Source organism: Cavia porcellus, unplaced genomic scaffold (assembly GCF_034190915.1).
Source record: "Cavia porcellus strain 051 isolate PalLab524CR breed Dunkin Hartley unplaced genomic scaffold, mCavPor4.1 scaffold_15, whole genome shotgun sequence".
Lineage (NCBI taxonomy): Eukaryota > Metazoa > Chordata > Mammalia > Rodentia > Caviidae > Cavia > Cavia porcellus.
In genome coordinates this window covers 72,800,946-73,081,908 of record NW_026947498.1, presented here as the reverse complement: position 1 = coordinate 73,081,908, position 280,963 = coordinate 72,800,946, and the positions used below count along the sequence as shown (strand labels likewise).

The 280,963-nt window shown below is 40.5% G+C and overlaps 4 protein-coding genes and 1 non-coding gene across 11 annotated transcripts; 2 read left to right on the top strand and 3 right to left on the bottom strand.

Moving 5' to 3' along the window:
- Positions 1–48,996: 48,996 nt before the first annotated feature.
- Positions 48,997–183,729, bottom strand: Oxsr1 (oxidative stress responsive kinase 1). Its single transcript, XM_003464098.5, has 18 exons — positions 183,368–183,729; positions 165,417–165,529; positions 155,684–155,792; positions 138,564–138,705; positions 116,479–116,534; positions 111,542–111,651; positions 108,867–108,968; positions 101,510–101,643; positions 95,696–95,744; positions 95,091–95,156; positions 85,835–85,957; positions 62,771–62,803; positions 60,053–60,199; positions 58,302–58,366; positions 55,035–55,087; positions 53,690–53,758; positions 52,069–52,133; positions 48,997–51,600 (listed from the first exon to the last, which is right to left on the bottom strand). Exons 1-18 carry the CDS (start codon positions 183,435–183,437, stop codon positions 51,526–51,528), a joined length of 1,581 nt encoding a protein of 526 aa, XP_003464146.1. The 5' UTR covers positions 183,438–183,729; the 3' UTR covers positions 48,997–51,525.
- A 14,736-nt stretch (positions 183,730–198,465) lies between these two features.
- Positions 198,466–202,493, bottom strand: Myd88 (MYD88 innate immune signal transduction adaptor). The gene is made up of 5 exons (XM_003464139.4): positions 202,081–202,493; positions 201,133–201,267; positions 200,552–200,732; positions 200,321–200,412; positions 198,466–200,063 (listed from the first exon to the last, which is right to left on the bottom strand). The coding sequence occupies exons 1-5, from the start codon at positions 202,406–202,408 to the stop codon at positions 199,909–199,911; spliced, it is 891 nt and encodes a 296-aa protein (XP_003464187.4). The 5' UTR covers positions 202,409–202,493; the 3' UTR covers positions 198,466–199,908.
- A 1,520-nt stretch (positions 202,494–204,013) lies between these two features.
- On the top strand, positions 204,014–213,742 carry Acaa1 (acetyl-CoA acyltransferase 1). Of its 5 annotated transcripts, XM_003464099.5 has the most exons (12): positions 204,019–204,310; positions 204,420–204,513; positions 205,567–205,624; positions 207,308–207,387; positions 207,793–207,835; positions 209,775–209,873; positions 210,837–210,917; positions 211,961–212,151; positions 212,269–212,448; positions 212,736–212,791; positions 212,904–213,049; positions 213,349–213,742. In XM_003464099.5, the coding sequence occupies exons 1-12, from the start codon at positions 204,116–204,118 to the stop codon at positions 213,422–213,424; spliced, it is 1,299 nt and encodes a 432-aa protein (XP_003464147.2). In that variant the 5' UTR covers positions 204,019–204,115; the 3' UTR covers positions 213,425–213,742. The 5 variants fall into 5 exon arrangements, with proteins under 5 accessions (XP_063081249.1, XP_003464147.2, XP_063081251.1 ...); XM_063225179.1 differs by lacking the exon at positions 212,904–213,049 and having other exon boundaries at positions 204,014–204,310; XM_063225180.1 differs by lacking the exons at positions 204,019–204,310; positions 204,420–204,513; positions 205,567–205,624 and adding an exon at positions 205,761–206,106.
- A 187-nt stretch (positions 213,743–213,929) lies between these two features.
- Xylb (xylulokinase) lies at positions 213,930–277,069 on the top strand. Of its 3 annotated transcripts, XM_063225175.1 has the most exons (19): positions 213,930–222,103; positions 223,089–223,171; positions 226,805–226,874; positions 228,338–228,418; positions 230,511–230,597; positions 231,154–231,282; positions 232,434–232,499; positions 234,749–234,821; positions 235,737–235,855; positions 238,289–238,370; positions 239,927–239,967; positions 240,493–240,608; positions 241,088–241,203; positions 241,922–241,995; positions 252,354–252,450; positions 265,145–265,203; positions 266,659–266,746; positions 269,458–269,552; positions 271,551–277,069. In XM_063225175.1, exons 1-19 carry the CDS (start codon positions 222,047–222,049, stop codon positions 271,626–271,628), a joined length of 1,611 nt encoding a protein of 536 aa, XP_063081245.1. In that variant the 5' UTR covers positions 213,930–222,046; the 3' UTR covers positions 271,629–277,069. The 3 variants fall into 3 exon arrangements, with proteins under 3 accessions (XP_063081245.1, XP_063081246.1, XP_063081247.1); XM_063225176.1 differs by lacking the exons at positions 265,145–265,203; positions 266,659–266,746; positions 269,458–269,552; positions 271,551–277,069 and adding an exon at positions 260,348–262,702; XM_063225177.1 differs by lacking the exons at positions 213,930–222,103; positions 223,089–223,171; positions 226,805–226,874; ... (2 more) ...; positions 231,154–231,282; positions 232,434–232,499 and having other exon boundaries at positions 234,749–234,835.
- LOC111755295 (small nucleolar RNA SNORA2/SNORA34 family) lies at positions 273,732–273,868 on the bottom strand. The gene has a single exon (XR_002789865.1). It is a non-coding gene; the product is annotated as a small nucleolar RNA SNORA2/SNORA34 family (small nucleolar RNA).
- Positions 277,070–280,963: the final 3,894 nt, after the last annotated feature.

Genomic DNA, 280,963 nt, shown 5'->3' with positions numbered 1-280,963 from the left:
CTTTATTTGCCTTTAGAGTTCTTGTTCTCAGCATCATCTCTACTGAATCATCATAAATATAAATGCTAGGCAGTAGGAAGCCTGGGTGCACTGTTCATTTGTCCTGAACCTCTCCCTTCCCCAATGTGAGCCTCTCTTTCCTTTTGTGTGAGGGGAAAGCTTGACCTGGATGATCTCAGCAATTCCCTACTTCTTGGAAACAGAAAGACAACAATTGGGAGTCTCATAATATGGGAGCAAAACATAATGAAAAATCTTCCTCTGTATACTTAGTATTCTCTTCCCCTGATTTTGGTGCTAAGACTTTGGAGACCACTGCTCTCATTTTACCTCTACAGTTCTCAAATTATAATTTTTTGCTTTTCATTTCTTCCCCACTCCCCATCCCAGAAGATTGTTAAAGCTACCTTCTGATGCTTTAACTCTGTTCCAAAGGAAGCCCCCCAAGAGCACCAACTTTCAGTTCAGGATCTTTCTCTACTCTGTAGTCCATCAGTCTAGGAGGATGAGCCCAACATTGGCAGGCCTCCTGATTTCCCATGCAGTCTGGTGACCTCTGCTGTCCTGAGTGCCTGCAGGAAAGGACTAGGGTTGCCTCTGGACCTTCAGGGAGCATCAACGCTTCACGTCCCTCACCTGCTTCTCGTTTTATTTGGCTTCATTTTGGGGTATAACTAAGAATACACAGGAGCGGTGCTGTGCCGGGAGCATGGGAAAGGTGGGCGGCGCAGACCCTGGTGAGTACTGGGGACCCCGCAGCTGCTGGGGTTGGCCAGAGAACATCTTGGAACTGGGCAGTGCCCGCCACCACAGGGACATCAATAATACAGAGTCTGGTGGCAGCCATCTTACAGTCGGGCAGAACCCACAGCTCGGTGGCATCACTGAGTCCCCCTGTAGGGAGGGCTGGTGGAAGGCATCTTGAAATTGGGCAGAGCCTGAGTACGTGTTGGCCTCAGCATCATACAGAGAACTAGTGGGAGACATCTTGGCTTTGGGCAGATCTGCTGTTCTGGTGCTCCTGTCACAGAGAGGTCTGGAAGAGAACAGCTTGGATTTGGGCAGGACCCTGTGCCATAGTGACATTAGTCAGCGGCTTCTGATACAAAGAGAACTGGCAGGAGCTACTGGGGCTAAACCAAGCCTCTGCTTGGGGCCCAATAAGCAGATACAAAACAGTCACAACTCAGTGACATCCAGAAAGTACAGCCTAATTTACATATTGACTGGCACAGAGGCTGGAGACTAGCCTGTACTGTCCCTGCATCCCAGTCTACCCCAGATAACAGCAAATTGGGGAGGACAGCAAAAACTCAAGTCAGCACACTTCTGAAAGGCCCTAAGCAATTCAGAGAGGGCCAGAGAACCCCAGGACAGTCTGAAAGAAACCAGAAACATGACAAGAGATAAAATAAAAAAAAAATCTCCAGCTGCCCATCATGAGAAAGTAAGCCCAGGAGAAGTAAACACCGCAGAGAACAAGCACAGTAACCATCCATTGCTTGACACAGCATCAGCCAAAATTCAAAAGTACCTTCATGATCTCATAGAAGAATTTAAAGCTGTACTCCTGATTCAACTGAGGCAAGATATAAAGAGATTAATTAAAGAAATGACAAGCCCCATCCAAGAGAACACAGATGAAGAACTGAGGAAATCAGAAAAGAAAGAGAAACTTCTGAAGAAGAATTTAAACATAACTTAGAATACATGAAACAGATCCAAAGAGATTACCAGGAAACTAAAAACTCCATTGAATACTGGCAAAATGCCTTGACAGAAACTAAAGACAGCCTTTTGAAACTTGAAGAGAGATTTATGGCATATGATCATGAAAGAAAAAGCCTCTTAAAAATAACAAGGAACCAGAAAGAAGCAATTCAAAAATTAGAAGATGACAAAAAGATACATAACTTAAGAATAAAGAATGTGAGTGAGGAAGCAGGAGCAACCAAAAATGAAATACAAAGAATATTCACAGATATATTAAAGCAAAATTTCCCATATATAGCAAAAAGAAGTGATATCCAGATAAAAGAGGCATACAGAACACCAGCTACCTACAACCAAAACAGATCTCCGCATAGACATATAATAATCAAGATTCCAGAAATCCACCAAAAGAACAGAATATTAAAAGCAGCCAGAGAAAAGATGCAGATTACCTACAATGGGAAAACTATCAAAATAACAACAGACTTATCAACACAAACTCTTAAGTCAAGAAGGGAGTTGGGAGAAATATTCCGAGTCCTGAAAGAAAATAATATGCAACCGAAGCTCATATACCCATCAAAACTCTCTCTCAAAATTAATGGAGAAATAAGATATTTTCAAGACAAGGAGGAACTGTGGGAGTTCATGGCCACCAATCCAACCCTACAGAGAGTGCTGAAGAACATTACAGAGAAAGAGAGGAAGGGATACCAGGATTCCAGCAACAGTGGCAGAGAGGCCTCAGTGAACGGGGCAGACAATGGAATGAGGGAATAAGGTGGACAAATTATAGCAGAAAAGTGGAGTAGCAGACATGAGGCAGAGATGGTAAGCTATAGTCTTTAGTATAGACAGCTCTGAAACTCTATAAAAAAAGGCAGAGGTCGTTGTTAATGGTGTATAAGGATTTAAAAGACACAGTAGTCTTATTGACATATTTAGTTTGAATTTAATTTATACTGGTCTGTCCACTCATGTCAGATTTGAGGGCACAGACATCTTGACCCAAAAATAGCAGGTTATACCATGGTAACTATCCTTACTTTCCTATTAACTTAAACTGAAATCCTGCAATACTTACATTGTCTTACTATGACTGATGTTAATTGAATCTGAATCATAAGACTATGGGTTGGCCTTGGCTGATTTTATTTGAAATTGGTATGCTTGTTAGTATCAACCCTAAAAGTAGAGGCAACTACTCTGAGGATGATAAGATGTAAAGGATATCCATACTGATATTAATTAGTGACAGCTCTCAAATCCTACAATGCTGTCAAAGTTAAGTTTTTATAAAAATAGGTGATACTATATTTAACTATAATAAGCCAGTGTTGTGGACAAATCTATTGAAAATAACAAGAGAAAACATAGTAACTACAGAAGATCATCTATATTGTGGTCTTATATGTCTTATCCATTGCATGTTTTTCTAGGAAATTGTTTTGCTGTCTTGTTATGACTTGGTATTCCCTATAATACAGAGAGGATAGATATATATGTAGAAATTCACACATGGGTTTTTTTTTCTTTTTAATTATTTACAGGAACAGATTATATAATGCAAGATGTAATGAACAGATACTCTGAGGAAGAGATGCTAAGAAACCCGAGGCTAATTTTGTAGCATTATGATAGAAATTCTAGCAATACTATTGTTCACTGATTAGAATGACATTGGACTGGTTTCTTGAGTTCAATTTCAGCATATGTAGAGATGGGGACAGCTATCACAAAGAGAATGACAGATGCGATGGTAGTTACTATTGTCTTCCCTAATTTGGTACTTGGGGACCTAAAAAGCCTCCAATGATTTGATTAGTTCTACAATATGCAATAAGTATATAAAGTGGGTGAAGATGGGAACAACTATTTGTAAGAAACTAAAGACAGTTAGATAGACAATGAAGATCTCCAGTGGGCTTGCTGCGAAATCTGTATTTCTTTAAATTGTTTTTTTAACTGCTTTGTTCTGTTTTGATATGTTTAATCTTACCCTCTTTGAGATGTAAAACAAATGTGTAGGACTCATAACCATATTACTGAGCTTTTGTTCGATCATAGAGCAGAATGGTTTGTAGTGTCACTTTATGAATGTCATTCTAAATACTTTAATTCTATAACATGAACAGCTATTTCTAAGATGACAATGTGTAACTTATCAACCAGCAGTTTCTTACCATTTGTTTTTCTGTAAGTTTGTATTATTTCTACCCTTCTTTTTATCTCCATGTATTCTTTTGTTTCCTTTTATTTAAATAAAAAAAATACACAGGAGCAACAATAAATGTTTCAAAACAACCAGAACATTTTTAATAGAATTTAATGCATTCTCCAGGAAGCCAGGCATGGGGCCAGGAAGTGGCCAGGAAGTGCCAGGAAGCCAGGCATGGGGCACATGTCTATTATCCCAACACTCAGTAAGTTGATGCAGAAAGATTTCTGCAAATTCAAGGCTAGCCTGGACTACACAGTGGGTTCAAAATCAGCATGGACTACCTAGTAATACTATGTCTCTGAAAAATGTGTCAGGAAAATCATCAGCAGTCCCCTGTCTGTGAAGTGGAAGGAGGTGCTTATCTATGAAGTAGGGGAAGAGACAAGTTTTCCTCACATATACTGTCCAAGAAAAAAGTTTAGAAAACTTAAACTTAAGAGTTTATTTGCTCTGACCCAAATTCCACAAATCTTAGTTCACAATATTTGAAGGCTGCTTCTCCAGCTAGCATCTCCAAACATTTCCAAACTTTTCCTGCAAGACAGATCCAAAAGTTTTTGAACCATGAGGGTCAGGTAATGTCACAGTAGCAACCTACTTCTCAAGTACCAAAACTGTTTTAGTTACTTTCTCATCACTGAAATACAATACTCAACAACTTAAAGAAAAAAAAGATTTATTTAGGCTCACAATGTGTAGAGGTTTCAGTGTATACTCATCTCTCTCCAAGTCAGAGTGGTATGACAGAAGAGCACAGCAGAGGGAAAAGATCTCACTGCATAGTAACAGGAAGCAATCAAAGGAAAAGGAAAGAGACAGGCCCTTCCACGCTATGCTCCCAGTGACCCAACTCCTTCCACTATGTGTAAAGCTCCCACCCAGGCTTAAACTATCAAACCACATTTAGCTATAAACTGATCAGTGGATAATCCACTAATGAGCACCATACACAGGGTCCAGTCACCTCCCCAAGTGCCACTTGTGATTACATGAGACTTTGGGGGTCCATCTAGATAGAAACTATAACACAATTTCCTAAATATAGATACAGTCATTGGACAAACCTAACAATCCCTTACAGGAAAGGACTACATAGTATCTCAGAATTCTCCCAGTCTGAGATTAAGTAACCTAGCAAAAAAAGCTTGGAGTAGGATTGCTGGTTTGTGATCTGACACATAAAGAGTTTATAAGAGTCACTTTTGCATTTTAAATAAAAAGTAGAAATCAAAAATCCAGAACTCTTCTTAGACCTCTCTGATAAATCGTTATCTCGAAATGGGAGAGAGATAGGTGATGCAAAGATTTTTTTTTTAATTTTACCTGAGGAAAAATTCAAAAGAGAATAGAACTGAATGTATGTTTAAGTGTGCAAGATAGATAACTATATTACTAAGTTTTTCTTAGTTTATGAAACCGAATCATTTGTATTGTCATTGTTTGATTGTCCACTTTTTATACTTTGATTTTGTAACTTGAACAACTACTTTTAAGATAATATGTAATTTATCAACTAGTGATCTCTTATTGTTTTTTTTTAATTCTGTATTATTTCTACCCTTTTTTCTGTTTTGCTTTTTTTCTCTAAATAAAAAAGAAGAAGAAGAAATTTCACAGAAACCATGGTTAGGCTACAAGAATCTGAATGCTACTTTAAAAATTGCTGGAAGCAACCCCCTGGTGGCAGACAGCTGCCTGCATTCCATCCCACAAGCTGAAAGTGCATTAGGTGATTTCAGCACACAGGGAGGCCTTGGAACATTGCTCTGAGCCAGTGAGGCCCCTGCAAGCATCCCAAATCACTGGATGATACACCAGGGACTAACTGGGCCATGTTCAGCAACTGTTGGGTGGTGGACAGCTGCATGCTTTCCACTTGGTGACCCAAAAGTGCACAAGGCAGTTCCCAGTCCAGAGGGAAGCCTTGCAGTACCACTTAGAGCCCAGAAATATAGGAAAATGACAAAATGCAAGAACAAAATGCAATCTCAAACCTCAAGCCCATCCCAAGCAAGCCTAGGAGACATGGATGTAGAAGAAAATTTAATCCATACACCTGAAATCCCTGAAATGATAGCAACTGAAGTAAAAAAAAAAAAAAAACAGGAAGCTAGAAAAGAACTCAAATCAGAAATAATCTCTCAGGTAGAAGAAGAAATGATAAATGCAATGAAAGAAATGCTAAACACATCTAAAGAAGACATAGTTTAAAAATTAGAGAAATAATGCAAAAAGATGGAAACCTTGAATGAACAATATAAGAAACAAACAATGCATGAAGCAGATTCAAAAATATATCCAGGAAATCAAAAATTCCATAAAAGGTTAGAAAAATTGCCTCAATGAAAGTGAAGTTAGACTTTAAGACCTCAAAAACAAAATTACAACTAGTTGAAAGGAAAAATCTTTTAAAAATAACGAATCAGAAAATAGTACTGTAACAGCTTCAAGATGATGCAAAGAAAAAAACAACAAAAGACCAACAGGGATAAACAAAAAAGAAGGTGACAAAACAAATTATATCAACAGGCTATTTACAGAAGTAATAGGTGAAAATTTCTCAAACATGAGAATGGAAACTGACATACAGATCAGTGAAGCATATAGAACTCCAAATAGCTATAACCAAAATAAAATTACAGATTTCAGGCCTTGCTGGGCAATGCACAGTGAATTTCTCTCAATTCAAGGCCTGGGCAGCTGAGGTGAGTGTCTGTGCACTATCTGGAGCCCCAGGAGACTTTAGCATCATAACCCCCTGTCATGGTTTATGTCTGTGTCCCCCAGGCCTCATGAGTTTGCATTGTAAATTTGTGTATTTGCAATGTCTAGTGCTTGGATTGATGGTGTCAGTGCTCCACACACATGGGGGTGGAGCCAGGATGTGATGTAATGGCAGGAAGAAGGTGTTTCTTGCTCTTTGTTGGTTCCTGTTTGCTGCTTGCAGCTGCCATGAACTGCGGCCCCACCATGCCATCCTGCCTTAGAGCCAACTGAGTGTGGACTGAAACCTCCAAAAACTGTAAGAAATAAACTTTTCCTTTCCCAACTTTGGGATTCAGGTATTTTGTCTCAGGGATGAGTAAAAAGTAACTAAGACAGAAATTTGGTACAGAGGAGTAGGGTCGTTTGCTGTAACTATACCTGACCATGTTTTTCAAGAGGCTTTGGAAATGGCTTGTGGGCAGAATTTGGAAAAGTTCAGACATGTCACCTGGATACATAGAGCTGGAGTAGCTTAGGCTGTTCTGTAGAGGAGATTCTGGTCAGAGCTCAGGAGACCAAAAGGCTAAAAGAAAGACTTATGGTAAAGACCAGGCTTGGAAGTTTCAAAAATGGCGGCTTGCTAGGGGATTGGGTGGAGAGTCTCTCCGGAAAAATCATATTAGATGCTAGAATATGACAACATGGAGAGGGCCAGAGAAATGGATAATGATTCTTCTTAACCAAGACTGCACGGCTAGAGGATTTAAAGGCGTGCTGAGACTGCGAAGGCTGACAACTGGAGCTTGCAAATCCTGTGCCTTTAATGCAGCAAACTGACCAGTGGATCCAATAAGAAAAGCTGTATAGGCTTTTGATGACTGCTGAAAATTGAGACCCGAGACACCACCAAGCAACCAGGACTGCCCCACTGCACCAGACGAGATTGTAAAAAGCTCTTGAGCTCCAAAGCTGAACGCTGTGCAGTTTTCTGACCATTCCATGCCATGCCAGGAACACAGTGAAGGCAAGCGGTGTAGTATGCAGTAGACTCAAGAGGAAGACCTGCACTGAATCCTGGTGAGTACTAGGGATTGGGTCCCGTGGCTGCTGTGGTTGACAAGAGGACATCTTGGAATTGGGCAGAGCCCGCCACCATAGCGACATCAATAACACAGAGAGTCTGGTGGAAGACATCTTAGAGTTGGGCAGAACCTGCGGCTCAGTGACATCAGACAGTCGCCCCTGGCGTAAAGAGGTCAGGTGGAGGACATCTTGAAATTGGACAGAGCCCAGTGCCATGTCGGCTTCAGCATCATAGAGAGAACTAGTGGAAGACATCTTGGAATTGGGCAGACCTGCTGTCCCGGTGCTCCTAGCACAGAGAGGTCTGGAAGGGAACAGCTGGGATTTGGGCAGAACCCTGTGCCATGGTGACATTAGTCAGCTGCCTCTGGCACAGAGAGAACTGGCAGAATCTGCTGGGGCTGAACCAAGCCTCTGCTTGGGGCCCAATAAGATACAAAATAGTCACAAATCTGTGACATCCACAAAGTACAGCCTAATTTATGGATTGACTGGCACAGAGGCTGGGGGCTAGCCTGCACCATCCCTGCATCCCTGCCTACCCCAGATAACAGCAAATTGGGGAGGACAGCAAAAACTCAACTCAGCATGCTTCTGAAAGGCCCTAAGCAATACAGAGAGGGCCAGAGACACCCAGGACACTCCAGTCTGAAAGAAACCAGAAACATGACAAGAGATAAAAATTTAAAAAAAATCTCCAGCTGCCCAACATGAGAAAATAAGTGCAGAAGAAGTAAACACTGAAGAGAACAAGCACAGTAACCATCCATTGCTCGACACAGCATCAGCCGAAATTAAACAATACCTCCATGACCTCATACATGAATTTAAAGTTATACTCCTGATCCAACTGAGGCAAGATATAAAGAGATTAATTAAAGAAATGACAAGCCCCATCCAAGAGAACACAGATGAAGAACTGAGGAAATCAGAAAAGAAAGAGAAACTTCTGAAGAAGAATTTAAACATAACTTAGAATACATAAAACAGATCCAAAGAGATTACCAGGAAACTAAAAGCTCCATTGAACACTGGCAAAATACATTGACAACAACTAAAGCCAGCCTTTTGAAACTTGAAGAGAGATTTATGACATATGATCATGAAAGAAAAAAACCTCTTAAAAATAAAAAGGAACCAGAAAGAAATAATTCAAAGGCTAGAAGATGACAAAAGGATACATAACTTAAGAATAAAGAATGTGAGTGAGGAAGCAGGAGCAACCAAAAATAAAATACAAAGAATATTCACAGATATATTAAAGCAAAATTTCCCATGTATAGCAAAAAGAAGTGATATCCAGATAAAAGAGGCATACAGAACACCAGCTACCTACAACCAAAACAGATCTCCGCATAGACATATAATAATCAAGATTCCAGAAATCCACCAAAAGAACAGAATATTAAAAGCAGCCAGAGAAAAGATGCAGATTACCTACAATGGGAAAACTATCAAAATAACAACAGACTTATCAACACAAACTCTTAAGTCAAGAAGGGAATGGGTAGAAATATTCCAAGTCCTGAAAGAAAATAATATGCAACCAAGACTCACATACCCATCAAAACTCTCTCTCAAAATTAATGGAGAAATAAGATGCTTCCAAGACAAGGAGGAACTGTGGGAATTCGTGGCCACCAATCCAACCCTACAGAGAGTGCTGAAGGACATCTCAGAGAAAGAAAGGAAGGGATACCAGGATTCCAGCAACAGTGGCAGAGAGGCCTCAGTGAACAGGGCAGACAGTGGAATGAGGGAATAAGGTGGACAAATTATAGCAGAAAAGTGGAGTAGCAGACATGAGGCAGAGATGGAAAGCTATAGTCTTTAGTATAGATAGCTCTGAAATATTATTTTAAAAAGGCAGAGGTCATTGTTAATAGCGTATCAGGATTTAAAAGACACAGTAGTCTTATCACCATGTTTAGTTTGAATTTAATTTGTTCTGGTCTGTCCACTCATCTCAGATTTGAGGGCACCATGGTAACTATCTGTACTTTCCTATTAACTTAAACTGAAATCCTGTATTACTTCCATTGTCTTACTATGACTGATCTTAATTGAATCCAATTCATAAGACCACGGTTTTGCCTTGGCTGATTTTATTTGAATTTGGCATGCTTGTTATTATCAAACCTAAAAGTAGAGCCAAATACTCTGAAGATGACAAGGTGTAAAAGATATCCATACTGGTATTAATTATTAACAGTGCTCAAGTCCTACAATGCTTTCAAAGTTGTGTTTTTATAAAAATAGGTAATACTATGTTTAACTATATTAAGCCAATGATGTGGACAAAAATATTGAAAATAACAAGAGAAAACATAGTAACTATGGAAGATCACCTATATTGTGGTCTTATATGTCTTATCCATTGCATGTTTTCTAGGAATTTGTTTTGCTGTCTTGTTATGATTTGTTTTTCCCTATAATACAGACGGGATGGATATATATGTAGAAATTCACACATGAGATTTTTTTTAAAAATTATTTACGGGAACAGATTATATAATGCAAGATATAATGAACAGATACTCTGAAGAAGAGACACTAAGAAACCCAATGCTAATTTTGTAGCATTATGATATAAATTCTAGCAATACTGTTGTTCGCTGATTAGAATGACATTGGTCTGGTCTCTTGAGTTCAGTTTCAGCATATGTAGAGATGGGGACGGCTACCACGAAGAGAATGAGAGATGCGATGGTAGTTATTATTGTCTTCCCTAATGTTAGATCTTGAAAACCTAAAAATCCTTCATCATCCTGTAATGATTTGATTAGTTCTATAATATGCAATATGTATATAATGTGGGTGAAGATGGGGACAACTATTTGTAAGTAACTAGAGACAGTTAGATAGACAGTGAAGATCTCCAGTGGACTTGCTTTGAAATCTGTATTTCTTTAAATTGTTTTTTTTAACTGTTTTGTTCTGTTTTGATATGTTTAATCTTACCTCTTTGAGATATAAAACAAGTGTGTAGGACTTATAACCATATTACTGAGTTTTTGTTCAATCATTGAGCAGAACTGTTTGCAGTGTCACTTTTTGAATATCATTTTACATACTTTAACTTTGTAACCTGAACAGCTATTTCTAAGATGACAATATGTAACTTATCAACTAGTGATTTCTTACCATTTATTTTTCTGTAATTTTCTACCCTTTTTTATTTCTACCCTTTTTTATCTCTATGTATTTTTTGTTTCCTTTTCTTTAAATAAAAAAAATCTGAATAAAAAAACAAAAGACCAGGCTTGGGAGGTTTCTGCTGGGAAGAAGGACTGCATTGGATGTTGGACTCCATATGATGTGTGTTATGGCTTGGCAGAAAGTTTATCTGCATTTTGCTCCTGCCCAGAGACTTTGCCTGAGACTGAGACAAAGGGCAATGGACTGATTAATCTTGAAAAAGAAATTAAAAAGCAATCAAACATTGAGGCTGTGGCATGGCTACTGTTGGGGGCTTTCAGCCAGCTTTATGTTTCAAATCAAGAGCAAAGAGCCCAGCAGGATAATTTACAATGCTGTGAGTTTGGCCAGAAGGAAAATTCCAGGAAGGCTGTGGATTGTAAAGACAGATTTGAGGTTTTGATTGTTGATGGGAAACAGAGAGATAAGAAGGATGGCCCTGGGGCATCCCAGGAAGTGGGTCCCCACCCTGTGCAGCCTCACAGCAAAGGTGAAAAAATTTGTTTAGAGGAGAAGGCTGCAGAGCACCATGCTCCAGAATGGCGACAGAGGCCACATGAGGTTCCAGAATGGCAACAATGTAGAGAAGCTTTTTCTCTCAATCAGGCAAACAGAGCCCTGCGATCCAGGCAACTGACCCCTACAGCCAAGAGAGAGAAAAGCCTGGCTACTGCTTCAGCTGACAGCAGACCTTGGCGGCATCCACAAGGTGCTAATTTTAGGTGCAAGGAAAATGCACAAATCTGAGGGTAAGACGGCTTCCACCTCAATTGCAAAGTGCCTGGGAGGCCAAGCAGTGTGCCCCTGAGAGGGCAATTTGTGAAGATGTATGTGTGAAGCCAAAAGTGCAATGGAGACCCCAAAAGTTTGGAAAAGCCAGGAATGTGGGTAATCCAAGGAAAGCTGCAAAAAGTGAGCAAAGAGGATTTAAGAGAGAAGCTGCAGGAGCTCATATCCCTGGAAGTGCCATGGGGGTGGAATCACCCAAGTCTTTTGGAGCTTGCAACCGGATTGCTTCAGATGCTGAGCATGGAACTCTAGGACTTAATGTTTGTCCTGCTGGATGTTGGACTTGCTTTGTTTCCAATACTTTATATTCCCCTGTTTGTAACTTTTAGAATGGTAGTGTTTATCTTGTGCCTTTGCATTTGAAAAATGTTAACTTTGTTTCATTTGTACAGGGGGTTACAGTTAAGATTTACCATAGATGTTGGAGGAGACTTAGGACTTGGACTGTTCAGCAATGCTGAAACTAGGACTTTGGCAACTCTTGGAGGTGGTCCAAATGTCTTTTGTACAAACCATGTACATGAGTCCTGGGGGCCAGGGGTGGAATGTTGTGGTTTATGTCTGTGTCCCCCAGGCCTCATGAGTTTGCATTGTGCATTTGTGTGTTTGCATTGTCTAGTGCTTAGATTGATGGTGTTAGTGCTACATCCACCTAGGGTTGGAGCCAGAATGTGATGTATTGGCAGGAAGAAGGTGTGTTTTGCTCTTTGCTGGTTCCTGTTTGCTGTTTGCAGCCACCATGAACTGTGGCTCAGCCATGCAGCCTGCCTTGGAGCCAACTGAGTGTGGACTGAAACCTCCAAAAACTGTAAGAAATAAACCTTTCCTTTCCCAAATTTGGGCTTCAGGTATTTTGTTTCAGCGATAAGTAAAAAGTAACTAACACACCCCCACTGGTCAAGGACCATTCCAGCTTCCAGCCACCTAGACAAGACAAGGTTTTGTGGGAGATTTTGTGGCCAGACTAGATTATGCGCTGTGACCTTCTTACAGGGGAGTTGAGGGCATGTGAAGTGAGTTCCACAGAATTGGTCCTTGACCCTGTGAGGCTTTGGACCATCATCCACAGTGCTTAGGGGCCCACCCAGCTTCCTGGAACACTGGAGGTGACACAGGAGGCCCTGTGGGCCTCACTGTACCACATGCAGAAACCTCCATTCAGTGCCAGGAGCTCAGGGCATGGAAGATGATTTCCAACAGGCCCAGGGGAAGCCTTGGAACAACACTTGAAAAACAGAAATATAGGAAAATGGCAAAATGAAAGACCAAAATGCAATCTCAAATATCCAGGCTATCCCAAGAAAGCATAGGAGCTATGTACATAGAAGAAAACATATGCCATTCACCTGAAATAATACCGACTGAAGTAAAGAAGCAACTCTGGGAAATGATATCAAGAGGCTATTCACAGAAGTAATACCTGAAAATTTCCCAAACACGAGAATGGAAACTGACATTAGGATTAGTGAAACACGTAAAACTCCAAATAGCCATAACCAAAATAAAACTACAGCCAGACATATAATAATCACCATCCCAGAAATGTGACATAAGAATAGAATACTAAAAACTGTCAGAAGAGACAGATCACCTATAAAGGAAAGTCTATCAGAATCAAAGCAGGCTCCTCAACACAAACAATAAAGTCAAGAGCATGGAGTGAAGTACTTCAGATCCTAAAAGAAAATGATTTCCAACCTAGACTGATGTACCCTGAAAAACTGTCCTTCAAAATGAATGGAGAAATAAGATGCTTCCATGGCAGACAGCACCTGAAGAATTTCAGCATCACCAAGCCAAACCTGCAAAGAATACTGAAAGGCAGTTTAGATACACTTAGGAAAAAAAACTAAGCAAAACAGACAATTAAACAGAATGGAAAGATAAAGATACAACAGCAGAAAGATAACATGTCAACAATAAACCAATACGTCACAGTTATAACCATTAATATAAATGGTCTCAATTCACCAATTAAAAGAAACAGACCAGCAGAATGGATCAAGAAACAAAATCCAACCATATGCTGTCTACAAAAAACCCATCTAACCCAAAAGATACTCACAGACTGAAAGTCAAGTATGGAAAACAATATTTCATGCAACAGGAAATGAAAAAAGCAGTGGTAGCTATTCTGTTTGCAGACAATGTGAACTTCAAACCAATGATCAGAAGAGATAATGAAGGGCTTTACATACTGGTTAGAGGAAAACTACAAGAAGAAGAGATAACAATCTTAAATATATATGAGTCAAATTCCAGAGCACACAGTTATACAAAGGAAGTATGAATATAAATGAAAAATCAAATAAGCAATAACACAATTACAACAGGAGGCATTAATACACCATTGACACCAAGGGACAGATCAACCAGACAGAAAATCAGCAAAGAAATAAAAGAAAGGAATCACACCTGTGAACAAATGGATTTGACAGACATATAGAGAGTGTTCCACCCAACAACATCACAATACACATTCTTCTCAGCAGTACACAGAATATTCTCTAAAATACACCATATAGTAGCCCACAGAAGATATTTAAGTAAATGCAAAAGAGTTGAAATTATCCCATGCAGGTTATCGGATCTAGCGCCATGAAACTAGAAATTAATGATAAAAGAAACTGCAAAAATCCCATTAACACATGGAAATTGAATAATACACTCTAGAGGAATCTGTGGGTCACAGGGGAAATTAAACAATATCTACAAGCAAACAAAAATACAAACACAACTTACCGGAATCTGTGGGATGCAATGAAAGCACTCCTCACAGGAAAATTTATTGCACTGAGTTCCCACATCAGGAAAACAGAATGAATACAAATAAACAACCTCATACTACACCTCAGACATCTAAAAAAAGAAGAGCAAGTAAAGCCCAAAGCCAAAAGAAGGGAGGAAATTATAAAAATCAGAGCAGAAATCAATGCAATAGAGACTAAGAAAACAATCCAAAGAATCAATGAATCAAAGAGTAGGTTCTTTGAAAGAATAAATAAAATTGATAGGCCCCTATTCCACCTTATTTTAAAAAGTAAAGAAAAAGCTCAAATTCATGCAATAAAGAATGAAAAATGCAAAATCACTACAGACTCTGTGGAAATACAGAAGATCATCAACACCTATTTGAAAGCCTCTACTCTCATAGGTTCAATAACACAGAAGAAATAGACAGATTCCTAGAAACATATGAAATACCAAAGCTGGATGAAGAAGATGTAAAACTACTGAATAACCAATTTCTATTAATGATATTGAAACTGTCATTAAGTCCTTACCTACAAAGAAGAGCCCAGGCCCAGATGGATTCAATGAGGAATTCTAAAAGAAACACAAAGAAGACTTAAAGCTGACACTCCTCAAACCCTTTAATGCAACTGAAAGGGAAGCAATCCTTCCTAAGGTATTCTTGGAAGCAAATATTACTCTAGTACCAAAACCTGAGAAAGACCCAACTAAAAAAGAGAACTACAGGCCAATCTCCCTAATGAACACAGATGCAAAAATCCTCAATAAAATATTGGCAAACAGGATGCAGCAAATCATCAATAAGATTACACTCCATGACCAAGTGGGATTCATCCCAGGCATGCAGGGATGGTTCAACATACGTAAATCAATAAATGTAATCGACCATATCAATAAAGCCAAGAGTAACAATAACATGATCATTTCTATAGGTGCAGAAAAAACTTTTGATAAGGTCCAAAATTCATTTATGACAAGAACCTTACAAAAAATAGAAATAGATAGTCTTTAACTCAATATGATAAAGGCCATCTATAACAAACCAACTGTCAGCATCATATTAAATGGCCAATAACTGAAAGCCTTTACCCTAAAATCAGGAAGAACACAAAGATGCCCATTATCATCACTCCTATTCAATATAATGTTGGAAATATTAGCCAGAGAAATTAGACGAGAGAGAAATAAAAGGAGTAAGGATAGGAAAAGAAAATTTAAATTATCATTATTTGAAGATGACATCATACTCTACATAGAAGATCCCCAAAACAGACCCCAGAGAAGAGCTCCATTGAAAGACTCCTAAGTATAATAAATAAATTCAGTAATGTAGCTAGATGCAAAGTCAACACTCAAAAATCATTAGCATTCCTATGCACTAACAAAAAAAAACGAGAGAGAAATTAAAGAAGCCACACCCTTGACTATGCCATCAAAGAAAATGAAATACTTAGGAATTAATCTAACAAAAGAAACAAAAGATCTATTCAGACCAAATTATAATACCCTGAAAAAAGTAATCAAAGAAGACCTCAAAAAATGGAAAGACATCTCTTTTCAATGGATAGGAAGAATAAACATTGTCAGTCTCCCAAAATGGTCAATCTCCAAAAATTGTTATACAGATTTAATGCAATACCAATCAAAATACCACTAGCATACCTCACAGATCTAAAGAAACCACTCCTAAAATCCATCTTGAACCAGAAGAGACCCAGAATAGCCAAGGCAATTCTAAGCAATAGATTTAAGGCAGGAGGCATCACAATCCCTGATTTGAAACTATACTTCAAGGCTACTGTAATAAAATCAGCATGGTACTGGAATCAAAACAGACCTAAAGATCAATGGAATAGATTAGCAGATACAAACACACTCAGCCACTTTAACTTTGGTAAAGGGGCCATACATGTACACTGGAAGAAACAGTCTCTTTAATAAATGGTGCTGAAAAAATTGGCTCTCCATATGCCGAAAACTAAAACTAGACCCATATCTATCACACTGTACTAAATTAAAGTCCTAATGAGTCAAAGATCTAAATATTAAAACAGAAACACTAAATTTGTTGGAAGACAAAGTAGATAGAAATCTTGAGAACATAGGGGTAGGTAGAGAATTCATGAACAAGAATCAAATCACACAGGAAATACTTCACAGAATCAACAACTAGGATCACATCCTATTAAATAGTTTTTGCATGTCAAAAGAAATCTCCAGCATAGCCAAAAGAAAACCCACAAATTGGGAAAAAAAGTCTTAGTGAATGGTCCCTCATATAAAAGACTTCTGTCTAAAACATATAAAATTTTTTTTAAAAATAAGATCCCCAAAATTCAAAGAGCCATTCCATAAATGGACATCTGACATGAATACATAGTTCTTAGGCAAAGAAATACAAATGGCAAATCAATACACAAAAAAATGTTCAGCATCACTGGTCATTAGAGAAATGCAAATTAAAATAGCACTGAGATTCCATCTCACTGAGGAAGAAAGGCCAAGATCAAGAAAACTACCAACAACAAATGCTGGAGAGGCTGTGGGGAAAAAGGAACTCTCCTGCACTGTTGGTGGGAGTGTAGATTGATGCAACCATTGTGGAGGTCAGTCTGGAGATTTCTCAGAAACCTGGGATTGGAAGTCCCATTTGACCCAGCTATCCCACGTCTAGGCATATTCCCAGAAGAACTGAAAACATCATACCACAGTGATATATGTGCACCCATGTTTATAGCAGCACAATTTGTAATAACCAGATCTTGGAAACAACCTAAGTGTCCATCAACTGAGGAATGGATAAAAAAGATGGACACAGCTTTAGACCATACTCATAAGTGAAATAAATCATACTCACATGTGTAAATACCATATAGTCTCCCTAGTGTAAGAAATAGTAAGAATACATAAGATACAAAAAACACCATGAAAGGACAAGAATCTGCTTAAGGGGAAAATAATATCTCAGGGAAAATGAGGAAAAAGAAAATGAAAGGGAAAAGAAAAAATATCTAAAATTATATAGACACACTTAGGATAGCCAAGATGATTGTGCTACCAATTCTATATGTTCTTGAAACAAAATAGTTAACATTCATTGGATTGGGACAATTGTGCATATTATTGTATGTTGATCTGTAGAACTCTTTAAGATCATTGTGTAAAATAACAGCCCTAGTTATGCTCATACCACCTTGTTTGAAGGCCTGTATTGCTAGGGTCTGGGCTCTTTGCTAATGTTATTTATTTGACATTTTTGTTTCATGTTTTTCTAGGAATTTGTTTTACTTTGTCTTGTTTTTCCCTCTAATACAGAAAGAATAGGTATACCTATAGAGATACATGCATGCATAGAACTTCTAAAGTTTATAAGAATCTATTATGTAATGCACGATAAAATGAACAGCTACTTTGAAGAAAAAAGAGACACTGAGGTACCCAGTTCTGATTCCATAGCATCATGTTGTGAAATCCAGCAATACTATTATTTTTTGTTTAGAGTGATTTTAGTCTGTTTTGTATTGTTTAATTTCAACATACATGAAGGTATGGACTACTATTTTGCAAAGAATGAGAGACATTAAGGCAGCCATTGCTGACTTCCCTATTGTCTGGTCTTGAAGACCTAAAATGCCTTCATCATTTGTTCTGATCAGTTTAATACTATTTTGTTTTGTATGAATTCATTGCATGCAAAGATATGGACACCTCTTTGGAAGCAAACAAAAGACAATGTGATAGACAGTGAAGATCTCCAGTTGTGGTGCTTTGAAATATGAGTCTCTTACATTGTTTTGTTATGATCTTTTTTGTTCTGTTTTGTTCTGTTTAATTTTACCCTCTTTACAGTAAAATTTTTAAAAATAAAATAAGAGAATGAAAAATCATCCCAACAACTAGTAGAGGAAACAAAGAAGAATATCAGATTGATTAGAGTCAGTGAGAAAGTTGGAGACAACACAAAAGACATTAAGGGGGAAAAAACCCTTTTCACAGAAACAGTGCCACAAACAGTGCCTAAGCATGGATAAAATTTTGACATACAGCAAAGGCCCAGTGCCATATTTTGGGGATGTGCCCTAACCAGCTGCATGAGTCACAGAGGATTCAAGCTCTGCCCAGCCCAGCATCCCAGTGCAATCCACTGGAGAACATCCAGCAAGCCATGATGTCCTGGAGGTACCAAACTCCAACCAGCCCAGCCCAGAACCACAAAGCCATCTATCAGGGGATCACCCCAGCTAGCTGTACAACAAGTTCCAAAGGCTTAGAGCTCCTGCCAGCCCAGCACAAGGCTCCAGCACCGTACCTCAGGGGTATTCCCCAGCCAGTCGCATGGGTCCTGGGGATTTTTCTACTCAGCCCAGCATCCCGGCATCCCAGAACAACCCATCAGGGGATTTCCCAGCCAGCCAAGTATCTCCCAGAGGCTCTGACCTACCCCTATTCCAGTGTAAAGCCCTGATGCCATATTTTGGGGATGCAACTCAGCTAGCCCTGTGGGTCTTGGAGAAATAGAGCCTGGGCTACAAAGTGAGCTCAAGGCTGGCCTGAACTGCATAGTGAGATGCTGTCTCAAAAAAACAAAATAAAATTCTCCTTTTATTGTCTCTTTAAAAAAAACAAAATAAAATAATCTTTTAAAAAATTATCCCATGCATACTATCAGACCACAGTAGAATGAAATTGGAAAACCATAGCAAAAGAAGCCACAAGAAACTCATAAACACATGGAAATTAAATAGCACCCTGCTGAACAACCAGTAGGTCACAAATGAAATTAAGGAAGAAATTAGACAATTTTACAGTTGAAGGATAACAATAAAAAAACATACGGAAACTTTGGGACACAATGAAAGCAATCTTAAGAGGAAAATCTATGGCAGTAAATACTCATATCAGAAAAACAGAGCAGGCACATATAAACAACTTAATGGTGAACCTCAAACTTCCAGAAAAAGAAGAGCAGGCTAAGACAAAATTGCATATGAGGAAGGAAATTATAAAGATCAGAAGACAAACCAAGGCATTGGAGACTAAAAAGTAATACAAAAATCAATGAACTGAAGAGTTGGTTCTTTGAAAGATTAAATAAAATTGACAAACCCTTAGCCAAACTTATCAAGAAAAAAGAAAAGATTCCAATCCATGTAATTAGGCATGAAAAGGATGAAATCACAGTACATCTGAAGAAACCCAGAAGATCATCTATACCTATTTTTAAAACTTGTATTCTAATTAGATGGAAAATACAAAAGAACAGGACAGATTCCTAGATACATATGAATTACCAAAACTGACTCAAGAAGATATAAAAATCCTAAACCAATTTCAGTCAATAAAATTGATGATGTAATTTTAAAAATCTATCAACAAATAAAAGCCCAGGCCCTTATGGATTCATTGCAGAATTTTATTCGAAATTTAGAAAAGACCTAACACCATTGCTTCTCAAACTCTTTCATGAAATTAAAAGGGAAGAAAAAAATTTAAACACTCAGATACCAGTCTAACAATGGAAGTTAAAAAAAAAACTTTGCATTGAAAAATAAGGTCCTTTGAAGAAAAGGAGATTTAAGAGGATATCAGAAAATGAAAAGAAATCCCTTGTTCTTCAATAGGAAGAACCAATACAGCAAAAACAGCCACAATTCCAAAATTGTTACTCAGATTTAATGCAACCCTTTTTAAAATACCAATAGCATAATTCACAGAATTAGAGAAGACAATCCTAAAATTCATCTAGAAGCAGAAGATAACTAGAATAACAAAGGCAATTCCGGGCAACAAAGGCAAAGGGGAGCACATCACAATTTCTGATTTGAAATTATACTATAAAGTTATTGTGATAAAAACAATGTGATACTGGCAAAAAATCAGACCTCAAAATCAATGGAACAGATTAGAAAACTCAGAAACAACCCCTGACACACTAAGCCACCTTATCTTTGACAAAGGTACCAAACACATTTACTGGAAGAAAGACAGCCTCTTTAATAAGTGGTGTTGGAAAAGATGGTCTATTTACAGACCAAAGATTAAAGCTGGACCCATATCTTTTACCACGCACTAAGCAAAAATCAGAATGGATCAAAGGTCTAAATATTAAAACAGAAACACTAAGTCTGCTGGAAGATAGAATAGGTAAAACTCATGAAGACATTGACTTTATGGTGTAGACAAAGACTTTATCAACAAAACTCTGATTGCACAGGAACTGTGACAAAATCAACAACTGGGATCTCAACTTACTGAAAAGCTTTTGCACAGCAAGAGAAACCACCAACAGAGTGAACAGACAACCCACAAGGTGTGAGAATATGATTTCCAGGTATTCTTCAAAGGATTACTACCAAAACAGAAAAAGAACTCAAAAAATCAGTCTTTCCAGATTTAGAAGTCCAATCCATAACTCTTGAAGATCACTATGTAAAATATCAACTTTAGTCTGTTCCTACTACCGTGTTTTAAAAGCCTATATCATCATTGTTTTGGGCTCTGTGCTATTGTTATTTATTTGTCTTTTTTGTTTCCTATTTTTCTAGCAATCTGTTTTGTTTTGTTTTGTTTTGTTTTGTTTTGTTTTGTTCTCAAATGAAGAAAGGATAAGTAAATATGTAGAGGCTTATACACACCTAGAACTCCTCCTAAACCATTTATGAGAATTAGTTATATTATGTGTGGTGAAATGAACAGCTACTTTGAAGAAAAACAGACATTATGGTATCCATTGCTGATTCCATATCATCATGCTGTGAAATCTAGTATTGCTTCTCTTCATTCAGAGTGTTGTTTAATTTCAGCATACATGAAGTATGGGCAGCTATATTGAAGAGAACAAGAGTCATTATGACAGCCATTTTTAATTTTCATATTGTCTGGTTTTGAAGGCCTGTAGTGCTTTCATTATCCTGTTCTGATCAGTTTTATAGTTTTGTGTTGTATGAACTTGCTGTGTGTGAAGATATACCATTTAGAAGAAAACAAGCGAAATTATGGTAGCCACTATAGATTTCCTGTTGTCTTGCATTGAAATCTGTATCACTTACATTGTTTTGCTTCTGATGCACTTTGTTCTGTTTTGTTATTTTAGTTTTATCCATTTTTAATGAAAAAATTTTTAAAAATCCAATCCATAAAAAAAACCTCAATCCAAAAATGGGTATTTGAGATGAATACACACCCATCAGATGAAGATATACAAACATTAAATAAATATATGAAAAAATATTCAGCATCACTGGTCATTCAAGAGATGCAAATCAGGACTTCTGGGAGAACCTGACAGATACATAACAGCAGCTATGGAGGCTCTCAGAGATAGCCAATTTAGAATCCAGGAATGGTGTGTGAGGAGTCCTAAAGAAGGGGAGATATACCCTGCTGATCCAGAAACAAAGCTGAGAGAAACCAACTGGAAATGCAATCCCGGTGCTATAACAGGAACAGATAAAATCTCAGTGCCAAAGCTGGAAACCACGCCTCTGGAGGCCATGATTTGAATTTCCTGCCACTGCTGCTGTGTCTGAATTGGCTCAGCACGGACAGAGACACGGAAGCTCTGAAAGCGGGAATCGGTGAACAGAGTTGAGAGCAGGACTGGTGGGGAGCCCTGCATCAACCTGTGGTGAGTGAGCAGAAGGGGGACCCTTCCATAGACTAGGAGGCTCCAACCGAGGACATTCTGGGACTGGGCAGACTAGCTGGAACAGGATGCTGCAATGACTTTAGTCACATATTCCCCTTTCAAGCGAGTTTGGTGGGGAGCGCTTGGCCTGGGGCTCACCGCAGACTAAGACCTAGTGGGCTAGCCCAAACCAGATCCCAGCACCTGGCAGTGCACCCTAGCAGTGAAGCCTTCAGTAGGTTGACCTGGAGGGGCGGGCCCAGCAGAGGCTGCCCAGGCCTGTGTCTCCCTAGTACACTGCAGTGGGAAGGAACATCTAACTGGCGTAATTCAAACAAATTGTAACCGACAAAGAAAGAAACTGGGCCTCCTATATATACTTGTATGGAAGGAACAAAAAGTATGGGAAGAGGGAGCAACAAGAAAGGGTCCTTGGCCCCCAATCCTGAGAACACTTATCCAGGAAAGGTAAATGCAAAGGAGAATGAGGACAGAAAACATGCAATATCAGACACGGCACCAATAGACATAAAGCGATATCTCGGGAGCCTCATAGATGAGTTCAAAAGTGAAGTATTTAATGAAGTAAAGCAAGATATAAGTAGAATAGTTAGACAAATGCTAAGCACTGCCCAAGAAAAAACAGATGGTGGAATGGAAGAACAGAAAAAAAGGAGAGAATTGTTTGATGGAGAAAATAGAAAAAACATAGAATACATGAAGCAGATTCAAAGAGATTACCAGGAAACTAAAAACTCTATTGAAAGCTGGCATAACAGCTTGAAAGAAACTAAGGATAGATCATCTGAACTGGAGGACAGATTTGTAATGTGGGAGCATGAAATGAAAAACTTCCTAAAAATAACAAGGAAACAAACATCAATAATACAAAGGCTTCCCCGGTACCGATAAAAAGGAAAAAGACAAAAAAAAAATAATACAAAGGCTAGAAGATGATAAGAGGATCTATAACCTAAGAATTAAGAACATAAAAGAAATAGGGACACAAACAAATGGACTACAAAAGCTATTCACAGAAATAATCCAGGAGAATTTCACTAATTTAGCAAAAGGTAAAGATACTCAGATGTATGAGGCATACAGGACCCCAGCCACCTACAACCCAAACAGAGCTACACCCAGGCATATAATAATCAAAATTCCAGAAATCCAATATAAGAACAGAATATTAAAAGCCATCAGAGACAAGAAACAGATCACTTACAAAGGAACACCCATCAGAATTACAGCAGACTTCTCAGCACAAACCATCAAATCATGAAGAGCATGGGGAAAAATAATTCAAGCTTTGAAAGATAATAACCTCCAGCCAAGATTGATATATCCTGCACAACTGTCCCTAGAAATTGATGGAAAAACAAGGTGCTTCCAGGATAAAGAGGAACTAGAGGAATTTGCAACCACCAATTCAACTCTACAGAGATTACTGCAGGACATTTTAAAAACAGAAAAATACCAAGATTCCAGAAACAGTGGCAGGGAGGCCACAATGAGTGGAGCAGAAAGTGAAATGAAGAAGACAAACTGACAACTAATGACAGAAAAAGAGCTCAACAGAAATGAGGCAGAAAAGGTTGGGTGGTAGAAACAGCCATTTTGGAGAAAACAAGACATCATAATAGCTAGTGTGATTTAATATTATCTTGTTTTAAAGTCCCATCAAGCTTTTGTTCTTCTGTCTCCATCGGTCTTAACATGTTATATCTTATTGGATTTTATTATATGTGATAATAGAAACAAAAACTTTTATAGACAAGAAGATTATACAGAAACTATTGTTCATTTTCAGTTAGTTGATTCTAAATACCCTGTAATACTGTCATTCTCTTGAATGGTTTTACATTGTCTTGACATGTTTGATGCTACAGTATATGATGTTATACCCAAAGATTTCAAGGAAAGAGACACTATGGTAACTACTTTTATGTCGGGATATCTTGTGGTAAAACACTATTTTGCTTAAATGGTTATGTTTTGACCTGTGCTGTTTTGTTGTTATGTCCTCTTTTATCTCAGTCTACTTTTTTATTATTTACTTTTTTATCTTTTTAATTAAGGGAAAAATAAATTTAAAATAGCAGGATATATTACAGTAACCCCTTTTGATTTCCTATTAACTTGATTTGAAACCCTGTATTGCTCTCACCATATTGTTTGGACTGATTTTCCTCTATTCTTTTTTGCTTGATAGTACGAAGTTCAAGCATATAGGCAACAACTGTGAAGATAATAAGATTTATTATGATGCCATTCTGGTTTGACTGTTATCTTTTTTTGAAGTCCTGTAATGCCTCCAATGTTTTGGTTTTATTGGTTTTGCTCTTTACTGTTTTGTTCAATTTTATTATAACTGATGATATAGGCAATTCTTTTTAAGATAGCAAGAGGCATTAAGGTAACCATTGTTGATCACCTTGTATTCTGTTTTTACATTATGTATTATGTCCATCCTTTTGATTTGACTGTGTTTTGTTATGGCACATTTGGTTTTATTCTCTTCTAAAAAAGTAATAAGAACTGTGGGAGTAATAAAACCCAAAATGTGTAATTGTCATTGTACAAAAGAGAGGGGAAAAAAGTGCTCTAAAGGATATAACTGCATGTATATTTAAGTGTATAAGATAGATAACCATATTACTCAGTTATATTGGATCATTGAACAGACCTGTTTGTAGTCTCATTGTTTGAATGTCCACTTTATATGCTTTAATTTTGTAACTTGAACAAACTATTTCTAAGATGACAATATGTAATCTATTAACTAGTGATTTCCTACCATTTATTTTTTCTGAAATCCTGTATAACTTGTACCCTTTTTTTGTTTTTTTCTTTTTCTCTTTAAATAAAAATTTTTTAAAAAGAGATGCAAATTAAAACAACACTGAGATTCCACTTCACCCGAGAAATGATGGCTATTATCAAGTAATCAACTAGTAATAAATGCTGGAGGGGCTATGTGGAAAAATAAATCCTTCTCCACTGTTAGTGGGAGTGTAGACTGGTACAACCACTACAGAAATCAGTGTGGAGATTCCTCTAAAAACTAGGACTCAAGGTCCATTTGACCCAGATATTCCCCTTCTGTGAAAATCAATGTTGAGACTCCTCAAAAAAGTAGAACTCAAGGTTCCATTTGACCCAGCTATTCCCCTTCTGGGTATCTTCCCTGAAGGATTAAAAACATCATAACACAGCAATATATGTGCATCCAAGTTCATAGAAGTATGATTTATAACAGCTCAATCTTAGAAACGACCTAAATGCCCAACAATTGAGGCATGGATAAAAAGATGTAGTATCATTATACAATGAAGTACTACTCAACCATAAAGAAAACAAACTTGAGACTTAGGTGCAAGTTATGGCCATACACCGAATTGAAATAAATCAGATGTGCCTATGTAAGCATTGTATTGTTTCACTAGTGTGAGAAGCTGAAACAATATATGTATATATCTCAATATATGTATATATATGTTATCTTTTTCTGAAAAAACAATCTTCCAGAAAAAACAATCTTCTGGAAGATAAAATAGGTTAAACTCTTCAAGAAAGTCATCAGCAAGGAATTCCTGGAGAGAACCCCAATTGCACAAGAAATAACACCCAAGAGTCAACCAATGGGACTGTATCATATTAAAAAGCTTCTGCACAGCAAAGAAAACAGCCAGCAAAGAGACAACCAGCAGAATGGGAAAGAAAATTCTACCAGTTATTCCTCAGAGAACTTCCCGAGAATATATAAAGAACTCAAAAAATCAGATCACCCCAAAATAAAAATCCCAATCATAAAATAGGTAAATAAAATGAATATATACTCCATGGAAGAAGAATTGCAAATGGCAAATAAGTACATTAAAAAGTTCAATATCTCTGACCATTAGAAAAATACACATTAAAACAACACTGAGATTCCATCTTACTCCATAAAAATGCTATCAAGAATGTGAGCAAAAAGGAACACTTCTGTCTTGTTGATGTACCCTAGTACATCCGTTTTTGCAAATCAGTTTGGAGATTCCATTTGACCTGATATTCCCCTTCTAGGTATCTAGGTATCTAGATAAATGAGTTTAAGATATCACATTACAGAGATTTATGAATACCTATGTGTATAGCAGCACAATTTGTAATAACTAAATCTTGAAAGCAGCCTGTATGTCCATCAAGAGATAAAAGGGTAAAGGAAATGTTATATTTATACACAGTAGAGTACTCTGCCATAAACAAGGATAAGTGGCTCATTTTTAGGAAAATGTATGCACCTTTGTTATGGCAAGCAGAAACACCTAAATGATACCCAGGATTTTGGAGGCAGTCAACAGCTTTATTTTACACTGGTGGTCCTGACTAGGTTTGCTCCCAACCACAGAGAAAGCCAGGCCCCACAGTCTGGTGCTCTGGGCTTGTTACAGACTTTTACAGATAGGAGTACAGAATCAAAACTGTAGGTTTTTGGTAAGGCAGGGAGATCCAGAGACTTTGGGGAACAGATAGGTCGAATGGGTAATGGAATCACAATATCCAAGAACTGTGGGGCAGTTACACAAGGTGTACATACATGTAACAAGAATTCCAGCAAAAGAAGAAACGTCTGAAAGAGCATTCACTGACTCGTCCCACAAACAATGTCAGACATCAGCTTACAGTGAATTCATAGAATGCAAGAATAGTTGTTGCTTTTTAAAAAACCTGCATCATCAAGGCATACCACTTTCAAACTACAGTAAATCATAAAGAGTAATCCTTCTAAAACAGGACAAAAGAAAAAATCATACCTTATATGACAGAAAAGATAAACATTACATCTAACATCTCAAAACTATGCAAGCAAGAGGAGGGTAAGGTGAAATATTAAGGTCTTTACAAGGAAAATCCTCCACTTAGAATCTTGTAACCTGTGATATTATCCTCCAAAAGTTTAGGAGAAATAAAGACTTTCTCAGGCAAACAAAAATTAAAGATATTTGTTGTAAGTAAACCTATCCTGTAAGAAATGTTAAAAGAGGCTTCTTGGAGAAAGGAAAAATTATATAGATTAGAAACTCTATTTAAAAAGAGTATTAGTAAATAAGTGAAGACAAAGTAAAACACTAATTTTTCTTAAGTGATCAAGCAGATAATATTTTCTTCAAAATAATCTCAATGAATTGGGTTATCTTTGCTTCTGTGTGCAAGGAGGGGAGAGAAATTGATGTTTATATATAACTAAAATGAGTAACAGCAATAATACAAATGATTTAAGGATAATTTTGTATTAGCTCTATCTGGGAGGCAGTACAGTGCTATTTTAATGTAGACTTGGATTAGTTATATACAAATATATATTACAAACTATACTGCAATAACTTTTTAAAGTTTTAAAAGTTGTAATTGATATGCTAAGAAATTAGAGAAAATAAATTATATAAAGATCTTACCAATTAAACCACAAAATGCAGAAAACAAGTGGAAGACACTTGTAGAAAGAGCAAGGGTGAACAAACAAAAGAAAGTAAAGAACAGAGTATATATTAACCCAACCAATCAATTATTGCCTCAGCTATCAATTTTCTAAAGATATCAATTAAATTACATATTTTCAGAGTAGCTTATAAACACTAAGACCCAGTCATACGTTTTCTATAAGAACTTCCCTCCTGACCCCCTTTTTGTGTTTGTTTGTTTGTTTGTTTGTTGTAGGATATTTTGTTTTGTTTTTTAAACAGGGTCTCTCTGTGTAGTTCATGCTGGCCTGGAACTCACTGTATAGCCCAGACTGGCCTCAAATTCACAGTGATCCTCCTGGCTCAGCCCTGCTGAGATGGCAAATGTGTACCACCATGTCTGGCTAAGAAACACCTTCATGTCATATTTTCATTACCCTGTTGATGGGTTCGATATATTGATTTTTAAAAATTTATTTTCTATCTGAAATATTTTTTTAGTTTATGTTTGTAGTACATAATGTTAACATCCACCTTAGGTGGTAGGTGCATGTACTTAACATAGCTTTATATGTTGTTTTTTGAGCAGGGTCTTGCTATGTAGTTCAGTCTTGCCTTGACTTTATTTTATAGCCTGGACAAGCTTCAAATTTGTGATGATCTTCTGCCTCAGCCTCTTGGGTCCTGGGATTACAGGCATGTACCAGTATGCCTGGTTTATTTTAATTCTTTTTATCCCCTGTCTTGCTGCCCTGTTTTGGTTTTTAGATCCTCTTTTTATTTGCAAAAGATCAATCTCTTTTTTTAAAATTCTCTTTCATTTTAGGTTTTAAAAATTTATATTTTGGCTTTCTCGTATAAAAATGTTATCCAATTTCATTCATGTATTTGATTTCATTTAACATTCTGATCTCAAGGTGGCAGGTAGCAGCCATTTTCTTTCTTCCTTTCTTTTCCCATGTATTTATCATGATACACTGAACCCAGGCCCTTTACACTGAGCTACATATACAGCTTTAAAAAAAAATTTTTTTTTTTAAGTTTTGAGACAAGATCTCACTAGATATCTAAATTGTCTAGGCCTGGCTCAAACTTGCCATCCTTCTGGATCAGCCTCCAGAATTACTGGGATTACACTAAGATACCTCTTTCTCCTCTATATAATCTCCTAAATTCAAATGCTAGCTGCCATTTAAACGTTGACTGTAGATAAGTTCCTGAATACACATTTAATTTTCCTTTTCTGTAAAAAGAAATAAATTTTCTGTAAAAATAAATAAATTTTCCTTTTCTGTAAAAAAAAAAAAAATTAATAATTTCACTGAAACAATTGGGCCAGGTTGGGATGTAGCTCAGTGGGAGAACATTTGTCTAGCGTGCTCAAGAACTGAGTGTGATCCCCAAGGCTACAAAATAAACAAAAATAATCAAATAGTTCACCTACTATTTCCACACAAGTAGAAGTAAATAAAGGGTAATATCATTGGGTAACTGACAACTCAGAGACACATATCATATCATTGTCTCCCTTTTTACAAAATGAAGAAGACAAACTGACAGCTAATGACAGAAAAAGAGCTCAACAGAAATGAGGCAGAAAAGGTTGGGTGGTATAAACAGCCATTTTGGAGAAAACAAGACATCATAATAGCTACTGTGATTTAATATTATCTTGTTTTGAAGTCCCATCAAGCTTTTGTTCTTCTGTCTCCATTGGTCTAAACAGGTTGTATCTTATTGGATTTTATTATGTACGATAGTATAAGCAAAAACTTTTAAAGACAAGAAGATTATACAGAAACCATTGTTCATTTTCTGTTAGTTGATTCTAAATACCCTGTAATGCTGTCATTCTCTTAAATGGTTTTACATTGTTTTGATATATTTAATGCTACAGTATACAAAGTTGCACTCAAGGATTTCAAGGAAAGAGACAATATGGTAACTACTTTTATGTCAGGATTATCTTGTGGTGAAACACTATTCTGCTTAAATGGTTATGTTTTGATCTGTGCTGTTTTGCTGTTATTCCCTCTTTTATCTCAATCTCCACTCCATTATTAACTTTTTTATTTTTATCCTTTTAATTAAGGGAAAAATAAATAAAAATAGCAGGATATATTATAGTAACCCACTTTGACTTTCCATTATCTTGATTTAAAGCCCTGTATTACTCTCACCATCTTGTTTTTGACTGATGTCCCCCTATTCTGTTTTGCTGGATAGTACCAGGTTCGAAAGTTTAGGCAACAGCTATGAAGATAGTGAGATTCACTATGACGTCCATTCTCGATGACTTTTATCTACTTTTGAAGACCTACAATGTCTCCAATGTTTTGGTTTTGTCGGTTTTGTTCTTTACTGTTTTGTTCAATTTTATTATAACTGAGGATATAGGCAATTCTATTAGAGATAGCGGGAGGCATTATGGTAACCATTGTTGATCACCTTGTATTATGTTTTTACATTATCTATTATGTCAACCCTTTTGATTTGACCGACTCTGTTCTGTTATGTCACATGTCTTCTGTTATGTCTTCCAAAAAAGTAATAAGAACCGTGGGAGCAATAAAACCCAAAATGTGTAATAGTCATTGTACAAAAGAGAGGAAAAGAAAGTGCTCTAAATGATATAACTGCATGTATATTTAAGTGTATAAGATAGAAAATGATATCACTGAGTTTTATTGGATCATTGAACAGAACTGTTTGCAGTATCATTGTTGGAATGTCCACTTTTCAGGCTTTGGTTTTGTGACTTGAGCAGTTATTTCTAGGATGACAATGTGTAATCCATTGACTAGTAATTTCCTACTGTTTATTTTTTCTGTAAATCTGTATAACTTGTACCCTTTCTCTGCTTTTTTTCTCCTTAAATAAAATTTTTAAAAAAAGATCTGTAGATTACTCAGTGCTATGACTTCAATGTTAGTATTCTTGTTTGAATAATTATATGTGGTTATGTAAGATGTTAACATTTGGAAAAATTAGAGGACAGGTATAAGTAAATACTTTGTACTATTTTTGTAATGCTATTGTAAGTCTTAGACTACCCAAAAATAAAGCTAAAACTGCTTTTTAAGTAGACAAAAAAAAACCTTCCTGTGAGCCAGTGGTGGCCATGTGACCTGAAAAGAGAACCAAGAAGAAGGTAACCCCTTCCTGTGAGCGAGAAGCAGTCATGGGCTGGGACAATCCCTTTCTGCATGCCAGTGGTGACCATGCAGCCCAGCAAGAGAACTAAGAAGATAACTGCTTTCTGTGAGCCAGCCAGCACATGAGCTGAGAGACAAGAAGCACTGAGCCCTCCCTCTTCCCCAGATACTGCATGGCCTGCAAGCAACTGGCTGATTCAGAAAAACACAGGCTGAAATAACAGCTACCTCAGTAAAACAACTTAAGGCCCGTATTGTTTGATTGACTTTGTAGGCCTAAAGCTGGCAGTCAGAGAATCTATTTAGAGAATATGCAATATAGCAACTATTGGGAATTTTCTTCTAAAGGTGGTAGCCATTGTTAATTCCCTATTATCTTGTTTTAAAGTCCTGTATCATTTTCATTGTGTTGGTTGGTTTGGTTTTATTCTGTTTGGTTGTGCTTAATTGAACTAAACCTGATGGCATAAGCAGATACTTTGAAGATAACAAGAGGCATTATGGTAGCCATTGCTGATTTTGTATTTCCTTGTTGAAGTCATGTGTCACTTTCACTGTTTTGTTTTGATTGGTTTTATTGTTTTATTTCATTTGGTTTTATTCTCCTTAAAATTAAAAAAAAATCGACTAGAACACGGGAGTATGAAGTGTAATCTAGCCAGCATGCTTCAGAAGAATTGTAACCAACAAAGAAAGAAACTGAGGCCTCCTGGAAGAAGCAAAAAAGATGGGAAGAGGAAGCAACAAGAAAAAGTCCCCAGGTCCCAACCCTGAGAACACTGACCGAGGACAGGTAAATACAAAGGAGAATGAGAACAGCAAACATGCAATATCAGACGCAGCACAAGTGGACATAAAGATATATATTCAGGACCTCATAGATGAGTTCAAAAGTGAAATATTTAGCAAAATAAAGCAAGATATAAGAAGGTTAATAAAAGAGATACTAAGCACCCATCAAGCAGACACAGACGAAAGAAGGGAAGAACTCACACAAAGGAGAGAACCATTTGGTGAACAATATAAAAAAATATAGAATACATGAAGCAGATTCAAAGAGATCACCTGGAAATTAAAAACTTACGGAAGATGGCAAATCAGCTTGAAAGAAACTAAGGGTAGATTATCCAAACTGGAGGACAGTTTTGCAAGGTGGGAATATGAAAGGGAAAACTTATTAAAAATAACAAGAAAACAAGCAGTAACAATACAAAGGCTAGAAGACAACAAAAGGATCTATAACTTGAGAATAAAGAATGAATGAAGAAGCTGGGGTTCAAACTAAGGAACTAAAAAGGTTATTCACAAAAATAATTAAGGAAAACTTCCCAAACATAGGAAAAGGAAATGCTTTCTGATGTATGAGGCATACAGAACTCCAGCCACCTACAACCAAAACAGAGCTATACCCAGGCATATAATAATCAAGATAGAAGAAATTCAACATAACAACAGAATATTAAAATCTGTGAGAGACAAGAAACAGATCACTTATAGAGGAAGGCCAATCAGAATAATGGCAGACTTCTCAACACAAACCATCAAGTCAAGAAGAGCCTGGTGCGAAGTATTCCAAGCCCTGAAAGAAAATAACCTCCAGCCCATATTGATATACCCTGATAAACTGTCTCTAGAAATTAATAGAGAAACAAGATGCTTCCAAGACAAAGAGGAACTTGGGAAATTTGCAACCACCAATCCAATCCAATTCTGCAGGGCATTCTAGAGAGAGAGAAAAGTACTAGGATTCCAGGAACAGTGGCAGAGAGGCCTCAATAAATGGAGCAGAAAACAGAATGAAGAAGATAGGCAGACAACTGATGGCAAAAAAAGAGCATAACAGAAATGAGACAGAGATTTTATTCAAAACTGATATGATTGACAATACCAAGTCTGAGAGTATAGGCAACTACACTGAAGATGAAAAGACTCACTATGATACACATTCTGGTTTGATAACTGCCTGTTTTTGAAGTTTTATACTATATACAAAGTTGTGTTTTTATCAATACTTTTATGTACTGATATATTCAATTATACTATGTCTGATGATGTAGACAATTCTATTGATGATAACAAAAGACAACACAGTAACTATGAGAGAACTCCTTGTACAATAGTCTTATATGTCTTTTTCATTTCATGTGTTTATAGGAATATGTTTAGTTTTGTCTTGCTTTGTTTTGTTTCTCCCTCTAAGATAAAAAAGATAGAAATAAATGTTAAGACTCATGCATGTGTAGAACCTATAAACAGTTTATGAGAACTGATCTTATGACACATGATGAAATGAACAGATACTTTGAAGACAAAGAGACACTAACGTACCCAGTGCTGATCCTGGAATGTCATAATGTGACACCCAGCAATAGTTTTATTCTTTGTTCAGAGTGATATTAGTCTGCTTGGGTTTGTTCAATCTCAACACAATTGAAGATATGGATAACTGCATGTATGTTTAAAGTGTATAGGATTGATAACCATATTTCTAAGTTTTTGTTGGATAGTTGAACAGAACTGGTTGCAATCTCACTGTTTGAATCCCCACTTTATATGCATCACTTTAGTATCTTGAATAACTGTTTGTAAGAAGACAATCTGTAATCATCAGCTAGTGATTCTGTTTATTTTTTTCTTTGAAATTATATATTATTTCTACCCATTTTGTTTTTTTTAATCTTTCTTTAAATTACATTTTTTAAAAAAGACACTACAGTACCCAGTGCTAATCACAGTGTCATGATGTGAAATCCAGCAATACTATTATTCTTTGTTCAGAATGACTTTAGCCTGCTTTAGTTTAATTTAAACCTAAATAAAGATATGGATAACTGCATGTATGTTTAAGTTTATAGGATTGACAACGATGTTACTAAGCTTTTGTTGGACAGTTGAACTGTTTGCAGTCTCGCTGTTTGAATTCCCACTTTACATGTTCCATTTTTGTATCTTGAACAGCTATTTGTAAAATGACAATATGTAAACATCAACTAGTGATTTCTTACTTTTTTTTCCTCTGAATGTATGTATTATTTCTACCTATTTTCTGTTTTGTTTAGTCTTTCTTTAAATAAAACTTTTTAAAAATGTTTAAAAATCACCAAATTACATACTTCACTGTATCACTCAGTACTTTCTAGAGAAACAGACCCATTCCTTACTATTTTTACTCTAAATTGGTACTTTAGCATTATAATAGCTGGCTGCACATCTCAGTACCTTTCCCTGAAGGATATAAGAAGCAATCTATGTGTTTATCCACTTGTATGATGAACAGCCATGTGTGCAAAAGTAGCAAAACAGGATTTGGACCCACCTGTATGCTTTGGCTAACTAGTTTTGCATATGTTTGCTCAAGCATCACAGAAGATCCGTTAGACTCACACAACTCCAAGGTTTATTTATTTTTTAATTTTTTTTTTATTTTAAAGGGCATTGGGGGAGAGTATAAGCACCTCAATTCAGTACAATAGTGTATGAAAATCAGATTTGCAAGCTTTGAAGGAGGTCTCTAGATCAAATTACACATGTATGGGCAATGAAGATTATCCATTATGATAAAACACATGTTTCATAACACAATAGTGATGTGGGTCTTACGTGATGAGGATCAGGATGAGAATGAGGACAATGGCTTTGATGTTGACTATGTGAGCCAAAGTTCCCGGGACAGTGAAATGGAACAACAACGACTGATAAAGACACAGAAATACAGACCTCAATTCAGATGCCGAAAAAAACATATATGTGAGTACGTACGTGACTAGTGGAAATGTTACAAAATGGCCATGAAAACAAATGGAAGGATCCAGTATTAGAACCCGAGGTGAAAAATAGTGAAGATCTTAACAAGGGTGAAATGTATTGAAAAGAATGCCAGCACTGCCATTCAACATTCAAAACTGTAACAGACAAAATGCTAAAAGATGCTGTGAAATACACAAAGGCTAAAATGCAAGTAAAATGTTTTGTGTCAATAGTCATATTTATGTATTTATTATGACACCTCATTAGCTGAACTGAAAGCATTCATAGGTCTTCTCTACTTAGTGCAGATTTCTCATTGTGATCACAGGAATGTAGAAGACCTATGAGAAAGCAGCAGGTCAAAATATACTACAAAAATTGTAGGTGCAAAGACTTATTATTCTTTCAATTGAGACCTTTATCCTGAAACTCAGTCATCCTTGTTTGTATAGTAATAAACAAAATGATATTGTGAACACACTTATTGTTCCCATCTTCCAAAACTAATCCAATTTCTGAAATTGGCTTACCCAGTCCCAATTCATGTTACATTTGCTACCAAGCACAAGTTGAACAGCACAGGGACTGCACACAAGAACAAGAGAAATTCCGAATGAAATGTTGCAATTTCAAAGTAGACAACTGTATAGTACAATCTTTGAATTTCAGAAAGGTATAACATTGGCCTTGGATATGACAAAGAAAAGCAAATTAGTACTGCTGATGTCAGCATTTCACCATGATGCAAATACTGACAGGGAAACCTCAACAAAACAGAAGGCTGAGATGGAAACTTTCAATAACAAAACCAAACATGTAGTACATGTTGTTGATGAGTTATACAGCAACTATGATGTCACTTGAAACACAAAACATTGACCAATGTTTGTGCTTTTCTTCATCCTAAACATACATACATACATACATTGTTTGATAGTTTACAAAGAAAATAAGTGCAAAATATCATGGAGAAATTTTCTTACAGCATTGGGACTGCAGTTCATAAAAATCATTTATAGCAGAGGAAGAACAAAATGTTTCTGCCCAAAGAAATAAGCCAAAAAGATTGTGGATCACACTGGCATTCTGTGATGCTGGGCAGGTCCAGAATCACAAAGACCTTCTACAACAGGAAAACAGAAAAGATGTCAACTATGCCCTACAATAAAGTACAAGAAGCAAAACAAATGTACTATCAGTGTAAGTGATACTTGTGTATGGAACATGCAGTTGTTATGTGTGAAGACTGTCTTGGGTGTGAGACTTAAAGCAAAGCTTCTTTCTGTGGTAGACTTTTGTATTTACACTGTAGTTCACATAGGTTATTTTGGATGTTATCTTTTAGATTTTGTAATCAAATAAGCAGTTATTACATGTGATATTGCATTTTATTGATAGCTTATTTACCTGCTAAGTGCATGCTGTACAACATAGTAGGAAGCTCCTGACAAAACAGGAAGAGGTGACAAGATTGCCACATACAAGCTAAGTCAGTGTAAGATGTGTGGGTGGAACATGAAGTTGTCATGTGTAAAGGCTGCCTTGGGTGTGACAGTAGAAGCAAAGCTTATTTTTGTGGTAGAGTTCTGTTGTCAGGGATTACAAGGGAAAGGTTTTAATATAGAACACATGATTTAAAGGATTATTTTATAATAGTCACCCAAAAAGTCAAATGAAGTAAAGCATGCAGAAATCTGCCCACCCACTAAAGACCCCCAAAAATCCAACTGAGGGCCTGGATCCCACAGCAATATCCTGCATGAGTCCAGGTTAAGAACTAGAGCAATGTCCTCCACAAGTCCAGTGGGAGGACATGAGCCCACAATGTCTCATGCAGTCCATAAGAAGGACCTGCACTAGGAGCACCCAAAGGTCAATGATGGAAGCTAGAAATCCTGTACCAATGGGATGAAGGATCTGTGCCAGCAGGCCAAGGGGTCTACACATGAGCCAGGAAGCAATGCTCAAAGGAACAGAACTTCCCTGAAAAGAACCACAGCCATCCTTAACAACAGTGATGACCTGAGCTCCTCTGACATTGAGAAAAGCCAAGTTAGTATCAGGAAAACCAATGTGACAAACTTCTCCAGAAAAACCAACAGCACACCATCTCCCAGTTCTTTTTATGCTGTTGGCAACAATCCTAATCTTCCACACCCACCAACTCAGGTTCAGTTCAGCTGAGTGTTACAAGTTGACAATTAGTTTATCCACCACAAGTTCTATTGGTATTTTCACTGTAGTTCATATACAAATTTCTGATTTTATGTTTTAGATTTTGCAAAGAAGTACACAGCCAGTGTGAAAATCTTGGTGTCTTTTAAATGCACAACATATATGAAGAGTCTAGTTATTTTATTAATATTTTAGTTCTTGTTAACTACACTGTATAAAAAGAACCTCCTGACAAAACAGCAAGACATCTAAGATGTCAAGTATGTCCTACGTAAAGGTCAAGAAAGCAAAAAATATTTGCTGTCAGTGTAAGCGATGCATGACAGAATGTGCTGTCAAGTGTGTAGACTGCATTAGGTGTGATAATTGAGGATTACTTTCTTGTAGAAAATTGGTATTTTCACTATAATTCATATAGGAATTTATTCATGTTTTTTTAGACTGCACACACCAAAAATCAGTTGATGTTGAAAATTTGAATTTTTTATAAACAATATTAAAAATACTCAATCCTTTACTTTTGTGTCTTTCCTGTATAAGTACTCATTGTTTAATATAATAAAACTCATATAATTATAATTCATTAACAGAAATATTCTAAAGAATAAACATGGATTTAACAGACACACATCACAAGCGTCTCCTGAGACTCACACCATGTTGGGACTTAGGGTTCTGGGAAGCCAAGCAAGCAGCTCACCCCCCTGGTAAGCATCTGTGGTGTGGCAAGCTGTGGCCCCTCCAAAGGGAGAACCACCAGTGTCTCCGGAGATCCGTGCCATGCTGGAACTTAGGGCACTGGGAAACCAAGCAACCAGCTCACCTCCCTGGTAAGCAGCTGTGGTGTGGCGGGCTGCAGCAGCCCCAGGGGGAGAACCAACAGCAACTCCTGAGATCTGTACCATATTGGAACTTAGGACGCTGGGAAACCAAGCAACCAGCCTGCCTCTCGGTTAAGCAATAGTGAGCCTATCTGTGCACGGGCTTAGAATCAAATATCACACTTCTCCTGCCCCCCTTTAGCAAATGGAAACCAGAGATCTGAGTATCTCTTGGGAGGTTGACCATATGCAATATAGCAAATAAGGGGGATTTCCTTCTACCATTTTTTTGAAAGGCAAATATTTTTACTACTGTTTTGCTTTATTCCAATTAATAATACTGTTCAATGTTCTGTTTTGATAAGTTCTATAATGTTCTGTACTTCATTTTATTTTGCTATATGTGATTGAAAGAACTACTATTGTGAAGATAAAGAGATATACTGTGATACCTATTACTGTTATCCCTGTGTGAAGTTCTGTATCAATTTCACTACACTGTCTCAATTGGCTTTGTTCTGTTGTATTTTACTACCTTCAAAATAATAAATAAATAAATAAACAGACACACATTTGTGTGTTTTGATGACAAAATTAGTGTTATGCTCCAAGACTGCAAGATACACAAACATGTAAGAACATACACATCAGCTTATGATAGGCTCCCAGAGTCAGATGTGGAGCTTGAACACTAGCAATGTGAAGGATCCAGCCCAAGATCTGGAGCTCACTGTAGTGTCCCGTGTGAGTCTGTATAATGAGGCTGAAGTATCTGTGATGGGAAATTGAAGTGTCTGCACTGGAAGCCAGAGGACATCCAAGGTGAAGACTGGAGCTCCTCCAAAGAAATGGAAACACCTTCCTTCCTAATTTGCCTTTTATACTATTCTGGTGACAATCTCCTGAGGGTGGCTCTTCCACACCCAGAACTATGCTGAGCCAATTTAGTTGTGTGTTTCTTACTCATTGATATGATGTTAACTATTACATACACCAAAGATAAGCAGCAAATAAACATATGAGAACATGCTCAAAGCCACATGTATTAGGAAATTGTAGGTTAAAACAAGGTACCACCACATATCTATACAATGGCCAAACCCTAAATTCAGATAACACAAATGCTGTCAACAATGCAGAACAACAGAAACTCTCATTCATTGCTGGAGGAATGACACAGCCACTCTGGAAGTTTGGCAGTTTCTTACAAAATGAAATGGTTGGGCATGGTGGAACATGCCTATAATCCCAGCACTTAGGAGGTTGAGGCAGGAGGATTGCGGTGCATTTGAGGCCAACTTGGGCATAGTGAGTTCAAGGCCAGCCTGCACTACAAAGCAAAACACAGTCTAAAAAACAAAGAGACAGAGAAAAAAATGCAAGTCTTACTATGTGATCCAAAGATCAGACTCCTTATCCAAATTAGTTGAAAATTTGTGTCCCCCAAAAGCTTAGATATTTGCAGTAGCTTTAGTCTTGACTGCCATAAACTAGAAATAATCAGTATGTTCTTCAGATCCTTAGCTAAATGGACAATGTTACAGACAATGGAATTCATTGCCAAAAACAAGTATCAGCCAGGCATGGTGGTGTATGCCTGTAATCCCAACACTCTGGAGGCCAAGGCAAGAGGATCTTTGCAAGTTCGAGGCCAGCCTGGGCTACAAAGTGAGCTGAAGGCCAGCCTGAACCACAATAGTGAGACCCTGTCTCAAAAAGACCAAAAAAAAAAAAAAAAAAATTAAGTACTGAGCTATGAAAATACTTGTGAAATAGAAAGAACATGTTCACAGGGGAAGGGAGAAAGGAAAGGAAAAGGAAAAAATGACTAAAGAGAAGGAAAGGTGGAAACAAAGCTTTTATAAATGAGGGAAAGAAGGGATGAAGGGAGAGTATGGGAATTGGAAAATAAAAAAGAACAAAGTTGTAGCATGTACAGGTGCAAATTCCCTAAAACAAATGTGATTGTTATACCTAAAATGTACCAATAAACTTTATAAGTTGAAAGAAAAAGACATACTTGCATATGACAGTGCAAAAAGTCACTTTTTTTTTTAGAAGTCAGTCTAGGTGGTCAGGAACCTACCCGGCTTGCAGCCATGCTGGACTGGGCTCAGTGGGTCTCGGGCCTGCCTGGGGCTTGCCCCATGGCCTTCTTTCGGTCCAGGGAGCTTCCCTGCAGGAGGAGGGAGCTGCAGTGCCTGAGGAGGTTTAGGGCCTTCTTGGGAGGTGCCCAGTAACCTTCTTTCAATCTGGGAGCTTCACTGCCCAGGGAGGTGGGTTCCTGCACATTATCCAAGCCCTGGGAGAGACTGAGATCCTTACTCCAGGTAACTGGGGACTCACCCGGCTTGCGGACACACGGGATTGGGCTCCACAGGTTTTGGGTCTGCCTGGGCTATGGCTGGTGGCCTTCTTTTGGTCCAGGGAGCTTCACTGTTGGAGGGGGGGGCTTCACTACTGGAGGTTTTGGGCCTACCTGGGCTGCAACCTCTTATCTTCTTTCAATCCTGGGGCTCCGCTGTCCAAGGAGCGAGCTGCATTGCCAAAGGAACCCAAATAGCCCAGGACCTAAGAGACAATTTCCAACACGCACAGGGGAAATATTGGAACAACACTTGAACCACAGAAATATAGGAAAATGACTAAATAAAGATCAAAATGCAATCTCAAACATCCAGCGCATCCCAAGGAAGGCTAAGAGCCATGTACATAGAAGAAAATATATGCCATACTCCTGAAATATCTGAAATAATAGTAACTGAAACAAAGAAGCAACTACGGGAAACTTTAAAGGAATTCAAACTAGAAATAATCTCCCGGGTAAAAGAAGAAATGGTAAAACTAATGAAAGAGATATTGCACATATCTAAAGAAGACATGGTTAAAAATTAGAGGAAAAAAACAAAAACAAAGAATCCCTAGATGCACAATATAAGAAAGAAACAGAATACATGAAGCAGATTCAAAGGGATATGAAAGAAATCAAAAATTACATTGAAAGTTGAAAAAACCACCTCAATGAAAGTGAAAATAGAATTTCAGACCTCAAAGACAAGATTGCAGCTAGTGAACAGGAAAAGAAGGATCTTTTCAAAATAACAAGGAATCAGGAAATAACAATTCAACAGCTGCAAGATGATGCAAAAAAAAAAAAGGAAAATAAGATTGATAAGGATAAAAGAAAAAGAAGGGGACAACACAAATGATAGAGACTACTTACAGAATAGCTCAATATTTCCCAAGCATGAGAAGGGAAAATGACATTAGGATTAGTGGAGCATATACAACTCAAAATAGCCATAACCAAAATAAAACTATACCCAGACATATAATAATCACCATCCCAGAAATCTAACATAAAATACTAACATACAATACTAAAAGCTGTTAGAGAGGAGACAGAACACCTATAAAGGAAAATCTCTCAGAATCACAGCAGGCTTCTCAACACAAACAATGAAGTCAAGTAGATCACAGAGTGAAGTATTTCAGATCCTAAAGGAAAATTATTTCCAACCTAGATTGGCGTACCCAGAAACACTGTCCTTCAAAATGGATGGAGAAATAAGATACTTCCATGACAAAGAACAGCTGAAGAACTTCAGGATCACCAAGCCAACTCTGAAAAGAAAACTGAAAGACAGTTGAGATACACATACGAAAAAACCACTTGCAAAACAGACAAACAGAATGGAAAGATAAAGATGCAACAGTAGAAATATAACATCTCAACAATAAACCAATATATAACAATTATAACCATTAATATAAATGGTCTCAATTCATCAATTAAAAGAAACAGACTGGCATAATGCTTCAAGAAACAACATCCAACCATATGCTGTATAAAAGAAACCATAGGAAAATCATAGACTGAGGGTAAAAGGATGGAAAACAATACTTCATGCAACATGAATGTAAAAGGAAATGGTAGTAGCTATTCTATTTGCAGACAAAGTAAACTTCAAACCAAGAATAATCCTAAGAGATAAAGAAGGTCACTACATACTGGTCAGGGGAAAATTTCAAGAGGAAAAGATAACAATCTTAAATATATATGCACCAAATTCCAGAACACCCAATTTTACATAGCAAGTATTAATAGAAATGAAAAATCAAATTGGCAATAACACAATTATAACAGGAGACCTTAACACACTATTGACACCAAAGGATAGATCAACCAGACAGAAAATTAGCAAACAAATAAAAGAAAGGAATCATACCTGTGAACAAATGCACTTGATAGGCATGTATAGAGTGTTCCATCCAACAACATCAGAATACACATTCTTCTCAGAAGTACATGGGGCATTCTCTAAAATAGACCATGTACTAGCACACAGAACATATTTAAGTAAATGCAAAAGAGTTGAAATCATCCCATGCATGTTATTGGATCATAGCTCCATGAAACTAAAAATTAATGATAAAAGAAACTGTGAAAATCCCACTAACACATGGAAATTGAATAATACACTCTAGAGCAATCTGTGGGTCACAGGGGAAACTAAAGACGAAATTAAACAATATGTACAAGCAAATGAAAATGCAAATGCAACTTACTGGAATCTGTGGGATACAATGAAAGCAGGCCTCAGAGGAAAATTTATTTCACTGAGTTCCCACATCAGTAAAACAGAATAAATACAAATAAACAACCTGATGCTATACCTCAAACATCTAGAAAAAGAAGAGCAAGTCAAGCCAAAAGCCAAAAGAATGGAGGAAATTATAAAACTTAGAGCAGAAATTAATGCAATAGAGACTAAGAAAACAATCCAAAGAATCAATGAATCAAAGAGATGCTTCTTTTAAAGAATAAATAAAATTGATAGGCCCCTAGCCAACTTAGTTTTAAAAAGGAAAGAAAAGACTCAAATTCATACAATATGGAATAAAAAAGGTGAAATCACTACAAACTAAAAATACAGAAGATCATCAACACCTATTTCAAAAGCCTTTACTCTCATAGGTTTGATAACATAGAAGAAATGGACAGATTTCTACAAACATATGAAGTACCAAAGCTGGGTCAAGAAGATGTAAAACAGCTGAATAACGCAATTTCTACTAAAGAAATTGAAAATGTAACTAAGTCCTTACCTACAAAGAAGAGTGCAGGCCCAGATGGATTCACTGCAGATTCCACAAGAAACACAAAGAAGACTTAAGGCCAATACTCCTCAAACTCATCAATGAAATTGAAAGGGAAGAAATTCTTCCTACATCATTCTTGGAAGCAAGTATTACTCTAGTACAAAAACCTGATAAAGACTCAACTGAAAAAGAGTACTACAGACCAATCTCCCTAATGAACACAGATGTAAAAATCCTCAATAAAATATTGGCAAACAGGATGCAGCAAATCATCACGAAGATTATATACCATGACCAAGTGGGATTCATCCTAGGCATGCAGAGATGGTTCAACATACATAAATCAATAAATGTAATCCACCATATCAATAAATTCCAAAGTAAATATCACATGATCATTTTGACAGATGCAGAAATAGCTTTTGATAAGGTCCAACATTCATTCATCATAAGAACGTTACAGAAAATTGGAATAGGTGATCTTTACCTCAGTACGATAAAGGGAATCTATGACAAACCAAGAGCCAGCTTCACATTCAGTGGCCAAAAACTGAAGGCCTGATAGCTTAAAATCAGTCACAAGACAAGGATGTCCCTTATCACTGCTCCTATTTAATATATTTAGAAATACTAGCCAGATCAATATGACAAGAGAGAGAAATAAAAGGTATAAACATAGGAAAAGAGGAAGTTAAATTATCATTATTTGTGAATGACATAATACTCTACATAGAAGACCCACAAAACTCCATTGAAAGACTCCTAGATACAATAAATAGATTCAGCAAGGTAGCTGGATAAAAAATCAATAGCATTTCTATACACTAACAACAAAATCACAGAGAGAGAAATAAGAGAAACCATACCCTTCACACTAGCATCCAAAAAAAAAAAATTAAATACTTAGGAATTAATCTCACAAAAGAAGCAAAAGATCTATACAGGGAAAATTATAATACCCTGGGCTGGGGATTTACTCAGTGGCATAAGCACCTGCTTTGCAAGCAGGCAGTCGTGAGTTCGATCCCCGGTACCGATAAAAAGAAAAAGACAAAAAAATTGTAATACTATGAAAAAGAAATTGAAGATGACCACAGAAAATGGAAAGACATAGGAAGAATAAATCTTGTGAAAATGGCCATTCTCCCAAAACTGTTATACAGATTCAATGCAATCCAAATGAAAATACTATCAATGTAACTCATAGATCATGAGAAATCACTCCTAAAATTCATCTGGAGCAAGAAGAGATCTAAAATAGCAAAGACAGTTCTAAGCAGCAAAGGCAAGGCAGGAGGCATCACAATCCCTGACTTGAACTTACACTACAAAGGAGCTGTAGTAAAATCAACATGGTACTGGAATCAAAACAGATACGAAGATCAATGGAAGAGATTACAAGGTACAACCACAACTAAAAACACACTCAACCACCTTATCTTTGAAAAAGGGGCCAAACATGTTCACTGGAAGAATGAGAGTCTCTTTAATAAATGGCATTGGAATAACTGGTTCTCCATATGCCGAAAAGTAAAACTAGACCCATGTCTATCACATTGTACTAAATTACAATAAATGGATCAAAGATCTGAATATTAAAACAGAAACACAAAATCTATTGGAAGACAAAGTAGTAAAAATCTTGAAGACATATGAGTAGGTAGAGAATTCATGAATAGAAATCAAACCATATAGGAACTACTTCCAAGAATCAATAACTGGGATCACATCTTATTAAAAAGTTTCTGCATGTCAAAAGAAATCTCCAGCATAGTGAAAAGGGTTAGGGTTAGGGTTACTTTTTTTTTGAAGAAAGTAAAACCAAATGTGACATACCAGGACAGAGTCGGTCAAATCAAAAGGATGGACACAATACATAATGTAAAAACAAAATACAAGGTGATCAACAATGGTTACCATAATGCCTCTTGCTATCTTAAAAAAAAATTGCCTATATCATCAGTTATAATAAAATTGAACAAAACAGTAAAGAACAAGACCAAAAAAAACAAAACATTGGAGACATTAGAGGACTTCAAAAGAAGATAATAGTCAACCAGAATGGGCATCACAATGAATCTATTGTCTTCATGGTTGTTGCCTATACTTTCAAACTTGGTACTATCAAGCAAAACAGAATAGAGGAAAATCAGTCAAAACAAGATTGTGAGAGCAATACAGAGTTTCAAATCAAGTTAATAGGAAATCAAAGTGGGTTACTATAATATATCCTGCTATCTTTTATTTATTTTTCCCTTAATTAAAAGGATAAAAATGAAAAAGTAGATTATAAAAAGGAGATTGAGATAAAAAAGAAGGCATAACAACAAAACAGCACAGGTCAAAACATAGCCATTTAAGCAAAATAGTGTTTCACCACAGGATAATCTCAACATAATAGTAGTTACCATAGTGTCTCTTCCCTTAAAATCTTTGGGTATAACTTCATATACTGTAGCATCAAACATATCAAGACAATGTAAAACTGTTCAAGAGAGGGGGCTGGGGATTTAGCTCAGCAGCATAAGCGCCTTCCTTGCAAGCAGGCAGTCGTGAGTTCGATCCCTGATACCGATAAAAAGGAAAAAGACCAAAAAACAAACAAACAAAAAACTGTTCAAGAGAATGATAGTATTACAGGGTATCTTCTCTGCCTCATTTCTGTTGAGCTCTTTTTCTGTCATTAGTTGTCAGTTTGTCCTCTTCATTTTGCTTTCTGCTCCATTCATTGTGGCCACTCTGCCACTGTTTCTGGAATCTTGATATTTTTCATTTTTAGAATATCCTGCAGTAATCTCTGTAGAGTTGAATTGGTGGTTGCATATTCCCCTAGTTCCTCTTTATGCTGGAAGCCCCTTGTTTTTCCATCAATTTCTAGGGACAGTTTTGCAGGATATATCAATCTTGGCTGGAGGTTGCTATCCTTCAAAGCTTGAATTATCCCCCCCCCCCACACGCTCTTTGTGATTTGATGGTTTGTGCCGAGAAGTCTGCTGTAATTCTGATGGGTGTTCCCTTGAATGTGATTAGTTTCTTGTCTTTGACAGCTTTTAATATTCTGTTCATATATTGGATTTCTGGAATTTTGATTATTATATGCCTGGGTGTAGCTCTGTTTGGGTTGTAGGTGGCTGGGGTCCTGTATGCCTCATACATCTGAGTATCTTTACCTTTTGCTAAATTAGTGAAATTCTCCTGGATTATTTCTGTGAATAGCTTTTGTAGTTCATTTGAGTCCCTACTTCTTTTATGTTAATTCTTAAGTTATAGATCCTCTTATCATCTTCTAGCCTTTGTATTATGTATGCTGTTTGTTTTCTTGTTATTTTTAAGTTTTTCATTTCATGCTCCCACCTTACAAATCTGTCCTCCAGTTCAGATAATCTATCCTTAGTTTCTTTCAAGCTGTTATGCCAGCTTTCAATAGAGTTTTTAGTTTCCTGGTAATCTCTTCGAACCTGCTTCACATATTCTGTGTTTTCTCTATTTTCTCCATCAAACAATTCTCCCCTTTTTTTCTGTTCTTCCATTCCACCATCTGTTTTTTCTTGGGCGGTACTTAGCATTTCTCTAACTATTCTTATTTCTTGCTTTATTTCATTAAATACCTCATTTTTGAACTTGTCTATGAGGCTCCGGAGATATCACTTTATGTCTATAGGTGCCGTGTTTGATACTGAATGTTTTCTGTCTTCACTCTCTTTTGCATTTACCTTTCCTGCATCAGTATTCTCAGGATTGGGGACTGAGGACCCTTTCTTGTTGTTCCCTTTTCCCATACTTTTTGTTCCTTCCATACAAGCGTCTGTAGGAGACCCAGTTTTTTTTTTTTTTTTCTCTTTGTCTGTTACAGTTTGTTTGAATCTGCCAGCTAGGTGTTCCCGCCCACTGCAGTGTACTAGGGAGACACAGGCCTGGGCAGCCTCTGCTGGGCCCGCCCCTCCAGGTCAACCTACTGAATGCTTCACTGCTGGGGTGCACCGCCAGGCGCAGGGACCTGATTTGGGCTAGCCTACTGGATCTTAGTCCGCGGTGTCACCAGGCCAAGTGCTCCCCACCACTCCCGCTTGAGAGGGGAATATGCGACTAAAGTCACTGCAGGCCCCTGTTCCGGCTAATCTGCTCGTTCCCAGAATGTCCTCTGTTGGAGCCTCCTAGTCTGTGAAAGGGTCCCCATTTCTCTCACTCACCACAGGTTGATGCAGGGCTCCCTGCCAGTCCCACTCTCAATGCTGTTTGGTTCGCCAATTCCAGCTCTCAGAGCTTTTGCACGTCTCTCTCCCTGCCGTGAGGATTGGGACGCAGTATAGGCAGCAGGAAATTCAAATCGCAGCTTCCAATGGCGTGGGATCCAGCTTCCGCACTGAGATTTTATCTGTTCCTGTTATAACATCAGGATTGCATTTCCAGTTGGTTTCTCTCAGCTTAGTTCGTTCCTGGGTCGTGAGGGTACTACATCTCCCCTCACGTAGGACTCCTCACACGGCAACGCTCCTGGATTCTAAACTGGTTGTTTAAATGTTATTGTAAACAAAGAGGAAAAGAAAGTGCTCTAAAGAACACAACTGCAAGTGTGTTTGGGTGTGTATGATAGATGACCATATTACTAAGTTTTTGTTGGATCACTGAACACAATTGTTTGCAGTTTCAGTGTTTGAATGTCCACTTTGTATGCTTAATTTTGTAACTTGATCAACTATTTCTAAGATGACAATATGTAATTTATTAGTTTTGTTTATTTTTTTAAATTTCTGTATTACTTGTACCCTTTTCCTGTTTTGTTTTGTTTTGTTTTCTCTTAAAATAATTTAAAAAAATAAAATAAAACTAGGGACTTTAGGTGATAATGGTATGTCCATGCATGTTAGCAACTGTACCAAACCTACCACTGTGGTATAAGTCGTTGATAACTTTGCTGGTTAGAGTTCTCTAGAAAGCAATCAATAGCTTCCATTATTTACTGTGGCCAGAAGCCATAGAACAAAGGGTCAGTAGTGCACAGGCAGTTGGAGATCAAAGGTCAGAAGCTCCCTGGAATCATCAGTATGACTCTACACTGAAGACAGAAAAAACAGGAGTCTGATGTCCACAGGCAATGACGCCAGCCAGACACCCACAAAGGGGAATCTACTGACAGAGGGAGAAGGGAAGTAAAAAGAAACAAGTTGTGCTATGTGTAAGTACCAACTCCCCAGGATGAATTCCTTTTGTATCACAAATATGTACTAATAAAAAAAGACATCCACTCAAGCAGAAGAGAACTTTCTGAAATGGTGGCCAACTTCTTCCTCTTTCCCCTTTTATTTCTGTCTGGTCTAGGAGTCTACTCAATAGTGTCATCCACACTACTCACCAGGGTAGGTCTTGTCCCTCAATTTGCTGGCTTATGCTGTCAACCATCTCTGGACACAAAACAAAAGTGTTTTATTAACTTGCCAGGCATTCCTGAATCCAGTCAAGTCACAAAAAGTTAAGGCTGTTCATGTGGTGAGGTTGAGTATATAGGACTTTCTGCTCTCCACTTGATTCTGCTGAAACTGCTCTAAATAAGTCTATTTAACAAGCAAACACAAGGTAGGTGGCTTGACCCAAAGGCAGAATCCCTCAACTGACTTGTATTGAATCCTGCTACTCTGCAAGAAGTAAAGCTAAAGAATCAAGGCTAGTGACCCCTGTGAGCTACTTAGAAAGGAGGGACAGACAGGTGTAATTTACTCTTGTCCCTATGTCCTTATCTCTCAGATGTACCAGTCACTTTCTCTCCCCATTTTTGTCACCTGTTTGTCCTGAAAGTAAAGTTATCAGCTGGAGGTAATATGGTACTGTCAACACAATGGCTCTACAGCCATGCTCTAAAATACAAGGACCCACACAAGTCCCAGCATGGACTTTGGCTCTCTTGGGTAGGATTGTGATCAGGGAGATTATTCACTCTGTAGACGGGTGACAGAAATATGAAGTAGCTGGGGCTGGGGATTTAGCTCAGTGGCATAAGCGCCTGCCTTGCAAGCAGGCAGTTGTGAGTTCAATCCCTGATACCGATAAAAAGGAAAAAAAAAAAAATGAAATAGCCTAGAATCTTCCATGAAACCCCAATTAAATAGGAAAGCTGACCACAGTGATTTCAATCCTACTTTCCAAAAGGGACTCTCAAGGGCTTGAGCATGGCATTGTCCCCTGCCCAAAGCAATGAACAAGACCAAGGGTTCAGAAAAGATCAAAACATAAGAGATCCACATCTCTTCCTGTCAAATTTCTAGGAACAGATCTTAACCCTTCTTTTGGAGGTTTCAATTTCTCCACTTATACCATTATTTTAAGCAGTTTTAGCTACACATACACACATCTTATAGTTTGTACACCCTTGATTTCTCTTTACATGAAAACTTAAATAATGACCCCCTTACCCACTGCTCCTCACCAACAGCCACTGAAGTAAAAAGCAGCCATACACAACTAAGGGCAACTTATTCTTTATTGATTAAAAACTAAGAAAACATGCAGTAAAATACAAAGTCAAAAAGGGGGGAAAGTTGAATATTTTACATCTTTCATAATCTAGCATACATCACAAGGAGGAACCTCTGTTTATTAACACACCATTATTCTGTCCTCCAGAAAATTAAACAGTACCAGCTGGCTTTAGGATTTGGTTCAAAACTTAAGTGAAATGCCCAATTCATTAGTCCTTAGACCACACATTTCAGAAATAGCATTGGCACATATTATTTTGTGCTATATTGTTAATATAGCTATATACTCCAGGAACAAGGGCATCCTGGGGACCAGGGGCACTCCGAACTGCAACTCCTGGTAAGGTTTTGTGCTGTTCCACCTGGGCATTTTGTTTCTCAGGATTACTGCACAAGCCAGAAGGAATTCACCACACATCATGCAGAAGAAATAACACCATCCTGAGATGGGGTGGTCTCCTAACTCCCAAAAGAGCAACTGAACTGAAAAGAGAAAGCCCCAGCCCATGTCTGTTGTTAGGCTTGTCCCATGAGGTTCAAAGGTAATGGTGGCTGGAGAAAGTGAACGAAAGATAGGCTGCTACTCATGACTAGCCCAATGTCAGACCATCCCCAATCACAAGCTAAACAGGTTTGACCCCCTCCCAGGTTCGTAAATAAGTAGATTTTGATGGTTTTGCTTGAAACCAATGAACAGACTATGCAAGCCACTAATCTTGTGCCAAACAGGACATTATCTCCTTTCCATACTCCATTTTCCATTTCCCTGACCCTGCTTCCTCATCTCCACTCCCCACCACCCCTCTAAAAAACAGAAAAAAACGCAGACTATTTTCCCAGAAAGTTGATCCATCTTTTCTCTCCCTCCTGACTCAAAAGGCTTTCTTCTTTAACCAATCCTGCTAAGACCTTGGTGTCTAATCTTCTAATCTACTCTCCTCTCAAACCTCATCCTATATCCATCCCCTTCCCTTCCCAGCATCCATCCCTTTCCCAACATGCCTCTGTACCCCCAGCAAATAAAGAACGCCTAGGACTAAAGCTACAGGCTCAGAAAAGGTATGACAAGTAGTTATGGGGACAACTGTCAGGTGTGTTCCAAAAGGAAACTAGATAAAGTAATCTTGTTCTTCAGATCAATATTGGAAAAGACTCAAGTGATTCTATAAAAGGCAAGTCTCTCCTTTCCATGGGCCTAAAGCCCACATCTCTGTGTCTCTTTAAGGCCAGATCAAGTATCCTAATCATATATAAAACTTGGTAACTTGGTAGGGTTATTAGTTGTTAGACAAAGACTATGAAACAGTAGGAAAAAAGGAACATCAACCCCATTGATTATTCACATACTGCATTATGAGTGCTCTTTTTAAACCTAAAGAATAAGTTATATAATTTCTGTAGAAAATCAGATGAACAGTCTACTCATAAAACCCAAAGGTCACGGCACATGTGGTTTCACTTTCCATCATGAGTCAGGTTTAGCGCACAGGGACCCCTCTAGAAAGTCAGTGCAGGAGAGGGGCAGAAGGCAGGCCTCTGGCCCAGGGTGAGTCTCCTTTATTGCTGTAGAAATCTCAGCTTTGCACTCACTTCCTTGTGACGTGGAGGCCAGGGGAAGTGATTCTCATAGGAGGATTGAGGAGCAGTTTTTCTTCAATTTAATACTTTAAAATTTGAAAATAAATATTTCTCCAATGATGAGTTCTGATTTTTCTTTTCAAAAACCACTTCTGGCAGAATTTACTTTTATAAACCATTACTTGATATAATGGAAAATGCACTTGCAATGCAAAAACAGTCCAAAGTTCCACTTTGAAGAATCTGATGGCTGAAGTTTGATTACAGTCAGATGTTTTGCACCAGCTGAAGTTAAGGCTAGCAACCCTTTTGGAGGGAGCAATGAAGGGGGTGCCTGAGAGCAGCTTTAGCAAAACACTTAAGAGACACCATGAACAAAACAAGAACACAGTTTAGGCTGCCTTCATCAGAGGCTGTGCTTTTTTCTAACAAAAGTTGCTAGAATTCACATCAGGTACAAAGAAAAAACACTAAATTCTCTGGGCTCCCGCTGATCAATCAACTTTTAATTGCTACTTCAGTAATAAAGAGACAACCCCAGATGCCTACACTGTGGCAGGTGTGAGAACAGGCAGGATGAGGACGTCCACAGAGCTGCTACTTTCCACCCGGGCTGTCACTAGAATAAGGCAAGAACGAGCTGAGATCTCCCTCCTGGCCTTGAGGCACATGAGCCACTTCTCAGTTGAAGAAGATGGGGGTGAGTGCAGCACATTTATTAACGGAACTCTTTAAAGGGATGCTGGCCACTGGTGACCGAACTGTTCTTTCCCTGTGGAAAAGGAGGGAGAATGGCAGGAAAAACAAAGAACTCTAAAGCTCCTAGACGGAAGGTTTGTTGCTAGGTTCTTTGGCAGTAATGGGTTTAGGCCAATAGAAGCAACAGAGATATGCTGTGTGGAATCTCCTTAGGCCACTTCTTGCAGGGCAGTGGTTTAGCTGATGCTGAGTTGGGCAAATCCTATTAGTTTGCCATCATCAGGAATATCCGAGCCTTCAACACCAGATGCCTGAGAACCAAACAAAATGATACACTGTGGATATTTACAAACCAAATTGCAGGTTATATTTAAAACTGATATGGGATTATGGAAAGGAAAGCAGTGGGTAGCTGGTCCCTGGGATATAAATGGGAGGCTGCTGGAGGTGTTTTTTCCAGAAAAGAAGGGGGCTAAATACACAGCAGAGTCAGACTGCCTTACTGAACACAGGCTTGAGATCAGAGGTTGTGAGAGGGAGAAAGGAAGATAGGTCACTTAAAGGGAGACATCAGATCAGGGCTGAGGACAATCCATTATAATATCCTCATCATATAAAACTGCATCTGCCAAAACTATGGGTGTATTAAAGGTCAGATTTGGGGGTGGGGGAGTGCTGACAATCAAACTCAGGACCTCACACTCTTACCAGACATGTGCTATGCCACTGAGCTATATCCCCAACCTACTAAGATGGCTTAACAAGAAATCAATGCATACCAGTTTGAAAGTAACAGATCGATTTGACTGAGGTTCTTCCACAATTTTCTGCAAATTAGCAGCCACTATAAACATTAAAAAAAGAGAAAGAAATGAGTGACAGGCTTTATCTACTTTAATCATATCTAAAAATTTAAATGCTAGTTGAATATCTTCCATATATAACCAAAATGAAGAAGAAATGATTGAACAATAATTTCCAAAATGAAAGTATCTTTTAAATTCATTTCTAGGCTGTACAATATAAATCTTAAATCACAAATTAGCTTTCTTTAAAATGTGTTGCTCTTCCTGTAAGCAGCCTGAGTTTCACTACTCTCTTAACCCAAAAAACCCCACAAAATCACGCAAATAAGAGGCTCAAATCTTTGTGTTCACTTTAAGAACACCCATGAAAGTTCCAACACCATCAAGGGTATGCATATACAGAAGGCCACCAACTATTTGAAGGATGTCACATTAAAGAAGCAACATGTGCCATTCTGGTGTCACAGTGGTAGAATTGGTAGCAGTGTCCGGCCAAACAGTGCAGCTGGACACAACGTCTGTGGCACATAAACAGTGAATTTCTGCTGCACATGCTTAAAAATGAAGAGAGCAACACTGAACTGAAGGGTTTAGATGTAGATTCATTAAACATACCCGAGTGAACAAAGCACCCAGATGCGCTGCCATACTTACAGAGTTCAGATTAACCCATACATGAGATTGCCCTGCCACAATGAGAGGATTCTTATTGAAAAGGAACACGCTGTTCCTAAACCAGAGAAGGAAGTTGCACAGAAGAAACCGAAGAAACAAAAACTTACAGCATGGGAATAAATTAAGCATAAAATAAATGCAAATAAAGTTGAAAAAAAAAGTGTTAAGTTGCCTAGGACAAGCATCAGGTGAAAAAGGTACAATCTGCCTGTTCATGAACCAGAAAGCATGACCTGCAGCCTGTTTCTGTTCTGCCTGCAAATTAACAACAGTTTTAAAATGATAGAGACTACATGGCCCATGAATTCTGAACTACAGTAAATCCCTGACTTACAAATGCTCAAACTGTGAACTTTCACAGGTGTACTGTATAAGACTCATGTGTCCATCTTTCAAATGTGTCTGACTTAAAATATTCTCCTGGAATGGAGCTTATTTGTAAGTCCAGGACTTACAAATAAGTCCTAGACTTGTTCACTATCTGGCCTTTCACAGGAAAACTTCACTGACCTGTCAGAAATGATGGTTTTTACCATCAGTGATACATACTTGTGTCGGACCTAACCTTAACCCTCTACCTTTCTTCTTGCTTTTTCTAAAACTAATGAGTTGTATGTTTACTTCTGTACATCACAAGATACACCAAAATAGCAATAACCTGTGACTTCTGTCATCATTTCTAATACAATATCCAAGAGGCCTGAGTGTGTTTTCATCTACTACATCAGAACTCATAAAGCAAACTCAGAAATGGGACAGGTTTTTTGGTTAGGAATTATAATCAATATCTGCAATTTCAAACAAGCCAAGAACCATTTCAAGAATCTGCTGACCTATTCTATGAAATGAAATTCTGGCTTTCTAAGATGCTAAACAGACAGAGACACAGAGGGGCAAGGGCAATGGACAATGTAGTTACCTATTACTAAATCTCTCCCATCGACCAAGCCAGCAGAAATGAGTTCCTGAGACACGCCCTCTGCTGTATCTGCAAGGACAGAAAAGAAAGTGCTCCATTTCTTGTGCACACAGGTCACCATTAACTCTGAGCTAGCAAGGGTGGCAGCGCTGCTAAACCCAACCTAACTTCTACATCCACAGAACAAGAAGGCAGGAGGTTATTCCTTCATTGGGGATTACCTCAAGGTCCGGAGCAGGACAAAATCTGTACAAATCGGGTGCCAAATATCAGCTCAAAGTACAGGTAATTTTCTAAACGATGTAGGGCTCAGGCCCATGTCAGAAGAGCCCCAAACAGTGACACTACAGAAGAAATTTGTATTTTTGAGAACAACCCTGGTCTTTAGCCATCTGAGTTACGAGCTGTGAAGCTGAATATGGAACAATTCCAGTGCTAATCACAAAGATGATTTATTCTCAAGAAAGAACAAATCACAATTCCTTCTTTTAGGGGATTTTATTTCAAATTTTTCCTAAAATCATTTTATTCCAATGGCTTTTCTTCTTACTTAGGCAGCTCAGGTGATACAATGTGAGAAATGGCTATAACTAGAAACTAAAAGACAAGGACAAGACTATCCCCTAATTAATTTCATATTTAACTGACTCAGTGGTACCAGCTTCTAAGGTTTGGACAGTGAGGCTCACATCCACACAGATAACCAGAAATTTTAGTTAATTTCTGAAAAAGTGACTGCTTGGCTCTAAAAAAGTAAGACATCTCTGTCTGCACTTGCTCTCTTTAACCCTCAGTTGCTGGCACTGATACAGCCGCAGAGTAATATGGGACATCACAGTTACCTCTGGTTGCCCAGATTAACCCCCTACATAACAAACGTAAGAAAAACAACTAAAAGTCCGGCTCCAGGGTAAAGTTCATCATCAGGAACACCACATGACAAGGTTCAGCTTCTGTATGACAATAAAGTAGCCTGGAGGCCTCATTTCCTCTTTACTACCACAAGAAATAAGCATGCACAGTGATAGGGCAAGGACTTTACACCTGGAAAAATCTTGTTTGAACACCAGCTACCTCTTTCCAGCTGTGTAGCCGAAGTTTACCTCTCTCCAACTTTTATTAAAAACAGTAATTTCTTTTTAGGGGGCTGACATGAAAGTTTAAGGAGACTGGGTTTAGCACAATACCTGGCTCACAGTAAGCAGTAAATAAGAGATGTATTTATCCAAAACCTAAACAAGTAATTTTTATCATCCTTTAAAAGTAAAACAAATCTAAAGACAAAAACTTCACATTTAATTACTTAACAAGATCAAAGTTGTTTTCAATCTTTTTGATACTTTACCTCTCCCAGGAGTAAATTCAAACCGAATATCATTTAGTTCTTTTTTGGAATTCCTATGAAAGGAAACAGAATGAGTTAAACAGAAATTTCTGAACTGACACATGCAGCCTACCAATATATACTAGAAGAACTGTATCTTGGAAAGACTATTCTGTATCCACAGATCATGTAATGTGTAGTGTATGTGCTCACACTGCAGGGCTCATCCATCATCTAACTGTCCTGCAAGTCTCTGAATGTGTCCTCCCCATTACCCCGTCCCAGTCAATATAAAAATCTTATGCCTTTCCGAAGATTCTTAAATGCCTACTCCTACACTTATTTCCAGCAAGATGATGCTACAGTTTGAATGAGTCCCACAAAGTTCATGTGATAGAAAATTAATCCTCAGTGCAAGACTAGAGAGGTGGAACAATTTTTTTCTGTATCTTTTTTTTTTGGAGACAGGATCTTGCTATGCAGTTCAGGCTGGCCTTGCCCTTACTACATAACCCATGCTAGCATCAAACTTCTAACAATCCTCCTATGTCAGCCACCCAAGCAATAAGATTACAGGCATAAACCACAATGCGAGGCTCTGTGTGACTTTTAAAGAAATGATTAGCACATGATGGCTCTGACCCATAAATGGACTAATTCCTCTTGGTAGGTTCGTTACAAAAATGAATTTGGCCACCTCTTGTTCTATGCCCATGAGACAAGGAAGCACAAAGGCCCTCACCGGATGTGGGCCTCTTAACTTTGGACTTACCAACTTCTAGAACTGTAAGAAATAATTCTCTGTTCCCAGTAATGACCCGGCCTCACATATTCTGTTTTAGCAATACAAAATAAACAAAGACAGATGATTATGCAAAACTAAGAGAAGCCAGGCACTGTGAAATATACTTGTAACCCCATCACCAAAGGAGGCTGAGGAATGAGGATATCAAGTTTGAGTTACACCAGGACAACTTATCAAGATACTGTCTCAAAATAAAAGGGCTGGATCCCCTATATTGTCAAAAAAAATTTTTTAAACTATGAAAACTCTATGCAAGCACAGGAAAGTATAATTAAAATGATATAGCAATGTTTTCCATCCTTATCTCCACTCTCAGATCACTGGGACAGTACCTTGTCTGTCTCTGAGTATCGGTCACAATGGATTCATAAAATAAAATATATGCCATTCCCTCAAATTCCACAGAACTCAGAAAAGAACTCACGAGATTGGAAAGATGAAGGAAAATCTTAGAGGTTATTTTTAGATAGGTCTGGGCAGGATTTGGTTAGGCAGAGAAGGTTGGGCCCATGCTAGCATCAGAGATAAACCACAACCCCCAAATTCAATGATGAGGTAATCACAGTACAATGATCACTATACGACGTATTGAGATTGACTGGCTTTCCAAGAAATTCTGGTTAAAGGTAGAGGAAATGGAAGATTATGTCAAAAAAAGACATACATCTGATGACCTATGAGCCAAATCTGTCTTATCAAAACAAAGTACAAGATTTGGGTCTATTTGACAAATAAAATACTTTTATAGTTTCACTGAAATAGCGGTTAAAATTCAAAGAATCACCTCAAACACAAGCTGCCCCATATGATTTTCTCTTGCAATGCTTTCTCCCTATGCTGACACATAAAGACATGCATTAATGTCTTTAACCTGGCTTTCAGCTATGCAAGAGGATATTACAAATCAGTGTCCAACTTAGATTTGAATATTAAAGGAGTCATTTAATTTTAGCAGTGGGAAAAACTTTATCAGTCTTGTATTTCCATAAATGGTCTGGAACACAGCTCACTACAAACTCCTCTCCCAAAAAAACAAACAAACAAACTCCTCTCCCAAGAAAAGAAAACTTTACCACTTACAAACATCTTCACCTTCCTGCAACATACATGTATTACCTGCTATAAGATTTCAAAAGAAATTTCTATAAAGAGACAACTATTATCTACTTGTGTACTATGAAAAGATAAGATTACCATAGTATTCTGTTAATTCAGAACTATTTAAAATGAGACTAGCTTTATGGAGAAGGTTTCTGTAAAAGGAAGAAACCAAATCATCTTTCTTCACACTTATGGCATAATTTTACTGCTCTTAGTAAGACTGAAAGCTTCTCAAAACTGTTCTCACTATCGCAATCTCTAACAATGATCTTAGTGACACAACAAACAGGAATTCACAAGTGGAGTGGGGAACTGATCAACAGTAGTTCAGTGAGACACTTTTTATATGTCAGGAGTAGTTCAAGAAGGCCTGAACTGTCTCACATAATGCTGTTTTTAATACTTTTTCAAATGCATTTATGAGTAGACAAAGAACTAAGTGCAATAATACAGCAGCCACAGATATTCTGACAATGAACTCTGGAATCCTAATCCACATAAATGCTTATATGGGAGAGGGGTGTGGGATGGTTTATCGTGACTATTGACTTGACTCGTTTGAGATGTCTAAAGTGACTAGTAAAACACTGAGCGTTTTGAGGACATACCTAGGGGGCCCCTACCTCTTTCCCTTGGTGCTCTGTTTCCCAGCAGTCATGAAGTGAGCAGCTTTGCTCCACTCTGCCCTTCTGCCATGAAGATCCTGCTTTAGTACCAGCTACCCAGAGACTGACACCTCTGAAACCACAAGCCAACACAAACCTCTCCTCTTTAGTATGCAGGTGTCTGGTGTTATGTCCCAGCAGTAGAAAAGCTGACCAAAACAGGGGAGTTTAAAATGCACAGACTGCTACTCTACTGGCCAGGACTTCTTTATATGCTTCTGTTAAGAACCATCTATTATTTTCTGTTTATTTGCCATAAACTAGAAAACACCAAAAGTATATTCAGAAGTTTTTCATTATTATCTGATCTATCACAATCATAAAACCAGTCAGTCCCCTGTAGAGTTAGTTGATCCCTGAGTTCATGATGCTTGGTCTCATTATAAGACAAACTAACCAAGAATTCAGGTGATGCTACTAGTCCTCTCCAAACTGCTCCTTACTTATGGACCACAACTGTGTAACCCAGACTAGCTATGCTGCCAATGCACACATCAGTCACTACTGGCTGGTTAACAACTTTAAGAACATATGCCCCAGTCAGTTCTAGCACCTGTTAACAGTAAGGTGCTCACACTGTTAATATGTGTAATTTCTGGGGAAAATAATACATCTGGAAACAAACAGTAACTAATGCTCAGAACACACAGAATGCTATCCAATTACTTTCAGGCATAGACAATTACGACTTCTGTAGAGCAATCACAAATCACTTACCTTAATCTCAGTACCAGACTGATAGGGACCTTGGTTTCTTGCGAACCTCCTCCTGAAGATAGAGCCTAAAATACATGAAAAGTATTAAAGTCATTCCATGGAACATTAAGTGTGGAGGTGTAATGGTCTTCTGCAGAATAATCATCTAGCTGGAACTAATTTCTATCCTCTACAGGGGAGATCATTCTCTCCCTAACACAGTTTCACCATGGGAGACAGGTACTCCAAAGTAGAATAGAAGCTAACGGTTGGTCTGCCACTCAAACCCAGAATTCCCATACATAGTCACATTTACATTTTGTTTTTTAAAATTCTGTGCCCTGGTACAACCATAAAAAACATGCAGCTAGGTTACTCACGCACACACAAAAAAAAAATTCAGCCAGAGCTGAGCATGGTAATTCAAGCCTGTAATCTCAGCCCTCAGAAGTCTGAAGCAGAAGGATTATTCTGAGTTTGAGGCCCACCTAGAACACACTGTAAGACCCTGTCTGGCAAAGAACTCACACACACAGTATCTTCTATGTGGCAATACACAAGGTAAGGCCTAAAGCAGCTGCCCCTTAGCAATTATTCATCTATGGTTCCAGATCACTTTTTTGCATAACCTAAATCTCTCTGAAAACAGTAGCTGTCTTTTGCTTACTAAAGGACATATCAGCTATTTTAAATTATTTATACAATTAATCCAATTTTTTTGGCCAAGTACAATAATGCCTGTAACCCCAAGCACTTGAGAGGCTGAGCCAGGAGGATCTTCAACTTGAGGTCAGTTTGACCAAGTTAGTAAGATCCTATCTCAAGTTGAAAATAAAAAGGGACGGGGTATATCTCAGTGTTAGAGCACTTGCCAGCATGCTTAAGGCCTTGTCTTCAATTCCTAGCACTGGGGGAAAAGCATTTTCCATCTTCCTTCCTTAAAAAATGTTATTTTCCCTCTTATGATGAGCAGAAATGGAAAGTCTAAGGGATACAAAGGTTAAACGAAAACTACTGGCATATCTAACTGGAAGTGCTCAGAGCAGTAATTTCCAGAGTAAGAGATAAAATATATAGGTGCAAAAGGAGAACTCAGAACTTCTATTTTCTTTCATTTATAGTGTTTGAAAAAGGTAAAATGAAGTATTTAGTAAGCTGAAACTGAACTCTTCTGCTAGCTACATGGCACAAGGTCACAAGTGTATTTAGATCAGAGGTTTCTTGAAGGGAGCATGGGAAGTCACAACAAGCAGTGAGGTTTCATTCACTTCATTCAGCTGCTTGCAGCATATCACAACTTAATGAGGTTTGTGCGTCCTAGACTGGGTTTATGGATTACACCACATAACTGTGAAAAAAATTAACCCTCATAAAATTGACCAATATCTTTAAAAGAGTAATTCAGAGTAATCATGGATGGAGAAAGTAATAAACTATACTAACAGCCAAGGAGATGATTCTCCAAGTCAAAGTATGAACTGTGGTAGCTGCATCCTAAAGCTAAACTTAACAATGACTTAATACAAAGCTGACAAGAATTAAGCCAAAATTTTCTAGTATTTAAATGTTTCACCATTAATTTATTTTGTTGCTTAAAAACCTGGGTGATTTTTGCATATGTCTGTTATCTGCTCGTATTTAAATCTATGAAGATAGAATGCCCAACTTGTTTCAAAATCTAAGGAAACAACCACCTAAGGACTGTGCTCCTACTGACATTTGCTTTTCTCCTCTACCCACAAGGCAACATTGGAGCATATCCCCCACTCTACCGGAGCTGTCTTTGCTGGCTCTTCAGGGGGTGGGAGTAAGACTTGAGTTGGCTGTGTAGGCATCTGCCCAGCTGGCTGAGGTAGATGAGCAGAAATCTGTTCTGGAACCTGGAGCAAACTAGTCATGGGATCAGCTGTTGAGAAGATCTGTAACAAAACCACAATACACTATTTGAGTAGAAAAGGAGACCCTTACAGGGCAACATATGCACAGTAATTTTTTTTTTAATTTCACAAACAAAAGAGTTTGAGAACTGAGATACCACTGTACTGGCTTTTGCCAATTCTCTGAATATATTCCAAATGACTTCAAACATTTCTAAGGTTTTATTTTAACTGTTTCTGAGGTATACGTACATCTTTGAAAATTCATCCCCTTTAAATATATAAATTATTTTGTACAATTTATAGAACTGCATGATCTTTACTGTAATCTAGTTTTAGCAAACTTTCACATAGTTAATTCTTTCATACGCAACCGTAGGCAACCACTGGTCTACTATAAATTCCCTTTTCTATACCAATAGAAAATACAGTATGTGGTCTTTGTGTGCAACTTCTATCACTTTACATCACATTTATTTTTAAACAAACATCCCATCTCCTTTGCCCAGCAAAATAGCACTTCTAAAACACAGATTTAAGTGTGCAGAGAAGCTACATTTTTCTGTGCATGGTTCTATGGTTGAAATATGGCCTGTGCCTGCAAAATTTATTTGGAGATTTAGTCCCCAAATGTAGTAGCACTGAAAGGGACAAACAAGACCTCTAAGCTAGTCAAGCATGGTGACGCACATCTGTAATCACAGCACTAGAGAGGCTGAGGCAGAAAGCTGCCAAGAGTTAGAGGTCAGCCTGAGCCACACAGTGACTTCAAGGCCAGCCTGGACTATAGTATAAAGACCTTGTCTCAAAAAAACAAAAATAAAACAAACAAAAAAGACCATTAAGCAGCTGGGTCTAGTGCAAGGTGACTCATGAACACTGTTGTAAAGGGATTAATGCTGTCGAGAAGCAGTGGGTTATTCCTGTGGGAGTAGGTTATTTTCAGAGGAAGTCTGACACCTGTCCTTGTGCTGACTTGCCATATGACCTCTCTTACACAGGCTCCCACTATGTGCAGCAACTTGCTACAAGACAGACAAAAGGCTTTCCAGAGACTAACCTGCTGTGACCAATCTTACACTGATAGACTTTCAGCCTCTAAAGCTGAGCTAAATAAATCTCTTCTTAAAGAGAAATAATTTCCCAGCTTCAAGTATTTTGTTGGACTAAGATATGCGAGGCTTTCTCTTACTTGAAAAAAGTTATTAACTCCTTAGCATATCTGAAATACATTTCAAGATGAGTATGAAGCATTGTAACTTATTCCAAATTATTTTAATGTTTGCAAAAATTTGGAAATTTTAAAGATGTAATTTTTGGAAAAAGAATTGATGCTGAGCACAAAAACAACTTAATCCACTTTGGGATTATAAGTGAATGGGAAAAAGTATCATTGGTCAAAATTCAGAATTAATATATTTTAAAAAGTTCAAAGGGCAATAACAGAACAATTAGTTGATATTATATAAGTAAAATTCAGGAGACTAGGGTATACAATTTTCTGTTCATCTGACATTAAACATAAAAGAAAGTAAAAAATTATTCACTGGAGCCAGGCATGTTGGCAGGTACCTGTAATCCCAGCACACAGGGAGGATAAAGCAGGAGGATTATAAATTCAAAGTCCAACCTGAGCAACTTAGAGAGACTTTGTCTCACAATAAAGATCTGAGGATAGCTCACTGCAAAAAGCCCTAGGTTCAACTCCGAGCATCACGGAGAAATAAATGTTATTCACTGGTCTATCTAGATTTTGATAGCAAAACAGTACTTTGGGCCAGACATGGTGGCACACACCTATGATCCCAGAACTTGGGAGGCTGAAGCAAGAGGATCATTGTGAGTTTGAGGCCAGCCTGGGCTACACAGTGAGTTCAAGTCCAGCCTGAACTATATAGCGAGACCCTGTCTTAAAAATAAATACATAAATAAATAAAATTAAAACAGAAAATATTAATATAATCATTAGTGTTATTTTTAAAAGTTAGCTTTCAACTGTATTCACTGCACATATTTGTAATACAAACAAAAAGGATATATAAAACAAAGTACTACATGCAGAAACGCTACCCTCCTACTACAGTACACTGTTGGTGGGAATGTAAGTCATGATGGGTCTACTCTGGAGCCAACTATGGACTGAATTCCTTGAAAACATGAGCCAAGTTAAATGCTTCCTTTAAGATGCTGATGTCAGGTACTGCACTTTAGCTACAAAAAAGCTGGCCAATACATGACCTAACTGGGTTCTGCTTGGTAGGTTTTCCTATTATTCTAAGGCATTAAAAACAGAAAACAAAATCTTTGATAAGAAAAATGCTGAAAAACACATTAAAAAGGAAAGGTAGCAATACGACAAATTCCTGGGCAGATTCATGCAAAAAGACAACTTTTCACTTCAAGCAGCACAAATCAAAAAACCAAGTCATAAAGTTAAAGACACAAGGAAGAACATTCTAGGCCCTTTATCCAACTTTTAAAACAGCTAGTAAAAAGTCTCATTCCCATTTAAGTAGGTCTCACACACACAAAAAAAGATCACATAATTAAAATCAAAATAAAACAAAATTCTATATATATTATAGCAAAGATTCAGTAATCTTGATTACTTACCTCAGAATTTGATGATTCTTTCACCCGAGGAGACTAAAAAAAAATGTTTTAGAAAATAACCATTAACTCAGAACTTAGGTTAATATACTCAGTATATATACTCAAATAACTGCAAGTAACATTTAATGCAAGTCAACTCATTTCATTCTGATTCATGACACTCACAGCTTGCAAGTTTTCTGAAAAGAGAAAATTGTCATATTATTGAATGTTTTGCCCAGATAGCCTGTAATGAAATGTATCAATATATGTATCATATTTTAAAAGCTTCACTTCAGCTACATAAGCAAACATAATAATCATTCTCTAGCAGTAGGGAACACACTAAAAGTAAAATTCTTTTTACTAATCATGAATATATTATGTACCTAACATCAGATCAAACCTAAACTTTCAAACTAATTATCCAACTTTGGGGGGAGAGGGGGTACCAGCATCAATATAGTTTCAAAGCACAATAATTCTGATCATGAGCTTAAACAAGAGAAAAGCCTTGAGGAGTCAGCACCATTGGTGGACTAGGGGGAGACAGAACAATGGCCATACCAGCAAACAAGCCCAAGCTGAGAACCAGTTCTATGCATGGGTTGCCAATGGACTAGAAACAGCTAGACCAAAGCTTCTTCCCTGAGTCAGGGCCACTCATGGACTGTGGGAAAGAGCGCGAACATGGCCACCCCAGCAAACAAGCGCACTTTGGGAACCAGCACCACGCGTGGGCCACTGCTGCACTGGGAATGGCCAGACCACAGCCCCAGCCAGCACGTGGCTGGCAAACAAGAAGCACCAACCCACCCAGCCCCACTCTCCCTTAAGGGACTAGCTTATCCAGAGAAACATAGGCTGTGATGATTGCTATCTGGGTAAAGTGCAATTGGATGTCTGTGGTGCTTTGGTGTTTCACTGACCTTGTAAGTCTAGGGCCAGTATTACACTAATATATAATGAAATTATACAACTCACTATCATACAAAATCACTTTCCTCTCACTGACAGGGTTTTGAAATGAGTTTGCAAGTAACTGATTTAGTATGGTCTGTATGCAATGAAGCCTGTCTGCTGGTGTTAATCTGTATTTGAACCCACCCCCAGATTCACAGCCACAGCTCCACTTTGTATCATAAGGCATGAGATTCTCATAAGGAATAAACAACTTAGATTCAGGTCGGGCTCCCGTGGAAATTTAATGCTGCCACTTATCTAAGAGGCATAGCTCAGGAAGTAATGCAAATGAAGGAGAGCAGCTGAAACAGATGAAGCTTCCCTTACCCACCTCTCACCTCCTGAGTAACCTGATTCCTACCAGGCCACAGACAGGTACCACAGGGAAGCCCATTCCACAGGAGAGTAGGGTTAACACTGCTCAAAATAACAATCCTTATTTGATCATTAAATACTGAATATATGTATCTAATCATCACACTGTAATCCATATATTTGTACAATTAAAATAATTAACTATTTAATAAGGGAAAAAAGTCTACTGCCCCTACTCTTGCTCCTACACATTTGCAGACTGGTACATAAACATGTATAAAATAAAAAAATATTAAGATTTGCAATAGGAATATATTGGTATGAAATAAGGTGAAGTCTCAAGTACCTGGTCTAAACCAAGATTTATTAGAAAATTATTGACATGATCCACATATGAAAGTTTAAGCTTAGGTTTACTTGGTGAATCATACCACCTTACAATAATTCTGTATCCAGACATTAGTTACCAAAAAACACCTCTAAAAAAATCCAATCAACTATGAATTTAATCAGACTACTTAAAAAGTCACCAAATGTTTTCACATTTTTCATTATCATTTTATTAATGAGAACCAAGGTCCAGGAAAGGTTTTGGGTAATAGCTTATGTATCATACTAAGTGGCCAAGATAAATCTTTTTTAAAAATTGTATATTTACAAATAATTCCAAGTTTTCTTTATTGCTATTTTGTATTTACAGAACAGGTGCAAAAATAAGAACAATACCAAGAACGATAGTAGAATCTATTCCGATTCACCTACTCTTAACTTTTTTTCTGAGTAGTCATTTTCTCTCTTTTTCTAAAAGCTTTTATTATATCATATGTTCTCTGCACCATTTAAGAACACGCTGTATATACCATGACTGTTTATCACTAAATAGAAAATGTATTTTCTGGGGCTGGGGATTTAGCTCAGTGGAATAAGTGCCTGGTAAGCATCAGGTCATGAGTTCAATCCCAATACCAAAAAAGATATATCAAAATATCTTAGATATTTTCCTCCATAATCACCACAGTTATGAACCCCAGTAAACTTAAGAATAATATAGTATTTTTATCTAATTAACTATCATCCAATTATCAGTTAATCCTTTCTGGTTTTTCAGCACAAATCTAGTTCATACAGTTAAAGGTAGCAAATTAACGGTTACCTTAGTTTGTCCTTTTCTAGGCTGTGTTTGATGCTATTGTTATTACTGACTACTGTTCTAATCAGTTGTTCTTCCTGGTATAACAAGACTTGATTGCCTAAGGGTCGTAGAAATACAGTGGGCTATAGTGCCAAGGAACCAGGGGCTGGGTCAAGCAGGCAGCAACTTCTCATCCCTAACAAACTGAACAGATACAATCATGCAAGATATTCAAAACAAAAAAAGCAGCTACACCTGGAAGACACTTCTGACAGGTAGTCATTTACTAAGGGCTGTAACTACTAGCAATAAAGCAATTCACCACAGGCAATTTGTAAGTATCAATTCAGGAACTAAACTAAAAGCATACAAACAAAAAGAGAGACAGAGAGAGAAGACACTTAAATAAGATGCAACCCCAGACATCCAGTTCACCAAAGGCAAACCTAGGAGACAATGAAGTGGTACCATCTAAAAGGCACCTGGCCTTTCTGAAGTGAGGCTCCAGAAAAAAATCATCAATCACAAATATTTTCTCAGGTAACTACAGAGATGGTGAGCACATGCTTAGTGACTCCAGAACAAGTATCAATTTTTAAAAAATATAGAAGCATAAGAAAATGATGGAAATCATGAATGCCCAACATAGGAAAGAAATGGAATCTATAAAACAGATTCAAGCAGATATCTAGGAGAATAAAAAGTTCCACTAAAAGTATCCACAGCAGAATGAGCCACTGTAAGGACAGAATCTCATAGGACTCTGGGAAGCCAAGCAAGCACCTCCCCTCCCTGGTAAGTGGAGGCCGGGTGGCAGACTGCAGCCCTTCCAGGGGGAGAACCAGCAGTGTCTCCTGAGATCCACGGCAGGTTGGAACTGAGGACACTGTGAAAACAAATGACCATCCTGCCTCCCTTCTTAGCAATAGTGAACCTACTCTACATGGCCTAAAGTCAAATATCCCACTTCCCCTATCCTCCTTCTCCTACCCCCTCCCCCGCCCATTAGCAAATGGGAACCAGAAATCTGAGCATCTCCTGGGACGTTGGCCATAGCAAATAAGGGGGACTTCCTTCTACCATTTCTTTGAAGGCAAATATTTTTATTACTGTTTTGCTCTTTTCTAATTAATGGTACTGCTCTATTCAATATTCTGTTTTGATAAGTTCTATAGTATTCTATATTTCATCTCATTTTGATATACGTGACTGAAAGAACAACTATTATAAAGATAACAAAATATACTGTGATACCTATTACTGTTATCCCGGTAACCTGCTGTGAAGTTCTGTACCAATTTCACTGTACGATCTTAGTTGGCTTTATTCTGACTTGTTCTGTTGTATACTTTCAAAATAAAAATAAATAAATAAAAAAGAATCTCAGATATAGAAGAAGGCGTGGGGGCTGGGGATTTAGCTCAGCGGCATAAGCGCCTGCCTTGCAAGCAGGCAGTCCTGAGTTTGATCCCCGGTACTGATAAAAAGGAAAAAGACAAAAAAAAAAAATAAGGCGTGGACCAGTGATAAACCTCTGTGGCACAGCAGCTGCCTGGCCTGGCAAGTGCAAGGTCCAGAACATAAACAAAACAAATAAATAAGCAAAAAAAAAAAAAAAACAAGAAAGGCTTATGGATAGCAATCATGAAAAGAAAAACTTCTTAAAAATAGAAAAGGACCATGAGAAATCAATCCAGCAGCTGATAATGAAAAGAATAACATTTTTTTAAAAACGAGAAAACAGCTGGCACAAATAATATAAAAAATCTATTCACAGGATGTTATTCCAGAAAACTTCTTGGCAGTGAAAAAGAATTTGACATACAGATAAGTCACACATATAGTACTCCAATTAGACACAATTTTTAAAAAAAAAAAAAACAAAAATTTCTAGGAATACCATAGTTAAGATTCCAGAAATTCATAACAAGAATGCAATGTTAAAAGCTATTAGAGAAAATTAACAAATCACCTATAAAGAAAAATCCATTAGAATCACAACTGACTTCTGAACACAAACCCTCAAGTCAAGGAGAGCTTGGAGTAAAGTACTGCAAACCCTCAAAAAAAACGAACTCCAACCCAGATTGATGTGTTCCACAAAACTACCTTTCAAAATTGACGAACAAACAAGGTACTTCCATGACAAAAAATACTGGAGGAAATGTAAGACCACCAAACTAAGACTCTACATGTTCTGAACAACATTCTAAAAAGAGATAACAAGGATTACAACTCCATGAATTCCAACAGAAGGAACCCACCAGGCATGGCAAACAATTAAATGGGGTCAGGGAGGACCCAACAACAGGAAAATAACCTGACAAGGATCAGTCAACGATATGATAGTTATAACCATCAATATTAATAAGTCTCAAATCACCGATCAAAAGAAACAAAGACTGGCAGAATGGACCAAGAAACAAGATCCAACAAAATGCTACAGATAAAAAACACATTTAATTCAAAAAGCAATTCATAACTAAAAGTCAAAGGATGGGAAACAATACTTTATGTGACAGGAAGCCCAAAAAAAGCAGCAGTAGCTACCCCATTTGCAGACAAAGTGAATCTAAAGCCAAGACTGATTAAGAGAGACAAAAAAGGTCACTACATCCTTCTAAAGGGAAAAATCCAGGAGGAAGAGGTACAAATCATAAATATATATGCAACAAACACCAGTATACCAAATGATATAAAACAAATGTTAACAGACGTGAAAAACCAAATAAGCAGTAATACAATTTTATTGGGGAAAGGCCAGGGATGCACTTCAGGGGTAGAGTGCCTGCCTGGCCAACAAAGTCCTAAGTTCAATTCCCAGTACCAAACCCAACAGAAAAAGAGAGACAGAGAGATACAGAAATAGACAAGAGACAGAGACAGAGACAGAGACATACAATCGCACTGGGGATCTCAATACCCCACTGTCACAAATAGATCAACTAGACAAAAAAAAAAAAAGTCAAAAATTAAATATTAGAATTGAACCAAAATTTTGAATATATGGATTTAGTAGCTCCCTACAACATTAGAATATGCAATCTTCTTAGCTACAAATAGGACATTCTCTAAAATAGACAACATACTACCTCAAAAAAACATGCCTAAGTAAATGCAAAGGAACTGAAATTATCTCATGCGTATTATCAGACCTTAGTACAATGAAATTGGAAAACAATGACAAAAGAAACCACAAGAACTTCATAAACACATAAAAATTCAATAGCACCCTCCAGAACACAGATGGGTCACAGATGCAATTAAATAAGAAATTCAAGTTTCTACAATAAAATGATAATGACAGCACAACATACTGGAAATTATGGGACACCATGAAAGCAGTCCTAAGAGGGAAATTTATAACAGTGAATATCCCTAACAGGCACAAATAACATAATGGTGAACCTCAAACTTTTAGAAAAAGAATAACAAGCTAAGCCAAAAGCTCCAACAAGAGAAGAAATTATAAAAATAGACAAACTTATGCAATCTTATCAAAAACACAAAAGAAAAGTCAAATTCACACAATTCAGAATAAAAAGGGTGAATTACAATGGACACTGTTAAGAGATCCAGAAGATGATCTATGCCTACTTTAAAAACTTGTATTCTAATAAGATGGAAAATGAGGAAGAAATGGGCAGATTCCTAGATATGTATGAATTACCAAAGGTCAATCCAGAAGACATAAACATTATAAATAAACCAATAATGAAATCAAAGATGTAAATAAAAACCTAGTGTCTTGTTACTTTTCTCACATGACTGAGACAAAATACTTGACACCCAAAATGAAGGAAAGAAAGGTTTATTTAGCTTACAGTTTGTGGAGTTTGTAGTCCATACTCAGCTGGCTCCAAGGCAGGGTGGCATGGCTAAGGGGCAGCCCTTCAGGGTGGCTGCAAGTGACAAGAGCGAAAAGGGCATAAAAGGGAAGAAGCACGGCTCTTTCCCTCCTTTACATTGTATGCCAGCCCCTGTCCTTCGGCAGGTGCAGCACTCACACCCGCCAATCCCTGCACTAGAAAACAAACCAGTCATAAATGCTAGATTCAGCCAGATGCATGAACACAAACCATAACACCCATCATCAAAGTCCAAGCCTTGACGCATTCCCTGCTAAATACTACAAGAAATTTAGAGAAGACTTAACACCACTACTTTTCAAACTCTTTAATGAAATTGAAAGGGAAATAATACTCCCAAATCATGCCTGGAAGCAAGCATCACCCTGAAACCAAAACCAGAGAAGGAACCAAGTAAGAAAGAGAATTACAGGTGAATTTCCCTAATTAACATAGATGCACGAGTCCTCAATAAGATATTGGTAAACAGAATGCAGCAAATCATCAAGATTACACAACATGACCAAATGGTGTTTATCCCAGGGATGCAGAGATGGTTTAACACACATAAATCAATAAATTTAATATACCACATTACCAGAGCTAAGGACAAAAATCATATGATCATCTCAACAGATGCCGAAAAAGTTTTGACAAAGTCCACCAACAACTCATAATAAAAATCTTACAGAAGAAAACTTTGGCCTCACCCGTCCTTCTCCCTCTACAGACGTAGGGGTCGATGGACACTGGCTTTGTCTCCCTCCTCGCTCCACGAACTTAGATGTCTGTAGACATCAGCTTTGCCTCCCTCCACCGACCTGAGTCAGCAGACTTCAGCCTCACCTCTCTCCACCCTCCTCCTCTCCATCAACTTAGGGGTCAGGAGATCTCAGCCTCACCTCACTCCCATTCCCTCCACCAACCCAGGGGTTGGCAGAGGTCGACCTTGCTGCCCTCCACCTCCCTTCACCAACCTAGGGGTCAGCAGGCATCGGCCTCGCCTTCCTCCTTGATCCACAGACCCAGGGCTCCGTGGAAATATAAGCCTTACCCCTTCTCCTCCCTCCACAGACCTAGGGGTTTGCAGCTGTTGGCCTCACACCTTGAATTGTTTCATGGACCTAGGGGTTGATGGGTTTGTCAGTCACCCTCGCCCCCACCTAAAAGACCACCAGCAACTAGCAACCCTTCCATCATCTGCAGAACCTTGTGTGGTAGGAGGCCTCAACAATCCCTGACCCATGCAGAGGACCTCAGTGGGCTTGGGACACCGTGGTGAGTTTCCTTCTCAAATACAGGACCTCAGTGGGTAAACAGGATTAGCAGTGAACTCCTCCCCAGCTGTAGGACCTTGGCAAGTCTGACAAGATTGTGGGTGAATACTTCTTCCATACAGAGAATACCAGGTGTGTTGAGGAGAGTGACAAAAATGCTTGCCCTTACTCAGAGGTAATCAAAAGTGTCTACGAGATACCCTGTGATGCAGTAGGATCCCATCCAAGGTGCACACTATAGCCACATAAATCTGGTGGCCTAGAACAGCCTGAAGCCATAGTAACAAGAAGAGCTAAAGGTTGACTTAACATCAATACTCTTAGGCTAGTCAGCCTAGGAAGAATATAGGACTCCGCCAACAGGCCCTGCAGGAGGAAATCAGGTGACTGGTTCTCCCCTTCATTGTGGCAGCCAGCAACTAGACAAACATCAACCACACAGCAGCATCCTAAGACATGTACTACAGATGGTTGAGACTAGTAGGACTGAAAGACCAAATATTAGCTCAAATAGTGAAAATGGCAAAACGAAAAAGGAAAATGTAATCTCAAACGGCCAGTCCATCAGGAAAAAGTACAGGAGACATCAAAATAGAGGACATTAGAAGTCATACACCTGAAATTTGTGAAAAGATTAGCAAGTGAACTGAAGAAATAAATCAACGAGGCTGTAGAGGAAATCATATTAGAAATAATCTCTCACATAAAGACAGAAATGACAACCTTAAGAAGGGAGTTCTCAGCATAGGAAAAGAAGTATAGAAAAAAAGGAAAGGAGCATGGGAAGACAATGGAAACCTTGAATGAACAAAACAGAAAAGAAGCAGAATGCATGAAACAAATTCAAAGAGACATCCAGGAGATAAAAAAAAGATCTATTGAAAGCTGGCAAAACCATTTGAATGAAGCTGAGGAAGAAATTTGGGACCTTGAGGACAGGATCACAGCTAGCAATCATAAAAGGAAAGAACTTTTAAAAATAACAAGACACACAAAATGACAACTCCACAGATTCAAGACAATGCAGAGAGAAACCATGTAAGACTATTAGGCATAAATAAAGACGGAGGAGTCAACGCAAATGACACCGATATTCATAGAAGTAATAGCACAAAATTCCCCAAACATGGGAAAAGAATCAGATATGCAGTTAAGTGAGGCACACAGAATGCCAAGCAGTCATAACCAAAATAAATCTATACCTAGACACATAATAATTAAAATGCCACAAATTCAGCATAAACACAGAACCACCAAATGGCTTTTAGAGAAAAAATGTAACTCACCCATCAAGGAAAGCCCATTAGAATCACAGCAGACTTCTTAGCACAAACCCTCAAGCTAAGACGAGCTTGGAGTGAAGTGTTTCACGTTCTTAAAGAAAACAACTTGCAACCCACACTGATGTATCCTGCAAAACTTTCTTTGAAACTTAGTGGAGAAATAAGATATTTCCATGACAAAAAACAACTGAAGAAATTCACATCCACCAAACAAACCCTAGAAAGCATACTGAAAGATGTACTAGAGAGAAACAAAAATGACTACAATTTACAGAACAACAGAAAGAAACCACCAAACAGGACAAGCAATTAAACAAAGGGAAAAAACAGGAAACCAATAGCAGAAAAATAATATGGCAAAGTTGAGGGAGTGCCTATCACTTATATCCATCACTATAAATGGTCTCAATTCACCAATTAAAAGAAATAGGCTGACAGAATGGATCAAGAAACAGGATCCAACAATAAGCTATATACAGGAAACCCACGTGACTCAAAAGGAAACTCACAGACTAAAAGTCTAAGGATGGAAAACAGTATTTCATGTAACAGGAACCCAGAAAAAAAGCAGGGGCAGCTATTCTGTTTTCAGACAATGTAAAACTTCAAACCAAAAGTGATCAAAAGAGGTAAAGAAGATTAGTATATACTTGTTAGAATAATTCAAAAGGAAGAGCTAAAAATCATAAATATATATATATATCAAGTATAGGAGTAGCCAACTATATAAGACAAATACTAACAGACATGAAAAATCAAACACACAATAGCATAATTAGAGTAGGGGACATTAATATCCAATTGTTACAAAGAAATACATCAACTAGACAAAAAGTTGGCAAAGAATAACAAAATCAAGAGTGAACAAATGGGCTTACTAGATGTTTACAAAGTGTTCTACACAACATCAGAATACACATTCTTCTCAGCTGCTGATGGGACATTCTCTAAAATAGACCATATATTAGCCCACAGAACATTCTTAAGTAAATGCAAAGAGACTGAAATTATTCCAAGCATATTATCTGATAATAGTGCACTGAAATTAGAAATTAATGGCAAGGAAACTGTAAAGCCTACATAAACACATGAAAGTTAAATAAAAACCTCTTGAACAATTATTGGGTTACAAGTGAAATTAAAGAAAAACTAATACTTACAATTCAATAAAAATGCAGATACAAAATACTGAAACCTGTGGGACCCAAAGCAAGGGGTCCTAAGAGAGAAATAAAAAGTAATGAACTGTCATATCAGGAAAGCACAACAAGCACAAGTGAACAACTTAAGGTTACACTTCAAGCTTCTAAAAAACAAGAGCAAGTCAAGCCCTAAGAAAAATTATAAAGATCAGGGCAGAAATTAATGCAATTGACAGTAAGAAAACAAAATACAAAAATTTAGTGAATCAACAAGCTGGATTATGGAGAGAGTAAACAAAATAGATAAACCTCTAGCTAACCTTATCAAGAAAAAGAAAATTTCAAATTCATGCAATAAAGACTAAAAATAGAGAAATTAATACAGATCCCATGGAAACTCAGAATATCATGAGTATCTACTTTGAAAATCTTCACTCACATAGGGTAGAAAACACAGAGGAAATGGACACATTTCTAGAATTTTTGAACTACCAAAGCTGAATCAAGAAGAAATAACTATTTTGAATAACCAGTATCAGCTAATGAAATTGAAAAGGTGATTAAAAACTTAGCAATAAAAAAAAGTCCACGTGCTGATGGATTCACAGTTGAATTCTACAAAAAAAAACCTGACTGATTTAATGCCAATACTCCTCAAACTTTTCAATGAAATTAAAAGGATAGCAATTCTTCCTCACTCATTCCTGGAGGCAAATATTACTCTGATACCAAAACCAGAGAAAGACCCTACCAAAAAAAGAGAGCTATAGGGCAATCTCCCTAATGAACATTGATGCAAAAATTCTCAATTAAATACTGACAAATAGTTGTCTGCTTTTCTTATTTATTCCACTTTCTGCTCCATTCATTGAGGCCTCTCTGCCACTGTTCCTGGGATCCTGGCACTTTTCTCTCTTTCTAGAATGTCCTGCAGTATTCTCTGTAGAGTTGGATTGGTGGTCACAAATTTGCCCAGTTCCTCTTTGTCTTGGAAGCATCATGTTTCTCCATTAATTTCTAGAGACAGTTTTTCAGGGTAAATCAATCTAGGCTGAAAGTTATTTTCTTTCAGGGCTTGGAATATTTTGCTCGAAGTTCTTCTTGATTTGATGGTCTGTGTAAAGAAGTCTGCCATGATTTTCATAGACTTTCCTTTATAGGTAATATGTTTCTTTTCTCTGAAGACTTTTAATATTCTGTTCTTATACTGAATTTCTGGAATCTTGACTATTATATGCCTTATTATATGTGGCTATGTTTTGGTTGTAGATGGCTGGAGTTCTTTATGCATCACACACTTAAATATCATTTCCACTTCCTATGCTTGGGAAGTTTTCCTTAATTACTTCTGTGAATAGCCTTTGTAGTTCCTTTGTTTGTATGCCTGCTTCTTCATTCACATTCTTTATTCTTAAGGTATAGGTCCTCTTGTCGTCTTCTAGGCTCTGTATTATTACTGCCAGTTTCCTTGTCATTTTTAAGAAATTTTTCCTGAGGCCTTGGAGGAGGAGCAAAGATGATGGATATGTAATAGCTGGCTACAGAGGTTCCGTGAGATAGTCAACTTAGAATTCAACATAATACAGCATGTAGGGTCCCAAATAGAGGGAGATGAATTCTCTAGTCCAAAGAAGAAACTAAGGTGAGAAGAACCAATCAAACATACAGTCCTGGTGCTATTATTGGAACAGCTGAAGGTTCAGTGCTCCCACTGCAGCACCCAAATACAACATACACTGCCCCTGTCTGCAACTCACTAGCACACTGCAGGAGGAAGGGTCACTGAGCCAGCTTGCTTCAGAAGAATTGTAACCAATAGAAAAAGAAACTGGGCCTCCTGGAAGAAATAAAAAAAAAAAAAAAAGGGAAGAAGAAACAACAAGAAAAAGTACTCAGGTGCCAACCCTGAGAACACTGATCGAGGACAGGCTAATACAAAGGAGAATGAGAACAGCAAACATGCAATATCAGACACGGCAGCAGTAGACTTAAAGAGATATATTTGGGACCTCATAGATGAGTTCAAAAGGGAATATTTAGCTAACCAAGTAAAGGAAGATAAGAAGATTAAAAAAGAGATGCTGAACACCGCTCAAGCAGACACAGACAAAAGAAGGGAGGCTCTCAAACAAAGGAGAGAACCATTTAATGAAGAATATAAAGAAAATATAGAATACATGAAGCAGATTCAAAGAGATTACCAGGAAATTAAAAACTCTATGGAAAGATGGGGAATCTGCTTGAAAGAAACTAAGTGTAGATTATCCAAACTGGAGGACAATTTTGCAAAGTGGGAGTACGAAAGGAAAAACTTCTTAAAAATAACAAGGAAATAAGCAGTAACAATACAAGGCTAGAAGACAAGAGGATCTAAAACTTGAGAATAAAGAACATGAATGAAGAAGCAGGGGTACAAACAAAGGAACTACAAAGGTTATTCACAGAGATAATTAACGAAACCTTCCAAACATAGGAAAAGGAAATAATATTCAGATGTATGAAGCATACAGACCTTCAGCCAAAACAGAGCTACACTCAGGCATATAATAATCAAGATCCCAGAAATCCAATATAAGAACAAAATATTAAAAGCTGTTAAAGACAAGAAACAGATAACCTATAAAGGAAGGCCCCTCAGAATCAAGTTCGACTTCTCGACACAAACCTCAAGTCAAGAAGAGCCTGGAGTGAAATATTCTAAGCCTTGAAAGAAAATAACCTCCAGCCCAGATTGATATACCCTGCTAAACTGTCCCTAGAAATTAACGGACAAACAAGATGCTTCCAAGACAAAGAGGAACTTGGGAAATTAGCAACCACCATTCCAACTCTACAGAGAATACTGCAGGGCATTCCAGAGAGAAAGAAAAGTACTAGGATTCCAGGAACAATGGCAGAGAGACCTCAATAAATGGAGCAGAAAATAGAATGAAGAAGACAAGCAGACAACTGATGGCCAAAAAGAGAGCATAACAGAAATGAGGCAGAGAAGGTTAGTTATAATCTCTAATATAGAAGGCCTTGATACACTAAATTAAAAAAAAAAAAAAAGAACTACACATAGAGTAGATCAGGAGGTGGTAACAACGGGATAACGTTTTTAGGAAATATAATTAACATGAAAAAGAGTACATGGACTGAAAATCAAATACGAGAAAACAATGCTCTATGTGACAGAGAACCAGAGAGTAATAGGGGCAACTAGACCAGTATTTGTGGATAGGTTGGAAAGACAGACTTTAATACATAATACAATTAAGTATACAAATTTAATAGGTAACACAAATAGGTAATACAATAGGAATACAATTAGAGATCAAGTCCAGGGGAGAGAAGGTTCGGAAACACTTAGGTAAATAAGTGCCCCCCTCCAAATTAAAACCAAGGGCCTTGGTCAAATCCAAAAATGCACAGTGTACCCTGGGGAAGTGAAAGCGGAGGGACAGTCTTAAAAAACATGGCAGAAGATATTGTTAATAGTGTATCAGGATTTAAAATCCACATTACTGCCACCACTCTGCTTAGATAGATTTTATTCTGTCCCAGTTTGTCTACTTGCATTAGATTTGAGGGCACAGACGCCTATCCCAAAAACATCAGGATATAGCACAGTAATCATCTTTAATTTCCTATTTTCTTAATCTGGAACCCTGTATGACTTATACTGTTTTATCATGACTGATCTTAGTTAAATCTGGTTTGTTTGATTGCTCTTCAGTATCACAGACTTTATTCAAAACTGATTATGATTGATGGTATCAAGTCTGAGAGTATAGGCAACTACACTGAAGATGACGAGACTATGATACACATTCTGGTTTGATAACTGCCTGTTTTTTGAAGTTTTATACTATATACAAAGTTGTATTTTTATTAACATTGTTATGTACTGCTACATTCAATTATACTATGTCTGATGATATAGCCAATTCTACTGGAGATAACAAGAGACAACACAGGAACTATGATAGAACTCCTTGTACAACCGTCTTATGTCTTTTTTGTTTCATCTGTTTATAGGAATATGTTTTGTTTTGTCTTGCTTTGTTTTGTTTCTCCCTCTAATATAGAAAGGATAGAAATACATGTTAAGACTCATGCATGTGTAGAACCTATAAACAGTTTATGAGAACTGATCTTACGACACATGATGAAATGAACAGATACTTTGAAGAAAAAGAGACACTAAAGTACCCAGTAATGATCCTGGAGTGTCATAATGTGACAATAGTATTATTCTTTGTTCAGAGTGATATTACCCTGCTTGGGTTGTTCAATCTCAACATAATTGAAGATATGGATAACTGCATATATGTTTAAGTGTATAGGATTGATAACCATATTTCTAAGTTTTGTTGGATAGTTGAACAGAACTGTTTCCAGTCTCACTGTTTAAATCCCCACTTAGTATGTTTCACTTTTGTATCTTGAACAATTATTTTTAAGAGGACAATACGCAACCATCAACTAGTGATTTCTTACTGTTTATTTTTCTTTAAAAGTATGTATTTTCTGTTTTGTTTAATCTTTCTTTAAATAAATTTTTTTTAAAATACTGGCAAATAGAATGCAACAAATCATCTAAAAGGTTATGACCAAGTTGTACTTATGTGAGGAGTGCATGGATGCTTTACTACACAGAAATCACAGAAAAAGTAGATTTTTTAAAAGTAGATTAAAGAGATATCAGAAAATGGAAAGCTATCCCTTGCTTTTGGTTAGGAAGAACCACCGTTGTGAAAATGGCCATACTCCCAAAACTGTTATACAGATTTAATGCAATTCTGATCAAAATGCCAATAACATGCCTTTACAGATTTAGAGAAAACATTTCTAAAATTTATCTGGAAACAGTAGAGACCTAGAATAGCAAAGGCAATGCTGGTCAACAAAGGCAAGACAAGAGACATAACAATCCCTAACTTGAAATTACACTACAAAGCTACAGTGATAAAATCAACTTGGCACTGGCAAATAGACCTGAGGATCAATGGAACAAATTAGAAGATTCAGACAAAATGAAAAAGACACTTAGCCACCTTATCTTTGACAAAGGGGCTAAACATGTTCACTGGAAGAAAGACAGCCTATTTAATAAATGGTGTGGAAAAACTCGGTTTCCAGAAGCCAAAGGCTGAAGCTAGACCACTGTTTATCACCATGCACTCAACTAACGTCAAAATGGATCAAAGACCTAAACATTAAAACAAAAACACTAAATTTACTGGAAGACAAAGTAGGTAGAAATCTTGAAGACACAGGGGTAGGCTGTGAACAAAATTCATGAAAAATGCAAACTGCACAGGAAGTACTTCCCAGAATCAACAACAGGGATCTCGTCTTATTAAAAAGTTTTTGTACTTCAAAAGAAATTACCAACAGAGTGAAGAAAAAACCCACAGAATGGTAAAGAATTTTAGCCTGCAGTTCCTCACTCAAAGGATTTATAACTAGAATACATAAAGAACTGAAAAACATCAAGCCCCCAAATTCAAAGATCCAATCCAAAAATGAACATCAGAAATGAGCATGCATTTCTCAGATGAAGAAATACAAATTTCAAATAAATACATGAAGACCTACTCAACATCTCTGGTTATTCAAGAACTGCAAATTAGAACAACACTGAGATTTCATCTTACTTCAGAAAGAATGGCTTCCATCAAGAAATCAACTGATACCTAACGTTGGATGGGCTGGGGTGGGGAAAGGAACATTACTCCACTGCTGGTGCGAGTGTGGTGCAACCACTATGGAAATCAGTGTGGAGATTCCTCAAAAAACTAGGATTGGAAGTCCCATTTGATCCATCTATTCCCTTTCTGGGTATTCTCCCAGAAAAACTGAAACTGTCATGCCTCAGTAATATATGTGCATCCATGTTTATAGCAGCACAATTTGTAATAGCTAAATCTTGGCAACAACCAAAATGCCCACTAACCACAAAATAATCAAAAAGAAGTGGCATTTTTATACAATGCAATATTAGCTTCAAAAAAGATAATCTTAAGGCTCTTACAGGTAAATGAAGGCAACTTGAGACCATAAATATCATATTGTCTCCCTGATATAAAAAATAAAAATCTGAAAGAGTAAAAAGATCCAAAATATACAACAGATATTGTCATAGTGAAAGGGAAAGAAAGTACTCAAAAGTACAGAAATACTGGGACGGGGAAAGGAAAAAAGGAAGAAAAGCTTGTGAGTTGGTAAACACACATAAATTTATGGATATATACATACACTAGATAGATAACTAATCTTAGCTCATCAAGAGGAACAGTCTGTGCTACCACTGTTTGAGTGATCACTTTTGTATCTAGATTTTGTAACCTGAACAACTAGTTCTGAGTTAACAATGTGCAAATATTAACTAGTGTTAGTTCCTTACTGCTTTTCTTTTTTGAAATACTGAATCATTTCTATCCTTTTTTTCTGTTTTGCTTTATAAAAATCCTACAGAAAATCAGAATAGACGGCCTTTATCTCAATTTGATAAAAGCCATCTATGACAAACCAACAATCAACATCATGTTAAAAGGACAAAAACTGAAAGTTTTTTCTCTACAATTAGGAACAAGACAATGTCGCCACTCAACATAGTCCTTGAGGCTTTAGCCAGAACAATTAGATAATTTTTAAAAAATGGAAGAATAGAAAGAAGTTTAAAAATGAAGAAGTTAAATTATAATTATTTGCAGGTAACATGATACTCCACATACAAGATCCCAAACTCCACTAAAAAGCTGCTAGATTTAATTAATAAATTCAGTAGCATCACTGGAGACAAAGTCAACACTCAAAAATCAATAATCTTCCTATACACAAATAACAAACTCACTGAGAGACAATTAGGGAAACACCTTCCACGATAACAAGCAAAAAATGAAATACCTTGGACCCAATCTAACAAGGGACGTAAAAGACATGTACATTGAAAATTACAGTACTCTAAAAAAAGAGATTGAAGAGGATATCAAAAATTAGAAAGATATCCCTTGCTCTTAAGTAGGAAGAACCAATACAGTGAAAATGGTCATAATTCCAAAATTATTATACAGATTTAATGCAATTCTGATCAAAATTCCAACAATATATCTCACAGAATTACAAGGAAAAATCCTAAAATTCATTTGGAACTAAGAGACCTAGAATAACGAAGATAATTCTGGACAACAAAGGCAAGACAGGGGGCATCACAATCCCTGACTTGAAAATACTATAAAATTACACTACAAAATTGCTGTGATAAAAACTGTGGTACTCACACCAAAAAATCAGACCTCCCAAATTTAAAGACCTAATCCAAAAATGGGCATCTGAGATGAACACACAGTTCTGAGATGAGGAACTACAGACAGCAGATAAATGTATTAAAAAATGTTCAACATCACTGGTTGTTTGAGAGGGAAATAGAAACAACACTGGGATCCAGGGATGTGTTCGGTCGCACAGCACCTGCCTGGAAAGTGTGAGGTCCTGAGTTCAATTCTCAATGCCAAAAACTTAAATTAAATTAACATTAACATTAAAATGGAATTAAATAAAATAACAATGCAATTCCATCTCATCCCAGAATGAATGGCTATTATTACAAAATCAACCAATAATAAATACTGTTTGGGCTGTGGGAAAAAAGGAACTTTTCTCCACCATTGGTGGGAGTGTAGACTGATATGACCACTGTGGAAATCAGTGTGAAGATTCCTCAAAAAACTAGGACCACAGGTTCCATTTGACCCAGGCATTCCTTTTCCGGATGTGTTCCTCAAAGAATTAAAAGCATCATATCATTGCTAGATACGCATATCCATGTTTCCGGTGACACACTGAGTAATAGCCATATCTTGGAAACAACCCAAATGCCCGTCAACTGCATCCTTTTGCAACTAAATGCATAAAGAAGATGTGGTATTTTTTATGCAATGGAGTACTATTCTCCCATAAAGACGGATATGTTCAAGACATTTCTAGGAAATGGATGCACCTTTAGAGTATACTCCTAAATGGAATAAATTGGACACAGATGTGCAAATACCACACTGTTTCCCTAGTGTGAGAAACCAAAAGTGCAAATAAGGATCAAAATATATAATAAATTGTGAAATGGGAAGAAAATGTTCAAATGGGCAGGCAAACAAGGGAGAGATGGAAAGGAAAAAGTTTTTAAAAATGATAAAGGGGAAAACATGGAAACAAAGCTTTTGTAACAGGGAGGTAAAGAGGAGTTAAAGGGTGGATAGGGGAATGAGTAAAAAAGCAAGTTACATCACGTACAGGTACAAATTCTTTATGATGAATGTGATCATTGCGTATAGCTAAAATGTACCAGTAAAATCTAATAAAAAATAAAGTAAAAAATTATTACAGTAGAAGATTGTAATTAATATAGAGACCGCTGTTAATACCCCTCTAAATACTCGCCTTCACTTTGACTACACTTATCCCATTGTTCTTGCCAATTTTTGAAGAAGGAAGCCATTTTTTTGTGTCTTTACAAAAATGTCACGAGTGCTGCTGCCAAGGGTCATTCAACAGAAAGGCAGGCTTGTAAAAACATTATAGTATGTCCTCATTCATTTTCTTTATTGAATCTGGCACTGTGAGACTTTGGCTTTTTCCCAAAGTCAAAATGAAAGGTAAAGACTTCAAACAGATTCAGGGCATCAAGACAGCTACAACAGTACAACTAAAGACACAATGGAGAACCTCTAGAACTGTCTCAGAAAGTGGCAAAAATGATGAGATACAAAGCCAAGGGGAATATCTTAAGGGGTATTAATGGCACTGGGTCTGCTACTGTAATACATATTTTTAAAACTTAAAACATTCACATATTTTTCTGATTATATCTCATACTTACAAGAGGCCCTAGAATCAATCTATAAAACTATGGGGGCAAAAAGAATATTGTAACTCCTAATTCCACCACGTATTATATTTTGAGGTGTTTTATTTTTCACATACTCTATTTGATAGAATTTTTTCTATCAAAACACCAATTTCTTGCTGTTTGGTAACTAGGCTTATATGAATTCCCAGCTGGAAACCTATGTAACAATATGACCTTCAGGTAGGAACTATTCATCTGCCCCTCACTGGACAGATTACTTTTAATTACTTGGTCAAGGAACTTCCCAAATCCTCTAGCACAGTGGAAATGAACCTTATAGAGATCAAGTGCCAAACTACAATCCAGAAGTGCCAACAATGCAATTAAAACTGAATACTGCATTTTTAATTCAGATGAAACTCTACATTAACATATATCTTAAAAGAAAAACACATTAACACATGTGCCACAGGTTCACCACAACTGCTCTAGAATATATTATTTAACTTTTCCTCTTAGTGTTAATAGGTAATCTGTTGAGAGACACTTTAAGATCTTGAAAATAAAACATCCCTCTTTAATACCCAGAGATGATTCTTCTCTGATTCAGTTTACAGAGGTTGAAACATGATGATTTTTCTATCTCCAACATTCCTCCACATATACTCCTCACCACTTGGCAGGCTATGTAATGAAGAACCCGCTCCTTCCCTTTATTTACAGTTAGTATGGATTCATAACTTCTATTTGTAAAATAATTTATAATTCATTATCATAATTAATTATTTTGGTGGTTAAATTGTACCAGATTTAACCAGTGCAAGTTGCATCAAGTACATTTTTATGTCATTATGTTTACCTTTTGGGGGGAGAGTATAAGCATCTCTCTCTACTGACAAACGAAGATATTACTGATTCAGCTTGTATTTCTCTCCCCCAAGCCCTGAAATCAACATTTCTCAAGAAGCCCTAATTCTTTTATGTGGAAATGACATCAGAACAAATTATCTAGGTGTATATAAAGTATGCTACTGTATTGAAGTATCTTTGCTTACAAGCCTTTAAATAGACAAATATATGCAAGAATATATTACACAGAGATACAAAATGTATATATAACGTGTAATAATACACATTTACATCACACCCACATGCATAATAATATAATTTACATCACATCCACACACACACGCCTTAAAAACTTGAATGTACACCAAGACATATGTGATCATTAATTGTGGTACTAATTTGAATAAGAAACACCTATTGGACTGGTTCAGCATAATTCTCAGTATATGTGGATTCTCCGTTCCTTACTGGAGAAGGAACACCCACTCACCCTGGTCTGGGGGCCTGGCTGTGATGGCACCCACATGCTTGTAGCCCGGATGCAATAAAAAGGGAAAGAAGAAGGGAGTCTCCCTTGTTCCTCGGAGGAGCTGCAGTTTCAGCACCTTGGACATCCCTCCCCAGGCTTCCATGGCATTCTTCAACCTTCTGGAGCAGACATTTTGGCTTCTTGACAGGGACTCACACAAGACTCTGCAGCGAGCTCTAGGCCTTTGACTTTGTACTGAATCCTTCAGCTTTCCAGCGTGCATTCCTCCACAACTGACTCACAGGTGGCCATTTTAAGCTACACTTATAAATCCTGTATATACTGCAAATATATTTTATATATACATACAAAATATTAAATCTGTTCTTCCGGTGAGCTATAAATGATACAACCTACAATTCACAACCATCACCACCAGATTCTTTGGCATTTGCCCTGTTTCATATTTGCATTTCTCTTCTGTCAGAGTTAGTTTTGGCCCCAAGAACATCAAGGTATTTACTCACTTGCTTAAGCCTCTGATACACCCACAAGAATTTCAAAATTGCTTGCACATCAACTATTAAAACAATCATAATAAAAAGACCTCAAGATTTGTCTGAAGTTTTTTCTTTCTCTTGCCAACAATACCTAAGACTAAGAGCAGTCAAAAACTAAGCTCAAAGGTGACCTGGATTACTCCTTTTTATATTCCTTCAGTGTAGTTACATATTCACTTAAAATACAACTGCAAGCAAGAGACAAGGACTAGATTTATCCTTGAAGGAGAGGAAAGAGGAAAGAGATGAAAGAAAGAATGGGGCAGGGGGGTGGCAAAAGGGAAAAGAGAGAAGATAAAAAGAGGAGGGAGAAATGGACAAAGGAAGAAAAGACAAAAGAAGAAAAGAAGGACAAAATATGTGAAGCAAAGGTTTTTAATCCACTAGACAACAGTCAAAGACAAACAGTGATCCCTACAAAACAGTGACACCTGCTCCTAGCACACTGCCAGAAGAGTTTTTCTAGGGTAAGAAGCCCTTCAGGGAAGGAGCCCAAATGCAATCCAATGAACTCCCTGGATAAAGATAAGGAAGAGAAGACAAGAGCACTGGCTGCAAAGTGCTACACAGAGAGAACCCTGGAAATCTGCAAAAAGTCCCATGAATACTCAGTGGAACACGCATCAATTAATGTATGTGAGGAAACAACATGCATTTAGGAAAAATATCATATTGCCAACTAACTGTATTGTCTCCCAGAACAAAGCTCATGAAGATTTCTAGAATACAAAATTACTAACATGCACAAAAATAAAATTCAGCAGTCTGGCATCCAATTAAAGATTATAGTTTATGCATCAACAGTTAAACACTCTGCATGCCAGTAATTAACTACACAAAACTTATCCAAAACTCATGCCAACATGGACATTAGAATTAGCAGAAAAAGAAATTAAAATAGTTATTACGATGGTGCACATGCCTGTAATCCCAGTAGACTCACAAATCTGAACAGGCAGGAGGCTCCCAAATTTGAACTCAGCTGACAACTTAGATCCTAACATTTAAAAAAGGGCTTAAAATATAGTTTATTTTAAAGGCCCCAGGTTCAATCCCCAATACCACCAAAAAAATCAAAACTGTAGACTACTGCAGTGCCTGATGTGAAAAACAAGGTGAACAGGATTAGAAGCAAATTAGATATTGCAGAAGCTAATGAACTTGAAGGATAAGTATAGAAACTATATGACAGAAACAGAAAGAAAGCAGAGGTTTTAAAAACTGAAAAGAAAATTAGCAAGCTGTAAGACCATTTTTAGTAGCCTAGTATACATGTTATTGGAAGACAGAAAAGGATATCTGAAGATATTTATGGATAAAAAATATCCAAATTTCACAAAAACCCTCTCAACAGTTCAAAAAATCCCAAGCACAAGAAACACACAAAAAATACACCTAGTTTTTAAAAAGAAAATAAAATATATCTCAGCATAGCATAAACCAATTGTTCAAAAACATTTGAAAGAAATCTTAAAAGCAGTCAAAATATAAAGAAATGTTACTTATGAGAAAAGGATGTCACAAACTTCTAAATGGAAACACGGAAGCAAGAAGATGATAGAAATACATCTTAAAATGATACGAGTTATGCATTATATTTCAAATTAGCTAGAAGAGTACAAAATTCTCAACACACAGAAATGCATGATGATCAAGGAGGCAGAAGTACTTACTACCCTGATTTGATCATTACATATACATGTATCAGACTACTGTACTAAACTCCATAAAAATGTACAAATATTTTATCAATAAGAAAATTTACATATAGTCTCAGTCACATTAAGGTTAGAGTGATTCTCAATAAAACAAGCTTTTATTGAGAGCACTTAGGTAACATATGGTTTAAAGTTATTTTAAAAATGTTAATCCCATGTAATATAGGGCTTAATAAATGAAAATCTAGAAATGATATAATTTAATAACAAAATAATAAATATCTTAAAATTACCATACAATAAATGCAAAATTAAGCTTATAAAGACATTTACCTTTTCACATATATAGTATTTACTCTCTCAGTTAACTAGAAAGTCTTTGGGGGTAAAAATTATGCCCATATTTGATACCTCTTAAATCCTATAAAAATATCTGACATAAAGCAGTAAATTTGGGGGAGCTACTGAAAGCAAAAGGCTGTCAATCTGGAAATCTACAACCTACACATTTCTTTAAAACAAAGATGAATGAGGGACTTTTTCAATCACAAAGCTATTAAATCATCACCAGCAAATCTGTACCACATGCACACATATCCAAGACACGTATCTGGGATATACCAACTAAAGATTAGGTAGGTGTACTGTTCCTCTTTAAGTAGAAGGACAACCAAGCTTCAGGAACAAAGATTAAGTTAAAATATAAATAAGATCCACAGAAAGTCTAGCTAAAGAATATAAATGAACAAAACCTACCCTGAGTTGTGAAATTGCAGCTTTCCCTTCCTCACTTTCCTCATCAAATTCATCATCACTCCACTCCCAGCCTCCATCCTCTGTCTTGTGAAGACGGCCACTGGAACCTGGGACTCTCCGAACCTGCTCATAGGAAGAGACACTGGTTATGATGGTCTACACTTACTAAAGAGGAAACACAAATCGTATTTCTCTCCCCTTCTACCACTTCAACCAATTACCTAGGTAAGTGTTACTTTCCTAAGTAAGGTATCCCCATCCCTCACTGGCTTAGTCACAACATTCTACAATCTCAATCCAAACAATATAAGGTGCTTATGTGAAGTCACAGGTCAAATCTGATTATTTAATGGCCTGAGACACTCAGGCAAGAGAGGGAGACAGAAAGGGAGAGGGTAGGGAGAGAAGGAAGGGGAAGGCATTGGGGAGGGAAGAAGAGGGAAAGGGGGACGGAAAAGGAGAGAAGGGGAGCAGAGGGGAGCAAGAGGGAGAGACAGAGAGTTGGAATCCACAAAATAAACCCAAGATAGTATGTTTTCTCTTTAATTTTTAAATAAAAATTATACTTTCATATAGTTTCAACAGTATTAGAGTTATGAATCCTTTGTTAAGAAAACAGCAATCTCCTAACCTCCACCTTCTTCCCCACTGGCAGGCACTTTTAACTCATTTTAGCTTATTCTTTTCAATTTGTATGCATCCCTCTAACATGTGCATAACATTATTCCTTGCATTCCATTTTACTTTAGGAATTATCTATGCATCCTTAGCTATAATATGATTCATCTCAACTTTAGCAGAAACTAACCGAGCCCCATTTGACTTAACCGAAAGTGAATCAGAATTAGTATCAGGATTTAATGTTGAATATGCCACAGGTCCTTTTGCCCTATCCTTTTAGCTGAATACATAGTATTATAATAAATGCTCTCACAACCAACTTTTTTAATACCATGTCAACCATTACATCACCTGAAACCGATACAATAAACTTTATATTAAAGACACTTTAATTTCAACCATCTTATTCCTATGAATTTGAGCCTCATACCCCCGATTTTGATAGGACCAACTTATGTATCTCCTATGAAAAAACTTTCTTCCCCTCACCTTGGCCCTACGCATGTGACACTTCTCCTTATCCATTTTATTATCAGGTATCCCTCCTCAAACGACCTAGAAACATACCTGATAAAAGTTACTTTCATAGAGTAAATCACAGAGTTTAAACCTCTTATTTCTAGAATCACAGGAGTGGAATCTACTCCAAAAAAATAAAAATTCTCTGTCACTATACACCACATTCTAATAGTAAGATCAGCTAAATAAGCTATCAGCTAAATAAGGTATCAGGCCTATTGTAGAATAAGCACCACATTTTAATAGTAAGATTAGTTAAATAAGCTATCAGGTCTCAAAAATGTTGATTTATGACCTTTCCACACTAATTAACTATTACAACTGCTGTAAAATATGTTACTTTAACTTTAGGAACACTAGTCACCATACTAAGCTCCCACTGACTACTTATACGAATTGGCTTAGAAGTAAGCATACTAGTCATAAATCTCAATTATAATAAACAAAACCAACCCACAATCCACAGAAGCCACAAACAAGTATTTCACAACCCAAAATCAGCATCAATGATCCTGCTATTTACCACTGTCCTAACCATAATTTATTCAGATCAAAGAACCATCTTTAAAACCAAACCAATCTCTTTAATTTTAATCTTATTCTTAATAATAAAATTAGGTCTAGCACCTTTCCACTTCTGAGTGCCAGAAGTAACTCAAACGGTCACATTACTATCGAGTGATTTTACTGACATGACAAAAACATTGCTCCACTATCTATTTCTTTTCCCAATTTCTCCCAACATTAGTCAACTCTTAATTTTCACCCCTAGGTGAAAAGAGAAAATTTAAGTACAGAAGAAAAGAATTTAGCATTTTTATCATTCCCTTCACTTTACTCAATGTACCATAATTTCCGTTAAATTAACATTTGGTATTTATTTACCTCAATTCTATACACGCTACTCACTGCTGAGTCCTACTGTACATTATGATTAGTTCTCTTTGATGTGTGTCTTTTTGTTAACCTGATATTTAACTATCTATTTTCTCAGCTGGGGATAGCTCCTTGTCATAATATGTTAGTCCCACTTTCCTGAAGAAATCCTTCCTTAAGGAAGCTCATTTTACTCCTGTAAATTGACCTTAGTCTGACTCAAGAGTGATCTGAGCCCTGATCATTTTTTGGTATACATAAAGTCCTGTTGGCAACCTGCTTTCAGGTCCACTTTCAACTGCTGAGAACTATCTCTCTCTTGTTAATAAACATTCCTCTTGACTACCTCTTTTGTCCATGACTTCAATTTCTGACACCAACCCAGAGATTATACCATTACATAAGCATCAGACACATTTATTAAAACCAGACATTTCTAAACAACCCCATTCCATCACCACGCTTCATTCATGATCTGGTTCTGGAGAGAAAAAAAACAAAACAGAAAGAAATCTAGAAAGCATTTTATTTCATGCTGGGTGCAGTGGCATATATATATAAATAAAATCTCAGTCGTTTTCGGTTCCCGGTACCAATTAAAAGGAAAAAGACAAAAAAATACAAATAAAAAATAAAAAATAAAAAAAAATCTCAGCCCTTGGGAAGCTGAGAGAGGAAGACTAAGTTTGAGGCTAGCCTAGACAACACAGCAAGACCCTGTCTCAAAACAATGAGGGAGAGGTCATTTTATCTCATAATTTTAAAGATAATTACTTCTGAGCTGCCATCAGGACTCTCCTATAGGTAGCCAGCAGGGGCAGGGAAAAGAAGCCAGCCCAGCTCTCACATGCACATGCACTGCCATCAGGACTCTCCCACTGCTAACCAGCAGGGGCAAGGAGAAGCAGCTGGCCCAGACCCTCCAAGCACTCCAGACACCATCAAGACTCTCCCATGAGTAGCCAGTGAGAGCCTAGGAACCAGCCAGCCACATCCTAGAGAAGCTGTGTCTAGAGAACCCCATCCAACACCCCACTGCCTCAGGCACCTCGGTCAGGAGAAATACAGAAGTCTAACCCATATTCCTATACCGTGGACAGGCAGCCAATGTGGAAAGCGTCTGGGACCCAGCAACCCACTCATCCAGAGGAACCTAAGAAAATGTCAAGACAAAGGAGCAAAAGGCAATCTCTGGTCTCCAGCCCAAACAGAAGTCCAGGAGACACGGACATGGACAAGAAAACAGAAGTCGCACACCTCAAATTTCTGGGATGATGGCAACTGAAGAAACTACTTCATGAGACTGTAGAAGAAATCAGATCAGAAATAATCTCTCAGATAAAGGAACAAGTGAAAAACATAATAAAAGGGTTGCTGAGCATCTCTAAAAAAGACAGACAGATAGGCCAGGGATTTAGCTCAGCGGTGTAAGCACCTGCCTAGCAAGCACAGGCGTGAGTTTAATCTCTAGTACCAAAAACAAAAAAAAAGACATAGAAAAAAGAGGAGGATAGAAGAATGAGGGAAACCTTGAATGAACAATAAAGAGAAGAACCGGAATGCATGGAACTGACTCAAAGAGCTTTCCAAGAAATTAAAAGCTCCACTGAAAACTGGCAAAACCGCTTGAAGACAGGATGTCAGCCAGCAACTGCAAAAGGAAAGATCTCTTAAAAAGATAACAAGGAACTCGGAAAACAATAGTTGCAAGATGATGCAAAGAAAAATAATTTAAGAATGATAGGTGTCTGCGGAAAAGCAAGAGTCAACACAAATGACATAAAGAGACTATTTACAGAATAACTGAGAACTTCCCAAGCACGGAAAAATGACCTGACATGCAGATAAGTAAAGCATACAGAACTTCAACTAGTCATAAGCAAAATGAATCTACATACAGACGTATAATAATGAAGAGCTCAGCACACCTGCAAGCCCAGCGTTCAGGAGCTGAGGCAGGAAAACTGCAGCAAGTTCGCAAACAGGCTGGGATTCAAAGTGAGCTCAAGGCCAAGCTTAAAGCGCACAGTGAGACCTGGTCTCAGTAAGAAACCAAAAATAACAACAGAGTATTAAAGGCTGTTAGAGAAAAGAAACAGATCATTATAAAGGAAAACTCATCAGAATCACAAGAGACTTAACACAAACCATCAAGTTAAGAAGAGCTTGGAGTGAAGTGTTTCAAGCCCTGAAAGAAAACAACTTCCAACCCAGATTGATATACTTTGCAAAACTATCTTTCAAAACTATGGAGAAATAAGATATTTCCATAACAAAGAACTGAAGAAATTCATGCCCACCAAACCAACCCTACAAAGAATATTGAAAAATATTCTAGAAAGATAAAAATGACCACAGTCCCAGGAACAGGAACCATCAAGGGGGGCACGCAATTGAATGGAGGGAAAAAGTAGGGAGTCAACAGCAGGAAAAAAGTGTGGCAGAAATGAACCAATGCTTGTTGGCCATAACCATTAATAACAGATGGCCTCAATTCACCAATAAAAAGAAACACAGGCAAAGTGGATCAAGAAACAAGATCCATCAATATGCAATACACAAGAAACACATTAACTGGAAAGGAAATTCACAGACTGAAAGTCAAAGGAAAGGAAACAAAATAGTCTGTGGAAAAGCAAGAGGCAACAGTTGCACGTGACAGGGAACCAGGAAAAAGCAGGGATAGCTTGCTCATCAAATACAGAATGGATAAGAAAGATACAGCATTTTTATACAATGGAAACCTACTCAGCTATAGTGGAGGACAATCACAAGGGTCTTGTAGGTAAATGGATGCAACTGGTGATCATGCTCTTGGGTGAAATAGTATGGATTAACACAGATGAACATCATACTGTCCCCCTAGTATAAAAACCTGGAGTTAGTGGGATTCCAAATGTACAACAGATACTGTGAAAGGGGGGGAAATTTCTAAAAAAGTAAGATGGTAGTCATCATTAATTCCCTATTATTTTGTTTCAAAGTCCTGTATCACTTTATTGCTTTATTTTGATTGGTCCTACTCTCTTTGGTTTAATTTTATTATATCTGATGGCATGGGCAGCTATTTTGAAGATGACAAGAGACATTACAGAGTCATTATTGATTTCCTATTATCTTGTTTTGAAATCTTGTATCACTTTTTTGATTGATTTTGTTTTATTTGGTTTGATTTTAATATGTCTGATGGTATGTACAGCTATCTTGAAGATAACAAAAGGCATTGTGGCAGCCATTGTTGATTTCCTATTATGTTGTTTTAAAGTCCTGTATCAATTTACTGTTTTGTTTTGGTTGGCTTTATTCTGTTTAGTTTTATTCTATTAAAAATAAAAATAAATTTAAAAAAAAGATGCCTGGCAAGCATAAAACAATGGGTTCAATCTCTGGTAGCCCCCCCAAAAAATGGATAACTCTTCCACTGTGACCTAGCACAGGTGCTATTGGGTGTATGATGATTCCTCATCTTGTTTATGACATTTCTTGCCCTCTCTGGAAGACTACAGCATCTTTTTTCCCTTCAGTGTTCTGACTTATCACAGCCATGTGCATTATCAGGATCCATCTATTTTATCCACTGTGCCACTACTTCAAGTACTCAGGTACTCTGTCAATCTGGAAACATACAACCATTATTTCTTTAATGATTTCCTTTTTTCTGTTTCTATCAGTTCTACTTTTCTTGAACTCTTTTTGCTCCACTGAACCCTCTCAAATCATCCTCTACTATTTTCATGCTTTCTCTTCTGTTACCAACTTCTGAGTCTTTGCGTTCTCCTTTCTGGAATGTTTCTTCAACTTTATCCTACAACTTTGTATTACATTTTTTTCACTCCTATGTTTTCAACTTCTATGAGTCTTTTTCTTTCATTATGTTTGTTTGTTTCTTTGTTTGAGACAGGGGTCTTGCTGTGTAAAACAGGCTGGCCCTGAACTCACTATGTAGATTCAGCTTGGCCTCAAACTTGTAGCAATCCTCCTGTCTCAGTCTCCCAAGCACTGGGATTGCAGACATGTACCACCACACCCAGTTCTATGAGCTTTTTGTTGATGGTAATAATACTTCCTGAATGTTCATCTGAAAAATAAGTGTTATTGAGATATTTGACATACCATAAAATCGACCCACTGAAACAATACAATCCAGTAACTTTTTATAGTTTTGCAACCATCCTTATCATTGATTTTAGAACACTGTCATCATTGTCCCCAAAACACACCATAGATATTAGCAGTCACTGTCCATTTTTCTCTAATCCCCCCCACCCTAGCCCTAGACAAACCACTATTCTTTATTCATCTGCCTATTCTGAACATTTCACATAGGTAGAGTCATGTAATTCATGTTTATTTTGTACATGGCTTTTTTTGGTCAGCAAAATATTACTAAGGTTCATATTGTTGCATGTTTTAGTATGGACAATCCTATACTTCTAATGGAGTTGTGTTCCAATAAACCTGTAGGTTAGACACAGTATAAGCCAGAAATCCCCTTAGTTCACCTATTGAGTATTATTGTTAACAACATGCTGTCAGTTGTTTCCTCTCAGAATTGCAAGGCTGACTGTGAGCTGCTGCTGCTCAGCATCTTGAGAGAACAGGACCACATATTTTTAGCACAGGAAATAAATTTGCAGTATAATTTCTACTCAGTGCATATTACTTTTACACAATCACAAAGTCAACAAATTCTAAGTCAAAACACCCCAAGTGGAGCATCATTTTTGTACTTCATTCTTTTATTACCAAACAATATTCACTGCCTGAATGTATCACATCTTATACAATCCATCCATCATTGGATGGACTTGCTGTTCCCACTATTCATTATTATAAACAATGGTGTCTGCAAGTAAACAGTACTGCCAATTCCCTTACTTTGTCTGGCTGGGTTTCATACAGTAGCTTCTAAACTTTATTTCAGGCTGACTTAACAATTAATCTCCTCTGACTTACCAAGTCATCCTAATACTGGCAAACTGGTTGCAATTTTCATATTTTTCTCATCAATTTGGGAGGTCTATCAGTTTTTTAATTTTCTTACCAGTTCTTTTATTTTTTTTCAAAATCCATTTTATTGCAAAGATTAAAAAAAAAGAAGAAGAAGAAGAAGAAAAAACCCACAACAAAATTTCAAAACAAGTCAACGTCCATCTGGGAGCAAAAATGGAACATGCGTTGTGCACTGTCATCCCCAAATCATTCACCCAGAGCACAAGACATCTGCATTCAATTGTCTGAACAATATCAGCGTATCAGTTCTTTTAATAAGCAGAGAGTGGAAATAAATGTAGGTATTCACAGTCCTACTTTCTTGAAGCTCACTCTTAAATAAATTAGACTGCAGATATTAAATCAATTCTAAACAGATGCTAAAATCACCTTAGTTGGAATTCGATGCAAACAATTATAAACATATTTTGGAATGCATCCAAATTATTTGCAAAATACTGAGTGTCACAGACTGACCTACAGCTACAGAAGACAGAGCAATGAACAAAAGCTTCTGTTCTCATTAAGTTTGTTCTATTAGTATAGAAATAGAATTGTAAAATATGAAACAGTAAGTTCATTACAAAAAATAAAGAATGAAGGAATAGAAGGCAGAGGAGGAAACTATTTTAGTTAAAATAGCCAGAGAAAACTACTCCAAGGAAGTGCTGCTTGTGTGAGAGCTGACACGACATGGAAGAATGAGCCTAGAACACACTTAAGGAAGTGACTTCACATGACAGTATGACCCAGGGATTTAGTTTCCATAGGTTTGGAATGACACTAATTGTGTTTCTTTTCTTTTCGCTTCTCCAGTTCTCTGGTGATGCTCATGTGTAACCATGAAAGATAAACACTGATAAAAGAAAAAAATACTCCAGGAAAAGTATACCAAATGGAAAGATCCCTAGGTGGGAGGAGAACTTCTGATTGGGAGGTGGTATACCTCGAAGTACAGGAAAACAGAAAACAGTAGTTTGCTGCTATGTCTAAAGAACTCCTCAGGAAGAAAAATATGGCCCCTAACAACTACATCTGAATAAACAGATTTGTAGAAAGATACATCTCTGGAGTAAAGACAAATTAACTGTGCTATCAATATTTACTAAAAATATAACTTCAAAGTATTTAATATACTTTTGTGTCTCTTTATTGAGCAAAATGTCTTGGGTAATAATACCAGAATTCTAAAAGCAGTGAACAAGCCACTAGCAGAATTATTCTGACTTCCTGACCCATCCTACCACTGTCCAAATTACATGAAATAAAGCAATTTTATCTTCTCTTTCAAGTCGGTGTCACCAGGCGACTCATTCGTTTCACACTGAATAGGACTGGTTTGAGAAGAGCAGAGTAGGGTAAATGAGGGTAATCTAGCTACTAGAAGGGAAAACTCATATATTTTGTGTGCAGACCTTGGTGAATTTTCTATGCTCACATTATGAACACAGAGTATATTCAAAAACGATAAGCTTGAGACCATTTTCTTCAGTGAAGTACATTGGACACACATGTTGAAATAACACATTGTTTCTACAATGTGAAAAAAACAAAAGTTAAACAAGGACCAAAATGTATAATACATACTGGGAAATGGGAAGAAAATGTTTAAATGATAAAGAGGACCAGGGCATGGGGAGGAAGAAAGGAAAGAAGGGACAAGAGAAAAAGAATGGAAGGACAAAACAGAAACAAAGCTTTTGTAAATAAGGAGGAGGAGACGCTTGAAAGAAGAGGAAGAGAATAGGAAAAAAAGAAGCAAGACATTAAGTATGGGTACAAATTCCCTACGATGAATGTGGTCATTATATATACTTAAAATGTACCAATAAAATTTTTTTAAAATGCAAAAAGAAAAAGAAGAAACTATAATAAAATTCTTTTGGTCTTTCTGAAAGTTTGGAGCTAAAAAATAAAAAGGTACTGTAACTTACATTCAATATACACATGCCATGTAAAAACACAACTCATTCTTGAAGTCAGAAGTAGGAGTTAAACTACCTTACCAACTTGGTCTAGTACCTCTTTTCATTCTTATAGACAACACACTAATATCCAGGCATACTACAGACCAGCAATATTTGCTGAATGAATGTGCCAAAGAATGTTTTAGAAGAGGTAGAAAGAAAATGAGTAATATACATTTTTGTTAATAGAGTATTAATTAGCCTTTACTTCCAAAATGCAAAAATAAAGTAAATCTACCCTAAGCAGTTTCCTAAGAAAACTGAGTTAAGTCCCCATTTACCTTTTTAGCTCTTTCAGAAATGGTAGGTGCTTTCTGCAATACTTTTTCTTGAAGAAATTCTTTATTCTGGAGGGGAAAATAAGCATTTCTTCTTATGAGAAGTTTTTATTGACTCAAAACACTGATAGAGAAAAGTTTATCACAATTAATGCACAATACAGTAACTGATTTATGATGTTTGATGAAAGTGTCATCCTTTTACTCTAAAGCTCCTGTAATACAGCACTGCCAGTTTTATATATGGAGACAGAGCTTTGGTGTGCTGTGTGAGCCTTAAAGTTTGTATTGTAAAGTTTGATTTACTGTAACCCCCCACTATCTTTGGCAAATGGTATTTGCTAATTTGTTAGTAAATCTTGACATGAGAGAACAAATGAAAAATTAATATTTAGTAATGCTATAAGTTTAACCTGAACTTTAATTTATATAAAAGATATACATTTACTAAATTCCAAAGCATCTTCTTTACCAAAGACTTGCATATACATAGTACCTCAACAATTACTTTATCGACATCATTCTTCCAAACATAATCATCTTAAGAAATGTAACTTATGAGCAATGAACATAGTATGTTCATATTTTGAGGTGCTAAAATTTCCTACCTTTGCTTTCTGGAAAAATTTGTGCCTTAACAGTTCTGCTGCTGTTGGTCTAAAACCAGAAAAGAAAGTTTTAACAGTTAATTCAAAGTAATATGAGTTTCCATCTTCAAAAATAAGAAAATGATTTCTTGAGAAGCTAAATAAAAATTCAGTATACTCCACTTCTCTTCTTTAAAAAAAATAAGATAATTCTCACACAAGACATTGAGTAGAATGAAAAACTCAAAGTCAAAAGATCCTGATAATCATTATTATAGATTCTTAGGAAAATGCATAATGAAATGTTGCTTCTGGAAGAATGATTTCTTAGTGGCTCCAATATATTCGCTACTTAATATTATTTTAACTAAAAAGTTAGACAATACTTATGCAGTGTTTTTACCAAAGCATAAAAACATACTTAAAAGTCACAAAAATGAAATAGACCTAATCATTGCTTCCATTTCTTGCTACATGGCAGTCTGACACATTCTAACTTAAAGCAACTAATATTCTTAAAATAAGATTTCACAATTTCCATTAACTCTGGATATTCTAAAAGTGAAACAGATGCTGCAGATTTAACTAACCACGACTCAGTTTTTAATTCAACTATGCACAATTTTTCAGAGTTGTATAAATTCATCATCCTTCTTAGAAGCTTTTAACGAAGTATCATTCATTCAGTATGCAGAATTTTATACTTAAAAGTCCACACCTGATTTTATCACATACTGATCATGTAAGTCTGCACAAATCACAATCACTCTAAGGTTCATTATTACGTACCCAACTCCCCAGAGCAGAAGTTTTGTCTTTGTGGTGCCAAGGCCTCCCTCACACATGCTAAGCAAGTGCTCCACCACTGAGGTACCTTCTGGCCTGAGCTGTGGTTCTTAAACACTATTATGCATTAGAATATTTGGGAGGTATTTCTAAATCATCAATTAGAGTAGAATGTTTGGGAGCAAAACACAGGTAGTTTTAAAACTCCCCTAGCTAGTTCCAAGCTTCAGAACCACTTTTTGAGATTGTAAAAATTAAGGTGACTACAAGTAAAAGTGCTATGCAAACTGAAACTAGACATTGCTGTACTTATTCTGTCACTCACTCAAGATTTCAGTATGTTTCAATAATCTGTCCAACACTGCTTTTCACTATTTACTCCTTCCTCTTAGGTTCAGTTCTTTCCTGTAACTTTTATAAGAGGTAAGCAATGTGACCTGACTGGAAAACTCAATTTCTGGGTAAAAAGTATGTTACTCACTCTTGGATGACAGTTTGACTAAATGGAGAATTGTGGGTAAGCAGTTACTTTCTCTCAGTATTATTTAACTGTGTGCTGGCTCAACTGTGGCTACAGAAGTTGTTCTTGTCAGGCTACCTGCTACCCTTTAATAAGTGATCTGTTTCCTAAAGGTTGCACATAAGAAGCTTTACGATATTGCTTGGAATTTGGAGGCGATAGTTCTCTGAAGACACAGATCTTCAATTCTGGAAAACTCTCAACTACTACTTTTTTGAATTGTGCCTTTCCTATATTCTCTCTAATCTCTCCTGATAAATTCATATGTATGTATATTATGTATTTACACATATACAAGTGGAGAATTCCTGAATCAAAAGCCCAAAATTCAAAATACTCCAAAAGACAAAACTTTTTGAATGCCAAGATGATGCCACTTGGTATGGAAAATTTCATGCCACATAACTTTGTTTCACACATAAGCAAGCATATTAATAATACTGTATGAAATGGCCTTCAGTATACATGAAATATAAATGAACTTTGTGTTTAGAGTGTGGTTCTACCCCTAAAATATCTCATTACATACATGAAAAATTTCAAAATCCAAATATCTGAAGTTCAACACTCTTCTGCTAACAAGCATTTCAGACAAGGGACACTCAATGTGTACAGATATGTATATACACGCATACCAACACACAGTTTCAGCTAAACAAGCTGAACTCTGGTTTATAAACTGAATTAAGTATCCTATATTTCCCAGTTTGTTTTTATACATATTTATTTTGAAACAATTTCAAAATTACAGAAAAGTAATGGAAAACACAGTTCCTCGACGCCCTCACCAGGTTCCATTAACATTTTACACAAAAATGATATAATTATCAAGAAATTAACTAAAATATTAACAATGGTTTTAATACTGTTAACCAAACTATGGGCTTTATTCCAATTTCCATTTTTTCCAGTTTGTCTCTGCCCTGTTGTAGTACACTAATGCAGAACACTGTTGCACTCAGTCTCTCTGTCACTGGTATCCTCTAATCTATGACAATTTCTCAGTCTCTCTTCTGACACTTTCGATGAGCACTTGTCAGATATTTTCTAGCTTATTCCTCCATTTGGATTTGTCTGATTTTTTCTCATTACAAAATGAAGTTATAAATTTCAATCAAGAATATTTCACACTAAGTTAAAACCACAGCCCTTTTTCTATTTTGAAACAGTGTCATTAAATTCCCAGGCTGGGCACCAACTTGAGAGTCTCCTGCCTTAGTCTACCAGAGTGCTGGGATTGCAGATATGAACCATCAGGCCCTGCTTATGATTTTTCATTTCTAACAAAGCTTTGTGATTCTTTGGTCATGTTCATAGTCTTTTCTTATGGTTTTAATTTCTATTATAATTTTAAGTTTTTAAGAAGAGTTATTTCAAGGCCAGGTATGGGGGCCTATAATCTCAGCACTCAGGAAGCTGAGGCAGGAGGATCACTGTAAATTCAAGGCCAGTCTGAACTGCATAGAGAAATCTTGTCTCCAAAAAAAAAAAAATTACAGCTGGGGCTGTATGTTAGCTCAGTGATCAGCACCTTCCTAGCACTCATGAGGCCTCGAGTTCAATATCCAGCACAGAAAGAAAAAAAACATATTTCATAGCTTTCCAAATATCACTGCATTATCTAAATTTCTTGAAAGCTGGGCATGGTGCCACATGCATATAATCCCAAAACTTGAGAAGCTGAGCAGGAGGATTGCTGCAAGTTCGAAGCCAGCCTGGGCTACAAAGTGAGTTCAAGACCAGTATAAACTGCACAGCAAACCCATCTCAAAAAAGACAATTTATTTACTTATTTAATTCGTAGAGAGCTAATCTTTCTAACTTATGTCTGCCAACTCTAATTCACAGTGTATTTTTTTTACCATGTATTACTGTAATTTTGGAAGGTAATTGTATCTTCAGTGAGGCAGTATGTGCAGAAATCATGGGACCTGGAGTTTAGAAGTATTCCTTTGGTGCATTTCTAATAATGGTTTCAGCCAAAAATAAAACTTGCTTGGCAATTTTTTTTTCTTTCTACTACTGTGCACTTCGGCAACATGGGTAATATGAATTTACTCTCAACCTACAGAGTTTCACGAAGATCTGGATTATTCAGAAGAGATTTTTGTTGTCCCTTGATGATAATGAACAGATTTTATTCTACATTCTTCTTCTACCAAGGATATAGGTTTCTAAAGATTTTAATTTTAAGCAGGATCTCAATTCAAAATTCCTTCTGGGTAGGCTCAAAAATCTCAATTCCACACAGCCATTACTCTTCTAAATATCTTCTCCCACGAGTTTAAACATCACATTACAGTAATGCATGCAAATCCATGCTTATAGCAGCACAACTCACAATAGCTACATGTTGGAAGCAGCCTGTATATCCATCAACAGATGACTGGATTTTAAAAGTGTGGTATTTATATACAAATAGAGTACTACTCTGCAGTAAAGAAGGACAAACTTGAGTCACTTATAGGAAAATGAATTCACCTTGAGACCATAATATTAAGTGAAATAAATGAGACACACAAATTTAAATATTGCATGACCTCTCCTATCTGAGAAATCCAAGATATTAAGAGCAAAATAAAAGCTAAATAATGGGAAATGGGGGAGATGGATCTTTTGCAGAAGTCAAGGGGACAAAGTGATGGAAAGGGGAAAGGGAGGGTAGGGGAAAGGAGTTTTAAAAAAAGAATTAAGATGTGTTATATACATGCAGCAACTTCCCACGAAGAGAATCATTAGGTACTGCAAATGTGTACCAATAAAAATTAAAAAAATTTTTTAAAAGATCTCAATCCCAGTGTCCCACTGAAAGCAGTCACTGGATTAGCTAATATTCTTTTTGCAATTTATGGATTCTTCACTATTTCTGGCATCCAAGGGCCCTTAAGTTTGACAGATATTATCTGACATGTCTAGGCATTTGTAAAAGGAGAATTTGTTCTTTTTGTCAATTGGCTTGGCAGAAGCAAATTTTCCCCACTATTTTTAACTATTTACTCATAAAGAAAAAAAAATTCTAAAAACACAGGTATTAACTTTACTGCCTATTTTTCTTAGCATTTCCAATAATACCAATAGTAACTTTTGAAGTCCTACTACATATTACCAGAAACACAACCAAGGATGCTGACGTCTTACTCATGCCACTCTTTAAAAAAAAAAATTGAAGAACTTTTACTACTAAGCTCAGTGGAATATAGTTGTTCCTTGATATCCCCAGGGAACTTGCTCTAGGACCCCTCAACAAAATTTGCAGGTGAAGTCTCTTACACATAAAATGATACAGTACTGCATCTGCATATAACCAAGCTACTCTCCCATATAACTTTAAATCATCTCTAGATTACTTACAACGTTTAATAAATGTAAATGCTACATAAACAGTTGTTACACTGTCCTGTTAAGGAAATAACAAGAAAAAAAGTCTGTATATGCTTAGTGCATACATAATTTTTTTCCAGAATATTTTTAACTCATGACTGGTTGAATTTATGGATGTCAAACCTATGAATATGGAGAGCTAACTATAAACTAAAATAGAAAAATAGATATAGTAGGAACAGATCCCTAAATCATGAATCCAAATTTTGGATAAGATAAGATACTCGGTTCACAAATTTAATTCTTTCCATGATTCTGGTCATACACTGAATTGGACAAGAACCAATGCAGATTCATTAGTTAGGTTCAGAGAAATTTGACTTTACAGAGAAATTTAATTACGTTCTCATCCAATATAGTTTACAATCAGAATCATGGAAAGAACAACATGCATACACCAAGATACCACTGTAACAGACTGTACTCATGATCTCCAACATTCTAGGAATGCTGTTCAGTAAAGATACACACAAATATTAGATATTCTTATTTACTTTCTTACTTGACATTCAGTATCTGTCTAGGACTATATTGACAAAAAAGCTATTTAAAATTTTGGTCCACTTCCTAAAATAAATCTAATGTGGAAATGAACTACAGTACTGTTGTTTGACAGTAAATATAAATTTGCTGTGTACTGCTTTTGTTACATCATAAATGGCATTAAGATATTTGTTAACTTAAAATTTGAAGTACAAATTAAAAACAAGCCTCTCCAGCATTTTACTAATACAAAATTCACATACATATTACTAACACATAATTTTATAGTTGAAAGAAATTTACTGGCAAATAGCTGAACTATTCAGGGCACACTTTATACTATAAAGAAGATATTAATTTAATCCCTTCTAATATAATTGTATAATCACTTCTGTATTGATCTGTGCATATGTTAAAGTTTATATTTGATTTTTCAAACCATTAACAAGGAGTTGGGGATATAGCTAAGTGGCAAAAATGCCTGCCTGGCAAGCACAAGATCCTGAGTTTGATTCACAGTACCAAAAATATAAATAAGTAAAATTAAAAAATAAAACAAACCATGAACAAGTAATTCCCAGTATATATATGAATGTGATTATTAGACTACCACAATGCTTTACATCTCAGATCTAGAGAACAATGAAGTTTAACTCATATTTTACCTTTTTTCTGGATCCTTTTGAAGGCACAAGGAAATCATTTTTCTAAATGATTTTCCATATTTTTTCAGCATTTCTTTATCTTGAACACCAGTTTCCAAAGAAGGAGGATCATTCTGTAGTGTCAGCATTAATACCTGCAAGAATTTTCAACAATGTATAAACTTCTGATGTCTCAATAAAGTTTAACTACTGTGGTCAAAATTTTTCAAAACAGCAAACTCCCCGTCCCAACATACAAGTACACTTTACTTCCTTAATGTTCACATCTAGATCAATGATGCGAAACCCAAAGCTATCTATATACCTCCCACATGAACATGACATAGAAAGTTGGCTTCCCAGAAAGTTTGCCTACAAGGTTCCTTGCATAATACTGCCAAGTCCATTAATTTAGAACCCATTGTTTCATGTCCCCAAGTTTTAACTCTTAACCAAATTATCTTTTAAGAAAACATTAAAACCACAGCAAAATTAAGAGTTATCATGTGGCTGACTTTACCTACTTATGGCCTTGTTTTTCCTTGACATCTTGCAATGTGACCTTCTATTCCAGAACTCCTCAAAAACTTCGTTACAGAGATCAGCAAGGATGTCCTAGTTAACAAAGCTACAGATTTTTCTGATCCACATTTTTGCTGAATCTCCTGCAGCAATCTCCATAATATGTCTAGGCTAAAACTCTTATTTCCTTCTCTTTCATGGCAATACACTAGTTTGATGCATAGAGATATAAGGAATGCAGGTCATATTTACAAGATATTTACAAGATAAGATATAGGTTATTTGTACTTCTGTATATTGCTTGACATTTATAGAAAAGCATATGCCATTTTTGTAAATATAAAATTAACAATAAAAAACAAAACCATAATCAGTGTTGTTTGCTTTTAATTAAAGAAGTAAAATTAATAAGGCTTGAAATGTTTTTCATTTTAAGCAAATAGGTTAATGTACATGTCTGGCTACAAGTACCAGAATGGATGAAAAGTGAATCACATCCTGCACCACTCACCATAACCTTCTAAAAAATAAGTCATCTGATAGGGCTAAAAATAGCCACCTTAAAGCTATAAAAACCCCTCCTCTTCAAAACCTGGTAAATATTCACTTACTCTTAAAAGTCATAAACCTGCAGATTAAGGCCAGACTTAAAATATTATTAAAGCTCAAGATTATCAGAATTATCACCAATATACAGGGCAAAGCATATGGGTATGCTCTGAACATGAAGACATGCAGAGGTTTTCATAAAAGTTGTTCACTGGTTTTGTTCCTCTCCAAGTTGTTAGAACGCTAAGGGGACAGAATTACATCATTTCTTAAGGTTCTAAAGTACACAAATGATACAGATGTAATCAAGTGACAATTTACAATAATGATGGTTATCATTTTAAACAAAGTCATAGGGAATCTTATAAAGTGGAAAATCAAAGGAAAATTACTAAAGCTACAAACAGAAAAACAGAATTCATGTGCACATTATTACCAAGGAATGGTCACACAGATAATAATGATTACCAGTGGTACTGATAGCAACATCATGCCATACAAAAACTCATTTCGCCATTCAATTGACAGAATTATCAACACAATTAAAGTACCAGATTAGTATACAGTAACAGTCCATTTAATAAAAATTGCTTAGGAAAAAAAAAAGTTGCTTAATGTTCTACCACAAAGCAAACTTTGTTTTTATTTTTAGTCAATAAATAATGAGAATAAGAAGTATGTCTGGCACATGAAGCCTGTACATGGGTTATTTATTATATGAAAAGCAATTAAAACAGTGCCCAACACAGATCAAGTGCTTAATAAATGTTGACTATAATAATATGTAGTGCGTCCAACAACCTTCTAAGTAGAAATGATCATCAACCCCAATAAGATTGCTCTGTTTTACAGAGCAAAGGTAAGGAACACACATTAAAACAAGAGATGTCGGTCCATAATCTTACTAATCTAAGAACAGAGTCAGGACACGGTGAGATACAACATAAAAAGATCACCTATTATACAAAGCCATCCAATACTAAACACCAAATACCTAATTTGAATTTTAACTGCTACAGAGGTATGAAGGAGTACAGTAAAGAACACTACAGGTAAAAAAGGATTCCAGAAAGATGGTGGACCACAAAGTACCAATTTCTCTCCTCACCTACACAACTAACCTGCCAGAATCTGTTGAAACTTTGAAACTATGGAGTCTACTGAAGACTTGCAACTTCAAGGAGATACTGGCCCAGGGCTTCTCAATTAAACCCATAAAGGAAAGGATGTGGCAATGTCCTTTTCAGTCCTTTAAGTGTTAAATCTGTACCCTGAGACCATCGAAAGCAAAAGTGGCCAGCATTTGGGTCATAATTCAAAGTTTTGTGGTCCTAAGTTAAAACTAAAATTCCCATCATGACACAAGTTATTCATATGGCAGGCTTGTCATAACTCGAGGGTCCACTATTAAGGAAAAATTTTATATCAATCAGTGCCTGTATCAAAAAAAAAGAGAAACACCTCAATAAATAATCAAGGTGACTTCTGGGAGAACATGGCAGATAGACAGCAGCAGCTTCGGAGGCTCTCTGAGAAACTGCACTTGAAATCCAGGAATGGTGCTGGGCGAGAAATCCTAAGAAAGGGGAGATATACTTTGCCGACCCAGGAACGAACTAAACTAAGAGAAACCAACTGGAAACGCAATCCCGGTGATACAACAAGAACAGATAAGGTCTCAGTGCAGAAGCTGGACCCTGCCCCACTGGAAGCTGCGATTTGAATTTCCTGCAGCCACTGCTGCGTCCCAATTGGCACGGCAAGGAGAGAGGCGCAAAAGCTCTGAGAGTGGGAAGCGGTGAATGGAGTTGAGAGCAGGACTGGCCGGGAGCCCTGCATCGACCTGCGGTGAGTGAGCCGATCGGGGACCCTTCCATAGGGTAGGAGGCTTCAGCAAAGGACATACCGGGACCGGGCAGACTACCCGGAACAGGATGCTGCAGTAACTTCAGTCACATATTCCCCTCTCAAGCGGGATTGGTGGGGAGTGCCTGGCCTGCATGACGCCGCTGACTAAGACCCAGTAAGCTAGCCCAAAGCCATCGGTAGGCTGACTTGGAGGGGCGGGCCCACCAGAGGCTGCCAGGTCTGTGTCTCCCTAGTACACTGCAGTGGGCAGGAACACCTAGCTGGCGCAATTCAAACAAACTGTAAAGGACAAAGAAAGAAACTGGGCCTCCTATATACACTTGTATATAAGGAACAAAAAATATGGGAAGAGGGAGCAACAAGAAAGGCTCCTCGGCCCCCAATCCTGAGAAACATGCATTATGAGACACAGCACCAACAGACATAAAGCACTATCTCCAAAGCCTCATAGACGAGTTCAGGAATGAAGTTATTAATGACCTGAAGCAGATATAAGTACAATAGTCAGAGAAATGCTAAGCACCGCCCAAGAAAAAACAGATGGTGGAATGGAAGAACAGAAAAAAAGGGGAGAATTGTTTGATGGAGAAAATAGAGAAAACATAGAATATGTAAAGCAGGTTCAAAGAGATCACCAGGAAACTAAAAACTCTATCGAAAACTGGCATAACAGCTTGAAAGAAACTAAGGATAGATTATCTGAACTGGAGGACAGATTTGTAATATGGGAGCATGAAATGAAAAACTTCTTACAAATAACAAAAAAACAAACAACAACAATACAAAGGCTAGATGATAAGAGGATCTATAACTTAAGAATTAAGAACATAAAAGAAGTGGGGACACAAACAAATGGACTACAAAAGCTATTCACAGAAATAATCCAAGAGAATTTCCCTAATTTAGCAAAAGGTAAAGATACTCAGACGTATGAGGCAAACAGGACTCCAGCCACCTACAACCCAAAAAGAGCTACACCCAAGCATATAATAATCAAAATTCCAGAAATCCAAGATATGAACAGAATATCAAAAGCCGTCAGAGACAAGAAACAGATCACTTACAAGGGAACACCCATCAGAATTACAGCAGACTTCTCGGCACAAACCATCAAATCATGAACAGCGTGGGGGGAAATAATTAAAGCTTTGAAAGATAATAACCTCCAGGCAAGATTGATATATCCGGCACAACTGTCCCTAGAAATTAATGGAAAAACAAGGTGTTTCCAGGATAAAGAGGAACTAGGGGAATTTGCAACCACCAATTCAACTCTACAGAGAATACTACAGGATATTCAAAAAAAAGGAAAATACCAAGATTCCAAAATAGTGGCAGAGAGGCCACAATGAATGGAGCAGAAAGCGAAATGAAGAAGACAAACTGACAACAAACAACAGAAAAAGAGCTCAACAGAAATGAGGCAGAGAAGGTTGGATGGTAGGAACAGCTATTTTGGAGAAAACAAGACATCATAATAGCTAATGCTGACTTAGTATCATCTTGTTTTGAAGTCCCATCAAACTTGTATTCTTCTGTCTCTATGGGTCTTAAAAGGTTGTATCTTATTGGATTTTATTATATATAAGTAAAAACTTTTATAGACAAGGAGATTATACAGAAACCATTGTTCATTTTCCGTTAGTTGGTTCTAAATACCTGTAATAATGTCATTCTCTTGAATGGTTTTATAGTGTCTTGATATGTTTGGTGCTCTAGTATACGAAGTTATACTCAAAGATTTCAAGGAAAGAGACACTATGGTAACTATTTTTATGTCAGGATATCTTGTGGTGAAACACTATTTTGCTTAAATGCTTATTTTTTGGGGTTTTTTTTTTTTTTTTGTCTTTTTCCTTTTTATCGGTACAAGGGATCGAACTCACGACTGCCTGCTTGCAAGGCAAGCGCTTATGCCACTGAGCTAAATCCTCAGCTCCAAATGGTTACGTTTTGACCTGTGCTGTTCTGTTGTTATACCCTCTTTTATCCCAATCTTTTTTTAAAATTATTTACTTTTTTCATCTTTTTAATTAAGGGAAAAATAAATAAAAAATAGCAGGATACCTTACAGTAACCTACTTTGATTTCCTATTAACTTGATTTGAAATCCTGTATTGCCCTCACCATCTTGTTTTGACTGATTTTCCCCTATTCTGCTTTGCTTGATAGTACCAAGTTCGAAAGTATAGGCAAAACTGTGAAGATAGTAAGAATCATTATGATGCCCATTCTGGTTGACTATTATTTTCTTTTAAAGTCCTGTAATGTCTCCAGTGCTTTGGTTTTATTCTTTACTGTTTAGTTCAATTTTATTATAACAGCCAATTCTTCTTAAAATAGCAAGAGGCAATATGGTAACCAATATGGTAACCTTATATTTTGTTTGTACATTATCTATTATGTCCATCCTTTTGATTTGACTGAGTCTGTTCTGATATGTCGCATTTGGTTTTACTCTCTTCAAAAAAAGTAGTAAGAACTGTGGGAGTAATAAAACCCAAAATGTGTAATTGTAATTGTACAAAAGAAAAGAAAAGTGCTCTAAAAGTTGTAACTGCATATATGTTTAAGTGTATAAGATAGATAACCATATTACTGAGTGTTTTTTGGATCATTGAACAAAACTGTTTGCACTCTCACTGTCTGAAAGTCCACTTTATATGCTTCAATTTTGTAACTTGAACAACTATTTCTAAGATGAGACTATGTAATCTATTAACTAGTGATTTCTTATTGTTTATTTTTTAAATTTTGTATTACTTGTACCCTTTTTGTTTTTTTCTTTTTCTCCTTAAATAAAAATAAGTAAATAAATAAAAAATAAATAATCAAGGAAACAAAAGAATAACGCAACATGAGTAAAAGGAAAGAAATAATAAAGATTAGAGCAAAAATAAATGAAATACAGACTAACACAAGCCAGGTGTAGTGGTACAGATAAATAATCCAGCACTCCAGGGGGCTAAGGAAGGATCAAAAAGTTTAGGCCCACCTTGGCAACCTAGTGGCTTAGTGCTTAGTGAGACCCTGTCTCAAGATAAAAAAAATTTTAAAAATTTAAAAAACTAAAAAGGGCTAATCACACATGTCATGTTTTTTATGTCTGTGGCCCCCAGGCCTCACGAGTTTGCATAGTGCATTTGTGATGGTTCATTGTCTAGTGCTTGATGGTGTCAGTGCTACACCTTCATAGGGATGGAGCCAGGATGTAATGCAATGGCAGAAAGAAGGTGTGTCTCTCTCTCTCTTTTGCCGGTTTCGGCCTTGCTGTTTGCAGCTGCCATGAACTGCGGCCCCGCCATGCCAGCCTGCCTTGGAGCCAACTGAGTATGGACTGAAACCTCCAAAAACTGTAAGAAATAAACCTTTCCTTTCCCAACTTTGGGCTTCAGGTATTTTGTCTCAGTGACGAGCATAAAGTGACGAGCATAAACAAGACACCACAGGACCTTCACACTAACCTACACCACACTTCACAGAGAAAATGGCAATCAAAATCACAATAAAGTAGTATCTCACCCCAATTTAAATGGCTATTAAAAAAAGGTAATAATAAGAAATACTGATAAAGATACGGGAAAGGGAAAGTCTTATCTTGTTGCAGAATATAACTAGAATAATCACTATTTAAAAAAACAAAACAAAACAAAACAAAAAAACAAAAAAAAGAACCATCATGTGCTCTAGCTATTCAGCTCCTTGGTGCATATCCAAAGAAAACAAAACCCATATATAAAAGTTGCTTGCACTCCCACGTTTACTTCCACATTGTCCACAATAACTATGATGTGTAATCAATTTAAGTGTCCATCAAGGGATAAAGAAAATGTATTTACATACACAATGGAAAATTATCTGGCCTTAACAAAAGAACAAAATCCTGTCATTACAGCAGTGAATATGGAATTGTAGCACAATGTTAAGTGAAATTAACCAGAACAGAGACAAATATTGCACGTTCTCACTCATACACAGAAACTGAAAATGTTGATCTCATGAGAATAAACTAGTGGCCACCAGAGGCTGAGAATGGGAATCAAAGGTAGAGAATATATACCAAAATACAGTTAAATAGTAAATAATTCTACTTTTTTATAAGATAGTGGGGTGACTGGCTTGCAACATTTTTTTTTTAACTGACACCATAAAAACAGCATTTTTGGCAGTGCTGGGGATCAAACCAAAGACCTTAAGCATGTGAGGCAAGTGCCCTGTAAGTAACATACTCTTCCAATACATCCTGCTTTTTGTCATATAAAAAGAGGAATGGTGAAAAATCTGTGTCATTCCACAATATGGACACACCTTGAGAACATTATGTTAAGACAGTCAAGCAAAGACAGCACTGTATGATTCCATTTATGAGGTACTAAGAGCAGTCAAAATCAAGGAACTTGGTTTTGTGCTGGGACACTACTCTAAATATGGAACTCACCTTCATTGGTGGATACTTATGATAAGGAGCTGCCCCTGTAGCCAGTTCAATCGCTGTGATTCCAAAACTCCAAATATCAGCTTTGAAATCATAACCTCGGACCTGCAAAGAACAAACAGTGCATTACGATGGTTGCTAGTTTACAAGCACTTTTAAAAAATAAGTTTCTGCTACTGGTCAAGAATAATGAAACCCAGGTATGACAGCACATGCTATAATTGCAGCACTTGGAAAGGCTAAGGCAGGATTATAAATTTAAGGCTTGCCTGAGCTACATGAAAAGACCCTGTTTCAAAAAAAAAAAAAACTTTAAAAAAAATATACATAAGCTTTCAATCAAAAATTAGGTAAAAGCTAAATACATAGTAACAGAGGCAAAAAAAAAAAAAAAAAGGCAACTCAAAATGTTCACCAGAACAGAGAAATACGAAATTGTTAATCTTGGCATACTAACTTAAAAGACTGTATGGTCAATTAAAAGCAATGTTTACTAATCTCCATATGAAAATATGGAAAACAATTTGTAATAAAACCCTTATATAGAAAAAAATATAAATTGACCTAACAGGTACATAATCTATTTTTATAAACACACAAGCACTAAAACAAAGTGTTTTATAATAATCCTAAGTCTTTTGTTTGTTTCTTTCTCTTTTTCAGAGTTCAGGTTGGCCTTGAACTCAGCAATCCTTTGGCCTCGGCCTTCTAAGTGGACGGAATTACAAGTATGCACCACCAAGCCTGGCTATCTTAAGTCTTCTGTTTTCCAAATATTATGGTAGTATTTTATTACTGTTTCTATATTAAAAAGTGTTACAAAGGATGTGAACAATTTTTAATCTGTTGGTGTATGGCTGCCAAATTTCCTCATATACTCCTATTAGCATACTACAAGTTAAGACATTATCAATCTTAGGCAAAAGAGAAGAAATAGGTTTCAGGAGTTTTTGATGTAAGACCTAAAATTACAACTTAGTATTACATACTATTCTGTCATCTGGTGAAACAAGAAGGCCTCTAATGACCCAAAGGCAAGTTACCCTCCTGTGATGTCACTCTTGCTGCCAATTTGACTGGTATGTGATATGCCTGATATGCACAAAGAAAATTGCATATGACCCTGCAAACTGTACCTGGTCCCTACTTCTTTTGATTCTGGCTCTTTTCCTATTAATAATGCTTCCCAGTTACATTAAGTAGAGTGTTTCAGAACCATGTCCTTCTGCCATGTTTCTATCTTGAGGCCAGCGACCATAAAATAAAACTCGAAACCATGAACAAAAATAAATCCTTTCACCTCTGAATTGCTTTTATCAAGTACTCTAATTACAACAACTAAAAACTGACCAACACACCTCCCTGCTCCGCTGCAGCAGATAATGTCTCCTAGACTCAGCAACGCTCTTTATCAAACATGCCAGGTACACTTGTTGTTTGTCCTGGAGTAGAAGGACATTTCCACTCCCTCATAGCCAATCCCATCCTCCTAAAAAATCAGGAGCATTGCTCTTGGTACTATAAAGCCTTTCTCCCTTAGCCCATATATGTTAACTCTGTTCCTCAGTGCAACCTCACATAGCCCTGTGTAACAGTCTTACCCCAGTGTGTGACTAATAAACTGCTCTCAATCTCATCGTAGTACAGTGCCAGATGCTATGTGCTCAATCATCCTATTACCCTGCATAGGAAAACTTCCCTTAACAGCAGGGTAAATGCAGATGATTAAAGCAAAGTAAAACATGAACTTAGTTTTCTGTTGTTGTTGTTGGTTGGTTTTTTGGTTTTTTTGGCACCAGGGATAGAACTAATGACTTCACCAGGCAGGCACGTATGGCACTGAGCTAAATCCCCAGCCCATGAATTTAGTTCTCAACATACTGAGTCTGATATGAGACACTCCTACAAAGCATCTGTACAGAACGGGAAAGACCTACCTGGAAACTGAAAACAGACTGGGTTAGATATAATTTAGGGACCATTTATAAGCAGAAGTAGTGACAAGACTATCTAGGGAATACAAAATGCAGTCGGAGAAGAGACGAGATCTAAAACATGTTTCTGAGAGACAATGTCATATAGAACGTCAGAGAAATGGTCTAACACTCAGGAGAAAAATAAGAATACTGCAGTAAGAAAGCTAAAGAAGCAAATACTCTCAAGTTTCAAAGGCAGACACAAAAAGCTACGGAATCAGAGCACTGCATCTGAAAAGTAAGAGTTTCCTCAACATAACAGGAAGAATGACAACGGGCTGCAATTATCTGATATGCAAATGGGAAATGGGCAAGTACAGACAACCTGTGCTTCAAGAAATATAGCAGTTAAAACTGCATGTAAAATGGCTAGGTCATTTAATTCATATTAAGAATTTTTGTACGGCTGGGCATGGTGGCACACACCTGTAGTTCTAATGCTTGGGACGCTGATCACAGCAAGTTCAAGGCCAGTCTGGGCTATACAGAGTTTCAGACAAGCCTGAACTGCACAGCAAGGCCCTGTCTGTTAAATTCTGGGGTGGTTTTTTTGGTTTTATTTTTAAGAGCATTAAACGAGAAACAAGAGACGTGGATTTCCCAAACATAAGCTGGTATACCAAACAAAAGCAAAGTCTACTAAGTGTTTTCAGCTTTGTAACAAAACCCTAAATCATTTTAAAAAGACAAAAATCACAGTACCTGTTCCATAACCTCAGGTGCCATCCAGCAAGGCGTGCCCACAAAGGTCTTTCTCACTTTATTTCGGGTAATATCACCACCAGTTGCTAAAAAAGCACTAACCCCAAAGTCTGAAATATAATACAAGAATATGGTATTAAAAAGACAATAAAGGGCTGGGGATATACCTCAGTGGCACAGTGCCTGCCTGGCAAGCACAAGGTCCTGAGTTCGATTTCTAGTACAAATTAAAAAAAAAAAAAGACAGAAACTATCTCAAAGGACAGGAAAGATAGCCACCATCCTATACATAAATAAAAAAACAGTATGACCTTTTCTCTTCAATTTGGTGGAATTGTGGTTAAGCTAAGGAATAGCTTAAGGCTTAAGGGCTCTCTCACGCCACTCTCTCTCATTACCACACATCTTCATCTCACATTCTGTTCCTTGCTCCAATCCATTCTGTATGTCACACTCACGTTCATCCTCCCTTTCTTCTCTCATTTTCTTTCAATTATCACTCTTACCTGACACTCTAAGCTTAAACAATCCTACACAACAAAATCCACCCTTTTTAGTTTGTCATTCAAAAAGTTCTCAAGAAGTCCAAATGAATTGGAATTGGTAATCCTAATCATATTCTAACTGAGCCTCTTTATAGACACTGGTGAACTCTTCAAGCCTCAGGATTTTCTCTACATAGATTTTATCTCAAATTACAGATGCCAAGTCCTTCAGGAGGGCTGCCTATCTCATCATGATTCCTCCTTCAATGAGAACAGCTCTGGTTATGCACCTGTGGTCTGTAATTTTGACACCAGGACACAGCTGCTTTCAGCCAAAGTACAAACCTTAATCCAAGTTAGACCAATCACATTCTCCTAGAAATCTAAAGCTTCAATGGAAAAATAAGAAAAGTGAGGGTCACTAGCCCTGAGCCATCCTAGCAGAACCATCCTGAAGGTCATCTGCACAACTAGGTTCTTGCTCATCCTGAGGTCTACTGTTAATCACTTCTTTGACTCTGGGTATTACCAATGTATTTCAAAAATTCCTGCTTTGTTAGGTGATGGTTTCTAATCAATCAAAAAACCTTACCAATATAGATTTCTATATACTTTAACCAACAATTTTAATATATTTTATCTTGCTTTATGTCTACTTAAGAACACTATGCAGTACATAAAATGGGTCTATATTTGAAAAGGGAATGAATTATGTACAATGTGAAAGATAATTTTAGTACTATTTTAAAGTTTTAGATTCAGAAGTCTATGAATTCATTCATCTGGCAGCAATCATTTGCTTCTCACAATATAAAACAGCAAGTCTATATAAAACAATGTTTTAAAAAAGTTTACTAGTAACTTAAGATGTTCCATTTGTAAAAACCATAAAAAAGGTTTTTACATAAAAAAAGGGCAGGGATTTAGCTTAGCAGCATAAGCTCCTGCCTTGCAAGCAGGCAGTCGTGAGTTTAATCCCCAGTACCGATAAAAAGGAAAAAGACCCAAAAAAAAAAAAAAAAAACCATAAAAAATTAAAAGTACAATCAAGGAAAAAACTACATTCAACCCATTCAGCTCTACCACTTGCTAGCTGAACTTGAGCAGTTAACTTTCTATCCTTGTTCTATAGTTCATCTGTAAAAAGTGAGTAATAATGATACTACCCAAATAATGCCATTTTAAGGATTAAATGAATTATACATAGAATAGTCATAGAATATACTAAGCATTCAGTAACTACTGAACAAACCTATGCTATAAGATATATAAATGTAATTAAGACTAATCAAATTATGTACAATGTATCTTAAGGTTCAATTATGACAATTTTAAAAAATTTTCAAACTACTAAAAACATCCTAGCAACTTTAAAATAACTAGATATATCTAGAATATTAAATCTTAAATTTAATGATGATTCAGAATCTTTGGATCTTTAGTCTGTAATATCTTTGCTTCTTTCCAAGTAGGACTTTCAACCCTGAAGACTTGAATTAAAATATCTACTTAAACTATTTTCTTTAAATAACTTCCACAGATACAACACAAAGAAACATGACCAATCAAACCATAATAGAAATCAAGCAGCAAAGGAATCATTTTGTCTGTTATTTTAAATTGTAAATTAACGAGGAGTAACTAAAATGTGAAAATAAAATCATTTTAGCTTCTTTGTTAGCACAGTTTCAATGAAGTACAAAATGGACTTTGATGCCTACAAAATGACATGATCAAACATGATGATCAAAAGAAATATGGTCCCTGATTTATACAAAGGGTAGAATTAGGTATTTACAATGCTCTATAATAAATGCTACAATAAGGCATAAAATATGACCCCTAAAATTATATATACCCTTATAATAAAACACAAGGAGTTGCACCCATACCAACTCCTCACAATGAATGTAATCATTGTTTACTGCAAACGTGTACTAATAAAAATGTCTTAATTTAAAAATGTACAGGTAAAGCATCACAATGCTAGTTTTGGCAATAATTTCTTAGACATGACACCAAATCCTTCGTAACAAAGGAAAAGTCAATAAATTGCACTTCATCAAAATTTTTTAAAATGTCACTATTAAGAGAGTGAAAAGCAACCCACAATTTGGGAGAAAATATACAGAAACCATATATCTGATAAGGATTAATACATTATTAAAGAATTCCTACAATTCAACAACGAAAACAAAGTCCAATTAAAAATGGTAAAAGGGATTTCACCACATAAAATAAATGGCTAATAAATAGATACATGAAAAGACACTCAACATCATTCACCATTAGGCAATTACAAATCAAACCATAATGAGCTATATACTACCTCATACCCATTAAAATGGTTACAATTTTAAGATGCAGTTAGTGTGCCTAGGATGTGGAGAAACTAAAACCCCTGTACACTGCTAAGAATATAAAATGGTTCAGCTACTACATAAAATAATATGGCAGTTTCTCAAAACCTCAAACACAGAATTATCAAATAATCCAACAATTCTACTCATAGTACTGTTGACAAAAGACAGAAGATAGAACCCAAATATCCACAGATGGACAGATAAACAAAATATGGTCTCTATTCAACAATGGAATCATCATTTAGTCTTAAAATTTAATGGAATTCTTCTAACACTACCACACAGATTAACCCTGAGAACGGTATGCTAAATAAAATGATCCAATCATAATGAAAGCAATCACTGTATGAGTTTACTTAAGACATATTTAAGTAGTTCAATTTATAGAGCCAGAAATGGTAGTTGTTCCCAGGAAGGAAGGGTGGCCAGGATGGGAAATATATTTTAACAAACACAGAGTACTAGTCAAGGAAGAGGAAAAGTTCTAGATGGATAGTGCTATAGGCTGCACAATATGAATGTACTTAATACCACTATATGCTTCAGAATAATTAAAGTAACTAAATTTTGTGATATTTTATCACAATAAAAAAATTTTAAATGGTAAAAATTAACTAAGGAGACAATGTTGGCAAAAGACTGGACATAGGAGAGGAAAAGAGAGACAAGAAGACTGCTCCTGAGCCAGGCATAGTGGCACAAACCTGTAATCCCAGAACTCAGGAGGCTGAGGCAAGAGGACTGCCACAAGATCAAGGCCAGCCTGGGCTACATAGTGAGTTCAAGGCCAGCCTGAACTACATAGTGAAACCCTGTCTCAAAAGAGGTTAAAAAAAAAAAAAAAAGACTGTTCATGAATCCCTGGTTGCTATAGATCATGGGCTATAATCCCATTCTGGACAAGGATCCCTACATCCAACCTATCACTCCACAATTTTATGAATTATTAATGCTTTTTATGTAGCTATCGTTCTATTTATTTTCATTATGATACAGTATTATGGTATACAAATTAACCGCAATTTATTTACGTACTCTACTAATGAAGTACTGCTTCAAATTCATTAAAATTCCCATCACAATGGCACACATCGGGTTCATTTTCTCTAGGCCACACACAGGAGCCACAGTCTCATTGCATTCACACCCTCAACTTCAGTGGTTGTTCCAATTTACACTCCTATCTCTACATTGAATACTGCCACAAGTTTCTGCCAGGCTAATTAACTGAGAGAGTTATCCTACTGTGGTTTTACTTTGCATTTAATACATTACTGTGTCTGTATTTGCACAGTTTGTCTTCATTTGGGAAGTATCTAAACTATTCTTCTGTTCACTTTATTATATGTCTTTTTCCTTTAACAAGTTCTTTGTGCTTTCTATATTTAAACCCTGTGACAATTATTCTGTAGCTTGCCACTTTGCCACAGAGATAAGCTATTTAATTTCTCTTTTGATGAACACAAGTAGCTAATTTTTAAGAAATAAAATTCATCTTGGAGCTTTGTGGCTTGGTTAAAATGTTTCCTTACCTCAAAGACATAAAGATGCTGGTCTGAATTATCCTTCAAATGTTGCAATAATTTAAGGTTTGGGTGATTGTCTTCCTTCTACAGAGCACTTGATTGTTCCAGCTGTCAGGGACCATTTACAGTAGAACTGTCCTGTCCTATCAGGGTAGCCACCTGGGGCAGGCCTTGGCCTCTAATTGTATTCTTTAGCTCGGAAACAGCCTAAAGAGCACATCTACTTCTTGGACACCTTGCTAACAGATGAATAATACACTTTTCTCAGAACAAAAGTAGCTATTACCCCTCTACAGTATATTGATTCTTAAGCATGGTGAGGATTCTTTATTACTGATCCTTCAAAGGATGTGAAAAATGCTACTACAGCAGAAGAGCCTAATGAAGGTGAGGAGTGAACAACTGGAGAGTAACAAGCAGTGGTAGAAAACAGTAGATGAGAAGTCAGGAATGAGTAAGCTATCTGGAGAATGAATAGTGACATGTCAACACAGCAGAGAACACTGATTAAACAGAGGAGCTAAGCAACGTGGTTCTACTAAAGTAAAAAAACTCATCATTACCTGCAATCTGTACTGAGCCATCTTCTCCAAGAAGAATATTTCCAGCTTTCACATCTCTTTAAGAAAAAACAGTTACACATCAAAAACCTGCTATTCTTTGGAATAACCGTCAGCAACTGTTTAATGTATTTACACAAGACTAGCAATATTTAAATACTGTATTTTGTATTAAGGATCTCAAGGCCAACAGTAAAATTTTTAAATATTTAGTCACTTGTACTATCATACAATCTAAACAAGCAAAAATACAGTAAGGTATAGCTTCTTATTATATCTAGAAAACCTAAGATGGTTAAATACTCTTGATAACTGTGGCCAAAAAATAAGACTTTCATCTATCCTAATCTAATTATAATTTTTGAAATATTTCAATTGATTTTTTTTTTCTACACCAACTAAACACTAAAAATAGATTAGATCATTCTCTCTCTAGGACCTCAAAGCCCACTCCTCACCATTCATTTTTTTAAATGATTAACATTTTGCAGTTAAAATTAAGAACTCTTCTGCACTCACAGCATAAAAATGTACATTATTCAAAGCTCATTTTATTTTCTTTTTCGTCTTTTTGAGGCAGGATCTCACTATGCAGTTCAGGCTGGCCATGAGCGTATTTTGTAGCCCAGGCTGGTCTCAAACTCACCATGATCCTTCTGCCTCAGGCACCCCATGCTGAGATTACAGGAGAGCAACACCACACCCAGCTGCAAAACTCACTATTATTTTTTATTGTGATCTAGAACAATTTTTGTAATATATTAATACATTGTTATAAAAACATCCCTAAAGTGATCAAAGTCCCTTTGATCACCATACTTAAGTCTAGTGTTCTCTCCAAGGTTTTCAACTATCAGTCTGATTTACAGAATATATTCCTACGACATACTTGAATTTTTCCCCCAGTAAAAATATTATGCTCTCCATTTAAATTCATAAATTGTTTTCTTTCATGCAACAAGTAGTATCTGGAAAAAATAAAAAGCCTTAAATCTCAAAAGCAGTAAATCCATTTCAGGATGACCTAGATAAATTCCTACAACATACAAGCAATGAATGTAAAAAAGAATTTCACTGTAGCATTGTTTGTAACAAAAAAATGGTAACAATCTGGATAGACAACTCTAGCAAAAAGCTTAAATTAATTGTTTTGATCATGATCATTCAACAGATGCAAATTAAAACAACACTGAGATTCCATCTTGCTCCAGAAAGAAAGGCTAGTATCAAGAAATCAACCAATAACAAATGCTGGCAGGGCTGTGGGGAAAAAGGAACCCTTTTGGTGGCAGAATATACTGGCACAATCACTGTGAAAATCAGTGTGGCAATTCGCAAAACAACTAGGATTGGAGGTCCCATTCAAACCAGGTATCCCCCTTCTTGTGGGTATTGTCACAGAATTAAAGACATCATACCACAGCAATGTATGTGCACCAAAGTTTACAGCAGCACAATCTGTAACAACTAGATCTTAGAAACAACACAAATGCCCATCAACTGCAGAATGGATAAAAAAGTTGTGGTGTGTTTTTTTTACAGCCTTTTTTAAAAATGTTATTTAAAGAGAAAAAACAGAAAAAGGGTAGAAATAATACATAATTTCAAAAAAATAAACAAGAAATCACTGGATGATAAATTACATTTTGTCCTCTTAGAAATAGTTGTTCAAGTTATGAAATTAAAGCATACAAAGTAGACATTCAAACAGTGAGACTACAAACAGTTCTGTTCAACAATCCAACAAAAACTTAGGAATATAGTTATCAATCCTACACATTTAAACATACATGCAGTTATGTCTTTTAGAGCACTTTCTTTTCCTCTCTTTTTTACAACAACAATTACACATTTTGGGTTTTATTACTCCTACAGTTCTTATTTCTGTTTACACTAGAGACACAATGTGGTATTTATAAATATGATTCTTATCTATTTCACTTATGAGGATAGTTTCAAGTTGACTCCATCTACCTACGAAGGCCTCACGATCGTCCTTTTTATAGCTGATTAATATCACATCTTGGTATTTTTATACAATGAAGCACTACTCAGTCATAAAGAAGGATAAACGTGAGACTTTTGTAAGTAAATGAATGTGACCTGAGATCGTACTCATAAGTAAAATAAATCTGACTTGCGTGTGTACACATTGTACTGTCTCCCTATTGTAAGAAATTGAAACAGTAAGATCTAACATGTACACAACAGATATTGTGAAATGGGAAGAAACTGTTCAAAAGAAAAGAGAAACTGGGACAGGGGAAAGAAACAAAAAAGGAAATACACACACATACATGTACACAAGATAATTAAGATAGTCATACTACTAATTTCTCTTAGTTCACTGAAAAGAAAATTTGTGCTTATATTGTTTGGTGCATTTTTCATGCGTACAGTCTGTAATCTGAGCAATTACTTTGAAGATTACAATACACAATGTTTTAATTTATTATTTTGTTTTCAAACTTTGTATCACCACTCTTATTTCTCTTTAAAATAAAAACAAAAATTTTTTAAATTCTACTCTGTCCATGAGCACAAATGTCCATCAACTGGTTGTCATTTGAAATGCCCTTTAAAACACACTATTAAGTGAACCAATCAAACAGAACAGTGCATTTTATGACATTACCTGTGTTACACATACACACATATACACACACATTTAATGGTTCATTTTTGGAGATGAGTGGGACCAAAGTAAGGGAACACAATCTTTGACTATCTTACGGAAATGCATAATAATATGGTCATTTTGCAATTAAAATAAATATAACTAAATGAATAAAAGGCAGCCCTTAAGGCTAGATAAGAAAAAGCAAGGCCAAAACAGGTATGGTAGCACATATTTCCAATCTCAGTACTCTAGGAAGCTAAGGCAGAAGGATGACAAGTGAGAGCCCAAACTGGGCAGCTCAGCAAGATCACGTTTCAAAATTTAACAAATAAAAAGGACTGGGGATGTAGTTCAGTATACCAGCCCTGAGCTAAATCCCTAGAACCAAAGGACGGGACAGGACAAAGACAGAAAATGCATGGCTGTCATGGAAGAAAACCAGACAAAAGGAGAACACTTCATCCTCTCCCTGTCACCATTTTTCTTCACCTTTAGACACACCATTCTCCAGGAGACAATGAACAACAGTTGCACAACTGTACAATTAGCAGCATAATACCACAGTATACAATGCCTTTGCCATATATATATATATACACACACACTAAAGCAAAAAGAAATCACGCCTTTGAGTACACCCAACCAATTTACAAGTTGTTTTCCAAGAGGGCAATTTACGAGTACAGGCTGACTTGCTTTGCTCCAAGAGCCTATAGTCTCTGCGTCTAGACACCGTGAACAGGAAAAAATTGAGGACGTACTCTTCTCTTGATAACATAGACCAGCCAACAGAATCAACGGATCACTTCCAACTCCCTTTTCTGAGCTCATCTAAAATCAAACAGGGAGAAACGCAGTTTTGCTACTCCTACCTGATTTTGCAACAGGCTGTACTGCAATGTTAACACGGTACACCGCATCATCGTATTTTCAGTCTGCCTCCCCACCCAACAATGAACTAGATTCAGTCTATATCCTAACATGCCACTGCATTACTTGTATTTAAGCACCTCAAAGATATTCATCAACTACCACAGACATAAAATAACTACACAGAAGACCACCTGTCTCAAATTCTTGTCTAGAAATGAATGGAGTATTAAAAAACAATAAGTAAATTTAAAGTGCCAATTGAATGATGGAAAAAACATCCTTGCTTCCCCAATGATTACTCTCTAACTCCTGCTCTGTTCAAGATGTCATACTTATACAGATACAATGAAGTCAAAAAAAGGAAAAGACCTAACTACTCTGCAGGAGCGAGGTAAGCTGTGGTTCCCCTACACCAATGATACTGAACCTTTTAGACACCAAGCACCAATCAAACCCAAAACCCACTTATTTATCAAAAAGTGTCAACACTACAATTAAATCTAATACTGAGGCTTCAGTTTAGAAAAAACAACTCTACGTTAACATCTTTTGTCTTAAAATCCCATGCCACAGGTTTACAACTACTGCTCTACACCATGAAATCTACATACACAGTATTAATGAATACATGTGTTTATATGGAACAAAATGCAAATACGTGAAGTGTAAAAAACTATTTCTTATAGTATGTGAACATTTAAAAATTCTTGGGGGGGGGATGGGCTGAGAATATATATTCATTATGCTTATATTGGCATAAAGTCTCTCTCAAAGTAATCCAAAGAAAATGACAATAAGTTATTCTTTGGCCCAGAGCATTAAGTGTTAAAAAAAAGGGAAGACTTTTTTTTAAACTTTATTTTTTTGGAACAGTTTTAGATTTGCATAAAAATTGAGAAGACAAGGCAAACAAGGTCCCATATACTTCACATACATCTTATATTAGTATGGTTCTTTTGCTACAATTAATGTATCAGAACTAATATATCTTTATTAACTAAAGTCTACAATTCATTCAGATTTCCTTTTGCTGTCCCAGGACCCTATCCAAGATGGATACGACATTTACATGCCATGTCTCTCTCCTTAGACTTCTCTTGAATATGATACTGTCTCAAACTGTCCTTGTATTCATAAGTCTCAAAGTTTTGAGGGAAAATCGTTAACTATTTTGTAGAATGTCTCATTAGTAGAAATTATATGGTGCTTTTCTCATAGTTTGACTGCTTAATGAATTTTTGGGGAAAAATGTAGAAGTATCATTTTCATCACGTCAAATCAAAGGATTATAGCCTCAACATAACATACCACAGATAAAACTGAGAAGACTTGTTTTTCTTCAGCGTATACCATTTTGTGTACTGATCAGTTCTTGCTGTTCTGGTTGGCCTCGAACTTATCAACCTCTTCAGCTTCCCATGTAGCTGAAATTACAGGCATATGTCGCCGTGCTAAGCTGGTCTGAAGTTTTTCAAGCCACATAAAAATATCACCTAATCAAATAATGTTTTGTACTAAGCTTTTCTTCTTCCTAAGAGACAGTAATCCACTTGACAGTACAGCCTGCACTTTCAACAACTGATTTTCCTGAGACGATCAAAGTATGTTTCCCTTTTGAAACCAAAAATGCAATCTGTGTAACAGCTTCCAGGAGTAAGAGAGGAACATCATGGGTCACAGAAAATCAAAAACACAAGGTTGTCCTAACAATACAACAACCTTTAAAAGTAAAGACCTGTAACTAGATATCTGGAAATCAATATAAACCTCAGTTTAAAAAAAAAATTTTTAAATCTATCATAAAATCAAGTCGGCAGCCTAAACAGCAATGAACAGCAATTGTTCACTGCTTACTGTCATTTTTCACATAACACTGCTGTCTCAAGTTATACATTCTTCTTAAATTTAACAGGAACATCACAGACACGCTTGGCTTTCTATAGAACACAAGCTTCCGTGCATGTTTCTACTGCTCATCAATAAGCACGGAAACTTGTAAAAAGGTCAGAAGAAACAATAAAATCAAAGCTGGAAATATACTACATTTAGGCATGCTAAAACAGTCAACATGTTTGTTAGAGCTAACCTCTTCAATGAAAAATTATTTGGGTTGATACCAGAGAAGTCTTATTTAAAGACATACTCACTTTAAGCAAAATCTCTAAACCCCAGAGGGTCATGGGAAAATACAGCAGAAATGCAGGAGAAGTACTTAATCTGATCTACCAGGTTAATACACAAACCTACATGCAGTAACAACTGGGTCATAACTACATGAGGAATAGGAAAAGCTACTAAAAATGCCTTTCTCTACTTCCCAATTCTCCCGAGATGGCTTAAGTACCAATATATTTCATGACTGGTCACAGCTAAAACTAAGTATTAGTTCTTGGAGCTTAGCTGCACACCAGAAACACCTGGGGAGTCTTTCAAAATCCCAAAGCTAAGGCTTTAATCCAGACCCATTAAATGATTTTCTAGCAGAGAATCGAGGAAGTATGTTTTTTAAAGATTCTCAGGTGACTCCAATATGTACCAAAGGCTGAGTCTACAAAAACACAAAATAGAGAATTGTCATCCCAAGTAACATGGCAAGCTGTGCATGGAAAGCAGAGATTTCATCACTATCACCTGAATCCTCACCCAAGCACCTGCCCTCTCCTTCAAGGAGATACTGGATAAATTAGAAGGAAAAATTAACCACACAGTTGGACATAAAATAAAAGGGAAGGAAGCCTCATAATTTAGAAAGAGACACCTGAGAAGTGAAGAAAGTCCTGGAACTCAGAAAGGAGACACTGCCTACACAGGCAGAGGTCTCAGATATTCCAATCTACACCTGAACAGAAAACAGCAGGCTGGATAAGACTGGAAACTACAACAGCAACGTTTCACAAGCAAGGACCCAAGAAATACTGACTCATTAATACTTAAAAAGTAAGACAGTACAGATACAGTGAAGAACTCATTCATGGAATACAAACACATTTTTAAGGAACAAAAAGGGACATTATGTATAAGAAAACGAGTAACTTCAACCACAGAGAATTATAACGTAGCCCTTGGAGCACAACACTAATTTTGTTATCAAGGCACATAATGGCGGGTCTGTCAGACCCACATTTGTTCTTTAGGTTTATTGAACATCTCCACTGATGAATTATTAATGTAATTTTATGAGTTTTATTATATTAAACAATGAGGGCTGGGGATTTAGCTCAGTGGCATAAGCGCCTGCCTTACAAGCATGCGGTTGTGAGTTCAATCCTCAGTACCAAAAAAAACACCACATACATAAATAGATATTATTAAATAATGAGTACTTAACAGGAAAAAATACGCCCAAAATGAGTTAATATTTATTGTTTATAATAAAAGCATCAAAATTTTCAACATCGACTGGTTTTTGGTGTACAAAGTCTACAAAAGACCAGAAATAAATGCCTGTATAACCTAAAATGAAAATACCAATAGCAATCTACAAGAGAAATAATCTTTACTTCAGCTATCACACCTCATGCAGTCGGCACACATGACAATACCACATTTCATACACACATGGCTTACACTGACAGCACATTTTTTTTGTGTTCCTGGCTGGTTTTTTTTTTTTTTTTTTTGGGGGGGGGTCTTTTTGATACAGCGTCTTGCTATGCAGTATGCAGTTCAGGCTGGGCTCACTTTGAGGCCCAGGCTGGTCTCAAACTTGCAGCGATCCTCCTGCCTCAGTCTTCTGAGCACTGGGTTTACAGGCATGTGCCACCATGCCTGGCTTGTTGGCTTTTTTGTAGGACACACTTGACATCTCGGGGTTCTTGCTGTATAGTCAGGAGGATCTTGTATTATATAGAGTACAGTTAACAGGAACATAAAATATCAATCAAATAAATTATTAGATCCTTAACGTGTACTGTGCATTTAGAATAGATATCAAAATTTTCATATCAGCTATGTACTTCCTTACAAAACCTAAAAGATGATATCAAAAATAAATACATATATGAACCACAATGAAAATACCACTAGATCCCCATCCCCGCATTTTAAAAACAAAATGGATGCGCCAGCAGTGGCCATGCAGGGCCAGGAAGAGAAACAAGAGCCAGTTCACCCTTCCTGGCAGCCAGCACCAGCCATGTGAGGCTAAGAAGAGAAAACAAAAAGCCAATTCGCCCTTCCCAAGAGTCAGACCTGCCCCACCCCACCCCTATTAAGCAACCAGCTGATTTGGAGGAGCACAGGGTGAGCTGATACCAACTGAGGTACAAAAACAACTTAATTCTTGCATTGTCTGACTGACTTTGCAGGCCTAAACTTGGTAGTCTGAGGGTCTATTTAGAGGATAACAATATGCAATATAGTAACTTATGGGGATTTCCTTCTGTCTTGTTTTTGAAATGCAATATTGTTCTGTTTTGTTTTGTTCCATTTTACTGTTTTGTTTTCTTCAATGCTCTGTTCTGATTTGTTTTATTCTGTTCTGTTTTTGTTTGATTTTATTATGTTTGATGGTATAGGCAGCAATTTTGAAGATAACAAGAGGCATTATGGTAACCATTGTTGATTCCTATTGCCTTGACTGTTTTGTTTTGATTGGCTTGTTTCATTTTATTTTATTCACTTTAAAATAAAAGAAAAATACCAATAGATCGCTACCACAAAACTAAGCTTTGCTTCAACTGCCACATCCAAGACAATTCATGTTCAACAAGTATATGTATCACACAAAAGTATAAGCTTACACTGATAGTACATATATTCTGTTTTCCTGCACTTTCTTTTTTTGTTGTGTTGTGTTGTTTGTTTGTTTGTTTCTGAAATAGGGCCTTAATATGCAGCCTAAGCTGGCCTCAAACTTGTGGCAATTCTCCTGCCTCAGCCTCCCAAATGCTAGGATTACAGGCACACAGCACCACGTCCAGCTTCCTGTATCTTCTTGTAGGGCACAGCTGATGTCTTTGTTTTCTTGTTGTCATAGCAGGTCTTTGTGATGCTACATCTGCCAGTCATCAGTGTGAACCACAATTTTTTTTTGCATAGTTCCTTGGGCAAAAACAACTGTTTTTCTTCTGCTGTACATGATCCAGTACCAATGCTTAAGAAAATTTCACCATACTTTGCACTTCTTACTTTATTTGTAAACTATTTTTGCATGTATGCGTGTATGCATGTATGTTTAGGATTGAGTAAAGCACACCACTGATCAATGCTTTGTTTCAAGTGATGTCACAATTGCTGTATAATCAACAACATCTACTACATATTTGGTTTTGTTGTTCAAAGTTTCCATCTCAGTCTTCTGTTTTGTTGAGGTTTCCCTATCAGTATTTCCAACACAGTGAAATGTTGACCTCAGCAGTCTGCTGTTCTTTGCCATATTTAAGGTCAATGTTACATCTTTCTGGAATTAAAGATTGTAATAATTCTCTCTTTTGAAACTGCAACATTTCCTTTGGAATTTCTGCTCTGTTTTTGTGCACATTCCCTATGCTAGTCAGCTTAGTAAATGTAACATTAACCGGGAATGGGTAAACCAATTGTCAGAAATCACATTCCCATTAGTTTGGGAGATGGGAGCAACAAGCCTGTTCACAACATCATTCGGTTTATTAGTATATGAATAAAGGACCTGATGGCTGTGTTCCAGGATAAAGGTCTACGTTGAAAGAACAGTAACTCTGTAACTACAAGGGCATCAATTTTCATGCCATATCTTGACCAATCACTTTTCCATAAGTCTTTTACCTTTCTGCAATCACCATAGAATTCTAAGTAAAACAGACCTATAAATGCTTTCAGTTCAGGTAGTGAGACGTGATAATATATACATTTTTTAAATATGGCTATTGGTGGATACAGAATGTTTTACTTGCATCTCAGCCTTAAGAGCATTTCATGGTATCTTCTAGAATTTTTGTCTGTTAAAATTTTCAGCACTAAATGGCAGTGCTAGAATTCTGTGCAATACATTTTACCCCTGCCAAGACCTTCATCGTACTGTCACCTAGTTCTAACACTGAATTGACCTAATTCTAACATGGGTCCTTCCATGTTTGCGTGGCCATTTTGTAACACTTTGACCAGTCAAATAGGTAACTCACATTGCTATTTTCTTCATCATCTGAATCAAGGAAGTTGTATTCCTTATAAGGCTGCATTTCCTGTGTCTGTATCAGCCAATTCTTGCTCCACTTTACTGTTACAGGAACTTTGGCTCACATGGTCAGGGTCAAAATCATCACCCTCATACACCCCCACCACTGTTATGTGATGAAAGCAAGTGTTTTACCATAAAGAATCATTATCCATTCATGAGTAATCTGATGATTCACTTTTGACCTCCTCCAAAACTTGCAGATCTGTTTTGTGCCACTGTACTGAACTAAGTTACTTCTACCACAAAAATCAAAAGAAAACTTTTTTTTTTTTTTAACAAATCCTGGAGTTGTGTGAGTCTACTGGATCCTTTGTGATGCTTGGGTAAACATATGCAAAAACAGATGGCGCATAAAGGTAGGTCCAAACCCCATTTCACCACTTTCGCACATACGCATACTCCTTGCTATTCATCATTCCAAGTGGGTAAATACACAGATTGTTTCCTGTATCCCGCAGGGAAAGGTACTGAGACACACAGCCAGCTATTTTAACACTAAAGTATAAATTACAGTACCGACGTAAGCAATGGGTCTTTTGGACCCAGGCTTATGCCTCAAGGGTTAAAACAATCATCAGGGTTGAGAGTCCCAAAGATAAAAACTAACACAACTTAACAGACATCTCCCAACACAGCCTGATACTTTAGCCCTCTCAACTGATGCTCATTTGTGGACTGGCTGACATGAAGAACATAGTTACAGCGCCCAAATGAGAAACATTCTGTTTCTAATAACCAGTGAGTCCAGAGGGTACTAGGCCTCTTTTTTGGTGGTAGTGGTGAAGATGGCTTTTCCTCACCTCCCAGAGGGACTGAGTCTACTATTATGAATAAAGTTACAATAAGCAATGTGTACAAAAGAAGTAAAAGGTAGAGAAATATTGACTTTCTCAGACAAAAATTAAGGAAATTTGTAGTCAGCAGATCTGCTTTCCAAGAAATGTTAAAATTAAGTTCTTCAGAGAAAAGAAAACTCTCATAGATCTGACACTCAGAAGTAAAAGAAAGAAAGAGTATTAGAGAAGGAATGAGGTTAATTCCTATGAGTCCCTCACAAGGACATTCAGACTGATTTACAAGACTATACCATCTACTTTCCTAACACATCAGATTCCTTTAACTAAATGAGAATCAACCCTTTTTAAAATTACTTAAAGTAGGGGAGTGGCAAAAAGACCTCATCCCAGGGCCCCAGTGCCACTGGTCAGAGTCCATGCCAGCCCCACAGCATATATGAGAAGCTCAGGTCCAAAGCTCCCAAGAAACCAGTACAGGCATAAGGCCTGCACCAGCAGCTATCAGAGGAGCTGAGCCCATGTGACATGTGACTCTGATGTTCCAGAGGTGGCTATCAGGATGAGTTCAGCCTGAGCCTAGGCTGTGCCTGACCCCAAGGTGGTGCCTCCCCACCGCTGTCTGCTGTCTGCCATGCCCCTGGAGCTGGCCATGTATAAGTGGCTGCTGCTGTGAGACCACTCGCTGGCTGGCAGTCAAGCGCAACTTTGTATCTGGCTTCACAGCCTGACAGTGAGCCAAGAGCAGTGACTACAAGATGGCATGCAGTGGTAAAGGCCATGCAGTACAGGAGCACACTGGTAGACATGAACACACACTCATGATGGCTACACCGGTGGCACCAGTCAGAAGGATGCCACAGCGCCACTGGTGGTGTGGTTGAGTCCCCACATATGCTACTACCTGGCCTGGTTCCTCTTAGGTGCTATGCTTTCTACTTAGCGGCTGTGGTCTGCGAAGTATAAGGGAGCCAGACAGGACTAGCAGTGGGAGTGGGAGTCTCACGCCCAGTACCAGTGCAGGTGGCCGTCATGAGTGCCCTGGCTGATAAGCTGATACTCCAAGACCCAGCCAGCAACTTGAGGAAGTCAAGAACCTTCAGCAACAACAGTTCCACGTGAAAAGCCCAAGATCCATCCATGGTGGCCTGCCAGCCTTCTCCAAAGTCTCTGGTCAGCTCATGCCAGGACATTTAGCTGGCTTACTGCCCAACCCGCCCCTACAACCGTAAGGCCTTGAGGTTAAGGTCTCTTTGCGTCTAAGTGGCCCTGCCTGATATGGTCTAAGCCTGCACAATACTGGAGAACCCAACACTTGCAGCCCTATCTTATTTCCAACTTTGTCACTGCAACCTGTTTTACCAGGGTGGGCCTGCTCCTTTGAAACCTGATCTGTCACCAGAGATGGAATTCTAGATCTCAGTGAAGGACTTCTATGAAGAAACCAAGCACTCAAGCCTGAACTCTGTAGCCTTGAAATTTAGGGTCAAGGGTTAAGAGGCAGTACCTGATCTGGTCCTGAATGCATTTAACTAAGTGCCATTTTGTCTACACACTTCCAAGCCAGAACTACAACAAGGGTCACTGAAACTTTCCAAAACATTGAGCTGTCAACTGCAAAATATGTGGTAGTTTTATAATGATGCTTTTACTTTGTTTTTAAATAGAAATGAGGGAAACAACTTCAATAACCTTCTGAAACTATATTTTTCCATTTTTTGGCAAAATGGTCAGATATTTTCAATCTTGCTCTACATTTTGGAATCAATAGAAAATAAATGATTAAGATATAAATGAGGCCCCAAGGAACAAAAGTTTACTTCATTTCAAGCAATCTACATTCCAGAGTCTTGAACACAACAGAATATCATTGTGAACCTCCTGAATGGAACTAATTTCAATTGTTCTGTGAATACCACAGGAAACAAGTGCATCTTGGGAGTGAAGTAACTTAACAGGCAGAAAAGGGGTATTCTGGCAAATACTTGTAAACTATGGTGAACTGTAGACGTGTTTAACACTAATACTTCAATATGGCGTGAATCTTTAACTTTGTAATTTATTTGTGACTTATACATTTGAGCCATGTTTCTGAATCTATGGTTTTTGTATTTGTCTGAACCATTCTGTACAATGGATGAATATTCACAGAAAAAAAAAAAAATACCACAGTAGTAAACCAGAAAAATAATTGATGAAATAGTATTTGGAACAATTAGTGAGCAACTCTTTTACATGAAGATTCTGAACAAAGTATATGATAATAATTTTTTTAAACCATTTGAAAGCAGACAATTTATTCTACAACAGCAAATGCAGTGTGTTTGTTCCGTGACTGGATAGGTGGCTCAACAGCTCTAGACCTCTGTTCCTGTTTATAAATTAAGAAGTCTTATGAGAAAGTGTCAAGATTTCCCAGGTTTGGCACAGTTTGATTTAAAGATGTGGAACTTATGTACTCAACCAACTTTTTCATATCACATGTAATCATTTCCTTCTTTTATAAATTATGTTTGTACATCATTACCTAAGAAGCTATCAATTTAAAGCATTGTGGCACACATTTATATTTCCACCAGTCTATGTGGCCAAGGCAGATAGATCACAAGTTTGAAGTTAGCTTTGTGGCAACTTAGACCACATTTCAAAAAAATAAAAAATTATCAGGTATGTAGCTTGATGCTAAGGCCCTGGGTTCAGTCCCCAGTGGTGAAAGCATATATTGATAAAATATTGCTAAAAATACTTACTCTAAGTTACCTGCAAAGTTAGCTTATAAAGCACTGAAAAACTTTTCTTTACAGATCTATTTTGCTAGGTTCAGCAAATTCCTTAATTTTCTTCACGTGCAAAGCGCATTTTTAAAAAAGAACAATATACATGTGACAGTATATACATTTTCTTATTTATAAATTAATTTTAAGAATACAGAATGTAAATGTAAAAATCTTTATAGAGATTTTCATTAGTAATTTCTTTAGATAGAACAAAAATGTATGTACTTTTAGGACAATCTCAAAGAAAGAATATGCACATGGAAGAGTGGATCTTGCAGCTAAAGCTCAGAGGATAGTAAATCTTCTCCCCCTTCAATATTCAACCTTAAAGCTGGACAATTTAGAAAAACAACCATGTCAGTGCTCTGGAAATAAAAACCTGAGAAGCATTCAGGCTTGAAAAATGTCATACTTCAGGTGAATGGTGAGACTCCGCCTCAGCCTGCACAGAAGCTCTGCTATGGGGAAAGGCCACAATGGCTGGCTGTTTCTCTGCGAGAGTCAAGAGTCTCACAATCAGAAGAGGTAGGCCACAGCTACTTCTAGTGACACTGTTAATGGGAGTGACTTTTTAAAGGCTGACCAGCAGGAAAGGATCTACAGTGGCTCTACCGCCTATGGTTACGGTCTAAACAGAGACAAACACCACAAAGGAAAAGAGATCTCTGAGACTTGCACATTTCTGGCCAACTCTAAGAATGTGCATAAGAGCACAATAGATTTAAAAGAACCTGAACCCAAATGTAACCTAGGCAAACTGGAAAACAATCAAAACTTTGAACATGCCCATTTCTAAGCCCGCAGAAAGATCCACTGGTAAAGCATGGAAGACTTACTGGCTCTTGGTATTTAGTACAACCTCTAATTAGTCATTGGCTGACTAGTAAGATGGACACAAAGTAACCCCAAAAAACCAGGTTTTTAAAATAGAAAAATTTTAAACAACATCCCAAAATTCTAGGAGACTAAGACAAGAGGATGGCAAGTTGAACCTTGTCTGCCCAACATGTCAAGACTAACAACTTCAAGCGAAAAATAAACAAAGAGGGTTGGGAATGCAACTTAGTGTAAAGGCATGAGGTTCAATTCCTAGTACCATCACCAAAAATAGCAACAATAAATCTTTTAAAAGAAAGAGAATAATGACAAAACACAAATGAGAATCCAATGATAAAAATGAAAGCAAAACAGGAATATAGAAACTGAAGGAGTAATAAGATCCAAAATGGATAATAGGATAATTTAAAAATGAAATGGAAGGAAAGTGCTCTAAAAGATATAACTGTATGTTGAAGTGTGTAAGACAGATAACCATGCTGTTTTTTTTTCTTTTTTTAAATTTTATTAAAAGACTAAATAAAACAGAAAATAGATAGAAATAATGCATATGTTCAGAGAAAAACACAAACAGTAAGAAATCACTAGCTGATGTTTACATATCATCGTTTACAAATAGTAGATCAAAATACAAAAGTGGATCATGTAAAGTGGGAATTCAAACAGCGAGACTGCAAACAATTCTGTTCAATTATACAACAAAAACTTAGTAACATGGTTGTCAATCCTATACACTTAAACATACATGCAGTTATCTACATCTTCATTTAGGTTTAGATGAAACAAACTGAAGCAGGTTAAAATCATTCTGAACAAAGAATAAGAGTTTTGCTGAATTTCACATTATGAAACTCCATGATCAGCACTGGGTACAATAGTGTCTTTTTTTTTTTTAATTTAATTTAAAGAAGGACTAAACAAAACAAAACGGGTAGAAATAATACATAATTTCAAAGAAAAAAATAAACAGTAAGAAATCACTAGCTGATGATTACAGATTGTCTTATCAACACTTATTGAAGATACTAAAGTGGAGCATATAAAGTGTGCATTCAAACAGTGAGATTGCAACCAGTTCTGTTCAACTATCCAACAAAAACTTAGAAATATGGTTGCCAATCCTATACACTTAAAAATACATGCAGTTAGGGGCTGGGGATTTAGCTCAGCGGCTAAATAAGCACCTGCCTGGCAAGCAGGAGGTCGTGAGTTCGATCCCTAGTACCAATAAAAAGTTAAAAAAAAAAAAAAAGAACAAAAATACATGCAGTTATCCATATCTTCAATTATGTTGAGATTGAACCAACCCAAGCAGGCTAATATCACTCTGAACAAAGAATAATACTATTGCTGGGTGTCACATTATGACACTCCAGGATCAGCACTGGGTACTTTAGTGTCCCTTTTTCTTCAAAGTATCTGTTCATTTCATCATGTGTCATAAGATCAGTTCTCGTAAACTGTTTATAGATTACACACATGCATGAGTCTTAACATGTATTTCTATCTTTTCTATATTAGCAGGAGAAACAAAACAAAGCAAAACAAAACAAAACATTCCTATAAACACATGAAACAAAAAAAAACAAAGACGGTTGTATAAAAAGTTCTACTATGTTTCCTGTGTTGTCTCTTGTTATCTCCAACAGAAGTGGCTATATCATCAGACATAGTATAACTGAATGTCAGTACATAACAGTATTAATAAAAACACAACTTTGTATTTCGTATAAAACTTCAAAAACAGGCAGCTATCAAACCAGAATGTGCACTGTGGAGTCTTGTCATCTTCAGTGTAGTTGCCTATACTCTCAGACTTGATACTATCAATCATACCAGTTTTGAATAAAATCTGTCGATACCAAACAGCAATCAAACAAACCAGATTTAACTAAGATCAGTCCTGATAAAACAGTGTAAGTCATACAGGGCTCCAGATTAAGAAAATAGGAAATTAAAGATGATTACTGTGCTATATCCTGATGTTTTGGGGTAGCTGTCTGTGCCCTCAAATCTAATGCAAGTAGACAAATTGGGACAGAATAAAATCAGAAAAAAAAATAGAATAAAATCTATCTAAGCAGAGTGGTGGGAGTAATGTGGGTTTTAAATCCTGATATACTATTACCAGTATCTTCTGTCATCTTTTTTAAGACTTTCCCTGCCCTTTCACTGCCCCAGGGTACACCGTGCATTTTCGGGTCTGACTAAGACCCTTGGTTTAAAATTGGGGGATGGGGCAACCTGCTATTTACCTAAGTGTTTCCGAACCTTCTCTGTCCTGGACTTGATCTCTAATTGTACTCCTTGACATTTAAAGCCTGTCTTTCCAACCTATCCACAAATACTGGTCTAGCTGCCCCTGTTACTCTCTGGTTCTCTGTCACATAGAGCATTGTTTTCTCACATTTGATTTTCAGTCCACGTACTCTTTTTCATGTTAATTATATTTCCTATAAATAGCATCTCGGTGGACCCTGCCTCCTGATCTACTCCATGTGTGGTTCTTTTTTGTCTTTAATTTAGTGTATCAAATCCATCTATATTAGAGATTATAACCAACCTTCTCTACCTCATTTCTGTTATGCTCTTTTATTGCCATCAGTGTCTGCTTATCTTCTTCATTCTGTTTTCTGCTCCATTCATTGAGGCCTCTCTGCCACTGTTCCTGAATCCTAGTACTTTTCTCTCTCTCTAGAATGCCCTGCAGTATTCTCTGTAGAGTTGGATTGGTGGTTGCGAATTTCCCAAGTTCCTCTTTGTCTTAGAAGCATCTTGTTTCCCATTAATTTCCAGAGACAGTTTAGCAGGGTATATCAATCTGGGATGGAGGTTATTTTCTTTCAGGGCTTGGAATATTTCGCTCTAGGCTCTTCTTGACTTGATGGTTTGTTTTGAGAAGTCTAACTTGATTTTGATGGGCCTTCCTTTATAAGTTATCTGTTTCTTGTCTCTAACACCACTTAATATTCTGTTCTTATATTGAATTTCTGGGGTCTTATTATATGGCTAGGTGTGGCTCTGTTTTGGTTGTAGGTGGCTGGAGTTCTGTATGCCTCATATAACAGAATATCATTTCCTTTTTCTATGTTTGGGAAGTTTTCCTTAATTACTTCTGTGAATAGCCTTTGTAGTTCCATTGTTTGTACCCAGTTCTTCATTCACATTCTTTATTCCAAGTTATAGATCCTTTTGATGTCTTCTAGCCTTTGGATTGTTATTGCTTGTTTCCTTGTTATTTTTAAAAAGTTTTCACTTTTATAATCTCACATTGCAAAATTGACCTCCAGTTTGAATAATCTATCCTTAGTTTCTTTCAAACAGATTTGTCATCTTCCCATAGACTTTTTAATTTCCTGGTAAACTCTTTGAATCTGCTTCATGTAGTCTATATTATGTTTATATTCTTCATTAAATGGTTCTCTCCTTTGTTTGAGCTCCTCCCTTCTTCCATCTGTGTCTGCTTGAGGGGTGCTTAGTATCTCTTTCACTAATCTTCTTATATCTTTCTTTACTTGGCTAAATATTTCCCTTTTGAACTCATCTATGAGGTCCCAAATTTATCTCTTTATGTCCACTGGTGCCATGTTTGATATTTGCATGTTTGCTGTTCTCATTCTCCTTTGTATTTACCCGTCCTAGGTCAATGTTCCCAGGGTTGGGACCTGGGGACTTTTTGTTGTTGCTTCCTTTTCCCATCTTTTTTGTTTCTTCCAAGAGACCCCAGTTTCTTTCTTTGTTGGCTACTATTCTTCTGAAGCATGCTGGCTAGATGACCCCTCCCACTGCCGTGTGCTAATGAGTTGCAGACAGGGACAGCGTATGCTGGCCCCTCCCCTCCAGATCAATCAAGCTGCTGTGGCCTGCACAGTATTACTTTGCACCACCTCCCCTCCAGGTAAATCAAACTTCTGAGGCTTCCCTGGGTTAGTGTGCATCACCCCTATAGGGTTGATTTCTGATAACCTATTGGGTCTCAGCCAGGTCATGTGACCCAGACCTAGCTCACTCCACCAATCCCATTCAGGAAGAAAACAAGTGACTTAAGTCACTGCTACCCCTTCTATTTGCCAGTCCTGCCCAGTCCCAGAATGTCATCCACCGGAGCCCCCCTTTCTGTGGAATGGCTCCACTCCCGTCACTCACCACAGGTTGCTGTAGGCTCCCCACCAACTCAGTTCTCCATTAGGTTCACTGGCCCCCGATCTAGTGTAAAACTACACCTCCAGTGAATCGAAGCAGCAGGACCTCAGATGGCTTGGCAAGTCGCCCGCTGTGGTGGGAACACTGAACCTTTAACTGTTCCAACAGCACCAGGACTGACTGTATGTTTGGTTGATTTTTCTCACCTTAATTTCTTCTTGGGATGAGAGAATTCAGCTACCTCTGTTTGGGGCTCCCCACTCTCTATTATGTTGAATTCTAAGTTGACTATCTCAGAAAGCCTCTGTAGCCAGCTGTTATGTATCTGCCATCTTTGCTCCTCCCCCAAGTTTTTGTTGGATCATTAAACAGAATGGTTTGCACTGTTATTGTTTGTCTACTATTTATACTTTGATTTTATAACTTGAACAAGTATTCCTAAGATGACAATATGTAATTTATCAACTAGTGATTTCTTAGTGTTAATTTTTTTTGAAATTCTGTATTATTTTTACTCTTTTTTACTCTTTTGGGCATATTCCCAGAAGAACTGAAAACACCATGCCACAGTGATATTTCTGCACCCATGTTTACAGCAGCACTTGTAATAGCTAGATCTTGGAAACAACCTAAGTGTCTCAACTGAGGAATGGATAAAAAAAGTTGTGGTATTTTTATACAATGGAGTACTACTCAACTATAAAGAATGATCATATTGAGATATTTATAAGTAAATGGACACAGCTGCAGACCACAAAGTGAAATAAATCAAACTCAAATGTATAAATATCATAAAGTCTCCCTAGGTTAAGAAATGGTAAGAATACATAAAAGTATGTGGTAATCATGATTCCCCATTATATTGCCTTGAAGCTTTACAATGTTTTCATTCGTTAGTTTTATTCTGGGTTGTTTGATTTTATTGTCTGTGATGGTATGAACAGCTATTCTGAAGAAAACAAAACATTATAATAGCTAGTGCTGATAAGTTCTACCAAGCTTTTGTTCTTCTGTCTCCATCGATTTTATCATGTTGTATCTTACTGGATTTTACTATATGTAATAGTATAAACAAAATTTTTTATGGAGAAGATAATATAGTAACCATTGTTGGTTTTCTGCTAGTTCATTCTTAATACCCTTTAATACTTTCATTCTCTTGAATGGTTTTATATTGTCTTGTTATGTTTGATACTATAGTTATGAAGGTACACTCAAATATTTCAAGGAAAGCGACACTATGGTAGCTACTGTTATGTCGGGTTGTTTTGTGGTGAAACACTGCGTTGCTTAAATTGTTCTGTTTTGAAAAAAAATTAGCTTTTACTTCTATTATTGAAATTTATATAATATGAATAAATAGCTTTGTGTCAGTAGATTCTGTTGCTAAATCAGTAGGTAAAAATCCTTAAATTAAGCCTCTAGAACTCATTCAGAGTAACTTGACCACTGTTTATTTCTTCAGGGTCCTTTAATTTCAAGGGAGTATAATTCCATTATGAAACAGTGTAAATAACAATGTAAAACATAAAAGACACAGTTATTGTCCAATGGAATGAAGCAGCTTATCTATGAGAGTAGTAATTACTATGTTTCATTTTAAGGGAGACAGAAATGATACAGAAGTAGGAAACTTCTTCCAAAAATGAAATATGTCCTATATAAATGTCTAATGTATATTATAAAATTTGAATCTTAATTCCATTCCTTTTATTCTACAAATACTTTAAACATTGCTTTTCCTCTTTAAGTCAGTTCTCTTCAAATTCCTGCAGCCTGGCTTTGCCATCTTCTCTTCGTCTGTTGCCGTCATCACTCAGTTTGCCAGATGTACCTTACCACAGCCTTGCTCTCCCAGTCGTGCTGCCATCATCCTAGGAGACTTCAACAAGCGCACGGAAACTCACGCAGCACCCTGCCTCTCAGGTCACTCATGCTACATCCAGAAAGACCTCCTGCCTCCACTGCACCTTGATCACCCACTTCTTCAGTTGTTTATCTTCTCATCACAGTTGACTCAAATACAAGTTTACTAATTAAAAATTGCATTCTCTAAACACAACCTCCCATCTTTCTAAGTGACTATCCAACCTCTCCACCATGAGCACTCTCCGAAGTGTGCATGTAAGCACATGTCTCATCCACCATGTTGATTTTTTCATAGGCCCTATTTTGTTTTCCAGGCTCTAATCGCATTCCAACAAACTGACTCTTTCTCATTTCTTTGTTCTATAAGTTACCTACAAGCAGCACACAAAAAATGAGGAAAGGTCATTTTAATTATATAAAAAGTTCAGGATAACAACAGAAGTAGTAGAATCCCAAAAGAAAAATAAACAGTCATAAGCAAATATTTCATTAAAAAAAAAATCAATTGGGGGGGGGGGGGGCCTGGGGATTTAGCTCAGCGGCATAAGTGCCTGCCTTGGAAGCAGGCAGTCGTGAGTTCGATCCCCGGTACTGGTAAAAATGAAAAAGACCAAAAAAAAAAAAAAATCAATTTTTTCATATAAATCAATGTTCAGCCTCACTAATAATCTATCAAAATTAATCAATAAAGTCACAAAAATGAAAACTTTAATAAGCAAGCCTAACAAGAGTCCAATGACTCTACCATTTTTTACTACCAACTGGCATAAACCTCTACATTTCTGAAAATAATTTGGTAATATCACTTAAGATAAAATGTGTTTTCCCTTTTCTCTTGTCTTATTATAGAAGGGTAAACTTTTAGAATAATAAAAATTCAGACAAAATTGTTCAATTTAGTGTTGCAAACAATGCAAAAATAAGATATTCAGAAAATGGTTTCACATGGCGCAGAGCAATTCACCCTATTACACTTAGAATGTGAACTCAGATGCAAAAAATTAAAGTAAAATTATGGTACTATCCCATGATTTCAGGAATTAGCTCCAAGAACTAGTTCCTGTCCTACACAAAATGGCATAGGTTTACCTTCCCCAGCTCCTTCCCTTTAAATACAACTAAAATTCCCAACACTATTTCAGCAATCACAAAAGAACTCAAAAAGTAAAGATGGAAAGGCACCATGGCAAGCGCCTCAGGACTTGCAAAAGTAATGTACTACAAAGGTTCTTGAGCCTTCTAAAAAATCTTTTACAGACTAGACACCAAAAGGACCTAAAACTCAGCACCACGAACAAATAGAGGTCAAAAAGGTCCAAGTTTGCTTTCTGTGGTCAAAGGAACAGAAAAGAGGTAGTAGCAGGGTGCCAGCAGGAGGACCATTCTGGACCCCACATTTGCAATTAGCTAAAGGCCTAGCATGCCAGAACCAAAGTTGCCAAAGAAGACCAGCTGGAGAAATTTCATCCCCTGCCCCACACACCACATGTAGCAGGTAGGGCCAAGCCAGCCATGCCAGCCGCATCTCTCAGTTCTTCACTTAGGAGGGCAACTCACACTCAGTATCTCCCAGCCCTGCATCCAATAATAAAGGGAACCCAGGCTCGTGTATCCATGTCCCCACGCAGCAGAAAGGAGTTGTATTTTACAAACAGCTTTTAACAACTTGGAAAAATATGAAGATACTGCAAGATTTACTTATAAACTAAGAAAAACAAACAAAATTATAGACGCAGTATTATCTTCTGTATTTCTCAAGCACATAAAAATCGCACAACTTTTCCTTTATCAGTGATTGTCTCATGGTAAGAAATTGGTTATTCTTGTTTTTCCATTTCCAATTTTATTAAAGTATTTGTCGCTTTGTAATACTAGCTTTATATTTAAAACTCCAACCATAATATACTGAAACAAGTGATATCAAGCAATAGTAACACTCAGGTTACAGTGAGTTCTGCGGCTTCAATGAGATGATACAGCACAACGACCACCGTGCTCACCCAAACTCACTCACGTACCTGTGGATCTGCCCGTTTTTATGCAGGTATTCCAGTCCTTCTAACACTTCTCTAAGTATTGTAGCAATGGTAGGTTCATCTAGTACTCCACTTTTGTGTTCTCCCTTTGCCACAATATGCTTAATAATATCCAAAACAGAACCTGAAAACAGAAAACACAGTTCACTAAAAAGTATTAGCTCGTTCAATATAATTCAGATCCATTTTGAAATCAAAAGCCATTTAAACCTTTTCTTAAAATTCACTGTGAATTGTGAAGGAAAGGAAAAAAATAGCAAATAGAAACACAGAAGCTTAAAAAGTTGTAATTTATTTTTAATTCTAATCTAAAACAGAAAGTAACCTGCTGATACTCAAATGGTAAGTTCAACCAGCAACTCCTTTAGAGAGTTCTAATGAGAATTTGAAAATAACGGAGGATTTCTAACCACCCCCGAAGAATACATGGGAGAACCACACCGATTAGTAACACTCTGATAAAAGACATCACAAATCACTGTAGCCCAGAGTACAGTATACAGTATTGTGTAACTAAAGGCACAAAAACCCACTTGTAGGTCAGACCAGGCAAAAAGTATCAAAAAAGTAAAGATGGTATTTGTATATAAACTAACTTTAAAGGCTAAAATTTTCAGGTAAATAATTTATAAAAATAAAACAGGTAAGGCAAAGACAAATGTGAAAAGAGTAATAATGGCAGTTTTCTTTTAAATAAAACCTCATATGTCTTCTCAGCCCTATTCTCCCCAGAAGAGGAAATAATGTTCCTATGGAAGAATCAGTGGAGAGAGAAGAAGTGACACCAATAAGTAGCTAAAAGCACAGAATACCAAAACTGATGATTATAATCAAAAAATCCTGGCGAGATTGGTAAGATTTCTGGCAATACACTGGCCCACAAAGATCATAGAACCAATATTAGAAACTGTGCTGAAGACTGGAACATAACACAGACTACACTGAAAAGAAAATCCAATACCCATTTCTTCATAGAAGACCTCAATGATCAAGATTAAAACCAAAACAACCTCTTAGTCCTCTTGAAAATATACCCTAACTAGATGCTTGCAGTTCACGTATATATATATATGTATGTATTTCTTTAAAAAGTGATCTACACAAGCTCCTGCCTGGCAAGCAAAAAGTCCTGAGTTCAATCTCTGGTACAAAAAAAAAAAAAAAAAAAAAGGTTATCTAGATGAAATCTTCAAAACCTCAGAGAATTTGGTTTAGGGTACAGTCCAGTGGTCATGTGCCCTGGGTTCAGTCCTCTGTACCAAAACAAAAGAACTCAAGACTGAACACAAATTTATTTTAGCTCCCACTTAAAAAACAGCAACTTGTTAAATTTGATCTTTAAAAAAAAAAAAAAAACCTACAAAAAGAAAACAGATAAGAGAGATGGCAACAGTATTCTAGAAGAAAACAGAAAAAGTTCTAAGCAGAGTGGAGAATCTAACCTTCAGTCTTCTGGTGGAGTTGTGCGATTTAAGAAAAAAAGTGCTTACTGGCCTCAAACTTCAAATGACTAAGAAGCATACACAAGTACCACATAAGGAGAAGTCGGGGCGATTGGAAGAAGGAATGGTGTGAGTTCAGATAACAAAGTATAAGATTCCTCCCTGTTCCTGCGGTCTAGAAGCCAGTCCACCACCACGCCCCACTTCCAGCTGGGGACAGGCAGCTTATGCTCAAGACAAGGAAACAGAGAAGCTGCAACTCCCTACCACAGCACTATACTATTAATATTTATAATTACTAGTTTCTATTAATAGTTACAATACTAGTTAATACTACTACTTATTGCTACTGTCTTTATTGCTGAGATAAAAGCTCATGATTGGGAAGGAGACACCTACAAAGTTTGGTTCACATATAAACTCCTACAGCAAAGTGACTAGAGCCATGTGTTTTACTCTGAGAAATCCAGGTTATTTAAAGACTGCTTAGTAAGATGATGTATAAACACTGATCAAGTTTTCTGTTTGTAACTCAAGAATATCTAAAATAAGGAGTCCAAAGGAAAACATTCCCACTGCAAATCAAAATTAGAAGAAGTATTCATTTAACAATTAAGTCTTATTATATTCAAGAACTAGAACTGGATGCCACAGAATATGACAAGATATTTATGAAATGGTTGCTGATATTGTAAGAACTTCCAGACTGTCAGATCAAACAATGAAGCAACAAAGACCTTAGTTAGGGCACATAAAAACTATCAGACCTGTACTTTGAAAGAGTTTGAAATAGAAGTTCCTTTTTAAAGTTTTATAAGGCTTTCACTGACTTCACATCACCTAATAATCAAAGCTGAAATTAAGGTAACGCACATACCCAGTATAGGTACACAACAGACATTTGAACAGGCTGCAGAAACTCTCTTGAGTCAAGGATTTAGCTCACTGGTACAGCACCTGCCTGGCAAGCTTAAGGCCCTGAGTTTGATTCCCTGTAACCATTACCCCCAAAAAAGAAAAAAAAAAAAACTCTTTCTCAGTATAACTATTTCTTTTCAGTGTCAATCATTATAATATGGCTTTTACAGGTGGCAGACCTTCATCCTTAACTAGCAGACATCATTTTTGAAGGTCTCTTGCTTATGCATTTGATTTTCTTAGCATCTTGTAGCATCTAACTCAACAATAATACCAACAATCCTCTCTCTAAACATTAAAATTACATGGAGTTTTTCATGTAACTAAGAGAAAGGCATACTAAGCAAAAGAAGACTGCAGATTATTACTGGATGACTAATACTTAAAGAAAAGTATGAAAACAATAAAGATTGTAACAGTATATAATGTATTATGACTTCAAGCACAACCCGGAAGAAATATTTGCTGGGATAATCATTTCCTTAACTTTAATTCAGTATAGAATTACTCAGCAAGCTAGTAAAACATGAAGATTTCCAGACATTACAGACTGTCACTCAAGAGATATCAGCCCAAGAAGACATCTTAACAATCTATACCAATGGGCACTAATGAAAGCTGCCCATTAAAATCTAAGCATTTCTCACAACAAAAGTAAATAAATCAAATAACGGAAAGCAATGAATTTAGCACAAATTTTATAATAAAAAATTTAAAACAGGTCATCTACCCATAAACAATCTCCTGGATGCCTTCACAGACTGCTATACTGGTTTAAAAGCAATGCAAAAAGCCAGGTGTAATGGCACATACATGTAAACCCCAGCATTTGGGAAGCTGAGGCAAGAGGATCATCTCAAGTTCAAGGCCAGCCTAGACTATGCAGTGAGCTTTTAAAGCAGCCTGAACTACACAGTGAAATCCTGTCTCAAAAAAAAGCAATGCAAAAGTTTTAACTGTCCAAGAAAACCATTCAACATCAAAACACTTAGTCACCATGTTAATTTCGTCAATTTTCTTTTATGAAAAGACACTCTCTGAAGACAAAATCGGTGCATTCAATTTGGTTGTTTGTTGTATGAGGCAGATCTAAAATGTTCCCAAAGTCTCAAGTGTTCAGACATGGGGCTTTTGGAAAGCACTTAGGATCATGAGCACTCTAACTTTAGGGGCAGATCCAGCGCCATGAAGAGATAATAACTTGATGGCCTCCTGGGACATGACAGAAACAGGAGGTGGGACCTACCTAAAGGGAGTGGACTGTGTATGAACTGGGGGATTAACACTGGTTCCACGATTCTTCCTCTTTGGCTTTTTCCCTTTTTTTTTTTTGCTTTGAGCTGCCATGAGGCAAGCAGCTTTCCTCCACTACACCTGTTGTTCTACACTTCTATACTTACTCCTAAGTACTTCTTTCTCTTCTCAGAAGTTTTTTTAATTACTTGGGTTTCTAAAATATCTTGCACTGCAGTTTAGTGCTAAAAACTATGGGCATAGCTATTTAGAACAAAAGTGCTTCTAATTTCTAAAGATGTATTATTAGATACTAGTAAATCCCAACACTCAACAACAAAGTGTGGTAGACTGGGGGAAGAGGGTTAGTTCTGCACACTGAGCTACATTCCCAGTTCTCTTTCTTGCCTTTCATTTTGTGACAGGGTTTCTCAAAGTCACTATGTTGCCCAGCTTGGATCTGAACTTGAAATTCTCCTATCTCAGCCTCCCAAAAGAACAGCCATAAAATGATTATGATACCAACATACTTGGGGAAATTTTAACCATGATGCCACCGGGCTAACAGTCTCTTTAAGTTACAGGCTGCAGAGGTGACCCGGCAGCGGAACACTTGCATGTGCAAAGCCCTGAGTTCCAGCACCAGCACCAAAAAAAAGAAGTGACACTATTCCTTTTATTATTTATTTAGTTTATTAAATTCTACATCAGTAGGGCTAGGGATTTAGCTCAGCGGCATAAGCACCTGCCTGGCAAGCATGATGTCATGAGTTCAATCCCCCATACTGCTTGCCTGGTGGCAGCTCAGAAGGAAAACAAACAAACAAAAAATTCTACATCAGCGCAATATTACTATGCTACTAAGTAGAAAATATGCTTTTACATTAAGTAGTTTGGCAGAAGCAGCTGAGGTGAAAAGTACCCTACACATAAATATGTATGCTAACTCTGCTAATTTGCATTTTGTTCAATTATTCAAATGAATTATTGTGAGCCTCATCCAAAAGTCCTTTTACTCTGTCCTGGTTATAATGCCCCATCAATTCTCAAAACACATCACTCCTCCTCCATCCTGATTTCATACACTTTTCTGCAAGAATGTCTTCTACTTAGAACAAGTTCTACCCTGCTCAGATATTACCTCCATCCCTCTTTAATCTGGCTAATTATTACCTATTTACTAGGCCTCAGCTGAACATCACCTCCTAAGGAAAGCCTCTGTTAATCCCAGTACATGTGGTTTCCCTTAGTAAGGATAAATTCTCATGGAACTTGTTCCTATGACAAAAGATAGTACTTCTTTACCTCAATCTACACATTTGTAATTATTTAACACTACTTTTTTGTATCAGCTATAAAGGTCCACGAGAACAAGGAATAAACAGCTTTATTCACCAATGTAATGGTGCTAAGAACTTAACAACATTCAGTCACATTGTAAATCCTGATACAATTTCCTCCTATTAAAAAAAAAAGCATTGCCAAGCACGGTAGCAGAGGCCTATATCCCAGCCCTTAGGAGGTTGAGGCAAGAGCAATGCCATGAAGTCAAGGCCAGCCTGAGCTACACATTGAGTCCAAGGCCAACTTGAACTACATAGCAAACACCCTATCTCCAAAAAAAATTTGTTAAAGTGGAGCTTACTTCTAGTTTTTGTTTTCTAAATATTGTTTAATGTATCTTTTTAGTTTAAATGTTTATTTACTTCATAATAACAAAAGCAAGATTACATTTCCCAAAAAAGATGCAAAATTTTTAACATTTAAAAAGTTTAGATGTAAATACTATGGAACTGAGGATTTAGCTCAGCAGCACAAGCACCTGCCTGACAAGCAAGAGGTTGTGAATTTGATACCAGGTACAAAAAATAAATAAATGAAAGATTAAGTTAGTTCCTAAAAATACAAGTAACTATAAATTATGTTTGGGGCATGCCTTAAAATTCTCCTCAAGGAAATTCACTAAGCGCTAGCTTGGAAAAACTGAGCACTGTCCCAAAAGAACAAAGACAAGAAAGAACCAAGAACTACATTTAGAAGACAAATCACCCACTCACACATGACCTGCCATTTCTGTGACTAATATACTCACTGACAGAGGGGTAGGAATGCTTTAAAAATAAATAAAAGTCAACCTGCATTTGAAGTAGCAAAAAGAATGAGCAAGCATACAGAACTGGGTGAGAGAATTATGCAAACAAGTCCCATTCAGCAGAGGACCTTTTTGCAACAGTAAAAACTTTGTATGATACGTTTTTATAAATTACAAATAAAATTATGCTATAGGTGATCAATAACAAAAGATACAGCAGTACCTAATAATGCCAAATCTGTCCATAATAAAAGAGCCATGCTTGACCACCATCTTGAAAGGTGATTGGTATAAGCAAGGCTTCTAACCACCACATGAATACAGCCTTTAACAAAGCAATCCAATTTCTCCAGTGTGTCACTAATGAGACTCAAAGAAAAAAATGATTCTGGCTACACTAAAAAACATCAAATACCAAGGGAATATTACTACTACTGACTAACGCTCTTCCACACTTATCACATGCCAGCACAGGAGATGCTTTGTCTATATCAACTTATTACTCCTTATCAACTCTGAAATGGAGAAAGACCTCATTTACAGATCAAAAAAAAAAAAAAAGATTCAGAGTTGAAAGTTTCCCCAGTGATACACATTTGTTCGGTAGGAAAGCTGCACTTTCATTTATCACTAATGCTTTTTTCTTACAGCATGGCTAAGGAAGTTCAGTGTTTAGTGAAGCATCAAAACTACAAAACAAGTATGGATTCTTTTTTTTGTAACTGTTATAAAATGGAAAATCACAATCACCCACATAATAGCCATGCTAACAAAAATAAAGCAGCGTAAGAATGAGAAGGCTAGAGTGGCTCCATCAGTCACAAATCCTACCAATATTGCCACAGGATTCAAATCCAGACCTTAGTAAAAAAGAGTAATTTGGCTACATGGCAGAGGGCTTTCAGGTAACCATAACAAAATGTTCAATTTAGCTGTGTGATACTTACATTTTATTATAGGGATAAGTAGAAATAATTGTGTGTATAAATACGTGTGTGTGTGTGTGTGTGTGTGTGTGTGTGTGTGTAGGAGTACTTCCGGGAAGATGGTGGAACAGAAAGCAGCAGAGAAAACAGCCTTTCCGAGAGTTACCTCTGGGTAACTCTGGACTCAGGAAGAAGCTAAAGTGTGAACTGAAGGCCCACAGACAGGAAACAGAAAAACTTGAATGAAGAAGAAGGCAGTAGCTGGCAGCACCTTCATCTGGAGCTGGACTCACTGCACAAGAGGAGCTGTTGAAACCTGGGACAGAAATCATGGGGACAGGGGCAGCTGGCAACTCCAGGGGCCTCTACAGGAAGACTAGGCAGAGGAGGGGAGCTGTGGACTGTGCTGGCTGGTGGTGAATGCAAAGGACTCAGTCCTTCTGCGGGGGTGAGTGATTAGCTGGGAGCCACTGTGGAGTCGAGCTACATCAGCTCAGAACCGGAACTACTGCTGGCTTCCTCCAACGGCTCCGAGTGGGAGCAGACCCAAGAAAACTGTCTGGACCTCGGAGAGCCCAATAGTCTGGTCTTAGTGGCACAACATGGATCAGCAGAAAATATCAAGAAACAAGTTTCAACAATATGCTGCATACAAGAGACACATTTAATTAAAAATAAATGCATAGACTGAAACTCAAAGGATGGAAAACAATAGTCCGTGCAACAGGAATCCAAAAAAAAAAGCAGGGGTAGCTATCCTATTTGCAAGCAAAGTGAATTTTAAGACAAGACTGATTAAGAGAGATAAAAAAAAAGGTTACTACATCCTCGTAAAGGGAATAATCCAAGAGGAAGAGATAATAATCATAAATATGTATGCAGTAAGTCCCAGAGCACCCAGCTATATAAAATAATTACTAATGGACATGAAAAATCAAATAAGCCCTAATACAGCTTTACTGGGAGACCTCAATATCCCACTGTTGCAAAAAGACAGATCAACTAGACAAAAAAACAGTAATAAAATATTAGTACTAAATCAAACTTTTGTGCAAATGGATTCAGTAGATGTCTATAGAGTGTTTCAACCTGCAACACCAGAAAACACATTCTTCTCAGCTGCTCATGGAACATACTCCAAAACAGACATATACTGGCTCATAGAACATGCTTAAGTAAATGTAAAGGAACTGAAATTATTCCATGCATACTATAAGTCCACAGTGCAATGAAATTGGAAATCCATGCCAAAGGAAACCAAAGCAACTACATCAACATATGGAAATTAAATGGCACCTTACTGACAAGCAATGAGTCACAGATGAAATTAAAGAAGAAATCAGACAGTTTTTGCATAACAACAACACTTCATACTGGAACTTCTGGGATACAATGAAAGCAGTCTTAAGACGTAAATTTATAGTAATAAGTACCGATAACAGGAAAATAGAACAAGCACATATAAACTACCTAACGTTGACTCTCAAACTTCTAGAAAAAGAAGAGCAGGCTAAACCAAAAGCTCATTCAAGGAAGGAAATTATAAAGATCAGAGCACAAATTAATGCTCTAGAAATTAAAAAAACAGTACAAAGAACCAATGAGTCAAAGAGTTGGTTTTTTAAAACATTAAATAAAATCGGGGCTGGGGATTTAGCTCAGGGGCTGGGGATTTAGCTCAGCGGCATAAGCGCCTGCCTTGCAAGCAGGCAGTCATGAGTTCGATCCCCGGTACCGATAAAAATGAAAAAGACAAAAAAAAAAAAAAAAACATTAAATAAAATTGACAAACTCTTAACCAACTTCATCAAAAAAAAGGAAAGAAAAGACTCAAATCCATGCAAATAGGAATAAGAGCAAAATCACAACAGGCCCTGCAGAAATCCAGAAAATCATCTGTACTTTGAAAACCTGTATTCTAACAAGACGTAAAATAAAGAAGAAATGGACAGATTCTTAGACATATATGAAATACCAAAGCTGAATCAAGAAGATATAAAAAATTCCTAAATAACTCAATATCAATAAATGAAATCAAAGATGTAATTAAAAAATTTATCAAAAAAGAAAAGCCCAGGCCATGACAGATTCACTGATGAATTCTACAAGAAATTTAAAAACACCTAACATCACTGCTTCTCAAACTCTTTAATGAAATTGAAAGGGAAGCAATACTCCCAAATTTATTGCTGGAAGCAAGCAATACTCTGATTCTCAAACCAGAGAAGGACTAAACTAAGGAACAGAACTACAGGCCAATTTCCCTAATGAACATTGATGCACAAATCCTCAATAAGACACTGGCAAACAGATTGCAACAAATCAAAAAGATTGTACACCATGATCAAGTGGGATTCTTCCCAGGGATGCAGGCATGGTTCAACATATGCAAATCCATAAATGTAGTACATCATATTAACACAGGCCAGGACAAAAATCAGATGATCATTTCAATAGATGTAGAAAAACCTTTTAACAAAGTCCAGCAGCAATTCATGATAAAAAAAAAAACCTACAGAAAATTGGAATATATGGTCTTTATCTTAATCTGATAAAGGCCATCTATGACAAACCAACAGACAATATCAGACTAAATGGACAAAAACTGAAAACTACCTCTCTAAAATCAGGAACAAGACAAGGATATCCACTCTCTCTACTCTTATTTTCCAGAGTCCTGGAAACTTTAGCCAGAGCAATTAGACAAGAGAAAGAAATAAAAGGAATAAATATAGAAAAGGAAGAACTTAAAAATATCAATATTTACAGACGATATGATACTCCACTTAGAAGACCCCAAAAATTCCACTAAAAGACTTCTAGATTTAGTAAGCAAATTCAGTAACATAGCTGGATACAAAGTCAATACTCACAAAAATCAATAGCCTTCTTGTTACAAGCATAACAAATTTACTGAGAGAGAAGTCAGTGAAATAATGCCTTTTACAATAGTATCCAAAAAAATGAATCAATCTAACAAAAGATGTAAAGACCTCTATATTGAAAACTACAGTACTCTGAAAAAGGAAATTGAAGAGGATGTTAGAAAATGGAGAGATACCCTGTGCTCTTGGGTAGGAAGAACCAATAGAGTGAAATGGCCATACTTCCAAAACTGTTATACAGATTCAATGCAATCCCAACCAAAATTCTAAAAGCATATCTCACAGAATTAGAGAAAGCAATACTGAAATTTAGAAGAGACCCAGAACAGCATAGGTAATCTTGAGCAACAGAGCTCCCTATCCAGAGCCCAGGAGACTGTGTTAAGATCACTGCTCCCAGAGCCCAGCCACACTAGGCTGCACTCACCTGGCAGGTTTTCAAGCAGGACACATCCAGCAACCTTCTCTGAAACCAGGAACCCAGAAACTTAAAGGCCAGCAGAGGAGAACACGGCGGATAGATAACAGTAGCTATGGAGGCTCTCTGAGATAGCCAGCTTAGATTCCAAGATTGGTGTGGTGTGGGGAGTTCTAAGCAAGGAGAGATATACCCTGCCGACCCAGGAAGGAACTAAGCTGAAAGAAACCACCTGGAAATGCAATCCCAGTGTTACAACTAGAACAGCTAAAGTCTCAGTGCCAAAGCTGGAACCTGCGCCTCTGGAAACCGAGGCTTGAATTTCCTGCCACTGCTGCTGCATCTGAATCAGCACAGCAAGGATAGAAATGCGAACGCTCTGAGAGCAGGAATCGGCAAACCACTGAGAGTGGGAATCAGCGAACCAAATTCAGAGCAGAGCTGGCAGGGAGCCCTGCATTGACCAGTGGTGAGTGAGAGAACGGGGACCCTTCCATAGACTAGGAGACTCCAACAGAGGACATTCTGTGACCGGCAGTCTAGCCGGAACAGGATGCTGCAGTGACATCAGTCACATATGCCCCTCTCAAGAGGGATTGGTGGGGAGCACTTGACCTTGGTCACATGGCAAAATAAGACCCAGTAGGCTAGCCCAAATCAAGTCCCTGCACGAGGAAGTGCACCCTAATGTAGTGAAGCCTTCAGCAGGTTGACTGATCTGGAGGGGTGGGCCCAGCAGAGGCTGCCCAGGTCCATGTCTCCCTAGTACACTGCAGTGGGTGGTAACACCTAGCCGGTGCGATTCAAACGAACTGTAACTGACAAAGAAAGAAACTGGGCCTCCTATATACGCTTGTATGGAAGGAACAAAAAGTATGGGAAGAGGGAGCAACAAGAAAGGGTCCTCAGTCCCCAATCCTGAGAAGACTCATCCAGGAAAGACTGATCCATCAAAAAAGAATGAGGACAGAAAACATGCAATATCAGGCATGGCACCAGTAGACATAAAGCGATATCTCTGGGACCTCACAGACGAGTTCAAAAGTAAAGTATTTAACCAAGTAAAGCAAGATATAAGTAGAATAGTTAAAGAAACGCTAAGCACCTCCCAAGAAAAAACAGATGGTGGAATGGAAGAACAGAAAAAAGGGGGAGAATTGCTTGATGGAGAAAACAGAGAAAACGCAGAATACATGAAGCAGGTTCAAAGAGATCACCAGGAAACTAAAAACTCTATTGAAAGCTGGCATAACAGCTTGAAAGAAACTAAGGACAGATTATCTGAACTGGAGGGCAGATTTGTAATGTGGGAGCATGAAATGAAAAACTGCTTAAAAATAACAAGGAAACAGGCAGTAACAATACAAAGCCTAAAAGATGGTAAGAGGATCTATAACTTAAGAATTAAGAATGTAAAGGAAGAAGCAGGGATACAAACAAATGAACTGCAAAGGCTATTCACAGAAATAATCAAGGAGAACTTCCCTAATTTAGCAAAAGGTAAAGATACTCAGATGTATGAGGCATACAGGACCCCAGCCACCTACAACCCAAACAGAACTACACCCAGGCATATAATAATCAAAATTCCAGAAATCCAATATATGAACAGAATATTAAAAGCCATCAGAGACAAGAAACAGATCACTTACAAGGGAACACCCATCAGAATTACAGCAGACTTCTCAGCACAAACCATCAAATCACAAAGAGCGTGGGGAGAAATAATTCAAGCTTTGAAAGACAATAACCTCCAGCCAAGATTGATATATCCTGCACAACTGTCCCTAGAAATTAATGGAGAAACAAGCTGCTTCCAGGATAAAGAGGAACTAGGGGAATTTGCAACCACCAATTCAACTCTACAGAGAATACTGCAGGACATTCTGAAAGAGAAAAATACCAAGATTCCAGAAACAGTGGCAGAGAGGCCACAATGAATGGAGCAGAAAGCGAAATGAAGAAGACAAACTGACAACTAATGACAGAAAAAGAGCTCAACAGAAATGAGGCAGAGAAGGTTGGATGGTATGAACAGCTATTTTTGAGAAAACAAGAACATCATAATAGCTAGTGCTGATTGAATATCATCTTGTTGTAAAGTCCCATCAAGCTTTTGTTCTTCTGTCTCCATCAGTCTTAACATGTTGTATCTTACTGGATTTTATTATATGTGATAATATAAACAGAAACTTTTATAGACAAAGAGATTATACAGAAACCATTGCTCATTTTCTGTTAGTTGGTTCTAAATACCCTGTAATAATGTCATTCTCTTGAATGGTTTTACATTGTCTTGATATGTTTAATGCTACAGTATACGAAGTTATACTGAAAGATTTCAAGGAAAGAGTCACTATGGTAACTACTTTTATGTCAGGATATTTTGTGGTGAGATACTGTTTCACTTAAATGGTTATGTTCTGATCTGTGCTGTTTTGTTGTTATGTCCTCTTTTATCTCAATTTCCCTTTTTATTTTTTATTTTTATCGTTTTAATTAAGGGAAAAATAAATAAAATAGCAGGATACATTATCGTAACCCACTTTGATTTCCTATTAACTTGATTTGAAACCCTGTATTGCTCTCACCATCTTGTTTTGACTGATTTTACTCTATTTTGTTTTGCTTGATAGTACCAAGTTTCAGAGTATAGGCAACAACTGTGAAGACAATAAGATTCACTATGATGTCCATTCTGGTTTGACTATTATTTTCTTTTAAAGTCCTGTAATGTCTCCAATATTTTGGTTTTATTGGTTTTGTTCTTTACTGTTTTGTTCAATTTTATTATAACTGATGATATAGGCAATTCTTTTTAAGATAGCAAGAGGCATTATGGTAACCATTGTTGATCACCTTGTATGCTGTTTTCACATTATGTACTATGTCCATCCTTTTGATTTGACTGACTCTGTTTTGTTATGTCACATTTGGTTTTATTCTCTTCAAAAAAAAAAGTAGTAAGAACTGTGGGAGAGGGGCTGGGGATTTAGCTCAGTGGCATAAGTGCCTGCTTGGCAAGCACAAGGTCATGAGTTCGATCCCCAGTACCGCCAAAAAAAAAAGAACTGTGGGAGTAATAAAACCCAAAATGTGTAATTGTCATTGTAAAAAAAAGAGGAAAAGAAAGTGCTCTAAAGGATATAACTGTATGTATATTTAAGTGTATAAGATAGATAACCATATTACTGAGTTTTTGTTGGATCATTGAACAGAACTATTTGCAGTCTCACTATTTGAATGTCCACTTTATATGCTTTAATTTTATAACTTGAACAACTATTTCTAAGATGACAATATGTAATCTATTAACTAGTGATTTCCTGTTTTTTTTTAAATTCTGTATAACTTGTGCCTTTTTTCTGTTTTTTTTTTTTTCTTTTCTCCTTAAATAAAATTTTAAAAAAGAAATAAAAAAAGTCTTGAACAACAACAATAAGACAGGGGCATCAATCCCTGACTTGCAATTATACTATAAAGCTATTGTGATATAAAAAGTGTGACACTAGCAAAAAAAAAAAAAAAAAAAAGACCTAAAGATCAATGGAATAGATTTGAAGATGCAGAAACAACTGCCAACACATTCAGCTACCTTATCTTTGAAAAGGTGCCAAACACATTCACTGGAAGAAACACAGCCTCTTTAATAAATGGTGCTGGGAAAATTGGTGCTACACATGCTGAAGATTAAAATTGTGCCCACATCTTTCACCACATACTAAGCTAAAATCAGAATGGATCAAAGATCTTAATATTAAAAAAGAAACATTAAATGTGATGGAAGATAGAATATACAAAACTGTTGAAGACACTGGTGTAGGCAAAGACTTTATGAACAAAACCCAGATTGCACAGGAACTATCACAAAGAATCAACAAATGGGATCTCATCTCATTGAAAAGCTTTTGCACAGCAAGAGAAACCACCAACAGAGTGAAGAGACAACCCACAACACACAACATGACAGAATGTTTCCTACCTGTTTCTCAAAGGATTACAATCAAAAACATACAAAGAACGTAAAAAAAAAATCTGTCCTCCAGATTTAAAGACCCAATCCAAAAATGGGCATCTGAGATGAATGCACACTTCTTAGATGAAGAAGTACAAACAGCAAACAAATATGTGAAAAAATGTTCAACATCACCAGCCATTCAAGAGATGCAAATTAAAACAACACTGAGATTCTACCTCATCCTGGAAAGAATGGATAGTATCAAGAAATCAACCAATAACACATGCTGAAGCAGTTGTGGGGAAAAAGAGAAAAAGAAATACTTCGCCATTATTGGTGGGAATGCAGACCGGTGCAACCACTGTGGAAATCAGTGTGATGATTCCTCAAAAAACTAGGTTTGGAAGTCCCACGTGACCCAGCTATTCCACTTCTGAGCATATTCCCAGAAGAAATGAAAACACGAGACCACAGTGATATGTATGCACCCATGTTTATAGAAACACAGTTTGTAGTAGTCAGATCTTGGAAATAACCTAAATGCCCATCAACTGAGGGATGAATAAAAAAGATGTGGTATTTTTATACAATGGAGTACTACTCAACCATGAAGAATGATAAACTGGACACTTATAGGCAAATGGATGCACCTTGAAAACATACTTATTAGTGAAATAAGTAAGACACATGTAAACATCTTACTGTTTCATTAGTGTGACAAGCTGAAAGAAGCAACATTTACATATGTATGCATATGTATATAAAAAAAGTTAAGATAGTTATACTATTGATTTCTCTGAGTTCGGCAAAGAGAAAGATTTATACTGGTATTTGTTTGGACAATCGAAGCAAATGTCATGTGCTGAGGGGGAATGAGTTGGGGATGACAACGCACAATGTATGTACCACTGTTACCCTTTGACTGATGTACTTGAAATTTTTACTGTAGTTTTTCTTCTTCTTCTTTCTTTTTATCTACAAATGAAATGGATTTGGAAAAAAGTATGCATGTATGTGCCTCACAGAATATGTAGGTATAGACAGATATGGCATATACATAATTATGACAATATTGAGTATCAAGATTTTCTTTGTGAAAGAAAAGAGACCCAAGTGTAATATTTTAAAAGATTTATAAGTATACTATTATACTTGAATTGGAAGTATCAGTATCAAGTTTAACCCATGATACAGTAAATTTCTAAGCTCAAAAAGCACTGATATAGTAGTAGTAATGCGCATCTGTCATGGTTTATGTCGGTGGCTTCCAGGTCTTATGCAGTTATGCATTTGTGATTGGTTCATTGTCTAGTGCTTGGATTGATGATGTCAGTGCTATACTCATCTAGGAGTGGAGCCAACATACAATGTAATGGTAGGAAAAAGGTGTGTGTCTCTCTCTCTTGCAGGTTTCTGCCTTGCTGTTTGCAGCGGCCAAGAACTGCAGCTCCGCCATGCCACCCGGCCTTGGAGCCAACTGAATATGGACTGAAACCTCCAAAAACTGCAAGAAATGAACCTTTCCTTTCCCAACTTTGGGAATCAGGCATTTTGTCTCAGCAACAAGTAAAAAGTAACTAAGACAGCATCCCAAGTATCTAAGCTATACTTTCTAAATATGATTCCCCCAGAAAACAACAGCAGACCAGTTTGGCCTCCACTCTTCTCAGGTCTGGGAGAAGCAGCACAGATGTGAACTGAGAGACAAGGGCAAGTCTACAGCTCAGATTGATTTGGGCTGACAAGCAGATCTTCAGGGTCTTGCATTAACAAAACCCTGCACAAGCTGAGAAGCTAGCTAACCAGAGTAAAAGTGCTGAAAGACACTGAACATATAAAAAACTTGAGTCTATATAATGATGCTCAGGGCCAGGGATATAGCTCAGTGGCACAGAGCCTGCCTGGCAAGCATATAATGATGCTCAAAAACTGTGAATGACTTACCAACTGGACAAAGAAAAAAAATCTTTCATTTGGTACCACTAACATCAGACCAACTTTTTACTTTAATAACTGGTTCTTAAAAAACAATCACTTAGCCAGGCATGGTGGCTCATGACTTAATCCCAGCACTCAGGAGACTGAAGCAGGAGGATCATTACAAATTCAAGTCCAGCCTAGGCTACAAAGTGAGCTCAAGGGCAGTGTGAACTGCATAGCAAGACCCTGTCTCAAAAAGACAAAAAAAAATCATTTATCCTGCCTTTTCAGTAGCAACTACAAAACAAAGAGTTGATAGACAAAAAGTTCCTCTTCACAGAAAAATACTAGATTATAAGAGAAATGATGTAATCAGAAAAATCAGCTGATGAATTAACTAATTCAAAGCAGGACTATTAATGGATGCCAAAATCATTACATATTTATGAGGAGCTGGATACTTACAGTATCAAAGTATCATCTCACAGATCACATGCTATCTGCAAAGGGGTAAGAGTTAACTTTTCCATGGGGAGGCACATTTGTTGTACTTTTAAGAAATAAGATTAACATCACTATTAAAGACACAACTAGAGGGATCAGGGATTTAGCTCAGTGGCATAAGTGCCTGCCTGGCAAGCGCAAGGTTGTAAGTTCAATCCCTGGTACAAAAAAAAAGATACAACTGAATAGGGCTGAAGGTTTAGCCCAGAAGCACAAGCACCTGCCTGGCAAGTGAGTTTGATTCCCAATACCAAAAAGAAAGATACAACTGGATAGCAAATACTTCCTTATGTGATGCGGTATCAAGTACACAGCATTACCGACCAATCTGCCTAAAAAATTTAATTTTTTTTTTTTTTTTTGTCTTTTTCCTTTTTACCGGTACCGTGGATCGAACTCACAACCGCCTGCTTGCAAGGCAGGTGCTTATGCCGCTGAGCTAAACCCCCAGCCCCAAAAAATTTAATTTGTTCTTAAGCATTTAGATCTAAATTTAGGTATGCAATAGAGGACTATAGATCAAATTAAACGTTAAAGAAATAATCAGATAAATACAGAATATGGCACATCCTATAGGGTAAGTGGAAGGAGACAGGAGGAAGCCACCCTAAATGAAGAGAGTTAAGAGGCGTAACAACCAAATGCAATGTGCGAATGTGTCTCAGCTCACACATTAGCATCTCAGCAGATACCACATTCTCAGTAACTCCTCTAGTATAAATGTCCATAAAACCAAGTCAAGATAAAAAGCAAATTTTTATTAATTTTTTAGCTCATGAAACAACATTTCATTGTATTCTACTTACCTCCACTTAGCAGCTTCATGACCAGCCATAGCTCATCTTTTACCACAAAAGATGTGTAGTATGATACAATATTAGGATGATGGCATTGACTCATGGCTTGAATTTCTTTCTACAAAGAAGGGAAAACATGACAATTCATTATACGCAAACTCAGACACTGTAAGCCAGCAAATCCAGATTTGGGGATTCCTAGACTGTGTCACAGCCTGTTTGGGATCTCCATGGCATGATCTGTACAGGAATGATTAAACCGAAACCACCCGCTGACCCCCTTCAGTCTACCGTGAGCAGTCCTTCCACTCACCATCCTGTAATCCCTGAGACCAGGCAGATGCACTACTTAGCTCACCTGGCACAGCCCCACAGAGGCCCGTACTACAACATAAATTCTTACTTTAAGGTGTCACCAGTTCTTTGTGTTTGTTTGGTTTTTTGCTTTTTGTTTTCTTTTGATTTTGTGTTTTTAGAGACAAGATCTCACTATGTAGTTCAGCCTGGCCTTGAACTCACTATGTAGTCCAAGATGGCCTCAAATTTATGGCAATCCTCCTGCTTAAGTCTCCCAAATGCTGGGATTACAGGCACGCACCACTATATCTCACTTTGTGTTTTTGTTCTTTGTTTTTTGAGACAGGGTCTCATTACATAGCTCAAGCTGGCCTCAAACTCATGGTGATCCTCCTGCCTCAATCTCCTGAGGGCTGGGATTACAGGCATGTGCCACCATGCCTAGCAGGAAATCTGGTTTCCTAGCCCCTGAGAATAATTATGAATAAGCTAGAAGGTAGGTTTACTCGTTTATGTGGGTATTTACAAAGTATCATGTCATCTCATTTTTGTGAAATGATTAACAGTTTTCACACTAAAGAGAAACACTGTGGGCCAAGTGCAGTAGCACATGCCTGTTATCCTTGCACTTGGGAGGCCAAGGTGGAGATCACGATAGCCCAGTCAGGGAAACAATGAAAACCATTTCAAAGAGCAGGGAGGGAGGCAATAAAGCATGACAAAGTGATAAACTAAATCCAGAACAGAAACCTAAGCCAGAAGTCTAAGCCTACCCTTTACCATTCTATGGATTTAAATTTGAGGTGGGAAAACAAAACACACCTTCTAAGTTGCTGAGTATCATCAGAGTCTTGTTTACCTCTCTGGTCTCACTCCTTAACCCATTCTGACTCCAGCCCTGTGACCCAGCCACAGGAAATTTCAAGTCTAGATATTTCACTCTTACTGTTACCTCTGCCTCAAACACACTTCCCCTATCATCTTTACCTAACTAAATCCAATTGTCCCTTCTGATCTCAGGCTGAGTATCAGTACCTTCTACATCTCCAGTCTGAGTTAGGTGCTCCTTCTCTGAGTTCAGAGCACCTTAGCGGCATGTAATGTACTAGGTAGTATGCAGTGTGCTTATTTGCTTGTCTTTCCCTGCTATGCTGAGAGCTACATAAAGGAAAGTGCCTAAAAGCACATTCCCAACCACTGTGGTATTTATCTTGGATACTATATTGTAACTGCCTGTTTCATGATAACTCAAGCTATTTGATTGTGCCTGGCACACAGAACTCTTTAAATATTTGTTGAATGAATGAAATCCTACAGCACTCTACAAAGCATGTGACTTATTCAGCCAACTGCTCTATGCTCTTGGCATTTGTTCAGTAAGATCAACTGTGTGAAAGTTGTCTATTACCCCTGATCCATCAGAAGTGCTCAACAAATGCTAATTTTCCTTTTCTTATCTTTTCTGCTTAAATGTAAATTCCTTTATGGCAAGAACCTTTGTGTTCCCATTTTGTAGCCCCCAAAGTCATCAACACAGTCCTGCATTAAAAACTAGGTAATGAAAGAAACAGAAGAAAGAACAAAAGCAGTATTTGCCTACTGACATAGTTATACAGAATCTGAAGAGACAAGATAAATACATGTAAGAGGAAACAGACAGGAAAGTATGAGTAGTAAAGCTATTAAATGTTACAAGAACCCAAAGCAAAGAATAGTTAAGTACGCAAATATAATTAGAGTTTTCATAAAACAGGTAGGAACCAGATTTAGTACTACAGGATGTGAGGAAATTATAGTAGTACAAACTGAGAGGCATAATGATTTTTAAATAAAATGAAATATGTAAGATATATTTAAAATACAATCCATAAACCTGTTTAGGGTGGTGGGTAATTCCTGCTTTCTACAGATATCAAGTGCCTCCCATACTACCTATGTGGCAGATCCAAGAAGTAACCACAATGGTGAACCCTCATGCAATTGACAGTTTAGTGAAGTCAGACCACGACTATCACAACACACAATAACAAAATTTGATCTTTACTACAAAGAAATACCAGTTCACTGGAGAAACACATTACAAAAAATAGAAGCCACACCCAGGCTTTGAAGCTTTACCATACTAACACTGATACAAAAGATTTTTGAATGTGTACCTGAAATCAGATCATAAAGGACCATGTAAACATGCTAAAGAATTCAGAATTTAACAGGTACCAACTCCCCACAATGAACATAATCATTATACTGCAAACATGTACTAAAAAAATTTTCTAAAGAAAGAATTCAGAGTTTATACTAACAATCCTAGGTAATACACAATACTAGGTAAAGATGTAATGTATATTTCTTAGTACAGATAAACGTTTAAAAAGTTTTAAAGATTCTGCCTCTACTGTCTTTCTCCTCTGCAATTCACTCTGCAAGCTGTTACAAAACCACCCACTACAATAGCTACAAGCACAAAGATGAAAGCCAAGCACAGTGGTAGACCTGTAGGTCCAACCACTCGAAGTCCTGAGACATGGGGATTGCTTGACGTCAGCATTCTGGGGTCAGCAACATGTCTACAAATTATAAAGATGAACAGCAAGTGTTGGTAGGGCTGCAGAGAAATTGAATATACCTACAGAATTATAAGCAACATAGTCAGTTTGGAAAACAGCTTAGCAGTTCATCAAAAAGTCAAATGTAGTGTTAGCATGTGATTCAGTAATTCCACTTAGGTATACACTCAAGAGGGATGAAAATACACATATTAACACTTGCACAGAGATGTTCCTCACAGTATTTGATAAAGCCAGAAAGGAGAAATATCCCAAAGTCCAACAGCTGATGAGTAAGTAATACATAGAATATTATTTGCAATATTCTATGTAAGTAATTCTATATAATTCTAGTAATTCTATCTTTCTATGTAAGAAATATGTAGAATAATAATATGTACAATATAAATAAAGAACAGATATATGCCAATACCTGGGCAAACTCTAGAAACATACTAAGTAAAAGAAGCCAGATACAAAAAGCTACTATATATATAAAAAGCTATTTCATAATTCCATTTATGTGAAATGCACAGAATAGGGAATTCTGTACAGAAAGATGTTTTAGTAGCTGCCTATGAGTGAAGTATGGAGAAGAACTATGAATGGGCATGAAGAATCTTTTTGTAGTGATAAAAATGTGCCATTCACAAAAAATCAAAGAGAGAGAAAAGACAGAAGAAGCACAGGACAGGACATGGCACAGAAGAAAGGAGAGGAGAGGGGAGCGGAGTGGAGAGGAGGGAGTCCCAGAATGAGACAGAGGTGATGGTAGTACAGTTTTATGAATATACTAAATATCAGAGCGTTATGCATTTGGAAGGAGTTAAAAAAAAGAAGATGATTGGGGAGCAAGTATAGTACTGGGGATTGAACCCAGAGCCTTTGCACTGAGCCACATTCCCAGGCTTTTTATTTTTTTATTCAAGAAATAGTGACTAAGTCACTAAACTGCTCAAGCAAGGCTTCAAAACGATCTTCCTGCTTCAACTTCCCAGAGTATTCAGGATTACCAGTATGCTCCACCATCCCCAGTGTAAAGGGTGACTTTCATGGTACATGAATTTTGTATCAATAAAGCTACTTTTAAAAACTGCTACAGGGACTGGTGATTTAGCTCAGCAGCATAAGTACCTGCCTTGCAAGCATGCAGTCATGAGTTCAATCCCCAGTACAAAAAAAAAAAAAAAAAAAACTGCTACAGGCTGGGGATTTTAGCACAGCAGCATAAGCTCCTGCCTGGCAAGCATGAGGTCTGAGTTCAATCCCCGGTACCAAAAAAACACCCGCTTCAGATATACAGATACATATATATACAAACATATACATACACATATATTTTTTTCTTTTGGCACTTTTAAGACAGGGTCCTGCTATGTAGACCAATCTACCCTTGAACTCACGGTAACCCTCCTCCTCAGTCTCTTGAGTGCTGGGATTACAAGCATGTGCCACTATGCCTGGCAGAATTAAACTTTTTAAAACTCAGTTCAAAGCAGACACCTCCTTATTTTAAAAAATCATCCCCAAAGACACTTTAGAGAAAAGCTGCAGTGTCATAGTGCTGGGGATGACACCAAAGCTTGTATGCAATTCACACATCGCGGCCACAACTTACCCTGCCATTATCTCTCTTGAATGAAACTCCAATTCTGTCACCTGCTATCTTTTTTCTTGAAGGTCTGTAGGCCCTCAGCTAGTCTTCCCTGACTCTCAACCCCTGCTTGGAGGTTCCCCATATCTGTTCAAAGTCTACCCAACCTTGGTGGGCCAGTACACAAACATCTCCATATAGCCCTTCATCCATTCTTCTTCTAAAGATCTTTTAACTAGAAGACTTTTCCTCTTCCACATTTCTCTGTATCGCTCACAAGGCATCAGTCATTGCTCTGTCCAGCAGGTGTAACGCTTTATGTGCAGGTGTCCCTCCAGACCCTCACACACTCATAGCCAGGGCTTTTGCATGGTGACTGAAGTATGCGACCATTATAGCTGACTTGCTGTGAGGAGGTGGGGTCTGGTTAAAAGAAGCAGGTCTCTGTGGATGTGACGGTTGATTAGTTGTGTCAACTTGAATAACAGAAGCTCAGCTAAACTGGCTCAGCAATTCCACACCTTAGGGTGGCTCGTCACCTGATGGTATGAAGGGGAAATGCGGAAGGATGTACTGGCTTCTGTTTCTGTGGAGTAGCTCCGGTCTTTGCCTTCACCTTGGATGTCACTTTCTGGCCTCCAGCACAGACCCCATTGGCCTCTAGATATAGACTCGCACAGGACACTACAGCGAGCTCCAGACCTTCAGCTGGATCCTTTACTTTCCAGTGTGCAGACAGATCCTTCCTCCTTTGATCTCTCTATTTTCTGCCATGCCTCACTGCCACGCTGCCCCACCAGGAAGCCAGCTGACTATAAACTGAAACTTCCACAAATTATGAGCCAAAACAAACCTTTCCTAAATTGTGAGTGTTGGGTATTTTGTCCCAGCAATGAGGAAAGTAACTAGAACAGCAGGCAAGAGTCCTAACTTTGGGCTGGGGATTTAGCTCAGTGGCATAAGCGCCTGCCTGGCAAGATCCTGAGTTCCATCGCTGGTACAAAAAACAAACAAATAAACAAAGAGTCCTAACTTCAGCTAGAATGTGAGACTCTTGACAAAAGGAAAGATATTTTAAACCTGTTTATTTCTCAAAGATGTTTGTCCCCTGAATCTCATTCTAGCATCTACCATATTAGAAAAAAATCTTAAAATACTGCACACTGTGCTCTCCTTCAAGAAAAGCTATGAACAGCATCTCTGTAAATTAAATATATAAAACTTGATAGCTGATTTTTCCATCATACTTAACAAAGTTTGTCACATGTACAACTTTTGACAAGATAAAAAATACACTGCCTCTTCACTAATAATTATTGTAAATTTAAGTCCAGTAAATTAATGTAAATTTAACCATCACTCTTTGGAGAACTCAGACCACTCTTACTATACTCAATAAAAATAACTTTGGAAGTAAATCTTAACATACCAAAATTAAAATTTTAGTATGTTTCAAAAATGTTATGATAATCTCATCTCTCAGAAAGACAGTCCCGGGGCTGGGGATTTAGCTCAGCGGCATAAGCGCCTGCCTTGCAAGCAGGCAGTCGTGAGTTCGATCCCTGGTACCGATAAAAATGAAAAAGACAAAAAAAAAAAGAAAGAAAGAAAGACAGTCCCTGTCTCTCAGATCTCAGAGTCCTAAGATTAAAATAAACCAGGTATTCTTCATATTCCTAACATTTCTTCAGGTATAGTGGAATTTTTCAGTCTGTATCTCCTAAAAAAATAATTAATTTAAACTTGCTTTACTAAAAGTCATTTTTCCTCTATTTCCTCCTCTACAGTGTATGTGTGTATACTATATTTGCAATGTAAAGCTAATTGAAATACTTGAGCATATTTAGATGTCTAATCAATTTTTCTCCTGATAAATTTAATTTGCATTCCTCCAGTATAATAAAAAAATTGCTTTCAAGAGTGTCATATATTTAAGAGATGTCTCTCTATTTTTGAACTAAGATTATAATTATTTTGTTGATACTATATGTTATGGATTAAGAACTGTGGTCAACTTAAAGCCACCTGGATTACACCAGCATGGCACTGAGCGAAGATGCTCCACCTGAGGAAATTGCCAGCATAAATAGGTGGAGAAGGTTAAGGTGTTAAGGCGTTAATGCATTAATTGCATTGAGGCATTGTACCAGTTGCTGTTTGAGCCGTTGGTTCTCTTGGAGAAGCTTTGGTCTTCACATTGAGCATTGCTTCCTGGCTCCGGAGGGGAAGACGTGTGTTGCTTGGTCTCCAGGATGGACGCGTCACATTGGCTTCCTGGCATGTACCCAACTGTGCTTGTCATCAGAGGAGCTTGAGGCCTCCGTGTTGCTGAGGATGGCTGTGGTGCCTTTCAGGACAAGCCTGGTGTTTGTGTGTGACTTCTCGGCTCCAGCATGGAACCCTCATCCCACCAGCACAGCTCCTTTAATCCACTGGCATGGACTTTCTGGCTTCCACCGCTGACCTTTGGGACTTCCCGGCACGGATCCATAAAAGAGACTGGCATGAGTCCTTCTTGTGGGCTCTGGACCTCCAGTTGGACTCATGGGAGGCATTGTCATGAGCTCTGGGTTTTCATCTGGACTCACGTGGGACATTGCTATGGGATTTAGCCCTTGACTAAATATTCTATGTCTTTGGTGTTGCAGATAGATTTCCTGCATTTTCTTGTGTTAACTCCCGGTGACCATTATACAAATAATATTATAAACTCCATGTCCTGATTCTAATTGTTCTCTGTGTACAACCCCTAACTACAACACTATACTATGCAGAATACAGCAGATTTGAATCAGAAAAATCTGTTAAGCCAAATTCTACCATTTAGTATATGATTTACTTCCCTTGTCTATAAAATAGAGCTTCTACCTGAGATGCCTGAGGTTAAAGTACACTTAAGTGTCTAGCACTGAAAGGCATTTATTATCATCATGTAAACTTAGTCAAGCTATTTAAAGTGTGAGCCTCAGTTTCTTTAGCCATAAAACTTTTATTTTCTTAGTACTATTCTTATGGATTATATACAGTAAACAGCACATGACAGATATTCATACTTGGCTTCTCGAATTCCAGTCTCAGTATGTAGGTTTAAATCTTTGTTTTGCTATAACAGAATTAGTGCACAATTTACAGACCTCTTTTACCATCACTGCAGCTCCAGTGTCTAAATGGCACTCTAAGATACTGCAAGCAACTGTAAATCCAACATCTTCAAACAAGGTTATAATTAACTTCTCCTTGCACGTGTGTTCTCTCACCAAAGATGACTCAGTATCATTTTAGCAATACTCCTTTAGCTCTTGCACATGTGTTACCAACTCCTGAAGGCACACAGCTGTCCCATTTGCTACAAGTTCAATATAGAACTCTACAACCTTCTTTTCTTTCATTCCAACTATTGCCTACTCAATAAGCATGATATAAGAAATGAAATCTAATCTGAGGCATTGGAGGACCCAGGATATAATTTATTGGTAGACTACTTAACTAGTACGTGAGAATCCCTAGATTTAAGCCCTAGCCCTAAAAAACAATGTAAAAAATTGAGGCCAGGCATGGTGGTGCACAAAATCCAGCCCTCTGGGAGGCTGAGTTAAGAAAATCACAAATTGCAACCCCTTCTGGGCAACTCAGCAACATAATGAAACTCTGTCTGAAAATAAAAAGTAACTTTTTAAAAATATTGGCTAAATAAATAATTTTTTAAAATAGCAATGGTGGGAAAACTTCTGGCATATCAGCCTAGTCCTAATCCTTTGTCCTTTCTATCATCATTTGTACATTACGAGTAATTACTTAGTAACAGTAGGAGCTTATTTTGTATGCAGTATACAGCTTTCAAATAACATCATTTCAAGAAATATGAGGTACTCAAAGTAGTTATTATTTTCATAGTAAGCCAAAAAAAGTAACTAAGAATATAAAGCATTCAACAACCTTTTAAATTATCTAACTTTTCTTTTTGAACACATTACATTCTTAAAATTATTCTGAGTATCACAGAGCACAAAGGAGGTCCAAAAACATGTATGACTGCATCTTAATGCCACAAAACATTTATTATAGATATTGATCTGTAAGACTCATCCTTCTTCATTTCCACATCCTTTAAAGGAGTCAATGGAGGAGGGGTGGCACACTATCTCTTCTTGTATTAAGGGTCATAATACAAATTGGTACCATGTTTCTAGGAAGCCAAAACCTTTTTTGAGGAGGCAGTACTGGACACCTTGCCCAAAGTAGGCAAGTGCTCTACTACAGACCTATCCTCAGTCCTTTTTTTAAACACTTTTTTTTTTTTTTTTTTTTTAATTTTGAGACAGTTTCTTACTAAGTGCCCAGGCTGGCATCAAACTTGCAATTTTCCTGCCTTAGTCTTCTGAGTAGCTGAGATAACAGATATGGACCACCACACCCAGCTCAAAAGCAAAGCCTTGTGAAGCATATTCTACTTAACACAAGAATCACAATTTCATGATTACTGCTTAAGAAACAAAGAAAAACAACAAGCACTGTTTATACCAGTGGTGGTGAAGCTATGGCACACATTATTGTGTATTTGTTTTAAGACTAAAGCTGTAAACATGAACTGTTTTTCCTAAACTGAAACTTTAAAATTCAGTTTTAACTGTAGCATTGGCACTTTGCAATAAATAAGTGGGTATGGTTGCAGCTTGGGCACTTGGTCTCTAAAATGTTCACCATCACTGGTTTATACCCATAAAAAAAAGTGAAAATAGTAATCATGCAATATGAAAAAACAAGTTAAATAAATTATGGTCTTCCTATTCAGTGAACCACTACACACCCATTAAAAACATTAAATCCACATTTAGACACAGTAGAAGTTGTAGAATAAACTGTTCAATGAAAAAAACAACCATAAGATTACATTACCATAAAAATACAAAGATATTTAAATGTTTACAATCTGAAATATCATTTAACAAATGTTACTCTCAGAGAAACAGTAATGTAACTAATTTTTCTAGTTAACTGGGTTTTATAAATGTTACAATAAACATTATTAATCAAGAAATCATAAAACACTTTTAAAGAAAACAAATCAAAAACATCAAGCTATTTCCCAGCCTAACACAAATACATGAGTGTATTTCTCCGTTTAAGAAATATGCAAAAAAAGAAGTATGTAACATGTCAGCCATGTTGACACATGCCTAAAATTCCGGTATTTGGAGGACTGAGGCAGAAAGATCACCACAAGTTCAAGGCCAACCTGGGCTCCACAGCAAGACCTTGTTTCAAAAGCAAAAAACAAAAAAAAACAAATATGCACGGTACATACCAGGAGTTCATCCATGCTAGTTTGACATTTCTCAAGGTTTATCCGTTTGATTGCCACTTTCTCCTTTTTAGGGGCACAATAAGCTGCCTGGACCACAGCAGTTGCTCCACTCCCTAAAAATAAACACATAAATGAGTAAATAGATGGACACATTAAAACACAACATTTTTAATTCCCATATAATTTAAACAAGAGAAGAAGCATCTTTATGTTATTCCTAAGTGAACAACGGCTGTGGAGAAAGTCTAAAAAATGAAGTCTCTAAAAGTAAATGTCTTGACTATTTCAAATTTTTTGCCAAAAACACTAGTGCAAAAAAAATTTTAAATTGCTAAGGTCCAAATTGTAGCACAAGCTCATACATTCCTGCTCTTCTCCTCCAAATACAGATGAATACCTTAAAAATAATTCAAAAGAACCCTGGAAGATAGAGAGGAGGAGGTAGTTTACCCAGGGACCTCAGGACTTTAGGAAAGCAACATAATGAGTTCGCTGGGTTTTCCTTTTATCTCCCATTTTTCCCAGATGGCCTGCAACCTAGAACCACCAGCAGGGAGGGAGCAAGTAAGGGCAGGGCGGACAGGTACATGAACTGATGGATGAATAGATGCACAGACAGACAGGCAAGCAAATGAGAAAATCCTCTTCTCTGGATGAAAGGCTGTGTAAGGGTCTGCTCAGCAGAGATCTAGAGGGGGAAAAAACCTTCCCCCATACTCATTCAGGATAGTACGGGCCCAACCCAACACAGCATCAGCAATGTCTTCAAGCAGGCCACATACACTACAAGCACAGCTATGCCAATACCAAGCCCCTGCTCCCACCAGTGAATCAGAGCAGCACCTGCAGAAACAGAACAGTAGTTCCAGGGGGGCCAGAAAAATAAAGCAAAAGAAAATAGTAAGATCTAGGAAATTATCTCACTATCTGTCTCTGCCTCTGTCTGCCTCTTCCCCCATTTCGCCCCTCCTGCTCTCTTACTTCTGATGTTTTGTGCATCCATAAACGGTTGCCCCTCTAGAGCCAGCCTTATGGTCTTTAACCTCCACAAACGGTGAGCTAAATAAACCTTTCCTCTTTTGGAGAGAGACAAAAGGAAGGAGGGAGAGAGAGAGGGAGAGAGAGAAACCCTAGGAAACTAAATTACCACAGGGATTACAGCTCACAAAAGTAGGTCAGGAAAGATATACTAAACCTAAATAGGGTAACTACCTGCTAAAATAGAAGATTTAAATAGAATCAAGAGTCTCCCTGATATAGTAACTAAATATCCAGGATACAACTAAAACATATCTACCAAGAATGAGGAAAAATGTATCTGAACAAGAAAAGGCACAGCCAGTGTGGTGGCACACATATGTAATCCCAGCACTCTGGGAGACTGAAACACAATTGTACGTTTGAACCCAACCTAGGCAACTTAATGACTTAGTGAACTATGTCTCAAAATGAAGAAGAAGAAGAAGGGCTGGGAGGGTAGACTAGTGCAAAGACTCTGGATTCAATCCCCAATATTGCCCAAAGAGAGGGCGCGATCATTCTGACACAAACACGAAGATCAACCAGATGTCAGAACTATCTGACAAGAATTTTAAAATCACCATCATAAAAAAGCTTCAACCAAACAATTATGGACCCTGCTGAAACAAAAAAAAAAAAAAAAAAAATTCAAATCTCAGCAAAGCAATGGCAGTGAGGCTGTGAAAGAGGTCTGGGAATTGAACCCGGCCCTTGCCACATAGTAAGTACGTCCTCTATCACTGAGCACATCACTATCACCCTCAACCGCAAAATTTTTAATATACCAAATGGAAATTAAACAACAGAGTTACCGAAATAACACATTCGCTATTAGAACACAGATAAACACTGAAAACACTGTCAGAGAAACCAGGCACCATTTATAGGGAAAAAAAGAGAAAAAATAGATTAGTGATTGTCAGGGGCCAGAGAAAAAGAATAGAAATAACTGATTAGTAGGTATAGTGATAAGCATACTCTGGAATCAGATGTTGGTATCATTTATAAAACACTGTAAACTCACCAAAAAGCTAATCAAGTGTATACTTTAAAATGGTACAATTTTAGCCAGGCATGGTGGCACATGCCTATGTGGCTGAACGGATTATAATCCCAATCCTCTACCACTCAGAAGGCTGAAGCAGGAGGATCCTCACAGTTTTGATGCCAGCCTGGACCACAGTAAGTTCAAAGCCAGCCTAAACTACATAGCAAAACCCTATCTCAAAAAATGAAAAAAAATCAAAAAGAAAAAGGTAAATTTTATCTCAATACTTTAAAAATAAGAAAATATGATAAACAACTATAGCTCATAATTCAATGGACTACCTCAAAAACAACTAAACTCTGCAAAGATGAAGCCGATAGCCTAAATAACACTATAGCTGTTTTTAAAATGAAAACCATAATTTTAAAGTTTCTAGAAAAAATTTTCAGGTACAGACAATTTCACTGTAAAATTTTACCAAACACTGAGGGAAGAATTAACAGCCATTTTATATAATGTTTTGCAGAAACAATTCTCAATTCATTTTAAGAGGCAATTTGACTATACAACCACCAAAACCGTATTATGACATAAAAAAATACCAATAGCTCTCAAGAACTTAAGATGCAAAATCCTTAACAAAATATTATAAATTGAATCCCGCAATAGAGAATATGCCACAAACTTACAAAATGTGTTTCAGTTATGTAAAGCTAGTAAAATATACAAAAGAAAATCTATTAATACACAATAGCAACAAACTATAGAAAAAGTCACATCAACTATTATGGTAAAAACATTTTTTAAAACCTTGATGCCAATATGATAAATGCTTTCAACAAACAGGATGAGAGGGGAAAAAAAAACAGGGTTTTTGAGAGGGATTCTGTCTAACTGCATAAATATCTACCAAAAAATTTAACAACTATCTTGAAAGTTCATGGTAAATGACCGTTTTCCCTCTAAGATGAATACAAAGCAGAATGTATACTCTCACCAGTCTTTCTCAATATACGACTGGACATCCTATCCACTAATAAACCATGAAAGAGAGAGAGAAAAGGGCAGCCCTACTGGAAAAAAAAAACAGCTCCCCTCTGCAGATGACAGATCCACAAGAAAAGCTGCACACAAGTAGTAAGCAAACTTAAGAGGCCTGCAACACAGAAGACCAAAGCACAAGAATCAACTTTGTATTACTGTATCCTAAGGATGAACAAGTAGAGCCAAATTTAAAAACAGTATTCATAATTGCTCTCCCCAAAATTGAACACTTAGGTATAAATCTTATAAAACATGTATAGGAGCTATATCCCAAAAAAGACATTTTTAATTGTGCTCCTGGATTAGAAAACAACATAATAAAGATATCAGTATTTTCTAAATTGAGATATAGGCTTAATGCAACTTCTACCACAATCCCAGCAAAATATTTTATAGATACAGACTTTATTCTAAAGTTGATATGAAAAAGGGACCAGGCATGGACTCTATAATCCCAGTGCTCAGGAGGTTGAGACAGAAGAATACTGAGTGGTGCACACCTGTAATCCCAGCACTCAGGAGGCTGAGGCAGCGGATCACTGCAAATTGAATACCAGCCTGGGCTACAAAGTGAGGTCAAGGCCAGCTTAAACTGCATAGTGAGACTTTGTCTCAAAAAGACCAAAAAAAAAAAAAAAAAAAACCACTTAAAATAGAACACAACTTAAAGAACACAAAAGTCTTTAGGATCTAGAACTAGGCAGAGTTCTCAGACATGATGCTGAAAAACGCTGAAAGCACAATCTACAATGAGAAAATGTGACAAACTTAAGCAAATTTTTTAAACTTTTGCTTTGCAAAGCCCTGTGAAAAGGACAAGTGATCTGATAAAAAGACTTGCATCTACTATGTATAAAGAACTCTGAAAACTCATCATTTAAAAAAGTTTTATTAGAAAATGGGCCAAACCGCTATAGGGAAGTTGCGCGGGAGCCAGACCAAGCGTTTCCCCATGAGTCAGTGCCATGCAAGGACTGAGTGGGAAGAGAACAAGGACTCACCAAGAAGCAAGCCCTCCCTGCAAATCAGCACCATGCATGGGCCACTGCCAGTGCGGGAACAGCCAGATCCCAGCACCTTCCAGCTCCAGGGCTGGCAAACAAAAAGAGCCAATCCTACCCCCACCCCACCCTCCTAAGCAACTGGGTGATTCAGAGAAACACAGGCTGCAAAGATAGCTATTGAGGTAAAATGTAACTTGAAGCTTGTAGTGTTTGGTGTTTCACTGACCTTACAGGTCTAGGGCTGGTGGTCTGATCAAGTATTCAGAGGATAGCGGTACAGTGTAGCATCTGGGGGGGGATCTCTTTCTGAAGGTGCTAGCCATTGTTAATTCCCTATTATCTTGTTTTGATGTACTGTATGATTTTCATTGTTTTATTGGGTCGGGTTTGTTCTGTCTGATTTCGTTATATCCATGAGCAGCTATTTCTTTTTTTTTTTTTTTTTTTCGGTGCCAGACATCGAACTCAGAACCTCACATTTGCCAAGCAGGCATTTATGCCACTGAGCTAAACCCCTGACCCCGAGCAGCTATTTCAAAAATAGCTGTATTATGTATAAGATGTATTATGATGGCCATTTTGGATTTACTACTGTCTTGTTTTGAAAATTTACTGCATTCATTGTTTTGTTTTTACTGGTTCTATTCTGTTTGATTTTCACTATGTCTGAAAATATCTGCAGCTATTTTGAAGACAGCAAGATGCACCAAGGTGCCTATTGTTGATTTCGTATTGTTTTGAAGTCCTGTATCACTTAATCTGGTTTGTTTTGATTGATTCTGTTCTGTTTTCCTTGGTTTTAAGTAATTTTTTTAATTAAGAAAATGGGCCGAAAACTATAACATTTAAGAAGGCGTATCATTGCAGGGAATTGGGAGAGAAGGACAGAAGAGGAATGCATAGGAACAAGACAAGCTGCACACTCAAAAAAAAAAAAAAAAACCCAACAGACATTTAGTCAATGGACTTACAGATGGCAAATAAGAGCATTAAAAGATGTTCAGTACTTTTAGTCATGCAAATTAAAACTACACACTATAAACATGGCTTCAAAAAGTAACAGATGAGGGCCAGGGATTTAGCTCAGCAGCATAAGTGCCTGCCTGGCAAGTGCAAGGTCATAAGTTTGATCCCTGGTACCCAAAAAAAAAAAAAAAAAATTAACAATACTATATGCTCAGTGAGGGTACGATGAAACTAGGTCACCACTCATACACTGATACTGGGAATATAAAAAATGGCACAGCCATCATGGAGAAGTTTGATCATATCTTTGAAAACTGGGTTTCTTTTAAAATGAACTTTTAGATGTGATATTTTTCTGCCATGGAGTACTATTCAGCCATCAAAAGTATAAACTAGAGACTTTTACAGGTAAATGGACATAACTGCAGAACATAATCATTAGTAAAATAAATAAGACACATATGTAAACTATATTGTTTCATTAGTATGAGAAGCAGAAAGAAAAACATGTATATGTGTATAAATATTTATAAAAAATAGTTAAGACAGTTACACTACAGATTTCTCTGAGTTCACTGAAGAGAAAAATTTGTGCTGCTATTCTTCAGACAATTAAATGCAGATGAAGTATGCTCAGGGTGAATCATTAGGGGATGACAATGAGCAATGTGTGTACCATTGTTGACCCTCAATGACATGTTTTGAAATTTTGTTGTTGTTGGTGGTGGTGGTGGTGGTAGTGGTGGTGGTGGTGGTCTTCTTCTTTTCTTTTTATCCTTGAAATAAAATAGATTTGAAGAAAAAAAAAAGAAAGGAACACCACATCTCTAAATAGCAACAGAGACCAAAGTAGAGCAGAGCTATGTTAACTTCTTGTTACTTTCAACTATCATGTCTCATAATAAGAAATATATTTATAAGTAATATACAAAAAAATAAAATAAAGACAGGGCGTGGTGGCATACTCCTATAATTCCTGCACTTGGGAGGCAGAGACAGGAGAATCCTTGCAAGTTCGAGACCAGCCTGGGCTACAAAGTGAGCTCAAGGCCAGCCTGAACTGCACAGTGAGACCCTGTCTCAAAAAAATAGAAATAAAAAATAAAATGGACTTTAAAATGTGATTCAACATTTATACTGCTGGACAGTCATCAGAGAAATGAAAACAATATTCACCAAGATGTTTGTACATGCATGTTAATAGCAGCTTTAATCAGAATAGTTCAAAACTGGAAATGACTGAAATAGCCTTCAAGAAAAAATGGCTAACCTGCTATACCTGATACACCCATGCTGTGGAATATGACTCACCAACAGAAAGGAATAATTGGTATATACAATCACTTGGATGAACCTTAAGTGAATCTCATTTGTAATTCCATTTACATTATATTCTTACTGTAAAATAAAATTACAGGGAGAACAGACTAGTGGTTGCCATGGAGCAGGAGTATATGGAAAGGGGGCAGAAATGGAGATAAAGAGTGGCTTCAGTGGTAAGATACAATTATGTATCTTGAGTTTAATGGCAATTACATAAAGCTATCCATGCAATAAAATTGCACAGAACCACAGGCATAGTGGTTCATGCCTATAATCCTAGCACTGGGGAGGCTGAGGCAGGAGAATCACCACAAGTTTGAGGCCAGCCTGGACTACATAGTGAGTTCAAGGCCAGCATGAACTACAGTGAGACCCTATCTCAAACAAAAAATTAAAATGTCTTTCTTACACATATCTATGATTTTATCATAGTAGTATATAAATTATGCACAGTAGAAAAAATAATAAAAACAATTGTAACAGTATACTGTTTCCTTCTTCATAGTGTTACAGGAGACTTTTCCATATATTACCTTAGCAATCTCATCACATGATTTTGTTGCTGCGGCTGCTGCTATTATTAAGAGCCTTACTTTCCATATAAAGGAAGCATTTTATGGCTCATCTTTGGCATATCCAAATTGCCAACTCCACTACTCTCCTCTCACAGGCAGGGCCCATTACTGTGTAAACTAAAGGTTATCTGCATATATGCACTGCAACCCAAAGTCATTCAATCTGATAACTAACTGACTAATGCACCTGCAGGCAGGTGGCAAACACAGCATGCGTACATTGGACAAAGGAATAATTCATGTTGGGAGAGACCAGTGGCAGATTTCACCACTCTGCACAGAACAGGGTACAATTTAAAACTTAGGAATTGTTTATTTCTGGAATTTTTTTTACCTAAATCCAGACCTCAGTTGATTACAGGTAATTGACGCCACAGAAAATAGAACCAACGGCAAGGGAAGACTACTACATAAAGGAATAATTTGTCTAGTTGCTGGTATTTCTAGTTATTATTACAACAAAATTAGTTTTATTGATAATGAAATACCAAACCTAAGTACCATTAATCATAATTATCTACTGAACTATATTTCTTTCACACAAGTTTGCTCACTTAATATATATATAATATAATATCCTTATAAGCAAAGTAGTAAGTTTTAGTGTGATTTAACAAACGGAGCCAAAAAACAAAATGCTAAGGTTCCTCCACACTCAGTGATAAAAAAAGAGGCTCCAGTTCTTTACCCTAACAATCACTTTCATGCATCTGCATATGATTTCCCAAAAAAAGCCAAAACGTAGTAAAGTTTTAACTACTTAAAAGGACACAATGATGTAGTAAAAGTTAACACCACTAATTCAGATTAGGCAATACTGTTTCTGTATTAGAAAAAAAAATTACTTCAAAGAAAATAAAAAATAATGTAAAAGGAAAGTAGGGAAGACTATCTAAAATATTCATAATTATTTTAACATCCTCCAATATTTTGCAAGAATGTAATAACAGAGTTAGAGACAAATTTTAAACATGATTCATCTATACCAAAAAGCAAGTCCTATCCTGCAACTTTTTTACACTACAAATCTGGGTTCATAAACAGAATCAGTACACAAAGCACACGTAATGTCATTTCTTCAGTATAAATACACAAGTATATGAGTAGAAGGCATCTCTTAGAAATAGTTTTCAAGTATCAAAGAACTTCTCTAATGTGTTTGACTAACCATTGGCCTAATATGCCTGAAAACTTAAAACTATTTCCAATAAAAACCTTCACTCAGACTTCCATCACTTTACAGCAGCACACATCTGAATGCCCACTTCTACACCCTCAGCAGGTCATTCCTCCTGTCTTCCTGCTAAGTCTTCAGCTGCACTGTCAGTGTAGTCCACGTACCGGAGTGGATTACTGTGCAAAACAGGAAGATTCTTCTACCCTGGAAAGTGGAGACTGAGCCTGAGTGAGACTGCAAAAAAGATTCCCATTCTACCCCCACTTCACCAGACCTACAAATCTGAGAACATAAAAATGAATGTTACTGGGCCCAGGGATTAGCTCAGCAGCACAGATCCTGCCCAGCAAGTACCAGGTCCAGAGTTCAATTCCCAAGTACCAGAAAACAAAATGAGTATTACTCCTACCTGTGAGGGAAAAATAAACCAAATAAATCAAATTAGCTGATGATATATCCCCAAAGTTTTGGCCAACCATCACTGTAAAACAAGATTTCTTAAAGTATTTCTTAGTAAGATTTTCTTTTTTTTTTTTTTTTTGTCTTTTTTGTTTTTATCGGTACCGGGGATCGAACTCACGACTGCCTGCTTGCAAGGCAGGCGCTTATGCTGCTGAGCTAAATCCCCAGCCCCCAAAGTTTTCTATTTACTAAAGAAAGAAGTTAGCTCAGACACTATTCATTGCAAAAGATGACCAAGTCATTATGAAAACATAAGAATTTACAATTCTCTACACGCTTTTCTAAATAAGACCTCTTTTTTTAAAATTTTATTTAAAAGGAAAAAGAGAAAAAAACAAAACAGTGTAAGGGTACAAGTAATACAGAACTACAAAAAAAAAAAAAAAAAAAGCAGTAAGAAATCACCGGTTAATAGATTACATATTATCATCTTAGAGATAGTTGCTCAAATCACAGTATCAAAGCATACAAAGTGGACACTCAAAACAGTGAGACTGCAAACAGTTGTGTTCAATGATCCAACCAAAAACATTAATATGGAATAAGACCTCTTATTAAAGTCATGTTGAAAACTGGGGCTCCTAGAACAGGCCAAACAGCTGGAAGAACAGTCATCATCATAAAAATCACGCTATTTATTCTTTGCATACAAAGACAAAAATAAAGACACACCGCCGTATTTTCTGAGTAATTATTCACAAAGCTTGATGGCTTTGCAATGACTCATCACTAGTGATCTCCCCTATCAGTGATGCTACCTGGTTACTTTTCTCATTGCCGAGACAAAATACCTGATACCCGAAGTTAAAGGAGGAAAGGTTTATTTGGCTCAGTTTGTAGAGCTTTCAGTCCACATTTGACGGGCTCCAAGGCAGCGTGGCATGGCAGAGAAGCATCAAAGAGGAGAAACAGCTCACTGCAGGCAGAAAGCAGCAAGCAGCAGGGAGCAAGTGACAAGCAGCAGTCCTTTTTCTGTCCCACACATCTTACCAAGGCTACCTGCCTTTAGGGCAGATAGCACTCACACCGAAGGTGGGGCCCAAAACTCAGCCAAACCAATCAGTGGGCTCATTTAGTAATCCACACTCCAGATCCGGCACCTCTGTATGAAGCTTTGAGGGGACCTCTAGAAGCAAGCCACCACAGAGGCCAACTCCAGCCAAAAACCTTTAGGTCTCTTAATCTCACCTTTCTCTCTCACCTTTCTCTCTCTACTGCAGCAGCAAAGCCTCTAACTTCAAAATGCATTACATCTAGAACCTCACCTCTTCCTCTACCACCCACCTCCCTTAGATAAACTCTTCTCCCAACCCTGCATCCTTGCAAAAATTATCCTCCACACAGCAGCCCAAGTTTTAAAACAGGCCAGACAAGGTCAAATCTCTGCTCATAAATCTACAACAATTTTCAATCGCACTCAAAGCAAAAGCCAAGTCCCTACAATGACAAACTGACCAACAGAATCAGTGCCTGGCACGTAGAGGAGTTCAATTAATGTTTGCTGAATGAATTAATTAATCACGCAATGAAACTTATTTTCAAGGGGAAAAATTATTTGCCTAGGGCAGAAAATAACCCAGTCATCATGGGTAATGCCTCATTACCATTGTAAACAGTAACATTTATTGAACACTTAGTATCCAAGTAATATGCTAAAGGATTTTACATATACAGAGCCCAACAAAAAAAAGTATACATCAGGAAAGAAAAAGTCATATAAATATTTTAATACTAAATTTATTGAGACATGATGAGATGAATACAAGTTACCTTTGGCCTCTACAATTACAAGAGGTGCTCAAAGCAGTGGTCATTAGCTTCTAGACATTTATTAGTACAGTAAACTGAAGTGTGTATATATATTTTTTGCAGACTCTGTATATTGTTTTTCATCTAGTGATTAAAATAATGCCATGAGTTAAGTATTACTGGTCTTCCAAAGTACATGCAATGTTAGTAAAGCAATGCAAGCAAAAGTAACATTTAGGTCATACAGTTAGTAAAAAGCAGATTAGGGCCTAGAATCCTAGAATTGCATAACTTTTCAATCTATGCTCTTAAGTGGTAGGCAATTATCTTTTTAGATTAAGGCTGACATTTATTAACTATTACATGTCAGGTTAAATTATTTACAGTAATTGTGATGTCTCAATAAACTATTTAAATTTTTCAAAAATCCAAGGCTAACATTTTTAACTGTCTAACACACATTTCCCTCTTTAATAAGAGGACCCTCACCTATTTTGTTTGAAGAAATATTGTGTAACCTAGCTCAAAAGCTTTACTTTCCAGACTCCCCTGCAAACACCAAAACTACACAGTGCAGGACAATAAAAGTGAAGCGGAAGTTACTGAGTAAGGCATCCAGGGGGAGAAAGGGAGCCGACCTAGCTGACACATGTGTTGTTCTCTTGCCAACGTTCTTCTGGCCTATACACTAACACAAAGCTAGAGCTGAAACCAATCTCTTGCAACAATGGGATGAAAGTCACAGGCTAAGTATGGTGGCATCAAACACCAGGAGCCCAGGCAACTGTGGTATGGCTCGTTGCCACCTCCAGTCACCCTCTTGTATAGTAAAGGGAAAATGGGGAAACGAAGTATTTTACTAAGATCTGTTATTTCTGTTTTTTATTACATGCAGATAAATGCAATCGCTATTTCATATATGCCTATGAGGTTGTTGGTCCAATGCCAGGTTCAATGCAAACGTTACCTTGGCTGGGTCTCCCATCAGCCAAAAAAGGTACATTATTAAAACTCTATGCTACTATTAAACCTTCATACTCTATTCGTAGAACATGAAATCCTTCATAGTATGAAAGACAGAGGTGAGGCTCTGGAATTTGTATTTGGAAACCAATACTTTAAACATCAAAATGCAAATTAATAAAAATAAAAAAGGAGATGAGAATCGAAAAAATTTTTTGACACTGGAAATCGAAATTAGGACCTTGCACTTGCCAAGCACGTGCTGTGCTACTGAACTAAATTCCCAACCCCGAATCAAACTTATAGTGGGTTGCCTGTGCCAAAGCAAAATGACTTATACACACTTAAATAATTTTAAACTAGTCTGAAGTTTTCAACTTTCTAAACCTGGTCTGCGAAAAGCAGTAAATTCAAAACATAAAAAAAGTCACATGGCACCTTCTGACTTGCTCCTCTTCATCTTTGCCATCTTATTGCACTGTGGCACTATCTTGGTGACGGGCCCTACCGTGTCTAACATATATCCCTACATCCATCTAACCTTGAATGAGACCCAAAACGAAGGAAAAAGCAGATAAATCTGAGGTTCCACTATGTGTTAAAAACAGATGTTACAAGACTTCAAAGCACACACACAAGAAAAGGTTTCAAAGCACACACTTCACATTTCACAGCAACACCAAAAATTATGAAATTAAAAACAAAATGAAGAAAAAATTTAAGTAGATATAACTTAGCTTTTACGTAATATTTAATGAGTTTACACCTGCCTGCTGACTTGAACCATCAGTGGAGCATGCATGACTCTTCCATTGGGCAGTTTGTACCACCAGCAGTTCAAGAGCAAGGCTTGAAAAAATTCAAATTATAGTCCCCTCGTGAACATGTCCAGCCCTTTCTACAAACAACTGCACTCAATCCACCCATCAGTCCCAATGACAAAGACACTACTATCTACACTTTAGACAAAAAGTCAACAATAAAAGAAGCTTAATAATTAGTCCAAAATCACAGAACTAGTAGGAGATCAAGTCTAACACCAAAATTGGTATTTTTACAATGGTTTAAATGCATGTAAAATAGAATGTAACACAGGCTTAATAATTTTAATGCAAGACTACAGGCTAGGAAAGCGCTCAAAAATCCTTACAGGATAATTAACTATGTGAAGAACAGTAATACCTTTTACAAATAATCATACACAGAAAACTTCAAATTTTGCCAAAACATGCTTAAAATGACACAATTCTTTTAAAGGAAATTCTTTGAATTACCAGTTTGTGTGCTTGGAACATGTTCCCAAAGAAAGTTTTTCTTCCCACTGTAGGATTTTACCATGAAGAAGAAAAACTAGGTGTGGCAGTGCACACCTGTAATCTCTAAAGAGGCCGAAGCAGGATTGTAAATTTGAGGCTAGCCTAGACTATATATAAAGACCCTGCCTCTCCAAAAGACAGACAACAGAGACAGACACAGACACAGAAACAGAGATGGGAAGGACACTATGAATATCACAGTACTAAGTAGTCCATGTGAAAAACATACAAGTTAAATAAACCATATATTTACTTTAATGGGGAAAGAAACACCATTATACTGGTTCCCCTAGAATGTAATCCTTCAAAAGTAAAATAAAATTACCTCCCAAATCAGTTTTTCTAGACTCCCAATTATTTGTTGAGTAAAATCTGAAGGGATCAGAAAGATTTATCTTGAAGAGTATAGTTTATTACAAATACTATGTTCCTGGGATAGAGAATGGTAAAGCTTACCCAGCATGCAAAAAGGTCTGATCTCCAATACCACCAATAATAACAATAATAATACTCACTTTATTGACCCTTACTAGTTATACAAAAACTATTTTTTCTTCCTGTTGGGAGCATGGGTAAGAGAAAAGTGTGCGGCGTAAAGTGGAAGAAGTGAGGAACGCATCAGATCTTTTCAATGAAAGGATATTCTTTTAATCTATAGGATTACAACCCCCAACTCCAATTTATATACAAAACCCCATCACTGCAAAGGCAAGAACAAGGACCCTAAATTAGGCAACTAGATGTCAACAGTGACTCGATCACTAGCTATATAACTTTAGGACATCATTTTATTTCCTATGTTTTAGTGTCTTCAGTTTAATAAAGTGGTTCATCTTATCTCACAGAATACATAAAATTAATTCAAAATATATTAGAGACTTAAATGTAATAACTAAAACTGTTAAGACAGTGAAGAGATAGCCAAAAATTTTTCATGTTGGGCTACTAAAGAGTTCTCAGACATAATACCAAAGCAAAATGAATCAAAGAAACAAGTGATACATTATATTTCATCAAAATATAAAACTTCTGTGCTTTAAAAGATACTAGTAAGAGCTGGGCACGGTGGTGCAAACCTGTACTCCCAGCACTACAGGAGTCAGGGAGTATCACAGGTAACATACTGAGGCCCTCTCTCAAAATTTAAGATACTAAAAAGGGCCGAGGATATAGCTTAGTGCTCCAGGGTCAGGCCCAGATAAAGAAAAAAAAAAAAAAAATTTAAAGGAACATCACTAAGAAAATGAGGCCAAACTACTTTGAAGACAGTAAGATACACTAGGATACCCATTCTGGTTTGACTATTATCGTCTTTTGAAGTCCCATAATGAATCCAATGTTTTGTTTTTATTGGTTTTGTTCTGTACTTTTTGTTCAATTTTATTATGCCTGATGATATGGGCAATAAATATCTACTGAAGATAATAAGAGGCATTATGGTAGCCACTGTTGATCTTGTATTTTGTTTTTAAGTCATATTCTATGTCCATCCTTTTGTTTTGATTGACTCTATTTTGTTTTGTCTCATTTGGTTTTATTCTCTTCAAAACAACAAAAAAAAATTTTTTTTAATTTTAAAAAAAGAAAATGAAGCCAAACTATACTAGTGAAAAAATACTGTATTGATAGGGCTGAGGATTTAGCTCAGCGGCATAAAGGCCTGCCTTGCAAGCACAAAGTCATGAGTTCAATCCCCAGTACAAAAAAAACACTGTACTGAAATCATGTATCAGATGAATAGCTCATACCTGGAATGAATATATAAATATTTTCTCCCTCCTTCCTACTAATAAAACAAATGTTATACCAGGCAACCCAAGTAGACAGAAATTTTAAAATGACATTTTACCAAAGAAGATATATGAAAACCTAGTAAATACCCACAGGAAGAGATGCTCACCATAATTAGTCCTTAGGGAAAAACAAAAACCACAATAAGAGAGGCACTAGTTAACTGCATGTATATTTAAGTGTATAAGATAGAAAATGATATCACAGAGTTTTATTGGATCATTGAACAGAACTGTTTGCAGTATCATTGTTGGAATGTCCACTCTACAAGCTTTAATTTTGTGACTTGAACAATTATTTTTAAGATGGCAATATGTAATCCATTAACTAGTGATTTCCTACTGTTCATTTTTTTCTTCTGTAAATCTGTATAACTTGTACCCTTTCACTTTTTTTTTCTTTTCTCCGTAAATTAAAAAAAAAAAAAAAAAAAAAAGAGAGGCACTAGTGTACCTATAATCAAAAAGACAGGGCTGCAGATATAGATCAGTGGTAAAGCACACACGCACTTAGCATATGTGAGATCTGGTCCCAGCGACGCAAACACACACACAAGTAGACACACCAAAAACTCGTCAGGATTTAGAACAATGGAAAGTAAAATAGCACAGCTCCTTTGGAAAAAAAACCCATTTGGCAGTGTTTTAAAAGTTTAACTTGGGGGGCTGGGGATTTAGCTCAGCGGCATAAGCGCCTGCCTTGCAAGCAGGCAGTCGTGAGTTCGATCCCTGGTACCGATAAAAACAAAAAAAAGACAAAAAAAAAAAGTTTAACTTGGGCCGGGGATGTAGCTCATTGGCGTAGCGCCTGTCTAGCATGCACATCGCAGTTCAATACCTAGTACCCACAAAAGACAAAAATTTTTTTAAAAGTTAAACTTACCAGCAGGGCACAGTGATACATGCCTGTAATCCTAGCACCCTGGAAGGCTGAGGCAGGAAAATCACAAGGCCAGTCTGGGCCATTTACTGACTTAGAAAAATTCTGTCTCAAAATAGAAACTCCATAAATAACAAAGGCCCTAAATTAAATCCTCACCATGGCAAATACATAAATAAAAGTTAAACTTACTATATGACCCAGAAATTCCACTTCTGGGTATACACTCAAGGAAAATAAAATAGGTTCACACAAAGACTTGACAAAAACACTGACAGCAGGCTTATTCCAAATAGCCAAAAAACAGAAACAATCCAATATCCATTGACTGGTGTCCAATAAAATGAATCACATTCTGCTACATACTACAACATGAATGGACCTCAAAACCATGCAAATGAAAAAATGACAAATGATTACCTGTTACATGATTACTTACATTCATTGGAAAAGTCCAGAAAGTACAAATCTATAGACACACAAAATAGATTTGTGCTTGCCTGGGGCTAAGGGGGGGAACAGGCAGTTACTGCAAATGGACAGGAGGCATCTTCATTGGAATGACAGAAATGTTCTAAAACTAGACTGTGGTGGTGACTGAACAACTCTGTAAATTTACTAAAAATTACTGAATTGTACACTTTAATCAGATTTTATGCAATAAATTATGCCGTATAGAATTGTTTGGAGATTTTTTTAATGTACTAAGTGAAAAAAGTCAAATAAAACACATTATATGGTGCCATTCATGTGAAACGTCTAGAAAAGGAAAAAACCTAAAGACAGAAAACAGTTTGTAGTTGCATGAGCCAGGGATGGGAAAAGAAATTAACTCAACAGGCACAATCTAATTTCATTGGGACAATAGAAATATCCTAAAACCGGATTACGATATCATATTATGCCTCTGTAAACTTGGTTTAAAAAATAAAGTGGTCAGATCATATTGGAATTCTGTTCATTTGTGTGCTTGGTTTTTTGTGGTGCTGCATTCAAACCCAAGTCCCTGTACCTGGTAAGCACAAAACCACTGAACTACACCCTGACCTCTACTTTATTTTAGGAAAAGATCTCAAGGTGAAACTGGTCTTGAACTTGCACTTCTCCTGTCTCAGTGAGCCACTGTGCCACGCCATAGCGCAGTTCTTAACAATGATGAACATGGAACACTCCGTGAATGTGATGCAAATTGATCCTATCCAGATGACTGAGAGACACGATTTACAGATACCCAATGGATCAAAATGATAAATCACTAAACCTCTAGAGGTCTTGCAACTCTGAAATCCTATGCCACCTTAGCAGAAAAAGCAGTAAGAATGCTACAATCATCCTTTTCACTCTAAAAAGATGAACGCCCTACCAGAAAAGAAAGCAAAATTACTCTTTTGAAAGTAATTGTGGACATCATTGTGGACTCTCATTTAATCCCCTTCCTTAAATATAAAACTCTAACTGAAGTATGTTGAAGCAATAAAGTAGACACCTAACTGAGCTCAACCACCACACATCAAAGACCCAACGTGTACCAAACACATAGGCTACGATATGGCTTATAAAAAAAGATGTCTTTTATATAAAATTAGCCCAGGTTGTTTTAAACCAAGCGGCAAGGAAAAAGAAAAACAAAACTAAATAAATCTGACATTTCTTTAAAACACAAACTGAGCGATATGCACTGAAACCTTCCAGGCAGCTAGGGAGTCTTCAGCTGGTCATTGTTATAAAACTAATTTTACAGCAGGATGCTGCCAAAATAGACAATTCCTCTTCAAATACACAGAGACTGCTCATGTGAGCTGGACCAAGGCTCTGTTTAGTAAACCTATCAGCTTTGGAGTTCTAAAATCACTGAGTTATTGTGGTCCAATACTCCCTTCATCCTCAGTCCCCAACCTGCCCAGTCGTTTTACCTCTTAGATAATCACAATCCATATTTGTGCCAAAGTTGGTGTTCCTGGACTCCTTTGAAATCCACTCACACACGGTACAGATCTACAGGACCACGCTATGCCCCCGGCAGAAATCACTTTATCTTGGTCCCCAGGTTATTTTCTATCAGAACATCTTATTTATTTTCTTCCTGCCACCTACCAAAATCTGCTGTTTAATTTTGGTTACCTGTTTAACGTCTGCCTCTCTCACTAGAAACTCAGTTACAAGGAACCAGAGTCGGGTCCACTACCTTGCTCAGCGCGGTAGCAACAGCTTCCCCAGCTCCACCCCAGCGATGGCTAGCGCGGCGCGACCACTCAATGGGTCCAGGTCTGCATCCAAGAAAGAACCAAAGCGCGCAGTCCCACAACCCCAGAAATAGGAATCTCTGCGCACAATTCCAACATCCCAATTTTCACACAACCTCGGAGAGGCCTGTACCACACCCGTAGTTTCCTTCTCCACGAGATACCTCCATCATTCGTGCTCAAACGCCCGCGGAGCCGAGACACAAACACTTCCCCAGAACCTTGAGCCGCGCGCCACTCCGCCTCACAGGTGCACGCCCAAAGCCCCCTCCCCGACACTCACCCACCAGCCCGGGACTCCGAACACACGCACCCACGACCCTCTGGCCGCACAGGCGCCGCCCGAATGTCTGCGGATGCTGCAACCCTCGAGCTCCCGCGGGTTCCCGCGTACCCGCGTGTCACCCGCCGCCCCACGAAGCGCCTCCCTCTCCGCGGCGCCAGCTCTCACCGATCACCTCCTGCAGCTCATAATCGTCCCGGTTGATGGACCAGGGCAGGGCGCTCGAGTCCTCGGACATGACGGCAGCAGCGGCTCTCGGTCCTCCTCAAACTCGCCGATCTCCCGTCTCCTCGCCGAGAGTCTCCCCGCCCCCAACCGCCGCGCCGCCGCCACCGCGCCCCCACCAACCGCCTGAGGAACAGCCACGGGTCGGACGGCCGGGCGCGGGGTCACTGTGCGGCACAGCAGCGGCGGCTCACGGCTCCACTGGACCTCGCTTCCTTCCCCTCTATGGCCGGCACTCCCCGGTCCGCTCCAGGTAACAGCCTCAGCCTCCACCGCACTCGCAACAGAACCTTCGCTTGGGCCCAGCCCCTCAGTCCCGCCCTCCACCCGACCCCTCCAAGGGCCAAACTTTCCCTTCTCCCTCCACCTGCCGACACGCAGCGCGCTGACGTCACCGCGCCGGTCGCGCCCCGCCTTGGCACCGCCTCTGTCCGCCATATTGAGTGTGTCTAGATAAGCCTGAGCGAGCACAAAGCTCAGAAAAGGGAAGTTGACGGCGGAAAAGAAGAAGTACCTACGGAAGGAGTTCATAAAGGGCCACGGAAAGACAAAAAAGAGAACGAAGTAGCACAGAAGGAGAAGTAGCCACACTAAATATGGCAACCAGGCGGAGGCGGTGGAGCGACTTCTAGCGGCTGGGGCACATTGCCGGCTCTGTCGTCGCATTCATTGGTTGGTTTGAGAAGGAACGCGAGGAGTAACGGGTGTGTGTGGACGTCAGTCGTGCATCAGTCCCGCCTCCAGCCTCTCGGCTCGCTGCTCAGCAGTGGTAGCGCTCCAGTCTTAAGAGCCGTGCTACTCCCTTTGCCTAATCTCTTTCTCTGCGGCGACGTCACGGCGTAAGCGTCACATCCTCGGAACGTTCAAATTGGTCTTCAGGGTGTGGAGAATCCTGAGGGAGAGGCTGGGTGGGGACGAGTGCCAGCTGAGATAAAAGGTTTTGGGTGCTGGTAGGGGAGCCGGAAGCCTGGCCTCCTCTGGGCGCTTTCCTCGCTGCAGCGCGTCCTACCGTGTCGACGGCCGAAGAGGTCACGCCGAGCTCAGTGTTGGCTCCGGAGAGCCAACGGCCACCTGCTCTGGAGGCCTCGGGACGTCGGGGCATTTTTCCCGTCGCGATTTGTGCCGTTAAATAAGTAGGCTCGTCCCACGTGTCTTGGGGTCTTTTCAGTGGCCTTGTGTTTTGTGCACCTTCAAAACCTGAACTTCAGTTTTCTCAGGTTTACTAAGTAGTGCCATTGAAAAACGCACTTGGTTAATGGCCAAAAAAACCCACCTAAGGAAGGCTCAGTGGGAAGTCTCCCGAGAACGCCTCTTGGTCCTATAGCACTCAATAAGGAAAAGACCTTCCCGAGGCCCGAGGGACAGACTAAGGGCTCTTTTGTCCCACTTCTTTAAAATTCTATGCATAATTCAGGGAGAAACGTTGGTAAGCTTCCTCCTTCCTGTCTTCTCCCAAGAAAAGAAGCCACTAATGTCGATTGGCCCAGGTTGATTGGGCAGGGTCACTATACATTCCTGTGTTGTTTTCTGTCTCAACACACATACCTTTATGAATGCGTGAAATCAGACCTACTCTACAGATACTTTCATTGTATTTCCCCAGCTCTGATTTTGCTGATGTGGGTTATAATTTAAATGAGTGACGAATTGTTGCCCATTTTGATACCTGAAGCTCAAACTGCTACCCCTTTCTCATCCTGTGGAGGAGTTTATGTGAAAGTACTGTCATAAATGTCATAAATACAGTGGCGATCAAAGCAGCCTTGACCTCTTTTCATAGAGCATAGGATTTTAGTATGATTTTAGTTTAGTAAAGAACCGCAAGCAGCTAAGCAAATAAATAATTGTAAGTTACAAAGTATCTTGCAGGAAAAGGCCAAGTATAGTATATTAACATTAGGGAGTTAACCACACGTAGAGTATTTTAAACAGGACATAGAGGGCTTTTAATTGTTTTTGAAGCTACTATTAATAGTTCCGCTCTCTAATTTTGTGCTGGTGCTTGTATGTGGCTCTCTTCATAACATGAGGAAAAGATGGGGAAAAGGAAATTTTCGTACAAGTCTGGCATATTTTCCCAGAAAAGGGATCTTTTCTCCCACCTTCTCAAAAGAGACCCTATCTGACTTTAAATTCCCCCCGAAATCAGACTCTGAGACCAAGATTTGCTCTCAGCAAATACTTTAAGAGATGACTCCAACAGGCACTCTAAAGTAATGCAGAAACCTGGAGTGGTAGCTCAATCCTGTAGGGAGGCTGAGGCAGGAGGATGGCTGCAAGTTTGAGGGCAGCCTGAACTGCATAGTGAGACCTTGTCTCAAAAAGACAAAAAAAAAATTTAATTAAAAAAAATAACGGAGAAATGGAGGATGGTTGTTAAAAGGTGCATTAATGAAAGGTTATTGATGGACACTGGGATCAATCTAATTGGAAGCTACCTGAAAAGCTGAGATGCATCTCAGAATTGTCCAACTAAGAAAGAAGCAAATTCTCTCTCTCTCTCTCTCTCTCTCTCTCTCTCTCTCTCTCTCTCTAAGATTGAGTTCAGAGCATTTGCAGTGGGCTACATCTCCAGCCTTTTTTTTTTTTTTTTTCTATTTTTGGAAAAGGGTATAGCTAAATTGGTGAGGTTGGGTTCAAACTCACAATCCTGCCTTACCTGCCCAGAGTGCTAAGATCACAGGCACTGACCTCACCACATCCACTTTTTCCTTCCCCTCTTTAGGGAGCTAATGCTCCTTTACCTCTGCACAGATCTGTGCTTGGAAAACTGTAGGTAAACTCTGCAATAGGCCCAAAGAATGTAAGCCAGGTCTAGAGAGCATCTACCAGTGTATGTAAACTTAAAAGAGGAGAATCATTGTCTGGACTGAGAAATAAGGAATGAAAGTATCGTCATGTTTCTCTTCTTACTGTTCCCCATAAGCAACTTTGCCTTGTACTTTGCTTTTAAAACATACAGGATAGAGGGGGGCAAGGGCTGATTTCAAGACCAGTGTTTTTTTTTTTTTTTTTTTTTTTTTGGTGATGTCTTGAGTAATCACTAGTAGGTAATTATATAGAGCTGTAATGACTCAGGTTTTATAGGGTCCTTTAATAAATGTTTTTTGTTTTTGTTTTCTTTTTTGTACTAGGAATTGAATTCAGGACCTTGTACTTGCCAGGCAGGTGCTGTGCCACTGAGCTATATCCCCAGTTCAATAAACTATTTTTGTAATGTGGAAATTAATATGTACACAATGTGAGATACCTAGATACTAAAAACACGCACAACACAGAAAATTTTTTATCTCTGTCATGAACTGGTTTTCTTAGCATTTCCACATCTGTGCCAGCATCAACTGTGGACTGCTTAATCTATTCCCCATCACATGTCATGTACAGTGCCGTATCTTCCCTTGTTACGCAAAGACAATAACCAAGCCTCACCTAGGTGCGCTTTCCTCTTCGTGTCTGGAATAGTGCCCTAAGAGGCACATGTCCACAAAGTGTTGGTTAAGTAGATATAAACATGAGCTAAGAACTGGGCTGTAGTGACAAAATGACATCTTGGTAAACCAAGAAAAACGAACGGGCAAGGTACTCGGGGCCTGCCAGGTAAGTCAGTGTACATGGTATTGTAGGGTAAGAAAATCAGTCTGTGCAAGAAGCAGTCTCCGTATCAAGCTGGATTTTAAACCAGAGAAGAGCTTCAGGTTCTCCCAAACTGGCACTGTGTCAGCCTGACGGTCTCAAGCTGGACTGAGCATTGATGGCAAATACCAGAGGAAGCAGGTTCTTCGGTGCCATCAACATTCAAACAGCAGCTCTCATAAGGTAGTATGTCTAAAAACATACTTCACTAATATATTTATTGAAGCATTATTGTAATGGGGAAAAATCGGAAACACGGACCTATGGGTCCGTTGATGGGGAAGGTTAGCTGCTTTTGTTATATGGAACATCTCAGGATACAGAAGAAATCTGTGTGTTGGTGTAATTCACGCTACCAAAAGTGACCGAGTCTCCAAGCTGGCCTGCCTCTCCAGCCCCCAGCCTGCTTACCAGCAGAAGTACTGCTCTGGTTTGAAGCCATATAATGTTTTCACTCATTAATTGGAATGGTTTTAATCTGGGTTGTTTTATTTTATTGTCTGTGATACTACAAATAACTTTTGAAGAAAATAAGAGCGTAATAGCTAGGGCTGATTTAATATCATCCTGTTTTGAAGCCCCATCAAATTGTTATTCACTTGTTTCCATTGGTTCTAACATGTTGTATCTTATTATACTTTAATGTATGCAACAGCATAAGCAAAATTTTTATAGGCAAAGAGATAATATAGAAACTGATGTTCAGTTTCTGTTAGCTGGTTCTAAATACCCTGCAATAATTTCATTCTCTTGAATGGTTTCACACTGTCTTGGTAAGTTTGATGCTATAGTATACGAAGTTAGACTCAAATATTTCAAGGAAAGAGTCACTATGGTAACTACTATTAATGTCAGGCTATCTGGTGAAACACGATGCTTAAATTTTTTGGTTCTGACCAGTGTTGTTCTATTGATATGTTCTTTTTTTATCTCAATCTCCCCCCTTTTTCTTTTCTTTTTTTTTAAATTAATTTATTTCTTAGTATCTTTTAACTAAGGGAAAACTAAATTTAAAATAGTGCGATAGATTATAGTGACTTTTTTGTTTCCCTATTAACCTGATTTGAACCCCTGTATTGTTCTCCACATCTTGTTCTGACTAATTTTATTATATTCTGTTTTGCTTAATAGTATTAAGTTTGAGGGTATAGGCAACCATTTGGAAGGCAACCAGATATTATATGGTGCCCATTATTGTTTGACTGTTATCTTCTTTGGAAGTCCTGTAAGCTCTCTAATGTGGGTTTTATTGGTCTTCTGTACTGTTTTGTTCAATTCTTTTATACCAGCTGATATAGGCAACTCTTTTTAGGATAACAAGAGGCATAATGGTAACCATTGTTGATCACCTAGTAATCTTTTTCTTTTTGCATTATATACTATGTCCATCCTCCTGTTCTAACTGGCTTTGTTTTGCTTTGTCACATTGGGTTTTTCTTTGGTCTGTCTTGTTTTGTTTTTTGTTTTTTGGTTTTTTTTATCTTTTTTCTTTTCCTCTTCAAAGAAAAACTTACAAGAACTGTGGGAGTAATGGAAACCAAAATGTGTGATTGTTAGCGTAAAAAAGAGAGGAAGGAAAGTGATCTAAAGGATATAACTGCAAGTATATTTAAATGTGTAGGATAGAGAACCATATTGCTGAGTTTTTCTTGGATCATTGAACAGAATTGACTGCAATCTCACTGTGTTAATCTCCACTTTGTATGCTTTAATTTTGTAATCTGGACAACTGTTTCTAAGATGACAATATGTGATCTATTAACTGGTGAATTCTTACTGTATATTTTTTCTCTTGAAATTCTGTATTACTTCTAGCCTTTTACTGTTTTGCTTCGCTTAGTTTTGTTTTTCTCTTTAAATAAAAAAAAAAATAAAAAAGAAGTACTGCTCTCTGCAGAGTGCTGAGGCTCAGCACCAAGGCTGTCATCAGCAAACCCAGGAAAGGAGGTAAGATAGGATAAGGAAGTTTACAAATCCTGGAGATGCCCAAAACTTTACAACAGGCACTTAAAAGTACTCAGGCCCCTGAGATATAAGATTGCCAAAGAACTTTAACCCAGATGTTCATTGGGATCTTTCCACCCAGTGGCCCCCTTCTCTCCATCCCCATGAAAGGGAAACGCTTCTCTTTGATGAGGGCAGATCTTATCACACTCTACCTGAACCCAGGCACAATCAGTTCCATGCCATGTTGTCTTTATACAAGCATCTCTGGTGCTTGATTATGTTATAGTACAACCTAAAAATCTGAGCAGTGTAGCCCAGAAACTTATGAACCATGAAGTCCAAATCCCTGGTCTCTGTCTGCCAAGAAGCAGAGATTTGAAGCTCCTTGTATCTTACAGTACCACCATCTTATAATTCCTTCCTGAAGTCCTCCTCTAAGTCCTGTGCAGCCAGCCAGCCAGTCAGCTGAAAGACAAAACGTTACCTGTGTCCGTCACTTCCATGCTGTATTCAGTCATCTGAATACAGATCGAAGAGTGCCCATGACATGAATATGTACTGGCCTCCTGGACTTTATGACCTGCGTTTACCTACACCTAGAAAACTAATTCACTCCCCAACTCATTTCATTACAGGAAGTGTAAATCTATATTCTTTATAAATGTTGTGTAATAGTTCATGATATGCATGGACCATAGTTTTACCAGTCTATCCCATTCCGCGTGTGTGTGTGAGAGAGAGAGAGAGAGAGAGAGTTACTGTAGACTGACCCAAGAATCTTTACATCTCAGCTTCCTGCCTCAGTCTCATCTACACAAACACTCATCTACTCATGTCTGTGCAACCTTAACAATAGCCCGCTGTCACTCTGCCACCTTAACCCTTGCTGGGGCCACTCCCCTTTCAGGAAAGCCACATTTCCTCTGCTCCACCTTCTGCCTTTCCATTTCACCTGCTCTGCCAGCCCCAGCTGATGATGCCCACCCTTCTCTTACCACGCCACCCACAGAAATGCCTGCTCTGAGGTTTTCGCAGCCCCATGAAAGTACCTTTACCTCCTCAGCGTGAGTATTTCTGGGCACTTAGCGTGGGCTGATGTTGCACGGTAAAGTTAGACTGTGAGTTCCCCAGAAGGAGAGCAGAAATTCTATGATTAGAGTCAAGGACTTTTGAAAGTTTTACTTTGCAGCCCACTTTATGCCCTGCAGTGCAAGAACAGTCTGGAAATTTATGAAGAGTTGATTTCTCTCCTTTCTTAGAAATATTGGCACAACTTTACGTACCAATTCTTTCCTTCAGCAGGAGTATCAAAATCTCAAGGGATAGTATAATTTACAAAAACAGTCAAAAATACAGTTGACCGTCATGTTCTACACCCAGGAACAAAGTCTATTTTTCTTCTGATAACTTAGTACCTCCCCCCACTTTCTGAGCTCAGATGCCAAATAAATTCAAACAGCATAAAATATGCCTTGTTTCATAATATAAATTCAGATAAAAATCCTGATAAAAAAATCTTCATAGTAGGGGAAGGAGATTTAACTCAGCGGCATAAGCACCTGCTTTGCAAGCAGGCAGTCATGAGTTCGATCCCCGGTACCGATAAAAAAGAAAAAGGAAAAAAAAAAAATCTTCATAGTGTTGCCAGGGATACAGCAGCACAGCCTCCTGCCTGGCAAGTGCAAGGTCCTGAGTTTGATTCCCAGTACCAAAAAAAAAAAAATCTTCATGGCACCAAGTGTGTTGGTGAATGCCTCAAATCTCAGCACTTGGGAGGCTGAGGCTGGAAGATCATTATGAGTTTGAGACCAGCCTGGGCAACAGTAAGTTCAAGGTCAGCCTGAGCTATGTAGCAAGACCCTGTCTCAAAAGAGCTTTTTTAAAATCTTCATAGCAACAAATTGCAACATGCTAGGGGAAATAAATGTCCATTTAGTTAAAGAGCCTTGTGAAATTTTTAACACCAGTTTTACAGATGAAGAAACATAGCTTAAACTTGCCTCCAAGTACCTGGTACCTGGCTTATTTTAAGCATTCAGAAATTGATGGCTGCTGTTTATTAGTTGGTAGGAACTGAGTAAGAAAGCATGGAGACAGAGGCTGAACAACAACACTGTGCAGTTTGTCACAGGTTTGTTTACTCTGAAAAAACAGGTTTCCACCACCATCTGCATGATGTCATTCGTGCTAAGTCACTGCTCAACCAGTGCTTGCCAACCGCTATCAATGGATTAACGAATGAAGGCCTTGAGTACCAGGGGATCCTGGAGCTTTGTTTGCCCATTGTGTCTAAGCACACTCATACTTACGGGGTTCAGAGCTGTGGATATTACAGGGCCTCTGCCTGTATGGACACCAAGAAGTAGGGACTAAAGCACCCCTTGATGTCTATGTATGAATCACAACCTGTGTGCACAGCTGTAATTGGCCTACCAGGGAGAGCAGCTCCCATCATCCAGAAGTGAGGCACTTCGCAGTGAATGGCAGCGTATTGTGACACACAAAACGATCTCCAGGACCTTGTAAAGCAATCTGAGCTCTCACTTCCCCACCCACCAGCAGAAAGTTTTATCCTTCTGGAATAACTTGGTTTCTTTTAAGTACATAGCCGATTGGCCCTCTCCTTCCTAGGCCACATCCCCTTCCCTGAGTGTCTGGTTCGGGGTATAAGTATAATAAAGTATAATAAGTATAATAAGTAAAATAATTGACTCTTCCACAGAATTACAAGGATCTTTTACAATGCCCCGCCCAAGAGCTTCATCTCTCCAGATCCTTGGTGGAGAAGGAGCCTTCCTTCCAGGGGCCCCTGACAGCATGGGGAGGTGCAGAGACTTGGTATGAAAAGCTGCAGAGGTGGGACTTTGTGGCTGAAAGCAAATGGTTAGAACTTCAGTTCTGGGTAAAGCCATACATGAAGAGGCCTGCTGCATCTCAGCAGTTGACATCTGCACCAGACCAGACACCCCGAGGACAACATAAGGACCAGCTTAGAGAGGCCCAAGTCAGTCCTCTCTTTCAAACATGAAGCCGTTCAGTCCTCCCCTTCCTGGGTACTACCACCATGGCAGGATGAAAAGAGAAAGAAAGGAGATCTAAAAAGTAGCTCTTAACTAAGATCAAGTTACCAGTGAGCTGTCTGAACCAAAACAATTTAATAGGCAAGCCTGAAAAATTTCCCTTCCCATGCAGCAGAGAAATGCTCATGGAAATGCTGAGACTTTAGAAAGCAAAGAAGCTGCATATCTTTATGTCTCAGAGAGAGAAAGTCCCTGCTCAGAATATTTGGGCTTTGAATGGGTTTGTCACAAGTCCTTGCACACTCATGCAACCGCAATCCAGCCACGCCCACCAAGTTCTGCTTCCTCTGCTGTGGGCCTGTCCTTTTCCTCTTAAACCCTGGATGACAGCCGGCTCTGGGCCATTACTGTTCTTGTTGCAAAAGTCTCCTCTCTGCTTAACTGCTTGCTTTGTGGTTGAAGTGCTGGTTGTAACTGGACACTTCTTTTACCTTTTTGGCTGTGTGGGGTATTGAACAATGATGTCTATAAAATGCTGATTCTGGCAGATTGCTACAGATAATGGAGGCAAATCCATGCACAAGAAATGTGTCTATTCCTCTAAAGACAACCAACATGGAGAAAGGGAACCAAGAACCAGGAGTCCAGCTGGGTCTCCTTGAAATGGTGCCATTTCTGGACTCACCACAACCTCTAAATAAACAAGTTGGAGGGGCCGGGGATGTAGCTCAGTGGCACTGCACCAGCTTGCCCAGTATGAGGTTGTGAGTGCAATTGCTGGTACCAAATAAATAAACAAACAAACAAATTGACTCATAATAGCAATGCTTACGGAAGTGATAGGGCACTAAATGCCTATGCTACAAATCAAATTACTTCATCTGAAAGAAAAAAGAGAGGAGAGAGAGAGAAGCTCAAGATAAGCAAAACAAAAAATATAATAACCAGAGTGGAAATCATTAAAATAGCAAGCAAAAATGATAGAGAAAAACAAGTCATTAAAGTGAGCTAGAGGAGGCTCCGCCAACTGGGAGGAAAGCACAGCCCACACCCACCTCCCCCCACCCCGCCAAGCAACGGGCTGGGTCAGAGGGACACAGACTAAAATGGCAGCAACTGAAGTAAAGAAACAGCCCACAACGTGCACTATTTGATTGACTTTGTAAGCATAAAGCATAAAGTCTGAGCAACTATTTAGGGATAACGTATGCAATATAATAACTATGGTAGACTCCCTATTGTCTCATTTTTGAAATCCAATATCAGGTTCTCACTGTTTTCTTTTGTTTCAATATATTGTTCTGGGCTGGGGATTTAGCTCAGCGGCATAAGTACCTGCCTTGCAAGCAGGCGGCCGTGAGTTCGATCCCCGGTACCGATAAAAATGAAAAAAAAAAAAAAAAAAAAAAGAAATTCATCAATATATTGTTCTGTTTTACTCACTTTAAATTATTAAAAGATGGGGAAAAAAGAAAAAAATCAGTGAACCAATATTTGATTTTTTCAAGAAACAGAGTCTGTGGAATTGTTTAACCTCTTACCAGACTGATCAGGAAGAAAGAAAAGACAAGTATCAGAAATAAATGAGGTAATATTACTTCAAGTTTTACAGATATTAAAAGGATAAATGAGAATATTAGGAGAGCTTTATATTAATAAACTTAACAACTGAGATGAAATGAATAAATTTTTCATGAGTTTCTTAATGCTCTTCTAAGAAGAAACAGACAACCTCCACAGAGCTATACCTATTGCTATGTATCTTGTGACATGCCTAAAGCAATCATAAGGCTCAGATAAAGAAGAGGCATTGCTTAGTATAGGTGTGAATCTGAATCTGGCACTGGGAACTTTAGAACAGAATCTGAATGCAGCAGAGGGATGCTGGTATCAGGCACCAAAGCATCATGACCCTATAGCTCTCTGCAAATGTATAGGAAGAAGTCTTCAAATTTTCACACCTGTGAATCACTGAGGAAGCCTACCGAAGTACAGAATCTGATGGATTAGATCTGGAGTAGGGCCTGAGAGTCATTATTTTGAATAACAGACATTATTGCTATTCCACAGGTATGAAAATGCATAGCAGGATTCCATAGCAGCTCAATCTAATAAGGTAACCACTTAGCCATTTGTAACGTGACTGCTCCAAGTTGAGGATCTGCAGTGAGCACAAAATGCATACTGGATTTTAAGGCTCAGTATAAAAAATGTAAAAATTTCATCAATAGTTTTAAAATAGATTGCATATTGAAGTGATAAGTTAGTTATATTGGATGAAATTAAATGTATTATTAAAAGTCATTTGGCTGCCTTTCTTTTGGTTTTTATTATCACCTGCAATAGCCGGGATTAAACATAGATCTCTATACATACTAGGTAAGCAATCGACCTCTAAGCTACTACCTCTTTTCACTTTTTTTAAAATTGTTACTACAAAATTTAGAAGCACACATATGACTCAGGATTGAATTTCTGATGAATAGTGCTGCTTTGGGAAGAAGTGAGTCTTTAGTCGATGGGGCTGGCATTCGAAATACCGGTTCATCTTCACTTAGGCAGCAGAAGAGCCTGACTGCCCCGGAGAGGATAGGAGGCTGCCCTCACGGGTCATTGGCCTTGGTACAGGTTCTCAGAGTGAGGTGCGGGCAAGTTGAGCTGATCCTTGTGTCCTGGGACAGGGACCACTGGAATGGGTCTCATGAGGTTTGAGCTGAGAAAAGAGGAAATGTGGATACCACAGAGTCCCTCCTGTTGATTATCTGTCACTTCCCTTCTCATTTTTGTTTGAGCAGTTGTCTGAGGCAGGAATAGCAGCTAGGCTTTTCCACTTCCTTATTCTACCTCGCATGCAACCACTAAACTAACCTCCTCTGCACACTGTGGTCCAGCAGTCTTTCCCCTCAGACACAGCCCCAGTCCCTCTGTGGCTGAGTTCCAGGGGCCTGGTCACCCGTCCCTTGTGCAGTCAATTTGTTCATCCCAAAATGCCTCTTGCATCCTCCATCCATCTACATCATTCCCTTCCTGATTGAATCTCCTGTTCCTCCTCTTGGTTTCTACCAACCCATTCTACCACTTTTCAGAGCCCACCTGCAGTCCATCTGTCTCCAGATGTCCTTTCAGGATGTCCAGCCCCCGGAGGTCTGTTTTCACAACTTGTAGTACTGGTTTTAGCACAAGCCCATACGTCTGCTGCCCAAGGCTCTGCTCTATGATTCTTGCATTATCAGATTTCCTGTATTGGTTCTTTCACTGTGCTTAGCTTACCTTCTCATGGTCCCTTTGGTCTGGACCAATGGAATAAGCAGATTCTCAAAGAGCAGGCAGGATGGGGCACTCATGTAATCCCAGGAGAATTCCAAGTTCAAGCCCAGCCTACTGAACTTAGTGAGACTCTATCTCAAAATTAAAAAAAAAAAAGGATTGGGAATGTAGCTCAGGGGAAACGCTCTAGATTCAATGCCCTAAATACATACATACATGCATACATAAATTGAGACATGAAATGAATCTCCAGTTTAGCAACTACTAAAAATGATCACATTTATGTCATATATCCTATAATTTTCTTCTCTCATAAATTGTTTAGATATTTAAAAACAGGGCCCAGACACCAGTCATTTCATGCCACTATACTTTGGAATTGGTCAATGACAGATGTGGAAGTTTTTAAAAATATGTAACCACTATGGTATTGTCATATTTGATAAAATCTGTAATAATTACTTGGCATTGCCCAATACCCAAATTTCTCTATTCCCAGAATGTCTCTTTCCATCCTGTGTCAAAATGCACTTGACATAAAATTAACTGCCTTAGCCATTTTTCAGCATACACTTCAGGAGTGTTGTATATATTCACATTGCTGTGTAACGGCATTGCTGTGTAATCCAGACCTCTTTTCATCTTGAAAAACAAAAATTCTGTGTTTATTAAATAATAGCTCCCCCTTTCTCTCTCTCCCAGCCCCTGGCAGCCACCTTTTTACTTTTGCATTTATGGGTTTGATTACTTTAGAGACCTCATGTAAGCAGAATCATACAGCATTTAGTATAAGATTTATTAATGGTCTATTGAATTTATTATAAGATTTATTAATGTTGCAGTATATGCTGGTTATCCTTCATTTTGAAGGCTGAATGATATTCCATTATATGTGTACACTGCATTTTTTTTATCCATTCGTTTGTCAATAGTCACTGGATTGGTTCCACCTGTTTGGCCATTGTGAATAGAGCTGCTATAAACATGAATATACATGTTTCTCCGCAAATCCCTGTTTTTTATTTTTTAGGGTATATACTTTTTACTGGAATTGCTAGATCATATAACAAAGTCTCTTAATTTCTTGAGGGCCTGCTATATATTACAACAGCAACTATATCATTTTCTGTCCCTACCAACATTGCAAAGTGATTCTTCTGTTTGTTTTTTCAGGTAGGGTCTCACCTTACAGTCCAGGCTGGCCTTGAACTCACTAGATAGTCCAGGCTGGTATCAAACTCACTGTGATCCTCCTTTCTCAGCCTCCTGATTGCTGGGATTACAGGTGTGCACCACCACACCCAGCTGCTCCACATTCTAATTTCTCTGCATCTACACCAATACTTGCTATATTTTGGATGTTTTGATAGTAACCATCCTAATGGATATGATGTGATTCTGATTGATTTCTCTGGCTACTGATTTTGAGCATTTATTTGTGTGCCTATTTTTCATGTGTACATCTTCTGCAGAGGAATATCTGTAAGTCATTTGCCCATTTTTGAATCACATTGTCTTTTTGTTGTTGAGTTATAGAAGACTTATACCACAGTGTTACTAATTAACTACAATCTCCCTTTCTGCAGTTTCATTTACCCACAATCAAGGTTGGTCTGAAAATATTAAGTGGGAAATTCCAGAAATAAGCAATATCCTGATGTTTTTACTTGAGCATCATTCTAGGAGCATGATGAAATCTATTCTTGTCCTGATTTCTCTTGAACTGGGCAGGCAGCATCTCTTTGTCTAATGCATCCATGATATACATACTACCTGCCTGCTGATCACTTCATAATTGCATAGGCTAAGGCCCAAATCAAGGTATCACTTTGTTTCTTTTTTTCTTTTTTTTAAAATCTTTTTATCGGTACTGGGGATCGAAATCATAAAATCTTTTTATTGGTACTGGGGATCGAAATCATGACCGCCTGCTTGCAAGGCAGGTGCTTATGCGCTGAGCTAAATCCCAGCCCCATCACCCTGTTTCTATAGAGGGTTTGGTACTTCCTGCATTTCAGGAATCCACTGGCGTTTTGAAACATATGACCCACAATGAAAGGGGATCACTCTATAGTCTGGATTAATCTCCTTAACCAAACATTATTTCTTTGTACTTGGTCTATTTAAATCACAACCCAACAAAGTCCTTCTACTTGAGTAAGTTTTGTTATGACTCACATCTTACATAATCTGAAGGAAATCCTTCTCTGTTTTTCTCTCTTGTCATCGACTTGTGGAAAAGTCCAGGTCCATTCTCACACTGAATTAACCTTCTGTAATGCATCTTTGTTGCTTCTCTGCAAAACTTCCTGCTTTTATTTTTGGTAATTACAGCAGTGAATCTTCCCAGAGACAGCAATCGCAAGACTATCTCCCTGGATATGGGCAGCACAAGGCAGATCCTGGAGAAGTTGCCGGGAAAAATGGAGGGGAAAGTCCTGTCTCAGGAGCCTTACCAGATATTCTCAAAGGCCAAGAGCTGGGTCAGGGAGCTCACAGCAGGCAGGAGCCCATGTACCAGGTCATGCATCTTCTGATGCCCCACTGGAGGGAAAGCTTCAGTCACCAAGGCCCGAGTGCTATAATATGCAATGGAGTTTGTCTCTGGGTTAGGATGATGGTTGCAGTTTTTGGTTGATTGTATTTTCAAAATTGAAAGCCAGGCATTGTGGCATGTACTTGTAATTCCAGCATTTGGGAGACTAAAGCAGGATTGCGGTGAGTTCAAGGCCAGTCTAAAACATATAGCAAGATCTTACCTCAAAACAAAACAAAAAATCAAAAAATTCTAGAATGAACAATGAAATAGTAGTGTCTTTGCCTTCAAAAATAGATCAGTAGCTTTTCCTGACATAGATATGACCAAGGAAGACATCAAGGACACAGCTGAGTCCTCAGAAGTGTGACAGGAGCGGGGTCCTCCAGACTCCTCCAGAAAAGCAGGGCTATGCCCTGGAAGAGCAGCCCCACGACATGGCACAGTCCCGAGGAGACCTATCCTGCTGGCTCTGCGCATCTGGAGCTGAGGCCAGTGTTCTTGGCTCTGCCTGCTGTACTCTCGAGGTCTGAGCCTGTAAGGAAGGGTCCAGCTGCCCTTGCCTGGAAAAGTCTTACCCAGGTTACTGCTTTGAATCTCTTTACACACAGGCACAAACACACACAAACAAGCACACCTTCCCAAAATAGAACAGTCTTTATTATAAACTTAGAATAGAAAAGAACAAGTGACAGACATTTCTCAGATGTCTTTGAAATTCTCATAAGCATATAAAACAGGTATAGAACATGCTCTTTCCAAATTGCTTTAAAATGCCCAATATTGAAAGGGGACAGATGCATGGCATCTAAGTGCTTCAACAAGATGGCACACACTGGGTTCCATTCCTTCCCAAGTGAGGAGGTAAAGCACCTTGCTCCTGCCTGGCTGACGGCAGAACAGAGAAGACACTTGCTTACTACTGAATTTGGGGCTCTGAACTCTACCCTAGGGTACAGAGACCTGTGACCATGACATTTTCTCCCTGATACACAGCTTGATAGGACCCAAATGGGAAGGAGAAACAGCCAGGCCTACAGCTTGCTTGCTGTGTGAAGCCAAGCAGCTCTCTGTCAACCTGCAGTTCACTGGACATACAAATGCCAACATGTTGTGGTCTTTCCAGAAAGAGTGCCCCATTTTATTAGAAGACATGCTCAGGTCCCCTGGATGATGGGACTCATACCTGTGGGAGGTGCACTGTGCGTCTATCTATGTCAGTGTACGAGATGGTATGTAGGCCACAAGCTTCAGGGTAGAACACACCCGTCTTTGTCAATAAACAAGGCAATCAAGGGAGCTCACTATGGTGGCCAAGGAAAGAAAGGTCGGAAAGGTCTCTGCTGACACTGCCCTGGTGACCCAGCCCCATAGCACATATCTGATAGATATTCCAGAAGCCAGAATCCCATTCTGGGTCCCACAGAACTGCAGCGTACTTATGGGTATCTGGACAGGTGGCAATGAAAAGCAGCCCTAAACGCTTAGGGGACTGTTCAGGGCTCTTGGGAATTTGTCACTACTTGAGAGAGGACAGAGGCTAGGAAGAGTCAACAATCCAGGTGATAGGAAGCCCCATTAGCGAATCCATCTTGAGCTGGGATGCCCCACTGGGATCAGCCTGCATTTCCATCTGCCCAGTGAAGAGGAGAGAGGATATGGGGTGGCAATGAGGTACCAGCCGGCCCATAGTCCCAGTAGTGGTCCTCATGGCGTCTTGGAAAGGCCAGCTCTCCCCCGAAGAGCCAGAGCACTGCTTCACCACTTCCTTCAGGGATTCAAAGGCAGCTACTGCCTGATCTCCACTTCCTATTTGCCAGGTGAAGAAAGGGAGGTGAAGACAGATGAATGGCTCAGAGGTGGCTTGGCTGCGCATCACTGTCCTGGCCACATGAGCCACTCGTTCCATGCAGGACCTAAAACTTGGTGTCCATACAGTGTCTGGTTGCTACAGGTGTCTTGGCAGCTGGCATCTCTAGGAATGAAGATGTAGGTAGACCACAGATTCCCTTGCAAACACAGAAGAGGCAGGGACAGATGGGCACAGACAGGGAGCTAGAAGCAGGGTTCCAGAGCCACCTTCAGGGTAAGGACAGGGCTTTGGCAAGGCGGGTCCAGAACCAAGACTTGGTGCAGGGGTTGGTGTAGTCGCAGACTGTGATGAACCGCAGGATGCTGGGGAACTCCTTCTTCATTGCCTTGTACTTAATGGGGATCAGTCTCTTTTGATGTACACCTGCAAGCCAAGGGGTCTTTACATCCTGGAACCAGGATGTGAAGACGCAGTCCCAGTCTCCAAACCCAGGAATGATACCAACTCTTCCTTAGCTAGGTAGTACCACATAAAGAGGCACATAGATGCAACCGCACACTAGCCCAGCCACAAAGACCTGTAGAGGTCCTTTGGTGTTAATTCTGTGGCCCCGAGAGAAGGCCGGTATTTTAAGGCTCCATCTGCACACTTCTCTCTGGTCAGGGTAGGGCTGAGCTTACCTGGAGAGAGGCTGAGAGCAAACTTGGTCTGGAAGTCACATTCCTTGCTCTGCAGGTAATCATCTGAGACAACCACCACCATCCGGCGGCACCTATGGGAAAGTGGGCAGGGCACAGACTGTGGTAACTCACTTTAACATACCTTCATGGAGCCAGGGCTGGCAGAAAAAGCTCAGCATCTGTACTCCTAAGTTCCGCACACACCCACCTAACCCTAGACTTCTACCTAACCTCTTCTCGATGAGCTCACTGGCGATGGACCAGACACAGGTTCCTGGCAGGACATCACGGTCAGACACACACAACTTCAGTCGATAATCTGTCTGCTCCAGTTGCCGTATCATCTCCTGCACAAACTGGATGTCGCTGGGGCAGTAGCAGATGAAGGCATCGAAGTACTCTGGTGCTTGGCCTGTGTAGAGCGTAAAACGGATGGCCAGAGTGCACAGGATCCTGGGGAAGGCTCCGGCAGGAGTCGCCTACCTAGGCAACCTGGTCCTGGTCCCTGCACCCACCTCAAAATGCCAATGACACACACACACATACAAAGTGTCCTCCCCATCAGGAGAAAGACAAGCCCTCCTGGGGGCCAAGCCCTGAGTTAACCATGACTCAGACCCATCATTTCATGAGAGTCTCAGAGCAATTCAGAGGTAGAACTATTACGCCATTTCCTAGGTGTGGAAACTTCAGCTCAGAAAAGTAAAGTAATTTGTTCGAGGACGCACAGCCCAGCTGCTTGCCACATCCACGCTCTGCATACTAGCCTGTCCCTGTCCCACCTGTGCCGTGGAACAGTGCTGGTTCCTTACCCAGAGGGTCATCCAGTGTGGTGATGCCAAAAGGCTCTTCTGTGCGTGGGACACTGCTGTCCACTCTGGCCACTTGTAAGGGTTTCTCAGACTCCTCCTGCTGCTGCTTCAAAATGTACTTTTGGCAATCCTCCTCTGTGGGGAAGAGACAGGATGACTCAGTCTCCTAAGGAGGCCCCAACCCTCCACTCAGTTTTGTAAAATTCTCTGTACTATTGGGGAGTCCCAAATTGCCTCAGTCAGGAGGCATTCCTTGTCCCACTTCCCACATCGGGGATGCTGGTCAGTTCTATGGCTTTGAGAAGCAGAGCACACCCTCTATTCCCCATCCACAGGAGTCAGGTCCTTCCAACAGGATGCCTGTGGCCATTAAGGAAGTCACCGAGGTGAGGCTTCTGTCTCTTATGTCCCTTGGACCCCAACAATGGAAGCATGGTCTGCTTCTTCCAGCAGCTAGGACAGATGTGAGCAGGGGACTGGCAAAACAGAAGGCCAGGTCTAGTCACAGTGAAGGAACCAACTCCTAACCAGAAAGGGGCACCTGCATTGGGGCAGCTGACAGCCGGTGCAGGTACTTAGGTAAGCCAGTGAGAGGCAGAAGGGGTCGCATTTCTTGAGCCACTGAGGCTTTCTACACCACAGGTTTTATTCCCTCACCTGACCTGTTGCTCTGCCTCACATACCCCTGATGTCCCTACAGCCTGATTCTGACTCCTGGCCCAATCCAAAAAAAAGCCTTTGTCCAAGCTCATCGCCTACCTTCCCCCATCTTCCAGTCCTCCCCATCTTTCCAGAACAGTAAAAAGCAGCGCAGGCTTGCCCAGCCACCCAACCCCACTTCTCGTGCCTTCTCCGGAAGGAGGGTCTAGGCAGGCGCAACTGGCTGCTGAGGCCAGTGAGCTCAGCCTTCCCTGCCCAGCTACAAGGCCAGGAAGCGGGCGTCCTTACCGATGCTGGACCTCAGTTCCAACAGCACGTCGTTGCGGTCCAGCTTGGCGAGCAGCTCCAGCAGCTGGCCCACGGACGCTCCAGGTCGGCCCTGCCAGGCGTCCAGCAGGCTGCCGGTGGGGTCAAGGCGCGACTCCAGCTGTCTGATCTCCAAGTAGTCGAAGCCCATCTCCTCCGCCAGCACAGTCCAGTCAGCTGCCACCTGCGTCTTGGCGTTCAGGAACAGCGACAGGCGGCGGCGCACTCGCACATTGAGCGCAGTGAGGGGCAGCGAAGACATGGAGACCGCGGGTGGCGCAGAGTCCTTGCCGGGGACACTCGAAGCCATGGTGGCCCAGAGCCTCGGGTCGCGTCGCCGCCGGGCCGGTGGCTTCTCCTTCCTCTGCGGCTCTGCTTGCTCCGCCCGCTTTCGCTTTCCGAGAAGCGCCGCCCCGCACGGGGTGCAGAGGTGGGGCGCCCGCTCCTGCCCTCGAGATTGTGTGTGTGTGGGGGGGGGGGGAGCAGCGGCTGTGAACCAAGAACTTGCCCTTTGACGTTTGGGGAGGTCGACTGATCTGCCCTCTAGGGTCTGCTGGTGGTGGGGTTGGGGCGGGAGCGCGGGAAGGCGACCCTCGAGGGGACGTAGAAAACAGTTTTGTTCCTTGGGATGTGATGACCCACAACCCCTCCCTTGGGGATATAAGAGATTCACGCGGCCCTGCAGTCGAGGACGATGAGGAGGGAACCAGGGGAGCAGGCACCGGATCCGCCCTGCGAAGTCTCTGGGGCCGCACAACCCAGAGACCACTGAACCTTGCCAGTAAGGAGCCCGAGGAGAGACCAGCTGTGCATGGGGGAGAGGATGAGAAGGGGGCACAAGCTTTTGGCGTCTGAGCCCTGGGTGGGTGGGTGGCGGCGCTGTTCCCTAGGGATGGGATTTGCAGAGTTGCATGTCCTTCTGGATCGGGCATGCCAAGTATTACTCTCCAGCGTCTCGGGTAAACACATGGCTGTGCCCCCTGGGAATGGAAGGCACCTCGTTTTGTAGTCTAGATATGGAAGCCCCGATTTGTTCACTCATTCAACAAGTACGCAGGCACCCAGACACAGGGTATCCTCTGCCTTGGTGGAGAGCCCTCCTAGTGGGAAGGTCAGCACACAGAAGACCAACCACCTAGGTAGGCACAAAACTGACGTCAGAAGGGTAGTGTCTGTCTACAATTAAAAAGCACAGCTTTGCAAAATCCTTTCTCCGCGCCGTCCCGTCGTCCCAGACTGCCTCTTGTCATCTGGGAAAACATCTCGGGAGAAGCGATTTCGTCGGAGCAGATCTCTGCAACTCGGCTCAGGTCCTGGAGCCAGCGGCGCTGCAGGGCCCACGAGGAAGGGGAACAGGAGCTGAAGTCCCGACTGCCTTCAGCATCTACTGCAAGAATCAGTGCGCTTGCCGGGCGTGGTGGCTCATGCCTGTAATCAGGAGGATCATTACGAGTTCGAGACCAGCCTGGGCTACAAAATGAGCTCAAGACCAGCCTGAACTGCATAGCGAGACCCTGTCTCAAAAAAGACAAAAAAAAAACTCAGTGTGCAAAAGTCCTGGGGGCCAAGGCTTCCATTTGGCGGCTGGCAGGACTTTGACAGGGAACTTTTGAGTTTCGGTCGGGTTCCGTTCGATTTCCGGTCGGGTTCCCTCCCCGACGCCCAGAGTAAGGCTCGGCCACCGGTTTGGCAACAAAAGGTTGCGAAAGAGGCGGAAATGTTCTGGGTGGGGCTTATGAAAGGCTCACCTCCTGATTGGCCGCGGAAGCCCATAGTAGGCGGGACTTTGAATGGAAAGAGGCAGTTCCTGTGAGCCGAAGTGGTTGGGGGTGGGGGCGTGTCCTCAGGCACTTTCTTCTTCTGATTGGCTGAGGTGGAGATGGGCGGGACCTCTGCCTCTCGGCTGTTAGTTTAGGCGTCAGCTGGCTGTAGTTAGACCTCTGGGCGGGGAGCAATGTGCGCCTGCGCGGGCTTTGGCTTTTCTTTCCCAGAAACTGAACGTTAAACCCTGATCTGAATGCTCAGCTCAGCTAGCGGTGCGATGTGGAGGCTGCAGGTGGTGCTCGGTCACCTGAGTGGTCGGCCCCAGTCGAGGCCGGCGCTGCAGGCCGAGCCATGCCTCAGTGGTTTCCCGCCCGCCTCGGCCGCGGACGTGGTGGTGGTTCACGGACGCCGCACACCCATCGGCCGAGCGGGCCGCGGCGGCTTTAAGGTGAGGCCATGGGGCGAACGCCGGGCTGAGAGGACCCGTGAGGGCTGGGGTCGCCCTGTGCCAAGGCGGGGTGTGGGAGCCGGGCTCACTGGGCTGCGTCCCGCTGCAGGACACCACTCCCGACGAGCTCCTGGCTGCCGTCCTGACTGCGGTTCTACAGGACGTGAAGCTGAGGCCCGAGCAGCTGGGAGACATCTCCGTGGGTGAGCCTGCCACCTGGTCTTCTGTCCTCCCGAGCCCACACTTCCCCGCCCTAGTTTTCACTGATAGGACTGGCAGTGCACTGTGCTGGCTGCGGCCCTAGCTTAGGAGCCAGTCACTCCCACTGCAGACACCTCTCTTGCACGCGCATTCGCCTATTAGCAGAAACGTCAGCCTATTGGCCTCAAAAAGCAGCAGTCAGAAGCGCAAACATTATACCCAGGTTCCTAGACAATCCAGGAGACAGGATTCTGTACCACCATGACACCCTGTCTGTGTCAGGAGAGAAGAGGAAGAATGTCAAAAACCCTCTAGTGTCCCAGCTCATGTACAGATGGAGAAACTAAGGCTCGGCAAATTTGCCCTCAAGCTAGGATATGAACCAAGGGCCCGGACCTTCGTTCAGGACAACCTCATTTTTTACACGATGTGTCCTCCCTTATTAATTATTTACTCATTTATTTGTCGTTTTGAGACCAGGTCTTGCTATGCAGTTCAAGCTGGCCTTGGGGCTCACTTTGTTGCCCAGGCTGGTCTCGAACTTGGAATAGTCCTCCTGCCTCAGCCTCTTGAGTGCTGGATTACAGGCATTTGCCACCACACCTGACTCACATAGTATGACAGACCAGTTTCATACCTGATGCCAACCTGGGAATCAGGGTTTCTCCTTTAACAAGCCTGGGAGAAGGATACTTGGTAGAAGTCTGCATTCTCCGAATGTCATTCCCTCACCACAGGACCAGTTCTGTTAGACTTGAAGCTTTGCTTTGCAAGGTTCCTCTTTCCTTAGAGCTAAGCCTCAACTTTGAAGGGCAAGCCACCTGTCCTGTCTCTGCTTATTTAAAGAGCAGGGTGCAAAGCAAGTAAGTTTGAGACCCTCTGCTACTGGGGCTGGTTTATGACAGGACAAGCTGTTGATTCACTCTGCTGAAACCCTAAATTCCAGTCTCAAATGAACCTGAATAAACACCTAGAATGTGTCCTCTCTGGTACTCAGCTCAGCTGTCCTGTACTGCTCAGAACATCACCTGGCACTAAAAGGTTTTTTTCCATAGGAAATGTGCTTCAACCTGGTGCTGGAGCCCTCATGGCCCGGATTGCCCAGTTTCTGAGGTAACCTTTTTTTTTCCTGGCTGTGGGTTGGCCTTTTGTATCTGTCTCCTTTTTTCCTTCGTATCTCTTAAGTGGGATCTTGGCCCAGAGAATGCAGCCGATGGGTGGTAGAAGATGAGGTTGGATCCCAGACATTGGAGTAACCAAAGTCCTTGCAACCCTGCTCTTGTAGACCCAACCTCTCCTCTGTTTTGAGGAGTGTTGTGCAACGCTCAAGAGGTGAGACACACAGGGCTTTGGGACTAGAGCAAAGGTTTTGTGTATCTTTGCTAAGTGTGGACTCTGTCCTCATTGGCAGGTGCATAACCACATAAGCAGTATCAACTGTGACTTTGCTTCTTTTGCAAATTGAGCATTCTGGGAACTCTAGTTTCAGTCCATGAGCAGAAGCTTGGGCATAGGGCAGCATCCTGGGGAAGGCAAGCGGTTGGACCCCAGAAGGCGCCTTCATCACCTTGCTCTTCAGCACTTGACCTCCCAAGGTGGGAAAGCAGGGTTAAATTATTTTAACATGTGGCTTTGTATTTCCAGCTGCATGAAGTACAGATAGTACTGTAGAAACATTAGCCAGAGATAAAATAGGAAACAAAACAAAACAACGTCTTGAACTAAGCAAGATTCAGACTGCTTACAGTGCAATTCAAGGTCTCTCTTTGTCTATAGAGTTAGCTTTTTGGCTCATATCTCAGATGCTTACTCACTTAGACTTTCCCGCCTTTAACCAGCCTGTCTGCCTGCTATTTCCCTATGCTGTGCATTCTGCTCAGCGGTATAAGCATCTGCCTTGCAAGCAGGCGGTCCTGAGTTTGATCCCCCGCACCGAGAAAAAAAAAAAAAGCCTTGGCTCATTCTGCCCCTTAGGGGTGCTGTCCCCACATTCAGTCTCTGCCCAGCTAAACCCTGCCTAAACATAGTGTCACCATTTCAGCATGGTTTCTCCAAGCTCGCAGACTTCAGATGAGAGGCTTTCTGCTGCGGTAGCTGCCCATGTGCTTCTCTGTGATGTGGCCATGACATTGGCCTGGCTACTGCAGTCCCTGTGGGAACATGAACTCCCAGCTGTGCGGGGTCACTAAGGCTGAGGAGTAGGGATGTTTTCTTCTTTGTGCCTGTCACAGCAACACCTGCATGGCTCTGTCCTTTGAGGGAAAGGGATATGTCTGGCTTTCGTTGTTGAACCTTTAGAGGAAGAGACGAAATGATCCCTCTGGACCAGCCAGGCATCCCTTGCCTTGGGTTGAAGAGAATCATAGAGAAGGAGGGCAGGTGCTTTTGAGGTTCTCAGGAGCAGCCATCTTCAGAGACAGGGTCTGTCCAGAGCTGTCCACCTCAGGCTCCATAAACCTGCCTGATACGGAGCCAAAACTGCCAGGTTGGCCTGGGTCTGCTGACGTAGAACCATAATCCCAGCACTCTGAGAGACCAATGCAGGAGGATGTCAAGTTCAAGCTGGGCCTGAGCAACTTGGCAATTTAGTGAGACCCCTTCTCAAAATAGTAAGCTGGGGATGTAGCTTATTGCAAAGGCCTGGGGTTCAAGCCCCAACACTGGGGGAAAAGTGGTTGTTCTTCTGGGTCTGTGCTCTCCCCAAGGAGGACAGTCGTGTGGCCCAGTGACACAGGCTTGTTTTCTATGAGAACCTGGCAGGGCAAGAGACTGACTACTGTATCCCTTCTGTTGCAGTGGTATCCCAGAGACCGTGCCCTTATCTGCTGTCAATAGACAGTGCTCGTCGGGACTGCAGGCAGTGGCCAACATAGCTGGTGAGTTGTGGCTGGGGAATTTTGGTGGTCATGGACTGGCCTTGCTGCTGACCCCACAGGTTTGGTCCATAATTGTTGCTGCTCTGGGCCACAGTGTATGTTTCTTCCTGGACTCTGAGCACAGAAGGAATACAGGAGCAGCCCTTGCCACTGTCCTAGGTCTCTTCTGGATCCCCTGGGTCTTTGTTTCTGAGGCTGTGTTGAGTCACACATAGAAAACAGTAGGGGCTGGGCATGGTCCTAAAACTGGGGAGGCTGAGGCAGGAGGATCACCGTGAGCTCGAGGTCAGCCTGGACTACATACTGAGATTCTGCCTCAAAACAAAACAAAGCAAGCAGGGAAGGGACCTTAGTGCTCCCAGAGATCCCTCTGGCCGAGGTGGTTATGAAATGCTTTTGTTGCAGGTGGCATCAGAAATGGGTCTTATGACATTGGCATGGCCTGTGGGTAAGAATTTCTTTTTGCTGGTGTTTATTAACCAACTGTGATGGTCTAACTAACTCTTCTCAGCTTTCTAAGGCGGTGATTTTGGAATGCTCTCCGAGACACTCTGGGCAGCTGGTTGAGAATTAGTTTGCGCAAATGAAGCCCAAAAGCGGCCCCAACACCAACTGCTTGAGAATGGCTCACATGTGGAGACCAGCGGGGAGGGACAGTTGGTCTCGGCTTTCTTTCTTAGAAATCTGTCAGGCTGGAAATGTGGTCAGGCACACTGAGGAAACAGAGCATTTGTGTTCCTTTTGAGAGTAGAGTGGCAATTTTGGTTCCCTAAAGCCAGAGGCCACTTCCTGCTTTATACCTAACTATTCATTTTACAAAACTGTCTGTCCACTGTCCCCACCTTTGTCCCCAGGTAGAAACATTTGAGTGCCTGCTGGCTTTTGAGGGCATACCGTAATTGGATCTCTGATGATTTGGTCACTGCCACCTCTACCCAGCTCTGTCTGCTGGAAGCATTTGGCAGTGCTTGAAGGGAAGGGAAGGGCACTGGGGCCCAGGCTGGGAATGTCTGGTGTGAGGTAGACAGGCTCAGGAGGTGAGCGGCTGGGTTCTGATGTGTCCATGCCACCTTTCAGATCCTCTTTTGAGGGTCTTGACAGAAAGCACTGCTGTCCCCTGACCAGGTGAGGAGTATGTGGTGCTGGGCTTCCTGACTTATGTCTCAGTTGGAGAACAGCCACAAACAGAGACAAAGTCCACTGCCTAGCCTGCACTTCGATGTCTGTCACATTCCTGTCTCATGTGAGGTGTGGGTAACTAGAAGAGAGGGGCTGGAGCCTTCATAAAGCTTCCTTAGGATCTTCTGATTCTCCAGCAGGTTAAGGGCCAGAGGCTGGGTTATTATGGAGCTGGGCTAGGAGAGCAAGATCTGATGGTCCCTGAGGGCTTCAGCAGGCAGTGTCACCCTGGAAGTCGGAGGTGGGAATGAGTGCTGGGGACATACTGAAATGGGACCAGAATTGGTGACTGTGAACAAATTCCTCTCTGCCGAGGACATCAGTGTCCTCGTCTATAAAGGCTACACCTACTTCAGCTATGTCTGGGTTTGTAAGAGGAATCAATGAAGCTGTAATCAGGTCTAACACCATGGAGCATGCGTCACGTGGCTGACCATGTTTTTAGTGTCCTCAGGCCTGCAAAGAGTTGAAACTAGTGCTGGGCTCGGAAAATACTCAGGCAAGGTCCGCTGTGGTCCTTCTTGAGGTCTGATACCTTGCCTTTCTCTTGTCTCTCTCACGAACTTTCCTTTCTTCTCAGTCGCTCGCACCCTCAGGACTTTGCAGACTCTTGATGTGAGATCTGCTCTTGCTTTAAAGACATTTGTCTCAGCTGGGCATGGTGGCACATACCTGTAATCTCAGCACTCTAGGTGGCTGAGGCAGGCAGGTCACAAGTTCAATCCTAGCCCGGGCATCTTAACGGTTTAGTGAGATTCTGTCTCAAATTAAAAAATAATAAAAAGACTGGCGATATAGCTCAGAGCAGAGGCCCTGGGTTTAGTACACACTACAAAACAAACAAATGAAAAAATATATTTATTTCTTTTTCCTCTGTACCTGAGGCCTGAGGGCAGGGCCTGGGCACATTGGCTGTGTTTCCTGCACCATGCCGGACACTGGAATGCTTTCCCCAGGAAACGATGACTGGCTGGGTCAGCTGTTGTGCTGGGAAGCGTGACTCTGCTCCAGGATGCATGGCCAGAGCAGTGCTGTGTCCAGGTGGAAGAAAGTAGAGTCAGGTTTCTGCCACCCTGCAGCCCTAGCTCTGCCTTGGCCAGCCACGTGCCCTCTCGTGCCTCACAGACTGCATGATGGCATTCTTGAGGGCTCCACGTGTTCAGCCATCCCTGGGGGTTCCTACTAGGGCTCCTCTTTCTTCTCCTCAGGGTGGAGTCCATGTCCTTGGCTGAGAGAGGGAATCCCGGAAATATTACCTCACGTCTGCTGGAAAATGAGAAAGCCAAAGACTGTCTGATACCCATGGGGTGAGTTCTTGGCCGCAGCTCCCTGCGCTGTGCCCCTAAGTTCTCTGCTCATCCTGGAGCAGGGGTGCAGGAACTTTCTCATCTCTGTGACTGGCAGTGCAGGCCTTGGCTTACTCCCTTTGGTGTCCATGCTCGGGGTGTGGCTCTTGATTCTGCCCTTGGCTTTTATTTCCTGGTGCTCCGTAGTGGTCTCTAACCCACTGAGTTTTCAAACACCCCACCATCTCACCTTCTGAAATACCTATTCTTGTGGAGGACCATGGCAGTGTCCTCTACAGCCTCAACAACCAAGGGAGTCAGAAGGAGAGGTTTTGACTCCTGATCATCTGGGGAGAGACCTCGGGCACTTTCAGGTATAGCAAAATATGTGCCACCCTTAGCACCTACAAGCAGGGTGTCCTGACTCCAGTGGTGTTTGAGGAGACTGAAGTTCACGTGCTGCGTCTCCACATGCTGCATCTCCCAGGACAGCCTGGAAAACCAGCGGCCAGGCTGTAAGGGCCCAGTGTGGCTCTGGGCGCTCAGGATAGGGACAGAGCCCTGCAAGGTGAGCAGAAGACTAAAGTGCAGCTGTTCCAGAGGGGACATGGGCATCCGCATCTCCCCACATGAAAGCACTTGTCCTCACAAATATGGACATTTGGTGAAGTGTGGCCAGTTAGCACTGCCCCTGCAGACCCTCCCACCCATCTCTACGTTGAGGCAGCTCACTGAGGAAACAGATTCCTGCTCTGCACTGTCTGCACCAAGCAGCCCTCTCCTTGGTGGGGTGTCTTTGGGATATGAGTGTCTGAGGATGTGGCCAGCATTGGTGATTACCTGCCTGTGCCCACACACATTCTGGGGCAGAGAGTGCTACCCCCTGGGTCCTCACCACCGTTTCTGTGGCATGGACTGGGTCCAGTGGGTCCCAGCCCTCAGGCTGCCAGACCCACACATGCTGATTTGCCATTTGTGTCCTAGGATAACCTCAGAGAATGTGGCTGAGCGGTTTGGCATTTCCAGGGAGAAGCAGGATGCCTTTGCACTGGCCTCCCAGCAGAAGTGAGTGCTGCTTGGGCTGGGACCTTAGAGGGCTGGAGAGCTAGGTTTTAAGGCCATCCTAGGTGATGTAAGGTAGAGCTGTCTGGAGGAAACAGCTGCCAAGGAGGGTTTTGTTGACCTCATGCCTTGCAATTGGAGGTGGAAGGAGGCTGTAGGATGTGGTGGCTTTTCTAGGTCTGTTACCTACTGCCCATAATGATGTGTCCTTCCTGGCTGGGCCTCACTTCCTCATTGTATAGCAAGGGCCAGGACTCTCTAACTGCTGGTGGCTTAGTGGCTCGTCATGGTAGCCACTGGCTTCTCTAAGGACCTAGAATGGGACTCAGGCCTGCTAGGGCCCTGCCATCTCAGGTTCTGTAGCAGTCTTGGAGAAGCATGCCGAGACTGGGGTTGGGACCGATACCTGAAGCATTCAGTGGCTCAGACCTTTGGGCAACAGCTGGTGAGATTAGCCAGCCCCTGCAAAAGAAACGAGGTATATGTGCCAGGTGGGTCTGTCCAAGGCAGGGATTCTCAGTCTCTTGGGGCCAGGTAAGAATTTGAGCATTTGTTGGAATCTTCAGGTTCCTTCCCATTAGACTGTCCTTGGGCATTTGTATTTATGACAACACATCAAAGAAGTTAGTGTACAGTACTCTAAATGTTGGGCAACTGGGGAATGGGTGAAATTCCGGTGTTGAAGTCCAACAGGAAAGCTAGGACAGATACTCATACCACTTCAGCCTCGGGGTGCTCCCTGACTAAGCTGAGTCCTTTCTGGATGAAGAACTGTAAGGGGACTGGGAACCACCACAAACTTCTTACTCCCCTGTGAGGACAGGACCAGCCTTGATGTATTCATGCTTGATATGGATATCTGGTGTGCAGAAGGTCTCAGATATGCCTCCCCATCACGGGGGCAGGCTGGGGTTCCGGAGAACCCCCAGAAGTCCCTTAGGGCCAGGCATGTCCCTGAATTTAGCAGCCTGCTGGAACTGGCAGAGAGCAAGGTCAGGGAGAAAGGGAAGTCCAGTAGAGTCTGACTCTGCTGTTGGTCCTGACAGGGCAGCAAGAGCCCAGAGCAGGGGCTGTTTCCGGGCTGAGATTGTGCCTGTGACAACCACCATACATGATGACAAGGGCACCCAGAAGAGCATCACCGTGTCCCAGGATGAGGGGATCCGTCCCAGCACCACCATGGAAGGCCTCGCCAAGCTGAAGCCTGCCTTTAAGGATGGCGGTTCCACCACAGCTGGTAAGCCTGAGTAGGGGCCCAGGGGGGAGCCTGGAGCGGATTGGGCCTCATGGCAAAGTGGCCGTGGAAGGGCTGGTTCTTCTCAGCCTCACCTTGATGGCTGTTGTTTGCTTGTAGGAAACTCTAGCCAGGTGAGTGACGGGGCGGCTGCCATCCTGCTGGCCCGGAGGTCCAAAGCCGAAGAGCTGGGCCTCCCTATCCTTGGAGTCCTAAGGTCCTACGCAGTGGTTGGGGTCCCGCCTGACATCATGGGCATTGGACCTGCCTATGCCATCCCTGCAGCTTTGCAAAAAGCAGGTAAGGCAGCTCCATCATACTTTACCTGGTGTCCCCGTCTTGCACAGCTGGGGCTGGGGAGGCACAGGGTGGGCGGCCTGTGGGTGCTGCAGGGAGAAGGTAGAACAAGCTCTTACCTCATTCCTAAGCCTCTGTGACCCAGAAACTGGGAATTCCTCACCCTTCCGGAAGACAGACCCTAGGCACTGTGGGCCTTTGCATGGGCGGGCCCAAGGAGACCCCAAGTCCTGTGGCGGGGCGGGTGTGTGCATGCTTCCAGCTCAGGCAGGCCTGTATCTTTCCTGCAGGGCTGACAGTGAATGATGTGGACATCTTTGAGATCAATGAAGCCTTTGCAAGCCAGGTGAGCCTTGTGTCTTGCTGTTGGCTGGGCCTGGGCAGCATGGGAGAAGGGAGCAGTCAGGACTGGCGCCAGGAGGGACACAGGTGCCAGCTGCTACTCTGGCTCCTTGCAGGCTGTCTACTGTGTGGAGAAGCTGGGCATCCCCCCTGAGAAGGTGAACCCTCTGGGGGGGGCAGTGGCTCTGGGCCACCCCCTGGGCTGCACTGGGGCCCGACAGGTCATCACACTGCTCAACGAGCTGAAGCGCCGTGGGAAGAGGTGAGGTTACACTTTGTGGGGTGTCTGGACTTTAGGAAGGTGGGGAAGTGAACATGCACCATACACATTGCTCAAAACTGGGGCCGCAAGGTGTAATCTCTACCTTCCTGAGGGCCACACTTGAAAGCAGTCCTGGGCTGCAGAGGATGTCTAGGTAGCCAGTGGGGACAGTTCCTGCAGATCTGGTCTGCTGGTTTTGCATCCTCTGTGTCCAGCAGGGCCTTGGGCCATGCAGTTGAGTGTGATTGAGGTGTTGGACATTGGGCCTCTCCCCAGCCAATGCGGTTTTGTTTCCCCAGGGCTTATGGAGTGGTGTCCATGTGTATCGGGACCGGAATGGGAGCTGCTGCTGTCTTCGAATACCCTGGGAACTGAGGCCCTGTCTGCGGACACTAGCTAGACAGTCCTGCTCTGGTGGCCAGAGGGGGACATTGCAGAAGCTAATCCATGTGGGACACTCAGTACTAATGAGGGGACAGGGGGCTAAGTCAAGTCACTTCAACTAATTTGGGCAATAGGAACACTACAGCACAATACAGAAGTGGGTGGGGTGTTGAGCTGCCCTGTCACACCCCAGCAACCGTGTCAAAGTCTGCATGGGTCACCCAGGCCACGGACCCTTGTGTAACTTCTGGGGGATGATGGCCTGGAGAATGAGGGGTATAATGGATGTAGAAAACACGTGTGATCTCATCTTGGTGGCTGTGGTTCTTTTCAAGGGCCAGCTTTCGCCTTGCTGATTTTGTCTGTGCCCCACCTCAGTAACAGGTGAGGAGGGAAACATGTGCACATAGCCCTGAACAGAGGCTGTATGTATGTAATAGCTGCCTTCCCTGAGGGCGAAGCTCAAACAGTCATGTCCTGCAGAGGTTGTCTGCTAACTTGAGGAAGTGTCTAGTGACTCTTCATTGTCAAAGTGTCCAGGATGGTTTGGTTTGCCCTTTGTATAGATAAAGGGATGTATGATGTAGACTTGCTGAGATCATTGCACTGGAATGGGGCACCTCATGCCCAGGAGCCACTCAGAGCCCTCAGTCTGTGTCCTGTCCCAGTAGACCTCTCTTCTGCCCAGGCTGTGTTTTTTCCACAAGGGTGAGTATAGCCTCAGTGTTGATGTGGTGCTACATACCCTGCGTCCTATGTCCTTGGCCTGGCAGTTGCAAGGTTCAGGACTTCTCGCTAAGTGTACCTTCCACCACCAGCATGGCTGCATGCAGCTCAGTGTTGACAAGCAGTGGGACTGTGGGCAGGACGGCCCTGGGCAGTGCCAAGGAGGCCAGGTGGTGGTGCACCTGGCAATGAAGAACACTTGCGTGGTGGTGGAGGTTAGGAGTGCACCAGTCAGTCCGGCCTCCTGCAATCTACTGCTTGGGAGAGATCTGAAGGCCTCAGCCTCTGTTCAGCTCCTATCCTGCACAAGGCAAGGAGGACAGGCTGTAGCAGCTCCAAGTGTTGTCCTAGAGGCCCCTTCCTCCTCTTGCTGTGGAAGGTGGGCCCCACAGGTTGCAAATGGCAGTCAGGAGACCCAGACTGGAACGTACCCCACGCAAGGTGGGGATTGGATTTGTGGTTCCCAAAGACAGTTCTCAGGCCCTAGCTTAATAGATTTCCCCAAATCCCCTGTTGGAAATGGCACCCTGAGCCTCAGAATCAACAGCAAGGTAGGAAGACCCTTTATGAAGACTTTAGAAAGAGTTGGTGTGGTGGTGCACACCTGTGGTCCCAGCAGTCTAGGAGTCTAAGGCAGAAGCTGAGAAGTTCATGCCCAGGCTGGGTAATGTAGTGACTTAGAAAGACCCTCAAAAGCAGGCTGGGGATATAGCTCAGTGGGAAGGCCCTGAGTTCAATCCCTAATCCTGAAAAAGATACAGACTTAGATTTGGCTTTGTCTTCTAGGACCCTTTCAGATTGACTGATACAGTTTCATGTGAGGGGCTACAGTGTTCTGTGTTAGTGCTGTCCAGTTCAGCAACCAGTATGCACATGTGACTGTTGAAGACCTGAAGTGGACAGTATGCTGGAGGAATTACATTTAAATTTTATTTAAATTAAATTGCAATCAAGTGGCCATTTACTACTAATGGCTGTTGTAATGCAGAGGCTGTCGCAATACACCAAACCTCAGATTCTCAGAGTAAGTGCCGGAAACCTGCTGACTCTGAGCAACCTCAGGTACTTTCCTCTGTGATGGTAGTTCTATGAAGGAATCACTACAGAAATCAGAAAATAGGGGCTGGGGATTTAGCTCAGTGGCATAAGCACCTGCCTGGCAAGCTCGAGGTCATGAGTTCGATCCCTAGTACCGCAAAGAAAAAAAAAAAAAGAAATTAGAAAATATACAAGCGAGGGGCTGGAGGTTTAGCTCAGCGGCATAAGCACCTGCCTTGCAAGCAGGCAGTCATAAGTTCGATCCCTGGTACCGATAAAAAAGGAAAAAGACAAATATATATATGCAAATGGTAACAAAAAGACTATATATCCAGAAACCCGTGGATCAGCCAGGTGTGGTTGAACACACCTGAAATCCCAGCACTTGGAAGGCTGAGGTAGGAGGATCACACAGTTCAAGGCCATTCATAATGAGTTCAAGGCCAGCATGAACCACAGAGTGAGACCTGGTCTCAAAAAAAAAAAAAAAAAAAAAAAGCCCTTAGATTAAACAACACTAAGAGGACAATTAAGTCTTCACATTTATATTAACAAAGAGGAAAAGTTGAAAACGAGGTAAGTATTTAAGAAAGATAGGAGCCAAGTGTGTAATCGCAGCACTTTGGAGGCAGGAAGATCACTGCAAATTCTAGGCCATTGTGTACTACAAAGCAAGACCCTATTTTAAAAAACAAAAACCCAAAAATGGAGAAGTGGCGTACCCTTTAATTCCAGCACTTGGGAGGCTAAAGCAGGATTGCAAGTTGAGATCAACCTGGACTACATGGGCCCTGTCTCCAAAAATGGAGAGAGAGAAAGCTTCAGCCTGGGAGTGCAGCTCAGTGGTAGAGTGGGTGTTTTGGATGCTAGAGGCTCTAGGTTTCATCACCAGCACCACAAAAGAAAAGAAAAGAAAATCAAAGATTAGTGAAATACAAAGCAAGACTAGAAAAACTGGTCAATTGAAAAAATTATATGGGCAAAGGCAAAAGCAGCTAATTTCAGTTTTGTTTTTTAATTTATGGGATAGGATGTCTCAGTATGTTGCCCAGGTTGGTCTCAATCTTTGAGGCTCAATGATGGTCCCACTTCAGCCTCTAGTAGCTAGGACTCCAGGTATGCACCACCACACTTGATACTTCCAATTATTTTAAGAAAATAAAGATACAAATAAGCAGTGTTAGGACATGAAATGAGGGCCTCCTACATGCTGGGGAGGTGCTTTCCACTAAGCTATCCCACCTAGCCCCCCAATTTCCCTCTTACTGAATTAGAGCCCAGTTTAACCCTGCACAGCCTCATCTCTGAACACCCTATTTCCAAAAAAGGTTCTATTCACAGTCCCAGGAACCCAAACATCTTTTGGGGTACACAGTCTAGCCAAGTAGAATTAATTTACTTTCACTCTTTAATGAAAACATGCAGGACTGTGCACGTAACAGTATATTCTAAAGGTTGTTTTGTTTTGTTGAGACAGGGCCTCAGTTCCGGCTGGCTTTGAACTAATTTTGTAGCCCAGGCTGGTCTCTAAATGATCCTTCTGCCTCAGCCTCCAGAGTGCTGGGATCACAGGTGTGCGTTACCACACCCGGCCATTCTCATTTTCTTGTTTTCTAAATAGTGTGTTGCATTTTTATTTCCTTTTAAACACTAGTTATTTAAAAGGCTGCTCTAAAAATTCTAAGCATATTGGGGTCTCCCCTAATTTTTATTTTGTTTTCTTTTCAACCAAAAGTTAAAAACTGAACAATATTAAGTAAATGTAAAAGTCATCCCCAACCATCAGAGTGTCAATCCTGCTCCCATAGGTATTTGTTGCTGATTTCTTGTAGTTTGTCTTTCTGGACTTCTATTCCACGTTTACAGAACCATTTGGCTTAATTGTGTGCTTCAAGGGCTCACATAGTGGGGCTAGGGCAGATCTCAGGAGATGAACATAGTAAAACCAGAAAGATAGAACCTATTCCAAATATTTCCTAAACCAAATTTGCTCTAAAATGAATACAAACAGCAGACATAGTCACACTTCAGTGAAAACAAGCATATTTTTCCTTCAGAGCTCCTTAGAATCAGTTTGCTTAAACATCAAACTTTTCTCCAAATACAAAAAGCTTTTTAAAAATCTTTAGAAACATCAAAAATAAAAAATCTTAGCCTCAGCTGCATGTGTTGCTTATTTAACTGAAGGCAGGCCCAACCCCACGCTCCACACCAGATGGACAAATCCGTTGTTTTTGCTCTGCCAGGGGCTAGAGTTCAAAATGTTATTTGCTCTCTTAAGAGCTTCCATTGCTCTCACAAATGATTTTACCACCTCTGAGGTGGAACACAGAAGTAATTTCTGACATCCCAAAATGTAGTCTCATATATAAAATTTCACTTATATACAAAAAACTACTGGATCTCAATTATAATTGATTTATCTATTTCATTCCTTAATGTCTGGTTATTTTTGGTTGTGTAATTTCATCTTTGTCTTGGAAGTAGAAGGGATAGAAATCTAAGCTGCTAGATTATTCCCAATTTTTCATTTTTAAAAACTCATTCAAAATTACCTATAAGCCTGGTTGGTTTCAATAATTACTAATAAACACAAATTTAGGGATGTACAGTATGCAATAAAATGCATTGGAATTTTAAAATACATCTTGAGGGGCTGAGGCAGGAGGATTGCTTAAATCTAGGAGCTCAAAGCCAGCCTGGAAAACAGTGAGGCGCTGCCTAAAAAGAAATAAAAAGAGTGCATCTTGCTGGGTGTGGTAGTGCACAGCTGTAACCTAAGTGCTCAGGAAGTTGAGGTAAAAGAAATTTGAGTTTGAGGCTAGCCTAGGCGAAATAGCAAATTCAAAGCCAGCCTGGAATAAATAGCAAGACCCTATCTCAAAAGAATTTTAAAAATTTTTTAAATAATGTATCTGTGAAGTAAGAATTGGATTTTTGTTTCCGTTTTCTTCTTGCCATTGTACCTCACTATGGTTACTAAATGAAGGTTTTTTCTTTCTGAAAGCTCACATCTAGTACTTATCCTCAAATGGACTGGTCCTCACTGATTTTTCTGATGTAACTTATGCTGAAAAACATCTAGAGTCAAAGAAAACCCAGTAGTTAAGAAATCAAAGAGTTAAGTATGAGAAGAAAATGTAGGCTAATGTCTGTAAATGGTGTAGGATCCTATCTCTGCGGCCTTGCGCATTCCAGCTGGGCACGTGACTGGCAGAGTCATCTTTGAGGTAACTCAGCAGCTCCTGGTTGAATTACTTAGGCATACAGAATAGAAATACTGCTCTCAGACATGAAGCCCGGAAACACTCTCACATGGGGCTCCAGGGAGGTGCATCAGGGCCAGAACAGAAGACTGTGGGGTTAGCTCACTTTTGAATATGATTGACTAGTTCAGGGGTACAAATGTTCTCTGCACAGCAACCTTAAAGCCTCAGCAAGCCTTTTCAGGTACTCCTCAGCCCAAGAGAAGTAACGATTCTGGTCAACCATAGTATTATGTTTTCGAGGCCTTGGGTCCAAATAGTTTAACACAATTAATATTCTGATAACATAGTACCTGTTTGCAGAAATAATATACATAAGTTGGAGGAGAAAACACTTCATTTTGTTTTTAAATAAGAATGATTTACTAAGGGAAAGTGTATGCCTATTGGATGCTGTACAGGTTCTCCAGTTTCGGGATCAGATTGAACTCCATATCCGTATTTTCTGTCTCACCTTGATTTTCACATAGTACCTGCTTGTAAGTAATAGCTTATAATTACTTTTGTTTACAAAACCTTGTAAGTTACTGAAAGTGCAGCTTCACAAAGATAGGTTATGGAAGAAGTCATTCCACAACCTAATGCTAGAAACGAAACATGAACCACCGAAATGTAGTAGTTCACATGGGTCCTGACATGGGAAGTATTGTTGGGGCTCAGGAAAAACATATCCCAAAGGGTGGCACTCTGGCATGCTGAGCCAGCCAAGCAGTTTCAACCCAGTCTCTCTGTTTCTTGTTTCTCTGCCAAGTACACTCTGAGGTTTTCTTATCTAACAGAAAAGTTGTTTCCAAAATAAATGCGGTAGTCTAAAACCTCCTCCCTGCGGGCCTTATCAAGTAATCAGGAAAGACTAACCAACAGTGGAGTCTTCTTTTGGGGGTCAGCTGCAAACATGATCCGGCAGATTTTAGCTACACAAAGCCTGTCCGAAGTGAAGCTTCACCCTCTTCCCCTGCAGTTTGTCACAATCCCTCTCTGAAGAGGGTATTTAAACTCTAACCATCTGGCCCTTTCCTTGAGTTTCCTATTTTGTGTGGTTCATATGCTTTTTTTTTTTTTTTTTTTTTTTTTTTGTACCAGGGATTAAAGTCTAAAGTCTAAGGCCACCACCTTGCACTTGCCAGGCAGGCACGTGTGCTAATATCTCCAGCCCCACAGGTGCATATTAAGACAAATCTGTTGTACTGCTCTCTTGTTAACCTTGTTACAGGGGTCTAAGGCACAGCCCTTTATCATAGGCAGACAAGGATCACCCCCTTTTCTGCTCCCCCATAGCACCCATATGGGTTCTCTGCAGCTTCCCAGAGCACCTTGGTGCAGAGTTTAGGAAACACAAGATTAGATATATAGATAACTATGAATAAATCTTCAAAACAGTGCTGAATATAGAAAGCACATTTTGGGGCTGGAGATTTAGCTCAGCGGCATAAGCGCCTGCCTTGCAAGCAGACACTCGTGAATTCGATCCCCGGTACCAAAAAAAAAAAAGAAAGCGCATTTTATGGGTAGAAAAAATTTTTTATGGCCACAATGGTCATGTTCCTGTAAAATTCACTGAAGCCCCAATCCCCAATATGATGATATCAGGAAGTAGAACTCTTGGGAAGTAATTAATTCATGAAAGTAAAGCCCTTGTGAAGGGGACTAGTAGCCTTATAAAAAGAGGAAGAGACCCAGGAGCCTTTCTCCTTTGAGTTGCCACAAGAGGTGGCTGTCCCAGGCAGGAAAGGATCCCTCACCAGGAGCTGAATCTGCCAGCATTTTGGCCTTAGACTTCCCGGCCCCCAGCACTGTGAGAAGTACATGTATGCCGTTGAAACCGTCCCTTGATGGTATTTTGTGATAGCAGCAGGAGCTGACCTAGACAGACTAAGGTCTGCAGGGCTCCAGTGAGCCCCCTCTTGCTGAGGTTTCAGTAACCTGCTAAACTTGAGTGACAGGTTTCCTGGAGCATGTAACCCTGTCAAAGCCGCACCTCCCAGGAAGGCTGTCCTAGTGGTTTGCACCACATGCCTCTCATAGTTTCCCATGCCTGACGACTTCTTTACAGTTCCCTTGTGTTTGCGCATGTGTGTTGGAGGAGGTTTCATCTATCTTATTCTGTGTCCTTTCTGCATATCTAATTCACCGCCACTGAGAACGGGTAACTCCCAACCAAATCACAGTTTTCATTCCTGGCATGTTTCCAGAGGCTCAGCCTAGTCAAGGTCTCCACTGTGCCACCCCACAGACAGCTCAGGCCTACCATGTCCTGACCAAATGCCATTTTCCCCTCCTCCCCCAGCTCTGGTGTTCTACTGAGAGAATGGAAGCACTGTCCATCTGTAGCCGGGGGTAGCTTGTGTTGGCAGCCACAATTCTTTTCCTCTTCCTGAATCCACATCATGCCATGGGCTTACCCCATTGCTTACTTGGGCTGGCTGCAGGACTTAAATACTGTGTGAGGGCAGTATGCCAATTTTGAGCCTAACCTTCAGTGGCCTCTTGTGGTTGCCCATGTCCTCTTCTGTTCTGCCACTTTCACAACACAAAGGTGCCCAGACACCTGACTGATTCCAGGAGGAAGATGAGAGCCATAGCACAGAGCTGCCCGACCAAGCTTTGCCTAGGTGTGCCATAGCACAGAGCTGCCCGACCAAGCTTTGCCCGCTGACCTGGTGGCACATGATGGTTAGTAAAAGGCACAGTGGCACAAGTCCATGCTCTCAACTTCTCAGGAGCCTGAGGCAGAAGGATCATTGAGCCTGGGAGTTCAGGGTCAGCCTGGGGAACACAGTGAGACTCTGTCTCAAATGGAAAAACAGTGCTTGCTTTACACCACTTAGTTGGCAGCGTTTTGTTATGTATCAATCATTTACCAAAGGGAACATCTAAACTAGACAGCTGAGCATTACTTTTGATGCCTTCGGGCGTAGTGTCCCCAGAGCTTCCTACATCTCTCAAATCCGGTTAGTTCTCTCCATCCTCAGCACCTCTACGCAGTCCAGGCCTCCTGCAGTGACATTCTCAGGACTTGCCCTTCCTCCCTGTTACCCCTCACGGTTCACACAGCATCCCAAATGGTATCCCTAATGCGCAGATCTAGTCAGGACTGTTCCATGAATCTAACCCCAGGCTCGGCTATTCTTGTGACTCCAATGTCTCCTCGCGTGGATAGCTAGTTCTCCAGGACCGGAGAGAGCTCCGGAGGAATCCTAGGACCGGGACCTCCTAGACAAGGACAAGCTGGCTTGCAACTGAGGCCTGTGGCCCCTGGCTTCTGGAGAAGCCAGACTGTTTAACAGACAGGCGGATGCGGAGAGCAGATGAGACTGCGGAGGAGCCGCCAGGAGAGCGCGGGAGGGAAGCGAGCCGAGCTGGGCCAGCTGCTGCGCTCAGGCGCGACCCCCAAGGCCCGGGCCAGACACTGTCCCCGCTCGCGCGGCCCGGCAGGCGGCGCCAGAGCGCAGACCCGCCTCGAGACTCGGTCCGGAGTCCCGCCGGGCGGGGCGAGGGGCGGGCCCGGCGTCTCCGGCGCTTGGCGGACTGACGGACAGACGGACCGACCGACGGACTGGGTGCCTGCGGGGATCCGCGCGCCATGGAGGAGCCCGCCGCGCGCCGTTGCTGCCTGGGCTGGGACTTCAGCACGCAGCAGGTACAGCGCGCCCAGGCCCTGGGGGCGGGGATCCGGGACCCCAGCGCTGCCGGAAGCGGGGGCGCCCCCTGCCCGGCGGGGCGCGCGGTGGCCCCGAGGGCGGCGACCGGAGCCGCTCGGCCGGGCCAGGCGCGGAGCAGGCGGACGGGCAGCGCTGCACGCGCCAGCCGGCGGCCGCTCGAAGCTTGCTGTGAACGTGAAATGGGCACAGTGTCCAGTGGACTTTGCTTGTCCTTGGTTGGCACTAGCGTGCCCGGGTCTACAGACTTGGGACTGCTGGCCGTCGGAGGTCTGTGCTGCAGAGTGAAAACGATTTCGAGCTGGGGGCCGGGTCCCCAGGGCGCTCGTTGCAGTCAAACCCCTCTCCTCAAGTGATCAGAGGAGGCAGGCTCACCAGTGGGAACGTCAGGTTGCCTTGCCTCAGTTTCCCTATCTGTATAGCTCGGTAAAGGACCTATACTTCTGAACTCAGAGCTCTGCTTCACAGGGCTGTGATCTTGGCCTCTGGTAACAACAGCCTGTGAGCCTTGTTTGGTCTGAGACCCTGCAGACAGCTCCATCCTCCGTCCCCCAGCCGCCTCACTCAGCCTTCCATCTTTAAGACTGTGTCAGCCTTGCGGGCTCACGAACCAGCTCACTTGTGAACTAACGCTAGAGGGCCTTGGCTTTGGCTGTTAGGGGGGCAAGGTTTCTACATGGGTGTGGCAACTTAGCCTCAGGGTCCTTTCACTTAGTCTCTGGGTGTGCCTGGAGATGGAGTCTCTGTTGCCATGGTGATGCACTCTGGCTTTCAAGGGTCGCTAGACTGAAGCCCACTTGGTGATGTTAGTAACCCATGGGCCAGTGTAGAAGTTGAGAAAAATACTATACATTATTTATTTATTTTTGGGACCCAGAATTGAACTCATATAACCTTGAGTTTGCCTGACAGGCACTTACACCACTGAGCTAAACCCCTGGCCCCATTTTTAAAAATGCCTTCCAGGTGAAAGTTGTTGCTGTTGATGCGGAGATGAATATCTTCTATGAGGACAGTGTGCATTTTGACAGAGATCTTCCAGAATTTGGGTATGTGCCTCGTGTGCAGGGGTTTGCGGGGAGTCACGGTTTTGGGGACTATTTCTATTTACAGACTGTACTGTTCTGGCTTCCCCATACTGTGGGAGAGATGGTCCTGTTAGACCTCTGCATATCTTTTTTTCCCCATACTTGGATGTGTTCTCCTAAACTCCTGGATACTCCTGAACTTGGAGCTCTGAACTCGGAGCTCTGCTTCACTGGGCCATGATCTTGGCCTCTGGTAACAGCCTCCTTCCCCACTCCATTCACTCATTCATTCATTAATACAAGCACCATTTCACATCTGCTATGTTGTAGGCATCGTGCGGCGTACTAGAATTCAATGGTTGTATCTGTCCATTTTCTGTTGCCCATAACACAGTACCATAGGCCGGTAATGACAAACCTCGTAGAGCCTTCAGTGATACAAACAGCCCGCTGTGGCATGAGTGCCTAGGCTCACCACCACTGCTATCAACTTGTAACACAATACCACAGTTACAAATAAAATAGAGAAAAGAGGTTTGCTTTGGCTCATGGTTCTGGCCAAAGGTCTGGGGACTATATCTGACAACAGCCTTCTTGGCTTTCAGAGTCCTCAGGTGGCAGAGAGCCTCACATGGTGAGGGACAGAGTGTTCGTATGTGTGAATGTGTGTATATATGTGTGTGCTTATGTGATCTTTATGTCTCTCCCTCTGTTCTAGGACTCAAACACAAGGCCTTTCATATACTAAGTGTTTGCTCTACACCCTCACCTGTTCCTTTTATAAAGCTACTGGTTTTCAGTCTTGAAGGGGCAATGACTTTATATAATCTCTACCGCCTTATTTTTATGAGTACATGTTTGCAGTACAGAAAGATTACATTAATTGAGGGGAAACAGTACATGTACATAACAGTCTCAACTGAGACACAGTTTTGTTCAGTTGCTCGGGCTGGCCTTGAATTTATGATCCTCCTGCCTCATCTTCTTGAGGAGCTGGAATCACACCACATTTTATTCATTCATTCATCTGTCAGTAACTAGGGTTTCGTGAGGTCATAAGGATGGGGCCCTAATCCAACAGGATTGGTACCCTTACCAGAGGGACAGCAGAGCTTTCTACCCATGTACGCACGTACAGGAAAAGCCTGGTAGGAATGTAGTGAGGAGGTGAGTATGTGCAAGCCAAGGGAGGCCTGCCCTGGAAATATGATGCTGAGGCTTCAGTCACAGACCTCTGATCCCCAGAACTGGGAGCATATAAATGTCTGTTGTTGAAGTTACTTGTCCGTGGTATTTTGTCATGGGAACCTGAGCTAATGCAATGTGCAAATTTTTGTGTGGATATGTTTTTGTTTCTGTGGAGTATCTCCTGAGAAGTGCTGGGTCATATGTTTCACATTTTGAGGAACTGCCAGTACTATGTTACATTTGCACCAGTGGTAAATGAAAGTTCCAGTTTCTCTACACCTTCCCCAATATTTGCTACTATTCATCTTTTTTTTTTTTCTTTTTAAGACAGGGTCTCGATATACTTATTTTTTTTGTCTTTTTCGTTTTTTATTGGTACCAGGGATCGAATTCACGACTGCACACTTGCAAGGCAGGCACTGAGCTAAATGCCGCTGAGCTAAATCCCCAAGCCCTGATACACTTTTCAGGCTGGCCTTGAACTCATTTTGTAGTCCAAGCCGGCCTTGAACTTGCAGAGATTCTCCTGCCTCTGCCTCCCGAGTGCTGTGATTACAGGTGTGCACTACTGTGCCTGGAAGTTTTTTTATTTCGTTTTTGTCTTTTTGCAACGGGGTTTCAGTCTCTGGTTCAGGCTGGCCTTGAACTCACTTTGCTGGCCTCAAACTGAAACAGTCCTCTGCCTCTGTCTCCCCAGTGCTGGGATTATAGGCATGTGCTACCATGCCCAGCTATCTATTCATCTTTTGATTCTATGTTATAAACATCCTAGGGAATGTGGCATCTATTTTCTATGGTTTTCATTTATATTTCCCTAATGATTCCTTTTGCTTACCTTTGGAGAAATATCCAGAGCATTTGCCCACTTTTTAAAACTTGTTGTCTTTTTATTATTTAATTATAAAAGTTTTTTTAAAAATGTTCTGTTAAAAAACATGTTCTGTTTCGAGACAGGATCTCATTTACGGTGCTGACTCCCCCAGGCTGGTTTGAATTTGTGATCCTCCTGCTTTAGCTTCCCAGTGTCATCACTTTCTTGATGACCATTTGAAGTAAAATTTTTACCTTTAATTAAGTCTAATTTTTTTCTCTTTTGTTACATTTTAGTGTTAATATTATATTTACTTCATAAAATAATGGGAAAAATTTCTTTTTAGGTGCTATGGAGCAATTTAAATAATATTAGAAATGCTTCTTAAAAGATGTGTGAAACAGAGGATGTAGCCAATGACGGACGGCCCTTGCCTAACACCCACAGGCTCTGGCTTCAATCTCTAGCACTGCAAAAGAAAAAGAGGTTTTGTAGGATTCTTCTGTAAAACTTTTTTAGATAGTGTAACTCTCATTTTGCTTTATAGCAGGATTTCCAGTTTTAAGTTGTTAAATACATGGTGGAAATTGAGTGACAGTTTTCATTTGCTTGAGAAACTCAGCTATTTTTTCTAGTAAATTTTTATTGTCCTTAGGTTTTCTGCCCTTTTTTTTTTTTTAACAGTATCTTTTAAAAAATATATTAGTGTTATTGAGGATACTCTGTGTACAAAAAAAGGCATCCATTAAAAATATATAACTCACCAGGCATGGTGACACATGCTTGTAATCTCAGCAGCCTGGGAGGCTGGTGCAGGACAAATGCAAGTGTAAAAGCCAGCCTGGGTAACTTGGCATGATCCTGCCTTAAAATAAAATGAAAGAAGTTTGGGGATGTGGCTCAGAGTAGAGCACTTGCCAAATAGTTGGGATCCTGTGTTTAACACCAGTACTGAAAAAATAACAAAATTGCATGTGGGATTTGTTTTTGTTTTTGTACCAGGAATCAAACTCAGGACCTTGCGCTTGCCAGGCAGATACTATACCGCTGAACTACATCCCCGACCAATTGCATGTATTTTGACACAGAGAGGGAGACCTAAGTACCACTACAGTCAGGGTACAGAATGTTTAGATCTATAGGGATGGAGTGGCTAGATCACACATCTAATGATAGCATTCCCTTTAAAGTCTTTTAAAAATACTTTAACTGAGAGTTGTGTGGGTTGGATTTGGTCAGATCAGCTCTTTGCAGAAGGGTAAAGAAAGAGTTCCATCCAGAACCTTTCAGGATTTGCAGTTTGAGGAGTCCCTGAGCTGCTGTGATGGGCGAAAACTTGTTCCCGCAGCCACAGCTCTGCTGTGTAGCTTGTTGACTCCACTTCTCCAGACCTGCAGGCTTTCAGAAGGCTGTGAGTCCAGCCACACTCCCCTGTTCCTTTATCAGTCGATACCACCCCTGCCCACCCGGCCAGCCTCTTTCACTTGCAAGCTCACTGGCAGTGCACTTTCTGAGGGTCGCACCCCTGGGCTCTGGAGGATCCAGCATTCCCTCCTGCTGAGGGAGGCTTGGTCTCCACGGCCCACTGTGGAGCTGCGGGGCAGTGCTCAGCCTGTCTCTAAGCTCTGTCTCCTTCTCTCCTCTTCTCCCTGCAGGACTCAGGGAGGGATGCATGTGCATGAGGATGGGCTGACGGTCACCTCCCCGGTCCTGATGTGGGTCCAGGTAAGCACAAAGATCCTTTCCCTCTTGTGTCCCCAGCCTGTGATTTTCTGGGAAGACCCCAGCTGGCTGCTTATGTAAGCAGCTGTTGAAAACAGGTCCTCGCAGGGAAAGAACTTGCATGGTTCCTGAGGCAGGTTCAGCTCAGCTGGTGTCAGCACTCACAGGCCAAGGGAACTCATTCACAAAGGGCTAACGGGTACCAGAGCAGCTGCTGCTGGCAAGTCTTGCAGAGCCAAAGCCAGGTTTCCCAGGACATCTTCCCCAGACATCCCCAGTCAGCCCTCAGGTCTTGCTTGTACCTTGAATTCCAAACACAGCTCTTGGGATGTTGGTGCTCAGTACCCTGGATCCTTCAGTCCCAGGACTCGGGCACTCAGAACAATGACATGACCTGATCAGCCAGACCCATCTCCTTAGGATCAACAAGAAAGGATACCTGTGGCCAGATCTGGTGACTCCTGGGGCCATAGAGCCAAGAATGTGGGCAGCATGGACAGGCATGATAGGGCTCGGACTGCCTCCTGTGCCACAGGTACCAGAGTCCTGGAGTCCAGCCAAAGACACCACTACTGTATTTGTCCAAAGCTTTTCTCAGTTCTCCATACCATTTAACCAATTCCTGTGTTAAATTCTTTGTGTTAGAGATAACTGGTACGATTTCTTTATCACTGCCCTGAGCATGACTGATCCCCTGGAGGACTGAGCTGAGGGAGGGGTCTTACCCAGTCAGGCTGAGCCTGGGCTACAGGGGCTGGGGAGGGTTGAAGGCAAGGGTCACTGTCAGGAGGTCCCAGGGATCAGATCAGGTCATCTGACGGCCTTCACTAGGAAGAGCAAGCACCTGGAGATTCTGATCCAGGGGGACCTCTGATCTTGAGCAGCCCTCAAGGCTGTCCCTGCTCCTACCATTTCCAGCCCCTGTGTGAGGTTTGACAAGCAGGGTGCACAGTGCTTAGCACAGTTAGAGCTGGAAGGAATCTTCTCAGCATGAGGTGGGGATGGAGGCTCAGCTGAAGCTCTCAGGGACGTGCGGCTGGTGAATCTCTGTCTCCTGCGTGACCTCTTGGGGGCAGTGTCAGTTCTGGTGAGCATGGCCATTCACACCAGCCAGGGGCCTTGTAGAAAGATAAGTTCAGTCAGATAGCACTGAGGCCTGGAGGGAGCATTCGGGACAGACAGTGCCATTCTCCCTGTGCCCTGTACCTCGGGCGAGTCTGGGCCTGGAGCTGCTTTGCTTTTCTCATCCTGAGGGCTTGGAAGTGGATTGTGATTCCTTTTATTTGAAATATTTTTTGCATCATTGATCTTTTTGTTAACGTGACCTAGCACTTACAGGCCATTCTTCAGGAACGTCCGTATCTGCTCAGTGCCTTTTGGCCAGGGCAGGCACTTGCACTGATTTCTGTTTTGAGGCTCACCTGGTTCCGTGGTTCCATGTGATCATGGTGGACCCTTTTTCACAGGCTCTGGACATCATCCTGGAGAAGATGAAGGCTTCAGGTTTTGACTTCTCTCAAGTCCTAGCCTTGTCTGGGGCTGGCCAGGTTCGTTTGCAGCTGCCCATCTGCCAGTGGGGGGCTGTCTGGGCAGCAGGGGGATGGTGCTTCTGGGGGCACATTCTTCACTTTTGGGGAAAGAGCCTCCAGCTGGCCCCTTGGACACCATGACTTGCTTCTTGCACAAGAGTCTGAGATAGTTCTTAGGGTTAACATTATAAGGAAAGGGTCACTGAGTGAGAGAATGGAGTAGTTAGTGGCCCTGTTAAGGGCCATGCTTTTATCAGTGGGGAGGGCACTAAAATTGCTTTTCTGTTTCCTGGAAGTGAAACAAAGTAGGAAATGATACTAACTGTGGAGTAGTTTTAGTAGTGGGAAGAGCACCAAGGACAACGCCCTTAGTGTGAGGCTGGTGCCACATCCAGGACCTGACGTGGCCCTAACGGTGGCTCTGAGGAGGTGCTGGTGTGCCCAAGAGCTCTGCTCCTGACTGCAGTGACCAGAGCCGTGTTACTGGCCTTCCAGGGCCTCTATAGCCTTATCTGTCATAGGATCACCGTGAGTGTTAAATATGCAGAACAGTGCCCAGTATACAGTCAGCCTCATTTGAGTCTTATCTGCTGTCTTATCGGTACTCCCTGAGGAAACTGAGGCACAGTGAGGCAATATCACTTGCCTGGGTCACATGGCCGCCAGGGAGGGAGGTCAGGACCCCTGTGCAGCCTCAGCCTCCAGTCTTTGTGGTACAGGAGCCGCTGTCCCCTCAGCTTCACGACCTCACCAGAAAGCACATAGTCGTTTTTCTAAGAAGGCCCTCAGGAGTGTGCGGTTCTGCTTCTTGTTACACGAAGTCCCTGGTGATCCGAGTCTCTCACTTGAGCCCTAGGCCTGGCCCCACCTCCGTCCCAGCTGCAGCTCATCTGCTGCTTCCCAACACACTCCTGCGGTGTAGCCTGCCCAGACTGAGCCCCGGCCCTCTCCTACCATGAGTTCCCTTCGTGGGGAGCTCGCCTTGTCCCCCCATGGATGCAGCCCAGCTTTCCTCACCTGTCCATCTTCCTCCCCACACCCAAGGGGTCTCTGTGTCCTCTAAATTCTTGCAGAGCTCTGTGCCTTCTCTGTGTCAGCTCTGCCTCTGCTGACCCAGGACAAGGCCCCGTCTCTTCTCTCTCGACCTCTGCTGTGACCTCCCTGCCTTTGCCTACATCTCCCTGACACCTGCAGGCGCTGTCTGTCCAGCCCTGACAGTGTCACTCCTCTGCTGACCCAGGCTTCGGACCACCTCTGAGGCGAATCCCAGTGGCAAAGGCTCTGTCTCTTCTGGGACTCTGTCCTCAGGCCCTTCCTCTCTGCCCAGCCCACACCTAACATCTGCAGGCCCATTAAGTCAAAGGCCGCCTCTCACCAGCCCCGCCAGGTTCCCCATAAAGAGGCTGATTACACTGGGAACTCCACACCCAGCTCTGTCCTAACCGTTGAATGTACCCCAGCTGATTGGCTCTGTGTTCCCGTGTCCCTGTCACTACAGGGCTTTGTGACTGTGCATTTGCTTCTTCTCTGACTCAACCGCTTTGTCCTGAAAATAGGGTCAGTAAATACCCTTTTCTTTTCTTGTCCCTGGCAGGATTGAAGTTGAAGCATTCAATACATTTGTTTGAATGAATGAATGAAAGAATGGGATGAATGAATTTCAGGCGATACTGCAAGCAGTACACTTAAATATAATTTTACAAAAAGCACCAAGCCAGGGGTGGTAGCTTAGGCCTATAATCCCAGGACTTGGGAGGCTGAGGCGGGAGGATCACTGTGAGTTTGAGGCCAGCCTGGGCTACATAGTGAGTTCAAGGCCAGTGTGAACTATGTAGCAAGACCATGTCTAAACAGAAAATAGAAAAAGAAAAAACCCCCCAAAAGAAGAAGCATCGATACAAACCTATAATTCTTTCCTGAACTCTTCCTACAAGTATTGGGGTGGCAGATTGGAGTTCTTCCCCATTTTATAGAAGTGAAAACTTGAGTCTGAAAGGTGATAAGCTTTGCGACTGAGAGGTGGCAAGGAAAGGTTCAGGGCCCAGCTCTTTGGCATGTGCTCTGGAGTCTTTCTGGGGTGCCAGTGTGTGCTTGGATGTCTCCTCCACAGCAACACGGGAGCATATACTGGAGGGCTGGCGCCCACCTGGTGCTGAAGAGCCTGTCACCAGATGGCCCACTGCACCAGCAGCTGCAGGTAATGGCCGAGTGCAGTGTGTCTGAGAAATTCTGTAGCTGGGTGGAAAGACCTGGTCTTGTGGGCCCTCAAGTCTGTAGCTTTTGCACATTGTCGAGTATCAGACATGGCTTTGGCAGTGGCCCTGTGCTGTGGTCTACCCTGCCCTGGAGTCTCACTGGTGTTGGGAAGGAGGATCAGGTCCTGAGGACCCTCATCCCATAAGCCCCTTGCTCTCCAGAAAGACTTTGGCGGCCCCTCCTTCCTCCCCTTGGTACCTGATGCTCTGGGGATGCTCCCGAATGATGAGGCCTCTGGTTTCCTCCTCCTCTTGGGTTTCAGAAGCGCCCCAAAGTCTGGCTGTGCTGCAGCTGTAGCCCTTCCCTACCTAATCTGGTGACACACATGGCATTCGGTGCCTAACAGCAGAGGCCTTGAACCATGTGTTGTTGGGCCCAGCAGAGAGTTTGTCCCCGGCAGAGTTTGTCCCCACATGTTGCAAAGGCACATCTTGGGCAGCAGGGCCATGCCTGCTGTGTCGGGCACTGTGACGGCCAGCACCCCTCCCCCTTTCCAGGACTGTTTCTCTCTCAGTGACTGCCCAGTATGGATGGACTCCAGCACTACGGCCCAGTGCCGCCAGCTGGAGGCTGCTGTTGGTGGGGCCCAGGTGCTTAGCTGCCTGACTGGGTCCCGTGCCTATGAGGTGAGCAACCCAAGGTGGGCTGGGATGGGACTGGACTTTCCCCCACTGCCTGGGAGGACACAGTGGGTTACCAGCCTCCACAAGAGTCCCATAAGGCACTGTGGTACTCGTCCTGTGGAGCGAAGACTGGGCCCATAGGCCCCTGGGTTCTGGCCCTGACTCTCCCACCCCTCTGGTGCCCATTGTACAAGGGTGGGCTTCTCTCAGGTGTTCCCAGATCAGTGGGCTCACACAGAGCAGCTTGTGTTCTTTACCCCCTTGTAATAACAGGCCTTCCACTTGGGGTAGTTTTGAGATTGAAAGTAATCAGCACGGCAGACAGGCTGGGCCTGGTTGGCTCGTTTGGGTCTTGTGATGTTCTCTGAGTAAAGATCTGGGAAATAGGGCCAACCCTGCTTAGACCACTTGAAATAAGAAGGTAGACCAGGAGATGATCTAAATCTCTGTTCTGATGCTTTGGTCAGAATTGTAAAGAGCAGGGTTTAGTCATAAAGGCTCATCTCACCCTAACGTGGTAGGGCCATCCCAGGAAGGGCCAGAAGTGAAGTCTCTATCGTATGGGCATAACATGATTGACTCTTTGACTTTTGTTGCCGAAGTACTTGATTTCCAGGCACATAAAGGATTAAGGACTAAGAATCTTGAGTGTTCAGTAGATAGCAAGCATTTCCAACTTTGGGGCCTTGAAAAGTTTTTACCTGGGGCCTGGGATATAGCTAAGTGGTACAAGCACCTGACTGACAAAGTGCAAGGTCATGAGTTCAATTCCTAGTACCAAAAAAAAAGTTCTTACTGTCTGGGCATGGTGGCACACACCCATAATTCCACAATCAAGGGGCTAAAGCAGGAGGATCACAAGTTTGAGGCCAGCCTGGGCTACATAGCAAGACCTTGTCTTAAAAAAAAAAACCTTAAATAAAGCTCATACCAAATATCTAGAGTTTGCTGTGTTTCATTTTGTAGTTTGAGACAAGGTGTTGCTTTGTAGTTCAGGCTGGCCTGGAACTCACAGCAATCCTCCTGCCTCTGAGTGCTGGGATTACAGGTATGCGCCACCACACCAGGCTGTTATGTTAAAAATACTCTTAAGGAGTTGGTTATTGATTTTGTGTAAGATTTGGGTTTCTAAGAATATGTACTGTTTTTCCCAGCGTTTTACAGGAAATCAGATTGCAAAGATTTACCAGCAGAAACCGGAAGCCTACTCACGCACAGAGGTTGGTTCAGCATTTGTGTTCAATTGAAAGTCACAGGTGAATTCCTTTTGCAGTCCTTACTTTTAGCATAAGTACATCTTGAGTTCATGGCTAAAAAATGTGACAAAGAAAAAGATATAAAAGGGTAAAACCCTTGCAGCATGTGTGAAGCCCTGGGTTCCATCCACAGTATGGGAAGGCAGGTAGTGATATCTAATCACATGTTGTGTAATGCTTCAGTAAAGGATGGACATGAGTGGCTGTCCTGTGAGATTTTGGTAGAGCTCGGGCAGGGGTGGAGCTGAGTGGCAAAGCACTTACCTGGCATGTAGAAGTCCTAGGTCTGATCCCCAGCAGTGAAAAATAAAAAGGATTATAGCCGAGCTGAAACACTCCTGTCACCTAGTGTCGTCACAACTGTATTAAAGTAGTAGGGTTGTATTCATGTGTTTATAGTGGTGCTGGTGTAAATAAGCCTGTGCTGAAAGGCATATTGCATTTAGTTTTGTTTCAGTTTTATTAGTACATGCAGTGCATAGCAATCACATTCATCACGGGGAGCTGCCACATCTACATAACACATTTTTTTTTAAACCGAGGATCGAACTCATGACTGTGCGCTTGCAAGGCAGGCGCTTATGCCCTGAACTAAATCCCCAGCTACATAACACATCTTAAGTGTATTTTCTTTCCCCTCCCCTCTCTTCTTTCTCCGCTCCTTTTATCTCTTGGTTCTATTGTTTATCTCTTGCAAAATATCTATATCCCTGTTTGCTATTATCTATCTTTCATTTTGCTCTTAAGATTATTTTTACTTTGGGTTTCTCATATAAGAGACATTTAAGCTTGTGTGTCGATTTGTTTCACTTAACATTATTGTCTCAAGGTACATCCATTTTTATACAAATAGTACTGTATTGTGTATAAATACAGCATTTTCTTTATCTGTTTATCTTTTGATGAAGTATAAGCCACACAAGGGTATGCATGTGTCGCTATAATAAAATATTTTTAACTCTTTCGGAAAGCCACCTAAAAAGAAAATAGCTGGGATGGGATTTCTCCTAATGGAATTTCTAGTTTTAGTTTTTTAAAGAGTCTCCATACTGATATTCACAGTGATTGCACCAGTCTACACTGCCACCAACAATGGAGAAGGCTTCCAGGGTTCCTTTTTCCCTATAGACTCGCCAGCATTTGTTATTATTTGATTTCTGGTTCTTTCTTTCTTTCTTTTTTTTTGTACTGAGGATTGAACTCATGACCTCAGGCGGCAGGTGCTTATGCTGCCAAGCTAAATCTCTGGCCCTATTATTTGATTTCTTGATGAGAGCCATTCCTTCTGGGGTAAGATGGGGTCTCAGTGTTGTTTTAATTTGCATTTTTCTAGTGGCCAATGATGTTGAATTTTTTTTCATGTATGTATTTGGCTATTTGTACCTTTTCTGATAAGTATCTATTCATTTCAATTGCCGATTTTTTATTGGGCCTTTTATTGAGGGTGGTCTTGTTTTATTTTGAGTTCTTTATGTATTGTAGATAATATGCTTTGTCTGAGGCATATCTAACGACTAACCTACTGGGGAGAGGACACGGGGCCACTGTCTCCACAAGTCCCAGAGCCGTCCTGGGCCTATGGGCTCGCAGACCTGCAGGCTGGCGTTTAAAATCCTTCAGTGGGATCGCTGGCTTCTGAGAGTGATTGGAACTTAAACTTTCCTCAAACCCAACAGTGTCATGGTTCAGTCTGAATCCTGTAGGCATGTACCACCCACTGCCCTGCAAGCAGGAGTGAAGGGCACAGATGTGAGGGTACAGGTGCCCCTTGTGAACATTCTAGCTGGAAAGCCAGCTGCCGGTATGGTGTTTGTATAAGGCATTAGTTTTTTTATTTCCATTGATTATCTAGTTTCACAGCCCATCAGAAGCTGCAGAAAGTGCTCCCTCCAGAAATTTATTCCTATTCCTGCTGCTGTTATCTAGAATACTCAATCTCATCATTACATGAGCATTTTTCTAAAAGCTTCCACTTTTCTCCCCAAACTCTCTTCAAAGATGTAGTCCCTGCCCTTGGGAAGCTGAGGCAGGAGGATTGCGAGTTTAATGCCAACCTGGACTACATAGCAAGATGCAATCTTGAACATAAAACAAGTAAACAAATATAATAAAATAGATAAACAGAGCTCTTTTTATATTGTATGCATGGACCGAAACATTCAGTCGCTTGGAGTGTGCGGAAATGAGTTGTCTCTTACTGTGTTTCTTTCTAGAGAATTTCTTTGGTCAGCAGCTTTGCTGCCTCCCTCTTCCTCGGCTCTTACTGCCCGATTGACTACAGCGATGGTATGCCAGGGCAGGTGGGCACCCCTTCCACTGTGTGTGGGTGTAGCAGCCCCAGCCACCCTGGGTTGGTGCGCGCAGCTCTGATTTGCCAGGAAGAGACAGTATTAGTTATCTTTCTCAGTGTCACATTGCCTAAGCTGCCAAAGATCACAAATATTTTATTTTCTCACACCTGCTGAGGATCGGGAATGCGGGAGTGGCTTGGCTGAGCAGGCTGGCTTTGGATCTCAGGAGGTAGCAGCAAGCTGGCTGCGGGGCTGCTGTTTTCCAAGGCTCTGGTGTTGGAGCTGGAGTACCCTGCATGTGACTCTTGGCAGGTGGCCTCCTGTCCTGCAGTAGCCCCTGCAGGGCTACTGGTGACACTGTAGGTGGGCACAGGCAGGCAGAGCTGCCATGTTTTCCACATGAATCTTGGAAGTGACAGACTGTCAATCTCTCTCATTCTGTGGGTCACACAGAGCAGTATGGTGCCAGGTATCTCACACTATGTGAGTCAGAAGCCTAGCTCCCATAGGAGCTGTTTATTGACGTTGTGTCCATATGCGGGGGTGAGTGAGGAGAGTAAACCCAGAGTAGCCAAAACGCTCCTCGCACCTGCCCTGGGGCTGCTGCACTGCCAGGCGGTCACAGTCCTGCTGCAGTGGACACCGGGCTTCACGCTCCTCAGCCACAGCCCGGGCCCTTTACTCTTCTCCCCTCATTTACGTGGGAAGTCACAGAGTTCTGGGCCCCTGGGTGTTTGAGTCTATAAGGCATGGTTGGAGGAGGGGGTCCTTCTGCCTTCTGGTTCTCTGCTCGAGGACGATGTGGCATGTTGCACGCTTGCTATGAGGAAGGACCCAGGCATGAGTTGGTGTAGAGAGAATTATCGCTGACAGTTTTCACCGAAGAAATGTTTATTTGTCCCATCCTCAGGTTCTGGAATGAATTTGTTGCAGATCCATGAGAAAGTCTGGTCCCAGGCTTGCCTCAGTGCCTGTGCTCCTCATTTAGAAGAGAAGCTTGGTGCTCCAGTGCCATCCTGCTCAGTTGTGGTAGGTGCCCTTCCAGTGGGTCTCCTCTCAGCGCTGGAGGCTGCTGGAAGCCCCGCAGTGCATCACACACGTGTCCATCCATCAGTCACAACAAGCACACACACACAGGCACATACAGGGGGTTGCAGGTTAACGTAAGGCAAGTGTTTGACAAAGTCAGTGTAAAGGTTGTGGATCACCACCTTGTGCATAGCAGGGCTCAGGCACATGTTAGATGGTTGACTCACGGAAAGGGAGATTTCAGGGTGGTTTCACACCTAAGGAACAAATGTACCAAAGGCTGACCTTCTAGGATGAGGATTCACTGCTGAAAGTACTTAGGCTTGAGGTGAACAGAATACACAGAAATATCAGGTCGCCTGGTATAACACAGGTCCTGATGCCAGACTGCCTGAGACTGAGTCCTGGCTCTGCCGCCAACCGCTTTGATTTCATCTCTACTTTTTCTCCTGGAACAATGAGAATAATTGGTTAATTTTAATAAGTTTAAAGTGCTTAGACAGTGCCTGGTGGCCTGGGTAAATTAAAGACACTTGACCATCGGTGTGCGTTTGGAATGGACACTGGCTGTGAACAGCAGGCATCCCTGATTGACTGGCCCTGTCCTCGCCTGTCCCAGGGAGGTAATGGAGTAGAAAGTGAGCTGGGCCCTGCCACTGGGCCCTTTGGAGGGGTGCAGGTGCCGCACAGCCAGAACAACCAGAAAGAACTCTGTGGAGAAGAAGAGGCCCCCAGGACTGGAGAAGGTGGTGGAGCTGGCCACAGCAGGACGGGGCTCTTGGGGGTACCCTTGAGGATCTCAGCCCCACAAGCACGGTTCTTCTAAGGTGTGATTCTCACTGATAATGCTAAAAACTGCCTTTGGCATCATAAGGCAGAAAAGCAAAGCAAAACCATCATCATCAAAGTGTGCCGTGGGGCCTGTGCACAGAGCCTCAGGAAAAACAGTTCTGCCTCAGAGAAGCTGCTGGGGCAAGTCCCATGTGCCCAAAGAGGTGGACAGACAGTGCAATTCAGAAAGACCAAGAAGGGCATGCAGAAAGCAGCCACGTCCTGGGGTCAGAAGCCATTCCATGCATGGCTTTTAGTTCTTGGGAAGCTGAGTTTGTCCAGGGCCGCAGGCTCTTGCCGAGAGTGCATGCCTCCAGGAAGGAGCCTAGGAGAAGGAGCCGTGGAGGAATGAACAGTGCTGGTAGAGGGAAACTGCATTTTCATTTGACCCATGTGTATCGCATGACGGCGGAAACAAGCAAGAGCTCTATTTTTAGTCATCTCATTTTTTAATATAGCGCAGAAAAGCTAGCCATCGTTCTCTTCAGCAAAATGCCTGGAGATGTGTGTCGTACTAGACCCTTTCAAGCCCTACCCTGCATCTTTGCAGCCCAGCCTTCTCGCCAGCTGTTGTGGCTTCACGTAGGTGTCACCTGGCAGCCGCTGCCTGACTTTAATCCCCTCACTTTCTATTCCGAAGCTTCTGACCGCATCTGTTCTCTGTGACCCTACCAGGGGAGGATGTGCACAGCGCACAGGGCACCTGTCACCTGTTGCTGCGGTGATGGGGCTCTCTAGCATGCCCTGCTTCCTGTCCGCCTGTCTCAGCACCCCACTCCTATCTCCTGGAATCACTTAGCCACCTGTGTGTGAGCCCTGGCTCAGGCTCTAAATTCCAAGGTGACTCGGCTGAGACATTACTTTTTCCAGAGGATGGGATTGGCTTGTTCTGATAAGAACCTCTCAAACTTTCCTGGCTGGAGCAAAAGTTTCCTCCCAGACACCAACAAGTCCTGTCATTTATTTTAAGTTTCTGAAACTGAAACATAGGAAGAGAAAAAGTTTTGTTTCTTTTTTATAACTTTTGTTAAGAACATGGCTGTGTCCTATTTTCTGATCCCTCGGCCTCTTGCAGAGGGGCCCAAGGTCCTGGTTCCTGGATGGTCCTCTTCCCAGCCAGGCCCTTCGTGATTTATTTTCTTTAGAACATTGTTCTTTCCACTTGCGAGTCTGAGTGTCCTTATCCAATCTGGGACATTAAGCAGGTGTTTGAGGCATTATATACTCCCTTGAGTTTGCTTATTGGTGTCCTGTTACCGTCTTTTTTTACTTGTTTATTTTTATTTTTCCAGGGCAGTACCCAGGACTTACAGTTTACAAAAGCAGACTTAAGCTGGAGACTGTTTTGTTCCCACTGCCCTCAATCTGCAAATCCAGTGGTCTCTAGGATGACCTCATACTGTGGCTGCAGTGCTGCCAAGGCGGGCACCACTGGGGCACTTCTGGGGTCCGTGAGCCTGAGGAATGTGCCTGGGTCGTGACAAGGATCCCTGCTTCTCTGGGTGGCCCTGCAGGAGGCGCCTGCAGCCTGAGCGTTCCTGAGGTGGAGGCACTGCCCTGAGCGGCTGCATTTACTCAGCGGGCTCTTGCTTGTTCTCCTAGGGAGCCATTTCTTCCTATTACGTGCAGCGCTATGGATTCACCCCTGGATGCAGAGTGGTGGCCTTCACTGGGGACAACCCGGGTGAGTGCCTGGGACCGATCGATTCTTGCTGGGCTTTGGAGACTTTTCGTCCAGCCTGGTGGCTAAGGTGATATCCCCTTTCCTTTCTGAAATCTGACTCCTTACCCCTACCCCATCGTGGCCTGCCACCTTCTGCTGCCTGCAGGTGACAGCTGAGGCAGGTATGCACCTTACCTGCCATCCCGTTCCGAGGGGACACCTCTGCTGCACCTCTTCCTCCAGGCATGTTTCTGTCTTCGCCCTGTTGTCTGATCTGGAAATGTGCCTCGTTTCCTGTCCAGACACCTTGTCTCTTTCCCTGGCCCTTCCTGTTCTCCTCCAGGGGCACGTGAGGTCCTCAGGTCTCTCATGAAGGGCCAGGTGAGCAGCTCAGCATGGAACAGCACACTGCCTGCTGTCCCTACCTCTCCCCAGAAAAGCAGTCCTTTTCCTAAAGAGCCACAATGAGGATTAAAATTGTGATTCCTCAGTGCTGGGCATGGTGGCACCTGCCTGTAATCCCAGGACTTGGAAGGCTGAGGCAGGAGGATTGCCATGAGTTTAGGGCCAGTTTGCACTACATAATGAGACCTTGACTCAAAAGGAAAAAAAAGTGCTATCTCTGCTCACAGTTTTCTTTCTGTGCTCATAAATAAGCATTGTTTTTTTGTTTTGTTGTTGTTTGTTGATGCTGTGGATCAAACCTAGGGCCTTAGCACTGAGCTATGTCCACAGGCCTTTTTAAAATTTTTTTTTTATTTGTGGATGCAGGGGTTGAATCCCGGGCCTTTGCACTGAGCCAGTCCTTTTTTGATTTTTATTTTGATAGATGGAAGGTCTTGCCACATTGCCCAGGGAGGGCTCTAGTTACACTCCTCAGCTCCCCAGAGTGAGCCTTATTTCTTCGGCCGCACCCGGACAGCATCCCCTTGCTGGCCCCAGAAGCTGTGCTGGGCAGCGTGTGTTCACGGGGTCCCTCTGGATGGGGCAGCCTGGCTTTAGTGCCGGGGAATGCAGACAGCCTCCAGTTGCATCTCCTGTCTCGTCCTTTATCCCTGTAGGATAAGTGAGGCCCCTGGATCCAAGGCCTGTGACGGCCACTGCCGACTGCATGTCACTGGTAGAGTTCGAGTGTGTCACTTCCCCCTGATTCTCATTGACTTATTTGTGCATTTAGTGAGTGGTTGCTGTGTGCCAAGCACATCAGCAAACAATGCAGGTAAAGACCACTGTGCTTGGTGTCTAAGGTGCAGGGGACAGTCTGCATAACTCGTCCCTTCCACTGTGCACTGCTGGATAGGAAAGCCCCTCACACTCCCACCCAGCACGCTCCACGCTTGACCTGACTCCGCCTGTGCATCTTTCACCTCTTGTCCTGGCTCTCGGTTCTCTGCATGTCTGAGTGCCTGATCCAGCCTCAGCCCTGGGATCTTCTGGGCCTCCGTATCCCACAGCTGTCCAGGTCGTGTGGGCTGGGTAGGAGACAGAGGCTGTGCTGCTGTCTAGAACAGACTGTGATTTGCATCGTAGGGCCCATGAGGCCTCCACCTAACCAGAGCCTCCCCTTCGATTCTCAGCATCGCTGGCAGGCATGAGACTAGAGGAAGGTGACATTGCGGTAAGGTGGCTTCTCATACAGATGGGCTCTTTCTCCCCGGGGACCAGGATGCTGGGTCTCAGCAGCACATTTGCTCCCTCTGAAAGTCTGCTGGTCTCACAACGGGTGGTGGCCTACATCCCTTCCCTCAGTGCTGTTCGCGGAGCAGGGAGCCCACTGGGTGCAGGGGCAGGGGGTCAGACGTATGACTGGAGGGCAGTGAGCTGCCCAGTAAACGGGCAGACACAGCCTGTGGCTTCTGCGTCTAGCAGGGAAGTCATCTGAAGAGTCAGTACGGCCTAGACCATTCTCTGTGCAGGAGTAATCTGTCCTAGAAAATCAGTAAAGGAGTCCCTCATAGCCGGAACCTGGGACCACTCTAGTTTGAGAGAGTCAGAAGAGGTGCCTGGGGAAGTGGCATTTCACTGAGGCGAGCAGTGGAGTGTAAAGTTAATGGAGGGCGATGCAGAGCATGCTGCTGGCAGAAAGGAAGGAAGGGTTTGTAGGCAAAGCCCACGCAACTGCCTTCCACCCTTCTTTCCCCAGGTCAGTCTGGGCACCAGTGACACCCTCTTTCTCTGGCTTCGGGAGCCATCACCTGCCCTAGAAGGCCACCTCTTCTGCAACCCGATTGATCCGCAGCACTACATGGCACTCTTGTGGTGGGTGTGGGCGTGGTTGGCACAGTTCCTGGCAGGGGGCAGGAGGTGCAGGCAGGTCTGTATCACCTTGAGCACTTCAGTCCTTGTAAGCAGACCTCAGACCCACTATGGGGCCTTGAGACCTCAGGGACGCACAGCTCTGGCTGACAGGAGAGCTGAGTGGGGTGGACCCAAGACCTGGAGTCCCCTAGCCCAGGACCACACATTAAAGCCCACCCCACACCTTGTCCCGTGGGAGCTGAGCACACCCTGAGGCGTATCTGAGCTACACTTTCTCATAAAATGGAGAGGAGATTGGGTTTACTTCATGGTGAGGTGACGTGTTGGCCATGTCAGACACTTAACAAGAGGCAGGAAGATGTCCTGCTTCCTGACAGATGAGAAATGGGAGGCTCTGTGCTCTGCGCTGACCTGTGCCCCTCTGCCTGGGACTCTCCAAAACTTGTGGGGCCAGCGCTGAGTTGTATGCATTTCTGCAGCTTTAAAAATGGCTCCCTCATGAGAGAAAAGATCCGCAATGAGTCTGCTTCCTGTTCCTGGAGCAAGTTCTCCAAGGCGCTGCAGTCCACAGAAATGGGGAACCGCGGCAACCTGGGTAGGTAGGCTGTTCCTGGAGATAGCTAGGCCCAGGATGGGGCGGAGGCTGCCTGCAGGGAGCTGAGGTCTGGGCCCATGAGCTGGGTCAGAAGAGGGCTATGGAGATGGCAAGGGCAGTCCTGCAGCCTCCATTTCTACTCCTTGGGTGTCCTGAGCTGGTGAGGTATCCTGGATCTCAGTGAGGGGGGTTGTGGTGTTGGCCATGTGCCCAGCGGAAGACCAGACTAGCTGCATCTCTGTCTCCTTGAAGTCCCTGGTGACAGCATCAGAGACGGCAGCTATAGTGTCTGCTGCTTAAGTGTCTGTTGGGAAATGCACCCTGGGCCTGGCAGGATTTTGGAGCAGGCTGGGAGTGCGCTCCCACCACCAAACCTGCCAGTGTTTTAGGATCGGTTGGGCAGCTGCTTCTCCCTCTGGCCTTCCAGGAGGGAGCAGAAAGAGTAATGACTAAGCGAAGCTATCCCAGGCCTTTCTGGTTCCTCTCCAGAGGAGAGGAGGAACCGAGACATTTCACAGAGGCACAAGAGGAGGCCTAGGTTAAGGCCAGTGGTGGCGAGAGGCAAACCCATGGTGCATGTGCCACAGGCGGCTGTTTATTATCATGGGACACTCGAAAAGGTTTGCCCTCACTGGTACAGGTCATGTCATGTTTCTCTAAGTCTGTTGAGAAACTGATCTTTGTTTTTGATCTCTAATCCCCCCTGGTTTTGTTTTAGGTTTCTATTTTGATGTAATGGAGATCACCCCTGAAATGATTGGATGTCACAGATTTAATGCAGAAGACTGTGAGGTATGTTTGTTACTGATGTTAGAGTTACATTGACTCTAGTTCTGTTTTAAATTTAGCAGTTAGTGGGCTGGGGATTTAGCTCAGTGGTGCAAGTGCCTTCCTGGCAAGCTCAAGGTTGTGAGTTCAATCCCTGGTACAAAAACAAAAACAAAAAAGCTTAAGTTTTCTGTCAAAAATGCTTCTTCTAGGCACTTCATTCATCCACTTGTCTACCTGAAACCTTTGGGGTGTGCTGTGTGCCTTCTAGAGGTGTGGAGTTAGTGGGGTCTCCCCTAGGCCTCCTTCCCCCAAACTGGAAGAAGATGCTTTCTGAGTGTCATGGGGAGACTCCTTGGTGAGCTGCATCCTACTTTAACCAACAGCTCCCAGATCTCAAGATTAGAAATGTCTCCTTAGTGGAAAGAGCTTCCAGAACACAGAGACACTCATGCCTCCTAAGCACTGTTTGATGGGGGCTGGAGATTTAGCTCAGCGGCATAAGAGCCTGCCTTGCAAGCACACGGTCGTGAGTTTGATCGCCGGTACTGATTAAAAAAAAAAAGCACTGTTAGGTCCCAGGCTCTGTGCTTATGTTTTTTTGTATCCCTCTATTTCTCTCTCTCTCTCTCTCTCTTTTTTTCCCCAATGCATTTTGTTTCAAAGAGAAAAAAAGAAATAAAATTTCAAAAAATGTCAATCAGGGGACAACAGTAGTACATACATTTCACATTGTCATCCTCAGTTCACCCACAGCACAAGACTTCTGCATTCAGTTGTCTGAACAATACCAACACAAATCTTTCTCTTCACTGAACTCAGAGAGATCACTAGTATAACTATCGTAGCTATCTTTTTTATATACATATATATATATATGTTGTTTCAGCTTCTCACACTAGTGAGACAGTACAATGTTTACACATACATGTCTGGTTTATCTTACTTATGAGTATGATCTCAAGTTGCATCCATTTACCTGTAAAAGTCTCCAGTTTATCATTTTCTATGGTTGAGTAGTACTCCATTGTATAAAAATACCACATCTTTTTTATCCATTCCTCAGTCAATGGGCATTTAGGTTGTTTCCAAGATCTGGCTATTACAAATTGTGCTGCTGTGAACATGGGTGCGCATATATCACTGCAGTATGATGTTTTTAATTGTGGGAAAATACCCAGAAGGGAATAGCTGGTTTGAATGGGACCTCCAGTGCTAGTTGTTGTGAGGAATTGCCACACTGCTTTCCACAGTGGTTGTACCGGTGTATTCTGCCCCCAGCAGGGCTCCTTTTCCCCACGGCCTCTCCAGCATTTGTTACTGCTTGATACGAGCCATTCCTTCCGGGTTGAGTGGAATCTCAGTGTTGTTTTAATTTGCATCTCTTGAATGATCAGTGATATTGAACATTTTTTCACATACTTATTTGCTGTTCGTATTTCTTCATCTGAGAAGTGTGTATTCATCTCAGATGCCCATTTTTGAATTGAGTCTTTAAGTCTGGGAGGTCTTTAATTCTGACTTTCTTTTTTACTTCCTCATGTTTTTGATGGTAACCTTTGTCTGAAATGCAGCTGGCAAACGTTTTCTCCCACATTGTGGGTTGTCTCTTTACTCTTTTGGTGGTTTCTCTTGCTGTGCAAAAGCTTTTCAATAGGATAAGACCTCAGTTGATAATTTTTTATGATAGTTCCTGTGCAATCTGGGTTTTGTTCATAAAGTCTTTGCCTACACCCATGTCTTCAAGAATTTTACCTACTGTCTTCCATCAGATTTAATGCCTCTGTTTGGAATATTAAAATCTTTGATCCATTCCAATTTTAGCTTAGTGCATAGTGAAAGATATGGGTCCAATTTTAATCTTTGGCATACGCACAGCCAGTTTTTCCAGCACTATTGATTAAGGAGTCTGTCTTTCTTCCAATGAATGTGTTTGGCACCTTTGTCAAAGATAAGGTGGCTTATTTTGTCTGGAGTTGTTTCTGCATCTTCTATCTGTTCAATTGATCTTTGAGTCTTTTTTTTTTTTTTTTTTTGCTATTACCTTATTGTTTTTTTAATACTTTTTTTTATCAAAGTAGCTTTGTAATATAATTTCAAGTCAGAGATTGTGATGCCTCCTGTCTTGTCTTTGTTGCCCAGGGTCTCCTTTGCTATTCTAGGTCTCTTTTTATTCCAGATGAATTTTAGGATGTTTTATCTAATTCTGTGAGATATGATATTGGAATTTTGATTGGGATTGCTTTGGAAGGAGCAGTTTTGGAAGTATGACCATTTTCACTCTATTGGTTCTTCCTACCCAAGAGCACGGGATATCTCTCCATTTTCTAATATCCTCTTCAATTTCCTTTCTCAGAATACGGTAGTTTTCAATATAGATATCTTTTACATACTTTGTTAGATGGATTCCTAGATATTTCTTTTCTTTCTTTTTTTTTTTTTTTTTGGATGCTATTGTGAAACACCGCTTATGCCCCGAGCTAAATCCCCAACCCCGAAAGGTGTTTCTTAATTTCTCTCTTAGTGAGTTTGTTACTTGTGTACAAGAAGGCTATTGATTTTTGCGTGTTGACTTTGTATCCAGCTATGTTACTGAATTTGCTTATTAAATATAGTAATCTTTTGGAGGAGTTTTGGGGGTCTTTAGAGTATCAAGTGATCTGCAAATAATGGTAGTTTAACTTTTTTCCTTTCCTATCTTTATTCCTTTTGTTTCTTTCTCTGGTCTAATTGCTCCAGCTAAAGTTTTGAGGACTATATTAAATAAGAGTGGAGACAGTGGACATCCTTGTCATGTTCCTGATTTTAGAGAGACAGTTTTCAGTTTTTGTACGTTTAGTATGATGTTGGCTGTTGATTTGTCATAGATGGCTTTTATCAGATGGAGATAAAGACCATCTATTCCAATTTTCTGTAGGGGTTTTATCATGAATGGCTGCTGGACTTTGTCAAAAGCTTTTCTACATCTATTGAGATGATCATGTGATTTTTGTGCTTGGCTCTGTTAAAATGGTTCATTCCATTTATGGATTTATGTATGTTGAGCTATCCCTGCATCCCTGGGATGCATCCCACTTGAAAATAGTGGATAATCTTGATGATTTGCTGCATTCTGTTCACCAGTCTTAAGGATTTTGCATCAATGTTCATTAGGGAGATTGGCCTGTAATTCTCTTTCTTACTTGGTTCCTTCTCCGGTTTTGGTTTCAGGGTGATGCTTGCTTCCAGGCATGAATTTGGGAGTACTGCTTCCCTTTCAATTTCATTAGAGTTTGAGAAGCAGTGGTGTTAGGTCTTCTCTAAATTTCTTGTAGAATTCAGCAGTGAATCTGTCAGGGCCTGGGCTTTTCTTTGTTGATAGGTTTTTCACATTTGCAATTTCATTGATTGATATTGGTTTATTTAGGATTTTTATATCTTCTTGGTTCAGCTTTTGTAATTCATATGTATTTAGGATGATTTCTTCTGTATTTCTTCTGATGATTTCTTCTGTATTTTTCACCTTACTAGAGTACATTTTTGTTTTTTAGAATACATTTTTTAAAAATAGGTATAGATGATCTTCGGATTTCTACAGTCTGTTGTGACTTTACCCTTTTGATTCCTAACTGTGTGGATTTGAGTCTTTTTTAAAAATAAAGTTGGCTAAGGATTTGTTTTTATTTAATCTGTCAAATTTTAAGTTTATTTAATCTGTCAATTCATCGATTCTTTGTATCGTTTTTATAGTCTCCAGGATGTTAATTTCTGCTCTGATCTTTATAATTTCCTCCTTCCATGAGCTTTTGGCTTAGTCTGCTCTTCTTTTTCAAGAAGTTTGAGGTTCACCATTAAGTATTTAAATGTGCTTGCTCTGTTCCTGATATGGGTATATACTGTTATAATTTTCCTCTTAAGACTGCTTTAATTAATTCCTTCAGCTTGAGTTGTGGATGGAATTCTAAATTTGTATCATAAAAACCTGTCTTTGTGAAAGATTTTGAAAAAAAAAATATATATATATATAATATTGTATATACAAATTGTGTTGTTTCACTTGTAAAGGAAAGGCTTGTTTTTCTTTATATTTCTAATAACTTGTTTTGCATATGATCAGCACTGATTTAAAGATATGTGTGAATGCAAACACTTGCATTTTTTTGTAAAATAAAAGTATTTAAATACAAAAAAAAGGAGACTGCTTTCCTTGTGCCCAGTAAGTTCCAAGGTTGTACAGTTGTTCTGATTCAACTGTAAAAATTGCCTAATTTCTTCTTTAATTTCATTTGTGACCCATTGTTGTTTAGTAGGGTGCCATTTAATTTCCAGGTGTTTATGAAGTTCTTGTGTTTTATTTTAATATAGATTTCCAATTTCATTGCACTGATAGTATGCATTGCTCAGATAGTATGCATGGGATAATTTCAATTCCTTTGCATATTCAGTGGGCCAGTATGTAATCAATTTGGAAAATGTGCCATGTGCAACCGAGAACAATGTGTATTCTGATGTCACGGTGTGGGGCACAATAGATAGCTACTAAGTCCATTTGTTCAGATCTTTGATTCAGTTCTAATATTTCATTATTATTAATTTTTTGTCTAACTGATCTATCTTTTGTGACAGTGGGATATTGAGATCTCATAATACAGTTGTAATAGGGTTTATTTGATTTCTCATCTTTAATATAGTTGGGTGCACTGGTATTTTTGTGTAAATATTTATGATTGTTGTCTCTTCTTGGATTATTCTTTCATAAGGATGCAATAACCTTTATTTCTTAATCAATCTTGGCTTGAAATTCACTTTGCAAATAGAATAGCTACATCTGCTTTTTTTAGGTTCCTGTTGCATTATTTTCCACCCTTTTGATTTTCAGTCTATGAATTTCTTTTTAAATTAAAGGAGTTTCTTATAAGCAACATATTGTTGAATCGTACTTCTTGATCTGTTCTGCCAGTCTGTCTTTTAATTGGTGAATTGAAGCCATTAACGTTGATGATTGTAACTGATATGTATTGACTTAGCCTTGTCATGTTATTTTCCTGTTGTTGGCCCCTAACCCCCGCACCCCGCTCTCTTTGTCTTCCTTCTGTTGGGGTTCATGGAGCTGTAGTCCTTTTTTTTTTTTTTTTTTTTTTTTTTTGTCTTTTTCATTTTTATCAGTACCGGGGATCGAACTCACGACTGCCTGCTTGCAAGTCAGGCACTTATGCTGCTGAGCTAAATCCCCAGCCCCTTATCCTTTTTATCTCTTTCTAGAATGTCCTTCAGAACATTTTAGAGTGCTGGTTTGATAGTTATAAATTTCCTCAGATGTTCTTTGTCTTGGAAGTATCTTATTTCTCCATCAATTTTGAAAGATAGTTTTGCAGGGTACATCAATCTGGGTTGAAAGTTGTTTTCCTTAGAGCTTGGATTAATTTACTTCAAGCTGTCTTTGACTTTAAAATTTGAGCTGAGAAGTCAGCTGTGATTCTAATGGGCTTCCTTTATAGGTGATTTGTTTCTTTTCCCTAACAGCTTTTAAAATTCTGTTCTTGTGTTGAATTTCTGAAATCTTGACTATGATATGCCTGCTTGTAGAATTTTTTTGGTCATTGCTGGTTGGAGTTCTATATTACTCGCTTATCTGTATGTCAAATTCTTGTCTACTAGGAAAATTTTCTGCCATGAATTCTGTGAACATTTTTTAATATCATTTGTGATATCTCCTGCTTTTTCATTAACTCCAGTTAATCTGAAGTTATTCTTCTTTGTCTCATCTAGCAGCTGCTAAATTGATTTCTCATGGTCCCTTGCTAGTTTTGAGAAATCTTTCTTTTCCTGGTCTTGAGCTGCAAGCCTGTCTTCAATATCTGAGATTCTGTCCTCGCATTGGCCTAATCTGCTTTGAATAGTTGCCATGGAGTTTTTATTTTCCTGGGTATCTGCTTGAATCTGCTTTATGGATTCCATTTCTTTCATATACTGAGCTCTATAATTTTAAGATCATGTATTTTTTTGTCTGTATCTGCTCTAGCATCACTAAGCATGGTCTTTATCTGAGAGATTATTTCTGATTTCATTTTTTCCAGAACCTCATTCAATTGCTTTGTTGTTACCGCTTCAGGGAGGCCTGGTGGGAGGCTTTCAAACTGTCCCACCTCATTACCTGCTGGATTTGCCTTTGGTGAACTTGGTGGCTGTGGTTGCATTTTGTTCAAGTGTTTTTTCATTTCTTCAGTTTAATTACTGGCGTGATACTTGTAAATTGCCTAAGGTGGTTTACTTTATTGCTAGTATTTAGGACCCGTAGGTGGTGACTGCTTCTCTGAGGTACCTTCCAGGTGTGTCTGGTTTTTGGGTGTCAGTTTGTTGGAGATGAAAAGTTGTTGCTTGTGGCTTAATCCTGGTTCTTTGGTACTGTGCCACAGCATTTTCTGTGACCCTTAGTCAGTCTCAGTCATGGAATACTGGGATGAACAGCTGTTTAGAATAATTGTGTCAGTTTTGACTGTAGTGGTACCAGTAGCATCAAACACATTCTAGCAATCCTTTATTTGCCACTTTTAACCATATGCACTAGATCTGTGGTTATATAAAAAAAATCTAAAACAAACCAGAAAGTTGTATGCAGTATGCAAGTTAATTTTGCCCTCTGGGGTTAGAATTTAAAATGGATTAAGAAGAAAACAAAGGTGTATCACGGCAACTTTGGGAAACTGGTGCAGAAGACTGAAGGAAAAGAGGAATGCAAGAGATAAAAGGAAGAACAGAACAGAACCACAGCCACAAGGAGGCCAGGAACCATATTCATACTTACACAAAAACAGGATCAAGCAATGAAGGAGAAAGAAAAAAGTAAAGAAAAAGTCTACTTTCAGGATTCTTACTGTTTTCACTAGCAGAAAGGAGTGGAGAGAGTCCTGATCTGTGCAGATCTCTCCCAGCAAGCCAGCAGTAGCTTTCTGGTGGGGTAGTGGATAATCTCTGCAGGCCTGCCCTGAGACCAGACTCACTGGGCTTACCGCCATCCAACCAGTTTCTGTGGGTCTGAGCCCAGATGGGAGTTGCTAACTGTAGCTGGCAACTATTCTGGGTTCTGAGCTCAGCCAGCCTGTCTCCAGGATGGCTCCCAGCTAATCGCTGTCTGCAGCAGGAGGACTAAGTCCTCTGCACTCACCACCAGCCAGTGCAGTCCATCCTGTCTGCTTCTCCTCTCCACTACCACATCTCTCTGCAGAGGCCTCTGGGGTTGCCAGCCGTCGCCATCACCTTGGGTCTGCAGGTTTGAACTGCTCCTCTCATGCAGTGAGTCCTGTCTGAGGGACAAAGCACCGCTGGCTACCTCCTTCTTTGTTGGACTTTCTATCTTTCACTTTCTCTGTGGGCTTCAATTTGCACTCAGACTCTTCCTGGGTCCAGTGGCCCCACTTCCCTCCTTGTCCTCCTCACGATGCTGTATTCCAGGGTCTGGATGGTGTCCCTCAGAGAGGCTGTTGTCTCTGCAGCGTAATGCTCCACCATCTTGGTCTCTTCCCTTATTTACTCCTCAAATCCTGTAAGATAGGCATGACCAATGATGGTGAGCTTTCCCCTGCCCCCCATTTTGGATTTTTTTTTTTTTTTTTTTTTTTTTGAGACAAGCTCTTACTATGTAGCCCAGGCTAGAATTGAATTTACTATTGTAGCCAAGCTGGCCATGAATTCTCAGTGATCCTCCTGCCTCAGCCTCTCAACTACTCGGATGACAGACAGGCATGTGCTATCATGTGTGGCTTGGGCCACCATATCCAGCAGATGGTGAACCTTTCAGAGTCCAAGTGCTCAAACTGAAACTCAAACCTAAACCCACTTATTTATCACGAAGTGCCAAGACTACAATTTAACCTGAATCCTGAGGTTTCAGACACTTAGGCACTGAGTTTCAAACTACTCAGACAATTGGTTCACCTGTCAACAGAGGGGGCCCCGTGTGTCTATGCAGCATGCACACTATAAGTTGCAATCATGGGACGTGACTCTCCCTCTTTACAGGTGGAGAAACTGAGTCCCCCGGCTTTGTGACCTTCCCAGAATCATAGGGTCTCAGATGGTAGAAAAGGCTTAACTGTGATCTTCTCTGAGTCAAAGGTCTTTCTCTTTCTCCACCATGGTCTCCCCCGACATGCAGGAGGAGATTCACTCAATTTTGGGGCTTGAATTTGAGACTTCTCTGATGTCCCCAAAGTCATCACCAGATTTTAGGTTGGACTCAGAGATGTTTGTGACTTCAGTAAATATGGGAGAGCATCTCTAATGCTCTATCTGGCCACTGTATGGTCAGATTAGCCCTGGATTACATGATCAACAATGGCATTATAGATGGAGTTTAAATGCAGTGCTCTGCATAGTGTCAACTTGTGTTGGTCTTCTGATACACCAGTCTGGATTCTGTTTTGAAAGAAGATACCGTATGCCTACTCTGTCTCTCTGTCTCTGTCTCTGTCTCTGTGTGTCTGTCTGTCTCTCTCTCTTATTTTATTTTATTTTGGAGACAGGGTCTTGCTCTATTATTCAGGCTGGTCTTGAACTCACTGTGTAGTTGATGCTGGCCTTAAACTCATAGTGATCCTCCTGCCTCAGTCTCCTGCATGAATGCTGGGGACACAGGCATGCACCACCATGCCCAACTGCCTGCTGTTTGTTATGCTTATAAATTCTAGTTTTCAGGAAGAAGGTGGTGGTCTTCGTTCATTCAGTAATTGACTCAGCAGATAGGTATGATTGATGGCAGCTCTGCAGGACCCACATTCTGGAAAGAAGATGGGCAGAAAGCAAGAAAGGAAACACACATGCAATGCAGTGTGTGATGTGGCTGGAAAGGAGAGCGCTATGGATGGGCTGGGGCTTTGCCCAGGGGCTGACAGGTGCAGGCCTCTCCGGGAAGGGTTTACAGCTGAGACCTCCAGCCCAAGAAGGAGCTCACCATAGTCGGAGTGGCAGATGCTGTAGGTTGGTACACTTAGAGTGCAGGAGCTGGTTAGGGCAGGTTTCTGTCCTTGGTCTCAGGTGCTGGAGAGACGTGGCCAGGCCTGGGGGTGGTGCTGATCCATGGAGGTACATAACAGAAGTGCATGCTTCTCAGTGAGTGTTGTAGTCAGGGGTTGTGAGGAGAACAATTAGAATCGGGACACAGAATTTATAGTATTATTTTAAGATGGTCACCCAGAGTAAAACACAAGAAAATGCAGGAAATCTGTCCACAACACTAAAGACCCAGAATATTGAGCCAAGGGCCTGGAACCCACAGCAGTGTCCTGCGTGAGTCCAGCTGAAGACCTGGAGCCCATGACAGTGCCTCCCATGAGTCCAACTGGAGGTCTAGAGCCCACAAGAAGGACTCATGACAGTTTTACAGATCCATGCTGGGAAGGCCCAACAGTCAGCAGTGAGAGCTAAAAAGTCTGTGCCAGCAGGGTGAAGGAGCTGTGCTGGTAGGTTGAAGGCTCTACACTAGAGCCAAGAAGTCACACACAATAAGAACCAGGGCTGCTCTGAAAAGTACCACAGGTATCCTCAGTGACACAAAGGTCCCAAGTTCCTCTGACAGTAAGAACAGTTGACTACATGCCAGAAAGCTAGTGTGGTTAAGTTTCTGCAGGAGATTAAATGGCACACATCTTCCCCTCCAGAGCCAGGAAGCGATGCTTGATGTAAGACCAGAGTTCCCACAAGGTGAACCACAGCCACTCTCCCCAACAAGGTCCTGAGCTCCTCCAATGACAATGGCTGAACTCACACTGGGGAAGCTGGTCATGATGAGCTCCTCCAGGAGAGCCAGTGGCTCAAACAGCAACACTTAGAGAAACCCACAAAGCCTCGCTCTTCTCCACATCTCTGTTTATGCTGGCAACTTTCCTCAGGTGGAACATCTACGCTCAGCACCATGCTGATTTAACTTGGCTGGTGTTAAGTTGACCACCAGTTTTTAATACATAACACTGAGCAAGTATCAGCTACATACTGGGCTCTGTTGTCTCGTTGCTGAGAAATGGGGGCTGCTGAGCCTCCGTTTTGTTAAGAGAGAGAGAATGATGGTCAGCACAATTTATATAATGTATTCTGCGTCACAGGGGTCACAGAACCCTCAGGTGCCTGAGGCTGAGCTCTGCGATGCATCTGATTCCCCCAAGTGGTGTGCATGTGAAGCTCTGAGCTTGTGTATATGAGTCATGTGTTAGAGGCCAGTTGTGAGTTCCAAATCTGGGCTGTTCTTTAAGAAAGTTCTCTCTCTCTCTCTCTCTCTCTCTCTCTCTCTCTCTCTCTCTGTCTGTCTCTCTCTCTCTCTCTCTCTCTCTCACACACACACACACACACACACACACACACGAATAAACAGTGAGGTTTCCTAACTCTGTGTCCTCTTTTCCTGGAAACAGGTCCCAGCATTCCCTGGGGATGTTGAGATTCGAGCACTGATTGAAGGACAATTCATGGCCAAGAGGATTCATGCAGAAGGCCTGGGCTATAGAGTCTGTAAGTGAGCTCCTGGCAGGATGTGTTCTGAGCTGGGGGCTCAGGGATGGTGGGGCCCTGTCTGTTAAGACTCCTGTAACAGGTGAGTGTGAGCAAGTGAGTTGACCAGCCTGGCTGACAGGTGTGGAAGAGGAGATGGGCAGTCTACTCCTCACCTCTGCCCCCATAGCCTGATCCCTTGGCCAGGACTGTGTGGCTCTGGAAAGAACTGTCTTTCTGTCACCCTGAGCTGGCTACAGGCTGAATGTCCTGAGCATTGTGCCCCAAGGAAATAGATAATAAAGGCAGCAAGTGTAGGGTACTCCTTCTAGGAAACAAAAATGAACCGAACTGGACTAGTGCACCCAAATTGGTGAATCTCACAAATGTAACACTGAGTGAGAGAAGCCAGACACACAGTGCATACAGGAAGTTCTGTGTGCATTAGAGTTGGGACACACAGAGCCATTTGCTGTTGCTGGAGCTGGGATAGGATGTGAGGTTACCTTTGAGGAGGGCTTTGCGAGGACCCTCCTATGTCAGCAGTGTTAGTCACGTTACACTGTTTGTCTGGGAACCTTTGTCATGGTACAGGCTGATGTAATGTGTATACTTTTTCTGGATATATGTTTTAGGTCAGTAAAAATTTTAAAATAAATACTGGACACATTCCTATTTCCCTCTTATACTATCCTAGAAGTTTAAGGAGAGATCTCCTGAGGGTCTCCAAAGCCTTCAGAGTTCCCTGAGAAAGGAGACTGGGTGAGCAGGGCAGGGATGGTAGCGAAAGTTGACTCTGAGTGCTTGGCAGGAGTCCTCTGGCTTTTTGAGAGACAAGGAGCTGTCCCCAACAGAGACAGAGAGAGACAACAGAATGAGAGGGAGCTAGCCTGAGAGACAGGCAAATAGGGAGAGACAGAGACAGACACAGAGAGGGGAGGAGGGAGGAAGGGAGGGAGACAGAGAAAGTGCCCGCTCAAGGGCTCACCCCGCTGTCCCGCTCCTCCAGCCAAGCCCCGCCTCCTACCATTTTGGCACCTCCAGCAGCAGCAACCTCCTGTAGCTCCTCAGCCAAGGGGAACCCCGCTAATGAGGTGAGGGCCCTCTGGATGGGGTGCAGTCTCCTCCTGCCAGAGAGCACTGCCACGCTGGGGCACAGGCTTCTCACACAGGAGCTTTCGGGGTGTTCTGGGTCTGTACCCAGAACAGCGGTGGGGCATGAACACATAATTTAGTGTGAGTCCCCCTGTAGCCTCTCTTCACTTGCTGAATACAGCAGGCCTTGTGGCTGTCTCTGTCTGCCCGGGGGGGGGGGGGGTGACTGAGTTCACCTATCTTGGCCGCTCCCACACCCTACCTCACCCTCTCGGCCTGCCAGATGTCAGGTCTGCTCTGCACGGGGGTGGAGGCCACAGCCAAGATGCCCACCTGCCCTTCTGGCTCTATGATGTGCTCAGATCCTCACTGACGCTTGTCTTTGCCAGTCTAATGGGGGTCAGCTGATAGCTCAGTGGTGTTTCTTAAATGATGAATTTGAACCACTTTTGTAAACTTGATTTCTTCCACTGTGAATTGGCTGTTTATATCCCTTCCCATTTTTCTGTTGGGTTAATTTTTTCAAATTGATTTGGAGGGGTTTATTGTATGATTTGAATAGTAGTAGTTGATGGACCGGAACTCGCTCAAAGCCAGACCAGACATTCTCCCGAAAGAAAGAAGCTTTATGGGTCAGGGACTGCTTTGCAGACCAAGACAGGTGCTGTTTGGCTTGGGGAAAGGATTTTTAAGTAAGGGTTGTTTGGGGTGGGGTGGGGTGCTCTGCAGGTGAGCCAGGTGCGAGCAGCAAAGTGTGACATGGTCATCATCAGGTACTCTCCTGAGCAGGGGTGACTTTTGTGGTTGAATCAGTTCTGGGAAGTTTCTTTTCTTGCATCCCTAGCGTGAACAGGTTGACCACCTGGGAAGTTTCCTTTCTTGTAGCCCAAGCATGAACAGGCTCCAGAGGCAGACTGACCCTTAATCCCAGCCTTTTGTTTTTAGGAATCGGCAGTGAGGTCTTTTTGGTTGCTTTAGGCTGACTTGGGGCAAAGTGGGAAGGCTAGGCTGGGGATGTAGGGTCACCGTAATGATCAATTGTGGGCACCATCTGATAAGAGAAATCTCTTATCAGATGCGTCTGGTTAAAATTTTGAGTGGTGACTTTTGTGACTGTGTTGCGGACTAGGGAGATAAAACATGGCACAAGCATAAGCATGACAGAGCCCTGTGAGGGGACTCAGGAGTGGTGAGAGCTGAGAGAGGAGCCCAGCAGAGGAACTGAAGGGGAGGCAGCGTTAGTGGGCTGATGCATTGCAGGTGGGGTCTGAGAGGAGGTATAAGATCTAGGGTGGTCAGGTATAGGAATATGGGGGGCTGAGAGAGCCAGAGGGTGATGTACAATAGAGACAGATGGCAAAGAAGGCTTGGCAATCGCAATGGGTGTAGGGAATAGTGAAAAGTGCAGGAATTTGAGACAGTATAGTATAAGGGTTTGGCACCAAAGTGGGTTCATAAACAGTATAGGAATCCAAGCAGCCAAACTGATAAATTTGGAATTTTATTAGCTGAGCTCAGTGACCACCTGTGGATCCCTGTTTTACAGTCAAAACAAGTGGCCTCAAACTGGAGGGTTACAGGGCATTTAAAGCAGAAAACCACAAAGCTAGACATCCTGTTGGAAACAATTTAACTAGAATCTAACATTAATTTTGGTTGAAACTTATATCCTGCTTCTTTGTTGAGCAGGTTAATTTTTTTCTCTTAAGGGTGCAGCTCATTCTGCTTTTCTCATGAGATTTATACCTCATGTAATATTTCACTCTTCTGGGTCAAATACAGGGCACAAGTCAAATACAGAGCACAAGATGGCGTCAGTTATGCCAAGCTACAACGTTCCCCCCTGGTTTTAGTACATGAATCAAATTTTTGATTGCTGGTCATTTTTTTATCTAAAAGTTATCTTTTTCATCTAAATTTTGTAAATCCTTATATTGGGAATGTATAACCATTAATTTAATAGATTACTCTCAGCCTTGGATATAATACATTAAACAATTTATCATGCAGGGGCCAACAGTGGGATGGCTGGTGGGAAGAAAACCAAGGGCCTGCCAGAGCTGAAAGTCGGGGGGCAGGACCTTACTTTCTGGAGTGGCAGAGAACAAATTTTTATTTCAGCTCTGTTGACAGTGTTTCTCATTTTTCCTATCAGGTAGGCACTTCATGATCTAAGACTGTCCTGGATTCACCAAGGGCTAGGCATAGACTTCCTTCCCTGTTTTAGGAATAGGAGGTCTAGACCTCATCAGTCCTGGAGGACCATCTCAGCCAGGGGGTTTAGAAACTCCTCTAGGCGATGAACATTTTGTTCAAGTGTACCCAGATACCCAGATCATGGTCTGTTTCTTTGCTTAGTATCTGGTAATTTTGTCTCCCACTATGAGGGCTGTGGTTTCTAGTGCTGTGGAACTGGCTATTCCTAATCCCAAAAGGATGGGAATTAGGACTGGGGCTGTTTTTCTTCTTGTGAGTTGGATAACCCCAGATGTTCCCTACCTCCTTCTCCAGAATACCAGTATACTTGGGGAAGAACATGAGTTCAGGTTTAGGTCCAGTGAAGACAGCCAGATGAGTGCAAGGGGTTGAAGCCATTTGTACAGGCAAACCAAGTTCCTGGTGGGAAGAGTAAATGTTGGTTACATAGTTGAATTACAACTGATTTGAAATGGGAGCACTTCAAGGGGAAGTTTACAGACTGAGTGCAAAGTCCAGAGCCCTGAAGGTTTCCCAAAGTGGAGGACTTAGGAACCTGTCCCCACCAGCATAAAGAACCAGAATCAAGGCTTGAGGTGCTTACCATCTGGGTTTGATTGTTGTAACTCACCTATAAGCTACAGGGTGAGGAGGGTTATTATTATACATAAACAGACTTAGGGTCTGCATCTTTGGAGCTTGACTTTTAAAGGGTCAGAAGACTTTTTGATAGTCCACTTAGCCAGAGTTTCTGGTCCTACAAGCTTGAAGTGAGAGTGGTAAATCCAGTGGCTCTTTTTGGCAACTTTGTGGGATAGGGTCCTTTCCAGTGGGCACCTAGAGATGTGGTCTGTCTCCTTTTGATGTAGGTTTGATCAGCAGGTTGGGCTGCTAGGGAGATCAGACCTTTTGGGAACAGTCTGGTAGCTCCAGAACGAGTGGTGGGTTGAATGCAGGAGGGGCTGGAGAGCCTGTAAGGACTTAACAAGTTCCCCATTAGTGACAGCAGCCAACTTACCATCTTGAACACAGGGGATCAAAACCGACACTGGGTGGTCGGCTGCACATGGCCTCAAAAGGAGTAATGTCCTGGAGATAGGGGATAAATTTCGCATGCAGAAGGGCAAAAGGAAGGATATTTATCCAGTTTTCACCAGTCTCAAGAGCCAGTTTTGAAATAGTTTCTTTTATGGTTCTGTTCATTCCCTGTACTTGGCCTGAACTTTGAAACCGGTAGGCACAATGTAATTTCTAATTGATTTCTAAAGCTGCAGTTAAATTTTAAGTGATCTGAGCTATGAAAGCTGGGCCATTGTTCGAACCCCAGGGAGGTGGGCAAATTGAATTGAGGCACTGTCTCATAGAGGAGTTTTTTAGCTAGTGTGAGAGCTGATTGAATCCGAGTGGCAAATCCTTCAGTCCACCTGGTGAATGTGGGACAATGCAAGTATTGGAAAGCCATCTATAGGAGGCGACCACAATAATGTCTTCATAGCATGTGGGGTCACTATTTGGAGTCTCTGACCAAGTCAACTTAGAGGCTCCCTTGATTGTGGTGGCTACAGTTGTCCTTAGGCAGTTTGGCCACCTTGCAGGCGTGGGGTCTAATCCCTGGGAGAGACAGCCCTTTCCAGGCGACAGCCCTTTTCAGGGTCCTCGGTACTGGGTCAAGACCTCTTTTGCAATCCCATGGCTCTTGGCCACATGCGATTGGAAAGGTTTGGCTAAATCAGGGAGAGCAAGGGCTGGAGTGTTTATGAGTGTCTGTTTTAAATTGTTGAAAGCTTGTTCCTCTAGCTCAGTCCAGGTTAAACGTCCAGATGGATCCCCTCCTGTAGAGGTGTAGAGTGGTTGAGCCATGTTGGAAAAACCCAGGATCCACAACCAGCAGTGTCCCAAAACCCCTAGAAATTCTCTTAACTTGGTGCTTGGTCTTTTGGGGAAGGGATTTTTAAGATGTTCAAGTTCTGTAAATCTTTTTTGTTGTTGAAGAACCTTTGAGTTACCTCTGCTAACTCTGAAAGTGTCCTTTTAATCTTTTTGTACTGTCTAGGGCCAACTGGGAGACAAACGCAAGATATTTAAGCATGTCTGTCCTCTGATGCCCTCAGATCGATAGGTATATAAATATGATATGCCTCTAGGAGGTGTTCCAAGAACGGGATGGAGCCTCGTCAGGTCCCTAACTTACCTCTGTGAGTTTAGACAGATTGGTTGGCTTCTGAATGACTGCCTTTAAGACACTCAGGAGAGTATGGCAATACCATATGAGAGCCTCCTTACCTTGGTTGTCATTTGAATTCCAAGGTGGGGTGAGTGAGGGGAAACATGAAGTCCAAATGGGCAAGGTGGGGACTGGGGTAGCCATCCTGTCCTGGGACCAGTTTTCATCCCAGGGTGCAGATATGTTGTTCTCTTTTCTTAGAAGTGAAGAGAGTTTGGAAAAGCTATTGATGGGTTCTTCAGGGGGAAGAGTTGGGAGAGGAAGATACTGGGACAGAAGCCCCAGGAAAGGGATGTCTGCTATGGGTGTGTGAGAGCTTTAGGGGGAGAATGGCCCCCACCAAGCCCAGGCCGGACCCCACCCTGAGCCAGGCTGCCCTCTGTGTCTGCAGTGGAATCCTGGAGACAGACATCTGGGCCACAGTTTTTTACCAGGGACCTGGAGTCAAAGTGCATTCTCCACTAGCCCTGATTGCTTGCTCAATTGCTGCCGGGCTCGGAATGAAATGGTTAAGGTGCTGCACTCGATTACTCAGCTGCTTGGAGAGGAAGAAAAGGGCACTGAGCTATTCTCAGGGTGTGGGGCACACAGCAGAACTCACAGGAGGGGGCTAGGACCCTCTCTTGCTGGGGACCTCACCGGGAGGAGCACCTGTGGTGGTGGTGGTGTCAGTGGTGGTGGCGGCAGCAGCAGTGGTGACATGGAGCTGCTGCTTCCCAGAAAGTCAAGGCTAGAGGCAGTCAGGTTTTGCAACTTCAGTGATAGTGCAGCATTTGGGGCAGCAGGAGGGACCCACTAGGACGGTCCAGAACCAAGTCAATCCAGGGTTGTATATAAACGACTTGGTTAGGGTGTCCAGGTGTCCTGCAGATAACCTGATGGACGAATTGACACAAAGAGGTTAGAGATCCTGAGAGTGGGTAGAGTTTTCCTGGTAAACTGGCTCACCATGAGAAGAGGCTCTCCAGCAGAATACCTGAAAATGGTTAGAACACATTGTAGGAGCAACAAAGAAGCAGAAGCAAACTGACCCATGACACGAAAAAAACAGACACTAAACTGGTGACACACAAGACTAACAAAACAGAGACAGAGACAAAAACAGTCTCCAAGCACCCTCAGGGGGCATCCCACCAAACAGACACAGTCTTACAGGTAAGAATCTGGACTGCTCGCCTGAAATAGCGTCCAGGGTTTTGGTTTTGATTTCTCTTTTAAAAAAAGAGATTCCTCAGGGGCAAGGAACATCTCTTGGCAGTCCCCCTAAGGAATTAATTGCCTCAGAGAGAGGCTTAGGTCCTATACATCCCTAAATAGGGATTCCGAGTGAGGCCCCAGATGAAATGGGTTCATAAACAATATAGGAATCCAGGAGGCCAAATTGATAAATTTGGAATTTTATTAGCTGAGCTCAACGATTACTCGTGTGGACCTGTTTCAGAGTCAAAGCAAGTGGCCCCGAACTGGAAAGTTTCAGAGCTTTTAAAACAGAAAACCACAGAAAGACATCCTGTTGGAAATAATTTAGCTAGAATCTTACATTAATTTTTGGTTGACACCTGTATCTTGCGTCTTTTGTTGAGCAGGTTAATTTTTCTCTTGTGGGTACAGCTCTTTCTGCTTTTGTCATGGGACTTGTATCCTGTCGGTGTCACTCCCGGCCGGCAGGAAGGACACACAACAAAGTCTGGCAGTGGACAACCTTTTCTTTTATTTTTCCCATTTTTTAATATGTTACTCACCGCGTGAGGCCCAAGGAATCCGCCACTTACGCGTGAGCCTGAGAGGAGTCTACAAACCCTGTAGGTGCGCGCCACCCAGGGCCCAGGTTTATCCTCTACTCACCTGTCTTGCAGCTCTGCGTTGGAGCGTTGTCCACTGCCACGTCTCGGGGGTGATCAGTCCCCGTACGGGCCACCAGATGTAGGTGTCACTCCCGGCCGGCAGGAAGGACACACAACAAAGTCTGGCAGTGGACAACCTTTTCTTTTATTTTCCTTCTCCGTACAGCCTGCCCCGGGAATCCTCCCGGCCGAAGCCTCTGTTGGTCCGCTCCCCGCGGCTCCTTGCGTGCTTCTCCCTACAGTCTGTCCCGAAGCCTCTACCGGTCCGCTCTCCGCGGCTCCTTGCGTGCTTCTTCTTCTTCTTCTGCTTCTTCTTCTTCTCTTGGCGGGAGAGGCACTCACTTTTATAGGGTTACAGTGGCCAACCAGTTCAAAGCGCGCGATGCGGGCTGATTGGCTAACATCAGTTGTTGCTAGGCAGACTATCTTACAGGGCGGGTTGTGAAGCAGGAGATCTTACAGGGCGGGTTGTTTACCAAGCAGGAAGCAGGAGATAAGTGCCATCTTAGCACACTCGATGGGAGGGGTAATCTAGCTCAGGCTTTGCTCTTTCCTACAGGCCTCACGTCCGCCAAGTAAGGCGACCGGGCTCGGCCGCGGCTCCCAACAGTATCCTGAGTAATTTTTCACTCTTCTGGGTCAAATACAAGGCACAAGATGGCATCAGTTATGCCAAACTACAACAAGCACCACTGGGAGAATTGAGATTATCTCATTGTTAATGGCTCTGGGATGTTGGACTAGGTGATAGGAGCCTTTGGATTTACAGATAGGGAGAATAGGAGTGTCATAAGGTGAGTGAGTGACTTTTAGAAACCCACAAATTAACAAGTGGCAGATTATAGGTTTGGGCCTCCATTGAAGTTTAGGGGCTACAGGGTATTGGGGAACAGAAGGGAAGACTGAGGGCTACTTGAGGCAAATTAGAACAGCATAACGTGGGTGGCATGAGTGGGATTGGAGGTGGCCTGGACTGCAGGGTGGAGCAGGAAGGAGGGGAGGGGCTGAGTCAGTCGCGCATGATGGATGAGACGAGTATGAGGGCTGTGAGGAGAGAGATGGTATAGGAGAAATCGGGTGTCTGGAGTGGTGGTTTTATTTTAATCAAAAAGAGGTACAGGACAGCTTGGGACAGTAAGACAGTTGTGTGTAAGAGAAAGCTTGGAATCTGCAGGGAACAGGTTTTGTCTGGGGAGGAACACTGGTTGTCAACTCCCACAGCGGACACTGCAGACTGGGAACATGGACCTGAAAACGCAGGAAGAGCACTATGAGTGGCTGATGTCCAGTGAGACGTGGGGCTCCGGGCGCGATACCTCAGTGGGGCCGTGGCCCTGCGCCCCTCCATCCTCTTCAGATGATTGTGACGTGTCTGCAGCGGCAGTGTCCCATCCTGTGAGGGCAGGGAAGGTGCTGATGACTCACCACTGTCTGGTGGACAGAGCAGTTGCACTTGCAGTGGCCCTCTTGGTTGCAGAAAGGACGAGTGCCCAGTCGTGGCACAGATCAGGGCAGGTCAGGTCCAGGGTCATTTTTCTGCCACATTTGAAGCATGGTGGGGAGGGGCCTTGGGTTTTTAGATTTTTTTTTGTCCTGTGTTTTATCTTGAGCTCCGAGTGCCACTGGTGCTGCAGCCTCTGGAGCCAGAAGTTGGCCTTGGAGTTCAGCTTACAATGCAGCTTTTTTTTTTTTTTTTTTTTTGAGGTTGTCCTGGAATGTAACCTTTTAAAGGTTGTCCTGTTTTTGTTGTTTTTGTCCGAAGTCATATCTGGAAAGTCATAGCTAAGAGGTATGCCTGGGGGGATTGAGGACCAAAGTCTAAACATCTGGTGTTGCTTGGGAAATAAAATGGGACTTTAATCTTTTGTCGTGGGGACAGAGTGGAAGTGAGAATGGATGGGGGGACGACATGAATGTAGGTTAGAGGAGAAGACTGCAGCAGAGGGGAGCTTTGTGGGTCTGGTGACGGGGTGAGAGCTGAAGGGGTAAGGGTTATTTTAGTGGGGATAAGGGTTTTGGCAGTGCAGAGGGCTGACAGGTCTGAGAAAGACGGTGCAGAAGAAAGGAGGTTGGTTGCAAAGAGAACTTGGGCATGGGGCACCTCAGACCATTTCCCATTGCGTTGACAAATATGTAGATCCCGGAGGATATTAAAGTCAAGTGTATTATTGGGGGACAAATTGATCTATTGTTTACAGAGGGGTTAAGCTGTCTGGCAAAGGAATGTGAGACCTTTGGGTTTGAGTTCCATGAAGCTGAGGGGAGCGAAGAACAGACTTGGGACAAATGAGGACAGAAGCGTGGGCCGAGGGGGAAGGAGAGGGAACATTGTCCACGGATAAAGTGAGGCAGAGGAGCGATGTCAAGACTGAGAGAAGATTGAGGACAAGAAGCATCTGTAGACGATCCCAAAAGGGATGTAGGTGTGGCGGAGGGGAAGAGGACTGATTGTTTCCCATAGTGAGGACCAGGCCGAGGAGAGGCACGGAGACAGAGAGGAGGCTAAAGGCAAGCACTGTCCATAGAAAGTCCTAAGAGGGACCTCGGACCACTGGCTCTCTGAGCAGGCACCCCAGTCAGAGAGGGGATTGAGTATAGGGGGTCCCAAATGGCATGTAGGAACACAAACTCTCCAAGCAGGCGTCCCTGGTCAGAGCGGGGATCGAGCGCAGAGGGAGGAACGGCTTGGCATGTCAACACGACTTTGGAGCGAGGGGCAGGAAGCCCAGAAGCGTAGACAAGCCATCCACAGAGGACTGTTACCTTCATGGGAAGAAAAAGAGAAAGAAGAAAACAAAAGTGCAGAAGGCAAGTTTGCTGGGCATGAAGCCTTGGAAAGCGCCTGAAAGAGCCCCGTAGTGACCCACTCCGGCAAAGAACTGCAACAGGGGAAAGTGCTTGGGAAGTCCCGGAGAGGCTGGGAGGGACAGAAACGGGGATCGGGGTTGCTGGGGAGGGAGGAGGGAGGTAAAGGCACAAATGCATTCACTAACAGTTTTGAAATGTCAGGATGCTGGTGTCAGCAGGGAAGCGGTCTGAGGCTCACGGTTCACGCAGGGTTGGTCGGGACTGGTCGGCTGACCGAGGCATCCCTCCCGGGTTTGGGCAGCAATGATGGACCAGAACTCACACAAAGCCAGACCAGACATTCTGCCTCGAGAAAGAAGCTTTCTTGGGTGAGAGGTGGACTGCCTTGCAGACCACTACAGCCCCCATTTGGCTTGGGGAAAGGGTTTTTAAGGGTTGTTGGGGAGGCTGGTAGGGGCTCTGCAGGTGAGCCCGGTTCAAGCAGCAGGTGTGACAGGGTCATCATTAGGTACTCTCCTGGGCACGGTTGACTTTTGAGGTTGGAACAGTTCTTGGAAACCTCCTTCCTTGCAAGCCAAGTGTAAACAGGTTGACCACCTGGGAAGTTTATTTTCTTGCAACCCAAGCACGAACAGGCTCTGGGGGCAGGCTGACCCTTCAAGTAGTCAGTTTTCTGTATTGTAAACATCTCTCATTTGGTGTTTTGTTTTGTTTTGTTTTTGGTCTGGGGGTCAAACTCATGACCTCACAGATGCCAGGCAAGTGCTTGTGCGCTGAGCTAAATCCCCTGTTTTTTAACAGTAAAATTTATTCTTTTTTAATTTTTATTTTGTCTTTTGAGATTTTTTTTTCCTTTTTTTAAAATTTATTTTCACTAGTACGCATTTGCAGTACACAGTGATTACATTCATCGTGGGGCGATTGGTGTGTACACAGTACATGTTTTGGGCTTTTTGTTTTTGAGGCAGAGCTTTGCTGTGGGTTGGCCTTGAACTCACCGTGTAGCCCAGGCGGCCTCGAATGCATGGCCGCCCTCCCACCTCAGCCTGCCAAGTGCTGGAACTGTAGGCGTGTGTCGTCGCATCCAGCCACGTCACACAGCTTAATTCTTTCTTTGCCCCGCCCCACTTCCTCTCCCTCCATGGTTTGCTCACCTTATGGTGTCAACAGCTAATCAGAATTTTTACTAAATCTAAACCATCCGTTTTTCATTTCATGATTTTGCAATATTGCTTAACAGGTTTTCCCCTACTCTGACGTTATAGAAATTCCATTTTGCATGTTTTTCTGTTAATGCTATAATTTTATCTTTCACATTTCAGACTTCAATTCCTCTGGAGACTTTATATGTGATGTAAATTGTGGACCAGTTTATTTTTTCCAGTATCTTGATCCAGTTTTCTAAATCCCGTCTGCACAATGGTTCATTTCCCCCATGACCTCTAGTGCCCCTTCATCATTTATCAAGTTCCCGTGTCTCTATGGACCTCTCTACTTCCTTTTCAACTCCATTGGTTCATTCATCTGTTTGGGGGACAGACTGTATAATTGTGACTTTGTAGTATCCGTAGTTTTTGGTTTTTTTTAAGAGACTCAGTTGTGCTGGCCAAACTGGTCTTTAACTCCATTGGGCTCACATGCTTCTCCTGCCTCAGCCTCTCGTGTAGCTGTGACTGGGCCCATTCCCTGCTCTGCTGAGTGGCTCTGGTTAGAGGTAACTCCTGAGGTTGTCTGAAGGCTTGATGGAGGGTGGAGCATCTACTTCCGAGATGGCACAGCAGCGTGGGGTTGGTGTGAGGCCTCTGCATCTCACCATGTCGACCCCTCCCTCAGGTTGCTTGAGTGACTTCATGACTCAGCAGTTAGCTTCCCTCCAAGTGACTGATCAGAGAAAGTGATCTAAGTCAGAGTGAGACTAGAACCTTATTCTCTTGTTTGACCCGCTCTTGGAGTCCACGTCTTGTGACTCACATGGGTTTCTCTTGGTAACAAAGATCCACTGACCAAGTGTGAGACACGGCTCATTGAGGATGTGGATGCCAGGAGGCCTTTATGAGGCTGGCTGGCATGCCAGTCTTAAAGAGAACGCTTCTGAATCTGTAGAGGATGCTGTTTGTGTCTGGTACAGTGGCACACACCTGGAATTCCAGCTACTGCAGAGGCTGAGGCAGGAATATTGCAAGTTCAGGCCACTCTGGGCAACTTGATGAGCTCCTGTGTAATATATTAAAAAAAAAATACTGTGGATGTAATTTAGTGGTAGTGCTGCAGATAATAATAATAACAATAATACTTGTAAATTTGGGGTATATACAACATGCTTAGCTTGTTGGGAGATTTTTCAAGAAGTAATAAAGCAGTAAGACAGCAGAGGTGCTGGACAGCTGTGTCACACACACACGAACCAAAGCTGTCGGTCCTGGAGAGCCAGTGCTGTCCCCCAGGCCTGGTGGGAAGCTGGAGGTCCTGGCCTGCCAGACAAGCTCTGGGGCAGCTTCTTCCCTGGGGAGCTGCCACTGCCATGCCCTGTCTTTCTTTTCCCTTGTAGTGTCCAAGACAAAGATTCTGGCCACTGGAGGAGCATCTCAAAACAGCGACATCTTGCAGGTGGGTGGTGGCAGCTCCTCTGCCTCTCCGAGTGGTCTTGTGCAGCAGGAAGAATCGCCTCCGTGCCCATGGTCAGGAGGCAGAACGCAGCGCAGTGCCTCCGTGAGCAGGGAGCAGGTTCCATCGCCCTTGCAACAGGGCTCTGTGGCCTGCCCCACGCAGTCCCCTCCCGGGACAGCACTGACTCTGCAGTCACTCAGAAAGGGCCTGTTCCTGTGATGAACTCACTAATATCCGATGTCGTGCTCTTGTCCCGAAAGCATCTCCCTTCCAGTTTAACTTTGTTTTTCCAGCCACACCTCTTGTAACACTGAGCTAGACTTGTCTGTGCCCTTTTGTTTCTTTATTATGCTGGAAATATTTAACAAAAGAGGAGTCAGCCATAGATGTGTGGCGCACAGGCTCTCACATCGGGGAGCCATCTGTCCTCTGAGGAGGGCATTGTACTTTTAGGTGTGGCCTGTAGAGACTGCCTTGGCTGTTTGCAAACACCTATAATCCCAGCACTTGAGAGGCTGAGGCAGGAGGACTGAGCAAGTTAGAGGCCAACCTGGGTTACATAGTTCAAGGTTGATTTGAATTACACAGCAAGATGCTGTCTCAAAAAAAAAAAAAATGAACAAAAAAGAAACTGAGTTGTGACAGGCCTGTCTTAGGCCAGCTTCTCTAGCAGCGGAACCGGAAGTGGGAATTCTGTAAGTGGTTTGTTGAGAGAGTTCTTCCAGGAAGAAGGGGGTGAGGGACTTGGTACAGGGCAGAAGAGGAGATACAAGGCAAGATAGGGTCTTGGCTGGAGCCTGCTTTAGTGCCACACATGGGTCATTCTGGGGCGTGAGTTAACTGCGGAGCAGGCTGTGCATTGGGTGAGGGGGCTCAGCGGCACAGTCCTGTGAGGAGAGGGTGCTGTGAGACTCTGTGCACACAGCAGCTGGTAAGGGGCGCCCTGGTCCAAGAGGGGCAGGACCGCTGGCATCTGCCCCAGTGTCTTGGCAGACTAGTGCACTCCTCCAGGTGCATTTATGCGTCCTCCTTTTGCACGCGTGCATTTTTTTTCATAATTGGAAGGTTTCATCATAATTCCCATCAAAACGTGCCCTTGTTAGTTTGGATTGTGACATAGCATTGCCCCCACTGCAGGTCACAGAGCTGTGGTCTCTTCCTCCAGGTCATCCTAATGTGGTCAAATATACCATTTTTTTTCTTTTTCTTTTTTCTTTTTTTTTTTTTTTTTGGTGCTAGGGATCAAACCCAGGCTGTTATGCATGCTAGGTCAGCATTCTACCATGTAGCTACACCCCAAATACACATGTCATTCCATGTATGCATCTTGAGGCAGCAGAGGTTGGGCAGAGGGACGGTGAGATGTGAGGTAGACAAGCCTGGGAAGTGTGCCCAAAGTGCCTGTGCTCCCTCTGTGAGGGGACTACTGCACTAAGACCCCTATTTCCTTCCCAGGTGCTCGCAGATGTGTTCGACGCCCCTGTGTACGTCATGGACACTGCTAACTCTGCCTGTGTGGGCTCCGCATACCGAGCTTTTCATGGTAGGTTGGTGGCTGGGACGTAGCAGTCGCTGGAAGTGGCTGAGGCACTGGCCAGACTGAGCAGGTGGAAAGGAAAGACTGGGGTGTTTGTGGTCTTTGGGACTCTGGACTCGTGGGCTTTTAGCCTCGTTTTATCCTCCTAGCAGGTGAGAACCGTGCATGCCTTCTGCTTCTTTTTCCTCTAAAGTGGAGCTAGGGAGACAGGGAATGGACTAAATGAGACCTGGTCGGTCGTGCTCTACACAGGCACACTAGAAAGAGTGCGCTTGAGGGGTGTGAGCATGAGTCAGGCCTGTTGTGAGCAGAAGCGGTAGGTGAAGTCCGGAGTTGTGTTTTCAGCAAGAACAAGAAGTTGAAACAGTGAGACTGCAGAGCCAAGCAGTCCAGGACCGCGGACAGCTCCCGGAAGGCCCCCGGCGGTGGAGGAGGCCTGGCGGGAACTCCATGCCCTAGCGGAAGTGCCATCCACACCCTGGCCGGGAGCAGCGCAGCCTCCTCCGCCTGGGCCACTTGCCCTGTCCCTTGCCTCTCAGAGCATCTGAGGACCAGTGCCTCTGTCAGGGCTTTGTCTTTCCCATTCTGATGGTTCTTTTCTTTGTATGTTTACTCTTAACTTTCCAGTTTACTACTTAAATAATATTTTTCTTTCAGTGTTGTGAATTCATCAGAGAATGTAAACTTCTCCTAATTAGCCTCCTTTGTTCCCCTACACTTGCTCCACACACCCTGCCCCCACTTACGCTACTCCTGCATCACGACCACTGCGGAATTTATTTCCCAGTTACTTTTTAACCCCATTTTATAGCATATTGGCTTTATTGTTTTCAACTCCTTGCTCTCTCTCTCTCTCTCTCTCTCTCTCTCTCTCTCTCTCTCTCTCTCTCTCATACTCTGATTAAACCCAGGGCCTTTGGAGGCTCTACTCAAACTTGTGGTCCCCCGGCCTCAGTGTCCCAGAGTGCTGGGTACAAGTGTACACTACCATGCTTTAGTGTCTTTCTCCTTTGTTTCTGTGCTGGGGTTTTTGTTTGTGTTTGGTGTTGGAGATCGAACCCAGCTTCTTTGTACATGGTAGGAAAGCCATACCCTCAGCTCTCTGTACTAGTTTCATTGGCCTGCACAACCTAAATAAATATTGTAAGAGGGAGTTTACTTCAGCAGATGATGATTTTAAGGCCTGACCAACAGGTCTTTGTTGTGGGATGATGTATCATTAGCTTTCTGTGGGAGGAACTGAACTCAGAATCTTACACTTGCCAGGCGGATGCTAGTGCCACTGAGCTGTATCCCTGGCCCTCCAGCAAGTCTTTGTGGTATCATCCAGAGAACAGCTAGATAAACAACTGAGTTCAGAATACATCTCCTGAGAACTTTGAAAGTACCGTTGCATAGGGGCTGGGGATTTAGCTCAGCGGCATAAGCACCTGCCTTGCAAGCAGGCAGTCGTGAGTTTGATCCCTGGTACCGATAAAAATGAAAAAAACAAAAAAAAAAAAAAAAAAAAAAAAAGAAAGTACCGTTGCATTAACTGGCCTACAGTGTAGCCGAGAGCAGGCCAGGATCTGCTGATTACTTTTCCTGCACTATAGGGAAGAGAGGTAGAGAGAGACCTCACTGTGCTGTGCTGTGCTGTGCTGTGCTGTGTTCTGTTCTTGTCTCCCTTTTTATGCTTGTGGAATTGCCAAAGGGTACCAAGGGTCCTGCCTTGCTGTGTCTTCAAAAACCAAGGCCAGAGTTAAACCCAAGCTCCCCAGCGCCCCCCAGAGGCGTGTTAGCCACTCTTTGCAGCAGGTCTGTAAATGGAAGTGGGGAGGGAACTGTCTTTTTCTCTTTCTTAGCTGGGCACCCACAGCTGATCCTGTACCGCTCTGAGCTGGCCTTTTCCAGCGCGTACCCTCACATTGCAGGGGCCTTCTTCCCTTCTGGTGGTGTGTTTCTCTATCACTCTGACATCGCAGTTTGGATTGCCTGCAGATACATCATGTCTCCTTGCTTACGTGGCAGCCTTCCTTCTTTCCTTGTCGGCTTGGCGAGTAGTTATTAAGTGCCTTCTGTATGCCAGGTAGTGCCCCAGGCACCAGGGCTGGGCTGCTGATCTGTGGAGTCTGCAGCTTGGCAAGGAGGGAATGTCAGCAAAGAGTCACCTGAGCCTGTGGCCGCAAACTGTGAGAGATGCTCCACGGGAAAGCAGAGGGTCCTGGGCCTGGAGGGTGAGCAGGGCCTCTTCACTGACCTGGGAACAGGTACGGGAAAGGCGGGAAGAAAGCAGCCCACAGTGAAGAGGCTGCAAGGCAGAAAGTGTTGACAGAAGCCCTGGCTGGCTAGAAGGTGGTGAGGGGCAGGGCACAGAGGGACATGAGGGAGGACGGGCTGGCTCGTGCTACAGAGAGGCCAGCATTTGAAATTTTGCTTTTTAAAGCAGTTTTATTGAGGTACAGCACATTTTATGTGTGTGTGTGTGTTACTCATTTTATGTGTACAATTCAGTGATCTTTAGTGGATTTGCTGAGGTGTGCAGCCATTACCTTGAGTTTTGGAATTTTTTTTTCTTTTTCCTGCTGGAGATTGAATCCAGGACCTTGACTGCGCTACAGCCCTGTAACTGCCTGTAGAGCAGACACCTGGTTTCACCGCTGTAATCCTTTGTGCTGTCTGCCATCAACCACTTCATCTGCAACATGTACAGATGTGAAGTGATCTTTCCCTTCTAGGCCTTGCAGGTGGAACAGACACGGTCTTTTCGGAGGTTGTAAAGTCAACTCCAGGCCCTAGACTGGCTGCCACACCAGCCCCAGGAGCTTCGCAGGTGAGTGACCGTCACATTTTACCATACCATGTGCATTATGAGAGCCAACTAGGAACTTTTCCCCAGAAAGGTAAGTTTTTCTTTTTAACTTTTGTCAAAATCGTTGTGCCCCACTGAGAGATTCTACTCTTTTGACATTTCAAGAAAATGGTGCAGAACAGTCAGATTATCAGCTGGATCTCACAAATGCTGCTGGCTTTAACAGGAAATCTGAAGGCAGTGTCAGCCAGTAGTTTGACATCAGCCCTTGTCAGGTTCCTTGTGGTTCTTTAGGGCATCAGTGGACAATGAGAACCATTGAACCATCATGTGAACCACAGATGGCCTTGGAAAATTTCTGGTAGTTTCATTTATCAAAATAAAAAGTAACAAGTAAAATTAATAGTGTATTTTGTTTAACTCAGTGTGCCCAAGATACGGTCACTTCAACAGGTAACCAATTAGAAATATTACTATTTTGTTTGTTTGTTTGTTTGTTTGTTTGTTGTGGTTATTTTGGTACCAGGGACTGAACTCAAGACCTCATGCTTGCCAGGCAGGCGCTTACTCTGCTGAGCCAAATCCCCAGCCCCTTAGGAATATTATTCCTATGATATTTAACATTCCTTTTTGTATGAAGCTTTTGATATTTACTGTTATAAGCACATTTCATACTTGTGGCTGTGCTGTTGGTCAGTGCTGTTCGGGTTGTGCTCTGGGTGATGCTAGGACATTTGTAGTTGCTCCAAACACCTCACACAGCTGTCTTTAGAGGGAGGAATCGAAGGCATTTGAGCTGCACTGTGCAAAGGGAGATTCTGGAAGGAAGGGACCCTCCCCTGGACAGCGTGTGAACTGTGGGGACCACAGCAGCTGTGGGGACCACACCTGCTCTGCTGTTGGAGGGGAAGGCTGCTGGAGCTTTCTCTTCTGCTGTGCTGTGTGCCAAGGTGTGGCCCACAGCAGCTTCTACGAACAGTGATCTAAATAGGGTGAATGTTTAAATGTTAAAAATCTCTTCTAGTAAATGAGACATTGTCTTTAATGTTCCTCACAAGGATCCCTTTCACTTTAAAAACACTTACTACATCATTCTTGCCACTTTATGAAGCAATTCTAGAAGTTTCTTTGGTGAGTGTCTTTATGGGGGTCAATCAAACACCTGCCGAGTGCCGTCCAGTGCAAAGGCAGTCTTGTAAAAACATGACAGTATGTCCTCACCCACCTTATTCACTGGATCTGGACCTGTATGAATTTTGGCTCTTCCCCAAACTCAAAATGACCATGAAAGTGAAACAGTCTTGGTCAATTCAGAACATCAGGGTAGTCACAATGACAGAACTAAAGACACTAAGATAATTTACTATAGTAAATTTTAAAACTTTTTAAACATCCACCATATTTTTCAGTCACAGCTCATAAATCTGAATATTTAGTTGGGTTTATGAATTACCCCCTAACCACCACCCTTTGACTTAGGACACTGCATTTAAGACTGTTTACTTAGGAGAAAGAGTGTCACAGAAGTGGAATAACTGTGTCACAGGCCATGAACCTTTGATACAGAAAATAAAATCAAGTTGATTTTCAAAGGGGTTGCACAGCCAACTTTCATCAGCTATGCAGTGAGATAGCCCTTCTTAGGTGCTTTTTTCTTTTGTTTTTGAGACAAGGTCTCCCTGTGTAGTTCAGGCTGGCCTGAACCTTGATGCAGACCCCCACCGATCTGTTACCCTAGCTCTTATTTAATTTTGAGTCAAGATCTCACTAAATTGCTTGGGCTGGCCTTGAACTTTGATCCTCCTACTTCAGGCTCCTGAGTAGCTGGGATTATAAGCATGTATCACTATAACGCTTGTAGTATTTCCTCTTTTGTGTACTGATGATTCCTTTCCTTTGCCTGGGGAGGGGGTAGTTAAATTGCAAGTAAATGGAATATAAAAATTTTAAATCACAAGCCTTAATCAGAGGCCCTCTCGTATACCCTGTTTCAAGCTGCCGATTCTGTTGCCCCTGCAGGTCTATGAGGCCCTCCTCCCCCGGTATGCCAAACTTGAGCAGAAAATCTTGTCCCAGACCCGAGGCCCTCTGGAATGAATTCTGCAAGCCCAAGTACCACTGCTGTTCCACACTCACTGATCCTGCGTGGAGATGCGGCACCGGGCAGCAGGCGCTCTCTCCCCTGTCCTAAGCACCTGTGCCTGGCCATGTGGACTCTTCAGTGTGCTCCTGCCCTGTCCTGGGCCTCTCTGAATCCAGCCTCAGCATATCTTCCTGAAGACTATCCTGAAGCATATCGTGCCTTTGCCTTGGGGCAAAAGAACATCTTTTCTTCCCAGAAGGCAGAATAATACCAAGTCTGGGCAATGTCCTCTAAAAATTGTGACTTTCCCCATTTCAAAGGCAGAATGAAAGCGGATCTCAGGATCAGAATCAACTGAAGTGGGGAGACGAGCCCTCTCCTGCCCCTGGCCTCAGCCCTGACTCTCTGGCCATTCAGCTCCAAGGCCTCTTCGTTCCCAAGTCATCTTGATCCTGCAACCCAGCCTCTCTCAGCCTGTCCCCTCCAGCCGCTTCTCTCCCACACCTTGCCCTCCCTCCGCCTCTCTCCTCTTCTTATCTCCCTGTGTGAAACATTCCTCAAGTCCTTTCCTGTCTGCCACCCTCCCTCTCCGCCTTCCGTCTTGGGAACATCGTTCCCCCCTCTTTTCATGGTCACTGTCCCCTTCAGCCACCTGCTGTACCTTACCACGTCCCACCATGCTTCCCTCAGCTGGCCTCAGCTCTGCCCACAGCCAGCCTGTGCCATCCCCAGCTGGCACCATTTTGGGCTTTCCTTGCTCTCCTTTGTGATTCTCTTGTGGATGAAATTGTGTTACTCTTTTGGGAGAATTTTCTGAATTCTAGATTTCTTTTTTATCTTGGAGTCCTTTTATCAGCTGAGAAGTTGTAATTCTGTTTTAATTGCCTTCCAGTTGTATAGATGGTGATTTTTTCCTTCCTCTTACCCCTCCTATTTTAGTTCATACCTTTCTGTTCCTTGCTCACATTTTTGCAAAAGCTTTCATAGAGTCCTTTGTGATCTGACTCCTGCAGAATCCTCCAGGTGTTGCTTCTGCCTCAGGCCCTCACTGCACCCGAGAGTCCAATTAAATCAAATTATTATCATCTCACTCAGCACGGCAAGATGGTATAGATGAGTCTGGGACCTTTTGGATCAGAGAAGTGGCTTGTGGAAAGTGAAGAAGTGGCCAGAGCATCGCTTCTGATAACGATGAAGCGATCTTGAGAGGGCGTCATGTCCCTTGGAGGCTTGGGGGATGAAAGAAGAAGAAACAAGAATCCAAAGATGACAGCCTACCAGATAAAACAGGAAGTTCAAGATTCAGAAGAAAACAACTTATCACCTCCTAGACATTCTTTGATTTTTTTTTTTTTTTTTTTTTTTTTTTTGAGGCAAGGTCTTGCAACATAGTTCAGGCTGGCCTTGAGCTCACTTTGTAGCCCATGCTGATCTTAAACTCAGACTCATGGAAATCCTCCACCCCGGCCTCCTGAGTGCTGGGATTATAGGTGTGCACCACCACACCCGGCTAGACATTGTTCGATTTTACATCATTGACCATGAAAAATTATCATAGCTCTCCAACATGAATTTTAAAATAAATCGGACAGTTGTGAAGATGAAAGAATACCATAGGTCAGAAATTCAAAAACTTTTTTTTTCTTTTTTTAAATTTTATTTTAAAGGGGGTAAAATTAAACACAATAAAACAACAAAATAGAACATGACAGGAATGTAAGAGATAGAAATTTCAAAGCTAGACGACCTGAGATCTTCACTGTCTATCATATTGTCTCTTGTGTTCTTCCAAATAGTTGTCCATGTTTTCACATACGGAGAATTCATACAAAACAACATAGTATAAAACTGATCTGAACTGAATGAGGAAGGCGTTTTAGGTCTTCAAAATCAGACAATAGGGAACTCATTAATGGCTGTCGTAGAGTCTGCCATTCTCCTCAAAATAGCTGTCCACACCTTTATGTATACTGAAGCTCAACAAAACAAAACAGGCAAGTGGGGAGGGATTGCTTGGTTTCCTGGTGTGAGTCCCAGTAAACGCCTGTGGCTCCGTCCTGGGCCGCCACAGCCTGCCACGCTCACAGCCGCTCCCCAGTGGGGGAGGGGTTGCTTCAAGCTGTTTCTTTCTAATGAACTGACCATTTCACTGCCTAAGTTGTGAAATGGCCAACAGACCATAGAAAGACATCTCTTTAGGCTCCTGCTTGAAACCAACAGCGTCAGGAAGCTGCTGGCCTTAATTCAGGGCCAGAGAAATTCAAAAACTTAAAATGTAATTTTAAAAAAAGCATACATGAAAAGAGAACTGACCAAATATATGAAAGAATTTAAACAGAAAGATGAAATCATGACAGGTATAAATTAAATATGCAATGAGACTAGAAATGGCTGCAGTACAGTTAGGCACAAGCAAGGAAGGCAGAAATGAGAAATAGGCAGAGAAAATACCATGCTGGTGACACCGGGGCTCCTTAAGACAGAAGGTAAGACAGCAGCACAGGGCTAGTGTCTGAACTGTGTAAGAAAGACCTGAAAGTATCTTAAAAAGATGTGTGTTTTTTTTTTTTAACTTGGAAAACTGACACAGAATGATAAGCTCTGAGATACTTCTATCAAATTATTATACTTTGAAAGTAAAGGGAAGCTAGGGATTTAGCTCAGCGGCATAAGTGCCTGCCTCATAAGCATGCAGTCGTGTGTTCAATCCCTAGTACAAAAAAAAAAAAAAAAAAAGCAAAAGGAAAAATTCTCTTGGACTCTGTTAGCTATTTTTCTTGTTGGTGACACCAAATAGCCAACACCCACACGCTAAGGGAGAAAAGGTTTATTTAGCTCTCAGTTTGTAGAGGTTTTAGTCCCTAATCAGCTGACTCCACGGCAGGGTGACTTGACAGAAGAGAAATAGTTCATGGCAAGCAGAAGACTGCAAAAACAAGCAAAGGATCTTAACAGCATCTTTCTGCCTCTCTGAGCAGTGTGGAGCAGGCAGCGCTCACACCCTTCATCCTAGGCCTTGGGAGCCTGGCATTGCTCCATGAATCAGTGCCAGCATCGCACACTTCAGACCCAGCCACTTCTGAACAAGTCCCATCTCTGACTACTTAAAGCCTTGAGGGGACAGCTAGATATAAGCCGTAACTGCCTCTAGGCCAGAATATCTAGTTCCCCCAAGGAAGAAAGACAAGGTTGGCATAAGACTTCTAAAAAATTGAAATAGCAGTAGGGCAAAAATCGAAAGTGAGAACTAAGGATTTTGTATCCAGTTAAACTATCTTAAATATCAAGGGTAGAGGAAAGTTTTAATAGTGCAAGACCTCAGGGAATGTTAGAGTCACAGTTTCTTCCTTAGTTCCTTTCTTGTTTCTGGGACAAATACACACTTAGAAATGCACAATCTAGAGGAGGAGGGATTTGTTTTGGTTCAGCTGCAGAAGTTTGGGTCCACGGTTGGCTCATAGTGAGTGGGTCTGCTGCGAAGCCAAGCTGCTCCCGTCATAGCTGCCAGGAAGCGGAGAGAAGGGAGGGGTCAGGGAGGGAGATGCACTCTTCCAGCTCACACCCTTGAGTCTCTAACCAAACTCTGGCTCCTAACCATAAGCTCATCAGTGGACTGATCCATCCAGAGCCAATCACCATCCCAAAGCCCAGTCTCTGAACACGTGAAACTTCTGGGGAACATCATAGATCCTAAACCAAACAGGCTTCTACTGAAAGATGGGCTGCTTCTATTGAGATGATTAGGGAAACTTGAACAAAAGGACCAGGTGATCACTGGGTATCCATAGTTGTGGCTCTGAGACTAACGCGGTTAGGAGAAGGATGGATGAGCAGTGTTAAATAGTATGTGCTTGTTTGTAGTAGACAGGGAGAAAAGCGGGGAAGGGAGTGGAGAAAGTGCCAAGTGCTCTTTGCTGCACAGGAAATAGGAATCAAAGAATATTAAAGTGAACAGGTCAAATAGTTGAGACCTCAAATACTGAAAGGGAGGAACTAAGTATTCAAAGGTTTGGTACTATCAAAGGGAACAGTGCAGCATAAATAGGGATAATAGTATAATATGAATGATACAACCACTAAAATAAAATGCAGATATCCCTTGATGGCCAATAAACAACGATAAAGGCAGTAGACCACACAGTGAGCGAATACTGTAAATGAAGAAACACACAAAATGAACTTAAGTCCAAGCATGCGTCAGATTGATAAACTTGAGAGGACTTATCTATCCTTCGAACAAAAAAGAATTTCAGATTGACTTACATGCCAACGTATTGTCATTTGTAAGGACAATAAAATAAAGGCAAAAAAGTAGGGGAATAAGCAACCACACACTATAAAAAATAGAAATCACAAAATGCAAAGGTTACAGCATCTATCTCTGGCAGAATTCAAGGAAAGACAGTGAACATTATAATGCCAACAGCCACAGTTCTCAACGAAGACATGCTGCTTATGATGTGGCTGCTTCAACTGAGGTTTGTCACATTGAAATGACACTCCTGACTCCCTCTTATTGCCATGAAGGGTTCTTTGTGCTTTCTTTCTCCTTCCTTTCTCATTACTTTAGGCATGTTATTTCTAGCTTGTCAAAACATATTACATTTGTATAAGAAGTAATTGCCAGAAAATGAAGGTAGAAAGTTAGAAATTAGTAAGGAAATATAACACATCAATCTCCAAGACTGAAGACAGAAACTGTGTAAGGATATAAGTGATCATAATAGTAGTTTGTATAGAGTAGATCTTCCAAATATACATGAGGTGGATTTTTAAAAGACACTTAAAATTTTTTTAAAAAATTAGGCACATTGTCATCAGTCTCCCTCAGAATACTCTCTCTTGATTCAAACATGCGTATCCTATCTCTCTTGCCACTTTCTGAAGCCATTCTAGAAATCCTCTTTCAGGATGTCAGTGTCCTTAGTAGCACGACCTCAAGTGAAAATGTTCATCTTTCGTGACTATTTTTTTTTTAATCGGTATTGGGGATTGAACTCACGATCGCCTGCTTGCAACGCAAGTGCTTTGCCGCTGAGCTAAATCCCCAGCCCCTTGTGACTATTTTGACTTGGGGGAAGAATCAGAAATTGCATGGTGCCAGATATGATGGGAAAGGTAGGTGAGGACACTGTAATGTGTCAAGGAATCTGCCTTTCCATCATTGGATGGCACTTGCCAGCAGCATTTACATTATTTTTTATCAGGCCTCATGAAGATACACAAAAAGACTGCTAGAACTACTTCAGATGGTGATAAGAACAAGGGGGTAAGTGTGTTTGAAACAAGGCAGAGGACTCAGAGGGGGATTAATGCCATTACGTCTTTTACTATAATTGTAAACATTCCCCGTATATTTGGATTGCCACTTGCATTGACCTTTTATTAAAAAATCTATTCTTTTAAAAAATTGACTGTTATGATACCATAAAGAAAACATGAATGTACAAATTGACAGCAATAAACTCTTCTTTAATCACATGCAATAAAATAAGAAATGAATAAAAGGCTTTTTAAAACATCTTACAAAGGGCTGAGGGTTTAGCTCAGTGGTATGTGTCTGCCTGGCAAGTTTGAGGTTGTGGGTTTGATCCCTGGTACCAAAAGGAAAAAAGTCATCCAAGCTTGGCATTGTGGCACACTCCTATAATCCCAGCACTCAGGAGGCTGAGGCAGGAGGATCACTGGTGTGTTCAAGGCCAGCCTTGGTTACTTAGTTCAAGGCCAGACTAAACTACATAGTAAAACTCTATCTTGAAAAAACAAAGTCCTATCCAGAGAAAAACTTCTTAAAAACTACTATTGGAACAAAAGAGAAGTAAAATAAGAGCTTCCCAAGAAGGTTAATAACAAATTTATGGGATATAATTAAAATTAAATAAAATATAGTTGATAATATCAAAACTGATAAGTGAAAGAAAAAATGTTCATCTCAGAAAAAAAAGACAAAAGTAAATAAGGAGGATAAAAATACACATTTGGTAAAGGGAATGTTACAGTTTGTGTTTGTTCCCCCAAATCCTCATGCGGTCATGGTAGGCAGGCCTTTGGAAGATGGTTGAATCTAGAGTTTGTGATTGGTTCATTGTCCAGAGATGGAATTGTTGGTGTGAGTGCTGCACCTGCCCAAGGGTGGGTTTGCAAGCCTGCAAACAATGTAAGAGAGGTACGCAGGTGTGCGCTTCCCTTCACCCCTTTTGCTCTCATTAGTGGCTACCATGAGTATGTTGAGCATGCCACCCTGCCTTGGAGCCAGCTGAGTATGGACTGAAACCTCCAGAAACTATAAGCTAAATAAACCTCTCCTATGTTCATTTTGGGCATCAACTATGTTGTCTCAGCAATGAGAGAAAAATAACCAAGACGGGGAAAAATAGAATAAATGAATAGTATTTTGATCATAAATGGACAAACTACTAGGTAACTTACATAGGAGGAGAAAACAGAAAGCCCCAGAAAAAATTACTGAAAATGTTGAAATAAAAAATTTTCTTAATGATGATTATGCATAATTCTGTGCAAATAAATTTGAAAAGTTAGAGAAAATCGGCAATGACCAAGGAAAATGCAATTTACTAAGGGATTCCAATAGATAGAAAGTTTAGATAGACTAGTTTTCATAAAGGAAATAGAAATGATTATCAAAGAACTAATCCTGTCAAAAAGGCACCAGATTGAGTGGGGAATTCTGCCTAATCTTCACAGACCAGTTAATCCCAGTACTGTGTAATCTATTCCAGGACACTGGAGAGGAAGAATTACTTCAGATGATTTTTATGAAACAAATGAAACCTTGACCTCTGTGGTGGTCGCCAAAGAGTAACCCAAATCTTGGCATGTCCCTTGCCTTGGGTTTTTATTGTGCCATTCCATCTTAGGTGTTGCCTTGTGGCCAATGAGTTTGTGAAAAATGAGATGTGAACACGGGCTAGAAAAGCACTCAGGAGCTAGGTGTGGCAACACACACATAATCCTTGTACTCTGGAGACTGAGGTGGGAGTCAAGTGTTTGAGCCTAACCTGGAAAATTTAATGACAATGAGACCTCAAAAAAAATAAAAAGAACTTGATGTAACTCCTTGTAAAGGCACTGAATTCAGTCCCCAACATTGCAAAATAAATACAACCACACCACACACACCTAGGTTCATTCTCACTTGGCTCACTACTTTTTGTCAGAAAAATTCTGTGTGTATGCCTGGAAATACAAAAGGGCCTGGCTCCATCCCTGGCACTGGATTAGGGGTACGGGGGACAAGAAAGTCTGCTTGAGCAAAGCCTTTCAGGGCCAACCACATTGTAGCTGACTGTCCTAAACATGTGAATGAACCCAAGAGATCAAGACTGTTTAATCCCGCTGAGTCCAGCCTAAGTCACCAGCCTCAGCATGACCTAAATAAATACGGCTTTACAGTATCAGGCTGAAGTGACATACCGTAAGAGATAACTGACACAGCAGCTGGTGCCAAAAGAAAAACCTACAACATAATCCTGGAACTGGGCTGTGGATGGAGACTGCTGAATAAAACTATCACAAGAGGCTGCGAAACTCCAGAAAACTGGAAAAAATGATACCCAGGTTAGCTCCCGAGGTTACTTGGAAGAAGGCAAATGCACCTAATGAACATTTGGCCTTCAGGAATGAGATTTCTAGGCAGAATTTTGAAAATGTCAGCTGGCTATTACTCAGAAAACAACTAGTCAGATTTCAAGTAGAATTTAAGGAAATACAAAGGTGCAAGATGGAAATGCAATATTGTCATCCTTTAAGTTGTGTAAGGTTAGGGGCTGGGATTTAGCTCAGCGGCATAAGCACCTGCCTTGCAAGCTGGCAGTCCTGAGTTTGATCCCCAGTACCGATAAAAAGTTTAAAAAAAAAATTGTGTAAGGTTACCAAGTGAAGTACAAATAAGATAAGGGCTCGGAGATGCTTTCCTGCGACCTCTGCTTGTTGTCATTTGGTTGGTTGCTTTTGGTTTTAGTGCTGAGGGTTGAATCCAGGACCTCATGGGTGCTAACCATGAGGTCTACTATTCTGAGCAACCCTTCCTGTTTCTGTTTCCTATAATCTCCAAAAGGTTAAAGTGCCTTTTAGGGAATCATAAGATTGTTGTCCCCCAGCTGTGTGACACATCTAGGATACCAGAGATGAAGGCTAGGGAGAAAGAGCTCAATAATTGTGGATGTAGCTTTTGAAACATAGAGCAGACTCCAATCAGACATTAAAAACCACAAGCCTTTGGAGAGCTATACTAATGTAAGTGGTATTAATTTGGCTTTCGAGAGATGAAATATAAAAGGCTGAGGGCCCCTGACTTTGTAAGGGCAGGCTGGGAAAGGCCCTAAGCAGGCATAGTTTTCCAGGTGTGGCAGTACATGAGTACATGCTGTCACCGGAGCATTCTGAGAGTTGGAGGTAGGAGGATCTTAAGACTGGTTCAAGTCCAGTGTATGTAAGCTAGCAATTTAGTGAGACACTGTCTCAAAATTCAAAATAAAAAGGAGAGGGGTTGCAGGGTATTGGAGATGTACATGCAAGGACCCTGGATTCAATGCCAAGTACTAAAAACAGAAAAGAACCTCTTATTTTTGGCACCCTCTATAGAAGTGCTCTGGGAGGGAAACAAATGTGGAGATGCAAGAGGGAGAAACCAAGAGCCAAGGAAAGCAGTGGACTGGGGTGCTGCTTTTGGCGTGGTGGACACACTGATGTGGCCCGCAGTGATCTCTGCCTTCCGGTGCTCACAGCTTTATACAATCTCCTGGGATTTTCTTCTAACTGGATATGGCAAAGGTGGAAGGACATCGCTTTTGGAGTTTGGAGATACAGTATTATAACTCCCATTCTCCTAGTAGACCGTAATAATGTGTTTTCTGGCTTGAATGAAATGAGTTGCCCTACAGAGAGTCCCATGTGCTAAGGAGGTAAAGACAGCTTCTTGCCAATTTCCATCAAAGAATTGAGGCTGTCATAGTAACCCATGAACAACTGAATCCTGCCAACAACCACACGTGCCTACAAGTGTATCCTTGCCCAGTCATGCCTCAGATGAGACTCCCGCTCTGGCCACTACCTTGACTGCTGGTTTGCGAGATTCTGAAGCAGAAGACCCAGCTAAGCCATGCTAGACTCTTCACCCATAGAAACGCATAATACATGGGTGTGCTTTGAAGTCACTAAGTCTGTGCTAATGTTGTTGTGTAGCAGTAGATACCTAATCCACTTAGGACACAGAACTGGAGTCTGTGGACAGGACGCTACCCATCTCCAGATTTGGTGTCACTTTCCCAGTGGGATTTTGGGCTTGCTATGGGCACATAACAGCTATGTGTCTTTCATTCCTACATTT

Bases quoted from the DNA above. Each gene is read 5' to 3' on its own strand.
- Oxsr1 (XM_003464098.5), bottom strand. From the start codon at position 183,437: ATGTCCGAGGACTCGAGCGCCCTGCCCTGGTCCATCAACCGGGACGAT. The intron at 116,535-138,563 runs GTACGTGAGTGA...TTTTTCTTAAAG, and splicing joins AAAAACGGGCAGATCCACAG to AGATGTGAAAGCTGGAAATA. The intron at 58,367-60,052 runs GTAGAGTGGGGG...CATGTATTTTAG, and splicing joins AGCCAGCAAAGACAGCTCCG to GCTCTATCTTCAGGAGGAGG.
- Myd88 (XM_003464139.4), bottom strand. From the start codon at position 202,408: ATGGCTTCGAGTGTCCCCGGCAAGGACTCTGCGCCACCCGCGGTCTCC. The intron at 200,413-200,551 runs GTTAGGTAGAAG...ACTTTCCCATAG, and splicing joins AGTGAGCTCATCGAGAAGAG to GTGCCGCCGGATGGTGGTGG. The intron at 200,064-200,320 runs GTAAGCTCAGCC...CTTGGCTTGCAG, and splicing joins TGCTCTCAGCCTCTCTCCAG to GTGTACATCAAAAGAGACTG.
- Acaa1 (XM_003464099.5), top strand. From the start codon at position 204,116: ATGCTCAGCTCAGCTAGCGGTGCGATGTGGAGGCTGCAGGTGGTGCTC. The intron at 204,514-205,566 runs GTGAGCCTGCCA...TTTTTTCCATAG, and splicing joins GCTGGGAGACATCTCCGTGG to GAAATGTGCTTCAACCTGGT. The intron at 212,792-212,903 runs GTGAGCCTTGTG...GGCTCCTTGCAG, and splicing joins ATGAAGCCTTTGCAAGCCAG to GCTGTCTACTGTGTGGAGAA.
- Xylb (XM_063225175.1), top strand. From the start codon at position 222,047: ATGGAGGAGCCCGCCGCGCGCCGTTGCTGCCTGGGCTGGGACTTCAGC. The intron at 234,822-235,736 runs GTATGCCAGGGC...TCCCATCCTCAG, and splicing joins CCCGATTGACTACAGCGATG to GTTCTGGAATGAATTTGTTG. The intron at 241,204-241,921 runs GTAGGTAGGCTG...GTTTTGTTTTAG, and splicing joins GGGGAACCGCGGCAACCTGG to GTTTCTATTTTGATGTAATG.